Raw genomic sequence first — 288,358 nt, forward strand, 5'->3', positions numbered from 1 at the left:
GTGCCGTTCGCTCGCCACAGGGTGGATGCTGCCACTTTCCAAAAGACTCACTTGTTTAATGTGTCATAAAAATGTTATTGTGGGGGGAAAACACCATTGTGGCTCCGCTCCAGCAGCAGCAGCAGCTGTGCAAAGTCCTCCTCCACAATGGCGTTTTTAGCAGCCGCCCACCACTCTTCACGGCCCATGTGGAATCCGCCCAAGACTCATACCCAGTTCTGTAAATCCTGGTTAATGCGTAAGCCCTAGTTTCAGTTTCATAGAATAGGATTTTCAGTGACAGTTCTACATGTCACTGCTTCTCAAGGTACATTAGAGTGCCACACAAAGCAGAGTTACACCCTTCTTAGACCATTGCAATCAGTGGACTTATAAGGGCTTAACTCTGCTTCGGATGGTGTTATAGAGCAGGATTGGTACTTGGCTCCGTTCCTCTGAACTTCACAGATGTGTGCAAGATGGCAGAAACATCCATGATGGAGACAAGAGATGCACAATTTTCCCTTCTCAAGCAAGAAACCCATTTTTTAAAACAAAAAAATGAAACTGATGAGCTATTTGGTGGGAAGAGCCTCTTATGTTCCTGTAAAGAGTCTAGAAACACAGGCAATCGAAGCCCGATCAGTTTTTTCATCTCTTAATCCTAATGCTTGAAGTATGGATAAGAGCTAATTTCTGGTAGATTCTGGGCCAGTTATCTCAGTGTGTGACCACTGCTATATAGGCCTAGTTTCATGCTTTCACCAGAGGTTTTGATCTTCTCTAGAAGTCGCTTTCCTCTGACTCACATTTATTAAAGAATTTTCGTTGGATTTGTCTTTTGTGAGGCCTTTGTTTGGGGCCTTCCATTTTAACAAAGGCTTATGAAGGTGAAGGATAGTTTCTCAAAAAGCTTCAAAGCCAGCTCTCCTCGGGGAGACAATAGCGTCTTTCCCTCATCACAAGTCTTGCTGTGATACCACTTTCCAATATGATCAAGTGTTTATTCAAAGGGAAGGTCACCAAGAGTTCACTTTGACAGCAACACTTTCCCCCCTGCTCTTAATGGGGCTCCCTGTTGCAAGGTCCTGCAGTGGCTTATTACATTAAAGAAACTGAATTATCAAAGGGATTATTTAAAAAAACCCTCTTCCAAATAATTGTTTATCTAAAAGCATGGCATGAACAGCTGTCGGGAAGTCAGACATCACTGATTGATGCCACTATTAGGAAACGTCTCTTACCTATTACCATGAAAATGAAAGGCTGCTGGGACCCTGTTTTAAACCTTCAGTTAGTTTATTCAATTGAAATAGTATTTCTGGGTACCCAAGTTGCACTGATATTGCCAATTTGCTCCCATCAGCGAATTCCAATCTTCTGGTGATCCCTGACCCCAAAGAAGTCCAGCTTGCCTCAACCAGGGCTTGGGCCTTTTCAGCCCTGGCCCCAGACTGCGGGTGCTCAATAATGAGTATCACGCAGTTCCTCCTTTACGTACCGTAAGGGCATATACTTTCATCGTAGCATATGGCTGAGACAGTTACAACTAATATCTAGAGTTGATGAAGTGGCGGCAAACCACAGGAGTCCTGTGTGACAAAAGAACACCTGAACATCTGAAGGCAAAAGTGTACACCACAGTTATCCACCCTGTGGCCCTAGATGGAACAGAATGTTGGCCAATGACTCGGAAACATGAACAGACTCTTCATGTGATGGAAATGAAAATGCTTCGGTGGATGCTTACCTTCGACTCTTTCTTGAATCGCAGGTTACAAAACAGAAAGTCAGCAATTTGACAAAGACTTGGAATTGCTAATCAATTGGCAAAGAAAATGAGGCAAAACACGCAAGCTCTGGTGGTAATGGGCACATTATGCTTGCCAGGAGGTATATTCTGCTGAAAAAATCCTCCCTAAATCCCGACCCTGGATACCACCTACATGGAAACCAAAGAAATGGTGGATGGACAGCATTGCTGATGACATGTATGCTGTCAACCTTACCCCTGAAAATGCCCAAAATTGAGCTATTTGGTGAAGAAAATGCCACTGCTAACCCCCTCAAGAGGAATACAGCCCTAGAAGAAGAAGAAGAAGAAGAAGAAGAAGAAGAAGAAGAAGAAGAAGAGGAGGAGGAGGAGGAGGAGGAGGAGGAGGAAGAAGAAGAAGAAGAAGAAGAAGAAGAAGTAGTTACAATTAACATCTATGCCTCCCCATTAATATCCATCAACATCCACCAATGTCAGTCAGGATGCCATCAGTGTGATGGGTTTTATTGCTATAATTGGATTTAGAACAGATACACCATCTCAATATGTTTTTATTCAATTTTTGTATTTATTGTCTTATCTGAATGTCACTATGAATGTTGCACATGTTGTACTTGGCCTGAGTCTGAATGGGGAGGGACAGCACATTAAATCTAATGAATGAATGAATGAACGAACGAACGAATGAATGAATGAATGAATGAATGAATGTGGAACATTCAGCTGTCCCAGCGCAGGGATATTTAATCTTTTTGACCAAAGTGCTGAAAAATGCAACATCTACCTGTGAAGATGTTGGCATGACAACAAACAAAACAGGGATGGGTTACAGCTACAGCTCTTATCAAAATACCTCGACATATTTTGGGCGGAGCCTTGCAAAGGCAGAGCTGGGGAGGGATTCCAGCGCTGGCTCAATGCCATAGAGTTCGTCTTATGCTGCATATCATCTGATGCTGCCATAGAGTCCATCCTATGCTATCCTATCATCTGATGCTGCCATTTCATCCAAGGAAACTGATCACTGTAATCTGGAGAACTGTTGTGAAAGTGGGAGTTAGCCAGGCCCCACCTGGAGGCTGGCAAACTTAGAATGGGCGGGAAAGAAGGGTTGTGCTTGGAGACATGTTCAGAGCAACCCAAAAGTGCTGCCAGCATCTTAGAGATTCCCCTGGGATTTCACTGGTTGCTGCGCTGGTCTGGGAAGTGATGATAGGCATATGGCACATCTGTTGATTTCTCCTGCACCATTGGCTCTAGCAGTGCTGCCAGTGCTTCAGTTGCTGGGGCAGAGATCTGGCCACAAGAACCAAAGATCAAAATCTGGTGAGATGCTGTTGGCATGCATGCTTGGGGTTGCCTATCTCTGCCCCACAGCGTTTGCTAAAGTACCTGTCACAAGGATAGGAGGTCTACTGAGGTGTCTCCATCTTTTTTTGCTATGGGCAATTCAAATTCAATCATTTGGGTCTCTAGCAGGTAACTCCAGAAGACTGATACTAGCGGTACTGACACTGGTTCAGTGTCACTGGTTGAGTATTTGCTGCTGAAGTGTGTCTTGAAATTTGACTATAAAATATCAAACTGGAATGCTATTTAAGAGCAGTTCACACTATCCACGTCTGTGCTAGATGCAATGCTTGTTGCAATAAATAAGGACATTGTTGTTGGGAAATTGTGTGCCCAGACACTTGGGAGTGCAACATGAATATGTGCTAGGAAACTGGGATTTCTTGCGGCTCCTCAGTAAACATCCCTATTTGAAAATGAGGAGCTTTCACAAGTTGTGGTTGTCCCAATTGCACATAAGGTACCGCATGACTGTATGCTGAAATGATTTAAACCCGTACAAGAAAAGAAGTTGCTAACGAATTTACAAACTTCTGGAATCTATCACCTTATTTTACTATGCTTCCATTCCTCCCCCAACTAGAGGTATAACGACAGAGTTCATCTACTGCATATTTTCAAACTGCAACCTTAAGGCTTATCCACCTAAACTTTTTTACACAGGAAGGTGGCATTGCTGAATCATTCTCTTGTCATCTAAATCACAGCAGAACTTGACACATAAGTTGTGATGTGTCCATCTACATCTAGGAACAGTCAGCTGAATAGTTCCTTGAGCAAAATTACATATTCTGTAAGTGTAACAGAAGTCTGATGGATGCTTCTTGTCATGAATAAGCAGTTTGGGGAGGAAGCAAATCAGATTAGAGAAGTAGTAAATATCTATCACCACCTAAGACCTACAGGGCTTTCTTGCCGTCAAGTTGCAGCCAAAGTATGGCGACCCCAGAGAATCTTCAAGGAAAGAGACTTCAGAATGGTTTGCCCTTGCCTGGCTTTGATTAGTGACCCAGGACTTCCTTGGTGATCTCCCATCTAAATACTGATCATGGACAACCTGACTTACCTACCAAGATTTGATGAGCTTGGGCTAGCCTGAGCTATCCAGGTCAGAAATATGTCCTGAAACCACTCCTACACTGGATACCAGCTTCATGCTGAACTTAAAAAATGTCTTTCTGGTGCAAAACTGGTTCCTGATTTTGGGGAGGGGTAGAAAAGTGGGGAGCCAGTGAAGATTTACCACCAGGTACCTCTTTCTCTTCCCCAAATTGCCATTTTTGGGGACATACCCTGTTTCCCCGAATATAAGACATCCCCTAAAAATAAGACATAGCAGAGGTTTTGCTGAAGTGCGAAATATAAGGCATCCCCCGAAAGTAAGACATAGCAAAGTTTTTGTTTGGAAGCATGCCCGACGAACAGAACACAGAAAAATAAGACATCCCCTGAAAATAAGACATAGCGCATCTTTAGGAGCAAAAATTAATATAAGACACTGTCTTATATTCGGGGAAACACGGTATGTTTTTGCTAGAAGGAACCGTTTTTATCATGAACATGTTTATCATGAACATGTTGTTCTACCCTTACACCAGAAAAAAATGCTACTGCTGCTTCATTTTTGAAGGACCACATACAGTGGAACCTCGGTTTTCATTGCCTTCGGTTTTCATCGATTTTTTTCAGTGAAAAATTTGTCTCTGTTTTCATCGATTTTCCTCGGTTTTCATCGATTTGCAGTAAGGTGCAGGGGTTTGAGGAGAAAAATCACCCGGACAAAGCTGTTGCAGGCAGTGCGTGCAACTTGTTTAATGACAATGTCTCTGCCCCCCATTTCAGACACATCTCTAAAGTATACCAGAAATGCACCTCTTGGGACAGCTTCTTTCTGGTACAACATTGGCCAATTGGCTCTAGAAGCCGGGTCCCAGTATATTGTTTGTTACTGTTTTCAGCATTAAACACTATGTTTATTCACCAAAAATGTGTTTTTGGTATTTTTTTGGAGTGCCTAGAACGGATTAATTGGATTTACATTGATTCCTATGGAAAAGTTTGCCTCGGTTTTCATTGGTTTCAGTTTTTATAGATTCTTTTCGGACGGATTACCAACAAAAACCGAGGTTCCACTGTATTTTCTTTTACACTGTAATTGCCTTTTCTGAATATGCCAAGCTGGTGTAATGTAAAATTTCACACCATAGGAAATGTGTGGTTCAGTAACAAAACTGCCTACTCAGAATGAACTTTTGCCTTGGGTGTGCAAGAAACATTAGGCTCTATGCAACAATTCTATCCCGGACCCAATCATTTGTCATTTCTAACACAAGGAATTTTACATTTTGTCATACTGGGGAGAGATTGGTATGTGACTGTGTGAATGTGATAGGAATAGTTAGAACTTTTGTTTCCAGTCTACATCTATCAACGTTTTGCTGTATCCTTCTAAACAGTTTTAGATATCCTCAGTATGAAATTGTGTAGAAAACAAAAGAGGAGAGTTTAAATTGCTGACGTTTTGGTTTTCTGTTGCTTCTGGGCATTTGAGCAATTTTGCTAACAAGTATCCGGTAACCTATTTCCAAAGGCCACTTGCAGATAATTATATTTGGTTTAATTTACATACTTCCAGTTTATAATCCTAATTAATTCTCCAACCACTAGTCCTTAGGCCATGGGTAACCCCACCTCCTTTTGTTTGTGATCCCTACTGTGTGATAACTTGTGTTTTCATATAAAAGTGGATGGTAAAGCAACACAAAACCCACTAGGAAGATGCTTTCAGGTCTGTTTTGAGGCTATTACATTTCATTTTGCAGTCTTGTGGGTTACCAGCCTGCTGATTTTAAAGCTTCAGTCTATACAAGTATCTCAGTGAAGACTGCTCGTAATTTTCTGTGAATTCAGCACAATTCTGTGCATGTTAATGCAGGAATAATTCCTGCTATATGCAGTAGGATTTACTCACATGAAAATGCTCATAGACTTATAGTCTTAGACAGAAAAGCAGCTGGTGCCTCAGAGTGACTGGTAAGGAATTGAAGGGCATACATGCAATATAAGCCTGGTCACATATATGTATATTATACATACATATTGGCTACATACCCAGTCAAACTAATGTGCAGCTTGCAATTTCTTGTATACATGCATACACATGTCCCATTCAAAGGTGCACATGCATGTATGGATACACAAATACACACATTCACTCCCTTTTCTCCTCCTTTTGTCCTTTCCTCTTGTCTCAGGTAAGAGCAATGTACTTAGGATTGGATTTTCCGAGAAATGGAAAACTGTGGTCTCTGGTTGATTTGGTGTGAGGTCCTAGAGAACATTTCACCAGCATGCCAGTGGTGTTGATTATAGCAGGGGTCGTCAGACTAGTTGACTCTGTGGCCACTTTTGGAATTCTGGGAAAGGTAGTGGGCCCTGGAGGTAAGGCAGAATGGTGTGGTATTAAGAGTGGAATACCTAATCTGGAGAACTGGGTTTGATTCCCTGCTCTTCCACATGAGTGGCAGACTCTGATTTGAAGAACCAGGTTTGATTCCCCACTCCACATGGAGCCTGCTGGGTGATCTTGGACTAGACACATTTCTCCCAGATCTCTCTCAGCCCCACCTACCTCACAAGGTGCCTGCTGGGCGTCAGGGGAGACGTGATTGTAAGCTGCTTTGAGCCTCCTTAAGGTAGAGAAAAATAGGGCATAAAAACAGCTCATCATCTTCTTTTCTTCAGATCTCAGAAGCTAAGTGGCATTGGTACTTGGATTGGAGACCACCAACAGCGCAGTTTACCCCTCTTGGCTCAAGATACAGGGGTAGGGGATGCAGGAAAGGGTGAAAGGAAAGAGCAATGCCCACGGAAGTGAAATATAAAACAATAATTTATTTTTTTTAAACTTCATTTTACTTGTTAATGTTTATAACTAGTCATGATTGTGTGAAAACTGCTCTCATTTTCAATACATTCAAATCTACAAAGCAGACAGCTACTACAATGGGCATTTCAAAGTACACAAACAGCCTTGTAAAAACATTAGACATACATGCACGTTCTTTCGACAGGCCACAGCCTGGGCAAACTTGCTTCAGTTTCCTTCTGGGCTGCAGGACGCCACTGTTTTGCTCCTGTTCGTTCAACGAAACCTTCAAACTTCTTTCAGAAATAGCAGAGGATGAAAGTGTTTGGATGTTAACTAGAACTTTACCGGGCTGCGTTCTTTTACTATAGGTGCCCTCCATCCCCATATTATGTTAGCTATGCTGCTTCAGCCCCTGGTACATTCACAGCGCTCAATACATTACCTCTGGCTATTGCTCTGCAGTTAACCAGACATTTTCAGCCGTCCCTCTGAAATCGTGCCTGTACAATTTATGGCCCACGGGATGTGTATAGTACCCAGCCACTTTGTTGACAATCCTATTTTACAGTCCCCGGCCGACAGCAAAAACAGAACCTTACTGAACACGGGACAGCTAGGCTATGTTTGGGGAACTCACCAGTTAAGCAGCCAACCGTGCCAAGAGGCAAATCAGAATGTATACCCAGTCCCAAAGACCCAGCCCGTTTGATAAATGATGCATATTCCTGCAAAATAATCCTTTTGGGATTTTGGTAGTTCAGCTAAAAGAATGATAAAACAGTATCATGTGCAGAAAAAGGGCACAGTAGCAAAGATATATTGCAAAATACTGGGTGTCTTTTCTTGTTAAAAATACATATTTGAAGTTGTCTTTTGAGTTTCTGCATGTGTAACCTTTTTAAATTAAATATGAATATAGGTTTAAAATTACCTGTGTAAGTATGATTAATATGTTTTTCCCGATATTTAAAACACTTTATGTAAAAGGGTAGCAAGTTACAAAAAAGGTACTATTGGTATTCCAAACAAGCTCTGTCTGTTCAATATTGCCATTAAAGATGTTGGGTGGGTGTCTGTCTCTTCCCCCGGCTGAGGAGGGCTGCACCCACAGTTCAGTCTTTGAATTAGAAACTCGACGTGTGTCTTTATATACAAAATCAACCAGTGTTGCCGCATTTAACGAGGCAGGAATCTCTACCCCAATGGTAGGGTTTTATATACAAAACTTTGGCACGGGAGAATTATACTGTCGTCACGGACAAGAAGGAGTTGTAAACTTTTGTGCCGTCGGGAGACTTTGTGCCGTGGGTTAAGAGTTCTTGGATGGTCATCCAATTGTCAAATATCTTTTTATTCCTTTTCTTCATCATTTTTTTGTGGCTCAGTTCGATGATGTTCATCTCCTTCTTCTCCTCGGCCCCTTGCTGCTCCTTCAGGCATTCTAGCCGGCTCTGCATCATGAACTCCCGCCTTCTCCGCTGCTCTTTCGCTTTCACCAGATGCTGCTTTCGTTCCTCCTTACTCCAGTACCGGCCCATCTTCATTTCACTGATGGCGTCGTCATCTGTGGTCATGCCACTGCGCTCTTCCTTAATCTTTATGGCCCGTTCTCTCAGTAGCCTGTCCCTTACAGGTCTCTTGGTGATGTAGCGGGTGCCGTCGCTCCTCACCTTGACTTTCCATTCCATCCTGGGTTCGCTCTGGTTTGAAGAGTTCAAGTCTTTGCACATGCTCACTAAACTCATTTGGCTCTGTGCATATTCCACTGCTGATTTCTGTTGTATCAACTGCATATAGCTCTGGTAGTGTTGGGCATGGGCAGGGATATGGGCATGTTTATATGGGGAGTGCTGGTATGAGGACAAGTAGGAGCTACCCGGTTTTGGGGGCTGAGTTGGACTTTTGCTTCCATCAGCGGCTTTCCTCTCTTTGCTTTCCAGTTGCTTGCCAGGCTCGGCGTCTTTTGGGTGTGGCTTAGCCTCACTGGATTCTTGACTGTCTGGGCACGCCAGCAAGTTTTTCTGAGAGCTACCCTGTGCTTCTGCCCCTTCGCTGACTTGCAGATCGAGCCCTTCTGTAGTCCTGCATAAGGAATTGTTGGGGGAGATCTCCAACGTGAGAGGTGTGCTACGGCAGCTTTCCCCTGTGTTGTAAGCGCTGGAGCTGTCCTTGTCCGACTTTTCCGGGAGCTCTGTGATATCTGACAGCTCGTGCCGGCGAACGTCGATGCTTGTGTTGTAGTTGCGGAAGCCACTGTTATGCAGCATCCACGGCTCTCGGTACTGCTCTTTCAACTGCTGCATCTTGTGAGCTCTCACGATGTTGAGGCACTCCAGCTCGATATTACGCAGTTCCTCATTCAGCATCTCCAGCTCTCTGTCCACACTTTCTTGGTCACTTTTACTGATGTCAGGGGTGCTATTGTGGTAATACAGACCATACGCGTTGGTGGATTTCACCTGGCATTTGAGCTCCAGCAGTTCACGAAACCTCTCGCACTCATCCACCGGGATGCCCAGGAAGTCTGCATCCATGCAGTCGGCTGAAATGAACGACTCGTTGCTAAACTGCATGTCGCCACTGCCCAGCGTGTCCTGGCTGTATGTGAGCTTCTTCTGGCTTCCCAGGGTGTTGGAGAAAGTGGTGTGATCGTCTGCATTGTTTTCTTGCTCGGAACTCTCATCATTTCGGGTGCTTTCGTCAGTACGACCTACGCCACTGTCTTTCTCATGTTGGTTTGATAAAATAGTTGCGGTGTCTGTGGTGCCTCCGTCCTCTTCATTTTTCTTCTAATGAGAGAAGCAAATAAAAAAGTCAAGCAGAAGCTGAAAACGTAAAGAAAGTAAAAGGAACAAGCGCACCAGTTTTTCTATGCCCATTTGCTATGGGCGCCCTGACCTGGATGGTCCAGGCTAGCCTGATCTTGTCAGACTTTAGAAGCTAAGCTGGTTAGTAATTGGATGGGAGATCATTAGGGAATACCAGAGCTGTTATGTAGAGGAAGGCATTGGCAATCCACCCCTGTTAGTCTTTAGCTTCAAAAACCCTACTGGGTTGCTGTAAGTTGACTAGGACTTGATGGTACTCGACACGCACATTTGCCACGGGTACGCTGGGAAAGATTCATCGGGAATGATTCATCAGGAAGACTGGTATTAGAATGATATTTCTAGTTTTTAATCCAAGAATATCAGCTCCCATTTTTAAGAACTGCATTCTGTGGAGAGATGGGAACATGCCTCTAAGCAGATATTCCATTCCTTCCTGGGTTAAATTCAAAGTACTGACCACCACACACAAAGCCCTTCGTGGCCTTGGACCCCCCCCCCCCCCCGGTCTGCAGGATCACCTCTTCTCCTAAGCCCGTGGTGGCAAACCTTTGGCACTCCAGATGTTATGGACTACAATTCCCATCAGCCCCAGCCAGCATGGCCAATTGGCCATGCTGGTAGGGGCTGATGGGAATTGTAGTCCATAACATCTGGAGTGCCAAAGGTTCACCACCACTGTCCTAAGCCCTACCATGAAAATGTACCTCATCTGCTGGAGACAACCTGCAAGTGGGCAACTTCCTGCACACAAGCATTCTCTGCAGTGGACCCCACCCTATGGAAAGGCCTGCCAAAGGAGGTCAGGAAAGCTCCCACACACTACTTGCTTTCTGCAACCGAGCAAAACACAAGTGTTCTGGAGAGCATTTTTTAAAATAAAGGAATAGGGCTGCAGTATAACTGAATGATTCAGGAAGATGTTTCAGTAGCGAGAACAGGACTGTTGACTGTACTACCATTGCTGCAGTAGGTTTTTATCTTGCTTTCACTACACTGTATTTCTACTTATGTATTACCATTTCTTATACTGTTTGGTGTGTTGTGTTTAATACTTATGTCTTGTTTTGGATTTCTGTAATGCTAGTCCTATTACTTTGTTTATTAGAAGTCTCTTCGCTTTATTGACTGTACTGACTTAAATTAAGTAATCCATGTTGAGTCTCAGTGAGAAAACTAAAGAACTAACAATAAATAAACACGGAACTTCACCTTAAACCTAGTTTTATTATATTATCTTTTAGACCAGTGATTCCCAAAGTGGGTGCCACCGCCCCCTGGTGGGTGCTGCAGCGATCCAGGGGGGCGGTGATGGCCACAGGTAGAAACATTAATACATATATCTTTCTGTTTAATTGCTATTAAAATTTTAAAAAATTAATTTCCAGGGGGCGCTAAGTAATATTTTTTCTGGAAAGGGGGAGGTAGGCCAAATAAGTTTGGGAACCACTGTTTTAGACCATGATGATGAGGATATAAAATGAGCTAATGATTCACTATAATAATCCTTGGGATGGATGGGAGAAACGAATCTAAATAAAATAAATTAAATGAACTTGTTGATTCAGTAGGAATGGGTTGGATAGATATTTTTGTAAATGTAAGGATAAAAATTCTACATTTTCACAATTATTCTGTGAATACCAGATTTTCTCTCATTTGCTATTGCTTCCATCCTAGGATGCTTACAAGAAATGCATGAAATGTTCAACAGGCATCATGGGAAAGCCTGGCTTCGTAGAAATAACCCTTTTGTCCTAACCAGAAGTGGTACATTTCCCCTATTATCTCAGATTATTACGATGGGGCATGAAGACGTTTTGACAAACGACATACAAGGGCATCTACCTGCTGAAGCATGTTGGCAGTAAACTGCATTGCCTGGTGATGCTGTTCCTCCAGCATGTCCATGTGCAAGTCATCCAGAAAATCATTTCTGTCATCGTCCATCCATCCTTCATCCAACTACAAGAGGCAATACAAAACAGACATACAAAATAAATGTGCCTCGTCTGAACAGAGATCTGGTAAGCAACTTTCTGGGATAAGGATTCCCTCTTTGCAGAGGGTGGCTGTGTTTGGCCTGCAGCACAATAGCCCGATCCAAATCCAGGAGAACCTAAGGCCCTTTCCGTACAGCAAATGCATAGAGGGGTGCAGTCGGGATAAAGTAACCTGCTTTCCAGTTTTCGCGTTTGCGTGCATCTGTGATTGGAGTGATTGGAGCCCATGGAAATAATGTGGGTTGCTGTTATGCCTTCATATGGAGGCGTGTCTATTTTTTTATTTACCTCCCACCAATGTGTAGCATGCACAGATGGACCCCCACAGCCATGCTGACATCTCACGATACCACGAGACGATCATTTGCACCCATGTGGCTACGCAGATATAAGCTGGGAAATAATAATAAAAAAGGAAAGCACAGCCAATAAAGCGCCTCCTGCCCAGCCATTCGCTCACAAGCAGCTGCAACCCGGGATTTTTCAAAAGACTCGCGGATAGTGTGATTCTCGAAAAACCAAGTTTGGGGGAAATAACACGGGGCAGACTCGCTTTAGTTCAAAGTTCTCCCTCCAAAACAGGGTTTTTACCATCCTTGATCCATGTTTATTGGCCCGTGCAGAACGGGCCTAAAAGATAAATAAGATTTTGAGGAATAAAATTATACCCCAAGAATCTTGTTAGCCTCTGTGGTGCTACTGGATTAGAATTCAGTTCCTCTTTGCAGAGTAGCACGCAACAAACGGAGAGAAAAACAGAATGAGATTGCTAACTTGCAATCTTATCAGCCTGTGACATGACTTGTTGCCATCTCTCCTGGATAGGCATGCCATGCGGAAGAAAAGAGCCATGAGCATAAATACTGCTATTTTATCTAGTCAGAACAGGAAACAATTCTTTACTAAGTGTTATGAGTTTTCCATCTTGTCCCTTAAGGATCACCTTTCTACACACTCCCATTACTTCCTGCACAACGGAATGAAGCATCCAGATGGCACCAGCACAAATGCAGTAGCAACATAATGTAATGCAATAAAAGCAATAATTCTGGATTGTTAAAAAGAAGCATGATAATATATGACATAGTTAGTATTACTCTGCTCAGCAGTGGTTAAGAATCCAGCTTGGGTGCTGTGATGTGTTCCTTTTAGCACTGCATGTTGCAGACTATAACCAGCCAATGCTGCAAGAGAAAGACCTAATCATGCTTTCTGGATAGGGAGCTACAAAGGCTCAGGGTTTTGCACGATGGTTAAAGAGACAGTCCATTCTTGAAACCTACAGAAAAGAGTGTCAGAACAGTGACATCCTAAACAGTTACACCCTTCTAAATGCACTGATGCCAGTACACTTAGAAGTCTGTAACTCAGCTTAGGATGTAATGATTGTATCTGCTTTGCAGTCTCACGTCAGAGCAAAATGAACCCCCCCCCAAAAAAACCAGATGATGCTTGAAAACTGTTTCTCAGAAGAGTGATTTGACCAATGATGAATCTAATGGTCTTTTCTGTGTATCCATTTTTGACTCTTATGGTCTTCATGGGCAGCTCTTGTTCTCCTACAGGTCCTATTCTGGTTGGACGTGCTAGCATAGAAATTTCGAACCACGCAAGCCTCAAAAAAGACTAAAAACCATTTAAAACCTAATCCTGACAAAATGGAGGTGCTACTGGTGGGAGGGAGGGGAGTTCTGGTATGGGGAATGGGTTTTCTCCTGATGTGGATGGGATAGAACTCCCACTGAAGGAGCAGATTCAAAGCTTGGTGGTGCTCTTAGACCTGGGCCTCCTTTTGGATAAACATGTAGCAGTAGTGGCCTGGCATACCTTTCATCAGCTTCAAGTGGTGAGCCAACTGTGGCCCTTCCTGGGTAGGAAAGATCTTGCCACTGAGACGTATGCCTTGGCAACACTGAAATCAGATTATTGCAATGTGGTCTATTTGGGTCTGCCCTTGAACCTACCTGTTCACTCCGTTCACCATCAGTGGCTTTGCTTTATTTCTGAGGCTAGACAGCTGGTGACCTGAGGCCCTTTCTGCACTGCAGAAAGGGCGCTCCTCCACCGGCAGGAATTCTGCCAGTGGAGGGGTGGGGGCCGTTCGCACGGGAGCGTGCGAGCGGCCCCCGCAGAGGCCGGCACGGGAGAGGCGGCTCCGCACAGAGCCGCCTCTTCCCCATCCCTCTCCCACTCACCTCGTCGCCTTCGTCACTCTACTGGACTGCTGAGACCCGCCCACGCTGCCCTCCGACCTCCAGGGGTCGCACCGCGCCAGCGGGAACGCGCTGTTTCCCCAAAAACCTCCCTCCAGGAGGGAGGTTTTTGGAGGCGGCCTGATGCAGCCCTGGGGGTGGGGGAGGGGAGCCAGGTCGGCGCTGCTGCATTTTAGCAGCGCCGCCTGTGCGAACGGCTCCTTGGGGATGGCGTTTTTGCCGTCCCCAGGGCGCCGTATATGGCCCATGCAGAAAGGGCCTATGATACAGCTTTCTGAGTCATGGCACCAAAAGGTTGGAACACCTTTCTCAGGGAGATTCACCTGTTTTCCACTAGGGTGCGTGAAGACTTTTTTGTTGTTGTTTTGTTTGGGTATACCTCCCAAGAACATTTGCTGGCTTCCTCCCTGGCTCTGGTGTTATATGGGTATGTGTTTTTATTGAGTTATTTTATAATTTTAAATGCTGTTTTTATTTGTTCAAACATGAAATGTTTTAAATAAATAAATAAACTGCACATCTGACAGGGGGATTGTCCTTGTCATCCTTTCCCAGAAAATGTACATTAGATATGGTACCTGGAGAATTTCTGGCCTTGCTATGAGCAAGGAGACATTCTTGCTTTCCTCACTGGTAAGAAGTGCCACAGCTTCCTCCCGATTCTGTATCTCTATGCCATTAATCTGTAAAAAAAGAGAGAAGATGTTAATAAGAACATAAGAACTAGCCTGCTGGATCAGACCAGAGTCCATCTAGTCCAGCACTCTGCTACTCGCAGTGGCCCACCAGGTGCCTTTCGGAGCTCACATGCAGGATGTGAAAGCAATGGCCCTCTGCTGCTGCTGCTGCTCCCAAGCACCTGGTCTGCCAAGGCATTTGCAATCTGAGATCAAGGAGGATCAAGATTGGTAGCCATAGTAAGTTCTAATGCGTAGAACTTACTAGAGAAAAATAACTGAAAGGTGAAAATTCAGCGAAGTGTGTTACTTTAAAAATCTGCGAGTTGCCAGCTATATAGGCCCCAAGGATATTACTCTGGGCTTAAACACATTCTTCACATGAAGTCAAATCCATCAGTACTATTTGCTTAGTCTTATACAAATTAAAGGTTTCAGTTCTGGGTTCAGCCATAAATTCAGCAGCTGCCCTTGACCAATCAGTGTCTTTTAGTACAAGCTGCCTAGGTCTTCAAGGCACAGGAATGCAATCTTAGAGTAACTTTCGTAGGTTCAGAAGGGTTTAACTGCTTAGGATTGTAATGCTAGTTTATGATCAGTCTTGCCATCAGACAAATGTTTTAAATCAACAGTCTTCTAGTGACTGTTCCGCTTATGAGCGCATTCAAATGGAGAAACGTTTTCGTGTTTTTGTTTAAAAACAACAAAGAACTTTGGGTTTCAAAACTTTTCCTGGCAAAGCAGGTAACTGTTTGCCACACAATTTTATCACCTCAAAAATAATTTGACTATTGGGAGTCACAAAACTGTTACGAGGCTGATGAAAGGAAGAATGATACATTTCTTTGCACATTAAAAGTATTATAAGGATAAGGATCATAAGAGGCTAGCAGTAAAACCCATTGTGCAAACAAATACAATAGGCTCTAGAAAACTGTTGGGGTGGGTGTTCATGAGCTTCTTGCTGGCCTGGCTGGGCAGTGAGAGCCTTGTGCTAGCGGCATCCTTCTTTACTTCTTCTCCTCTTCCTCTGTCCCCCTCTGGTAGTGGAGAGGCCTGGCTGCATCCTAATTGCTTCCCCTGTTTGCTGTGGTTAGCACCCAGGCCTTCTCAGGGCAGTCCCATCTCTTCCCCATGTGCGGAACCAGCATCGTGCTGGGTGGTGGAGAGGTGCAGCGGATGCCTCTTCTAATGCTATCCTTTGAAGCCAGAGGGCGCCAGAGTGGTGGCTTTGAATGGCCACTGTGAGCAGGCCTGGCCCCAGGTCCTCTCCCCAGATGAGGAGACAGGCAGGGGATTTGGGAGGGCATGTGAGTGGGGTGGGGAACTTGGAGAGGCATCTGAATGGGGCTGGAGCTTCGCACGAGAGAGCGGGTTGCATTTCTCAGGGACAGGATGGCATATTGGTGACAACTATGTTGTTAAAGCAAAGGATTGTGGGAGGTATAGTCCAGTTGCCTCCGCTGCTTGGAAAATCATGCCCTCTGGACTACATCTCTCAGAGTTTTTCACTTTAAGTAGGGAGTCTTTGGGAGCACGGCTAGGTTTTTATATAGTAGGATTCCCGAATTGTCCTCTTAGGTCATCTCTCACAGTTATAACACTGCCAGGTTACACTTTAGTCTTTCATTGGCCATCCATAACGTTAAATTCTATGGCCAAAACTTAGTTTTGTGAAAGGATGCCAAGAAAATCAACTTTAGAGTACTTACTTTGGGTTATTTTTTATGTAGGATTTCTTTATGGATTTGCTTTCAAGAGGGAACACAAAACTAGGCAAGCGATGAACTAGTGTCAACTGTGCTAGTATTTCTCATAATATAAATCATGTTTGGCTTATTTGCGAACTTACTTGAATTATACGATCGCCTTCTCGGATGCGGCCGTCTTTTGCAGCAATACTGTTGGGATCAATCTGAAACAAAGAGCAGAAAGTTGGCTGCTTCCTATTAAGTGCTTCCTAGCTATGATGAAAGTGAAGTAAAGGAAGCAGAGGAGGGATTTACATTTACAGTATTTTTAGTACAATTAGTACAATTAACTGCTCATAGCCTCCAAGTGAGAGGAAGATGTCATCAGAAATTAATCAAAGGCATGGGTGATACAATGCTACACATGAGCTTGGTAAACTCAGTTGTACCAACTGCAGGCTGTCCAAGTTGATTGGTGCCAGGACTGACTAACATCAATGAAAGAAGCAACTTCATATGAAGTCCACTGGGATGAGCCCGATGGACTAATTCATATTTACCTGCTTATCACTCACTGAGCCCAAAATGGATTTGTATCAGTGAATGAGCCATTGGTCACTACTGAGAAAACTACTGCATCACTTGCTAGCTTGGATCCACTGGAGAATTTCAGCATTCTTACACTGTTTCCAGGAGTTCCCTGTCTCCCAGGAAAAAAACCATTGCAGGGAATTTTTGAGAAGGTTGGCTCTGCAGATGGAAATCTCTTCTATCTATGGAAACCTTCAAGTGGATCCAAGCCAAAGTGAGTGTAACAGGACCCTTTTCCGATTGGACAGCTTGTGCATTCAATCAGATGAAGATAAAATGCACACAGGCTGTAAACAAGCCCTAAACCAGAAGGTAATCTGCTACACTTGGATGTGTTGCTTGCATAGGTAAATACAGCAGAGCCTTTTTGAGTGTAATTAAAACAAGCACTTGGAAATGAAGAAGAGATTTGATTTATAACCCAGTTTTCTTAATTGTAAGGAGTCCCATGGCTTACAAACTCCTTTCCTTCCTCTACCCACATGACACCTTGTGAGGCAGGTGGGGTTGAGAGAGTTCTGAAGAACTGTGATTAATTCAAGGTCACCCAGCAGTTTCATGTTTGGAGTGAGGAATCAAAATTGGTTCTCCAGAGTAGAGTCCACCGCTCTTAACCATTACACCAGGCTAACTCACCACGCTTAGCATAAGATGCCTACTTCACTATGCTAAGAAGTTAGAGTAAAGCAAGTATACACATTAGCTATGTTAATCAAATTGCAATATTTAACTTGAATGTTTCAAAAGACTACACCGCCCTGAGCCCTCTGGGGGAGGGCGGTTTATCAATCAATCAATCAATCAATCAATCAATCAATCAATCAATCAATCAATCAATCAATCAATCAATCAATCAATCAATCAATCAATCAATCAATAAACAAACAAACAACAACAACAACAACAACAATAATAATAAGTCAGCAACTCTGCATGAATATAAATTAGATACTTACTAGGTGAAAGAACAGAGGTAAACATTTGTGCGGAAAAAAAAATACAATGACCTTCCCCTTCCCCCAAACTCTCATGTGATTTATGGTTGGTTCTCCTGTCATTTCCCACTTTGGGTCACACAGTGTCCCAAGGTTAACCAGCTCTCAGACATATGGTCAGAAATCGAACTTCTGACCATATTTCTTACTACTTTAAGAAAAGCAAGGCTGTACTCTTGCTGGGAAACGATATGAATCCCATATTTTATGTTTTAATCATGGAAATGAATGAATTTTTAATGAATAGCATGTGTAGATAAACATGAAAGAAATAGAGGGATGATGATGAAGGATATTGAGGAACAAAAGCAAAGTGGTAGGGAAGGAATGTTTAATAACAAATGTTTAAAATTAAGCTTGCTACTGGGAGTAACATGAAATGTAATTAATGGGGAAAAAGGAGAACAGTTTTTCCTCTACTTGAAAAGGTCAGACGTTCTGTATAAAGTTGCTCTCTCTCACCTCACTGATATAAATGCCGATATCATCTTCATCGTCAGTTCTGTAGCACACGGTAAGCCCAAACTTATCCTGGCTGTTCACTCGATGCAAATCCACTTCCTAGGCAACAACAAGAACAGTCTGAGTAAGATGCTGGTAAGGGTCTATTTTTCAAAAAAAAAAAGTGCAATTTTTTTTCTTCACTGATCAATTTCCTTTTCTATTGCAAATGATTGGATGAAGTTAATTTACTGAGCAAGAAGTGATTATGGACATGCAATCAATACTGAGGGCAACTGTGACTTTTCCGTTGATATGAAGTCATTCTGAAAATAGATCCTTTTATCGATTAGACAAAAGAAAAATGGTCCATCTCTTATGAAAGGCAAGACTAGAACAGCGAAATAGAGTTGACAAACTTTTGTTTCAGTGATACGATGGCAGTTATTCATTCTCCTTTTAAACAATGTCATATTTCTCCACTGAGGCATTAGGGCTAACATGGCAAGCAACTTCAGTCTGTTATTAGCATTCTGGGACTATATAAAATGCACGTCTGGAATCGTCTCCAGACTCTGTTCCAAAGACTTTGGACCCAATCCATCTAAAATTAGTTATGACTAAATCATATTGAAAGCAAAGGAAATTCAGTTATATATGTCTAAATCATAGTTCCTTTGTTCCTTTGTTCCATAAGGATTTAAGTCATAACTACTTTCAGCGGATCAGATACTTTATGTTTTGTACTTATATAACCCACTATGGTCCCAGTATCTGCAGAAGGACAGGGTGAACCCAGTCTATTTTGACAGCAGAACTTCTATCTATGGTTACCAAAGGGATATAATGCATCCTCAGTCTTCTGTATTAACTTTACCAGTCTCACTCTTGAATGTACTAATAATTCAATTTCAATTCATTAGACTTAATAGGCCAGCCCTCCCCTTCTGAGCTTGAGGCGGCTTACAACATAGATATCAAGATATAGATATCTTACAGCATGGATATCAACATATAAATAAAAACATATAAAAATGTAAAACATTTCAGCAATATGCAATGAACCCAGCTATTAACAAATACGACAGTCCTTTCGGGGTGGGGGGAATGTCCCATTAAGAGGATGGAAAAAACAGGGAAAGAGGGGACAGAGTGGAAGGGAAGAGGGGGGGAAGAGAAGGGAAAGAACAATAACACTAACCTAATTTATATAAACAAAAGAATGGAGGTAGTTACTTTATGCCTCAGTAGCAGTTTCTGCTGTTTCATAGCAAAGATCTTTCTAAATATAACATGAACTCCAAATCTCATTACAAAAAAGCAGCCCATTTGGAAGCACTGTATATACTTAGCACAGACTGTATATACTTAGCTCACACACACACATTTACCTCCTCCTGGTAAATGAGGGTATGCCTGGTCTCTAAAACTGTTACAACAATCTGGTTACACTTAAATTAGTCGAATCAGCATTCTGCAATTTTTTAAATGTGTCCCAGCTCCTGGATGCATTCAAGCATTTGCAGAGTGTCAAAATGTTGCTATACTGATATATCCCTCCTTCATTTTGGTCTGCAGCACAAGAAGGTGGTTCCCTCCCATGGCCACATGGGAGAAGAGTTGGTTTTTATACCACACTTTCCTCTCCTGCAAGGAGTCTAATAGTGTCATGCAATCACCTTCCCTTCCTTTCCCCACAACAGGCACCTTGTGAGGTAGGTGAGGCTGAGAGAGTTCTGAAAGAACTGTGACTAACCCAAGGTCACCCAGCAGCCTTCATGTGGAACAGAAGGGAAACAAACCCAGTTCTCCAGATTAGAGTCCAACGCTCTTAACCACTACACCACATTGGCTGTCAAAGCTGGAGAGGACTACAGGCTTTGCAACCTGGCTCTAACCTGGCATGCCCCCATGTGTTTTGCACCCATGTGATACTACAAGATGGAGAATGGTCCTGGGAATCATTGGGGTTTGATAGAGTAAGGCAGGTGTCACTAGTATTTGCAGTTTTATTAGCATTAGTACCATGGTATGGACTGGAGAAGAGTAACTTGATTGATGATCTGCATCCCTTCCCTGTAGTGAGCTTTTCTCACCACTGGGGGTGCCATTGGTTGCCACAGAGCAGTGGACTTATTGATTCACCCCTTGGCAATATTGACTGATAAATCTATATTGAATCTTAGCTCTCCATGTTAGCTATCAAGAACTAGTCAGAGCCTGCAAGCTGTACATATGAAAAGAATACCCCCTTTCCCCCCCTGTATGTGTGAATGGCTTTTTGTTCACTTTAGTATACGGCAATAAATGCATCTCATAATATCTTACACAATAGCTGTCGCTCATGACCAAAAAGTGGGTATCAAAAAAAAAACCCAACAAAAAGAAAAATAAAGGATTAAAAAGAAAAGTAAGGGATGAAAGTGCTGGCTGAAATGGCCAAGTTAACTTTGTTACTTAAAGAACTTAAGTAAGTTCATGGACCGCTGGAAGCCCTTGATTGTATATCTCGACAAAATAGAACAAAAATTGCTTATTAGTGGTTTTGAAGATTAACAACTGTTAAAGCAAGGTCAAATAGAGAAAAGTGAAATTTTTAAAATCAATAGTGATGTTAAAGATTTAACTTTATTTTGATGTAGAATGGCCAAGTGCTGACAATTTAGGGTTCAAAGGCTTAATATTTGTTGTAGAAGAAATGGGACATCTGTATGAAATAAGGACTTTAAAATTTGGTCAACTTTTGTTTTTTTTGTGTATGTTTCGGATTTTGATTGTAAAGTACAAATAAGAACTAAATCTAAAAAAAGGAAAGGAACAAAGGAAGGAAGAAAAGACTGGAAATTAATTACATTTTAAAATAGCCTTTGCTTTGTAGGTAGGTGGAGAAATGTAAGAGAAGCAATCGTGTGCCTTATGCCAGGACACTCACATCATAGCTGTTTTATTGTTTCTGTCCTTTCTAGAACTGTTGAGGGAGATTCTACATTAATTATTCCAAACGCTATTGTTTTCTTGCCCACGGGGAAAAAACCTGAAAGCTGTGACTATCTCCCATTCAAGGTTCTCTTTCAGCAGGAAAGGATCGCTGGCATAGTTTTACCCTCCTTGCAGAGCTTTGAGATTAAGGGGGAAGGATGGAATGAAAACCATTACTTAGATCTGACAAGGAGAGAAGTTTTGAAGCCCACAGGGGACTATATAGTCTCATTACTACGTGACATTTTATTTTTGCCAAGGGAAATGGTGTACCTAATAGTCTGTTTTCCTACTTACTGGAGTAAAGAAGACAACACACTTTTTGGCATGGCTTTTGGAAATATTTGTACACCCCCCCCCCCCCTCCCCCCCCCCCCCCCCCATGTTCAGTGTCACTTTCAGATGAATGTGACTGAAATTGCATCGTAAGTTATGCTAGGGAAGGCATAAAAAAAGAGTCTCCCTGTAGCTGGAAAAATCACAAGGGAAAACTAGAATGACCAACTTTCCGACACTCAAATTGCTTGGAAGATAAACCCTTTGTGTAGCCACTGAAAAATTATTCTTGACATAAAATAATGAACAAGCCACCTGACCTAATACTGGTGCCTGAAAATGCCGAGTCATTATTTTAAAAAAGGTATTAACTGGAAACTATCCTATACAGTCAAGCCCCCCCCCATCTCATTTAAATGGCTTGTACATTCATATTTTAACTGTCAAAATTCAGTACAATATACTAACTTATATACCCAATGAAGATAATCATTAGTGGGCTAGCCACATATGTCCAGCCTCAGTTCTATAATGATTTTCTACTTGTACTTCCTTAATTGTTATGTTGTGCTGATTAGTATATTTAAATTGGTATATTTAAATATTTTCAGGAATGATAATAGATATAGGCCAACAGTATTCCATGCCCAACACTAATCTCCACCATTCCTCTGTTATGGATACTATGTAATGTCAACATTGTATTAGTTCCATATGATCTCTGATAAACAAGTATGAACATCTAGACCACAGGTGTCAAATTTGCGGCCCTCCAGATGTTATGGACTACAGTTCCCATCATGCCTTGCCAGCATGATGCTGGCAGGGGATGATGGGAACTGTAGTCCATAACATCTGGAGGGCTGCGAGTTTGACACAAAAACGTGGATTCTCATACAGTGATGTAGTCCTGGGCCTTTGTTTGTGAAGGGATCTTAAGAACAAGAAATTCGACTAAATATTGTTTGCATTTCCAGAGGCTGTAAACTTACTGTCAAAGAGATGTGTGGGGTATTCTTAACAACGCTGATACCCCATGAACCAATCAATCTTTTACTATCTAAGGCTTTCTGTTCAACAATGCTGACTGACAGACATGAAAACTTTCACAAACACCTCCCGAGTCCACCAACGCAATCCTTGGAACACTTTCCTGGGAGAAAGCCCTATTGAACAGATTTCAATAGGATTCTGAGTAGATGAGCTTAGAATTGCTCTACGTCTCACTTCAGCTTTCTAGGACTGCAGCCATCACATATTTATTGATGAGGTCTGAACTGCAGGAACTCACTTTGGCTCATGGTAGGCAGCTGATTTGGTTTAAAATGCATATCCTATGCTAGTGATCAATAAAAGGAAACTATATGGCCTGCTAGTGTTCAAAGGAGAAATCGCTATGGAAACCTCCTTGTAGAAATATTATATTATTATCGCAAATGAGGAAAAAGTGAAACTTTCCTTTAGTTTTTTATTCCAAGGCAGTTATCTGCCATTCTTGTTTTGGGTTAATTTGAGTATGGTGTCTCATATTGGCAAGCCATTTTGTGTGTGAAATTTTGTGTCTGCTGTGAGAACAGCCGAATTTTCATTCTTTTTCATTTGATTGTTTGTTGTCTTGGATAACAATATCTAAATCTGCAGCTGAAGATATGCAGGGTTCTAGTCAGGATGCGCAGTGAGACGGCCATGTTTTCAATTGACACTGATCTGTTCAAGACAGCTACAACCTGAGGAGACTTCACAGAGTAAGAACCAAAAATTTCACAAGAATTTCTTCAAACTAGGTGAGTGAACAAAAGAATGGCAAATGGCACTGACTGTAAGTCATTCTACAGTGATGCAGAGAGGGGCAACCCCCCCACCCCCACACACATATATACTGACAGGATTTGAACAGTAATGACTAACCAAGAATGAGATCTTAGGTAGTGATGGATAGTTCAATGAAAACATCGACTTAGTGTGCACTGGCTGTGAAAAGACAAATTCCATTCTAGGGATTATTAGAAAGGGAAGGAGAATAAAACTGCCAGCATCATAATGCCTTTATATAAATTCAAGGAGCAGTTGCATTCGGAATACTTGCTGCCTGAAGATAGCATGAACAAACACATGATATGCATGATCCTTCCTCTTGCTCGTTCCTTTGCATGTGGAGAACCACTGAAGTATTCCAGATTTCAGAAGTCTGCAACCAAGTCCCAATTTGTAGCAGTACAGATGGCCTCCCCCAAACCATGATTCCAAACTGGGATTAAAACAGAGGTTTTCAAAGGCAGTACCCTCAGCCACATTTCATACCCAAGGCAAGGAGTGGGGAGAAACAGGGTAAGAGCATGCGGGCATGGCAACAAATGGCCTTTGAGCTTGTGAATGCAATCAGGAAACAGTTCTGGTCCCGGTCTTCTGGGCACCACTTCAGAAGGATATAAAACTTATATGGTCTAACAAATTGCTAGACCAAAGAAGGCACCCCTCCTCCCCCCCCCCCAAAAAAAAAGGTGGCAGGCAACCTCTCCAGCTAGAGGTTGCATGGATAAAACAAGTAAGTGGGGATTGGGCAAAATGGAGGATTGGCTTGATTGGGGACAATTCACAGCAGGAGAATTCCTGTGTAAACAAAAAACTGGAAAAACGCCACCCCAAAGTAAACAGGTAAGCACTTACATTCATAAATAGTCACAGAGTTGGAAGGGGCCATGCAGGCCACGTAGTAAAACTCCAGCTCAATGCAGAATGAGCCCAAACGATCCCTGACAAATATTCTTGTTGCTCCTTGAAGACTGCCAGTGAGGGGGGCTAACCACTTCCCTAGACAGCTGATTCCACTAATGAACTACTCTTACTTTAAAAAAATCCTAATATCCACCTGGTACCTTTTGTCCCATAATTTATACATATACTAATTTATACCCATACAAATGTATACTTAACTGGGGTTCATAAAATTATGCATGTTAGAGATGAAGGGGATTAAGTGAATTTATTTTTCTCTCCCACAATATAAGCATTTGACATTAGTCAATCATGGGAATGGGTTCAGGAAGTATGTCTTACTGCAACATATAATTTATGCAATTATCTGTCCCACGATGTGATACTGGGCACTATCTTATGTGGCTTTAAAAGGATATTAGACAAAATCATGGACTGTAATGGCTATTATTGGCTATTAACAGTAACATGAAAAGGGAAACTCCATTCCTCACAGATGGTGACAAATGGGTAACAGGGGTAACTGCCTTCTTGTATAGTTTGCTGGTTTCCCAGAGGCACTCTGCAAAGTAGGATATTGGGGGGAGTAGGATGCTGGACAAGATGAACCTTTGGTCTGATCCAGCAGGAATGTTCTTAGAAATACCACATTGTGCCTAATGAGTTAATCATAAACAACATTGGCTTCATGTGCTGGTAAAGAAACAAAAATTGTATCTCTATATATAATAGCAACATGTGGCCGCATCCGCAGATAACTAAATCTCTGGATTGGGGACACGTCAACACCAATTTTTTTTCTGTAAATGATGGGAGCCCCCCTCCCCCCATTTGTAGGAAAATCTGATATGTTAAAATATATATTGAAGAGATTAAATCCCTCACCCAAATTACATTCATTCTTCATTCTACTTGGTGAAACTGGGAAGTGGGATTCCCCTACAAATCTTGCAGGGACTCCATTTGTTTAATCCAATAAGTACATCTTTGTTTGTTTCATTGCACATACTTCTGTGTGCACCATTTCATTCAGCTTGATTCTTCTATAAATGTTACTAGCAAACGGAGAAGGTGTTAGTTTTAAACCTGCCAGATCCCCTTACTCCTCCATGGGTTTGTCTTTTGTTTTTCTAGCTTTTTCCACAGTAATTTTGGTAAAATTAGCAAGCTTCTATTTATATTTCTTACTTTTCATATCACTCAGAAGGTTAAAGGGTGGCAGGAGGGGGCACATTGGATGTTAAATCCACATTAAGGTCTTTACACAGGGTGTTAGTTGTGAGGGGGGAAGGGCAAGGAGATTGTAAGCCCCTTTGAGTCTCCTATAGGAGAGAAAGGGGGGATATAAATCCAAACTCCTCCTTGTCTTCCTCCTCCTTCTTCTTCTTCAATGACAGTAATGTCCCATTTCTAAAAATCCTTGACTATCTACTGCTAGTTTCCATCCTTTATCATCCAGTGTTTTTGGCAGTGCACACTGGACTAAAATGCCTGATACAGTTCTTTGGCCCCTTTATTACTCAAGCTCTGTTGCTGAGCCGTCAATCCTGGTTTAAATAATATTTTGCTCCCTTAGGAATCAGAGAAAGCTAAAAGTTAAAAAGAAGTAGGATCCAAGGCTGCAATAATGGACTTGAAACACATTTATGAATTCCAGCATCGTTACCATATGAGGTGGGAAACCACACTAGGTGTACAGAATGAAAGGAAATTACTGGCTTTCCCCTCCTGGTAATAATGCATTAAAAGTCCTAATAACATAATAGTCTATCCTCTGAGCATCTCTCAATTTCAACCTGTGGTGTCATTCACCGGGGGAAGACAATAAAACTCGCCGATATGCATAATTTATTGGCATGTCTACATGACAGCTGCCACGATAAGCAATCTCTTGTTATTTACTTGTCAACATGTGTAATTTGTTTTTTTTTAAAAAGAGAGCAGTAAATGTCAGTGACATTTCAGATGGTATTTAAATGATTTCCAATCAATAGACGCGATTGTGAATGGCTGCGTTCCCTCACCATGCTTTCCTTTTGTTGCAGAAAGGTTGAATGCATCGGTATAAGGGTAGAAGTTTTCCATATTTCTAAGGCTTTGCCTTTCCTTTAAAAAACAAACAAACAAAAGAAAGAAAGGGGGCTTTGGTTGATGAATAAGGCAGATCAGACAATGACAGCCAAGTCTAGTCACTGGAGTCAATTCTTCAGGCAAAGGGAAATGAAGTCAGTAGATTCTATGGCTTTGAGGCAAAAGAAAGTCGCTGCCTTGGAAAGATTTCTTTAAACAGCTTTATGCAATTTACAGTATTGAAATGTACACTCACTTCCACCAAGGAGGGTTTGTGAAATATTGTAATTAATTTATACTTTATAAATGGCATATATGATAATTATGGAGAAGGGATACACCAGAGAGTCGAAAAATTAAGCGTAATTGTAAACTTATGATTTATTAAGAGGCATACTATTTTTAAGTACTCAAATTTATACTCCTTGGCAGTAAGCTTGACTGATCCCAGTGGGAGTTAATTTCTCAGTAAAACTGTATATGATTGGGCTGCAAAGCACAAGCATTCATTGGCCTGTGGTACAATTTATCAAATTATAAATGTAGTTTTTCAACTAAATTTTAATTCTTAACTGTTTATTTTCATTTCCATCTTTCTTAATGACACAAAACTAAATGTTCCTTGTTTCCTGGGAACAATACTTGAAAACTGCAAGCAAATATTTGGTTTCGTTCCACAGTATTTCTCAAATCATGATTATTTTTCATCTTCTATCCTGAAAAGTCTAGATCTGATGATAGGAGAGTATATATTTCACTTTATCCCCCAAACTTAAATAAAGTGTTTGGGGTACCAAGAATTTAGCACCTTGCCTTATTGTCTCTAGGCTAAACCTACAGCAAGCAGAATCAAATCCTGATTTGACAAACTGCAGTGAAATCAGATTCCAAATCCTATGATTACTGGTAAAACCCTAATAATGAAAAGCACCATCATGGGAAACAATAAAATGCTACCTTAGTATGTTCACATGTGTACACAAATATTCATGTTTTGTCAAATCAAAATCAGCTCATGTTCCTTTCTTGCTTATATATCATCCATTTGAAGTCTACAGCATTCATGTTTGCAAAATGTTTAACATTCAATGTTTAACATGTTTAACATTCAATGATTTTGGTTTTCATGCATTTCCATGCACTGTAACCAAAAGCCTGAGTTTTAAAATATGCTTCACATTCAGTATGCACCACTTCTGGATCTCCTGTCTAACATATATTGTGTGGAGCTATAGCACTTTTAAAAGTATACACAGAACTGAGGAAGCAATGCTCAGACAAATGGTGTTTGCAAAACACACACACACACACACACCTCACTCCAGAATAGCCTCAGAGCAGGTGTTTACTACCTGAATTTTTATGAATAATTAGATATAGCCCCACCTTTGAGTACAATCCCCTCAGCCCTAGTTAGAACAGAAATAACTGGGATTTGATGCTGCCCTAGATATGATAATTTTGTGTACTTAGAAAAGAGAACAGCTGCTTCCTAGTTGCTTGTGCCTCAATAAAGTTTTAATACAATCATAAAGCTTCAAAAGACTTTATGGACAATAACTCCATAAATTTAAAACCACCAAAGCAAGGAAAAATTTCAATGTTCAGGGTACCTTTTAGAATGGGGTACTTAACAAACAAAATAAAAACCCATAGGTGTCATGAAATTTGTTAATGGTGAACAGATTCCTAGACTCCTACATCTGCAAAGCAATCTTTTGAGATTTGAATGGTTAAGGAATATAGCTTTCATGTCAGGGAGCAAGAAGTAATAACCACTGAACTAATTTATCCTATGAAACTGCAAGTGATTGGCACATGCATAGGCATTGTCGCAGTAGTGAACAGTATTGTCAACCTCCAAATGGGGCCTGCAGGAAATGACAGCTTTGGAGGTCAGGTTCTATGGCAGTGGTGGCGAACCTTTGGCACTCCAGATATTATGGACTACAATTCCCATCAGCCACTGCCAGCATGGCCGATTGATGGGCTGATGGGAATTGTAGTCCATAACATCTGGAGTGCCAAAGGTTCGCCACCACGGTTCTATGGCATCACATACTCACATCTTTCCTCTCCCCAAACTCCCCATCCCCAAGCACTGCCTTCAGTCATCAGGAATTTCCCATGCTGGGTCTGTTTTTTTGCTGCTGGGTCCGAGCCATTATACACCCTGGGTACAAATGTATGGATTTTAAATTTCAACACAGCAGACAGTTTCCTCATGCAGACCAACAAAGAGAGATGGGCTTCTTCAGATGTGAACACAAAGAAAACTTGAGTTCCAGTGTTTCCACATCAGCCAGAGCTAGGGAGATTTTTTTTTGCTCTCCCTATTTGTTTCTTGCCAGTCTGCTGAAGGGGCAGTGGTAGGGAATTTTATTTAAAATGGTGCCAGGCCTGTGATGTAAGGTCACTTTGCATTGATGTCACATCAATGATGTGATAATTCTCCAGTATTTGCTGGAGGTTAGATTGTTATTGATTTCATCAGGGAGGATGTGAGGTTCACAGATTTGTTTTGCATGATCTGTCAAAGTTTTGATTATATCCCTTTTTTGTTGTGGGTGGTGGTTGGAGTTTTTAGGTAGATACAGGTTTGTGTGTGTTGGTTTTCTGTACACTGTGTGGCCCAATTGATGGTTGGGTTTGCAAACATTAGGAACAAGATCTACCAGACCACGGCCACACAGCCTGGAAAGCCCACAACAACCAATAAAAAGATACATAACTGCTAGGCATCCTATGATAGCTAGTGCTTTTTAAAAAGAATTCTCGTATTCAAAAATGCTTTCAGATATACATTATAAAGTAAGGATAAAATGATGCATTGGCAAAAATACATGACATACATATCCTGGTAACAATGTTTATTTTATTCAAAATATGCCTATCCTACTTTATCTCCTCAAACTTCATTTTATTTTTATAATGGAAATTACGATATTGTATTTTGGTATGTAAATTATGCCTATTCAAGGAAACATAGTGGTTTGATCTAAGAAGGCCTTCTACTAACAGAAGGGTCCTTCATTCACAGTAAGAGCTGAGAGTCTTGTATTTAACAGAAGATCAATGGAAGAGTTCTCCCTTGGCGAAGAAAGCCACCTTTTGATCCAAACCACTGTTTTCCCTGTGTATGTTGGGACTTTGTAGCTGGTTAAGGTAGATGGAGGGTCCTGAGTGCAAGAAATGACCACACATTTTAGCATGCTAGGTGGGTCAGGAGGAAAGGTAGAAGAAAGCTGACAGAGGACCCTGCTTCCCTACCCTCTGCGAAGCCATGTGACTACTCCTTACTCAGACACATTAGCCTCATACTCTCAACAGGTAGCTGCCACTGCGTCTGTGACTTATCTGAGGCAGAATGTGATAGGCCCGTGGTGGCAAACCTTTGGCACTCCAGATGTTATGGATGACAATTCCCATCAGCCCCTGCCAGCATGGCCAATTGGCCATGGTGGCAGGGGCTGATGGGAATTGTAGTCCATAACATCTGGAGTGCCAAAGGTTCGCCACCACTGTGATAGGCCCACTTTTCTCTCTCTTTCTGTCATACACATCCCTTATCCAGATAAAAATGGGGCCTGTCTCAATTGTGAAATGGCATATCCACTTCTTTTGCACCCAAGCCATACTGGGCACGACACAGGTTCTCTTAAATAAAAGGATTAACGTCATTTGAACAACAGAGGAAAGAGGGAATTTGCACGTAACTAGGAAAATCATAGGGACCAGGACAGGACTCGTGACCAGCTATTATTAATACCTGAGCTGCCTTGTGGAGCCCTGGGTCTCACAACTGGTGACTGAGGGGAGGTTACCTGTTTTTTTGGCTGAACCCATTAGGCAGCAGATGGGATCGTACAACATTGAAGGCTCTATCATGGAAAAAATGCCCTCTAAGAAAATGATATGAAAAACAAGGATCCTGGTGAAGGCTCCTTCTTGACAGTTACCCAGGCAGAAGGATTCTTTAATAGGAAACTTGAACTTTAAATTGGTGCAACCTAGAAGCCGATTTCTCACCTTGTCTGTAGTTTGTAAGAAACTGCCTAACTGGCAACTTCGTTCGTTATTTGTTTTCTTAACCTAAATAACAAGCCTCTTCTTCCCTTGTTATCTATCCACACCAGATAGGTAATTGGTGCCCAACCATCCTTTCAAATCTTTAATTTAATATTTATGCTAGATGACCTTTCCCAGTTTCTTTCCCGGTCTGTTCTATAACTGCAGATTTAAACCGCCATAGGCCAATTACACAGGGAATGCTTACCTTGGGACTCTTTTCTGTGCAATTGCAGAGGACTCTCCTCACATTTCTCTTTACATGTGAGGAGGCAGCCCAGTCCCTGCTTGTGCAGCTGTTTCCTGAAGACTGAACTGGCAACTCCTTTTGCTCAGCCCATCAACAGCCTTAAAGGCACAGATCTCGCTGATATTCTCATCCCCTCCCTTTTCCTATGTGCACACACAGTCCTATATGCGCACACACTTACTCTCTCACTGCTGCAAGAGAGGCTCCTTTTCAAAACAGAAGCTTGTCAGAAAGAAAGTTTTAAAAATGCCCTCTCCGATTATTGGGGAGCAGAGGGTGGGAGTTGGGGTGGAACCAGAAAGAGACCCTGCCTGATATCGACGTAGCGATATAAGCATTTAGAGAAGTGGGAAGGAGAAGCAGCAACAGGGAGGAGGGGGAAGAAGGCAAAGCAGCGCTGGGGAGTGGGGTGTGGAGACTAGGTGTGCTGGCTGTGGGTGAAGGAAAGAGGCCTGGGGCAAACCTGTGTCCACTAGCAAATTCGCCAGCTCTGGCTGTGAAGCAAAATTACCTTCATGCTATAAGTGGCCTTGCTTGCCGTGGGGAGAATAGAGAGTGAAAGTGGGGCTTGAAAAAATACATCCGTACAAGAAATCTTGCAGTGATGCACATTTGCTCCCATTGCGCAGCAGATGCCTTGTGCATAATTGGCCATAGGGTAGTGGCTACAAAATCAAAATTAGGACCTGCATTTTCAATCAGCTATGAAGCTCACAAGATGACCTTGGTCAGCCCCTTCCTCCCAATCTATACTACCTCACGAAGTATAAGGTTCCATGCTATAGATATCCAAAGAGAAACTCTGTGCAGGCTTGGTAATAATATTTTTCTATAGCCAGATCTGAAAAAACATAGCAGACATAAGACTTGATAAAATTTCCGGGGGGGGGGGGTCCCCCAACCTTGTGTCTGGCATCGAAATAACATCATTATTTTGTTATCCACAACAATATCAGTTGGTTCAGACAGTGAGCAACTTTATCTCTAACTCTGGCAACTCACTACAAAGCTGGAATGCACCCTGGAGTCCATGGAGGAGCGGGGGAGGCAGTGGGGGCAGGTGGGGTGGGTAAGAGGCTACATTCAGAGGAAAAACCATTGTGGAATGGCAAGATAGGCAAATACAAAGACTAATGTCACCACACAAGCAGTTCCCAGACTCACGACAGGAGGCTTGCTAGGGGGACAAAATACAGCAGCTTTGATAGGACCATTAGGGATATGACAGAGAGGAGGTGTGAAGGTAAAATACAGGTGAGAAAACCCATGTACACTGCCTTGAGCTCCTTACAGGGAGATAAAAATGCAACAGACAGATAAGGTGGCTAGTCTTTGTTCATTACTGAAGGTTTTTCCTTTTGTTACAGGTAGGTTTCCAGTTTCCCATGAGCTTCTTTTGGCTTGGAGCTCTAAAGAAAATCTTTCTTTGATGTTCTTTGACTAACAATATGTGCGCTGAAAGACTACAATCCTTCTGGATCCTAACTCCTTCAGTCTTGCTAAGGAAGGTGATTCTTTGTATTGTAAATAACACAAACATGGCTCTGTTCGTATGGAAAAAAAGGATGTTCTTTTTTCCATTTTTGTAACTGAGTCAATGTTTATATTTGAAGTTAATTATAGTCATATATTAACTTTCTCCGGATTTCAACCTTCCTATATATAGTCCTGGAGGGAAGGTGGCTGGGCGTAAGCCTGATCTCCTCAGATCTTGGAAACTAAGCAGGGTCAGTACTTGATGGGAGACCACCAAGGAAGACTCTACAGAGGAAGGAAATGGCAAACCACCTCTGATTCTCACCAGCATTGAAAGACTTTGCTGAGGTTGTCATAAGTTGGTTGTGACTTCATGGCACCCACCCACGTCTGACATCCACACTGAGTCATACAAGATGTTGCTCACACACAGCTGTGTTGCTGCTGGTAAACACAATATGGCCAAATCCAAAGAAAGAAGCCAAGGAACACTGTAATATTATGTACCCCTCTGTTGCAGGGATCTATTGTAAGAATTAATGAAGGACAAGCAGTGGTTATTCAGAGTGGCTTGGGCCCTATTTGTCTAAGAATGGATGGTCAGGGATGGTCTATGAAGAATTACAATAGTGTATCATGAATAAGAATTAACATAACATTTTGAGATGTATCAATAGAAAAGATAGCTTTTCTCATGTGAGCTCTGATGAAAAAGGAAGTGTGTGTCAATATGAGATATATCTCTGAATATCCCTGAATATGAAACGTATGCTAGACAACTGCATAAAATTATTGTGGCCCTATGCCAATTGGTGAGAGATAAGCAAAGCTAAACCACCTGGTTACTCAAAATCCATATGCTATTTACAGTGAGACAAGAATGAAGTAGTGTGTAGTGATATTATTGCGCCTGAAGCTACTCATAACAGTAAGTTTTCAGAACTGAAGATAATAGCAAATTAACCTCTGTCTAGCCAAAAGGAAACTTGCGCTCAGCAGATTATTGAATTGTGTTGTAGACAATCTCTTGTTAGGGCCAGTTCGCTCCTTTATTAAAACTGAGCCCCTCTTCTCAGAAGGAGTGTTTCTATGGCAGTGAACTGATTTGTGGAGTGAGGGGGGGGGGGGCTGCAAGGGTACTGTGCATGAATCCTGATCCACATCTTTTGATGGTAGCAAGGCCAGCAGCACACTTTCAGAAGGAAACATGTCTGCAGCACATACAACTCTGTTGCGCTGCTGCGTCGTGCAGCAAACATGTCAAATGTGGATGGGACAGTTTTGGGTGCCCTTGTCTAAGAGTGGAAGCTGAGTGAAGGCCCAGGGACAACTGAGCATCATCCAGACATGTGTTTGCCACATGAGATACTATGTGTCACTTACACACTGCAAATATAGTTGCCACACAAAGGGTGGTATCCTCCTGAGGGTGGTGGTCTCCTGAGCTGCACAAATCTAATCCTGACTACTGATTGCCACTGGTTCAGTGATGGTCTGAAAAGACTACAATCCTTCTGGATCCTGACGTTCCAGAACAAACTTTGTTCACTTTTCTCTTAAGAATGGCTTTAAATGAAGATCTATTGGACCTGGGTTCTTATGGCTATACTCGTTTCCACTGAAAGATCTAAGCAGAGCTGTAACTTCATTTGCCACATGCTGGACTGTTTTGGTTTTAGAATGCTCCGCTTGGGTCCTAATGCCTACCTAGTTCTGTTAGGTAGGCACTAGGCTCCAAGTGGAGCATTCTAAAACAAAGATGGTCCAGCATGTGGCAGAGGAAGTTACAATTCTACTTAGTTTATTCAGTGGAAAAGAGTATAGATGGCTAGATGATCCTACCTCTTGGACAAGGAGATGAAGGGGGATAAATACAGGTCTAGTGACCCCTTGAACACTACATTTTTATTCCAGCATCAGCTTTTCTAGACTAGAACTTCCTTTGTCAAATTATATGAATTGGTTGTCCATGGTGTCATACAACTATGCTATTTGCAAGTGTGTGTTAAGTGCCATCAAGTCACTTCTGACTCATGGTGACCCTATGACTCAATGTCCTGCAAAATGCCGCATGTCAGGGGTCTGCAACCTGCGGCTCTCCAGACGTTCATGGACTACAATTCCCATCATCCCCTGCCAGCATGGCCAATTGGCTGATGGGATTTGTAGTCCATGAACATCTGGAGAGCTGCAGGTTGCAGACCCCTGCCCTATGTTAACAGTCTTGCTTGGGTCTTGCAAACTGAGGGCTGTGACTTGCTTTATAGAATCTATCCATCTCATGTAGCATTATTCTAATTACTACTTCCTTGGTAATGTGTAAAAAAAGGTCTTACTTTGCACATTTTTACTGACGTAGGTATTTAAAGAAACAGTTCCACTTAAAGCTTGAAAAATATGTTGCAATTTAGCAGCGTACTGCTATATTATACTCTGGGTGAACATTTTTTACACAGGAGCTGTGTAATACATTGTGTTAACAGGAGCTGAATTCTTTGCAATCCCAGAGCCTGGTTTCAGGTACTGAGTTCCTGCCATTAGTGGTCAATTCTTGGCAGCAATTCGATTTCTTTTCCAACTTATATCAGCCTGTAGAGATTGGTATGCAATTCTAGTGCTTTTCACCATATTCTAGCAAGAGCTATGGACCTGGACACAGGAGACTTGTTGACTGTATCTGCTAAGTCATTAATTGTGAGTTAGGGGGCCATAAAAGCCAAGATGATGGACTGAAATTCAGAACATGTTTTATGGAGAGAGTGGCCCAGGTGGTCTGTCCTGATATTTTGCTTCTTTTTCAACATTGCTGCTACAGCCAACGAAGCAAGTGCCTTTGTGGTCTATTACGACAAATCCGTCAATAGGCAAACAATAAAAGCAAGAAGCTGCTTGAGTGTTTGTTACACTTTGACCCTTTCCATTGATCGCCGTCTCCCAGGTTTGAAAACATTCTTAAGGGATTTCAGAAATGCTATTAAGCCAGAAACGCTTCCTCAACAGTCAGCCATTGCTGTTACAAAGTTTTCTTTTATTAAGCACTCTTCTAGTGTCAAAATTATCGAATGTCATGAAATTATTCGAGTCTTACTGGATGGCACACATTTGACTTCTGCCAGCTGAAAATGTCTTACCATTTATTCAGTGGTATCAGTGCCAGCAATTTGGTTGTATGGCAGGTGGGCAGAGACCAGGTAAGGTTGGGGCTTGCCTCGGATTAGCTTTCTGTACTGGCTTTGGCAAAAGTGGAGGAAGCGCTTTTGTGGATCATCTTCAATGAACTGTATTAATTAGTAAAACGCCCTGCCTCGCCTTTCCTTTGTTGCTCATGGTGGCTTACAGCATCATGATTGAAAATATACAAAATACCATAAAATCTTATTAAAAATGCCTGTATCTTAAATACTATGAAAAGCTCTCCCAAACAAAATGGCTCCATAAAACTTCTCAAAAATATATATCTAAAGATGGCGCCCCCCTCATCTTCTCAGGAGACCCATTTCACAGGACGGGAGCCAGTATAGCAAAGGGCTCTAGGAAATACACGGCCAGCCACCTGAAGCATGAGAGTAACTAGAAGTTGGCAACTAGAAGATTGTAGTTAGTACAGAGGGGAATCCCTTCAGAGAGTTCATTCAAAACTTTAATTCAGTGCCAGGGAAACTCAAATCTGGGGTACGGATGGGGGGGCGTCAGACTAATAGAACAACCCCGAGTGGAGTTACACCCTTCTAAACCCACTGAATTCAATGGACTTAGAAGGGTATAACTCTCCTAAGGACTGCACTACAAAGTAAATACTGATGCAATTTAGATCATGTCCTGGTTTGTCACTCAATTTCATGCTTTTTAGTGAATTTTGGTACTTGAATAAATTTTGAATGAGGTTGCAGGGAAAGAAAATCTTGACTGAGACTGTGGCTCCTTCTGCACATGCAGAATAATGCACTTTCAAGCTGCTTTCAGTGCTCTTTGAAGCTGTGTGGAATGGCAAAATCCACATGCATACAGTTGTGAAAGTGGTTTGAAAATGCATTATTCTGCGTGTGTGGAAGGGGCCTGTGAGAAGAATAACATGACATGCTGGACAAATAAATCCCTTGGTTTGCAATGAAGGAAGCTTCTGTACATACTACATGCTCACTTTTCAATATACTTGTATATCCACATGGTAAAGAAACTCATGGGTTGAAGATTTCCTGCAACAAAGGAAAGTTTTATTCTGATGGAACACAGCTCCTTCTACCAGAAAAAGGTTCCTTAGCTAATGAAAAGGAGTTGCAGAATTCAGCCTCTTTTTGATAATGGAGGCTGAGATTCTTGTGAATCTATGGTATGCTTCAATGTTTTGCTTTTGATAACATGCTTCCACAGAAAATATTTTATGTAGAATGATAAACATAAATGGAAGTATAATAAAACTGATCAGGAAAACCGATGGACTTGTGTCTGCTTATATGCCAGCTGAGGACATGCTCTCTTATCCTTTAATTACATAACGAACAATTAACAGCATATGGAAGTGAATAAACACTAATTTCATGGCGACTGCACTCAGAATTGCGGAAGAACCAGTGTTACTCGCAACCATATTTCCAATACATTTTGGTAGCACGCAAGCATAATTTTAATGCAATGGCTAAGTTCTAGGCATGTGAAAATTTATTGAAAGATTTTGTATTAAATGACTACATCTAGTTATTACTCATACCTCTAATTCTAGCTCTTCTCTGTCCATTTCTTGATGAATGCCTCCCATGTAATCATTTGGGTCATAGTATTCATGCCCTGATGAATGCCTGGGAAAATAAAGCACAGTTTAGGTTATCACTTGCTATTCTAATTAACATATTAATCCTCCCCGAGCTTCATGGCAGATCATCACTAAAGTGTCTTGCGTACATCCATGCCGAGGTGATGCCAGTGATCAATGGTGTTGAGGGCTGTAAGCTTGTTAAACAAAAAGCAAACAAATATAAAATCCGTCTTCTTTGCTTAACATGCAGGGGCTAAACCACTAGAGAGACAAACAGTTAATTTCAGCCAGCAGTCCTGAAAGAACAGGCAATTGTTTCTGCTTTTGTGTGCTATCACGAAAGTAGGAACTATAGGATGCTAAGGCATGGGAAACAATGGTTTCAATGTGTGTATGTTGTGTATCTGAATATTCTCAATAAAATAGTCCATCAAAACACAACTCTTGTTAGGCTGGGCTCAATACAAGTTCAGGAACATGGGGGTATGCAAATAAACACCATTTGGAATTGAAAGATTTCCATAATAAAAGGACGGAAGTAGTACATTTTTTAAGTTAGCTAAAATATTATTAAGCCTACTTAAAAGTTTGATCAAAATCCTCAGAGCCCTTTCAGTCAAGAGTCAGGTCTTGGTCACAATGTTTTAGTGCCCATGAGATAAACTTTCTCTCTCCTCCCACCCCACACACCTTCTTTGATTTGGTTCTCAACATATATTGATACATACTTCTGAGACAAGAAGTCTGTATGAATATGCAGGACTGAATCAAAGCAAGGAGGAAAAAGAGGGACTGGGGGCAGGAAAAGAGTTAGCCTTCACATTTTGCAGTGAAATGTTAACACTTTGTCCAAACTTTCAAAAGGAGAACTGGTTGCTTAACAAGAAGAAGAGCTAAGTGAGTAGACATTTCTGCTATTGTTCCATACCAGCAGAACAATGGAGTAAGCTCTGGCTTGTGAACCCTTTCTTCTTCCTCTCATTTCATGCATCATTCCATTACTTCCTTTGCAGAGCAGTAATAATACATTAGATCAGTGGGGAACACAACCATCATCCAGATTCATGCATGTAATGGCAAATGATTTTTTTTTTGCCATAATACTGGAGCATCTTTCATGATGGCAGCATCAATGGTGACCAGGCTGAGGCCTCAATTTACTACTGGTAATTTCCCTGATAGCTGGCTCAATGGTGTACCTGAAACACCATGAAAAGGGGATCAAAGCAGGGGATCTCCCACCTTGGCGACTTCATTTGGTAATCACTGGCTATGTAAATGTACATTCAGATCATGCAGTTGCCAACTCCGGGTTGCGAAATACCTGGGGCTGGAGTCTGGGGAGGGAGAGGTTTGGGGGGGATTTCAGTGGGGTATAATGACATAGAGTCCACCCTGCAAAAACCATTTTCTCCAGAGGAACTGATCTCTATTGCTTTGAGAGTAGTTATAATTCTGGGAGATGTCCAGGCCCTACCTTGAGGTTGGACAAAATGAGAAACTATTGGACTGTTAAGTCATTCTGTCTTAGAGTAATTAACAATGGAATCAATGGGAGTCACTCCTAAATGTATCTATATTATATGTAAATACATCATGTATTTATATTGAAAGCCCATGTAATTTCCAAAGATCCTTTCAAAAATATGGAGATTAGTTAAAAGAAAGGTGAATGGAAGAGTCAGGCAGGCCTAATCCCTTCAAGAAACATGACAGGTTATCAAAAACCATTATAACAGAAGCTCAGATAAAATCTATACCACAGATCAGTAAGGGTACTAACAAGACCACAGCAATGCAAATGTGGTTAAACAGGGTGATGGAAGCCATAAAAAGCAAACAGTAGTTTCTGTTAAAAAGTGTAAGTCCTGATCAAATGAGGGTGGGAAAACTCTAAAAATAAGTTGACAATAGAGACAAACAGGGAATTTTAGGAGCAAACTGATAGGAAGCCATGACAATTACTTTTGATATTGATAGGCACAGAGCAAGCTCTGTCCTCAGAGCAAAAGCTCTGACCAAGTCTGTACGTCTTCTTGACCCAAACCAATGGTCAGAAGGCAAGGTGGGATGTTTTGTGGAGGTATAAATTATGTTACGTTGACACCCAGCCCTTTGAACCTCCTCCTGCCTGCTTGTAGAAAGAGAGTTCCCATTCTGCGCAGAATCGAAAGACAACAATAAATCTCTGAACACTGAAGAAGTTTTTGGATGGTTACTTTTGCTCTGAGGACAGAGCGTGCTCTGTGCCTATCAATATCTTAAAAGCCGGAATCTACACAGGGAGTATCTTTAAACAACAAAAGGTGTGAAAGAGCTGCTGGCAAAGCTTGCAAAGGAGCTAAATGAACTATTTGCATGAGCCCTCACTGCAGAAGTTGGCTGAGAGATAGTCACTCATGCAACATTATTTTAGTGCAAATTTGTTTTAGCCACATCTTTTAAAACAGTGTATTTTTAACAGGGGTTTGCAGGGGTTATCTCTTTTTCTCCTTAAGGCTACTAGGAGCTGAGACTGCTGGAGGTGGGGCTTAACAGGGGTTAACAGAGGTTACTCTTTGTCCTGGGCTGCTAAAGGTGGGGCTCCTGAGGTGAGTCATTCAGTCTTTAGTTCAGTCTCTGGAACCAGCAATTTCTTTCTTTTTTCTTTTTAAAAATAAATTAATTAATTAATTAATAAGGACATTTCTTGAGGGATAGTAGGTACAGATAGCTCCAAGGGGCACTGACTAAAAGTTTAATATCTAAATATCTAAACAAAAGCAGATATGAAGGCAGGAAGCCAGCAGGGGGATGGGGGCTTGCCAGTGTTTTGCACTGAGTGTCACATGTATGACTATCTGCCACTAGGCCAGAAGTCGTGGGTGTGCCCTCGCTGCAATGAGCTCCTGGCACTCAAGGAACGTGTCCGTTCTCTTGAAGCCAAGGTGGCAGACCTGGAGAAGCTGAAAGAGGCAGAGAGGGTGACAGACGAGGCTTTCAGGGACCTAACAGCCGGGTCCCACTCCCAAGGTGACATCTCTTCAGATGTCATGGAGAATGAAGGTCTGGGGGACGGAGGGTGCCAGTCTGAGGTGGGGGAAGATGCTCCCTTAGATGGGACCCCTTCCTTAGCTGGTGGTCAGATATCCTCTCGCACTGAGGATACCCCTCGGGGAGGTGGGGGGCTCCTTGTAGTGGGTGATTCGATCATCAGGAATATAGAGAGTTGGGTTTGTGACAGGCGTGATGACCGCGTGGTGACTTGCCTGCCTGGTGCGAAGGTTGCGGATGTCACGCTACGTCTAGATAGGCTGTTAGACAGTGCTGGGGTGGAGTCAGCAGTTGTGGTCCACATTGGTACCAATGACATTGGGAAATGTAGCCGGGAGGTTCTGGAAGCTAAATTTAGGCTGCTAGGAAAAAGGTTAAAATCCAAGGACCCCAAGGTGGCATTCTCTGAAATGCTACCGTTCCATGCAGAAGGCGAGAGCTAGGCAAAAGCTGAGGAGATACAGGAGGTCTCAATGGTGGATGAGAGAAGGTGGTGCAAGGCAGAGGGTTTCAGATTTGTCAGGAACTGGGGAACCTTTTGGGATAAGGCAGGCCTGTACAAAAGGGACGGGCTTCATCTTAACCAAAGAGGAACCAGGCTGCTGGCGCTCAACATTAAAAGGTGGCAGAACAGCTTTTAAACTGATTCCTGGGGGGAAAGCCGACAGGAGCTGAGGTGACTTCGGTTCGGAATACAGAGTCCATGGGGATGCAGACAGAGAAGGAGGTTTTTTTAAATCAACCACATACAAGTGAGGAACATAGCAATGTGATAAGTGATAGTGTCTACAAAAGGCTAGAGGGCAAAACACATAAATCCCAGGTTAGGGACAGAGACAGAGTATACAAGTGTCTCTATGCTAATAGTAGAAGCGTCGATCTAAAATGGAGAGCTGGAGTACAGAGTTTTGAAGGAGGACATTGATATAGTGGGCATCACAGAGACATGGTGGAATGAGGAGAACCAGTGGGATGCTGTTATCCCAGGTTACAGGCTCTACAGGAAGGATAGGACAGGGCGTATTGGGGGTGGGGTGGCCCTCTACATCAAAGAGAGCATAGTGTCACATAAAATAGACAATGCAGGGGGGAGCTGATTCCTCTACAGAAGCACTGTGGATATCAATACCAGGGGTGAAGCATAGTTTAACATTAGGAATATATTATCGTCTCCCTGACCAAAGCGCACAAGAGGATTCTGAGATGGAAAAGGAAATTAGAGAGGCCAACAAAAGCAAAAATGTCGTGGTAATGGGCGATTTTAACTATCCCCATATAAACTGGAAAAATGCATGTTCAGGTCATAGTAAGGAGAGAACATTCCTGGATATGCTAAATGACTGTGGCTTAGAGCAGATGGTTGTAGAACCAACCAGGGGAGATGTGATCCTAGATCTAATTCTATGTGAGACCCAGGACCTGGTGCGGGAAGTCAGTGTTGTTGAGCCGATAGGGAACAGCGACCACAATGCTGTCAGATTCAGTATCTCTGCATGCGAACAAGTGACAACTACTAATGTAGTTACATTAGCCTTCAGAAAGGGAAATTTCTCAAAGATGAGGGGGATAGTCTTGGGAAGCTGAAAGGGAACATCAAGAGAGTCAAAAAATGTCCAAGATGCTTGGAGGTTATTTAAAAAACACAGTCTTAAAAGCTCAGCTGGAATGTGTTCCACAGGTTAGGAAAGGCAGCGCCCAGTCCAAAAGAAAGACACCATGGTTAACAAGGGGCGCTTGGAGGAAATTATTAGGGGAAAAAAGATGTCTTTTAGAAAATGGAAGTCCAACTTAACTGATAAAGAATACCAGAGAGAACACAAATGGTGGCAAAAGAGAAGCAAGTTAGCTGTAAGGGAGGCAAAAAAGGATTATGAGGAACGCATGGCTGTGAACATCAAAACCAGCAACAAACAGTTCTTCAAGTACATCAAAAGCAGGAAGCCAGCAAGGGAAGCGGTAGGCCCGTTAGATGACAAAGGAACAAAGGGTGTGCTAAAAGATGACAGGGAGATTGCAGAAAAGCTGAATGAATTCTTTGCATCTGTCTTCACCCAAGAGGAGGTGAGGAAAATTCCTGCACCTGAACCAAGCTTCTTAGGAGGCGAATCCGAGGAACTAACAAAGATAGTGGTAGACAAGGAAGAAGTTCTGGCAGCCATTGATAAACTAAATGCTACCAAATCCCCTGGCCCAGACTGCATTCACCCAAGAGTTCTTAAAGAGCTCAAGCATGAAATTGCTGATCTTCTCACTTTAATATGCAACTTATCCTTGAAATCAGGCTCCATCCCTGAAGACTGGAAGATGGCCAATGTCACACCAATCTTTAAGAAAGGATCTAGGGGGGACCCGGGAAATTACAGGCCAGTCAGTTTGACATCTGTTCCTGGTAAATTAATAGAATCTGTCATTAAAGATAAAATTATAAAACATGTACAAAAGCAAAACCTGCTGAGAAGGAGTCAGCATGGCTTTTGCAGAGGCAAATCCTGTCTTACAAACTTACTAGAGTTCTTTGAGGATGTAAATAGGCATGTGGATAAGGGGGAACCAGTGGACATTGTCTACTTGGATTTCCAAAAGGCTTTTGACAAAGTTCCTCACCAGAGACTATTGAGAAAACTCAGCAATGAAGGAATAAGAGGGGAAGTCCTCCTATGGATTAAAAACTGGTTGAGAAACAGGAAGCAAAGAGTGGGTGTAAATGGGAAATTCTCACAATGGAGAGATGTGGGGAGTGGTGTCCCCCAAGGATCCGTATTGGGACCAGTGCTCTTTAACCTATTCATAAATGACCTGGAAGTAGGGGTGGGTAGCGTGGTGGCCAAGTTTGCAGATGATACCAAATTATGTAGGGTGGTGAGAACCACAAAGGATTGCGAGGAGCTCCAAGCGGACCTTGATAAATTAGGTGAGTGGGCTAAGAAATGGCAAATGCAGTTCAATGTAGCAAAATGCAAAGTGATGCACATAGGGGCAAAAAATCCAAACTTCACATAACATCGGCTACAGGGGTCAGTGCTATCAGTCACAGACCAGGAAAGGGATTTGGGCGTCTTAATTGATAGTTCCATGGGAATGTCAACTCAATGTATGGCAGCTGTGAAAAAGACGAACTCTATGCTGGGGATAATCAGGAAAGGAATTGATAATAAAACTGCAAAGATTGTCATGCCCTTATATAAAGCCGTGGTGCGACCGCACTTGGAGTACTGTGTTCAGTTCTGGTCACCACATCTCAAAAAGGATATTGAAGAGATAGAAAAAGTGCAGAGAAGGGCAACGAGGATGATTGAGGGACTGGAGCACCTTCCTTATGAGGAAAGGCTGCAGCGTTTGGGACTCTTCAGTTTGGAGAGGAGACGTCTGAGGGGGGATATGATTGAAGTCTATAAAATTATGCATGGGGTAGAAAATGTTGACAGAGAGAAATTTTTCTCTCTTTCTCACAATACTAGAACCAGGGGGCATTCATTGAAAATGCTGGGGGGAAGAATTAGAACTAATAAAAGGAAACACTTCTTCACGCAACGTGTGATTGGTGTTTGGAATATGCTGCCACAGGAGGTGGTGATGGCCACTAACCTGGATAGCTTTAAAAGGGGCTTGGACAGATTTATGGAGGAGAAGTCAATTTATGGCTACCAATCTTGATCCTCTTTGATCTGAGATTGCAAATGCCTTAACAGTCCAGGTGCTCGGGAGCAACAGCCGCAGAAGGCCATTGCTTTCACATCCTACATGTGAACTCCCAAAGGCACCTGGTGGGCCACTGCGAGTAGCAGAGAGCTGGACTAGATGGACTCTGGTCTGATCCAGCTGGCTTGTTCTTATGTTAGTGGAGACTGACTGAGAAACAGAAGTAATAAAGGTAGACTTGGGGCTAATTAACAAATTATAATTAACAAACTGGGCATGTGGCATTTTCCCAAGAACTCAAATATGAAACTGCTCTACCAAGAATATGCAATTTATCATTAAAATTAACCAGTCCACTTGCTATCAGAATGAAAGATCTAACAGTCTTTTTCTCCCTGAAACAAAACAGGAGTAGGAAGAATCCTGAAAATTCCACCCAATTTCTGTTTTGGTAAATGGGAAGAAAAGAATAAAGCTATAATTCTTAAATGCAGAGAGAGGCAAATTTTGCTGAATATTAATGAGTATAACTTGTGAAAAAAGAAATCCTGCCACACAAACATTTTTCCAAGTACCTTACCCAAGAATTCTAAATAAAGCCAGCAGTCAGAATAAGAGGATAGGGTCCAGTTATACTCCCATAAGAAAGCAGAGAGTAGAAATAAATAGGCAGTCCACGAGTGGATTTTAGAAATGGGATAATTCAAAGTCTGTATTGGGACTGGTGCTATTTAAGTTACTGATGTTATTTAAGTTATGGAGTCACAGGTGAGCAGAGATGGCGTGTGGGAAAGGGACAGATTTTTTTTAAAGCCAGCATTGCAACACCTTCATACAAATTTGTGGTGCAAGATTAGGATTGCTGCATCACAATAGGAATATTACAAAATTAGTCTTTAGCTGGGGGATCTGCCAAACTCAATAGAGGGACCCCATCCTCTCCACTTACTGTCCCCTTCCATGCCCACACATTTATGTCACTGTCTTTATTCCTGCCTGGGCCATGCAGAAATGATAGTGGCCCCTGTTTATCCTCCCCTGCCCATCTCCCTCAAAATGGTGCCTGAGATCTTGGTCTCTTTCCTAAAATGTTAATTTTTTGGTGTTTTGGGGATTTTTCTGCAAACCTGGGGAGGTCAATAGAAAATATCCATATCTGTACCTGGCCCCATTTTTGGGTTTTTTTTCATCCACATGGGGGCCAGGTTCAGAATAAGATATAGGACAATTAAGTAGGTCATGAGTTTAGAAGAATTTGTAAACAGTGCGGGGAGAGTAGTTAGAGAAAAATTCTCTTAGACCTCAGACCTAGACACTAGAATCCAAGATCATTTAAAGAATTGCTTAGTAGAATGTTCACTAAGGATAAAATGAAGTAAGATTCCAGGGATTCTCATGATCGCCAGAAGCTTGACAGGTAATGCCTAACTCTGCAAAAAGAAGCCTAAATAGGATACAGATCACATTCCAAGTCAACTTGAAAGCATTTTGAAGCAAAAACACGGACCAAAGTTCAGCTGTTTAGAAACCCATCTTTTCATGGTCAAGAGATATACAGATCTAAAACTACATTTCACTTCAAAAGTGCCTTTTTATCAATAATATCATTGCAACTTTCTGCACATAAAATGGACAGATGTCCATCACAAATACTGGCAAATTTCTGGCAAATTTCTACCATTTCTTGCTACAGAAATAAGTATCAAGTATTCATGTAGATTAATAGTGGACCGTGAAGGAAGTTCTTTCTTACATTAACAGTATGGGTGGGCGAGTGAGTGACTAAGGAAGCAATTTATTTTTTAATTTGGAGGTGCAAAAGTATCAGAACATTGCTAGCAGTAATTAAAAATTGATTCTCGAAATTCCTTGACAGTATTCTAAAGAAATATCAGCCCTTGAGAACAACTTATTTACGTAACATTGCCACAGGATTATAATAAAGTAATTAATATACTGGAACAGAAGGTAGTTGCTCTTAGCTGTGTGAAATTTATGTTCCCCATGACAAAGACAGCAGCAACGTAATGCCATTTTATTTGATAGAGATTCTAATGGTGTGTAAGCTGCAGGAATTTTCAGAGGGGTTTTTAAAACTGTATTTTGTATATTTTAAAATAGGTTTAAAATGAGGAAAGGTGGAGTATATATATTGTAACAAATAAGCAAAGACTGAAAGGCCGTGATCCCATTTTTAGGGAATGCCATAGAGCACATGCTTTGGGGGCAAATGGTTCAGTCTCTGGTATCTCTATTGGTACACTGAAACACTCATGAAAGATCCCATGAGCTGCTCCAATCCAAGTAGTCCATAGTGAACCAGCTGGATTCAATGTCTTGAGTACAGAACAGTTATACAGATGCATGTCCATTTTGACATGTATCAACTTTTGTGCATATGTGTGGCTTTTAATATTTTTTTACATTTTTTGGGAAAGGAAGGAGAGAAGACAGATCCCATCAAATGTGAGAAACTTAGCAGGGTCATTACTTGGATGGAAAACTATTAAGGAAGACTCTACAAAGGAAGGCAATGACAAACCACCTCTGCTTATCATTTGTCTTAAAAGCCCTTCCTGGACTCACCATAAGTTGGTTACAACCTGATGACACATACCTAAGTATGGGGAAGTGAAAACAGCATCCTTGCCTTGCATCACAGAAGGAACAAGATTTAGTTTGTATGAATGCCTTTGGTGACAGCAGCCTTCAAAAATCGAAATCGTCATTCATGGGACTGCTGATCAAAAGACTAAGGATTTCAGATAGTTTCATTATGTGCAAATCATTAGAGGGTTGCTTTTTTAAAAACATATTACTAGATTTGACAAACTGTCTCCCTTTCCACAGTTTCTTCTGCATCATTAAAAACTGACACTAAACATCTGGACCACTTCTAATTTCCAAATGGTGGTCTGCAATCAAGCATTCACAAAAACCTAAATGCCGTTAAGGTTTTGGAATGTTGTCGGATACAGGCTGTTGTTTTGCATATTATTTCTGATTACAGAAATAAGGGTTTTTTTTACACCAGGTGACGTTAGGCCAATTCCTCACTCTCAGCCTAATATAGTTCATGAGGCTTTTGTGGGGATTAAAAAAAACAACAGGAAGAGATGTATGTTGATGTCAACTCCTTGAAGGAACAGTGTGGAAGGTGGGTAAAGATGAATGATGTGTTCTATTCCTATGTGCATCTTCTTTATTAGATAGACACACTGCATTTTCTGGACTCTTCAGAATCTATCATACCTCTAGAGAACATCCCTATGTCTTTTACAGGAATCTGAAATGCAGCCTTCCATTATTTGCATTAGTAGTGTCGTTCCAGTGACTGCTGCCTTTCATGTTATACACTGTGGTTTTTTAAAGAAAGTATTTAGAGCTTTAATGAAATTGATACTTACTCTTCAGGTAAGAGATAAGGATCCAGTACTGTAACTGGTGGAGTAGATGAGCCCATCTTGGTTAGAGCCATGATGTGTTCAAAGGTGATATCGGTCTGAGTGCCCATATCAACTAGGAGGCATTCATGAGAGGAACTGAAGATTTTCGTACGCGGGGCTCTCCTAAGGACCTGTACCACAATAGGATCTTTAGCTGTTTTGAATGCTTCTACTGCTTGATCGTGGGTTGCTTTAGATAAGTCTTTTCCATTTACCTTTGGAGAAAGAAAAAAATAAGAACAAGAAAATAAGTCCTATTCTTCTAGAATTTCCTTTGTAAAAAGCTTTTTTTCCAAGTGTCAAGCAATGGACATTTTTTGAGCTTTCTATTATGACAGAAGTTCTTCAGTCCTTTGCTCCAACCTAGCAATAATGACCAAGAAGGGCAGCCATTTCATACTGGAGGAACCCCTGTGGAACAATGTTTCAAAGGTATACCCATGTTTCTCCAAAAATAAGATAGGGTGTTATATTAATTTTTGCTCTGAAAGAAGCGTTAGGGCTTATTTTCAGGGGAATGTCTTATTTTTCCCCATGATTTTGGCCCCCCCCCCCAGCGTGACCAGATCAGCTGTGCTGGGGAATCTGTAACCAGGGCTTATTTTGGGAGTAGGGCTTATATTTCAAGCATCCCCAAAAAATCCCCCCAAAATCATGCTAGGGCTTATTTTCAGGTAGGTCTTATTTTCGGGGAAACAGGGTACTTAGTGGGTGTTTTTTAAGAGGACCCAGATTTCCTCCACTGGGAATTTTCAAAAGCCAGATTCACTGCCGCTTTCAAGGGACACTTTGGGAGTAAAAGGAAAAGTTTGACAGATCATAATAAACTTGTACTGTACTTCTGGGCACAAAGGATAGTAGTTTTAAACTGAAGTATCACCACTGCTGTGTTTTGGCTCTCAACTATAGAAAAAGAACTTGATGCCGGAAGTAAAAGGGGCCACATCCACTAATAAAGAGAATACAATGTTCTGACTCGCCCCATGCAACATTATAGATTAATCTCCTGCTTCCCAGAGTCACAATTGACCTTAGAAGTGATCTTCAAAACTTTCTTCCTCATCTATTATTATTTTAAATAACACTCATTCATTTTAATGGCTCAGAGAATGTCCCAAAGTTCAGGCTGCTGCAGTCCTACTTCTAAGGTAAGCCCTATATATAAAATTCAACCCGTTCACAGACTTTGAGGCGTCTCACCTTACCGAATGCCCTTTCTTCTTGGAAACAGACACTGAGAAGATTGAAGTTCTAGTATGTCTTGTAATCACATATGAACACATTTCCTTGCACTTTAAATATACCACTGATCCACTCTAAAGTGTGCTGTTTTAACCCCTCTCCCCTGGTCCACTATTACTGTATGAACAAGTCAATTTTAACTGAGCAAGCAATTTATTTTGCAGGAGTTTATACAGAGAAAACTGTGCTAATATGGAGGGAAGAGATATTCAGTAGGAACAGCAAAGCAACTCAATCTGTTCTCCATACATGTGTTGGCCAGCCATGTGGCTAACACAATGCCAACGGAACGTAATCTGCTCTGAATGCTTCCCACATTGATTCAAAACAGAGATCTAAGGCTCCTTTCCTGCAGACTGAATCAATAAACTCTTCAAAATCCTGAGCTGTGTGGATGAACTGAACTATACTATACTATACTATTTCCACCAGGCCCGCCAGTTTCCAAAAGCAATTTATACTATTCTCCTATACTATTCTCCTATCTTTTGAGACTGGTTAAATGGAGAGTATATGACTAGCTCAAAGTCATAGCAAAAGCTTCCATGGCAGAGTGTGGATTTGAACCAGGGTCTCCCAGAACCTAATCTGGACGATCTATGGTAGGCTCACTGCTGTTGAAATGTAGTAAGCACCTCTGGTTGGGTTAGTCGTGCAAGTCATCTTGTAGCAGATTTTGCAGTAGTTGCTGTCACTCTAGCTCCAATGAGTCTTCTCTAAAGGGCAAAATAGCCGTGGACAGAGGTCCTGTTCTTATCTACTAGGTTTTTACTGACTGAAATCAAGGGCTGAATACTGGCAATACTGTTATGGTTACTTACCAGTGGCAACTGAGGGCATTTTCATTTTAAAGCTACAGGCACTGATTTAGGGGTTTTAGAGGGTTTTAACAATGCCTCTAGGGGGGGTTAGATTTCAGATTTTTCTGCAAATCTGGTTTTTTTTTCTGGATTTGCAGAACAATTTGTCTTTTCTATCCATAGTCCCAGTCTCTGAATTCAAGTATCTCCAGATGGGGCTATGTTGAGAATTAGATATATTGATGTTACACAGGTTTGGAGTTCTATATAAAAACATTAATTATAGAGTAGAATGCCATATAGGTACAAGTTATTAAACAAAAACAGCATGAGTTAGATCTCACAATCTAAGTATTTAAAGTGGGTTTGGGTAGAGTTGGTTAACAGAAGAGGTCAGACTAGACCCATACAAAAATCTGGCACTCTGATCTTTAGCATGTGGTTTTATGGATCAGTACTGAACACCATGGCACAGTGTGGTAAATTGCAGCACTGCAGTCAAACCTTTGCTCACAACCTGAGTTTGATCCCAATGGAAGTTGGTTTTGGGTAGCCAGCTCAAGGCTGACTCAGCCTCCTATCCTTCTGAGGTTGGTAAAATGAGTACCCAGCTTGCTGAGGGTAAAGTGTAGAGTGGGGATGGCAATGACAAACCACCCTGTTGACACAGTTTGCCTAGTAAATTTCGAGATGTGATGTCACCCCACGGGTCAGGAACGACCCAGTGCTTGCACAGGGGGACTATCTTTACCTTTACTCCAGCACCACTTTTCTTATTTTAAGAGAAAAAGTTGGAATCTTCTCAAGTCAATAAGTGCCACATAAAATCCAATAATGACTTGGTATGCAGAAACACCTGCTTCCTTCTGTTTTATGATCAACACAAATTGATCATAAAGCTTCCATACATGGCCTGAATGCTCACGGAAAAGTCCGCATACTTTAGCCTGAACCAGGCAATGCATTTGAAGCTGCGTGGCATGCCGGGACTGCCTGCAGCGAAGAAGTACAAACATCAAAAGCAGGGCTGTTAGTTACTCAAAGGCATAGATGGTGAGCTGGGAAAGCAAATGCATTCTTTATGTTACACAGCAGATCAGAAAAGGTCTATGGCCTAGGCAGTGACTCGAACACATCATGAGAAAAATTTTATGCAAAAACAAGAGTGATCAAAGCAAGCCTTGTGATTTTTTGCTTCTGATACTATTTTGAAAGATGCTGCTATGCGTACCTTTGTCTTAACATAAATGCAGCTGCACATAAGGAAAGTTATCTGCTTTTAAGCATCATGGTAAGATCCAGTAGCTAGGCTGACTGTTCATCTTCACCATGGCATAGAAACACATTTTGAATTTGTCAGTCTTCTTATATGATGAATGAACCCATCTTACGATAAGGGTGTACACACCCCTATCTCAACAAATGTGTGTCAAACAACTTTTGGTAAAAACCTTTTCCCAGCTCAATGGTGCTTCTTCACCTGGGCTAAACACCATGGTTTTAATTAAGACGCCTGCAATTTATCAGTTTTTCAAGCTTAATATGTTTTACTACTCAAGTGCCCCATTTAATACTTGAGCATTTTGAAGGGACACAATGATGTATGGGATCATTGTAAAAGGTTTGGCATTATTGCAGTGCCAACATCAATTAAGGGGGAGGGAGAGGAGAGAATCTTGCAATATTCCTGTCTAATATAGAGAGCATGCCAGATTTCACTCCAATAAATGTTACAAGCATTATTAATCAGAGATTGATTAATCATCCTTATTATCACACTCCATCGACCAAATCCTGAATGGCTATCAGTTATTTCAGTGGAGATGAATTCATTTATACCAGCGAACATTCTGAGGGTACACATCCAAATATTATAATTACGGCAACTAGAAGCAGATGCTAAAAACCATATTGCAAGGAGGAAGGATTATAAAAAAGGAATAATTGAAGACAGATTTGTTGGGAGCATGTGTACAGAGCCAGTTACCAAAACCTGCACCACCAGATTACAGGCCAGACTGTTCTGGAGGGGTTTGAGCCCCAGCTCTTCCCTATTCAGAAGTTAACCAATATGTTAATCAGTTCCAGGACTTACATCCTTAGATCTTCAGTTCTGTCCTGAACTGTTTTGGCTGATCATTTGTCTGCTGCTTACCCACTTGCAACTGTCAGCTACAGTTCTACTGATTAATAAAAATCTCACACATTCCCCCCACCCCAGACCTTTGCATTAATACACTGCAACTATTCATTCTCTGGCCCATGAATGTCCATCATTCTCTTCTGGGTTCCACAATTATGAGACAAAGAAACAAAGGGTAGCCTGCAGAATAGTGTTTTCCAATCGTTTCAAGTATGAGGATCTCTTCTGAACATCAAGAAAATTTTCAGACGTCCATACGACAATAGTTGTACAATTAATATCCAATGATTGAAAAAAATACATAATGACAAAATGCTATGATTTAGTAATGCTTTCAAATGGATTTGTATTGCATTAATCACACAAGTGCCTTTGTACACTTGAAAAAGTACTACTACATACATGTGTGAAACATTTATTCAATCAACAAAAAGTATGTTGGCTTATAGACTATAATGAGGAGGCTGATGATATTTTATAGCTTTCAGAGCTTGGAAGTCTGGTTGAAGGGAAGACAGTACAGAACAATGATGTTTGTACAGTTTGGTCCCTGTGGAGCACCTGATCCCTGATGACCACCTTATGCAGTTCTGGGCCTTCCTAGGCTGCCAGAGATGGGGGAGGGACAAGGAAAGCCAGCCAATGGTCTCACAAGGAAGCTGTCACCCAAACAGTGGCTCCCCAAATGGCCATAGCCCATATTGCTATTCAAAACATAGGCAGTTCCAGCTACTGCTGCGTGCAAGTCTGTCATGAGTAGCAGTTCTCCTCATGTGTAGGCAAGCATGACTCCTTATGACTACGCCAGTGCACACTTCAGGGCCTCCAGCTAAGGATGGTCCAACGCCACCTGCCTAGATGGGGGCTCAGATCAGGTGGACTCAACTGGGGAGGCATGGCCGCAGGCTGGCAAGCCAGCTGGCAGATCAAACTCAGCTGTCCCAATACAGAGTTGAAGAGGGGCATGGCCACCATGGAGGCAAGTCCAGGCAGAAGGCAAAGGTGGAGAAGGCAGAAACCATGCTGGCATTTCACTGGCACCACTAGTAGGTATCCTGTGCTCACTTTGCAGAGAGAAAATAAAATAAAGCGCCCCACATCAAAGTGCAGACATGGTAGCAATTGTGTCAAGAGTACAAGACTCTTCAGCAGCTCTACAAACCAGCTATCAGCGATCACCCTCCCTTGATGTCAATCTGCTGTTACTTCTACACAGAACAGAACGTGGTTCAGACACTGCGCCCTTCGTTGTGTGGGGGACTGTGTCATGAGTGGGGTGAGCCTGTGCAGGCATGAATACACATCCTAATGCTCCACAAATGTGTTAAGCGCTTTCTTATAGTCATGGTACCTTTTGGCAGGTGTGTATATAGAAGGCAACATGGCCGCTCTAGCCACTGCACTCCTATGCCCTGACTGAGCAGATCCTTCAAAGGTATCATCACAATGCATACTTTGCCAAGCACTTGGAGCTGACTGCAGCTGCAAAAATGCAAGTCAAGGCATGCTACATTTTGGCCTGGTCAAATTAAACATCATTAACTCACCCAATTGAGCACATTACAATTTGTACAGCTGTAAAATTAAGCTCGATTTAATGATTTCTGTTGGTAGAAGGAGTGCTGATGGTATCCAAAGTTTTATTATTTACAATAAATGAAATGTGCAAATTTTCATGCCTGAGGTTTAGCAATGATCTTGAGGGGCTCTTTTTGTTTTTTTGAAAGACTAAGTAATTATGGCAACAAAGCAATCAGAATTAAAGCATACCAAAACAACCCATGTGTGTCACTGGAAAAGATATTTGTTAGCAGAAAAGCACTTAAATTGTCCATGCTCCAAAAGTTAATGTACAGTTTTGAAAATGTTGTCTGGCAATGCTTGAAGGTGGTAAGTTTTCCTAACTACTGCTCTGTAATGCAATGGTAACTAAAAAGACTGAACTGTATACTGGATAAGGGGACTACAGCATAAGTACAGGAAGTAGTCCTGAGCCCAGTTCATATGGGTTTTGAGAGGGGGATCTTAATGAATTGTTCTCTCATCTATACTTTTTAACAGAGGCACATTCATATTTTTCTACCATACCCACAGATCACTCACCTATCAACTAGACCTTCGGAACTATTCTCTGGGGGAAATGGTTCTAATTTTTTTCCGCTATATAAGTTACTGAAGATGTATACTATTTTGGTCCAACAATAGCAAGTATAAAGCTGGAAATGTTATGCTCTTGAGTCTGAAAAAAAGTTTGATACATTTGTTTAGTTGTTAACCCTTAGCTTCTCCAAGAAATTTGCATATATTTAATCTTCCTGTTTTTCTTCCTTCCCAAGGGTAGTGGCAGGTTCATGATCTCCCACTGACACGGGTCTCCGTTGTCTGCAACGGATCTAATGAAGTGCCCATCAGAATGACGGGCCTGTATTAATTTTCTCTGGTAGAAGTCAGTGGGAGTCATTGTGTCAAATGGGAGAAAGTATAAGGGCGGCAGTCAGGGGACACACATGAGACGGGGCTAATATTTGAGCCCCTACTGAATAAACTAGTGAATCCACCATCAGCAGAAGAGACATCCGTTTTAATGGCTTGTCAACTGCAGCTCCTTTAATAAAAGTCAATGGGAATTACTGAGAGAGAAAAAAACAGCACCGCTTCTTTTCTTGAACTCCCAGTAGCTAAGAGAGGCACACGTCCTTTACGACGGAGTGAGTACACTGTACTGAAAAGACAGCATTACTATACTCTTTTCCACCAAAAGATTGAAGTAGAGCTGTAATTTCATCTGCCACATGTGGAACCGACTTTTTTTCAGAATGCTCTGCTTGGGCCCAGTGGTGGGATTCAAATAATTTAACAACTGAGTGTATACAAGCACCATTTTAACAACCAGTTCTGCCCAAGTGGTGCAAACCAGCTGAATCCCACCACTGTGTCTACCTAACAGAACTAGGTAGATGAGGGAAATGAACGATCCCCCCCCCCCTTGTTTTAATGCTGACAGTGCTGCTGGAAGTTACCTCAGTAATGGAAAACATTCCCAATACGCTGATTCCTTTAGAACACTCCATGGCCCCTGCTGGTTTTGAGCTATAAAACTATACATAGCGTGTGACTGGATTATCTGGACGATCACTTTATCCCTTATGCGCAGGTGGGTACTGAAAAAAAGGTCCTTTTCTGTGATGGCCCTTCACCTCTGAAACTGCCTTCCAAGGCAGATCCACCTAGCATCATCATTATCATTTTGGTACACTGCTATATCCATCCTATTAATTTGAGCTCTTTACAGTTTTAACTTTATGGAACTACTGAATGTTGCATTTACTGACGTTTGCTTTTATTGCTATTTTAGTAATCTGAGGCTTTTGATATATATCAGTTAGACTGAAGCATTAAATTAAAATAATATATAAAAATATAAGGACATGCATGTTTGTTCATTTGTTCTTCCATCTGTGTTTCTATGGAAGGCATATCAGCAGATGAAGCTAGAATTCTCAAAATTAGTAATCAGCTTCAAGAGAGTCGTAATGCAAAAAATGAAGAGAATCAGAACAACCTGGCCCAGGTTAGCTCCAGAACATCTCTATGCTATATGCAAAGGAAGCAAAAGTTTATTCATAAGAAGCTAGGAAAGGGGCAGCAGCAGTAGCAGGGAGGGTAGAAATATCACCTCTGTTACCAAAAGAGGATTAAACAACTTTCCTAGTGAATCAGAGCCCATGTGGTGAATGAGTGAATGACTATGATATAGGAGACCTAGCTCTGAATCCCACCTCTGCCACAGAAGATTGCTGGCTGGCTGAGCACCAGTCACTCACTCTAATTTACCTCACAGGGTTATGGTTGAGAGGATAACATGGAGGACAGAAGAATAATGTAAACTGCTTTGGGTTCACATTGAGCGCCATTTGAAAAAGCTACACCTCTGCTCACAGGGTTGTTGTTATGATAAAATGAGGAGAAGGGAATGATGTCAGCTGCTTTGGGTCTCCATTGGGGAGAACACCAGGGTATGGCATTGGTAATAGATCCAGTTTTGCCTACAGTTCAACAGAAAAGGATGACTGCTCTTTTTGTTTCTTCATTAGATATTGCTGCACAACTTTTGTCAGGAGGCAGAATTGCCCATTCAGTATTCAAACTACCATTAACAGCCCCACCTGATAGGATTTGAGGGAGTGGTGTGCCCTCATACTGGCGTGTTTGCCCTCCCTGAGGCACATATCCCAGCGGAGGGAGTGATGTGCCAAGGGCAGCCCATCACACAGGTCTGCCACTGCAGAACCCAGAAATCCAGGCTTTAGCAAGGCTGTGTTGGCATCCCCCTTGGATTCCAGTATTAGGGAGAGGGTATGGATGGAGCCACTATAGTCAGCTTTCTCCTGGGATTTGGGGCCAGTAGAGCAGCACACCAGCCCTCAGACTTATGCCTGCCTTTTGGCGGCATATCTCCTGTCAGTCCTATGAGGCTTTTTGGTGGCGGAGCGGTTTTAGGGTTTTCCCCTGCTCCATGGGCTGCGGAAAAGCCCTTTTGGAGGCAGCAGGGCACCGCTGCATCAGTGCTGCAGACCGCCACCTCCAGATTTGAATGGGGCTGCCCATATTGCAAGCACAGTGAACTATAGGTTGGTGAGCAGAAAGAGGCCCCTAGTAAGTAAGTAAATAATTAATATGCTAGGTGGGGGCAAAGACTGATATTGGATTATTATCATTTTTCAGGATGGCAGATCGTATGTTCTGACCATCTAGATTATCCTAGAAAGCTAAGATTGAAATAAAGGGACCTTGGACTGGCTTACTGCATTCACATAAATGGAAGGTTCCTGTACAGAAACTTGTTGGAGGGTGAACTGATTACGGTATTATGAGCAGGAGCAAGTTGGGAGGGCCAGTGGCCCCCACAGATCTCTAAGGATCTTGAATTTGAAGCATGGTCTTGAAAACTCCACAATTCTGATCATTTGCAGGGATGTACTAAATTTGCGGGGATCTAGGGACCACTTGCAGGGATCTACAAAGGTCTACACGTACACAAGTGGAAGACTGATTTAAATAGATGTAAGATATTCTTAAATAATTGCTTTTCTTCAGTCATCGGTCAGGAAGATTTAAATGGAAGTGAGAAATATAAAACGTTCTAGTGCTTCCTTTTCATAGTGAATACATAAAGGGATATTTGGGATGTCAAAAGTCCCCAAGATATGGAGGAAGAGCAGCCACGTGAATCCAGTGTAACAGACTTGCTTTCCTGGGAATTGTTTAGATTTCTATTAGTGTCACAGCATTTGACATCTCAGCCCCACATCCTACTGGCAAGAGAATTTCAAATGCTATTAATGAAGAATGAGGAATTCCAAGAAGTTCTCTATCTTACCCCAGGAATCCAATTATAATGGTCTCACAGACCATGAAGAGGATCAACGGTTTACCACATTCATCTCAACATTCATTGGAAGAGGAAATTTTAATTAGAAAATGGGTGATAGTATGACACAGAGTCATCAACCAATATCTGGAATATGGAATGCTAATATTCTATGCCAGTGTTATTTTGCCATTCCTAACCTGGGACCAAATTGAGTTGCAGGCAGAAGTCATTTGATGTCAGAGTCATCTGACGTTGGCCATGGGATAGGAGGAGTGGGAATCTGGAGTTATGACCTTGACCACGTCAAGACTTGGACTGTGGGAACAGACCAAGAAGGGTAGGAACAGGAAACCAACCAAACAATAAGAAATGCACCATATGAGAAACAAACCAAGGGACAGAGCCATGAAGAGCCTTCCACCTCTGAATGACCTTGCGAGTATCTTGCCTTGCCAATCTAGTAGATCTTGTCAAAATGCATACGAGAGGCAGAAGGCACAGCATGCTTGCCCTCTACGTTTGTACACTAGCAGCAGATCCTTAAAGAGGTAGATTTCCACAACTCATCTGCAGGTCCCAATCTATGTACTGCACACCTCTTTTCTATTTGAAGTTTTTCATTGTTTCTTCCCTAGCCAAAAAAAAAAAAAAGATCTTTCATTATGATGGGTAGATGGGTATTGCAAGGACCACTGGAAATGTGGGCAAGTACATTTAGGACCATTTTGTATCATCTTGGCTGTTTTGATGCCCAGATCCTCATTTCAATTTTACATCCATTTCTTACATACTGAATTTGCAAACGTTTATTCTTAATTCTACTTACTGCCCTGGGTCCACTGGGGAGTTTCCAATGAAAGAAGGACTTCTGTCTTTGCAGCACAGCTCTCTTGACCCCCCACCCCCAAGTCCTGATGTAGCCCCAAATGCCTCCTGAAATGCTGCTTCTGAAGGACAACAGCATTTCAGGGACAGCAGCATTTTGGATGGGGCAGGATGGGGCAGCAAGGAAGGTAGAAACCTTTCAAGCTGTGTAAAATGCCCAATGGATTAAACCCACTGTTTTTTCCCACCAAATAATTCCCCATAAAGTGTATGAACTTTTTCATTATTTCTGAACAAAGCAGTGTTATTTGTATTTAAAGGCTAAATATGGGGAATGACATCTCAATTCTTCGGCTGAATTTCAGCTACCCTTGTGACTAGACGTCTGAAATGTCTGGGGGATTTTCCCCAGGCACCTCTTCAAAGAAGATATGAGACAACAGCTTGGGTTTTACTAGTTTATGTAATTAATTAAAATGCATCATTTAAGTAGGGTAACATATTTAAATGGATGAGCTGTGTTAAAGCCCATGGTTGCCTTTTCTGGCAGACCCACCCTGACTCCAAACATGGTCAGCATCTTCTTCTTGCTTTATCACAAAGCGTGCTGAGAGGGGCTCAGCCCCAGCCCCTCACCTGATACACCATAGGGGTACTAATAGGTTCAGAAAGATGGTGCTAAGCACTAAGGGCTGTTCTCTCCCAGTCACACATCCAATGATCCAAAAATGGTGTCCAGAGGAGGATGACCAAAATGATAAAAGGTCTGGAGTCCATGCCCTATGAAGAGACTTAGGGAACTGGGCATGTTTAGTCTGGAGAAGCAAAGGTAAGGGGGAACATGATAGCTACATTTAAATATTTGAAGGAATGTCATATTGAAGAGGGAGCAAGCTTGTTTTCTACTGCCTCAGCGTCTAGGGCAAGAAGTAATGGATTCAAGGTGAAGGAAAAGAGATTCCACCTAAACATTAGGAAGAACTTCCTGACCATCAAGGCTGTTTGACAGTGGAATTCACTGCCTCGGAGAGTGGTGGAGTCTCCTTCTTTTGAGGTTTTTAAACAGAGGCTGGATGAATGTGTCGGGAGTGCTTTGATTGTGTGTTCCTGCATTGCAGGGGGTTGGACTTGATGGCCCTTGGGGTCTCTTCCAACTCTGTGATTCTATGATTCTATGCACTGTTCTGGACACAACCACCATCACTTTAATTGGGCCTGGGTGCTTGCCAATCATCCCTACCTGCCACAATCAGCCTGCCCAAACCCTGCCAAAATTAGTTACGGCCTACATAATTTAGAAAATTTTAGCAAGGGAAAGTTTTGACATGTTACAGTTTTAGCAAAGAAATCTTTTGACATGCTACAATTAACAAGTTAGATCTATTAATGTTATCAGAAAATACCACAGCAGGCCTGGCTTTGAGAGGAATAAGACAAGGTACAATATAAAAGGAGAGCAAGAAGTAACAGATGAAGACATCCTATCTACTGACACCAGGGCTTTGTGGGACTTGACCCAATTCCAGAGGGCCTGCAAGGCAGAGACATTCCACTGTTCTTTTGGTTGAGGCCATCCATTGCTCTTGTACCATCTTGCTGGCCTCCCAACCACCTTGACCACATGATTATTCATATCCACCAACCATTGATTTCCAACATCAACAAGCGCTTCTGTTATATTCAATCTGAGCTTCTCCTTCCCTATGTTCCTGTTCCCCCATGAGATATTTATAGGCTGAATGGGATGTTATTTATCACCCTTTGTAAATGTAATTTTAGATTCTGACACCTCAATTTTACTATAAGAACTATATCTGTATGTTTTTAATGTTTGTAAGCCGCCCTGAGCCTGGCTATTGTCAGGGATGGGTGGGGTATAAATATAATAAAATAGAATAGAATAAACAAATAAAGAACAAGCTATATTTATGCAACAGGCATGGGTACTAGGAAGCTACAGCAGAAAAGGAGAATGACACAGAAGCCAATAAGGCAACATATGATCTATGTCCCTAATCAAGAAAAAATGACATGCTAAGGTGAAAAATGGGAGGCCTAGGCACAAATCCAAATGGAAAGTCTTCCAAGCAAGAGAATGCAAAAGACATCGAAAACAGTCACATCAATCATGTGCATTTTGTAAAAAAAATTATCTTTTGTTGCTGATGGACAAACAAGGGCAAAAGAAACAAAAGATCACAAGAAGTGCAGTAATGACACTTTGTAGAAAATTTCAGTGTGTGGAAGATGATAGGAGCTGGGTTTATAACAAACTGATGATGAGTCCTCTTTATTCTCAGGGCTAATCTATGGCCATTTCTGCACAGCCCCAAAACAGCGCTCTAGGGATGGTAAAAACACCATCCCCGGGGTGCTATTCGCACAGCTGCCGCAGCAGCGCCATGCTCATCCCTCCCAAACAGTGGGAAAACGCTGCTTTCAAAACTCGCCCAATGAGCGAATTTTTGGAAAGTGGAATCTTCCTGCTGGCGCTGTGCGAAGCTCTGGACAGAGAAGGGACACATCCATGCTGCCCTCTGACCCCCGGGGGTTGGAAGGCAGCGTGGGTGTGTCCCTTCCTCTGTCCAGAGCTTCACAGGGAGAAAAGGTAGGTACACCCAATAAACCGGAGGTGGCTCCATGTGGAGCCACCCCTACAAGCTGTGGCGGCTTTGGGACCGCCCACACAGGACAGTGTAATCGGTCCTGAGGCTCCACTAGTATAAATTATGCTGGTGGCCAGCCACTTCTGCCGCTGTGCAGAAACAGCCTACCATTCCCTGTGGAGAATGATTTCACATGATGGTGTTAGAAGGGCCACAGAGGCCATATCCTTTACCTGTGCAAAATTATGTTTTAATTGCTATTTGTTTTAATGGCTGTAAAGAACTTGAAGATCTGATATTTCCTTATCCCATATTTGCCTTCTTTCATATTTGCATTCAGGACATTTGTACCCAGCTCACCCTATTTGAAAACAGGAGGCACGTTGTATTCGTTTCTGCTCTACAGAACAAGAACTCTTATTTTGTTTAATGGCAACACTTGGCAGATCCCTGTTGCGGAGAAATGTGGAGTATAAATAAATTAACTAAATATACACACTGAAGAATGTGGCAAACAAATTGTATTGTTCTGCTTTCAAACATTTGCAACTTCCAAGGTCTGATGCAAGGGCTCTTAGGGAGATGTGCATGGCTTTCTTTTTCAGACATGGTAATGTGGGGAAAATAGCAGCAAATACACACTGAATAACACAGCAGTGTTAGTGAATTTCACTCAGTCCAGCTAGATCAGTGGTTCTCAACCTTCCTAATGCTGTGACCTTTAATACAGTTCCTCATGTTGTGGTGACCCCCAACTCTAACATTTATCCATTTTACAGATGGAGAACACTGATGCAGAGAGTCTTAGGTGATGCCTGTAAAAGGGTTGTTCGACCCCCAAAGGAGTCCCGACCCCCAGGTTGAGAACCACTGAGCTAGCTTAACATCCTGTTACATATAACACACATACACATGCTTCTGGGAAGGCCACGATAGGGTTGCCAAGTTTCAGGTGATCATGGTATATAATGTGGGTAGGTGCACCTGTAGAGATATGTGATAATAACTGCACCAATGGCTCAAAACTGTATTGTAATATATTATTCTTAATCAGTAATGACAAAACCTTCAGGGGATGATTGGAGATTTTCTGGTATTACAACTGATCTCCTGGAGACAGCAATCAGTTTTCCTGGAGAAAATGGCTCCTCTGGAAGGTTCACTCTATGACATTATACTCCACTGAAGGCTCTCACCTCCCCAAACCCTGTCCTCCTCAGACTCCACCCCTAAAATCTCCAGGTATTTCCCAACCCAGAGCTCCAACCCCAGGCCACAAGCAGGCCATGAAAGCAGCAGCTTTTTCTTACTGCTTCATCCCAACAACCAGGGTTGCCATATGCCTGCAAGCACTCCAGAAGTGAAGGAGACAGATTCAGAGATGGCATGACATCACTTCCAGGGAATGGACTCCAGAGATGGACTCAGAGATGGCATGACATCACTTCCAGGGAAACCCAGAAGTCAGTACTCTCTTAGAATTGCCAAAAACCCTATGATATTAATAATGTGTTCCAGTGAATCCTTCAGAGGTGTGACATCACTTCCAGGCCTAACCCAGAAGTGACCTCATGCTGTCACTGAGTCCACCCTGCCACATCCCGCCCCTCAAGTCTACTGCTGATTACCTGGCTTGGCTGACAACCATTGAGCTATCTTCTACAAATCTGTCCAATCCCTCTCTAATGGTTACTGCTACATCTAAAATCTAAACTGTCTGCCAACACTACATTTTGTGGTAATGAATTCAGAAATTAATTAGTCATTGATAGGTTCCATTGCCTGTCATGAATAAACTGTCCAGCAACATCATTGGGTGAATCCACTGGGCATCCGCTCTCTGCTTCCTGCAGCGCATAAAACTACCATCAGTCTCAAGTGAAAAGAAAGGCCTCTGAAAAATAAAGGACTGATTACAGACATCTCAGAATTAGATGCAGAGCGGGCTGTCGGAAGAAGTTGGCTTTCTCTTGGTTTCATGCATTTGTCAGTTCTTAAGCCACTGGCAAACGTGACTAAGAAAACTTTTGTGCTGAAGAAAGAATAAGACACTTTCCTTTTGTAGAAAACCAAGCCAATCCTTGGGATTTGCACCACAAAAAATGCCGGTTCTGTTTGACTACAGCTGTCCCTGTCCCATTTAGAGCCCACTTTATGGTCTGATTCACTTCTTTAGCCAGTTCTTAAGAACGACGCATTTTGAGGAGAAAAACTCCAGCACAACTTTAGCAAATACGACACCAAAAGAGCCTATTTGCAAAATCTCCCCCCTCCCTTAGAATCTGGAGAAAGAAGGTTCAAAGTACAGGTTAATTCTTTTTACAGCTTCATCTAATCCTTCTTTTATTGCTTCTAGAATTGACAGTCTCCTTTTTAAAGAAAGCAGAATTGTATTGTCTAGTAATAGACTGATCCCATGTGTGCATTTCCCCTTTCTCTTGTAAGCTATTCATGACAAAATAAGTTAAGACTAAAAAGAGAATTCTTTATTGAATGAAGCAAAACCTACTTGTCGTCTCTAAAAATATTTAGCTTTCAATAGGACCAAAAAAAAAATCCAAAGTGGGAAATTTGAGGACTAGGGAAAATAATACTAAAATGAGTTAATTAGATTGAATTTTGCATGATTTATTCTGGTGTGTGCCTGGCCTACTGAAAGTTATATTTTGTCCCTTTTAGATTGTGGGCCTAGCTTAGCTTTGAGTGCACTGACATCTATTTCCTTGATGTAGCTAACCTCATTTTAAAAATACATCTAAACCTGTTTTTTAATAACGTGAAAGGAATCGGGCAAGCTGAGCCTAGTGATAAACAGCGGATCAAGTAAAACCAGGGATTTCATTTCCAGATTTGACTGGGCTTGGTGGTGAAGAGGAGACCAGTGGGCATATACAACGATGTTAATATACAATGAAACAGGTGTTTGTATGTATGTATAACAATCAGATGATTATGGGTAGTTTCAGAGGGTAGCCACGTGGGTCTGTAGGGTCTAGATTCAAGTCCAGTGGCATCTTAGAGACCAAACAAGACCCTGGGGATGGTCCTGTCATACAAATTTTGGCATGGCCTTTTTCTTGTCTCAGGTTTCCACCAGTACTTGTTCTAATTCTTTCCCAAAGAGTAAAGAACAGTGGTATGAGTACCCTGACACTACCGATTTGGAATGTGTGTCCGCTTTCCAGGTGCACAGCCAGGCATTGAGTTGACCACCATGGAGCGTGATATCAGAGTTAAGGCATCCGATGTGGCATCTGTGATGAAGGAATTCACTACGATGACCCGTTTCACCCCCTCTCTAATCCCTTTTTCTTCTGGGGGGAGTGTCATTAAGATGCATTTTAGCCAGACCATGAAGGCTCTAGCCACTGTGGAGGACGGAACTAAGGTTTTAATGGCAAAAGCTAGGAAGTCATGAGATCTGCGTGAGACTGTGTCTGAAAGTTTATCTAAAAGGTCTTTAATGCTACCCTCTCCCTCCTTGGTTACCAGGCCTCCAGAGTGGAGAATGGCTACCGGGGAGTCCACTGGTGGAATTTGCAGTAAGGAATGCAACTGTTGAGGAACTTAGCATAATTTCTTGAACAGAGGTGGCAGAGCTTTGTTGACTTTGGGATTCATCCATTCTCTTCTGATGCATTTGTTAAGGCAGTCAGGAATGGGGAAAAGGTGGTTTTAATCTTCCTCTTGGGGGAAATAGTCAGCGCTGCTTCAAGGGGTTTATTAGATTCTCCATGTGGCAGAGAGGGTTCTTCAGCATCCTCTGTATCATGAAGATCTAGGGCAGATATAGTTTTGGAAATGAGCACTTGTAGGTCCTCTACCTTGAAAAAGTGGGAAACCTGGTCTGCGGGGTCAGCTGGTGGATCCTCTGTGTCAGAGGACCAGTCACATTCTGTTCTGCCCTCCAAATCACATTGCATTTTCTCCTCCTCCCCTGGGAACTGGAGGGGATCTTGCAACTGTTCCCTGGAAGACCACCCTTGGGATCTAAATTGGGGTCTGAGTTGTTGGCTGGGGTTAACATTGTAGGGTGCCTGGGCCACTCTGGCCCTGTGGTAGCTATCTATCTCCTTTCCCCAAAATGCCCTGGTCTTGACTGATCTGGTGAAAAGTGGTGTTTTTCTCGGCCTCCCTCTCATTGGGAAAGTGCTCTGGGACCCTTTGGAGGCTGGAGAAACCTTCCTCGGGCCCTTCCCCGGGCCCTTGGGAGGCGCTTGGCTCTGCTCTTCACCAAGCTGGCATTTCTTGCTGGAGGAGAGAGCGAGTCCTTTGATTGTGGCCACAGTCTCTTGGAGGTGTCTATTCCGCTTGGGTGGAGGCTGGGGGCCATCTGAGAGAGAATGGGGGTTAGTTGCAGTGGCTACTGCAGCCCTCGTCCCCTCAGCGGATGAATGGGTGAAGGTTTGCCTTGGGGGCGAGAACAATGTTGAAGCGCTCTGAGGCTATTAGCAAACATCGCAGCAGTGTCTTCCCTGCTGCCAGGATAAGGTTGATCCTGCCTAGCTAAATCCCTGGCAGAGAGGTCAAGAGTCACTAGAGAGAAAGTCAAGAGTCAGAGGACATACAAGAAAGTGGAAAGAATCAGAATCAAGTTCTATAGGAGCCTATGGACGAAGCCTGCACTCCCTGCTGAGACAGGAAAGCAACTGGAGAAAAGATGGCCTCCAGGGCTCCTACAGGAAGTGATGCAAGTTTCTTTTCTGCCTCCCTGTGAATGGGTAGAGGAATACCCACTTAAGATGTCCTTCACCTTCATGAGAACAGTCAGTTGAGAAGAATCTACCCTGCTCCCAGTCCACTGCTGTTCTGTCCTTTTTAATTACCCTTTGTCACTTAACTGCTGGACCTGGGAAATGTAGTCCTCACAGTTCATGTCACTGGACACATCAGAAAGAGCATGTGAGGCTGCAGTTTCAAGGATGAGAAATGAAATTCCCTTTCTCTCCCCGGCCTGTTGACTGGTTGATGAGTCAGCCTCCCTTAGGTATCTGGCAAGTCGCCACTATCCTCCTGGGGCTATCATTGTGGCAACAGTCACCCAAAAAAGTGGTTTGGGAAGCCAGAAGGAAAAAGTCATGAAAACAAATCAATGTAGTGATGACAAACAAAACTGAGTAAGATTTTGAAGCAATTTTTTTTAAATTGCACATCTTTGGTTTATGTTTCTTTTCTTTGCTACACTTTTATCTCTAAAATAAATTATTCCTGGGTTTGATGATAGAAGAGACCACAGTAAAATGTGGAACAATCTCATCTGGAGGCTGCTTATGTGTGTAGTTGCTGTTTCACATGAGGCCTTTTCCCCTCAGACCTCTCCCAGTCAGGAACACAGGAATCAATTTTTATTAACACTTTGTTCTCCAGCCTTCCATTGATTCGGTGCCAATATACACAATGTTTGCGCTCTTTTGGTACTCCTGAAAATGAGCCATGACCTTCCCTTTCATTATTAATGAATGCAACACAGCCCATTTATTAAGCCTGCACTTTTTCCTCTGCTCCATATGCCTGTTTTTCCTTCCAGTATTTGACATGTGACAGTAAAGCTCTGAGTCAATGTCCCAAATGCTTCCTCCCTTGTGAATTCTTGCCACCTGCTTCATAACATTGAACAGATGTATATACGGAAACCACTGCAAAACCTTTTCAGCCAATCATTCATCATTTGGGAAGGAAAATATTATTTCTTCTAAGTAAACCACAATAATAATACCACATACTGTAAATTTTTGTAGTCTGAGTTGACTGACTATCCAATGGACATTTTTGTTATGTGATGAAGCCATAAAGCATTTCTGTTGACTGTTTTACTACATTGCTCATTACAATTAAATTTGTCTTTTACACATTGTTTCTTGTGTATTTTTAACAAAACAAATCCATCCACCATGAAATGTAAGAGTATTTTCTAGAGAGAGTCCAACTGAGGTGCTGCATTATTCATCATCAACTGAAGAGGAAAATTTCAATTGCCAGTTTCTAGTAAATAGTCTAATTAAGAAAGGGGAACTTGGAGCCATGGGCAGGCGCCACAATCATTAAAGGCAGTTTTTCAGCAGATTACGAGCCTCTAGCCTATCAGCTGAGAATAGTGAACTAATTCAGCACTAGAAACCTGCCTACAATAAAGTGTTTGGGATGGACTGCATTCTTTAAGCAAACACGTGACTCTTTTGCAGTATATGCAAAGGATTCACCACCATTCACAAAATTAACTTTACATTATGTTAACAGCATAAACTCCCCTACTTCTCCTTTTTCAGTGGAAGTGGATGCATGAAGCATCCAAGTCATAAACAGCCAAGTAATAACAATTCTTAAAAGTTGCAGTTTCACTTTCATTGAGAAAAAGCATCCTTGGTTTTTCAGTGCACTTTCAACTGCTCCTTAGAGGTTTGGTATTTTTTCATCCATTCATGGCTACCCATAAACAAAATTCTGTGAGCTCAAGAGGATGTCTGACCTACCTCAGAAAACTCCCCAACCTGTCTGAGTTATAGCTTATGCCTTAATGTGATTCCCCAGATTCAATCTACTATTAAAACATCAGGTGGTCTATGTTAGCGCCTCTCAAATTCTATTTGAGAGGCAATGACAAAGGTTAGACAGAGCTTGTGCACATAAAAAATAGTAGAGTATCTTACAACACACACAATGAACAAGGCGACAACATAAACATCGAAACAAAGATAACTAATGTCCAAACACACTGAAGAAAAACAATGATATGGAGGATTAAGGTAAAGCATGGTGCACGTGTTTCAAATGCTGGCAAGTCTTAAAGTTCTCCAACAGGCAAATGAATTGTAATGTTTTCTCCAAATGTATATAGATGGGACATTCTGGGTCTTCCCACCTTTTGCAGCAGATGGACTAGCCTAGAATATTGTTCTAGCCTAGAATATTTTAAAAGGCTATGATATTATCCCCAAGTTTCAGGGGCTAGGCATACATAGCATCATCGTGTAAATTGCTCAGACCTTTGGTGTGATATTTTTTAGAGAGCTCTTCTGAAATAGTGGCCAAAGGGGTGAGAGGAACTGCTGTGGTGTGGAGCAGTGAGAAAACCTGAAGGAAGCTAAATGCATGCTGATTTCCTATGCTTTCCCTGCAAAGGGAGAGAAAAAGTCACACTTTCACAGCTTTTGGAACTAAGAATATTATCTGATCTGTAAGCAGAGGGATGACTGAAGAGTGGGAAAATGTGTCCATAACTGAGAATTAAACCTGAAGGGAATGTATGCTTCATGTGAAGGAGACCACAAGTGCATAAATAGCCTATATTGCTAGAATAGCTTGCTGGGCCAGATCAATGTTTATGGCCAGGCAGTAAGGTTGCCGACTCTGGGCTGGGAAATTGTTGGAGATTTGAAGGTGGAGCCAGGGAATGGTGGAGTTTGGGGAGGGATTTCAATCGAGCCTAATGATATCACAATCCATCCTCCATTTCCTCCAGGAGAACAGAACTTAGCAGTCTGGATATCAGTTGAAATTCCAGGGGATCTCCAGTACTCCCTCTTGTTTCTTCCGTTAGTGCCTCAAGACAATGTATAACTTGATCTTTTATAAGTTTACTCCCATGCGAGCCCAGTTCAGTTTAGGTAGTGAGGAAGTTAATCCCAGGTGAATGTATGGTAGATAGTACTGCAGCTGCACAGGCACAATTTTCTGAAGTATTTGGAATGCCTTGCCCATTGATGTGAAATAACTCAGGTGTGCCTCAGTTCTACATAGAATAGAACTTTTCGTAATAGTTAAGAGGTCGAGATGTGACTCAGGAAATCCCATTTCATATCTCTCCTTTAAAGTGGCCTTAAAGCAGCTATAGGATTAGCCATCATTACTTCAACCCCATCCTAATAATTACCATGTAGACAACTATATTGGCTTATCCTACCATTGTTCCAGAGATCACTGAAGTAATTCCAGTAGCAGTGCACTGCAAACTAACAGATCTGCCACCGCTCCCACACCAAAACACAATCATGGGGTGCACAACAATCCTAATATACCGCCCCTTGCCACCACTATCCCAGGGCTGCCTACAAGATTCAAGATCTTTTGCCATAATCAACAAGGAAGCACAGGGACTGCTTTTTTGAGAAGGGGAACAGTGTCCCCTGCCTTTCCCCCCATTACCAAACTGTTAGTACTCTTGCTGACATAAATATAGGCCGTTTCCGCACGGCCGTGGAGGCGCCTCCACGTTGGCAGAATTCTCGCCGGCGTGGAGGCGGAGGCCGTTCGCATGGAAGCATGCGGGCAGCCTCCAGACAGGCCGGCAGGCGGCAGGCGGCTCCGCATGGAGCCGCCTCTTCCCACTTCCCCGTCCCACTCACCGTGTCCCCGTCGTCGGCCTGCTGGCCGTCGCAGCCCCGCCCACGCTGCCCTCCGACCTCCAGGGGTCGGAGGACAGCGTGGGCGGGGCTTCGACGGCCAGCAGGCCGACGACGGGGACACGGTGAGTGGGACGGGGAAGGGAAACAGCGTGTTCCCGGCGGTGCTGTTCGCACCGCGCCGCCAGGAACACGCTGTTGAAGGAAAAACAACCCTTTAAAGGGTTGTTTTTCAGGGCGGCTTGACGCCGCCCTGGGGGAGAGGGAGCGGAGTCAGGTCGGCGCTGCTGCGTTGCAGCAGCGCCGCCTGTGCGAATGGCTCCCTGGGGACAGCGTTTATCCCGTCCCCAGGGCGCCATTAATGGGCCGTGCGGGAACGGCCTTAAGGATATATTACAATACCCTCAGTGATGTCAGTGAGAAAATGGAAAGGTTTCAAGCTTCCATCTCACTCTGTGCCCTCCTATTCCTGGATAAGGCAGCCCCAGTGGCCATCTTTAGGGGGGAAAGTGTTTTTAAATTACAATGGAAGAATACATAGCATGAAGTTTGAGCCTTTGTCTAAAATATCCTGTTCTGGCAATGCATAGTTACATTTGATGTGTTTAAAATAGGGACTGGGGTGGGAAGAGTGTAAATTCCATTCTCTGTTGATCTCTATGAACTTTTGGCAGTCTGAACATCTGTCATCTATGAATATGTCAGTTCTTTCTGTAAGGCACCAATTACGGCTGCCATCTAACTCCATTCAATACAACCAGAGGTTAGCCAACAACTTCAGTTCTCTTATGAAAATATGTTACAGATTGATATGACAAGATACTGGCAGGTAAGTGGGCAGACAGAGAGGGAAGGGCAGTTTCACAACAGTTCAGAACATGATAATGTTGCTTACTTTCACCTGTAGCCACAGTCAGCCCTTACCAAGAACCTGAGACAGGGTACAAGTAATAATATCTTAAGATCTAGAAAAAAACAGAAATAAAAAAGAACCACGCTCAGTCATGAAGTTCTTAGCCAAATGCCTCACTGGGCTGCTGGGCAGATAAACTGAATTGCTTAATGCTCATAGAAAGAAAGAAAAATCTACATGGTACGCAGACTGCGCGTGTGTCTGAATACGGCAAATTAAGGGAGAAATGGGAGAATCACTTTTCTATAGAACTACATCAACAAGTCTATTATGTGAGCCTTTCCTACTTAAGTCATGAACTAGTCATAGTTCCAATAGTCACACTATCACAGCAGCTGCATGGATTCAATCAAGCCTACAGAGGCTTTATTTCAGCACAACAACAGAATTTAACAACGTATGTTGTGAAAGTGATTTTGATTCAGTTGGCAACAACAGGTGTATCAGCCTAACCCTATAAGATGTTCTGTTAGATACCAGCAACCAAGCAAACGCACAGGAGAGCGAAGAACCTGGCTCTGAAGCTTGATCCCATGTGCTGGTGACATACCTGTAGCATTGCACAAATGCTCTTTCACTTTTAAGCAAAGGCAGGCTAGGCCAAGGGTGAGTGCTCTGGAGTCATCCTAATGGCTAACTGAGCATCATGAGGGTTATCAGCTTGGTCGTCTGCTGCTGTCCTCTAACACAAAGGTGGCAGAGCTGCCACTATGTGCTACTGAACAAATGGTTGTTTGTGCTGCTGAAGTTGACCAGCATCACAGAAGTGGATATTGGATTAATCTGAGAACTTCAACCTTGTACGCTTGGAGTTCAGGCTGTAAACTGGCCGAAATCCAAGTACTTCAGTTAAAGTAGGTCATGGATCAAGCCATTTATGATCCGAGATAAGGATTAAAATTCACACAGATAAAAAGCACTGAATAGGAAACCTGTGTTTCATTAAGATACGGCTGGGAATACCTTATGCAGAAATAACTACCTCTGTTCCTTAAAGTCATTATCAATTGTGATTTTCCTAATATAAGCATAACCAGGATTCTTGCTGTTGTTTTTTTTTCTGAAGTCTTTGGATCATAACATCAGGCGAAGTGCTTTCAACTTTGAAACTTGGAGCAACTGATGTAAATTAGGCATCTGGGATTTTTTTTCCAGTCGAAGAATCAAGCATTAAAATTGTCCCTGCGAGTGTCATTATCAGTGACAAAATGTTATCCTGCCTTTTTATGAGCACTCTGCAATGTGGAGGTATTCTTCTTGGTATGTTCTGGTGTGATATTTTAGAATCTCCAAGTGCAATCCTAAACACAGCTACTCCTTTGTAAGCATCACTGACCTCAACGGATAACTGAAAAGTGTTAAAACACTGCTCAGAATAGCATTGTAAAAATCCTCAAGCTTTTGTACCATGAAAACAAGCAGACGCTATGGGTAATTTCCACTAATCCCTGTGTGAAGGTTTACAAAGGCAGTATTGGCACTAGATTTTGCTGGTGGTTATTGCATAAACTCATTCTCAATACATCATGTCCAGAAAAACCTTGTTACCTTCTAAAAAATCCCATCCCAAAACACAGGACAACTTATTCTCAGGGGCTCCAGTTGATATAAACGGTCGTGACAATGGGCACGCCTGTTTGTTTGTAGTTACAAAGTTTTCTGTGGCGCAGTGGGCTCCTCTGGGAGGTGTAAGAAAAATAGATTGACACTGGTGTTTAAAATTTAATTGTGTTCCTGCCAGCACAGACTACAAGACACATTTTATTCACAGTATAGTTGACGTGAATAGTTCTACACAAAGGCCACATCACTTCTCTCTGTGATTTGTAGCACCCTCTACTGGCAAGTGTAAAAATAAAACTTTTGACATTTAATCAACAGATGCAATATTCTTGCTTGCATTTTTGCATTTACTTTAGATACATCATAACCTCAAGCTTATTATGATTACAATTATTACAGGTACAATGATGACCAGCAGAGTATGCATTCAAAGTTCAGGTATATAGCTTCTATAGCGAAGAAAAAGGGTAATGCAATATGCTTTAAATCTTAAAGTTCAATATCTTCTTTTCAAACTACAGCTAACCTTGCTGTCCATGTACAACATTTATGCTTTATAAAAAACTTTTTATTTGAGTGGTACTGCAAATCTGTGCTCTGGCATGATATTTCAGAACCAATTTAAACCGTCTCTTTTAAAAAATGAAATTAGACACACACTATTTTTGCTCTCCAGGCAAAGAAACTGGAATATTAATATGACAGTCATTTCACATGGGGATGATCAGCAGTCGGTAGAAAGGTTTTTACATCAAAAAGCTGCACAGAATTTACAAGAGTTATGCTTGAGTCAAAACACTGGTAAAAAAAACCCGGTGGCATACAGCTTTTGAGATTAGCACATGTGTTTCCAGCAAGGAACATCACAGAACTATTGGTAAACAGGGACCAAACCTCCAGCACCATCAATCATCACACATGTCTTTCCTAACTTGCTCAAAGAGTGCGTGACCAAGCTCTGACCCTGGCTGCGATCTTTTACTCAGCCCATGCTGAGAACAACATCAGAGGGTTCACCGATGGGCTTGCTTGATACTCGTCCAATACTGGTTTCAGAGGCACGCGGCATCTGAACTTGTTGGGTTGGAAGATACATGACAACAAACAATCTGGAGCCTTTATCAAATAATATTCAGACCCTATTTGAGACAATCTACTTCAAAGTATACTCCTCTCCCCCACCCTGTTACAACAGCAATCACAATTTGCAGCAATCGTCCCTAGACTACACCCCATGTGAGCTCAGAATGTAAATCAAATGGCTTTACCTGGCAAACTTCATACAGCAGTTTGTACTGTTCCTCTTGCTTCTGCAGAGAGCACAAGCTGCAGCCCATGTTTAAGAAAACTGTCTTCTTTAGTCACTGGTAGAACCCAGGGAGTTGCTGTTTCCAAGCATGCGTGCAGATATCCCTTTGGCACGCTGAAGTAGTCAGAGCAAACTGAAATGATTCACGCTGGTGATGCTCTCAAGCACTGGCAGGCAACTCTGGGTTTTCCCCCCCGATGCTCTCCCTCCTCTGCTCACAGTACACAACACTCCCTCTACTGCTTTACCCCAATGCACACACTATATACTGGACCTCATGCATATTAATCAGCTCTCATTGACTATTCATAACAGACAGTGATACGGAAGCTATAATTGCCGCCTATGACAGCTGAAATTCCTCTAATTAACAAGCCAGTACTTCAGTAGCAGGGCATAATAAAAGACACTAACAATTCTGTAAACCATTTTGTAGCAATTACAAATAAACATGACTGCATTTTACTGAGGTCCCCAAGGATAATCCTGAGCATATTTAAGCAGATTACTAATACATTTTAAATGTAAGTCATAACCCAAAGAAATCTACTGCTACAACAAAACTATTACAAGCCACATTAAACAGTGAAGCAAAGTTAAATAAAACACTCCTTAAAACAGTTTGAAGGAATTTCTCTATATGGAAGTCTATATGCCTGTCTCTAACACAAAGGTTTAAGAAGGGCATTCATTAATAGTATTTATCTATGCCTACGTACACGCCGCGCAGCAAGTATATAATCAGCAAAGTCCTCTAAGGTTGTATATCAGTCAGTTTCACAGTGGTGCAAATCCTCTAGTTGCCTTAACACCCCAATTGTTGAAACTAACTGGCACAATACATTTGTACTGGGAAATCTATCTTTGAGCAAGACAGGTCTCAAAAGAAATGGTATTTACTAGCTGAAAGCAGTTGTAATGCTGGGGTCACTCTTTCATTACCTCGACACTTACTGAAGAACAGGTAATGCCATTCAATTTACTGTCTGACTACTATTGCCTGGTTGGAGTCTTACAATGTGTGCTTATTCAACACGTGGGATTTCGACAAGCGACAACAAGCGGCAATCAAAAACAGATCAGCTCACAGTGCAACGTTCAAAACAAATCTGGTGATTTGTCAGGGTTACAAGACCCTGTAGCTCTCCTAGTTGTGATGACACATAAATCTGCTAGCACTTTGTAACGGGCTCCCCAGTTTGGTCAAGGTGCCACAGAACATTACACTAAGGGTTAGGGTTGACGTCTGTCTTATTGTAACAACACTGGTGATCCCCAACAAGCAAGTAACATTTGCTGTGGACTGACAGACTCTTATCTCCCGTTAAATCTGTGCGCTCTGGAAGACAACCGATACCTGCCAGTCACTTTGGTCCCTTCTCTGGTACAAGATTCATCATTACTGAAGAAGAAGAAGAAGAAGAAGAAGAAGAAGAAGAAGAAGAAGAAGAAGAAGAAGAAGAAGAAGAAGAAGAAGAAGAAGAAGAAGAAGAAGAGGAGGAGGAGGAGGAGGAGGAGGAGGAGGAGTTGGATTTATATCCCCCCCTTTCTCTCCTGTAAGGAGACTCAAAGGGGCTGATAATCTCCTTTCCCTGTGTTGATTTTTACCTTCATACTATTTTCACGTTTGCCATCTTTCACTGCAACACATATGTTGAGCCCAGAGTCCCTGTCCAGAAATTACTGATTGAGAACCACTGGAAAGACATTGAGGGATACATGGATAACTGGAAAGACATGGTAGGCCAGAATTCAGGCTACTCATAGTGGTTCCTGCATATGTCTCATTCCTGTCTTTGCACATTCACTATCACTGGCCAGTGGCTGGATAGTCGCAGTTATGTTTCACGAAACATCCTGCATATACCTCAACTTGAAACAAATCATTATGAGATTCAGATTTAGGAAGCTTTACACACAAAATGGCAGCGTTACTGCTTCAACTACCTATTTTTTCATACATAAGGACTTGTTAATGCATACAGATGATTCAAGAATTAAGTCTGATCTTTCCAGCTGGCAAAATGATCCCTTTTAAAAAAAGTAAATTACAGGTTCACAGGTGATAACTTCTTGAAAGACAAATGCAGAATACAAGCGGCACATCAGGTTTCTTGAGTAACAGGCCTCTACCCTCGAAATTTAAGTATGGATACTTTCCATGGTGAACTCCATGCAGAAATTTATAAGGTTCTTGCTTCTGCACAAGTTGAATCCTAAATTCAGTTCTTTACTCAGGGGCCAAACCCAGGAATTTATTGGTAGCAAACATGCAATCTGTACGGCTTTCAAGTTCCAGATCTGAAGGGAAATTTCCATAGTGTTCACCTGTTGTTTCATCTTGTAAACTCTGATAAGTAAGGATTGGTAGGGGGGGAAGTGAGAAGAAAATTTGAAGTGACCGCTGGAAATTTTCATAAATGATTTGGGAAACAAGGACTGGATCCAACTCTTTTTTTCTGCTGGGGAAGAGAGGATCCCGATTGGCCATCAAAAAGTTTATCCTAGGATCGTGAAACCCACGCATGAGCAAAGATACGTGCAATGGGAGCTGTAGTAAAGGGGTGGCATTAGGTGAGGTGAAGTAAAAAATAACTGGCTGGATGCTACCTGAAGTTCAGGAAGACTGACATAGTTTCCTGTGGATTCCTATTTCAAGGCTACAATGCTATGTACGGTCCCTTCCGCACACACAGAATAATGCGTTTTCAAACCACTTTCACAACCGTTTGCAAGTGGATTTTGCTATTCCGCACAGATTCAAAGAGCATTGAAAGCAGTTTGAAAGTGCATTATTCTGCATGTGCAAAAGGAGCCTAACACTTTGACTCTTGCAGCAGATCTCGAATTACCTGTACTCAGAAGGTGTCTCTAAATCTATACCTACTTGTTCCTACCCTTGTAGAGAATGAATGGAAGCATTCAACAGGGGGTGGTTGTCTGGGGCATCATCTTGAGAGAAAAATTAAAAAGAATTAAAAGAAATTAAAAGAAAATTAAAAGAATTAAAAGAAAATTAAAAAGAAAAATAAGGCCCTTTTTTCCTTCCAGGAAGTTCTTACCACAGAGTTCCTGGTGATTCTTAGTGCTACCTGGAAGTGACAAAGGGAAGCTCTAAGAATCGTCAGACACTTTATGTGAAACTGGAAGTTCTTACCACAAAGTTTCCGGTGATTCCTAGAGCTACATTTTGTCACTTTCTGTAAGTAGTCAAGGATTTATTTTTCTTTTCTCTCTCTGTTGCTGGAAGTAGCAGGTCAGAAGTTGGATCAGGGAATGGAGGACCACTGTGCCCTCCCTGGAGCTTAGCAACCCAATCTTTCAATGGTTCTATTTTGCATGGATGATATCGCAGGCAGCATCTACCTCACATTTCCTTGGATGAGACAGAAACTGAAACACCTATCTTACAAAGTCAGGAGGATTTGATAATGGCTCTCATCTGCAACTGAATCAAACCACTTGCTTATTTTTAAAAAAATCAATAGATGAAAATAACAAGTATCCAACGCAACCCAACAGCAGTCCAGTGCAAAAACAAATGAACACGAGAATTGCTGCTCTCTCATATCCACTTAACATGCAAATGTTAAAATAAATTCAGAAAGTTGGATTTTTCGGTTCTTCTTTTATTAAAGCAAACATTCAATAACCCATGAGGAATCCAAGACCAAGCAAGTATCTGATCAGCCTGGAAGCTGAATTAGTCTAAACCTCAAAGAACCTTTTCTGAATTCAGGATGTTCTTCTATTTATCCAGTTCTGATTTCAATCACATGTTGACTTATAACAGCCTGTGTTATTGTGCGAATACTTATCAGTACCTGTTTCAGGGAATGTTCCTTATATCAGATAGGTGTAATGAAACAATATTTTGCTTAATACATCAATGGTCTAATTAACTTCCCTTCATTTTGCACATTTTTAAGCCTTGTATGAAAGGAGAACAAGGGGAAAGAGAGCTGCAGCTTCTTTGTAATAAATCTGGCCATTTACACATGATACATTTATTATACTGATAATGACCATTGTGGGGAAGAGAGTGAAAGGAAGGGGGGGGGGGAGATTGTTTTGAACAATGGCACTTTACAAAGAAGAATATCAAGATTATTTTTGTTTCTGTACATATTCAGAATTTTTTTTTCTTAATCAAGTACAGAAATTGGGTCAGCTTTAATCAGCCCTGTAGTGACTGGAAATCCACACGGAGAATGAATTCCGCTCTCAATAGGGCTTTTTATAAGGGCTTTCCCAATATCGTAAAGCTCTTACAACAATAAAAAAAATGTTTGGCTGTTAATAACCAGCAGCTTGAAGCCTTTGTTTTTTGTGTAGGCTGCTGACCCTGTGGCTTATGAATAGCTGGAGTCAGCGCCAGAATGCAAGAAAAATGGCTCTCAGTACAGATTCTATTAATATACTTCTAATGCTAGTTTATCTGATTTCTGGGTCATGGTCCTTGATTACTTGCTTGCAATTTCCATTATACTCACAAGTGAGCAGTCAAAGCCATCGCTTTTCCCAACCAGGGATGAGTGGGTAGCTGGGTCATTGGCTTGGCTCTCAAGCTCAAAGGGGGTCTCCAATTTAGACACCTGTTAATGTTTTGTCATTTGATAAGTTTCACACTTTGTTTTTATGCCTGCCACATGTCAACATTTTAATTTTTTAAAATTATGGCTAAGGGTCTCAGAACACCTTTCAGAGCCTTGGAGAGGACCTGGTCCCAACAACGACCTGCACATTTTGTTATTTTGACCTTATCAAATGGTCTCTGTGATTTTAACACTAGGTATTTCTGGATCAATCATATTCCTCCCTGCTCCCTCTGAACTGAATATTATGAACATGACTTCAATTTACTAGAAAAGACATAAGAACTGCTTCTCTGCTGATGTTTGACAAGCATTCTGCTAATATTTGCCTGTAGGAATCATATCACTGTGTCAAGACCCCATTCCTAGGGTCCAGCCATGCTCAATCAGGGAAGTCCGGGAGACAGGGGCACCAAAGGATCCCTGCTTGTAATGGAGCTTGGCTTATTTAGAGCAGTGATATGTTCTCCCTCCTTAGTCAGACAGTATCTGGCCCTTATCAGGGTTCGGACCTTGGAGGATCTGCACAGCCTCTGAATACTTTTGACTTTTGGAAAAACCATTATGGGGACTGGGTACAAAGTAGGTGATACAGGCTGATGCTTAGCGTGGGAATGTTAGATCCAGAAAAATCTCTGAAGTGTACTGTTCATTTACTCTGACACAATAAACTGATTTTGGTTATCCTGAGTCTGGTTGTTAGAAGGAGGTCGACAGGCAAGACACACAAGCTCCCAGTTCTACATTTGAAATAAGTTTTCCTCCCTCTTCTTATGCTCTCTTCTCCATGGTGGCTGTTTCTGTTCTCTTATCCCATCTATTTATTTGATGCTTTTTGCATTAAGGCAACTTATGCCCATAAAACACTCCCCTCCTCATACCATCAAGCCAAGTCACAGTTCTATTTTCAGATGGAACCGATCTTCTCACATTCTGAAACTGAAAACATCCACTGACATGGTATGACTGAAAGCTGCCGTGTTATAAACCTAGGGTTACATCCTATGAACTATGAGCAAAAGGCAATCACAGATGCACATCTTTCCTGCCCAAGCCCACAACAGCCTCCTGTGTCAACCTCCTACAAAAAACTGATGGAGGGAAAAAGGGATGCATGGCAGTCTAGTAAACAATATGCCATAAGGCATGGAGGGCTGCAATGAGGAGCCAGGCATCCAAACTTACCCGGGTGTCTTTTGCAGGATCGCAGGGGGAGCAAAGAAAGGTTGTTGGTATGGCTGGGACCAACAGAGTGGCTGGGTAATAACCAGAGAAGCCTCTACAGTAGTTCTTTGGTCTCCTTTTCCAGCTTAACCAACTTAGCCTGATGGGGAGAGTCCTCCTCTGCTCCTCCTGGCCATGCAGTGATGTGGATTTTGCCAACCTCCCTCTGTTTTGCAGAGGTCTATTTGGTTATGTTGGTAATTTCATGCATATCTATATCCTCCTATTTTATTCTGTTTCTCAACTCTCACAATTGCATTGCCCAGTATCAGCATGGGGATGGATCCATTTTGGGGGAAAATTGGCCTGGGTGCATGTTTCTCACATCTTTGAGGATCCCCTTAAAGATTTTGGGGTAAAGGCTTATGGGGACATGCTCACCTTGGGAACTGTCAGGACACCCTCACCTTCAATTAGCAGGGAAGGCCACGCAGTGACCTGCGCTCATGTGGAATCCTATATTGTACAATCCGACAGAATATTCACTTTTCCTCCAGCAGGCAGGTCACCTGATGCCAGGACCCATTGCTCCAGCTTAGTGACAAAGGGAGGGGAAACTGCTCGTGTGCCCCCTCCTGCCCTGCTCTCGAAACGCCCCTTCCCCAACCTCGGCATGTGACTACAATGGCAGTGCCCGGGCGAGCCGCCCCAGATGTTCCCACTGCAGCTACACCTCTGCTCCAGCTACTGTTACCAAAAAAAGTTGTGGTCATTTTCAATCAAGGGTTGTCTATCATCATTGCAATTCATAGTGTTTGGGTGCATGTGTGGAAAGGTTGCCTTGATATCCCTTTGCCACTTTAGTGCTGGGATTGCAAAGAGGAACTGGATGAAAATATTCTTTTCTCTTCTACTGATGGAGAATTTTGTATCAGTGGAAGTTTCACTGATGGAAGAGCAAGGAAGAGAGATTTCACTCAGTTCCTTCTCCTTTTTGTCGTTCCCTCATACACACAGCATATGGTCCACAAGGCTCCCATGAATTCCAGAATCAGCATTTCAGGGGTCTCAGGGAATTACTAGTGGAATGGGGAAGATGCTATGCTTGTGGTTCATGAGGTCTAACCCCTAATTTCCCCCCAGGAGACTTTTAATGATACACAAGAGAGACTTTTACTGATACACTTTTTCCATCTCAAAACTATATGTGAATCATATTTGGAATCATCTTGGAGGTTAAAGGCTGAAATGGTGAGCTAGTTGTAGGATGGGCAGTCTTTTAAGCAGAGGCTCAAATCTCTACATATCTATGAATTCACAAGGGGCGTTGAGAAAATCTTTGTTTTGACTTTCCCAGTCAGTAAAATCAAAATCTGAACTAATGGAATTATTGTGGGGAAAAATAAGATATCATACTTCTACACCATGAAAATACAATATTAGTTAATACTTTCATCCATTTCTTTGATATTCTAAACATGAAGAAACCAATTATTCTTTTTTTTGTACACTATGGAAATGTCCATAAAATTGGAAAATTTAAGGTTTATGCTGTAAATTTTTGGAAATTCTGATAAAACATTATGTCAGAAAACAATTATTTAACAGTCTGGCTGGGCCCACAAAGATATTAAAATTACTGAACATTAAATATTAGGGCTTGTTTTTGTTTTACTTATTTAAAATATTTATATCTTATCTTCTGTCTATAAGCCCAAGTTGGCTAACACTGCAACACCAGGTTACAAGGATCCAAAACAATGTAATAGTTCATTAGTGAAATAAACAGTGCAAAAATTTTAAAAAGCCCACAAATTGATAACTTGGGCAAATCAGACAAATGCTCTAACTCTTATCTTTAAACCATAGAGATTGGGGTGAATGCTACAGCAACACAATTACATCCTTCTGGAAGTGACATAACCAACAATGAATCCTAGTACCAGTAATCTGATTGCTTTTCAGACTGCAAAAAAATTAACCATATTAAATAAAAGTTAGGCTCTCCCAACTGTGGTTGAAAAAAAGTCATTGACTAATATGACACCACTGCCCTCTATTGGAAAGAATTAGCTTTGAGCATTTAGGCACAGAAAACAGAAATTTCCTGTCATGATATAGCAGCATGCACAATATTCTCAGGGTAGTATGATTCTCAGCAGGGGTCAGGCCCCATTGGTATCCCTGAAGAGTAGGCAGAAGCTTCTACAAATTAATGTCAAGCATACTTTCTTGGCTGTCAGCTTCTGTGGTCAGAAAACTCCCTTTACTTTAACAGCTGCCTGGTGTTAGCTGGGGCAGTTTCTCCCATGATACGGTCCTCAAAGGTCACCAGAGTGCCTTTCTTCTGAGCAGAACCAACTACTGAGACAAAATATAAGACGACAGTTTGTATAGGAGGGTTTAGTCTTGATCTCGGGCCTTTGGGCCAGTGAATCAAAAAGAAATCGAGAAAGCATGAACACACAGGCCTGTGTGCTTTGAGGTTTATATAGTATGGGATGTTTTTAGTACATAAGCTTGTGACAAATAGATGACTATCTTCACTGATAACCTATGACTGTTATTTACACATGAGAGATAGAATATGCATCCTTCTGTTCTTTCCTGACTGGAAGGGGATAGATCGATCTGTCTGTCTGTCTACTTCTTTGGGAGAAAAATCACTGCTTTGGAAGATGAACTGCATGGCATTGTATCCTGCCAGAGTTCCTCTCCTCCCCAAACCTCATTTTCCCAGGCTGCACCCTCAAATCTCCAGGGTTTCCCGAACTCAGAATTGATAGCTCCAGTTTGCAGCTGTATATTATTAGTGTGAAGCTATGAGGTTTGGAAGAATTAACCTAGATATTGAAGATAGAAGTCACGCATGTCAGTGTTAAGAGGAGCCAAGGGGGGGGGGGGGGGGGCCAAATCAACTCTTGAGTGTGGCACAGGCCCACGACAATGCATTTGCCCCCTCAGCTGGTGTAAGGAACACTGCTGCCAATGGAAAGAACAAGGACGCTGGTGTCTGGGCACTCCACAGTTCTGCCACAGCATAACTAAGACGAAGAGTTTGGATTTATATCCCCTCTTTCTCTCCTGCAAGAGACTCAAAGGGGCTTACAATCTCCTTGCCCTTCCCCCCTCACAACAAACACCCTGTGAGGTAGGTGGGGCTGAGAGAGCTCCGAGAAGCTGTGACTAGCCCAAGGTCACCCAGCTGGTGTGTGTGGGAGTGCACAAGCTAATCTGAATTCCCCAGATAAGCCTCCACAGCTCAAGTGGCAGAGCTGCTGGGAATCAGAGCCGGGAATCAAACTCAGAAGTGGATACTGCTGTGGAGCTATGATGGTGTCCTAGGGCTGAGGCAATCTCAGGGGTGAAGCCAACTGCAGTTGACTTCCACCCTGTCTTTCCAGCCAGGAATGCCACTGCCAGGGCCTTGGACTTACGCCACCCAAAAGGGTGGTGTAGCTCCATTCAGCCCTATGGAGATTTTTAAAGGCGGATGGATTTTTTTTCTTTCTTTGCTGCATCCCCATGCTGCCTGAAAGCCTTCTGGAGGTAGCATGGTGGTGAAGTCATCCCTGGCTGTGGCAAACTCTGGACTAGGCTCCCCGCTAAAAAGAAGTTGTCTTTCTTTCTTTTGTACCATGGGTTTAATTATAATGGAAAAAAATGCACATTTGTGCTTTACCATAGTTTTCTCTCTTTTCCATTTTTATATCTTTATTTTTAAAAAATGTAATGGTGCATCTCCGTACAATAAGGAGGCTAACTTTGAAGTCGCTGAATTTGGAAAAGAAGGTGTTACGGCTACCATATTTTCAGTCTGATTTCTTCTTCTTCTTCTTCAACTATGAAGAGTCACCTATGCAACATCCTGCAGGTAATTTGTCAACTTCTGACCCATCCCCAGTAAACAGCACATATTACACAGCTAATTAATATAAGATCTGACTGGCACAGACTCTGTTCCTCCCCCTGACTTGGGTGAAGAGTAGGATTTCATCATTGCTCTTGCAAAAGTTTCACTTCTGTAGAAGGCCCCAGAGCTCAGCATACCGGCAAGGATGAAAACCCTAAATCATCATGTTAAAAATTATGTTCACCACTGGTACCATTGGACTCTTGTGGCTCATGCCGTTCTAGCATTTTCTTTTTCATCTACACACACAACCCTACAGGACTGAAATACCCACCACTTAGTTGTATGTATTGCATGGATATGACATTTAGCTGGAAATCACTTATTTTCTTTCACTGTGGATTGTGCTTTAGGGAGAACTCCTGGGAGGTCATTTCAGAATGGTGATTTGTCTTGAAACAAAAACATGTTTTCTTTTAAAAAGGCAGCTGTATAATCAACATGGAAGCTGTACATTTCAGCTGACATATCATTCAGTCTTTAAAACTGATAGCTGTGTGCTGAACCCACCTCCCGCCCCCCCATAGTTCACTTCTATAAAATGAGCTGTACTGTGATAACTGGGGATTGCTGTTATTGGGGTATAGCTTAGGGCAAGGAAAGCTGCTGCAATTTAGAACAACTACTAACATTAGCCAGTCTGCTGAATCACAATAGTACTATCATGCAGCTTTAAGGGAGAATACATTTATTTAGTAGAGCTAAGTGTTCCTGGTGTTTGATCATAAAATCTTTTAAAAGAGTTGCTCGTGTGGATGACAAATGAATACCTACTAGCTTAGTACTCTAACCTTCACATGTCTCCATTCTGTGCATTAGGTTGCTGATCTTCAGGTGGCATTTGGAGACTTCCCACAATTGCAGCTGATCTCCAGATGGCCAAGATCAGTTCCTATGAAGAAAAATGGCTACTTTTGAGGGGGGATTCTATGGGATTATATCCTGCTGAGGTCTCTCCCTGAAGCGTGCCCTCCACAGCGTCCACCCCCAAGGTCTCCATGTGTTTCCCAATACAGAGCTGGCAACCTTACTCCTCTCCTCATTTGAGACATCCCCGATTTTTACCCCCAATCTTCTCTATTTGTTTCTAGAGGGCATCTCCCTTTGGAAAATCGAAAGGTGCACTGGGGATTTTCTTGGCATAAGTTTCAAAAAAGCATCTGGCAGCCATGTCCAGAGCACGTTCCAGCACAAGGGCAGAAGGAGGCACTGACATCCCTCCATTCCAGCTACTGTTTAATCCAGGGGTCTGCAACCTGTGGCTCTCCAGATGTTCATGGACTACAATTCCCATCAGCCCCTGCCACCATGGTGGCAGGGGCTGATGGTAATTGTAGTTCATGAACATCTGGAGAGCCGCAGACCCCTGGTTTAATCTGATCCACCCAGAATGGGTCATCAAGAGGACACTTTGCCTTCATTTCAATCCAGTTTTATTCATTTATTTTGTTAATATGCTGAGGATACCTATCAGTGACCTCGTTTTGGAATGTCAGGTATGATTTCCACTCTTACTCCTCAAAAAATGGAGAGGTGAAACCTACTAGTATAAATGCATTCTTATATAATGCATATCCCTACTATTATAAACACATCAACAGACAAAGTGTGTTACAAGACACACAGAGTGGGTTATATAAAAAACCATTTATTACAACAAGAATTGAAATGGATTTGGAGTTTAAAAACATACACAAGGATTGGCTTTAATGCGGATATAGATTTTTAATGCTTTGTTTAAATCCGTGGTGGCGAACCTTTGGCACTCCTGATGTTATGGACTACAATTCCCATCAGCCCCTTCCAGCATGGCCAATTGGCCATGCTGGCAGGGGCTGATGGGAATTGTAGTCCATAACATCTGGAGTGCCAAAGGTTCGCCAACACTGGTTTAAATAAACCAGTTCATGTAGTTTAAGTGTAGTTTAAGCATGGTTCCTTTAAGATTCTCAATTCATGTATAAAACCAGCAGAGCTGTCAGCAATTCTATTGCATTCAACAGAGAAGCTATCTAACTGTGTACAGGGTTGAGTCCCATGGATAATATTATATGTAGTATAATATTATATGTAGAAGAAAGTAATTGCTATTAATATACATTGTTATTAATGCTGTTACCAACTCAATTGTTACATGTATAGGGTTAACTCCACAGATGGTTAAGTCCTAAACAACTCAAGGGTTTTTTGCCACCCCCGAAGAAGAAATAACTGTGGACCAGGTCTGATTGATGGCTACAGACAGCTTGTGTCCTTGAACCTCGTAGTGTTGCAATGAGAAGTATTATTGGTTTACTGGTTTTGTGGATTTTATATTGTTTCACATTGTTGTACGCCACCCTGAACCCTTCGGGGGAAGGCGGGTTATAAGTATAAAGAATAAAAACAATAAATAAATATTATAGGACTCTTGTGAAGGTTATTTGAATATTGCCTTTTGAAAACATTGGAATTTACTTCATGCAAATAAGACATGCTGAGTGGATTGTAGTAGCAATTTGATGTACTGGAATGACTTTCCCTATTGAAAAACAGAGGCCGTTTCCGCACGGCCAAAAGCAGCGACGCGATGACGCTGTACCAAGTACGACGCATACTCTAAAAAAGCTGCTCATTACTGCGACAGTATGAGCTGCGGGCGTCCGCAGCCCCGCAGAAATGTCGACGGTTCGCGACTGCCGCGCCGCGGAAGCGGCTGCCTGCCGATGTTGGGCGCTCTGCTTACTTCTGGCGAAGCCGTGCAGGTTCGACGCCATGCCCATGCACGCAGTAGCGTATGGACAACGTGGATCGCCCTGGATGTCCCGCCCGGCCCCCCATTCGTCAGTGCGCCTCCTCCCAGCTACTGTCAGTCCCAGTGCATGGGTCTGGGAAAGGTGCTTGGCCATGCAGGGAAAGCAACCAGGGATCTAACGTGTGTGTGTGTGGGGGGAAAAGGCAGGACCCAGCTTACCGCCTGGCAGTTCATTTTGAAGACGGCTCCCTTTGGCGGCTGTTCGTGAATGAAAAGGCGTCGATGCGTCACAGGGGGAAAAAGAGTGGTTTAAAGCGTTTTCTGAATACGGCGTCTTCGCGCCGGTTTAGCGTTTCCGCGATGGCGCGAATGCGCACCTCCGCCGCTGCGCGTGCGAACGCTCTCGCTATGGCGGTTCTTTTACCGTTTCCACGACGTCATATTTCGCCCGTGCGGAAACGGCCAGAGGCATTTTTAATAGTGCTATATTGTTTATTGTCATATTTATTGACATAGGTGATACTCCATGTATGTTGTAACACACTTGTCTGTCTGTTGATGAGTTTGTATATTTGTATCACACAGGTGCACTTTATATTACATTATATGTATTAGCATCAAGTGGCCATTGGAGAGTGTTTTGTGTTGTTTGGTATACTATGATTTCCACTCTTCCCACTGCATTGTGGGCATTTCCCCCACAAAAGGAGTAGCCCAGGTCTGTGAAAACGTGTGCCAGATTTCCCCCACTACTTGGATATCCCTACAAGCTGCTTTGTGGTCTCTTCTCTATTGGACTTCTGCCTTGTGGACTCTGTGATTCTCAGCTTATCACTCACCACACATCAGGAATGCCATATTTTTGCATTTCTTCCCTTCGTTCCTTTCCCCACTTTCTCTGTTGCGCATGGGTATGCATATATGAGTGCTTAGGGAATCAGCTTTCAGGTGCTCAGCATAGGTTCTGTACATATCTATTTCTTTTTACTTTTATTTTTACAACCACTTACTTACTTTATAATTTTATTAAGAAGTGCCCCTATTGAGATATACCCTGGTGTACACAGACAACAAAGTTTTGCATTATTCCTTTTTGAAACTCTTTTAGCTCATTTCTCCTGCACTCTGTCCTGTTAGAGGTAACAGATGGATGCTTGCAAATTATTAGATGAAAATGTGAGAGTGTATTTAAAGTGTAATTATTGTTACATTAGAATTGTATAGTGTAATCCAATGCGATGTTACTCCAATCTTAGTCAATTAACAAGCAATTTGTGGCAGATAATGTTTTATGTGAACTTTCCCTGTTTTGAGGCAACTGACACCATCTAGATCAGGTTTTTCTATCTGTTTATTTGTTTAAAAGTATCTGTATCTCACTTACTCTCAGATAGACCAAGATTACAATAACTGGACAAACAAGTATTAATAATTACAAATTTAGCCATTGCCTGCCTTATGAATGCACACAAATTCTTATCTACTTGGAGAAAAAAGGGCACTCAATCATTAATAAGCTCTGACTTGGATGGCCCAGGCTAACCCGATCGCATCAGATCTCAGATGCTAATCAGGGTCACCCCTGGTTAGTACTTGGATGGGAGACCACCAACAAAGTCTGGAGGTGCTACACATAAGAAGGCAATGGTAAACCACCTGGGTTTGTCTCTTGCTTCTTGACAGCTCATTCCACCACCAATTATTAATTATCAATGCTCTCTGGATCAAAACCATATTGCATCTCTATCTTAGTAGGCATGTGTGACGAATGCACTTATACTGCATTCAGGTTACAGGGTGGAGCCGCCCCTGAAAGAGTTAAGCCCTGGCCAGTCCTGATTGGCCAGAGAAAAATATGCAGGGAGTATAAATACAGTCAGCAAGAGTGCTGAGGGGTTCTTGGTTCTTGGGTTCTTGGCTTTGAGGCTTTTGACTTTTTGGCTCTGACTGAGTTTGTGTGCCCTCGGGTACTTTTTGTAGCAGCGTGAGGTGAATCAGCCAGATCTCTCACTGCTGTGGATTAATAGCTGAGGAAGCTATGGAGTGATCTAAAACCCTGGGTTTGGAGGCGAGTGTCCGCCCTCAGGTGTTTTGTTTTGTTTGTGAGGGAAACCTCTAAAGTCTAAAAGTCTGTCCTCCATCACATTTAGCACCAGTCTTCGGGAGGCCCAGTCCCTGTGGCAGAGAAGCCAGATTTTGGGAGTGTGGGAGAGGGAGGCTGTTATGCCTGAATCCCACTGGGCGTAGACTGGGTGTTTTATTTTTGTGGTGAGGTGCAGCGGACTGAAAACTTTATTTTCAAGAGGGAGTGTGAAACCTCCACAGTAACATCTTTAAAGAAACATATTTTTCTGAAGTAAAATCTGGAGGGAAGGGACACCTGCGGGTGTTCATATTTGTTCTGAAAGTGAAGTAAAGTGCCTGTAACCGTTAAGCTAAAACAAACTCTCTCTCTAAAACCAACAAGCGTTAAACCTCTCAAAGTTACCTGAGAAGCCTCTGTTAAACTGCAAATAAACGTTTTCAGTTTTTGTTCATTATAAAAACCTCTCCAGTCTTTATTATTTGTCTGTCAGTGTCTGTGTGTTCCCCAAACAAAAGGGAGGTGGCGGCCATTTAAAATCAGTTTTTGTGGGCATTTATATTGGTGGCAACGAAGAACAAAACAACGGAAATAATTGGAAGGGTTCTTTCCAACCAACTACCGGGGATCCTTCTTATATAGTGCTTTACGTTACAGCATGCTATTCCACAAGGTTAAGAACACTCTAAAAACCTGAGCTAGGGCCAAGAAAGGCATGGTAACAAAAGGCTGATGAGAAGAGCTGAGTGGACACATATGTTCATACAGGGAACACGGGAAATGTAGGTTTTGGTTTAAAAAAGTAAGGCACAGAATCTCAAACTGGGCCTAGAAACACAGAGACGACCAATGAAACTAGTTTAGAATAAGGACATAAAAACATAAGAAAGAGCCTGCTGGATCAGACCAGAGTCCATCTAATCCAGCACTCTGCTACTCACAGTGGCCCACCAGGTGCCTTTGGGAGCTCACATGCAGGACGTGAAAGCAATGGCCTTCTGCTGCTGCTGCTCCTGAGCACCTAATCTGCTAAGGCATTTGCAATCTGAGATCAAGGAGATCAAGAATAAGTGTAATGAGCTTGGATCTGTTAATCACAATCGAGAAATGAACAGCCACATTCGCCCCAACTGAAATTTCCAGGTGGTATTTATGCAGCCCAATGGCAAGGACATTACATTACATTAGTTTAGCCTCAAAGTTATGGTATCACTGATTATCATAGCCAGATTAGCCAAGTTTTCAGAATTCATGAGCAAGATATAATTAACAGAAGATGGTGGCTTCTGGGTTAAGACCGTGGCCACATAGCCCAGAAAATTGACAACAGTCAGTTGATTCTGGCAGTGAAAGCCTTCAACAATACAATAGAAGACAGTCTTAACAAGAACACCAATCTGTTTCTCCAACAAGAAGATCAGGGGCAAGAGCGATAGATACCTTTACATGACCAGCAAAAGACAATGTTTCTGAACTAATGACAACAGATCATTTCCTTCAAGAAAATCAGTCTCATCAACCTTTATCACCTTGATTTTGTCAACATTAACCTTCACTTTGTTCTATCTCAGTTAACTGATCACAGCTTACAAGCACTAGTTTAGGACAACCACTTTGGTAGGCTTAGTTAAGGAAAGAGCGATGTGACATCATGCATATTGATGACGATCACTAAAGAACTGCCCAGCCTCATGGGATGGCCTATCACAAATACTAGGACAACACTCACCTCTGTGATATGCCACAGATCAGATCCCAAACTGATAGTTTAACAACTCTGATGGAAACTCTTTGTATTTGTTTGCACAAAGGAGACTAATATTTAACCCCTGCCCCATTTACCTACCAATCTAACAAAATGGAGTGATGCCCATGTACAAGAGTGAAGATAAACCCAATAGGATCCAAGAATCACCCTTGTCAAGTTGTAATCAAGGCTGTCTGTTACAAAGCCCCACTGATAGTACCAGCCTATGCAGAGTTATACCTATCTATATCCATTGAACTTAATGGACTTAGAAGGGTGCAACTGTGAATGGGATTGCATTGCGAAATGGGTGTTGCATTTGTATGATGCTTTTGGCCAAGGATTTCAGGGTAGCTATTTCATTCTGTCCTCACTCTACCTACATAAAATAATCCACCAGATCAGATTATTAACATTTTTATTGGGGTACATCTCTTGCCTAGAAAACCCCTATGGGGTCGCCATAAGTTAGCTGTGTCTTGATGGCAAAAAAAATTGAGGTTATTAATCTGATCAACAGACGAAGATTTCTCATGTGCAACCATTGTATTTTGAGGTATTTCTGCTTTACTATTGTATGTAACCACTTTGACTCTTAACCATGCATCGAGGTTGTTATTGTAGGATATAAGACTACTCAAATGCTTTTCAGCAAAAGCCTGTAAGAATGAGCTTGCATAATGTGAACATTGTACAGTGTGGCTATATGCCACACCAGAAGGAAGCTTGTTTTGTTAGGCAGTACACAAAGATGTTTAGTCATGAGGAAATATGTAGCAGTAGTGGATAGTGGATGAAATGAAAAGCAAGAGGTAAATATGTACTGGAAAGCAATAGTGATGAAATGAAAAGCAAGAGGTAAATACGTACTGGAAAGCTCTCTCTCTCTCACACACACGTACACACACAAAAAAACCTCTTTGAAAACGATCCAGATGAAGGTTCGGTAATATTGAATAATATCAAAGGCCTGAAACAAGGACGTTTGCATTTGTCTTTTGAGTCTGAGGGAAAGACATTTCTGACTAGAAACCATAGATAATTAATGCTTAAAATATCCTCCGTTTCTGGGTATGGTTAACAAGTAGAAACCACCAGTAATGATGTAATCAAGAATGTCAAAAATAGGGGGGGAAAATGAAAATGAAAAGAGGAGGCAGAAGGCAAAGCACAGCTAGGAGACCCAAACGCACCCATGTCATTTCCTAATTAACTAAGTGATCCTTTAAACTGTCAAATCAAAGACAGAGCTCCACGGACCAGAGTCTTATTGATATTCACATTAGGGCATTAGAAGTGACGATCCCAGTCCCAGTGGTTATAGTTAAACATTTTCTCTCTCTCTCTTTTTTTTTTTTAGCAAAAAATAATGACTGGTTTACCCTCTAGGTATCCCCAACCTCCCATTCATAGGCAAATGAGTAAAGGCCACCCTGAATAGTATAATCCACTATAAGGATGTAGAAAGGGAAAGGGGGGGGGGGGTCATTCCCCAAGGATGCATATTGAGGTCTGAATTATTATGAAGGATTGCATATTGAAAAAAACACAATTATTTTTCTCCACGCCACATTGTTAATCATGCAAAGACTTAGAACGTTAAATTACGGAAAGATGTGAGTAGCACTCTGTAACAATCCCCCTTTTAATTTCACACAAGAAATGAATATGCAATTTAATAAAGCCCTGTCATGAGTAGGTTGAGATGAATTGGTTCCATCTCATCAGTTGCAATCCACTGGCAGTCTGCAAAATTCTCATTCCCGCAAGAACAATAATCTTTAAGGATCAATAATATAATTACCTCATCACATTTGACACTGGTGGATCTTTTCCAGGATTTAGCTAATTTTCTTTTATCTAGTTGGGTTGAGACCGACAGATTACGTTTTTTAAAATGTTGGCTTTATGGTTTTAAAAGCATGCTGAAGATTCTGGTGGTAGCTTGTTATTACATATAAACAAGTGTCAACACAAATTATTTCCCTGCTCATTCATTTTTAAGGCAGAATGTAGCTTTCACAGAATGTAAGTAGGATGTATGCTCAGGCAGTATGCTCCTAACAATGGGAGTTACAAAAATGGCTGGCCCATATTATCTGTGAGAAGTTAGACTAATTTCACACTGGTTTTTTCAAGCTTTGTGCTTTGAGGAGGGAGGTCCAGTCAAGGAATGTCAAATGTATATAGAATGGCTTACTGTAACAATAACACATGGCAGAGGACCATTTGCAAACTTAATATATCCAAAGTCTTATTTAATATCTCAACTACTTCCATCTTTCTGCCAAACTTTCTGCAAAGCCTTCCTGTTATGACAGTGGTATAGCGCCAAGGAGGTGGGGTGCACACAATGCACTGGGTGAGCGTCGGTGTAAGGACGTTGTGTTGCGTTCCAGAGTGTAGCAGAGGCGCAGGGTGTATGCATGCCCCAAGCGCAGTTCCCCCTCACTCCGGCTCTGTGTTATGACAATCTGTCTTTGATGATAAAATAACAGTGCAGTCCTAAACAGTGTTACAGCCTTCTATGTTTCCTGAGGTCAGTGTGCTTATTAGAGTGTAACTCTATTTAGGATTGCTGTGTACTCTTCCTCAGCCTTTGTGTGGGAACTGTTAAAGATTTTGGTGGAGTCATAATAGTAGAACAATCACAAAGTGTCTAAGCAGAGATAATGCAAAAGGAAACCTGTGTTCCTCAAGAAGCACATGTTACCTGGAATAGGCCAGGCTGCTCTGTGGAGTTTAAAAAATAAAATTCAGGAAGTCCCCTGGATCAGAAGCCTCCCTTCTGCCAAGTGAGGTCTTTCCCTTTGATGGAGTAGAGGACAGAACAGAATAGACCACAAGGGTCTTAAGTCCAACCCCCTGCCATGCAGAAATACACAATCAAAGCACTCCTGACAGATGGCCATCTAGCCTCTGTTTAAAAACCTCCAAAGAAGGAGACCCCATCACACTCCAAAGCCGTGTATTACACTGTTGAACAGCCCTTACTGTCAGGAAGTTCTTCCAATGTTTGGGTGGAATCTCTTTTCCTACACCTTAGTGAAGGAAATGTTTGGATCCAATCTATGGTGTTATGCAAAATGTTTAGTGCAATGGGAACTTCCAGAGCTAACACACATAATGCAACTTCAAAAACAGGACAACAGAAGAATTAAGCCTAGTATATTATATATGAGCATAAGCCTTTGTAAGCTAGAGCCCCTTTGGTCGGATGCACCCGATGAACTGAATTCTTATGTCACAATGATTCATTAGTATTTAATGAGCAAGGAGAGTGTTAATTTGTCCATGGTACATCAAGAAGAAGAAGAAGAAGAAGAAGAAGAAGAAGAAGAAGAAGAAGAAGAAGAAGAAGAAGAAGAAGAAGAAGAAGAAGAAGAAGAAGAGTTTGGATTTATATCCTCCCTTTCTGTCCTGTAAGAGACTCAAAGGGGCTTACAATCTCCTTGCCTTTCCCCCCTCACAACAAACACCCTGTGAGGTAGATGGGGCTGAGAGAGCTCCGAAAAGCACAACCACTCCACTGTATCATCTTTCGTATTATCCGCTGCTTTGAATAGGTTGTTTTTAAAATTATTGTTGCTTGGTAACATTTAGATTAACAACGTATTTATCAACTCAGTTACAAGAAAGACTTAAATGATTTTTTTTAAAAAATGCCAATGGAAAATCATTTGGAAAGTGACTTCTGGGGTTTCTGTTGAACGCATCTCTTCCTCCCACCACTACCATTTTGAGATGTAAATTATATCGTTCTCTAGTTATAAAATAAGTCCTAATGATCATTCCTCTACCACATTTGATGGTTTAGCCCACCAATATCTCACAGCCTGTTATTCAATGGTTTCCCTTTGTTTCAATGACATAATATCAAACTTGTGAAAATATGAACACACAATACCTAGACAACTCAAGGTTGCCTTTTCTCTCTGCACACGTCATGCAAACAAAGAGAAGAAAGTGGCAGGGGGAAGGGTAAGGTTCTACTTCTTTGCCTCCTTCCCATCCTTAGCAGGATTAAAGACTTTAAAGACTAGAGGAGCTTTGACATGGGAGGTTCCAGATGTTCCTTGTCCAAAACTCAAAGAGAAAGAAGCTGATCTCTTCTGATTTTCCCCCATGGGTGGTTATCTCCTAGATCTGGATACAGGCTATGCTTTGTTTAAATCAGGACATTATATGCATTTCTGGTCCATTCAGCAAGTCTCATGGATTATACCTCATGCGACCACGATGCATTCTCAAAGGCTCATCAGTCAGGTGTTAAATCTTCCTCCTGAACTTCAAGATGAGACTCTGATGTAAGTATCTGTTTTGTGTGATTAAGAGTAATTTGGAGCAATTAAAGAAAACAGTTCACTTGTGACAGGTGGCAGAAAATGAAAAGAGATAATTACTTTTTTTAGCCATCTGTGTTAATTGGCATTAGCAGAATTAAGCTGAGATACAGTCCTTTGAAACTGGATGCAAAGTTGTTATTTTTTTACTTTCTTTACCATGTAAACACTGTCAGAAGACTAATTAGGAAAAAAGTAATTTCACCCCGCTTGCCAAAAAATTGGCTATTTCCTAATTATAGTACACATATTAGAAGGTTAGGATTTATAAATAAAACACACAACTTTGCTAAACTGCTGTGGGGTAGATCACATGGATATGCTCTGCGACTGGATACTCTTTCTTTGAGGAGTGTCTTGCTTCAGGGAACAGATCTTTCCTCTGATGGAAAGCACCTCTGGTAGCAGATTGGATCCTTGATCTGCAACCCCGTAACTGTCACTGAGATTAAAAGAAAAAGAAATAATTTGCTTTTCCTGAGTAGAACAACTATGGTGGCAACTGTGGATGAAAGACAGACATCTCTGAGGGTTGAAAGATAAACTATAGGTCTTATTTTCCTGAGCTTGTAGTATTTGCTATTGCCTTTTGGTAAATTAATATAATAATATAATAATACTTAATATGCCATGAAGATAAGAGACTGTAAACAATAAAGAGCTGGATACAATTATAACTTTATAAAGCAGTTGGATACGTACCTGCCATGCCTACTGTGATTGAATCACACCCATGTGGTCTGCCAATCTCATTCCCCTACACTTGTTAACAGCTCTGGATATTCGTTTTATGTATTTATTTAAACCATTTTTATGATGCCTTTCCATCCAACTTTGGGTTTCTAAGATAGTGAACAATCCAGAACACTGAAGTCAGCTTTAAAAACGCACATCTATAAAACAATTAAATACCCAATTAAACTGAACACAAAAAACACATAAAGGAGGGAGGAAGGAGCGTCTGTGAGGGAATGCCCAAGAAAACAGAGATCTCTTGCTGGGAGATGAGAGTAGAGTGAGATAGTTGCATAAATATAATAAAAGTAATGGATGGTAGGTACCCAAATGAAAGTTCTGAGATCCAGGAATTTTCTACTTCTTCACTTATACGTAATGTTACATTAGGATAGGGAGACCTGAGTTCCAGTTTTCTACTCTAACATGAAGCTCATTGGATTGCCTTGGGTCGGTGTGGTATAGTATACTATATCCTACAGCATCTTGAATCGCCAAAGACCTATGCAAGGGTCCTCTTTGTTGACTTTAGTTCAGCATTCAATACTATCAGACCGGACATTCTTCTAACCAAACTAAATCAGCTAGCAGTACCTGAGCATATTTGTAAGTGGATCACAAGCTTCCTAACAGATAGGAAACAGCAGGTGAAGCTAGGAAAAATTACATCAGACACCTGTAAAATGAGCACAGGGGCCCCCCAAGGCTGTGTACTTTCACCACTTCTCTTCACAATACCAATGACTGCATCTCAAATGATCCATCTGTTGGAAATACTGGAAATTTGCAGATGATTACAGCAGTGATTGGTCTCATTCGAGACAACGATGAAGCCATATTACAGGCAGGAGGTTGAACAGCTAGCCTGGAGTGGTGCCACTGGAACAATCTAGAACTGAACACACTTAAAAACCCGTGGAAATGGTGGTGGGTTTAGGGAGAAACCCTCCCATCCTACCTCCTCTCACTGGCCTAAGACTAACACAGTATCAACCAGTGATGAGACCTTTAAATTTCCTGACTCCATCATATCTCATGACCTAAAATGGACACCTAATATCAAAAATGTCATTAAAAAAGCACCAACAAGGAGTGTTCTTTTCTAAGCCAACTCAGGAAGCTCAAACTGCCCAGAGGAGCTGCTGATACAGTTCTACAGAGGAATCATTGAGTCTGTTATCTGCACCTCTATAACTGTGTGGTTTGGTTCTACAACCCAACAAAGATCGGCTGAGACTTCAGAGAATAAATGGAGCACAGAAAAAACAATTGCTGCTAACCCTGCACCTTCCGGCTGAGGGACCTGCTTATACTGCGGGGTCAAAAAAGGGGCTGTGAAAATATTTACTGACCCCTGCAGCATCCCTGGACATAAACTGTTTCAACTCTTACCCTCTAAGCATTAAGCTACAGAGCACTGCACACCAAGACAACTAGACATAAGAACAGTTTTTTCCCGAATGCCATCACTCTGTTAAACAAATAATTCCCTCGATAATGTCAAACTATTTATTATATATTTATTATATAATTACTGCACTACTTTTTTCATCATTCCTATTACCCATCTCCTCCCAATTATGACTGTATGACTATAGCCTGTGCTGACATTTCATTTTATTTTATGATTTTACATTTTATGTTTTTATTACTATTGATTGTTTCCTGATTGCTTACTAGACCTATATGACAATCATTAAGTGCTGTACCTTATGATTCTTGACAAATGTATTTTCTTTTATGTACACTGAAAGCATATGCACCGGAGACAAATTCCTTGTGTGTCCAATCACACTTGGCCAATAAAGATTCTATTCTATTCTATTCTATTCTATTCTATTCTATTCTATTCTATTCTAGTGGACTAGGGTCTTGGGAGATTTGGGTTTGAATCACCACCTCTGCTACAGAAGCTCACTGGTGACCTTGGCCCAGTCATATTATCTTAGCCTAACCTGCCTTACGGGGTTGTTGTAGTGAGAAAATAAAAGAGGGAAGAACAATGTTCTTTGAGTCTCCACTGGAGAAAATAGAAAGATATAAATAAATGCAAATGTAACGTATCCTACCAAGCCTACCGCACAAGATCATTGTGGGGAGGAAAAGAGAACCATACATGCTTCCTTCATCTCAGTTTAAGAACTTTCGGATGAAAATGTTTTAGGCATTTAGTCATCAGGGCCTTTCAAGGCAACTGAGAAGCAGGGGTGGTTCGTATGGACGGGCACCATTTTTTACACTGGCATTTCTTGGCGTTGGGTTTAATAGTCCTGGAAATTTTCAAAAAACTATTTGGAGCCGGGAGACAGCAGCATTAGTGGCCTGAATCATGTTGAATTTTTTTTGCATGTTTTGGGATATGTTTTTGGATCCCTTTAAAATGTCACAATTTTTTCAGTTGAAACCCCCTCCTGAAAAATGCTGAAGTATTTCTGTTTGTTTTTCCTGTCCAGCTTTGGCTGAATGACCACACCTATTGGTTTGCCACTGTCTTCCTCTGCAGAGCCTTCCTTGGTGATCTCTTTCTCAAGTACCTACCCTGCTTAGCTTTCGAGATTTGAAGAGATCAGGTTATACCATGCTGCCTTCCCTCCCTGTCAAAAACTATGCACCACTACAAATGAACATAAACATAGGGTATTTGACATACTTATACAGCTGCTGTTCTTTTCAATATGTAAGAGATAATCAGGTAAATCATAAATTCTTTCAAATTGTATTACGAGTGGTGGATATGAGATACGTTTTTATTAGAAAGGGATAGTATAATTGTCTCCAATGTAAAAAATCATTCACACTAATGAACATAGTGCAATTAATCTTTTTAAAATATGAAAGGGTAGTCCATTGGAGCTATGGGTTTTGACTACATGAGTAACTGTCTGCAGATGTATGCTCTGCATTCATGACAGATTAAACGATTTACAGCAAAACACATCACTTGATATCTCTTAGAAGAGGGGTGGTCACCTTATCACATACACTCAACAGCTGTAGTGTTGGGAGGTATGCCCCAACATAATACAACAAAATAACCTGTTGTCCTTGCTACGGCATAGACTCAGTTCTCCTGGTCTTTCAAGTTTCCCTCTTGTATGCTGTGAATATTCTTTTGCTCAGAAAGCAGACCCCTACCAAGGTGCCCATTTATTTTCAAGTCAGAAAACTTTTTTTAAAAAGTGCACATACAGTAATTGCAAAGAAAATGTACATCCCACTGTCTACAGATTGTCAGGTTCCCACTATTAAGGGCTGTTTAGAGCCAATTAAAATGCCACATTGCTAAGGCGTGATGAGCCCTGTTTCCAATAAGGGCATAATATCACTAGCAATGACATGCATGCACAAAAATGTACATATCATGTCAACTGGCACGTTGGCTATTGTCTACAGCAGTGCCTCTCCCCAAGGGGAAAGAATCATGGATGAGACTGCCAAAAAAAGAGTCATGATTCAGGCTGACAGGGGCATAGCCTGGACACATTTTTCCTTAATTGCCTGGTTGTCATCTTAGATGCAGCCTTGGGTGATAGTATAGCTGGAATAATGTAAAAAAATATATGTATATATTGGATAATACGTTAAAAAAAATCCCCAACAGCTTTCTATATTTAGATTGCTATTAGGTCAAATAATTAATCTTCTATTATTATAGCACCAACCTTATCAATGATAGCGCATATTTGACATACATGAAAGGATGAACAAAATTAGATCACTTGAATGTTTATTTCCTCCTCCTGCTCTCATCCTTTCATGCTGTGAACACGCTGTGTATCTATGCTGTGGTTTGTAAAACCTTTGAAGAGAAAAATGGTAAAGATAATTTCTATGTGATTTTAGAAAGCTTCATGGTCCTTTCGGATCTTTCTCCCTTCTTGCTAGGCTTATAATCTATCTATCTATATAAAAAGCTAACAATGTTTTTGTTGATGACAGTATACCTCAGTAACTGCTGGGCCAATTCCTCCGAAAATTCCCAGCCACTATAGTCAGCCAGGTATGATATGAGCAGTGGAAACAGTACATAGGCAGTCACTCGAGTGGAAGTGAAACACATACACACGAGGGAGAGGGAAGGGAGGGAGAGGGAGGGGTGGCATGCAAGGGAAGAGGGAGGGAGAGGAAAGGGACGGAGGGGGAGGCATGCATGCAAGGGAAGAGAAGTGAGAGAGGGGAGACAGTGAGGGGTGGCATGCAAGGGAGGGGAGGAAGGGGGCCCAGCATCTTGATATGACCCACCCACCCTAGCGGAGGGAAAGGGAAGGGAGGGAGGGGGGAGGGGGAGGGGTGGCATGCAAGGGAAGAGAAGGGAGGGAGGGAAGAGAGTGAGGGGCGACATGCAAGGGATGGGAGGGAGGGGCCAGGCACCCTAGATTCCCTGAATACTGTGGTTACAGTTAAGAAAACCAGGCACGCATTACTCAGGAGTAAGCTCGGTACAGCAACTGTGACATACTTTGAATGGCTGCGTCGCGCCCCTCAGAGGGTTTCCTCAGAAGCGACACCCATTGCCACTGACCAAACTTACTCCCAGGTAAAGGATCATGACCAGCCAGCCTAGATGTGTGGCAGGGGTGCCTTTCCATCCCCCCCCCAAGGAATGCGGGCACACATACCACTGACATCGCACAGTATCAGGCTGCGTGTTTGCAAGAGCACGTACTGCTGGCCTCTGCAATTGATTTGCTGCTACTGTTCCTTTCCCATTTCACCACAATAAGCCACAGCAATGCGTGGCTGGGCCCCGCTAGTATATATAAAAATCTATCAGTGCGTTTTTCTGCTGACAGGTAATCTCCCAAACTACTGGACCGATTGCTTTGAAATTTTCACACAACGTCGCATTCGCGTGTAGCCAGGTTTCCATACTGTTTCCATACCTCCTGTTGTGTACATGTCACAACTGTGCCAGTTATTGTGTACATGCACACAGTTCTGTTCTGCAACAGCGCCATCTGCTGGCCGTCAAAGCAACACCCTCTGATACAAGGGAACCAACCATGCCTTCCTTGAAAACCGCTGCCATCTGTAGTGAAAGGGATGGGGCAGGCCATCTGCACATGGCCCACCCACCCTAGTGGAGGAAGGGGAAGGTGAGGGAGGGTCCAGGGGTTTGCTGGCCCAAACGCTCTGAAATTCGAACACAACATAGCTCATGCCTCCAAGCGTGTTTTACGCCAGATAATTCGCCTGCAAGGGAAGGGAGTGAAAGGGACAGGACCAGCCACCTGCACATGGCCCACCCATCCTAGCAGACGAAGGGGAATGTTAGGGAGGGTCTGGCCGGGTTGCCATGCAAGGGAACGGGAGAGAGGGAGGGGAGAGAGGGGCCCCTTGCCCCTCCCTTGCAATCATTGTGGAATGACACATCTTCGAACCGTTTGCTTCCCCTTTTCTTTCTTTTCCACTTCACCAGACTCAGCCACAGCTACGCGTGGCCGGGCCCGCTAGTTGTTTCATAAAGAGACAAGTTTTTTTTTTTTAAATGTGGCATATGGCATCCAAGCAAAGTGTGTGGAAGCAATGTAGAAAGTACACAGGATGCATTCAAAGTACAAATTTAATTTGAAATAAAACTCCATCTTGCAAAAATTGTGTTTCCCTCCAAAACTAAAAGAGGAAAGGTGCATTATATTTATGTGGTGTGCTTTAGCACAGCCTTTTTGCATAAGGATTTATCTTATCCTAAGAGGAGTCTCTCATAATAAATATGTTCTTTAAATAAATTTAAAGAAAAATGAACAAACTATGGTGTTGTGTTTAAGGTGGTCTTCCACTTGCAGAAATAATTTCTCTGTCAAAGAATAGGCTCTTGCTCCTAGAAACTGCCTTTTCATGAATAGAAAGGCACTTTTGAATAAAATCTGTGTGTCTGAATTCAACTAGGATTTCCAGGTGCTCGTCTATGGCAAGCAAGCTCCTGCCCTCACCCTAACCCATATTCAACCAAGTGAGTTGCAGAAAAGAAAAGAACAGGGTACGGATGATGTCCCAGAAGCATCAATAATGCTTCCCCACTACAGACTCCATCCTCAAAAGTTCCCAGAATTCTCGCAAATAGGCAGGGCAACTCTAAACACTTTAATATGGTTGTGGTGTGTTTTCCGGGCTGTCTAATTCAGTTGATGGCTCTTAGAAGTAGAATATACAAGACAAGGACTACAATTTCCCAAATATTTCTGATATGCAACCTTCATTTATTTCACTGGGGCTTACATGGAATTGCTTTTCATTGCAATTTATGTTAACAATTCGTTATAGAGCCTGAGCTCCGTACATATTAAATAATGGCTTTGTTCTCCTGTCTTCAGAGTACAGCACTGTTAACTGTTACTCCTTATTAAACATTATTTATTATTAAACTTATTACTATTTAATAATAAGTAATTAAAATATTATTATTAAACTCCTCTGTTACTCCTTATTAAAGCTGAGAAAATACCTTTTGTTTTACAGGCTCATGACAAGCTGTACTATCTTGGCACAATGAATGCACATTTGCCCTTAACTATGAATGTACCTGACACTTGGGAAAGTTAGTCACTTTAAAAAGGGTCTGCCACAGAACTGGCAAGATAGTCCCACAATTACCATGCATCAGTCAGTGCTACAGCCATGAGCTATGTATTCATCAAATGTTTATGGATTAAAGTATTTTTCCCCTCTAAAGGACTAGGTACTATTGGGATTTAAATAATATTTAGTAGATGGAAAGCTGGTACAAAGTAATATTTATATAGTATCAGTATCGACTAGAGTGAGACCTATGGAACAGCTGAATCATAGAAGGTTTTCCTGAATGTTTCCAGAGTATATCATGCAGCTGAGATACACAAGTTGACAAAGTAACTCCAAAGAAGGCCCACTGACAGTATGTGTGTGAGATGAGTTCTCTGAAAATATTCAACTGCACTGAAGAAGTGTCTGAATTTATAAGCGACTTTTCTCATCTTTAAGGAGTCTCAAAGCAGCTTACAAACTCCTTCCCTTCCTCTCCCCACAACAGACAGCTTATGAGGTAGGTGGGACTGAGAAAGTTCTGTGAGAACTGTGACTAGGAACAGGGAAACAAATCCAGTTCACCAGATAAGAATACACCACTCCTGTGGAGGAATGGGGACTCAAACCTAGTTCTCCAGATGACAGTCCTTTGGATGGGTGGGTAAGGGTTGATTCAAGGGCACATAAACCTTTGGCTGGATATCATAGCCTCTTTACAAATGAAGCAGGTATGAACCTTTGGAAGTCTTCCTATTATGGTGGCTTTCCATACTACCTAATTTATTATGTTATGTGCTTGCCTGTTTACCTCCCATTTCTGAAAAACAAGAACTCTTTTCAATACCATTCAAGAGTAAAAACAAAAGGATAATCTTTATCATCCAGGGATGGACTGGGGTGCTAAAATATCCCAGGGCCATTCACCTCAGGAAATAGGCAGCAAGCGAGCACATGCACGCTGTTGTCACTAACCTTGTCTGAGCTAAGTGGCCTCTGGGGAACTGCCAGCATGCCTGAGGCTCAGTCTGGCTTCCTCCTGGGCACTAGCCGTCCTCCAGGAACCTTCTGGGTAAATTAGAAGGCTTTCTGCCTTGGCTGTCAGAATTACATAAATGTAATGGAGAGCTGAGAGTCATTTAATTATGATATTTATGCCCCGCCTCACTAGTGTCCCTATGTAAGGGTCTGGTACGCCAGTCAACAAACAAAGAGTTAGGAACGTTTCAAGAGCTTTATTGGAACTGTGTCAGCCCGTGGCTCAGATAGCTGAAACTAAAGTTTGGCTCTCTGTAAGTTACAACATAGCTCAACCCATAGTCCCCCACCCTCACATCCCCATAATATCAGCATAGTAAAGACTGGTGTGAACAGAGCATTGTTTTGGGACAGTCGGTTCCCTCCTTCGGAGAAAGGCAGATAAGAGAGAACGGTTAAGGTCTACTGACTAGTTACATTGCAGGAGCGGGAGATCTCCTTAGCCTTGAGCAGTGATAATGGCTGTGACCCTGATGTGAACGTGTTAGATGCCAGGCCGAGAATGGCATGGCCTGACACCCTATGAGATTTACAAAGGTTAAAAAAAAGTCAACTATTTTCATATTATATTATTTATAGTTCACCTTCCTCATTTGAACTCAAGGCAGAATACACAGAGTGAGCCAACACATTCTATGGATAGGACATTCAATAAACAATGTAGCAGGATCAGGGTTGTCAAACCAATCAGAAATCCAAAAACAGGCCTGAAGCAAAGCATAAGGATTAACGTGACATATTAAATGATGCAAAACCCCACAGTAGGATTCAAGTTTCAGCAAGTTTTGCACAGTCCCTAATAAATTTACACGTAATTTTATGAATCGTTCAGCTCAGGGCAACTCTACTGCCTGCATAGAAAAGCCCTCTTGAATAATTCAATTGTATAGTTTGCGGAAATCCTTGAGAGTGAGAGCTTTCCAGGCCATTCTGCAAGGTGGGGGCCACAACAGAGAAGGCACATCTGTGGAGAGTTGTTGATTTTGTCCGCTTACACAAGAAGGCCCTGCTCAGATTAGTGAAGCTGTCATGGTGTTGCATGGGGGTGAGGCAGTCTCGCAGATATAATAGTCCAAGGCCATGAAGGGCTTTGTATGCTATCACCTTAAATTGATAGGCAGCCAGTGAAGGACAAGCAGAATGGGAATGCTATGCATGCTCCATTTAGATTCTGATAATAGGCGAGCTGCAATATTCTGTACCAACCGGAGTTTCTGAAGTGATTTCAGCGGAAGATATAATGTAGTCTAGTCTCGGAAGATATAATGTAGTCTACTCTCAATGTTACTATGGCATGGATCCAGGTGGAGAGATCAGCTGTATCAAAGTAAGGGACCAACTTTTGGGCTAGGCTGAGTTGGAAGAAAGCTCTTTTTTTTTTTTTGCAATTGCATTAATTTGCTCCTCCAGTAACAAAGTTGGATAGAGTACAACCCCATGGCTCTTCACTGAGTCAACAAGTGTCAGCTGAATGCCATCAGAAATGGGGAGCACAATGGCCTTCAAGATCTTCCCAACTCGCATTACCTCTGCCTTTTCAGAGTTTAGTTTCAATTTGTTCACTCAGCCAATTTACTACAACATTCAGGTTCACAACTGCACCCACAGCAAATTTGGATAAGGATATCGGTAGCTGGGGATCATCTGCATTTTGATGTCACCCAAAGCTACAAATTATCTGTCCTTTGAGTCCACTCAGGCAAAGGTCATCAACTTAACTGTATTTTATTGTATACTGCATTTTACTGTATTGTTTATTATACTGTATTTGATTGGATTTAACTATTTTATTGTTGTTTTAAATATATTCTATTTTTAAGTGGTTGTACGCCGCCCTGAGCCCAGTAGGGAATTGGGCGGGATAAAAATGTGAAAATTAAAATAAAATAAATAAACCTAGCAGAGTCCCATAGCCTTGCCTGAAAAGGGTGGACAGAAGATGGGTGATCTCTGTCCCATAGCCTTGCCTGAAAAGGGTGGACAGAAGATGGGTGATCTAAGAAGACCTGAAGACGGTCTGCTACTGCTCTCTCAATCATTTTACCATGAAAGTGGAGGTTAGAGATCAGGCAACAAATTGGCCACATCATTTTTCTGTAGGGATCGTTTTTTAAGTAGTTGGGAGATGACCATTTCTTTGAGTGGCTAGGGAAAGGTGCCCTGAGTTAGTGAATGATTAATAATAGATTCTAATGTGAGCAAACTGAAGTTTGGAATACATAAATACAAGTAAAGTGGATATTTTTAATAATGTGGAAAGGGGGGGGGGGTCAGCATCTTTTTTTATAATGTGAACCTGAATGCTCTTATCTACATTAAAGAAAGTCTGCTAGCTTCCTTTGAATCCGGTCATCTGGAGCTTATTGCATCTGGGGTTTATTACAGCGATAAATCCCAATCACAAGCATTCGCAATGGGATATCTGCTTCCAAAAACAGTGTGATGTCCCATTTACACCACAGCTCCACTGGCTCACACCTCATCCTAAGAATTAGTAGCAACTGTTGGGCTGCAGTTGTGAACACAATCATTTGGAAGCTCAATGCAGGTGAAATCAATCAGGCTTTCTAGTAAATAACTGCAGTTAAGACAGGGATGTCTTACCTAAATTAACTTTAGCCTAATAAAGAAATGAACTTCAATTGTTGAGCTCTGCCATTGTCAATTTCCTTTTTAAGTGATGTGTGTCTTGGAAAAAATAAAGCCATGATATTCCTTCCAAACAAGTCCATTATTTAAGCATTCTCCTTCATTACATTGGAAAATCTGTTTATTTAATGTTTAACTATGGCCCTGTTAAACCCTGTATTTAGCTATAAAAGTGAGGGATTTGTTTATAGGTGCCTTACAAATAAAATTGCCTCTTGGTTCCAGCAGCAATTTGTCAAGGGCTAAATGGCCTGAGGCTAAGAGTAGACATTTACTTACAGAACCTTCAGACTATTTTAAATAGGCCTTTGGGACCTGGGCACTGGCCAGTGTGTGACATACCTCCTCCTCTTCCTCACTCACCCCCAACCGCCCATAGCATATTGGCTGTGCTATTTCTTTTAATTGACTAACTTCAATACTGGCTGTTCAAAATCACTTTAACCTAAACATGCCCCCGGACTGGAGCTCCTAATGACCTTCCTTTGGCCCTAAACACATGTGGCTGAGACAATGCAAACATCATTTGGAAGATGAGTAAATTCAATAACTCAATTACCACTGCACCAAAGCCACATCCATCAAATCTCAGACTTCACAGTGTGTATCTTTAGCTCCTTGCCTTTCAAAGGCTGGGCATTTGGGCAAGAGTAACTAATCAATTTAGGAATGATTAAATAGAAATTTGTAACACTAGGCATTATTAAACCTTCAATCTTCATTATGGCTTCTTAACGATTACATCATGGCCGTGTAAAATAAATTAACAGGACCTAGAAACATTTTTTTAAAAACAACAACAACATAAATACATGCAGCAAAAAAAGAGCATCAAGTTACAACCAATATATATGTAGGTTTATCGGAAAGACCACAACATATACACAGGAAAAAAAACCGGTTTGCCTGAAACATTTATTCTGACTCAGAGTCTTTCAAACTCAGCAACATGTTTGCTACTTTATCCAGTACTCCATAATTCAGTTAGATGTGCTTAAGACGATCGATTTCCATGGGGGAAATATATCATGCTGATGCTGCCATCTCCCTTCCTGTATTCTAATCACCACCATGACACACACACTGACACACACACACACACACACACACACACACACACACACACACACACACACACACACAAGCAGTAAAGTTAGTTGTGGGACCTGCAAGAAAATTGTGGAGAGAAAACATTAGCCCACTTTTTTCTTCTATTCTTACCCTCCATCCTGCCACCCCTTCTTCTTATTCTTGTGTTTCTACCTTGCTAGGCAGCTCTCTCTTCCTCTCTCTTTTTGCCTCGCTATCCCAACTGTCTTTCTGGCCCCCTAACCCAGTTCTCTCTTTCTACCCACTTATTCCAGGTTTTTCTTTCTCTACCCCAACTCTCTCTATCTTTCTGCCAGCCTACCCTAGCTTTTGTTCACTCTTTCTACCCACCTACCCTAGCTCTCTCTTTCTGGCCCTCCTGAGTAGGCATTATCTTTCTGCTTTTTCTCCAACTTTTTCTTTCTTTCTCCCCCACCCCAGTCCAGTTCTTGGTAGCTAGCCTGGACTAATTTGGGTGGGTATGCTGAGGAATTTCCCCCCACAGCCCTACTCTCACTGCCTCAGCCAGAGCCACTATTGGTGCTGTGAGGCCTTCCCCCTCATATTTGTGATGACTCTGTTGTTAAAGCAAAAAATTGTGGGAGGTGTTGTCCAGTTGGCTTGGGCAACAGTGCCCTCAGGACTAAATCTCCTTGAGACCTTCACTTTAAGGCATAGGTGTCAAACTCACAGCCCTCCAGATGTTATGGACTACAGTTCCCATCATCCTCATGCTGGCAGGGGATGATGGGAACTGTAGTCCATAACATCTGGAGGGCCGTGAGTTTGATACCTGTGTTTTAAGGAGTGAGTCATTGGGAACATGGCTTGCCTTTTATATAGGTGGAGAAGATACATACATACATATATACATATACACATACATACACACATGTGTGTGTATATGTATATATGTGTGTGTATGTGTATATGTGTATGTGTATGTGTATGTGTATATGTATGTGAGTTTATATCTCTGTGTGTGTATGTATGTGTGCGTATATACACACACACATATATGAGATACACATATGTAAAAATGCTTGAATGTTTAGAAAATTAATATAACAAACTTTCAAAACACATTGCTGTGAAAAAGTTACAAAGGTAAGTGACACACACACTGAAGAGATGTTACAGGATTTTCTTTCAGTTCTAGAAATCTTAATTGTACATACACATGAATATTTCAAACTTAGGTGTGGATCCACCCTGACCCTAGCTAGTATTTGGATGAGAGACCTCCATGGAATTCTAGGGTCATGATGTGGAGGCAGGCAATGGCAAACCACCTTGTAGCATCTCTTGCCTTGAAAACCCTACAGGGCCAGCTGGGACTATGGCGAAAAAAAAGTATGGGTCCTAGAACTTGCTTCCATTTGAACCCACCATTCAAGTACACATTCTAGCTGTAAATGTCTAAAAACATTTCAAATTAATGTTAACAGTGCAAATAGAAAGATTTAAAAAAATATATGATGAAATCATTTAAGATCTTTACTCTGAATTCTTATCCACATACTGTATTATCTCTGAGGTAATGAAAAGTAAAGAAGTAAAGAGTTCCACACTTATAAGGCCATTGACTCTAATGGACTTAGAAGGGAAATGATAGCATAAATGGAAAAGGGTAACCATTAGAAGGTTAGATCATGAAGTCAAATACAGCATGAATCATCTAATCATAGGTATCAAACTCGTGGCTCTCCAGATGTTATGGACTACAGTTCCCATCATCCCCTGCCAGCATCATGCTGGTAGGGGATGATGGGAACTGTAGTCCATAACATCTGGAGGGCCAAGAGTTTGACACCTGTGATCTAAATCCATAATCATGGCTAATGTCTGTTGATACATAAGAAGTCTGTTAATTTGTCCAATTCTCTTTTTAAAAATCCCTAAGACTTCTTGTCACTTACATGTAGTGATACGTGCCTTGATCTGGCTGGCCCAGGCTAGTTCTATCTTGTCAGATCACGGAAGCTAAGCAGGGTCAGCTCAGGTTAGTACTTGGAAAGGGGACCCCCGAGGAAGTCCAGAGTTGCTACCCAGGGTTGAAAGTAATAGCAAGCCATTTCTGCTTGTCGTGGTCGCTATAAGTTCACAGTGACTTGACAGCACTTCCCACCATAGCAGGGCAGTCTCCTCCTTGGATATTTATGGGAGGAACTGTGGGAGGCATCAGCAGCCATGCAGTTAAAAGGTATGTATATTGCAGACAAGGAAATTCATGTTTCTACTATCTTGCGTGTATAGCAATCACGCAGCCCTGAAAAACTGCTGCTAACTTGACACTGACAAAGTACATTGCCACGGCCATTTCAATAAGCTTTATTTCAGTCTTTATGGACAACTTTAAAACTTGGTAATGATACAAACCTCACTTGTTTTGTTTCCAAATTAACTGTGGAATAATTGAGACAAGATACAAGCTTATAATGCAAGAACCATGATTCCCCTCTTATCAGCTCGCTGCGTAGAAGCCACAGGAAAAAGGCAACACAATGGGAGCACATCATTCATGCCAAAATTAACCTCTGATCATTCTACAGAGACAGTCGGCCGTCTTTTGGTTAATCAACTCTGGTTCAAAGAACAATAGAGGTATTTGAATTCTGCTCCCTACCAATGACTTGTGTAGCCACTTTACAATTAAGTTTACAAGGATTTAAAAGCTCGGTGGATGTGGACTCTAGCAAAGAAGCATGAGAGATGCATTTCAGTGAGCAGAATAACGATAGGGAAGAGATACACCCAATGCCACAGAGAGGTTATCAGGCAATAAAAGCATTCTCTGCCCATAAACGTCCAAGTGTTTATGGAGCAGGGATAAATTTATTCCTATAGCTCTCCAGATGCTGTTGAACAAGTTTTCTCTAGTCTACTTAAAACTTTCTCCCAACTGGATTTTTTTTTTTTTTGGCAGATGAATAAGGAGGAACACAGCGGTTAATCATCTAGTCCAGGGGTCGGGAACCTGCGGCTCGCGAGCCGCAAACGGCTCTTTAGGAACAGGTGCTGACTCCACGCGCTATCCTGAACGGCGTGGGATTCCGGCCTTCCCCAGCAGAGACTACGCCCGATACGCCGTCCCGACGGGGGGAGAGAAGAAAGCGGCCTCCGCGCCGCCGCCGCCGCCGCCCCCCGAGAAGAAAGCGGCCTCCGCGCCGCCGCCGCCACTGAAGAAAGCGGCTCCAGCGCCACCGCCCCCCCAAGACAAAAAAGCGGCTTCCGTGCTCCCGCCCCCAGGGGAGAGAGAAGAAAGCGGCCTCCAGCGCCGCCACCGCCCACTTTAGGGAGGAAGAGAAAAAAGCGGCCTGCGCGCTGTGCCCTTTAGAGAAGTAAGTGGCCTCCAGCGCCACCGCCGCCCCCCTAAAGAGAAAAAAGCCAGCGCAAGCCGTTAAGCCAAAAGTCCGCGAAACAGCTCAGCCCTGGAGTTGGCAACGCAGGGGCTTTTTTGACAGGTCGAAGAAGGGAGGGGGAAGGAGCCGCAACAGCGGTGAAAGCGAAACCAGCCGGAGCAGCAACAGAAGCAGCAGAGTCCAAACAACAGCCTCCGCTGCCTCCCCCCCAGAGAAGGAAAAGCGGCCTCCAGCGTATCAAATCCATCCCCCCACAGAGGCGGGGGGGGGGGGGGAAAGAAGGAAGTGGAATCCACCCAGGGTGCGGCTCCATGAATTTTCTTTTCCGGGGAAAATGGGCCCAAATGGCACTTTGAGTCTAAAAGGTTCCCGACCCCTGATCTAGTCACACATAATGTAGGGTCTGGAATGGTGTGAGGAGCATTGGATTGTCTGTAAAAAAAACCTGCCCACCACAATTTGCTATCTTTATAGATACATGGGTGCTTATGTTCACTTTGAAAAAATCAGGGAATAGATAACAAATTATCTTTTTTTTCCCAGTGGAAGAAGACATAATCTTTTGAACCTCAAATATGCCTTCCACCAGAATTTTTGCATAAAGTGAATACAAACACATTTCAAGTATATGGCATCCATAAAATGCTTCCAACATATAAGAGTGAAAGATTAGCTTAGGTGGTTCTTTTCTCAAATTGTGTCTATAACAAGCACCACCTCCATCACCTAGCAAAATTCATAGAGGTTTGGATTATATTACATGATCTTTAAACTCACAGGGAGTGCCTGAGCACCACCATGGTATGGTTGTTAAGAACAATGGACTCTTATCTGGAGAGCCAGGTTTGTTTCCCAACTCCTACACATGAAGCCTGCTGGGTGACCTTGGGCGAGTTCTCTCACAAGGTATCTGTTGGGGGAAGAGGATGGAAAGGAGTTTGTAAGCTACTTTGAGACTTCTTACAATTGAGAAAAGCAGGATATAATTTCCAAACTCTTCTACATTTTACCCCAACCCTACATCAGGAAGCGACATTGGCAGTCAGTCCCACCAGCTCAGGTTCTGGGACAGCTGCCCTGGTTGTCCACTGGTTAAGACAGCCCAAAAGGAATCAACTGCCCAGTAAGTGGTCTTAGGACAGTAGCTTTACAGCCCAATCTTATGCATATTTAGTCAAAAGCTACTATAACTGCGAGTCATGCCTAGACTTAAATAAGCATGCATAAGATTGCATACTTAGTTCTCATTCAGATGGTCACTGGACACATCATAAGTTGCTTAGATTTTATTGTAATACATCCAGCCTTTCTAGTTAGTTATCTGACCAAGTTTTCCACATTTAAAAGTGAGAACAGAATCAAATAACGTGAGTTCTTTATATGCTGCTTTAACACTCATGAAATTAATTTCCTTTATTTTAGAACCATTTCCTGGCAAATTGTGATTGCATGACATGGATCACGAGGAAGAACAATATTATGGAAGAGATGGACTTCTCAATGCTGGCACCAACACAAATGTAATTACACTGGGTGCAAATAATGCCTCTCTAACACAATTTAATCAAATATATCTAATACAGACCAGCCTTTAACTCAATAAGGCAACAGCCTTGTTAAACCAATGCTTATCAATCTCTATCTACAATATTTACATGCACTTTGTGGCAAAGGGATGAAAGGGAAGCTGAGAAAGCTGAAAGGCAAACACAGACAAGCAAAAACAAGCCGGCATTATTATTATACAAGCACAAAAAGGGCCAAAGGTGGCAATATACAGGAGCCTATCAAGTAATTACTGATGCATTCAGAACTAATTACATGTGACTCATCCCTCCCATTTTATTAAATGAATTTCAGATTTATGAAATAGGTTCCTTACTGCTGAGGTAGTTTTCATGCGCAATCATTTTGTTTCAATCAACAAGACTTAGACAGATTGGAGGAACAGGGGGATGAACAGAAACAAAAGAAGGAATGCAAAACGGTAATTGTGAGACATGAAACCTTCCACAGACATTTTCAGACCACTGGATTTTTTCAGGGTACACATTTGTGGTTACTTAGGCTTTATGTACATAGTAAATAGACACATTGCCTCTGTTCACACCACATGGTAGCTACACATATTGAAAGGATCATGAGTAGCAGACGCTCCTGTAAAGTGGAATTGGTGAGCTCCTGATAAGAATAATGATACATCTGAAAATGACTTGTAATCATCCTTTATATGAAGTGAGCATGATGACGGAATTGTATTCCGCAAAAGTAACCTAAGATACAAAAGAATGCCATTTTAGTAGAAACAAATGTCCCTTTCATGCAACCCTATATTTATAATCCAGATAATTTCTACTCATGGTCACTGTTAAAACATCATGCCTCCTCTCACCTATTTGCAAAGAAAGACACAGGTGGATGCCTGAAAGATCCTGCAGTTATTTGCAGGTCAGAAGCACAGAAACCAGGATACTAAGCTAAACCTACTAAGCTAAACTTTGTGGATTTAATCACCAGAGTTAAGGAAGGTCTGGAATGAAGATAAATGTGAGATCTTCTGGTGTGGGTGTTCACTAGTGACAGGAATGGAAGAGAGAGAGGTGGGACTAACACATCAGAAACGCACAGTTCTTAAACTACACATATTTTGGAACATGTTGTAATGTTTTGCATTTGGCTAGCATTTACTAATTGGGTTAATGCTTGTATGTGCCTTAGTATCTGTTTAATTGATTTTAATCTGTCTAGTTTATGTAATTGTAAATGGCGTGATATCTATACAGAGCCCAAGAACTGGGTAAAACTACAAAGCCCTTCCTGAGATGGTTCAGTCAAAACCGTTGTTGACTCCTGACTTCTCTGTATAAATAGTGCATAAATGCAGGCAACTTTAGAGACCCATCTGACTTTGCTAGTGACTGTATTCTAATTGCAAGAGCCAAAGATATGTTTGCTGCTCATTAGTACAAGCCTTCCCTCCTTTGAGTATGGTTTACAATAGCACAGGTCAAAGAAGCATCACTTTAATGAGGATCTTGGTAAGCACATACACATGAAAGGTTTCTCTTCTTCACCTTGATTTGCAGAGCCCGGTCTCTTGTATTCACGGCCGCATTTGAATCTGCTAGAACTGATTAGTTTCATACATGGACATAGTGTAAGATTTTACTGCAACGCTTCTGATGTCATTTTGCTGAAATAAGAGAACAGCTGATTTCTCTCTCTGAAAAACAGTACGAGGACGTACCCTTCAAACTAAACCTGAATGCACACAGAAGGAGCTGGACTCTTGGATTTATTGTTTTCTTTCTCCATTATTTACCAATGTATTTATTTTTCCATTTATAGGTTACTCTTCCCCAACAGTGGCTTACAATGATTGTGCTACATATATATCAATAAAATCAATAAAACATTCCTATGAATCTCAGGGCCATCAAAATCCGAGAGATAAAACTCCATACAGCCTCCCATACCAATCTCTCCTTCCGTAACAAAAAGGAAGGGAAGAAAACAAGAGGGGGAAACTGGGGAAGAGAGGAAAGGAGGCCAGCTCGATGGATGCCGTTGCTGTTGTCAATTATAGACCTGGCAGAATGTCTTACAGGCCCTGGTCTCACTGGATAGAGAGGCCCTGGTCTCACTGGATAGAGAGTACCACCAGGGTGGGGCCAGAGGTGAAAAAGTCAAGGACAGATGGTAAAGGACAGACAGACAATGTATTGTCGAAGGCTTTCACGGCCGGATTCAACTGGTTCTGGTGGGTATTCCAGGCTGTGTGGCCGTGGTCTGGTGGATTTTGACAAAATCCACCAGACCATGGCCACACAGCCCGGAAAACCCACCAGAACCAACAGACAGAAAACTTTTAGACCAGGGACCACCAGCACATTGTTGCTTGATGAGTGCAAAGTTCTGCGAAGGATGGATGGAGAGAGACAGTCTTGCAGATATAATGGTCCCAGATTGTTTAGGGCTTTGTAGGTTAACACCAGAAACCTGAACCTGATCTGGTACTGCACCTGCAGCTGGCAGAGAATCAGTTGAATATGTGCTTACTATGAAGTCGTAGGAAGGACTTGAGCAGGTGCATTTTTCATTTTTACATGGCAAAACATTCGGCTTCCTATCACGTGTGGAATTATTCCAGTCAAAGCCCATTAAATTAATGAAACTGGAGGAGCGTCATTTGAGTTGGGGTTCCCCAGCCCCAACCTGACATTCTAATAGCTACATCAAACTGAAACTCTCGTTCTTTAAACTGTGCAGGAAGCATGTGTGGCATTTGACGTCAGTGATCTTAGGCCAGTCTAGATTTGTAGGGAGGATAAAATGGAGAAGGAACGACGTCTTCCATCGTGAGTACTTTGGATGTAGGATGGGAAGTATGACAGGCAGCAATAAAGCAAGTGGAAAGGAATGGTAGTTACCTCACCTGGGAAGACATTTCTACATCTATCGACTCTTGCTGAGAAAGAAGAGTGATTCCACAACCTTCACACATACCAATTCCATTCTAAACATAAACTAAAGTGCAGAATGGTCAGAATAAGCTTATTTCCACTTAGAAAGAGGAAGACTTGCGCAAAGGTGACTGCTAGCTTGTAAGATGGAGGCTCCCTCTCCTATTGCATCTATTTAAAGTTCAGGAGTGACCAGAGAGTGCTAGCTGATGGGCCTTTATGCCTAGGACCTTAATGAGCTTACTCAGTAGACCTCAGTCCCGGCTGTCACGTCTATCATTTCTTTTGTGCTTATTCTTTATACTGCACTTCATTTATTTACATTTATTTAAATTGTATTTTGTTGTATGCCACTTTGGGTCCCCGTTGAGGAGGAAAGCAGGTTTGTAAATAATTACGCAAGTAAGTATGCAAATGTTTAGTCCTTGCACATAAAATTGAGAGTGGCATTTCCTTGGAGCAGAAGACGTTCAAAAATGCCCTACAGGAAATCCTAGGAAAAGACAATGTTACTTTTTCTTCTCCAAATGAATAGCTTGCTGCTGAGCACTAGTCCCCATACATATTTACATAAAGCTACTCAGGGAAAAGTGCAGAAGAATAATTTATGCGCACACAGCATACAAGGTCGATAGAACTCTCTTACAAGGACACAGCTAAAGAGTGTTAAAATTTCCCTCCATATAACATTTATTTTGGAAATGTTATAACCTATGAAATAGTATTTTGGAAAAAGAAATAAATAGCTTTATGTCAAAATGACCGTGGACTGTGTTTACTGAAACAGACAGGACATTTAAAGGCTTTTGTGCTGCAAAGGAATTCTTCTACAGGATGCTTGATTAATAAGTTCTTAAACTTATAAAACAAACTTGTTTTATGTGTGTTTACTTCCATTGTATAGTCACATCTTTCTGTAGCTCCTGAGGAAGATATTCAGGTTTACAGCCCACCTTGTGGCAATTGCTGCCTTTAGCAGGAGATCAGATGTAAAAGCTCCTTCTTAGACAGACAGAGCCCCTTCCCTCTGTGCTAAGGTGCTTTATTATTTTTTTCCGTCTGTTGCTTCTCTGTGTTAAAACAAACTTTTTCTGAAGTTCCTGGGAATTTCTAGCATTGTAAACCTTCAAATTCCTCTTTCCTGCTAGATATAATCGTCTTCTAGCTGGTGGGGTAGCTAATATCCCAGAGGATAGGGTCAGAATTCAGAATAACATGGACAGATTAGAAACACAGAGAGAAGTTACAATGGGATTCTCTGTGATACACCTCTGAAGATGCTAGCCATAGATGCAGGCGAGATGTTAGGAACAAGATCTACCAGATCACACAGCCTGGAAAGCCCACAACAACCAGTTGAGTCCGGCCATGAAAGCCTTTGACAATACATGGAATATCCTAGGCAGAAAAAAAATGAAATGCACAAATATAGGATGGGTGACACCTGGCTTGACAACAGTACATGTGAAAGGGATCTGGGAGTCTTAGTAGACCACAAGCTGAACATGAGTCAGCAGTCTGATGTGGCTGAAAGCCAATGCAATCCTGGGCTGCATCAATAGCAGTATAATATCTAGTTCACAGGCTGTAATAGCATCACTCTATTCTGCATTGGTCAGACTTCACCTGGAATACTGTGCCGAGTTCTGGGCACCACAAGTCAAGAAGGATATTGAGAAGCTGGAATGGGTCCAGAGGAGGGCAACCAAAACCATGTCCTATAGGAGCAGCTTAGGGAGCTAGGTATATTTAGTCTGAAGAAGAGAAGGTTAAGGGGTGACATGAGAGCCTTGTTTAAATATTTGAAGGGATGTCATATTGATGAGGGAGATAGCTTGTTTTCTGCTGCTCCAGAGAATAGGACAAGAAGTAATGGATTCAAAGTACAAGAAAAGAGATTCCACATAAACATTAGGAAGAACTTCTTGATGGTAAGGGCTGCTCGACAGTGGAGTATGCTGCCTCAGAGTGTGGTGGAATCTCCTTCTTTGGAGGGGTTTAAACAGAGGCTGGATGGTCATCTGTCAGGAATGGTTTCATTGTGTATTCCTACATGGCAGGGGATTGGACTTGATGGCCCTTGTGGTGTCTTCCAACTCTACGATTCTATGAGTTGTGACTTGACCATTTCCTCATCTCCAACCAGAAAGCAACTAATATTTCTAAAGCCTGGCTGGGCCTGACTCCCCTCTCCCCACTCCAGCCTTGCTTTCTGTTAAGAGAAAAACTTTTAAACTCACAGCAAAGGTTTTGTACAGGTCAAGCCTCTAAAATAAAATGCATGTCTCCACAATATTTATACATTTTCATACCATACCAATGAGTCATAAAACTATTACAGTTAGTGTGTCAAAAGAGAAATAAACAACCAGAAACCTGGTTGAAATGTTGGAATTTCCAGCTTCATTTTACCTAAATTCTTGGATAAATCTGTGCTCACTGTCATGAGCGGAAAGGCTGGTTACGTCAAATTTTGTTCAAAAGTTGAAATAATCATCCATTAAAGCCCGTGACACCAACCAAATCCAATTATTTCATTTTTCTGTGGCATTAAGCAATGTTGCCAATAAATAAAACAGCTGGCAAAAATTTAAGACCCACAAGTGTATTAACATGAATAACAAACTAACTAATCTAGTCACTGTGATGTGGCTATATGGCTAAGGGACAGAATGAACCTAATTTTCCAAACATTTTAATATTTTGAACAGGCCACTGGGATGCTTGCATTTTGCTTCTTTAATAAAAGTCTTATGATTAGTTCAAACTGAATGCTCCAAGAGCTGTGATCTTTCTATTTGATAAGTTTTACAGATCAGGCTGAAAATGGAAATGAGCGCTAATTCAAAATTTCCCATATGGTAGAACTGATGCCAGCCATCTTATGGATCTCACTGCATGAAGGCTTTGCTTACAGTCTGTTTCCCACTTCCTTTATCTACCAGTCTACATATGCATTTCAGACTCATAGAAGAAGATGCGGGGAAAATTCAGGAGGGAAAATATCAGTTCTTGACACATCTGTAGGTTTCCATTAAGGAGCGACAAGGAAATAGATAAAGGTTGGAAGCTAATTACGGTTGTCTTTCAAAAAGCTTGCTAGTATTCCCCAACACCATTCCAATTTCCAGACATGGTATGCTAAAGACACAGTTGGACCCCGACCATCAATGGTAGCAGGCTTAACTTTCTTCCCTGTAGCACCAAGAAATACATAGAAATGCATTTGGGACTTCTATGCACACAAAACAGTCCGAAACACAGTCCAGAAAATCTGTTAATGTCCAAAAGACAGTTGGGAGGGGGGGGGGGGGCTACTGGTTTCTCCTTCTGCCCCATCCAACAGACGGCAGGTTAGTTAAGATTTGATTGCTGGAATATTTTTCATAAACTGTAAATTCAACAAATGCTACGTTCAGCAAAAGATAAGAGGGAATTTACTGTATACTGCAGCTGTGGACAAGTCTACATAGGGACCATGAAATGTTATTTGAAAACACAGAAATTCTGTACGACTCTAGTCAGACTACACAGAGAAGCCATCGAAAACCACAAGCACATGGACAATTTCAACAGGAAGGAAGAAACTATGAAAATGAACAAAATTTGGGTACCAGTACTTAAAAACACTAGAATCAAGACAATGGTTAATGAACACCATCCAGACTCGGGATGTCTCTCTGTAGGAAGCAATAAAATGGATTGTAAATGAATACTAAAATGGACAGGCAAACTGATATGCAAATGCCCTTACTAACTGATTATGCAACTTCAGTGTTACACACAAATGCTAAAATTAGGGAATTCCACTCAACACATGCAATTCCACTCAACACATGCAAACTGCACCTTTAACACTTTTAGCAAATGCAAATGGTTCTTTCTCCTACCCTAGGTATTTCACAGGTATTATACTCTGCTTGCTTCATTACCACCAGATCCTCTGAGGATGCCCGCCACAGATGCAGGAAAAGGTCAGGAGAAAATACTACTGGAATACGGCCATACAACCCGGAAAACCCACCACATCCTAGTGATTCTGGCCGTGAAAGCCTTCGACAACACAACTGTAAAACAGTCACCATTATGTTGTACCAAATGTAAATGCTGGGTACACAACATGCTATAAACATAGGTTGAAAGAAGAGAATTATACCGTCTTCATCTTAAATCTTACCATCGCTATGATTAAGAGCAACATGCGGAGCGTGAATTGCAGGTTGCTGACTACAGAAAGAACGTCATCATATGGAGAAAAATCAAAGACCTTTGCAGACTACGACTAGAGCTGTAGGAATTAGCCATTCTTAAGGGGAGACAGGAGAGAGAGAAAACTAATTTGCAGTCCTATGGTATTTGAGACACAGTTTTATGCGTATATGACTTTCCAGTGTGAAAATGGTATTTAATAATCCCCTTTAACACTCAGTAAAAGTCATTACTTGACACGACTAATCCGCGCCACTGAAGAGGAAATTCCACATAGTAACGAGATCTTCTTCAATCCTTAGCTTTTCAATGAAAATTGAATAGTACCATTTTGAAAAAATAAGTACTAATTTGCTGTGATAGTTTCCAATATGCCAGCTAACATGCTTAAGTAGAAAGAAATGGTGAGCGCTTTGGATAACAAATGCAAATGCTGCAAACCCCAACACAATCTTCATTTAGAAACTTCCTAATTAAATGAATAAAAGAATTCTGAAAAGATGTTCAATGGAGGGTGCAAAATAGGATTATTCTACTTCATCAAGTTCCCTTTTGATGTTTAGCGAATGTGTAACACCAGGTAAATTATAGTTTTGTGCTCACTGCATGCTTTTTAATGAGATTATCAAGCAAACTCTGTTACAAAATTAGGAGGTCAAGATGCATTTTCCTAAGGAAAGCACAACATTTTAGTTGATCATTTGGAAATGTGAACTTCATGCACATTGGCACATCTATGAAGTGTAACCAATTCATCTACACTGAGGATATTTAGGCCTCAACAATGGTTTTAATTCAGTGATAACACTAAAGATGAAGCCCCATGAAAAGGTCCCAATTGTTTGTATGTGATTTTATTCATTGATTCATCTTTCTTATTGTCCAGGTCAGCCAGTAATCATCAGTGATTGTGTCTACCAAAATTGTCCAGTTGAATGCTTATCTTACATCTAGATCAGTGGTGGTGAACCTATGGCACGCGTGCCAGAGGTGGCACTCAGAGCTCTCTCTGTGGGCATGCGCGCACAGAGTTCGTCATGTAGGGGGAGTGGAAAATCACCCCCCCCCACACACACATCTAGGCTGGCCTTGCTTCTCAGTAAACCCTCCTAGGGTTGTAATTTACCCATTCAAAGCGTTGCACGGTTGCTTCACCAAGCTTACTCCCGAGTAGCGCTTGCCTTGGAGCAAACCGTTTTTTCTAAACTAAAACCTCAGTATTCATGTTGGCACTTTGCGATAATTAAGTGGGTTTTGGGTTGCAATTTGGGCACTCGGTCTCGAAAAGGTTCGCCATCACTGATCTAGATGAATAAAGCTGCAGTAGTTCTAAGAGTTTCCCCCACTCCAGACAAAAAGCATCTACCGAGTTTCTTTCTGAACGGTAGCTAGTGTGGTTTTAGTACTAGAAAAATTCATGGATGACATAGCTCCCCTCTTGCCCCCCAACTAAGGTACTTCCCTCTATTAATCCTCAGTTCCCTCAAGTGTTAAAATCATCATTTGGGGGCTTTCACACAGCTCTGAGTTGTAATTACTAACAATTGGAAAAAAATAATGGAAAGCAGAGAAACACATTTGTTCAACTTCCTCACCTGTTCAAGGAAAGCTTCTCTCTCACTGAGCATCCTTTTGCACATACTTACCAAGTAGCTAGAATGTTACTTTGTCAGTACATGTGCACTCCTTTTCTGTTTGGATCCCTAGAAGAACATGTCAAAGAAAGCACACTGGATTGGGCTCACATCAGAGTCTTATAAGCAGGGCACATTCATCTTACAAATTTTGGAGGCATCACTAAAGAAATGTGGAAAAACAGGAGCTTGACCTCACACACCTTGCCAGACATAATGTGCAAAACTGCTCCATCTTTACCAGCACATTATTATGTAGACCAAGGAAGGCATGGGGCTGTGGAACAATCAGCAGTCTAGTAAATTCCAAGTTGGCAGCAGCCAAACAGTTCAAGAAAGTACTCTCTGTATGCTCCACAGACAAAATTTCTATTATGTGCTATCAGTAAAACACAGGCCGTTTCCGCATGGCCTCTTTGTGCCCCCACGCCGGCAAGAATTCTGCCGGCGTGGGGGTGGAGGCCCGTTCGCACGCAAGCGTGCGAGCGGGCCCAGCAGAGGCCGCCGCAGGAGAGGCGGCTCCGCACAGAGCCGCCTCTTCCCCCTTCCCTCTCCCCCTTACCTCGTCGCTGTCGTCGTCCTGCTGGCCTCTGAAGCCCCACCCACGCTGCCCTCCGACCTCCAGGGGTTGGAGGACAGCGAGGGAGGGACTTAGGAGGCCAGCAGGACGACGACAGCGAGAGGTAAGTGGGAAAGGGAAGGGAAACAGCATGTTCCCGGCGGTGCTGTTGTTAGCGCAGCATCCATTTTAGAAGACGCTGTTCCCTCAAAAACAACCAGCACAAAAGGTTGTTTTTTAGGAAGCTGACCTAGCGCCGCCCACAAAGAGGGAGGAAGAAGGGCAACCAGATTGGCGCTGCTGCGTTTCAACTTGGCCGCCTGTCTGGCTTGAACGGCAGCCTGGAAGCGGCGTTTTTACCGCTTGGAGACGCCCGTTGTTGGCCCATCGCGGAAACAACCACAGAAAAGAGATGCATGAAGTGGTTATATATCTACAGAATTGCAGCATTCATATATTTTATTATCTTGGTTATATTAGGGAATTGCAGTTTCCCACAACTATTGGCTATTTAAAGGTGAATAATCCTGGGGACAATTAGAAAAGGAATTGATAAAAGGAATTAGAAAAGGAATTGATAATAAAACTGCAAAGATTGTCATGCCCCTATATAAAGCAGTGGTGCAACCGCACTTGGAGTACTGTGTTCAGTTCTGGTCGCCACATCTCAAAAAGGATACTGAAGAGATAGGAAAAAGTGCAGAAAAGGGCAATGAGGATGATTGAGGGATTGGAGCACCTTTCTAATGAACAGAGGTTGCAGCATTTAGGACTCTTTAGTTTGGAGAGGAGATGTCTGAGGGAGGATATGATTGAAGTCTATAAAATTATGCATGGGGTAGAAAATGTTGACAGAGAGAACTTTTTCTCTCTTTCTCACAATACTAGAACCAGGGGGCATTCATTGAAAATGCGGGGGGGGGGGGGGGATTAGAACTAATAAAAGGAAACCTGTTTTCATGCAACGTATGATTGGTGTTTGGAATATGCTGCCACAGGAGGTGGTGATGGCCACTAACCTGGATAACTTTAAAAGGGGCTTGGACAGATTTATGGAGGAGTAGTCAATCTATGGCTACCAATGTTGATCCTCCTTGGTTTGAGATTGCAAATGCCTTAACAGACCAGGTACTCAGGAGCAGCAGCAGCAGAAGGCCACTGCTTTCACATCCTGCATGTGAGCTCCCAAAGGCACCTGGTGGGCCACTGCGAGTAGCAGAGAGCTGGACTAGATGGACTCTGGTCTGATCCAGCTGGCTTGTTCTTATGTTCTTATAATCCCATTCTGTCTCTGTACACACATGCACAAGAGGATCTGCCGAGCCAGTTTAGATTGAACAAGCACTCGTACAGATATACACAACCAACCTCATGCCAAAGTACCACAGAAGTCACCCCTGTATATCTCAAACTAGTCTGATTTCATCAGATTGTGGAAGCTAAGCAGGATCAGTACTTGAATTGGAAACCACCAAGGGAGTCCAGGATTGCTACGCAGAAGTGGGCAATGGCAAACCACCTCTGAATCTCTCTGACTGCAACCTGATTCTTTGAAAAAATGTATGTGACACTTAGGACATCATGCACCTAATTTGTACTGCCCAGGAGAGATCATGTCCTACAGATTAGTAGCTGGGCAGTCCAATTTTCTGGATCAGTTTAAATCACATCAGCACAGCTAAAGCAGAACTCAACTCTTGGCTATCATAGCAGTGAAGTGTGTAGAAGCTTGTCTTAGAAAGTTCATCAGAAAGGTCAACATGGAAAAATTCCTTATCATGAGTAGGTATGGTCTCTTAAATTACAAGGAAGTAAATATTTTTATAGTTCCCACTATGATATTCTAAACCAAAGAAATACAGCGGTCCTGTGCTTCTTCCTTTCTCCCAAACTCCCACTGTGCTTTCATTGGCCAGCATCCCAAATGTACTTTCTCCAGACTTTTTGCTTTTCCCCAGTTGTGTAACATTTAAATCTTCATTAGCTTAAGAAGTAGTCACAAAGTGTGTTTGTGCCAGTATTTAGATGCTTCAGACAGCATATGCCAGTATCTGTGCAAGCACATTAAAAGCAACTGCCCTGAACTTGACACAACTGCAGGCAACTCATCCTGTATGACAACTTGGGGCCCTGGAGGTAGATGAACAACAACACTACACCAGATGAATCAATCTGGTGTAGTGGTTAGACTAGGGGTCCTTCCACACATGCAGAATAATGCACTTTCAATCCACTGTCACAATTGTTTGCGAGTGGATTTTCCTATTCCGCACAGAGTTTGAATCCCCACTCTGCCCTGAAGCTTGCTGGGACACCTATGTGTTTCTATCCAATACTTCTAGATTTCTTTACAAGTCCACCACATGTGAAAGAAAGGTCCAACTTCTTGACATCTCCAGCAAAGACCAGCAAAGACCATCACTATGTTGACTCATCTTCTTAATAACTTCAGGATTTAAATCATCTATAAAACAATTTATACCAATTATCTTTTAATATTGGACATGCAATAAGTTTAATATTTTTGAACCACAATGTTTCCCATTGTTGAAAAGTTATCTCTTTATCTCAAATATAATTTATTTGAGGCAGGAAACTGTTTCTATCATTTGTCCATCTCCACTGCTTCCTATATTCTGATTTAGCCCAAACTCAGTTATGAGATCTAGTAAAGCTTATTTCATAGATAAGCTGTTATTGAGAACTCTTTCAGAAGTATATGGCATTCTAGTGCCATCTAGTGAAACTCACAGTGAATGCATTTTGTAACACATAAAACTGTGTGTTCTCCATTTAAACTAAAACAACACGCTTTCCATTTACCCACTCATAGGCAGCACTTCAGGGATCTTTTGAGTGAACTAAAAAAGAAAGACACAAAAATAAATCTTTTGATGCCATAAAGGCAATCAAATTTATATTGGCATAATTGACTTGTACTGCCTACCTTTTCAGAAGTGTAAACTATATCCTAAGTTAGCAGAGATATACATATGCTCTTTCTTTCTCACACTTAGTATGGAGGGGGAAATGTAAATAGTGGGGGCATGAACTTTAAGAGGTAAGATTTGTGACATTTTTATTCAGAAGCTCAAACGTACACAAGAAACTCAGTGACCCCTCACAACAGAAACACCTGTGATATAACTATCTTCATACTTTTGCTAAACTAATTTATCACCTGTAGCAGGGAGAAAATCTTGATCTCGACTGAATCCAAATAAACTTAGAATAACCTTACAAGGTGTATACATGAATAATCAATCAGCAGCTTTTCACGTCAAGTTCGCTTTGAGATAAACAAGTGATCAAAAAATCTCACCCTTACAACCCATTTTCTGTGGGTCCAGGTCTAATCTTCTGCCTACCCTTCTTCTCCCTTTTTCTGGATCTGTGTGTGTAGCTCAGTAGTAGAACATTTGATTTGAATGCAGAATAGCTGGCATTTCCAGTTGAAAGGATCGAGTAGAAGATGATGTGAAGACTTCCACCAGCAATGCTACCAGCCAGAGTAAGCAATACTGACCTTGGCAGACCAGTGGTCTGATTCAGTGTCAGGAAGCTTCATGTGTTCATGTGACAAAAATGAAGTATGACCTCCTCCAACAGAGAAAGGCTTATTCTACAGACAAGAAGGGAGTTCAGTTCCTTTTGTCTCACACATGTGTGTAGGTTTATAAAACCATTCAAATTTCAAATGTAACAGTATTCATAAAGATGCTTAGCAAATTTCATTCCAGTATCCCAGGGCCCAGAGGAAACAAGTTATGGTAGGTATTACCTGTCAATATTAGTCTATCACATTTCTAACAAATCCTTCTTTCTAAAAAGTTCTTTTCTGTTTTTGCTTTGACAATACACTCTGAACAGGGTGACACTGAGGGAGATCCAGAATTGACTTGAACCTGGTTTTCTCAAGGTCTATTCTGATAGTCTAACCATTAGGTAACACTGACTCCCTGGGTCAAAAGATCAAGCTGTAAGTTGATTTTGAAATGGGAATGGAGTCCTGAATGAGCACATCCAACTTTTATTCCAACATCTATATCTTCAATGGCATACCTGCGTAGAAGTTGTGTTCAAATCTCTAACTCAACCATGAAGCTCACTGGACATCCTTGGACCAGTCTCTCAGCCTAGCCTACATCATAGGGATATTGTACGGGGTTGATTTTAACAGTCTTAAAATGTGGTTTCAAATTGTTAGCCGCCTTGGTGGCCCTTGTGAGGACAGTAAGACATGACCTAGTTTTTGTAAACAAATAAAACAATAAATAACACAAAGGATAGCTGAGCTCCTTTGAGAACATACGGTAGAAAAACAGAACTGATGGACACTATGCCACCAATGGGTTTCCTGGAGCTCAAGGCAAAAAGCTTGTCCTTTCTTTCCTTCATCTCATTGAAGAAGGAGTGATTTAAAGGAAATCCAAATGGTTGGGTTTTCTGGAAGCACCCATTCAGTACCCTGTTTCCCCCAAAATAAGACATCCCCTGAAAATAAGATGTAGTAGAGGTTTTGCTGAAGTGCTAAATATAAAGCATCCCCCGAAAAGTAAGACGTAGCAAAGTTTTTGTTTGGAAACATGCCCGTCGAACAGAACACCAGAGCATGCAGCTGTGAAGTGGAAAAATAAGACATCCCCTAAAAATAAGACACAGCGCATTTTTGGAAGCAAAAATTAATATAAGACACTGTCTTATTTTCGGGGAAACACGGTAATAGCCTACACCCAGCATCCTGTGGCAGCCATTTTCTAATGGTATTCAAACCTTGTTGGGAAAATTCTAAAAATCCCTAAAGATTCAACAAGATTGGGGACCCCTGCAATTGATCAACATTATTAATTTATCCACAAATTTGTCTGAATTCTCATAAAATATGATAATTTAGTTATAAATGCTATTTAATATGTAAACCAGAGGGAAGAAGCATGTAATGGAGTATATGACTTTTATTGTGTTTATTTTACTCAAATCTTGCTTATTGTTTTAATTTCCATTTTATAGACGCTGTGTGTAATTTCATTCATTTCTCGAGAACAGAATACTGACTGCAACAATAAAACAAACAAGTTGTTCTGTTGAAAGAGAATATGCCAGGCACAAGTGAGTACAACAAGCTGGGTTATTTTGTACCACGAAGAAGAAGAGTTTGGATTTATACTCCCCCCCCCTTCTCTCTTGTAAGGAGATTCAAAGGGGATTACAAACTCTTTTTTCATCCTCTCCTCACAAAAGATACCTTGTGAGGTAGGTGGGACTGAGAGAGTTCTGAAGAATTGTGACTAGCCCAAGGTCACCCAGTAGGCTTTATGTGTAAGAGCGGGAAAACAAATCCAATTCACCAGATAGGAGTTCACCACTCAAGTGGAGGAGTGGGGAATCAAATCTGGTTCTCCAGATCAAAGTTCAGCTGTTCTTAACCACTATACTACGCTGGCTCTCAAGTTTGCTTCAAATCAGAATGAGGCCTTCCTTTGCACAAGCAATGTTTGTGTGCTATGAACAGACACACCCTTCTCCAGTAACTTGGTAGGGCATCCCACCTAGCCACAAATAATTTTTTTGCCTGCTCTTACAGGTACACACATTTTCTGCCAAACAGTACTGTTTAGTTATTGTGGGCTTTCCAGGTTGTATGGCCAAGGCTACAACAGCCAGTTGATTCCAACAGTGAAGGCCTTCAACAATACTGTTTGCTTTGACTGAATAACTCAGTGCAAAGGAGCTTTCAGTGTTCAGGAGCTTTCTATTCTGTACGTAAGAGAAAACTGCCCCCACCCCCTCAGTTTTCTCCCACTATTCACATGATCATGCACAGGCAATTGAGCACGAAGGCAGGAGTCTGCCTGCTATAAGTAGGCACCTAATAAGCCTAAGTATATTATCTCGGCTGTCTGTACTTTCTTTTGTGATTTTATCATTTTTGTTTTAGGGACCATATTATCTCTGTCTCTGTGGTATGATATGACTATGGGGAATAACATTAATCTTAATCTTATCACACATAGATACATTTTCTGAATGTTATCCTTTCACTTCATTGTGTTTGTTATTTACAAAATGCAATCAGCTACTGATGAACAGAGAGGTACGCTCTTTTATTACAAACTCAGTCTTTTTTAGGCATTTCATGTGAGTCAAATTTCAGTGGAGAATTAAATACTCATGACCCCAGTGTAAGAGGATATTTCCAGCTATACACAGCAGTGCTGAATAGGGCTCCAGGCTTGGTACAGAAAGTTGGACAGTTAAGAAAAAAAGGTATGGCCATATTTTAAGGCCGTGGTGGCAAACCTTTGGCACTCCAGATGTTATGGACTACAATTCCCATCAGCCCCTGCCAGCATGGCCAATTGGGAGGGCTAATGGGAATTGTAGTCCATAACATCTGGAGTGCCAAAGGTTCGCCACCACTGTTTTAAGGTCAGAAAGCTGCCCTCAGTTTGCAATTGCTTCTAGCTGAAATAGCTGTTTTACATGTAATGGAAAGGTCTCGCTGATGCATAGCCAGTCAGTATAAAATTGATTGCTCTAATTGTGGCAAGGAAGGAATTTTCTACCCTTCTGCATTAGAAGACAAAACAAGGAAAATCAATGAAGAATCATCATCAACAAAAAAAACCCAAGTACAATGTTTTGTATTTTTCAGCAATGTGAGAACCACTGAACTGAGAGCACTGCTTCGTGGCCGATTGAGCACAATGTGCTTGCTGTGTAACGGGGGTGAATGTCCGTTGCAGCAAGATTTCTTGTATGGACCTGTTTCCTCAAGCCCTGCTTTCTCTTTCCATTCTCTCCATGGCAAGCGAGACCACTTTTAGCAAAACTCTGATTTGTACTTTGATCTTCAACACTTTGTACAAGGAAGAAAATCCCACAGAAAACAGTTAACTATCAAGGGTCTATTCCGCACAGCCTAAATAAGACGTCCTGGGGTTGCTTAAAAAGGCATCCTGGGAAGGCACTCCACACAGCTTTCTTCCCAAGATGTCCTCAGAATGCCTTATTTTAGCTCAAGGTGACCTTTTTGGAGAAAGCTTCACAGTTCACCTTTTCCCCCTAAGCCACCAGTAAGATGTCTCCTGTCTGGCTGTGCAGAATGCAGAGCTCAAGAGGCATCTTATTTTTATCACTTGACCATTTTGCTCTCCAGGCAATTTCACCCTCAGCTTTGACCCGACATTATGTGTTCAACTGAAGGGATTTTCCCTTGCCACCACTTGCTGAAGGATGTTTGCTCTGCAGGCACAGATCCTGGGTGCTTTTTCAGCAACAAAAGTACATAATTGTACTCAGCTGGTCCTGCCAATTCTGGCAATATATAGTTTTCCTTTTTTTTGTTTTAAAATTGATGAGTATCTCTGTAGCTACACAGGCACAAATACGAGACTCATAACCACTTGAAAGACCCATCTACCTCACACTGAAAAGCACTGGGTTGACCTGCCCTCTGTGGACTGACTTAATTTTCCTGTGCAGCAAGGAATTAGCCAGAGTTTGGTAAGAACTGCAAGCAACCTTCCCATTAATTAAATGTTACAGGGTTGAACATGCCCAGGAAAAGAGGTTTGGTAAGTCAGTGCTGTGTAACATATGTACTCATATAAAATATTAAGAGTAATTTAATTAGTTGATAATGAGCCATTGATTACAATGGCAATGAAATGAAACACATTATTATGGGAATACATACTGAAGGCATGGAGGAAGAATAGAATTGGCTTGACCTGTCTGCTAAGAAAACCACCTGTGCAAATAGTAGCGTCAGTCTAGTCAGCAGACAGGAAGATTTTTTTATGGCCCAGAAAGAGATTTTGTTTCCATGACAACACGCTCTGGACAAATCCCAGTCGCTTCATTTTCCGCCTATGCAACAAACATTTCATTCATTACAACACATTTAACATTCAAATTAATAATGTGTTTAAAATATGTTTATTAACCAGCAATTATTTAGCACAACAGCTTCTGCCCAGTAACGACCATTTAACGACTTAAGAATGCACCTTAATGTGTATTGGCTCTTTTCTAAGTCTTCTGGAATTTTAAACAAATGCTGTAATGCTCTTTGGCTTAGAGTCACCATCGGGGGAAACTAAGCAAAGCTTTTAAAAATGACATAAAAGTTTATGTAATTGAGCATAAAATTATATTAAGTTGGGTCATATGAGTAAATTGTACAATATTTAATATTTTGGCGCTCAGGTATACACATCATGCAGTATTTAATGATGTTATTTTAAAAACCCAGCCTCTTGATCTAGGGGCAAGTATACCTTATTTACAAGGGGTTGCTCTCAGATGGGGTCTGGAAAATACAATGTGTTGCTCATTAAGTATGCTGCTCTGTAATAATACTACTGCCTTTCTGCTTTGCTCTTCTAGAGGGAAAGGGAAAAGAAAAGGGACTATAATGAACAAACCCAGAACATACTAAATCCCTGAAATCATTAGATATGGGCTTAGAAAATCCTTCAAACTTTGACTAAATTAAGCTTTTAGAATATTAGCTGAAAGGGCAAAATAAATAATAATAATTCTGCAACTCTAGTTTCAACTGCTTATGGTATCTGATGGCTTGTCAAGGCTGTCCTCATCGACTAAATGAGAACTATCTAAACAGAGTATTTGGTTGCAAATTTGGCACCACTGCTTTCATTCTTGCAACTGACAACCAATTGCACAGTTTTATAGGTCACCCTGGATTGGTAGCTTTTAAGTGAAATGCTAGTACAATTTCAATTTTGCTGTGGGACTATACAGACAAAAATGGTATGAAGAAAGTACAAGTACAGATATAATGCAGGTACCAATCCAAATCTAGAGAAAGTTCAGATGAAATCATCTGCTTGCCAACATAAAAAGTACTCTTTTAAAAACAATGACTCAACAATGAACTGAAAAGAATTCACACAGTGCTGACTGTCTCCTTGTAGTAATGCACTGCTGACCCAGCAGCACCGTAGTAGAACGTTGGGACATACCTCAACGGACTCTAACGGCCTTCCTGGTCGCGATCTCCGCACTTCCACTCCTCATCATCCCCCCCATGCGAGCCAATGGGTCATGAACTATCTGGCTCAATCACCGGGCTTAGGGACAATGGTCTCTTGCCCCCCAGGTGAGGATTAGCCTGCAGACGCCACGCCTTCCTCTCGCAGACGTAGGCCAGTAGTGGAGATCATGCATCACATGGTATGATCTCCGAAGCCTCCCGCCTCCGCTTCTCCGGAACTCCCCCCCCGGTCCCTCCCTCCTCCTACTGCGCCTCGATAGAATAACAATAAAGGTGCCAGGGAACCAGGCAGGCGGGAGGACTCCGCTTAGGAACATCGACTCCTCCGGTCCGGGCTCTGCCAAGCTGGCGATATCTCCACCAGATGCTATCTCAGCGTCAAGGCCTCGGGCCTCGTTTCTTACGCTTGACCCACGCGGCCGACTACAAGCTGGTGCCGTAAAACCCGGGAATCCCCTCGAACCCTCCCACCTCTGCTCACCGTGCAGCCTGGGGAAGGGCGCGATGCTGAGCACCGGTCCGCTTGGATCCGGCGCATCCAGGGACCACACTGCTTTCGTATCGCATCGTCCTCTGGATCATGCGCATCCAGAGACATCATCGCCAGCCCTAGGGACACTCTCTCTCGTCCGGCATCGAACACCGTGTGTGAGTATCAGGAGCTTGCCAAAAGCAGGGGCTTATGACAAGCACGCTGGATCGAACTGAAAAGCTGCTAGCTTAAATGCTGCAGGGTCCCCGGGTAGATTTTGTAGAAGGGAGCTTCGGGCGCATAATTGGTTGAGGGAGATTGAAGCTCAGTGTCCATGGTACCCAGAGGGGGGGACATCTTAAGGACTGGGAAAACATCGGGCTTATCTCTTTTCAAGACAGAGCCTCAAGCGCCGGATGTCGCTGCTACTGACGACGGAGACAATGTTTGCTGTCCGCCATCCCAGCCTGCAGACCTATGGCTCCCTTGCTGTAGGTCATCCTCGCCGACCTTTCACCTTCAATTTCCAACCCCGGAATTTTCTCTATCCACACTAAATTGGGACGCCTGTCCCTCCCTTCTGCCCCCCCCCCTTGCTCCTCTTCTTCAGTACACCCATTTCCAAACTCCTCCTCGGGCTCAGCCGCCTCCCCTGTGCTCACTCTTCATTTTCTGAAGCCACTGCACCTCCCGGTCCAGCTTCATCGCAATGGCGCTGGTTTCAAAACTCTCGCGAGAACGTATTAGCCACGATCTGCAGAAGAAGCAGAAACCTTGGACGGGAAGAGCGACATGCCGTAGATTCTCCTTGCATTGTGCCCCTGGCCCATTTCACAGGTAGATACCGAAGGGGAGTGGGTGGAAGCGTCCATCTCGCGGGTTGTCGAAAATCGCCTTTTAAACTATAACATCCTCACTGAGTCTGCAAAGCCGCATGCGTAGACGTGAGGGAATCCACTAAGCCCCTCACGTGAGAGGCATGCTGGAGGTAATCGCGAGGGAATCACCTAACAATGGTTCCGGACGACTGGAAAACCACCTTTTCGTGATACTCCTGAGCCCAGCAGCACAATTTGTGATCTGGGAAAGCGAAGTTCCCGCCTAGCAATGCATCAGCAGGGGAGCCGCCTCCGGGCGAGCGTTTCTTGGGCACAGCTCAGCCAGCTTTACGGTTTCATGCGTCTTGCCAATCCCAACGTATCAGATTTGTCCTGCCTTGAGGCCACCTCTTACGGTCGCCTCTGGAGTCGCCTCTATAGCAGGCATTTATCAAAGTCCCCAATGCCCGGCCAGCTAACCCAGAGTTTCTCCTCCCATCCTGCAAAACCCCAAAAGAGCCCTATGCCGAAGTTTGTGAACAGGGTCTCCAGGAAGCTCAAGAGGCAGGTAGATAGCTGGCGAGGCTCAAAACGAAATTCTGGCGCATCGCCTCGCAAAGAGAACGCCTCCTAACCGAGGAGTGCCGCGCAGGGCAACCACGGGCCTGGGCAAAAAAATCCCTAACTGGCCGACATGCTTAAGGCTTGCTGCTAGGACATCGATCCTCCGCCCACCAAGCTAGCCTCGGGCTCACAGTAGCACTCTCCAATCCGTAAGGGAGGCAGCCCTTGTGGATGATCATTGTTTTAACTTCACGGTAGACCCGACACTTCCTCAAGCGGGAGTGTAGGCAGCTCCGTGGTAATTTTAAGGCAACCCCTGACAGCGATGGAGGAGGTCGTCTCCCCCAGGGAGGAGAAGAGCCACCTAAAAACCCGGGTGCGCCCACGCTTGCCAGAAAGGTTTCCACTGGGAGAAACGACTGTCCCGCCGGGAAACTCCCCGCCTCAGCTGCCTCCCCCAGCCCAGGGACCAAGGAGGAGTAGCCACTAGAGCAGACTCCAAACACCAAGGCCCTCTGCCAAACCACACCCCTCTCGCGGCATCTCAAAGCCAGATGCACTCCAGCTCCATCTCCCTTTAAGTTCCCCACGCAGGTTCTTGTCAGCCCCCCCAACCCAGTATGACGAGCCTATCCCTACCGGGACTATTGGGCTGGTGTTGCCAGTGCCTCTTGTCGCTGAACAGGGAACTGTTCATCGCCCCTCGGGAGGATCGACTCCACGCATCAAGGACCCATCCATCTCCAAGTCTGGGACAAACATATCCCACAGGAGTTGCCTTCGTCGGAGCCAGCTGGCGCTTCAGTTGATTCTCTTTGCCCCATGCGCTGCCAGTCTGCCGCTAAGCCACTCCAATAAAGGCTACCACAGCCCAGCAGTAGCCAACACATGGCGAAGGCCTACACCGTCGCACCGGTCAGAAAGGGTGGACGCTTCTATCGGGAGCTCCTACCATACCTGGAGCTACGCCATATGAAGGATGTAAGTTCAAAGGGCCTGGGTGGACACCGGGCGCTTGATGTTACTCGTCATCAGAAACGGCGGTAAGCCCGAAAGTGGTCTCACCCAGTGTCCGAATGAGGCTTGCGGGTTCACATCTGGGGTGGGGGAGACAAACCGGCCAGGACGGAGCATCCCGCCCACTTCACGGGTCAACAGCCCAGGAGCTCTCGAAATGGGTAGCCTCGATAGTCCGGCCTCCCCACTTTTCATTTTAGACATCCATGTCAATCTCTGGGGGAAGGGACCTCATGCTGAGTCAGCTGGTTAAAGCACGACTCTTGGTCTGCGGATGGGTAAAGTGCAGCTACAGATCAAGCTTATCCCGATCGTACCTCAAAAATTAAACTCAAATTTCCGTAAAGAAAACTGTTCCTCCCTCCCTCCTCTTCTGTTTCTGTTTTGACACCAGTAAAGGCGGGAGGGCCAACTGGCCATTGACTGGCCCTCCCTGGATTAAAATCTGGAGCCCGCCCTGATACTGCAGCACTGGTCCCAGAGACAGGCCCCTAGTCTGGGTGTGGGCTGCCAGCCATTATGCTCCTTTAATACCCAAAACCCTGCTTGGGTTATAAGTGGAGCTGCCCTGTGCCTGGCAACTTTATCAGTACCACTGCTAAAGGCTGTGGCCAGCATTTAAACTCGAGCCACCCTTAAGGAGCGGTCTGCCCCCCTGGCTGCAATTCCTCAAGATAATTGATCAAAAATTTTAGCACCATCCAGCTTCCCTAAGCTAGCCACCAAGGGTCACGCATTCAGGGTGCAAACCCCTTTGCAAAGAAAACCTCCTTTTTTTGTTTGTGTGCTGGGAATCTGCCTCTAATCGCCTGATTGCATTTCCTGGCTTCATTCTCCTGATGCACCTTCCATCCCCCCCTGTGCAAGGGCGCTCTAAGAAGCCCCCCTTTTGTGTTTGGGTTGATTAGCATGCATACCCCACAACTTCCCCAGGGACCCGCTTCTGTCCCTCTCCCTCGAGGTTTCGCTGGACCCTGTCGCCTTGACGCACTTCCTGATGGCAACGCTTCTGAAGCTACTCTCCCACCAGGGTCGCTTTACCTCCTGCCCTCCCTGTCAAACACAACTAGAAAGAAAGAGGGAGTAGGCGGCCCCAGGAGGACTGCATTAACAGCAACCTTCTTAAGCAGGCTGCAAAACCAAGCCTTCTTATATTAAATTCCTAAACTCCTAAACCCCAACTCAAACAAAAAACTCGATCCCGACTTCCGCCATCGGCTCATTTAGAACTGAGAGTCTGATATGGGACTACCTGCCCCCCCATAACCTGGGGCAAGGGGGGTGTGTTTCTAGTCCCTCTTCCTACAGGGTCCCTGTGGAACTCCGACATTAAGCCCATGACAGGCTAACCCATGGAATGGTGAAGGCCAGGAGGAAAACTAACTCCTATCCCGGGAGATGGAACATCATCTCTCTAAAGGACCCCGCCCAGCGGTCTCTAACAGGGAACTTGGGCATGCCCAACTTCCAAAGACCCGGGAATGACCTGGGGGAGACGTCCATGCGACCACCAGCTAAGCCTCCTAGGAGTTGCTAAGTGCCAGCAAGACCACCTCCCCGACACCTCGAGAACCCTCTTCTGTGTCAGCTCTCTCTTTGCTGATCATCACCGCCAACTCGGGCGGCCACCATCCCGCCTGCTCTGTTGCCTCCTGCCCATGAAGATGGCGACCGGGCCACCCCTGGGACGAAGCTTTCATACCAGACCAACATCTGGGAGCAGTTTGCTGCCGGGCTGCCAACGCCTCATCTCTTCTGCCTGGGCCAGTACTCTAGAGAGTCGGGGAGCCTGCTAAGCTCTGCCTGCCTGCTGCCCGTCTGCAAAGCACCTGAGACTTCTAGCGGAGTCTGGGGGCTAAGGGCCTTCATGAATGCCTCATCCATCAGATACTCTATGAGCTCGACTGGGGACTCTCCGCTGCCCAAACCTCTCCGGCTGGCGCTCTCTCCTCGGGCTACTCAAGACTGTCGCTAACCACGCATCTAACACCTACATGCAGATCACCGGCGCAGTGCCAAACGGGAACCGACTCTGGGCTCCATTCACGGCTGCTCGGCCAATTGGAAACCGACCCGTAATTGGAACTGGTTGGCTGGAGGACATTCCCCTGCACTGAAACATCCTTGCTCCCCAGGGGCTGGTTGGCCTGGGACCTCGCGGGAGGAGAACGCTTTAATTACATTCCTCACCGACTCCCTCTGCCTGAACTCTTTGTTGCCTCAGTCAGCCTCTACCATCGCTTCTACCCCTAAGCTCCACCCTGGAGTCTCGGACGCCGGGCCCGCTTCGCTCCGTAGCACCGCCACCTCCTGTCGGAGACGGCTGCATCGCTGTCAGCCTCTCCTCGAAGCGGGAGTTCGCCTCCCTCGCAACTTCCCCCCCCTAGTGGGAGTCCCCGGACCTCAGCTTCTTACAATAGCTAAGACTATTGGTCACGGTCTGGCCTGTTGCCCCCTATAAGTCCATCAATCTTCTACCTCCACCGCTCTGGGATGTCCCTGGCCTCCGGGAAAGCAGCAGGTGAACCTTCGCTGGCCAAGCTGCACCCTAGCATTTCAATCGTGCTGGCCATTGATTACTTGTTGTTATTACAGCATCACCAAAGGTTGTGAGAATGTACATGGGCTATGTGTTGTTTGACTTTAATCTTTCTGATAATTCCCGAATTGATTCATATGAGAGAGAAGTACGTGGAGCTGCAAGAAGTTGTATCTAATCTGAAGTATGATATTTTGCTCCCCATTGGTGGTCAGCCCTCTGGAGCTGGCTATTGCCAAGGATGGTTTGAGTGCTATTGTACAGCTCTGCATTGGTTTAATTTATTGTGCCCTGCAAGACTGGATCTTGTTTACGCCTCCAATGTGTGTCCAATATTGCCTGTAACGTGTGTAAGAAGCTCCCTCGAATTCCCTTACCTCAAGAACCAAGTTCTAATGTTACACAAGCAGCCTCGGCTTCGGCTTGACCAGACGGTGCGGAGGGAGACAAGCTGCCCCTTTAAATCACTTCCTTAGCATTTATTCGCCCCTCTTTCTAAAATGTAAAAAAAGGAGGGAGATGTAAGTAATGCACTGGCTGACCCAGCAGCACTGTAGGGTAGAACGTTGGGACGCTTCAACGGACCTAACATTGCCTTCTGGTCGACTTCCCGCACTCCCCACTCCTCATCCCCTCTAAGTGAGTCCACGGGTCAGTGAACTATCTACGGCTCAATTCGACCGGGCGAGGGACAATGGTCTTGCCCCCCAGGTGAGGATTAGGCTTCAGACGCTTTACGGCTTCCTCTCTCCTCAGACGTAGCCAGGTGGGAGATCATGCATCACATGATGATCTCCCGACCTCTCCCCGCCTCCCGCTCTCCCGGAACTCCCCCCGGTCCTCCCTCCTACACGCCCCCGATAGAATAACAATAAAAGGTGCCAGGAACCAGCAGGCGGGAGACTCGCTAGGAACACGGACCTCCGGGCTCCCGCTGCTGGCGATCTCCACCAGATGTTATCTCCGCGTCTCGTCTCGTTCTTACGCTGACCACGTGGGCCGACTACACTCCTTACAGAATATGATAGATTGTTTTTGATATCAAGTCATAGTTGACTTATGGTGACCTCATATGGCAGTGGTTCTCGACCTGGGGGTCGGGACCCCTTTGGGGGTCGAACGACCCTTTCACAGGGGTCGCCTAAGACTCTCTGCATCAGTGTTCTCCATCTGTAAAATGGATAAATGTTAGGGTTGGGGGTCACCACAACATGAGGAACTGTATTAAAGGGTCGTGGCAATAGGAAGGTTGAGAACCACTGCCATAGGGATTTCAAGGCAAGAGACTTTAAGAGGTGGTTTGTCATTGCCTGCCTCCACCATGACCCTGGTATTCCTTGGAGGTCTTAAATCCAAATGCTAACTACGGCCAACTCTGCTTAGCTTCTGTGATGCGATGAGATAAGGCTAGCCTGGGGCTCTCCAGGTCTGGCTAATGCACTAGATCCCCACCTACAAAGCAGAGCTTTAATTTAGCAGGTGACACAATTAGATACAAATCACTGTCAACATCTAATGCTTATCATCACACTTTCCCACTTTTGCAAGTACAATCTGCTTGGCAAACTTGATTCTTAGAACAGGGATTTCAGCCAATTAATCTTTCTGACTCTAACCCTAAAATCAACACACGCACCTGAAACCCATTAAAGTCTCAGCATTCAGGAAGATTTGGCAAAAATGGGTGATTTTGAATATTCAAACTTCAATCAAAACCTCCTGGGTATTCAATTTGCCCTTTATTCCATCAAGCAGCTTCATTTATTTTAAAAGTTTACACTTTTCAGGTAAACTTTCAAGGTGGTTCACAATAAAGCTACTTAAACTAACAATAATGATGTATAAAAACAAAACAACATAAAGAGAGCAATAGATAATGCAACCAATATTAAACAATATTATTCAGTAATAACCAGAATTCCACATTTATCAGCAAGAATAAAATCACAGAAACCAGAACCAGATCCAATGACCCATAAATGACAGTGGTCTTTATAAGCCTTCTAAAACATTCACAGCAAGGGTCCAGAGCTATATCCAAGAGGCAGCAAGTTCTGGAGTCTTGGGAGTACCGTAAGAAGCCTGTTGTGCGCAACAACCTGCTAAAACTCTGATGGTAACAGAACTCAATAAAAAGGAAGGAATAAAAAGCCCATCAGCCAACTTGGTGAAAACAGCACTCTAGGGAAGGATTTATTTGCCAATTTAGTTATTGAGCAGCTTTTTATTGCCATCCTCCGCTGTGACTGACTAAAAAAGCAGAAAAAGTGGAGGCAGCAAAAAGCTAGAGAATAATATGTAACATTGTGGTGCCAGCCTCCCTACAAAGTCAAAATATTGAGAAGAAAAAGAGTTTGGATTTATACCCCATCTTTCTCCCCTGAAAGGACTCTCAAGGAAGCTTACAAAATCCTTTTCCCTCCCCACAACAGACACCTTATTTGTTTGTTTATTTGTTCAACTTGCAATCTTCTGTACACCGAAGGGCTCTGGACAGTGTACAGAAGATTAAAATAGTCACAATCTAATAATTAAAACCAAGTTAATTTAAATTCAGCACCAACAAAACAGAAAAAAAATCCCACCATTAGATGGCAACCAGAAGAAACCTCCTATTATTTCACTAAATTCCCCCCTTCTTCCCTGCAGCTCTCAGGCGATATGACATTTTGTTCTCAGAGGCCGCACTGGTTCACAGGGGCTGTTGGAGAAAGGGGAAGGCACTTACAGTTCATAGGATCCAATGCACTGTTAGTACATTTACCTGCTCACCCTGCTCTTATCGTTAGCAGTATGAAAAGTACAGCCTACTGAGTTGCTATTAGCCAGAGAAAAATTTGCTCCCTATTAAGTAAGCGTGGGTGAGGCTGCCATGGTGCCATGCTCAGTTAGTTTGCTTCAGCTGAGTGGGGAAAAGACACAGAGGGAAAGGATCACACTTCTCTGCAACTACCGTTTCTGTGTTCCAATTAGAAGCCTTTCCATAAACTTGCTTGCAGCTCTACCAAATGTGTCTTGGTGCTATCTTCTGTGATTATAATCCATTGTCTACAGTGTGTATGCTACGTCATGCATTAATAAGGCGATTTTTGTTGTCTGTATTGTCTTCTAATTTTGTAATCCTAGTCCTATCGCATTGTTTGCTGGATGTCTTATACTGTCTGACTGCATTGTTTTTTACATGTGGTAATTTGCCAGGCCTCTCAGCAAGAAAGGCAGGCTATAAATTAAGAAAATACATCTTTTTCAGTTAACATACTTCCAGAAGTAGCATGTTGAAACCAGAAAACAATATCCACTAGCTATGACCACTAGATGGCTTCCTAATAATGAACTATGTATAAGATACACAGGCTTGTGTTACCCTACCATACATATGAGTTTCAAACTTCCATGCTAACCACATAACAAAAGAGCTATTTGTTTCTGTGTGAATTGTATATCTTCCAGTCTCTGGATAAACCTGACTCTCATTTGGGAGGCTGGATTAACCAATGATGGAGGAACATGCCTATTAACACTAGGTGTAATTAAATAATTTGCATTATTTAATGAGCATCTACAATTAGGTAGGATATAACATTGTGTGAAAGAAATAATGGCACTCTTTCTATATATTAACATCAACGGCTTTAAAGTCATTATTAGGGAACCCACAAAAAGTTTTACAATCTAATAAATATGTTACGAATCACATTCGCTGTGCCCCTAGACCCACTTCCTGACATCCATGCATATAAACTGAACAACATCTACAGTGGTGGAAGAACCTACGGGTGAACATTTGTATGCACACAAGATTTACCACAGATGTTCAGTTGAATGTGAGTCCATCAAGGTAATTTTTGCACTGGGCTACAGTCACATTTACCTGGTTCTGTTGGAGTTAGCTAATACATGCACTTTAATCTTTTTGTCCAGCCCAACGTAAACTCTAGTTGTTAGCTGTAAAGTAACCAGTACTTTACACTCTGTTTATTTATAAAAATAGCTGATATATACTTTTTTGTGTAAGACACAGTTTCCCACATATTAAAGCATAAGGCATCCAATTGTTCAAAGTACTTATTAGCTGTACATTTCTTCTGTTATATGACTTGGCATCATTCCGTACTTTTGGTCAGTTGTGTTTTGCTGAGGTAAACTGAAAGTAAAATATTTCTTTTCTGCACATTCAACATATAAAAGCATGTCTCAGTAAATCCACTGTAAGCTAGACAGCCGTTCCATACTTAAGTCAGGAAACACCTGGGGTCTTGTGGTAAAGCTTCATCACTGCGAGCATACAGTACATTTTGGAGCAGATCATTTTTAAATTCTTGTCCTTTCACAGTTTTTATAATCAGTGACACAGAAAAGGGCCAAATGCATGCAATGTGACCTATCTTGAATTGCTTTCAACCTGATATTTAACTTTCCCCCAAACGCTTTGGATGTATAAGGCCCTGAAAAGGCATATGGTTGTTTCCTTAGAAATGCAGAATAAATGTTTTCTTTTCTCTTATTTTTTTTCCCCCTGAACTGCACTGTGGCACATTTTTCTTTTCTTTGATCTTGCCGCTTTTGTGTTCTTGGTCCTTTAGACATTCAAATGGGGCTTGTGTAGGAGTCCTCCACAAGCCCACCAGAAATGAATGATGGTGGTGGAACAGCAACGATTAAGGGATTGTTTCTATAGCGAGGAGTGTGTTCTGAATCATAAAACGTTGCCATTAAGGGTAATGATAAACAAACAATGTAGGCCCCCTTTGCTTATTGTATTTTCAGCTGAGTTAATCTTTAAACTTCACTTTATTCTGGGTGAAAGATCTGCTTCTAATGTTACATCTCCTGAATGCTCTCCTTTAAAAATACAAAACAAAAACAACCTTGATAGTAATTGTATGTTCCCTGTTACAGTATGGATTTTGTAGTGGTAGTGGGTTACCATTTTAATCTGTGGGGAAAGTTGCTTGTTCTTCCTTGGCCAAAAAGCCTGGGTTGCCATAAGGGTTAATGAAACACTACAAAGTGGCTACAGCTGCTTGAGTATCATTGTGACATACCTACAATGAGAGAAGTGGAAAACAAAGGGCTATGCAGGACCTTTGCAGAAAGTAGCTACAAGAGATTTATACAAACGACAGGGAACAGACAGTTTTTATTCCAGAGCCTAGTTTTCTGGACTATGACATGGGATATAAATCAGTACAGAAAAACAGCTTGATTTTTCTTCTGTATTCCCAGTTGCCTAAAATCCTTGGAGGAAGGACAAGATACATTCAGTCCTGCCTGAATACTGAGTTCAGTAATCATCTGTTAGGATATAGTTCATGGCACCATGATCCAGAACAGCTTATCAGAGGAAGCACATCACAATTTTCTATAATGCATATAGCAGTCTTTTGTGATAGGTTTTGCCACGACAACTTCGTCCCAAGACTGAGACTATGGTCTATACTGCTATGTTTAATTTATTGTAAGTAGGATCCTATGTATGTAATTTCAGTACTACTAAACATGTCCCATGACTTAGCCTATGATTCAGTTCTTTCTGGTGGTTCCAGATTTCTAAAATCCTAATGAACTGGTTATCAAATGTCTCATTTTGTTGACTGTATTGACTTCCTATGTGTAATCCGCCTTGAGTCCCTGTGAGAAAGTTTATTTACACTATTTATAATGTAAATAAAATAAACAAAAATATCCCGATATCTTTCCCATTGGACTGAGCATACAGAATTCAATATACTTTTGATTTTCATTCTTTGGTTTATTTTCACTGGCTGAATTCTTTTCCTGACAGTGTTGTCTTCAGCTAGCTTTATAATGCGAGGCGTATCACAGTTTCACTATCGTAATGCTGTTAAAGCCTAATGGCCTAGGGGACATGCTTGGCTTATTTCACTAAACAGGTTGGGCCTCAAAAGCCAATGACATTGATCAAGGATCAGAATCTGACTTCCAACAAGTTGGATGAGGTAGAACTATTGAGACTCTTGTTTGCTACAAAGCACAGCTGTATTTCCCATTAAATACTAATGAAGTTTATTATCAGCAGGGTAAGCGCCATAATATCTGTCACTGACTTCCCTTGTGAATTGGCTGAACCATTTCATTACATACTCAGGTCAGTTTCATACCCCCACCCCCCACCCCCCAGTTGCAGGAAGCAAATCTCAGGGAAAGGCACTGCATACATCATGGATACACCTTGGAGACTCCAATACACAAAAATGCTTGCTGACAACCCACATCTCACTCGAAACTAAGCTTCCTCAGTTGGAATGGGAAGTCTATTATATTGTGTGTGTAAAGTGCCATCAAGTCACAGCTGACTTTTGGCAACCCAGCAGAGTTTTCAAGGCAAGAAACTAACAGAGGTGGTTTGACATTGACTTCCTCTGCATATTGACCCTGGACTTCCTTGGGGGTCTCCAATCCAAATAATTGCCAGGGTTGACCCTGCTTAGCTTCTGAGATCAGGCTAGCCTGAACCATACTGTATTAGTCCGTGCTTAACAGTGCACAAAGATTTTCTAATTCCTCTCCCAAACAAATAGCTAGCCTAGTCAGACTTCTCTGTATTAATTATTTGTGGCTCACTGAGGGCCTGAAACGGGGAAGAGACCAGTTCTTGTAGTGGGCAAAACATTCCTTGTCTGGTTGCTCTGGAAGTAGTGTTTAGATAATAACACAAGCTATTCACAAGGGTCGATAAATGTAAACAAATGACAGAATCCACCAAACACTGTTTCATACTTCTAAAAAAGAACAGGATCTGTGCTGGAACAGTGCTTTAGTGGATTGCATTGGGGCAGGGGATTCACACTAAACTGGAAACCAGATGGTGCTGGGCAGAGGTCAAGTATCTTTCCACGAGGCTTTCCAAAATAGCTCTTTATTTTTTCAGGGCCCTCTTAAACATATACCTGCCATTTGAAAATGGCTCAGAACATCCTGCTGGTAGCTGATGCTTTGTCAAGCTGTTTTCTTCTAGAAGCCAAGTCTAGAAGCCAAGTGTGGACGAGAGATATAAATACTTTTCCAAAGTTACTTTCCAACCAACATACAGTCATTTGTTGAACGAGAAACGTCTCAGACCCCTACTCCCATGCTGGTTCAATTCAGATCATTTTCTCCACAACACAGGAGTCTCTCCTTTCCATCTTGGCCTCAGTTCCCTTGTTCCTTTCTGAAGTTTGCATCGCCATCACTGGCTGTAAGGTCCATAACACGTAAAGAATGAAAGCACTAAAACCGCCTCGAAGCTGTGCTTTGCCAACAAACTTTAAACCATTGTTTCATATTGTGGTTTGGAGGAAATTCCTAGTTAGTGTTAGTCAGAGTTGGCCGTCTTCTGAGATTGCAGCAAATTATGCTTTTGAAAAGTAATTGGAAGAGAGGGTAAAATTTTAGTATTAGAGAGAGGGGAGGGGAGGGGGGAGGAAAGGGCAGAAAGGTACATATTAACCTACAGGAGGTGTTTCCAGTTGTGAAAACCACTGACATTTTTCCTGGTGCCTGTCAAGGGTTTTTAGACAGTGAATGAAGCCGGGGAGGCTTCTGCCTAGCACGGCATCTGATTGGCTATTATTGGCTGTGAAGAATTTTTTTAAAAAATGTTTCAGTAGCAGCTGCCACCACAGTGTTGGCTTTATCTTTTTCAATTTTATTTTATTTACACCCGTACCTTTTCCCAAACAGCCCTGGATCAGGGTAGCTTCCGAGGAATGGAGCTTCTCTGCGCGTGGAAAACTCTGCCTCCTACAGCAACCAGTCTGTGGTTCACTCTGTCTGCCATGGCAATCAGTTTTGGTTATGTTTACCACCCTGTGTCAGAATTCCAAAAAAACTTGCTCTTGCTTGTTCAGGGCTCTGGCGGTCAGGGATGGCACCATCACCACATCGCCTCCAGAGGTTTCCCAGGCAGCACAGGTAGGTAGCAAAACCTAAATAAACCTGGCCACCTGAAAAGCCCTCCAAAGGCTCAACAGAGTTATGCCACCCTTTCTGACAGTGTAAGTCTGAGGCCCATGCTGGAGGAGGTTTCCAGCTTGAAAGTTCGGGTAGAGGCTGACTAAGATTGGCTCCACCCACAGGAATACCCCTAGCCCACCTCTCCCTGCACTGGCAGCCAGATTTAGACTGGCGCAGCTCTTCAAGAGGCAGGCATTTGTGCGTCAGGCATCGCTGACCTGTGCGGCACCCACCTGCCTCCCAGTTTGCTCTCCCTACTGGCCTAAGTGACACTTACTGGCATAAGTGGCACTGTTTGAACAGAACTGTTGTAATACATATGTGGGGTGGGCAATTGCACCAGCATGACCTCATGCCAGCTCCATGTCCATTTGCTCCCACAAAGAATTCGGCTCTTATTCTTGTATATTCTTTCTCTCTAATTCCCTCTCCCCCAAAACACAGCAGATTCAAAAAACTGTAGCTGGAACATTGGTGGAAAAGATCATTGTTGTGCCCTTCTTTTCCACATCGCCACATGCTACTAAAAACTGGTCCTTGCAGCCCAAGAACCCTTGAGCTGCCGTGGGTAGGCTGCAGATGCTATGAAATTTGTGAAATGACAGACAGACGTGTTACAACAGTTCTGTGCAAACAGCAACGTCTTCTGTTCACAAAGGCCATCTTTGAATCCAGCTTATAGCCTTCTATCACTAGGTCTTATCTACCTGAAGGCCCTATGATCAACATTTTAGTAAGGAAATGGTCTAGACTGGTTGCATTTTTATTTATTTTTGCTGTCAAACCACAGCCGACTTACAGTGACCCTGTACGGTTTTCAAAGCACAAGGCATTCGGAGATGGTTTGCCATTGCCTGCCTCTGTCCCATGATCCTGGTATTTCTTGGAGGTCTCCCATCCAAATACAAGGCAGGGCCTGATTTCAATGGGAAACTAAATCAGCCTTGGTATATTGGTTAAAACAAGTTATAGAGTGCGCAGTAGGTTAGTTTAATTTATATGAAAACCTTAATGCTTAGTTTTCTTTAAAGATGCTTTAAAAATCCTGCAACACCATTCAGGAGACAATCATAGTAAGAGTTAAGCCTTTCTCTGATTAGCAAATTAGTCAGATCAACAGATCAAGCACTAGTCAGGAAAGTCAATGACCCTTGAAAGCAGGCTTAAACTTCCACTGGGCCACTTATTACAGACCACTTCTTATGGATGCAAACAATGTCAGGTGTTCCCCTTTAAGAGTAGAAAATCTCTTTATTAGCAAAATGAAAGGTTCTTGCAAGTTGCCTTGATGTAAGATCAGTTATTCCTAAGATAAGGAATTTCTAAGGACAAAACCCATCAAGCCAGCTTTTGTTTGTAAAGGAGCTGCTTTTATTGCCTTCTATAACGTAATTAATTCAGATTCACAATCAAGTGTCCTAAGTAGAAGAGCAGCCTTCTAAATTAGCAAAGCAAAAAGGAATGAATTTGTAACCAGATGTTTTGGGCCTCTCAGGGAACCGACATCATTTTCAAATCAAATGGATCAGAAAAACAGAGTACAAGCAGAGCAGAGTTGAAACAAGTTCTTCTGTTTCAGCTATATTTTTGTGACCATCAGAAAGCACCTTCTTATTTTTGGATGGGGTTCTAAGTGTTCCTCATCTAAGTCATGGATGTAAGAAACTGCGCAATATTCTGGTTTCTAGAGTTCTAGGAAACTGCAGCCCTAAGTCCCCGCTCTGGTCAGGCCATCATTGGCAGGAACTGACAGGGCCAAGGAGCTGTGGAGGTGGCAGCTGCAGCCTGAGTGGGAGCTGAGTCTAAGCTGGTGCCAAAGAACCCCGGAGGATGCAGGAGCCGACCATCTAGATCAGGGGTCCCCAAACTACAGCCCGGGGGCCAAATCAGGCCCCCGGAAGACATTTATCTGGCCCGCTGGGCAGAAGCGGATCTCCCCCTTCTCTATCTCCTTTTCCCCAGGTTTACAAACAGCCTCAAGCGCGGGCGACTCGCTGCTCCTTCCAAGCGGCCGGAGGGGACCGTACCAATGCGGCAAAGGGGGGAGAGAGAAAGGCGGTGGAGCGGATTGGAAGGGGACCGTGGGGGTGGGGGGCTCGGCCAGGGGTGGGTCGAGGGCGGATGGATGGCGCCCCCCCCCCCCGTGGGCGACACTTGGTCCGGCCCCTGGCTGGGTTCTGGCCATGCGTGAACTGGCCCCCTGTTTAAAAAGTTTGGGGACCCCTGATCTAGATCATCACCACATTGGGGCCTTCCTATGCTGTTAGTACTGGGTCGTGGGGACATTCAGAGAGGCCGGTTGGGCCAATCCTAAAAACCACATCCAGCGGAACCCAACAGCAGATAAAGTTCCATTTATATACTCCATGTAAATCTGCCCCAACAGAAAATCTATATGAATTGCCATTAATGTTTAAAGGGGGGGGGAGGAGAGAGAGAGACAAAGAGAGAGAGAGGAAAGCTCACATGATTTGGTGTAAAGTTTGTTGGTGAAGTTTCTCTTCATGCTAGTTTCAACACAAAGACCAAAATTTGGCTTGGTCCTAGTTATATGAGGCTGTTTCCGCACGGCCGTAAGGGCACCTCCACGCCGGCAGGGCGCCTCCACGCCGGCAGGAATTCCGCCGGCGTGGAGGCGGAGGCCGTTCGCATGCAGGCATGCGGACGGCCTCTGGAGAGGCCGGCAGACGGCAGGCGGCTCCGCATGGAGCCGCCTCTTCCCCCCTTCCCTTTCCCATGTACCTCTCGTGTCACCGTCCTGCTGGCCTCCTCAGCCCCACCCACACTGCCCTCCGACCTCCAGGGGTCGGAGGACAGTGAGGGAGGGACCTCCTAGGAGAGCCAGCGCAGGGACGGCTTTACAAGAGAGGTACATGGGAAAGGGAAGGGGAAACAGCGTGTTCCCGGCGGCGCGGTTCGCACCGTGCCGCCGGGAAGACGCTTTCCCCTCAACAACAACCCTTTAAAGGGTTGTTGTTTAGGGCTGCCTGACGCCTCTGGGGAGGGGAGCGCAGTCAGGTCGGCGGCAAGGCCCTGCGCTAGCGCCACCTGTGCGAACGGCGGCCTGGGGGGAGCGTTTTTACCGCCCCCAGGCCGTCGTTTTTGGCCCGTGCGGAAAGGGCCTGAGATTCTTGGACAAAAGATTTATGCTCCCACAGGTATTTATACAGTCTCTGTGGGCATTTAAATCAATAACAGATCTATGTCCTTCACAGATGCAACAAGATAGAATTGGTCTCACACTAAAAGCAATCTTTTTGTCCTGAACACCATAAACAACCACAGTGAAAATGCTGTCATGCTGGCAAACAAAAAACAGTGGAAGATGTTATAAAGGTCAGGGGGAGAGAGAAAATTTTGAAGAAAATAAATACACCACCCAAACCATTTTTCATTTTCAATGTAGTAGTAGCCATATCACAAGTATATGAGAAACACAGAGGCACTAATTCATATTATTCACTTCCCATTTAGTTCACAAGCAATGCAGATTCTCATAAACATTACTAAATTAAACCAGCACACTATCAGAAATCTTCTCAATGGATTCGGCTTACAGTTTTCGTCATGATATATAAGAGATGGATGGTGCTGTTTTCACAGGAAGTTTTCCCCCCTGAATTCCTTATTCTCTGTTCAAGTTGAACATTTTTTAAAGATTAAGGATCTCAATCTGTATTTTGCCAAATCCCTACAATATTAAAGAAACAGCAGAGTAGTGCCACTGTATAATGCCCTTCTTGGCTTAGGTTTATAAGGTGATCAAAAGAAATGGGGACTGAACATATGTATGAAAAAGAAACACAGGCAAAGATTGCAAAAACAACAAGTAGCACCTAAGTACCATGGACATCATAAAAATCAGACATGGTAATGAGATTTTCTTTCTTTCCATTGCATCTGAGAAAGTAAGCTCTGACTCACAAAAGCTCACACTGGAATAATGTTTCTTAAAGGGACCAGACACAGACTAACACGGGCTACCCCTCCAGAATTATGACAGTAGCAAGCACAGAGAGCTGCATTCTCTGATTGGAAGTTAAAGATCTATTGCAGTTACCGTTCCAATGACAAGAGATCTATTAGAATTACCATTCTAGAAACAGAGATGACAGAGATGAGTGCCCCTGGAGAAAATGGCTGCATGAAGGGTAAACTCTCTGGCAACATGTCCCTGCTTAGCTCCCCCCCCCTCGCCAAATGCCCCCCTTCAGTGCCCCTCCCCCAAATTTCAGGAATTCCCCAACTTGTAGTTGTCAACCCTAAGTGGCTAAAGAGAGCGTATTTCTCCTTCCATGTTTGCTCTTTTCTTCCTTTATATGAACCTAGCCTTTCAGAAGTCCAGTGCCAAAATTCTTCTGATACCATTAGTGCGCTTGGAAGATATGAAATAGAGGTATAAATAAGAGTCTCTTTGATCACTTGCAGAGGGGATGGGAAGGAGGAAGAAATCAGAATGTATTACTGAAAGAGCATCTGTCCTATCTTTTTTACACTCTCTCTCTTCGAACTGGCTTTTAGAAAAACGGAGTGCCGTCTACATTTTCAAGCTGTTGTTGGCATATTTGGCCACAGGAAAAAACATCTTAAGCAAATGGAAGGTTAAACATTAAAGAAGAAGAATTGGTTTTTATACCCCACTTTTCTGTACCATTAAGGAGTCTCAAAGCAGATTACAACCACCTTCCCCTCCCCACAACAAGCCCCTTGTGAGATAGTTGGGGCTGAGAGAACTGTGAAAGAAGACTCTGACTGGCCCAAGGTCACCCAGCAGGCTTCATGTGCAGGAGTGGAGAATCAAATCCAGTTTTCCAGATTAGAGTCTACCACTCTAAGGGAGCGCGGCGCCCCGGGCAGAGGCGTGGGTAGGCCATGAAGCGGGTGTTCCGGGGCTGGTGGTGCCGTGGCAGGGGTGCAGTTTCCGTCACTCCGCCCCTGCAGGCTACGTTCTCTCTTCCCCTTCTAAATTAAAGTAATAACCTTCCTTATTTTGTATTGTTGAAAGCTTTCACGGCTGGAATCATTGGGATGTTTTGTGGTTTCTGGGCTGTATGGCTGTGTTCTAGTAGCATTTTCTCCAGATATTTCGCCTGCATCTGTGGCTGGCGAAACATCAGGAGAAAATGCTACTAGAACATGGCCATACAGCCCAGAAACCACACAACACCTCAGCTCTTCCTTATTTTACTTATTAGTCAGTTAGGTACAATAGCAAGACCAAGGGTCTTGAATCTGCAGTTCCCTCTAGTAGGGGAAGATTCTTCTCACATTTCCATTTGCCAAGGATGATAATATATCTGCACAAACAACTCCAGAATAGGGGCAGATGAGAGAGTTACAGAATAATTTGAAAATATGTTACCGTATGTTTGATGTTAGCAAAAGCCAACATTCAACCAATGTGAGAAAGGAGACAGGATACTACTATGCGGTCTTCTACTGAATATTCAAAATAAAGGAAGTAATCAGTATTATAAGAGGACCAGACTGGATATGAGTCAAACAAACACAATATAGCAACAAGGTGGCTTTCACAGCACATTAGAGCTACTTGGTGTTTGCTTTAGAAGCAACTAATGTTCAACAGGCTAGGGCTGTGCACACACAAATAGCCCTTAACAAATTACTCTTGCCGGTTCAAGACTGCTGAGGTCAAGGTCAGAGGTCAAGACTTTCTCAGTCAAGGACCTTCCACTAAAAACCAAAGGAGCATGCGGTTGTAGGAGTGTTCACTTAATGCTTGCTACTAATTTGGTCTTTTTTAAAAAAATGTTTATGCTTGGCTGGAACCTGGCCGGGGACACCACCTTGCAGGAGTGGCAAGTTTCAAAGTGACCCCCAAGCTAATCCTCCTAATAACCCTGCTACCACTTTCATGAAACACAGGACAAAAGCTTGACGCTCTTTTTGAAGTTCAGAAGAAACCGGTTACCCCTCTCCCCTCAAAGCCTGTAATTGCTTGCACGGCTAGAAGAGAAACAAATATAGGAATTTTATAGCTTTTAGGGTTTCAGGCCAACAGCAAGTGATTATTTAACAGGGATTATAGAATATATTAGATCAATATAGATAGTATCTCTCTTACAGTCACAGCTATCTGCAGCAAAGGGTGAGAAAGGCAGCCTGGGTATCAGACCTCTTTTTCTCTCTCTGCAGCAAAGCATTTTCAAGCAGCTGGTTGCCGAACACGATTAACAGGAAATATCTGGCACATTCGGCCATTGCTTATTCAAGAAGAGCAAAAATATTCAAGCTGGAATCAAAAGTTATTGGAAACTTCAAATCCACAGTCAAAGTCATCCACATGATACCCATGATTGTGCATCAGAAATGGAAGAAAAAAGAAAGACAAAACAACCAAGGACAACGTCATAAGATCAGTAGTCCCTCTAGTGCAGCATCCTGTGTTATGATAGTCTAATCCAGGGGTAGGGAACCTGCGGCTCTCCAGATGTTCAGGAACTACAATTCACCAGCATGGGCCCTTGGCCATGCTGACAGGCTGATGGGAATTGTAGTTCCTGAACATCTGGAGAGCCGCAGGTTCCCTACCCCTGGTCTAATCCAAAATCATTCATGGGATGGGGCAGTGAAACTGTACAAATTAGAAAAAGCTAAAGCATGACTACTCATACTCTGGTAGGCAGACTGCCATCAGCCCTTTTCACAACCCACTCAGCCAGAGACCAAAGAACAAGCCTCTGACTTTCCTGGGATCAAGATTAAAAATGTCGTCCTTGCAAGGTAGGAAATTTACAGGGTAAGTAGCAGAAAGCAGTCAATTTGGTAGCAAAGAGGAAGCCCCATGGCGCTGAGTGGAAAGCTGCAGCACTGCAGACCTAGCTCTGAGCTTGACCTGAGTTGATCCTGATGGAAATTGGTTTCAGGCAGCCAGCAAGGTTGTGACTCAGTCTTCCACCTTTCCAAGGTTGGTAAAATGAGCACCCAGCTGGGTGCAGAAGACTGGGGAAGGCAATAGCAAACCACCCTGTAAACATAGTCAGCTTGGTAAATGTTGTGTCGTGACATCACCCCATGGGTCAGTAACGAGCCAGTGCTTGCTTAGGAGGCTACCTTTGCCTAATTAATAAAGGCTAAAGTGCTGGATTCAGATTGAAGTCTTCTGAATTCAAAGACATCACACAATATAATTACCATAAAGTGATTTATTAAAATTGTGCAACAACGATAACAAAATAGCAGTGAAAAGTGAGAATAAGATAACAAGCTAATTTTAAAAGTCTGATTATACAGTAGAAGCATTAGTTTCAATATCAAGACGTTACCCCAAAGGCTGAGTTCTTTCAGGAGTTAAAGTCCAAGATAAGGTTTCCAATTAGCAAAACCAACCAGGGACACAAGGCACAGGATAGGCACCTGGTCCAAAGCTCAGGACCAAGTAGAAAGCAAGGAACAAACTAGACTGATGAATCTACACTATGTGCTCAAAGATCTGCATTGGCCTCATCCTGGTTAGCCAATCAAATATACTGTCAATGTCACTTTACCAACAAAACTGTTGCTGATCAGGTGACCCAGAGGTCAGAGGGATTTGCCAGTTTCTGCAGGAACTCTGCAGGTGTGTCCAGCTACTTTAGCAAAGCGTTTCTCCAACTAAATGATCTCAGGCATTCATTAGATGGAAAGTTCTCTCCCAGTCCCGGTGACCTTGGAGGTGTGTATATACTTAAGTTCCCATCCCCCTTATCTAAGTCTCTGCAGTTATCAGCACCTGGCTGAATTTCAGTAAAAGAAAAATCCATCTTTGTCACATCTCATACTGAACTAAGAAACTGCATTAAGAAGCCAATTTCTTGACATCTTGTATTTCACAGTGGCTGCCCGGTTGGAGGGTCAAAAAACTAGGCATTGAGCCCAAGACCTCCCAATTATGTTGCTTCCTAGTATTAGCATTTAGAGGTTTATTGCCTCTGAATATGGATATTCCCTTTAGTAACCATGGCTAACAGACATTGCTTGACTGATTTAATAGCAGTTCTATCTGTTTAATCCCCTTTTAAAAGCACCGATAGACCCACTGACAATGAAATCCACAACGAAATTACTCATTGAGTCAAGAGCGTATTTCCTTTTGTCCATCATGAATATCAACTTCATTGGATGCTCCTGAATTTCGAATTAGCAGAGAGAAAATGAGCAGAAGCATACGCCATGGGCAACTATTTAGCCCTTTCTAATATCAAAGAGGAAAGGTCACTGTTCATACAGACGTGCTGACACATTCAAATATTGCGGCTTGAATCCTGTGATTGTATGTGATGGATTATCTCTCTGCCGTGAATCACACTTTCTCCTCTGCTAAAACTTTAATTTATGCAAGGGCCCACTGAAAACCATGGCAGATTTAGCAGAACTGGAAGCATATTCCACAGCAGAGACTCATGTACATGAAACTTGTTCATAGAATTCAAGCCATCCAGACTAAAACTTATATTCACAATCTTTGGCTGGAGAAATACCATTATTTTTGAACAGACTTGACAGCATTTTAAAAGAGGGGCTGGCTGGTGCATGTTGTCAGGACAAACAACAGCTCTACAAAGTAACTTCAGGTAGGGAACAGAAGGACCCTTCCTCAACTTCTAATTGGCCCCCTGTGGGGATGCTACTTGTCAAGAAGCCTCTAGTTTGATCCTTCTTGTAGGACTGCCAGGTTTATTCACTATTTTTAAATCAAGACAACCTACTGGCTGTTAAACTGTAGGCTACAAGACACAATATGGAACCTTCAGCAAATGTGTATGTGTGTTGGTGGTGAGGGAGGAATGGTTTTTACTATATGAGGATGGGTATGATACAATTTGTCCCTATTGGCATTTGAAAAATGTTGGCTGGTATTCTGATTTTTTTCCTCATCCAGTTCTGATTGTAAAAATTGAAAAAAAAATACAGCACTGCCACATTTTGTGGACTATGGACAAACAGTCAAAATCCACAACTATGTCCATTCTAAATATCCTCCAAGTTTTCACAATGGGAATGAGGGCGCTAGTACAATTTTCAAACAGTCCACTAAAATAATCAGCAACTGAACAACTGAAGGAATACAATAACAGAAATTAACATAATATTTAAATGGATACAATACAATAACAAAAGTTATTGGAGATGGAAAGAAAACGAACAGCTAGGATTAATAAATCAACAGGAAAGACTCACAGCTGGTATGAATTCCAACAGCTGCATCAGAGTCCGTTAAGAACTTGCCACATCATCCCAAATTCAAGAGAAGTTTTATGGTAAAACTTTAGTTATTTAACAATGACTGCTGACAGAAGGAGAAAGTGAGTTCAAAGAACTCAATGGTTGGTTAATTCCTTCTTCAACTTGGCAAATAACCATTGTTTTATTTATGTAATAGAGTCTAAAATCTGCTGGACACATTTTTAGAGTGTTTTATTAATTTAAAGTGTTTTTAGAGCGTTTTATTAATTCTGACAAGAAATACCTCTTTCCTTAAGGGCTAGACATCATGTCACAATCCATACAGGGCTAATCCTAACCCAGTGGTCAGTCAAACTGAAACATTTATAAGTTCACTACAGGGACTGACACCATGAGTCTCCAGGGCCTAGCTTTACATCCCAATGTATGAGAACCCATATAGATTCATTGCCTCATGGTAGGAATTTACATGGTAAGGAACTATAAACCTTTTAAGACATTACACTGGGAGCATGGCAACCATTTTTATGAGGATACTCACTACCTGTGGGGAATCCAATACACAAGACTTTCATGTTGGGGAGGGGCTGTGGCTCAGTGGAAGAGCATCTGCTTTCCATGCAAAAGGTTCTAGGTTCAATACCCAGAATTCCAGTTAAAAGGACCATGCATGAGGGGAGTGGAAGACTTCCTCTTGAGACCTTAAAGAACCACCAGAAGTTTGAGAAGACAATATTGGCTGGCTTTGATGAACTAATAGTTTGATTCAGTAAAAGAAACCTTAGTTCAAGCGTTTGAGAGAGCAAGCTGGTGGCTGAACAAGATGGGAGAAGACTGACATACCAGCACTTGATTAGCATTTGATATTTTAACTATGCAGGAAATTACTGTGGTGCCTCTTCTTAAGGAGGGGCTGTGGCTAAGTACTAGAGCATCTGGTTGATATGAAGAAGGTCCCAGGTACAATTCCCAGCATCTCCAGTTAAAAGGATTAGGTAGCTGATGATATGAAAAGACCCATACCTGAGCCCCTGAAGAACTGTTACTTCTTTGTCTTAACATTATTTTTAACTCCACAGCTTGTATCTGCCTTTCACTATGGCTTGAGGCATATGGAAATGCATACAGAAATGTGGTGGCTGCTAAACTTTATGAAGGCTTTCCCATGCGCAATAGCAGTCATGTCTGACAGTGGCTTGCCATAAGATCTGGTGATTGCCTCCACATAATTGCAAGCTTTTGAGGAGACATTTTGCAATGGCATAGGGCCAGTGGCGTAGTGCCCATGGGGCATGGTGGGGGCGTTCCAGGGTGGGGGCATTCCAGGGTGGGGTGAGCGGCCACACAGCAGGGGCGCAGGGCGCATGCGCGCCCCAGGCACTGTTCCCCCTTGCTCTGCCCCTACATAAGGCATCCATGCTCACAATATTTTACAAAGAAGTGTGATGGAAGACACAGAACTCAGTTTCCAAACATGTGTAATGGGCTGAGCACAGACTTTCCTTACATAGAAAATCTTCCATGTTCCTGCAGATCTGCATGCATGACAATATAAAATCAGAAATAGTCCTGGTTTGAAATGTGTGCATTTCAAGACACTGTCTTGTATGCTGCTGTAAAATGTACTGTACCCATGTAAATATTCTAAAAATATATATTGTTGTGCATGCTGATTCTTACCTGTAGCAGTACTGCTTGCTTGTCTGGAGACAGACATCACAATTTAGCACCAGTGTCCATAAAAATGTAACTCTTCAAACCATTACTAGGCAATGAAGCAATTACTAGAGTAATTCCAACAAACCCAGGAGATATCACATGAGATTATTAATGAGACTAACCTTAAGGCAACTGGCCAAAATGTCAAACATAAATGTTTTTGAAAAGTTAAAAAGTCTAATAATTTTCAATTTTACACTGAGTATAAAACCAAATACAAGAATTACAGCTGTTTAATCAGTTTCTTGAGTAAATACTTTATGAGCATCATGTCCTTGCTGTATTGTATGGGAAACCATCCAAAAATCTGACACAAACCACTGGATCCTCAGATTGGTATTATACATAAATATGTAATGACCCATTCCCCATAATGTTCCCCCATTCCACAATAAACTGTTCATGGTTTATAAACACACAATGATCTATAGAACAATGTTGCAGACTTTAAGAAAGGACACAAAATCAGTACAAAATGAGATCATATAGCTACAAAATGAGATAATATAGCTACAATTAGGAGCAAATGTTTTTCTACCAGCCTGTGTTTGTGTATTGTAACAAAAGGGTAATGGGTCTTCGCTAACAGTCAGGAAAAGAAAGGGCAAAGGAAGAAATTATTTCAGACCTCTGAATTATTTGTTGAACAGCTGGTGTGAGGGGTTTGGAAAGGCTGAGGGAGACTCAACAAATTATTTCAGCTGAAGAAGTAGAAGAGGATAGATCAGCTGGAAAGAAATATAAGATATTCAAAAGATACACAAGGGGACACAGAGATTATCAGGCATGCACTCTATTTAAGGTAATCAATAGGCCCCATCTGGGAAAGATGGAAGATACCAGTGGAGCTTGCAATGAGTATCCTCAAGCTTGCAATAATTATGATAATTCATTTCAATTACAACAGTGATTTTGATATAATTCGATGCAGTTACAAAATGTAAAAGCTATAGCAATCAAAGTGAATTTGAGACAAGAGGCAAACAGTACAACTAGCCTTTAATCCCAGTATGTTTGTTCTAGTATAACTGCCCATGTCTAATATGAGTGAGGATGCAGTGGTGGTTGGCATATTTCATCAGGATGAAATCAAAAGATTGCATTCATAGACATCCAGCTTCACAGAAACAATTCTATACAACTGAATAAAACCAGTTGATGCATGAAAGAAGTAAAGGCTTATTGGACTAATAAGCTCTGTAAAAAAGAAACCATGTTAATCAAACCTGCTCTTAATGAATCTTCCTGTGACCTCACTCTTCAGTCTAACAAGTTGATTTTAATCCTATTACTTTAACATCAAAGGGAATAAGATTCATTGGCAAAGTTAAATGAAGCAACAATGAAGGATTTATAAAAGCAAGGCCAATACCCCCATCAGTCCTTCTGTCTTAATTAAGCTTATGTTTTGCTGAACACTTTTGACAAGATTTAAAGCTAGTGACCTAAGTCTGAACAGGTACATTGTAATTTAAGTTGCTTTTCATCTTCCCTCTTGCTTTTACTAGAACTTCAGGTGCATAGACCTCATTGGAAAAAGCGGGCTATGTGTTCTCTATTTTTATGCCTATTTCAAAATGTTATGCCCCAACAGTCATACAGACATGCTATAGTTCTCCCCCACCTCATACTACAGTTCAGTAAGGTTGTCATATTTCAGGGAAAGAGATTCTGTACTTTTAAAGGCCCAGGCTAGCCTTATCTCATCAGATCTCAGAAGCATAGCAGAGTTGGCCCTGGTCAGTATTTGGATGGGAGACCACCAAGGAATACCAGAGTCACGATGTAGAGGGAGGAAATGGCGAACTACCTCTGTTTATCACTTGCTCTGAAAACCCTATGGGGTCACTATAAGTTGACTGCAACTTGATGGCCCTCTCACTAGTAAAAATCGGGGGAGACGTAACACATCTGAAGCTTTTCCTTACATTGATTTTTACAATGGATGGATCTTATCCACTGTATGCCTGCCTGGAGCCTATGTACATCCATTTATCTTATGTAAAAATTTGGAATCACTGAGAATCTCAGATATAAGAGTGTTTGTGAGGCAGGGTTGCCAGCAGATGGTTTGATCAGAGATTGGGGAAATGGTGCCATGTGATACTCTAGGAATTATCCCACTCTATGGTATAAACCATAGAGATTTGAAAAATTTTAAAGCATTGTGTGACACCTCCCGCATTCCCCAATTTTTCTCCACTGAGCAAGGCCTGAGGTTGGAGTGCCAGGGGTTAGTCTAATGACAGGTCCTCAAAAAACAGCATTAGAGGCAACTAGTTTGTACATCTCCAATTGTAGGTTATTTAGCCATTTCCACAAATAGTTTTGCAGACTTGTAGAAATGCCTTGTGGTATCAATTGACTTAGCCCAAAAGAATTGCCAAAGACATTACAATAAAAAAATTTGCCAGCAGCCCAAATTTTGGCAAAAATGGGTGGCACAGTTGGATGATTTTTTGCCAACACCCTAGTTGTTTATTTGTATTGCTCTGTAAATATTACAATAATCTCTTTCCAAATGTCCACATTGCTGGGAAGTGTTACATAAACCTATTTTAACTTTTTTTCACAACCTTGTACCACACCTTTGGACCAAGACAATTATTACAATATTTTATTTATCTGGTTTAGTAGGTTAGTCTGACCATTTGTTCAAGGCCAGCAACTGAGGATCATGACTTTCGAGTTAACACTTCTTTTTCCACTGCATGAAGCTGTTTTTCCCTCCCCTTCCTTTGCAGCATATTGCATTTCCCTTTTTCCTCAGTGTGTCATTGTGAGACATTCCAACATTTGGCTTTCTACAGAAAAAGTATCTTTCATCAGACCATCTGGCCTGAAAGTCATCTTCCATCCTTTCTCGGTCCCTTGAGCTATGCTGCCCTTCAAAACCAAATGGTAGATTTTACTCCTCTACTTGGAAACCATGTCTATTACAGTAGACGTGCTTGGGAAAGGTGCAGCTATCTGTCAGGATAGGCCATATTTCATCAGCTAGAACAGGGGTAGGGAACCTGCGGCTCTCCAGCTGTTCAGGAACTACAATTCCCATCAGCCTCTGTCAGCATGGCCAATTGGCCATGCTGGTAGGGGCTGATGGGAATTGTAGTTCCTGAACATCTGGAGAGCCGCAGGTTCCCTACCCCTGAGCTAGAACTATAAATGGTAACTTCAGCATGAAATCCAACATTGCTCCACAAGCTGTTCTATTCCTTTGGAGCTGCTGACTTCCTTGTAGGAGATCTCTGTTTCTGTATTAACATCATTTGCGCCGTCCGAACATGGACAACAGCTGCTGATAATTTTGAATCTTCAAGCCAAAACTCAGACATGATCACAACTGAATATTTTCAAGTGAAGCCAGCTTGGTGATCCTTGGAAATTTAGTTTAACTTACTGTCTTCTATGCACATTAACAGCTTCCAGAGCAAGCAGATGTCAACATTCCATTAGTGTGGTTGCATGTTTGTATAAACAGTTAAGCCAGGTTTTTGTTTCCAGAAACCACATACATCTAACGCCTGCCACTCCTGCTTACAAAAGGAACATCAGAAACACGGATAACACAGAGAGGGCGGGGAAACAATGAAGTCAGAAAAATCCCAGGATTTCAGGGAAAAGTCAGTCTCTTTTTCACCCAACTCCCTTTTTATGTTATCAACTGTATAAGTAAGAATTCCTAGAGAAAAATAATAAAACAACGCCCATTTGTTACAAGATTAACAAATTACATAATTAATTGTAAGGGGAAAATGCATCATACCTGATTCATTTCACATTCAGGAGTAGACGAAACAGTTGTAAACTAGCAAAGCGATTTTTAACATTAAACATTCAAACAAATTCCTCTTCTCTCCATTGAGAAACTTGGAATTTTTTAAAACCATAATCTATCTGGATGTTCATGGAGTAGAGGGCTATTCATGGCTACTAGTTAAAATGGATATTAGTCATGATGCATACCTATTCTCTCCAGTAACTGAGGAGCATGCTTATTATATTAGATGTTGGGGAACACAGGCAAGATAATGATGCTGCATTCCTCTTGCTTATGAGCTTCCTCAAAACACCTAGTTGGCTTCCTAGAAGCACTGTGTGAACAGACTGCTGGACTTGATGTCCCTTGGTCTGATCCAGTCTGTTTTTTCTTATTTTTGTTGCATTTCAGGTCCATACTGAGAAGTCATGTTCTGGATGTTTTTTTCTGAAGATTTCATGCTTTCTGCCAATGCACTCAGCCTTCAGTTTCTACTTCTACCTGAACATAAGAACATAAGAACATAAGAACAAGCCAGCTGGATCAGACCAAAGTCCATCTAGTCCAGCTCTCTGCTACTCGCAGTGGCCCACCAGGTGCCTTTGGGAGCTTACATGTAGGATGTGAAAGCAATGGCCTTCTGCGGCTGTTGCTCCCGATCACCTGGTCTGCTAAGGCATTTGCAATCTCAGATCAAGGAGGATCAAGATTGGTAGCCATAGATCGACTTCTCCTCCATAAATCTGTCCAAGCCCCTTTTAAAGCTATCCAGGTTAGTGGCCATCACCACCTCCTGTGGCAGCATATTCCAAACACCAATCACACGTTGCGTGAAGTGTTTCCTTTTATTAGTTCTAATTCTTCCCCCTAGCATTTTCAATGAATGCCCCCTGGTTCTAGTATTGTGAGAAAGAGAGAAAAATTTCTCTCTGTCAACATTTTCTACCCCATGCATAATTTTGTAGACTTCAATCATATCCCCCCTCAGCCGCCTCCTCTCCAAACTAAAGAGTCCTAAACGCTGCAGCCTCTCCTCATAAAGAAAGTGCTCCAGTCCCTCAATCATCCTTGTTGCCCTTCTCTGCACTTTTTCTATCTCCTCAATATCCTTTTTGAGATGCGGCGACCAGAACTGGACACAGTACTCCAAGTGCAGTCGCACCACTGCTTTATATAAGGGAATGACAATCTTTGCAGTTTTATTCTCAATTCCTTTTCTAATGATCCCCAGCATAGAGTTTGCCTTTTTTACAGCTGCCATGCATTGAGTTGACATTCCCATGGAACTATCAACTAAGACGCCTAAATCCCTTTCCTGGTCTGTGACTGATAGCACTGACCCCTGTAGCGTGTATGTGAAGTTTGGATTTTTTGCCCCTATGTGCATCACTTTACATGTAGTCTCTGAACTTCCATTTACCCAATGAGGTAAGAGGCAGGGTGGGGACAGTGAAGGAGAAGAGTATCTGATAGGCACATCATCCAACCATGTTTCTTCACACATGTTTATACAACATGCAGAATTTCTTAACATTTCTACACACTTTTCCTTAACCACACTGCTGGGTTGCCAGCTTGGGAACAGCTCTTGTCCTATATTTCTTGCTGCTATCCTGAGCCATTCCAGATATTGGACATTAACCTGATGGTAAGAAGCAGATAAGGACAGAGTCACAATTGTTAATGAAGGATCAATTCACTTTATGTACCAGAGATACTGTTGGGTGAGTGCTAAAACACAAAGCAATTTCATCTGAATTAGATGGAGGTCAGCAATGTTACAGCCAGCACTATGCCTTTCATTGTCTAAAAAATCTGGCTAATGTTTGAAGGAACTGACAACAATGAAGAAACAGCACTTGAGAATGTCATCCTTACTAGATGAAGAGTTAAAGGAGGACATATGTTTCCTAAGGGAACCAAGTGGAACAATATCTAACCAAGTGGAAAATACCTTTGAGACAGCCTTACCCAATATGTCCCAGTTCAACCTCTGTGTTCTGCATAGGCAAACATACTGGTGGTCCCCGGCCCCACAATGATGCGGCTAGTCTCTACCCAGGCCAGGGCTTTTTCGGCTTTGGCCCCCACCTGGTGGAACACTCTTCTACCAGCTGTTAGAACCCTGCAGGACCTTGGTGAGTTCCGCAGGGCCTGTAAAACTGAACTGTTCCACTGGGCCTTTGGGGAGGCCAGCCATGGATTGTCCACCCCTCTTGATGCCCTGTGTACCATCTGTGCATACCATCTGCGGCAATCTGCCGATCCCCTCCCGGAGCTATGGAGTAGGAAGTTGGGGTTCAGATGCCACCTCTAAAAATGGCTTTTATGCGAGTTACGATACTGCTGCTGTTTTTAATGGATTTTGTTTTATATTATGTTATATCACTGTTTGTTGTTGGGTTTTATTGTACACCACCCTGAGCCCTCCGGGGGTAAGGCGGTCTACTAAATCTAAATCTAAATAATAATAATAATAATAATAATAATAACAACAACAACAACAACAACAACAACAACAACAACAACAACAACTTAATCAACTATTTCTAACACATGTCACTATGACAAAGAAATATTAAATACATTATTAACAAACAAAAGAAGCTGAACCTGAATAAAATTACTTCTTATTGCATATCTGCTCTTTGCAGTTATATTAAGGATGCCTGCTCTCCTCCTTAATTGTCTCTGCATTTCTTTCTTTTCTATCAAGGAAAACATCACTGGAGTCACTCACAGCTATACATTACATCTTATAAGTGTAACTTGCTCAAGTCAATATTATTGCATTAGAGGAACTAGAACACATTGTTAGTCTGTGTTTTGTTTTGGTTTTTTGGCCTCAGTTTAATTTTGTTTAACAAATATAAATATGTATTATCCACTCCACACTCCTGCCCTTAGGCCTTACTCCACAGAAAGGCATTCTAGCAGATCTTGGCTCATACTGTTTTTCATAATGACAACCATCCACTACATAAGCTCACTGTTTTCTATTAAACTAAATAAGAACACAAAATATTAACATTATTTCCCTACCAATTCAAGGACAAATGTTAGCATTCACTGTTTCAGATCCAAACACATGAGAAATATCACAGGTTCAAACTCATCCTAACTTGGAGCACCTTAGAATTTATGAACATTCTTTCCTCATATTATCATTCATCAATACAGAACACAGCAGCCAATTACTTCATACTGATGCTGGCTGACTTAATGCCTTAGCAATTCCACACAATTAATGATGTTAGCTTGATGGTACCAGTCAGTGTGGTTCTCTACCAACAGAGCTTAAAGACTGTACTCCAAATTATCGATGAAATTGAAAGAAGATATATCTGGAAGGGATGTCAAATATTTGTCCAGGTTTCCAAAATTTAAAAGGGAAGTGAGGTCATAGGCTGTACTTTTTAAAATTTGGTCTTGCCATTATTGTATTTTCTGCCTGGCTGCATTTAAACCCATTGGTTGTTGTCCTGTCCTCACTCTCCTTTAAACTACATGGCACTTTCCCACATGTCTTGCTTTCCCTTGGCCTGGCATCTGTGACCCACAAAGCCAAATGCAGTCTCTGTCTGGTGACCTTACAAGATACTCACATAAGTCCTACATTTCAAGTAGGAAAAAGAATCACTGCACTACTACTTTTAATTTACAATACCGTGCCTGGTCTTAAGTCCTGCTTTCTTTACTAATACCCTCAGCTTTCAGCATTTTGCAGAAATTGCCAATGAAACCAAATTTATTGTTGTGTTCCATGAAATCTTATAGAAATTTGACTTGGGCAATTCATAATACTTTCTTTTACACGCCACATGGGAAAAACAATAAACAGTGACTATACATGGAAATAGCCCATAATGGGGTGGGGGCTGAACCGATGACCACGATGATGATCTCTAAATCACACTAAACATTTCCAGAACAAGAACCCTTCCCATTTCTTTGCCACACTGGTCATAAAATATCCCCTTTTGGCATCTACAGGTTAATTTATGGCTTTGAGGACTGGGTATCAGTTTATTTCTTTTGCTTGACTAAGGATCACATAACCAGAATCCTTTCCTTATTCGTTCTGTCTGGAGAACTGTATTGTACAAATGAGCACAATGGTTTCAGTATTTGATTGTATGAGTGTTAACTGCTCTTTTGAAGAAGATAATCTGAAAGTCAAAATAAGGGGCAGCTTCATGTAGAACACATTATAATAGTCAGGCCTTGAAATAATAAAAGCCATAGATAAGCGTGGTAAAATTTCCCACAGCACTATGCAATTATTCTGTTAGTAAAAAGCAGGTTCTGTACTGTTTGAAATGGGGAGATCACAACCCCCAATGCCAGAAAGTGGCACTGCTTCTCTGGTTTATGCAGAATAGTTACTTCGCATGTATGGATACAGCTTCAACCTCTAAGCAGTATCGTAGGGGATAGTCACAATTTTTCTTTTCAGTATCAACCAAAGAGGAGCAGAAGACCAGCACAGTTTTGAAGGGAAGGTGATTTGCCATTGCCTTCCTCTGCATAATGCTGGTCTCCCATCCAAATACTAACCAGGACCAACTCTGCTTAGCTTCTGAGAACTGATGAGATCAGGATAGCTTGGGTCATCCAGGTTAGGGCAACCAGTACCTCACTCCACATCAAATAACATTTTACCTTTACAAAAGTTATGTTGGTTGCTGAAAGGTCAGTATGGCAGTGGTATCCTGTCATTTGATAAGGTAAGTGTGAATTTGCCAAGGATCAACTGTGTCTAATCACATGAGCTCGCTTCAGAAGCACATGCGCCTATTTCACTTTGATTGATGGTGGATTTCCACAGAATATATGTGAAACAAAATGTGATTATCATACAGGAGATATGTGACTTCTGACATGGAAGTAAAATCTACAGTGACAATTATGTCTGATCCCGCCTAGCAACTTTAAGTACACAAATATCACTGGGGTTTTTTCACTTTGAAATGTGCTAGATGTGTTGATGATGTAAGTATGGCGCTTTACAGGTGGTTTAAGAGGATAACCTTGAATGGTCCTGCCTGCTTCTGCCAAATAGGTCCCAAATGCCAGTGACGGAAAACTGTTGCTCAACACTCCAGGACTGGCCATGAAAATCAGATAATGCTAATGAAATTTCAGCATGGATTGCACTAAATCTAAAGAGTGTGTATGGCTTTCCCATTCCAATCTATGTACAAGCATTGGATGGTTTCAAATAAATTAGAAGCTTAACTGAACAAAACTGTGACGCAATGAGGAAAGTTTAAAACTCCCCCCCCCCCACACACACACAAAACATGCACAAGGTGGTACACTGGGATTCACATGCCAATTTTATGCCAAGTGTGTGATTCCCTTCTTCATGCTTACACCACACTCTACTTCACAGTGCTCAGCTCACTACTGTAAACGGGAGCGTCTCAAAGACAGCATTGCCATTTTATTTGCGAACCATTTCTGGAAGGGGGAAGAAGCAAAGGAATAACCCAGAGAACTTTCTGACTGGCTCTCTGTTTTAAAGCGCCTCGGCGAACGGAGTGCCAAAACAAACAAGGTCCACGGCAGCAAGAAAAGAGGGGGATCTTATTACAGCAGCTGAGCACATCCAGAGATGTCGCTGGCCCTGGAGGGGTGAGGGGAAGGAAAGAGACAGAGAGCAGAACTCCATCCCAAGCACAGTTTCAGTCTGAAAAAGAAGCCCTGGATTTGACAGGCTCTCGCTCATTAAAAGGAAGCAGTAAGGATCACGAGTGAGTCCTGGAAGGCACAATCTCCTCCTCTTCTCCCCCTGCCCCCCAACTTCTTGCTTTGTAAAGGTGGTGACATTTTTAACAGATAACAATGTCAACAACATATGGAAAGTCACAACTAAAGGCTCCAAAGAAACGCAAGATACCATTAAAAAAATCCAAAGGGACTACGCTAGCAAAAATGTTGGTGAGGGCTTTATCAGCTGCTCGGGAAAGAAAACGCAGGATTTCTAATGCAATAAAGAACGTTTACTTTATGCAGACATCTCCCCCTCTCCTTCTCTCACTGCTATTTGGGCTGATTAGTAAGAACGTAAGAACTAGCCTGCTGGATCAGACCAGAGTCCATCTAGTCCAGCACTCTGCTACTCGCAGTGGCCCACCAGGTGCCTTTGGGAGCTCACATGCAGGAGGTGAACTGTTGTGGTCCATCTTTGAGAAGCAGCTTGTGTGAGGAACCATTAGCACAAACAGTGCTCTGCACAGATAAGCTTTCAGTAGTTTCCACAATAATGGCTGCCAGAAGAAATACTGCTGCAGATGGATATACCTTGTAATGTCCAGTTCAAGTAATTTTTTTCGCATGTGACAACGGGTAGTTGCACAATCAGGGACAGATCATGGCTAGTAATAGTAATGGGGTGGACGAAGTCTGAACTATTCCTTCTGCTACGGAAAATTATTTTTCCAAAGATTTGGCATATTTGTTACATAAATATCTAGGTCATTTTCAGGCTACTCAAGTCTACTTCTTTATGGTGTTCAGCTGCTGACGACCACAGATTTAGCAAACTTTGCAGTTTTTATTGTCTACGGACAGCAGCATCAATATAACCCGTAGAAGCACATTTGGGGTTTTGCCAACAGCGCTTTTGTGGGGAAGATATACCTTGGAAAGGCTTTTTGCATGAGCTGTCAGGAGGAACAGCAGGGTTTCCGCAGACTTTGGTAACTAGCTGTGTTCAGACCTCTCTGTTTTTTATGTCAGTAATTACAATTCTCTGCATTTGTCATAGAGCACCCCCCTCAACCCAAGTAATTAAGAGGAAACTATACTGAACTAGCTTACCCAAACTGGGCAAGTCAACAGAATATGTATATGGTAAGTCAACATGTGCTAATGGCAAATTCCCGGGCTCCAAAGGGGCAAAAATGAACAAGAGTTTCTCGTCAATTTATGATTTTTTTGTTATTTTAAAGTTTGTCTTGCTCCTGAAAAGGGCATTAAAATGGTACAATTGATTTAATTGCTAAATCTAACTATTTGATGTTTCTTCTTCTTGGTTTCTGTTTGTAACTTTCCCACTTAATTCAAATGGGTGGAAACTCTCACTTGTTGGACCCTTCATCCTATGGCCCTTTCCGCATGGGCGGAATACAGCGCTCCAGGGATGGCAAAAACATCGTCCCTGGGGTGTTGTTTGCGCAGGAGGCGCTGCTGCACATAAGAGGAAAGAGTTCAGGATTAGTCTCCCCCTGCCTACAAAATAAACATTGTGAAAATAGGCCCTTTCTTCTATCAAACATGGACAGAAACAGATATGTAAATTCACAGTAATTCCTTTCCACAGCATGGTTGATCAAGCTGGTGAACCAGTTGAGGCAACACCTCCCTTGTTCCCAGTTCAGGCAGCCACCCCACTCCAGGCTCACTAGTCCAGGAACTCACCCAACCCTGCTCCTAATCCTGCCTGGCAAGCCTGCTGTGGGCTCACCAGTCCAGGAACCCACCAATCCTCTGTTCCCAAACTGGCTTGGTGACTCCACTGTGGGCTTGCCAGTCCAGCCATGTCCCAACCTACTCTCTATCTGACCTGGCAAGCCCACTGCAGGCTCTCCTAGTGCTAGTCTGGGCTAGCAAGGCTGCTGCAACTTGCCAACTGAGTCAGCTATCCCCACCACCAATGCCGACCACCTTCCACAGTGCTTTTCTGGACTAGCGAGCCTGCTGCGGGCTCACCAGCTGAGGCAGCCATCTCCCCCTCAAGTGTTGACCACCTCCTCCAATGCTGATCTGGGCTAGGGAGCCCACTGCAGGGTCACTGGCCATTTAGCTTCCCATCCTCTCATGCCAATTTGGCAAAACAAATGCAGGCTCATCGGCTGAGACAGTCGCCCCCCCCCCCCGCCCCCGCAGTGATGTTGTGAGTTGGCGAGGCTGCTGTTGGCTCGCCAGCTGCAAGAGTCTGCCCAGTGCTGACCACCTCCCCCAGCCCAACCAAATCTCTTTTAAGTCATATCTGGCCCTTGTAACAAATGAGTTTGTCACCACTGCACTACAGAAAGATTGTACAATGCATCTTGCTTACAAGGCTTTTTAAATGCATGAGATAAATCCATGGAGGACAGGTCTATCAATGTTATTTGTGGCAACAGAATGGAAGATCTGAAGTCAGAGGCAATACACCCCACGCATACTATATTCTGGGCACAAGCAATGGCATAAAACTGTTGCCTGCATGCTCTACTTGTACACTTTCCAGAGGCATCGAGCTAGCCACAGTTGCAAAGAGAATGCCAGACTAGTTAGACCTTTGATCTGATACATCAAGGAGCATCTTATGTTATCAGTCTCCCTTAGCAATTGCTCATATCTCTACAGGAACCTTTTCAAGCAGAGAGGAACAAAGTAGGTGGGGAATACTGAAATGTGAATAATTCATTAATGACTCCATTTCCTGGTTCACCCATTCCAAAAACCCTTTTGCACCATCCACTTCACTTCCAGTGAAGTCCAATGCTATAAGAAGCTTCCCTAGGACAGTACAGCATAAGTTCAGCAAAAGAGTTGGGAAGAATGAATGATGTTTAACCCTTCTGCCACAGGCTGGTTTTCTGATCCAAATCCTTCCCTCAACCTGCTTTTAGTGCATGACAGGGCTATAGAAAAAACTTTGGTGTCTTCCCACTACTCTGATAGATTCCACAAGTTTCCCACGTCACATGAAGTTTGGCTTTAAGAGGTGAGTAATCACAGAAAACATAGAATCTGGTCAGGTTGGAACAAAACTGCATCTATGGTACTACTGGCCCAGACTATCTTGAACTATTTGCGGTGAGCTTGACTGTTGCAGAAACTTCCCAAAATAGTGTGACCAGACTAGTGAGGTTTCGACTAACCTGACCTGCCTGGAAGGTGATACTGAAAAAGTTGTTTTCTACGTGATTGGTATGGATTCAGCGGAGAACAGCATTATATTAACTATTTACATTAATCCAAACGTTTTTATTGGTTGGGAAAATGAAGCTAGATCTGGCAGGAGATGGTGAATGTAGATGGATGGATGTGCCGAGTACACTGATGAGGTGAAGCAAAAGAAGACCTGCTTTCTATACATTTGTTTCAGGTTAGGGTTGCCATCCTCCAGGTTTTGGCTGAAGATCTCCTGGGATTACAACCGATCTCCAGGCAACAGATATCAGTTCAACTGAAGAAAACAGCCATTTTGGAAGGTTGACTCTACGACATTATACCCCATTGAAATACTCCCCATCCCCAAACTCTGTCCTTAGACCCCACTCCCCAAATCCTCAGGTGTTTCACCCAGAGCTGGCAATCCTATTTTATGGTACTGCTAGAGATAGGACCATATTACCACTGCCTGGTGTTTTTACTTTCCCCATCGCAGTCATCTTTTAATTGTAGTGGGTCAAGTATTGCTTTCCTTTGGTAACTATCTTTGTATGCTATGGCAGTGTTCCCATAAGTTAATTGTGGCCTCGTGGGTCTGCTCATTAGGGGAAGGACTCGTAACTGACATGAACCCGAATGGGAGGTTTCATGTTACAATGTGATGAAAGAGCTTTTCGTTTGGACCCAGGCCAGAAATATATACACAGCTGTATTAACCAGAGGAAAGTTTGTGAAATCTCTGCCCACTGTTGCTGGTGGTGAACATTTCAGTAAGGTCACCCAGAGGAGGCTGTCAATGGAAGAGCACATAGTTTGCAGGCATACGGTGCTTTGTTCAGTTTTTGGCATCTCCGGTTACAGGATTTCAGGTCGTAAGGAGGGGAAATGTTCTGTTTGGGACCCTGGAGAATTATCTTTGAGATCTGATTACTGCCTGAACTCCAGGTTTAATAGGAATAGAGGTGAGGAACTAAAGGACCCAGGGCTACCCTAGATTCTTGATTATGGCCTCCCAACTTTATGACTGCCAACCTGAAAGAAAAAGAGATACAGAGAAAATGGCTGCTGTGGCGAGAGATACTGGCGATGGGCCAGTTGACAAGATGAGGACTGAGGTACTGGATCTTCTCAGAGCAACTCTCCAAGAAAGTTAGTTGCAGGCCAAGAGTTTCAAACTCTGCTGTACAAAGCGCTAATGGTAGAGACAAAGGGAGGGCTTACGTCACATTAGTATTCTGATCATCTTGGAACCAATGTAGCTTCTGGAGTAACTTTTCTTGTCTAATCTGTAGCAGTTAAGTGGATATTTTACAGTACTTTTACTGAAGCAGAATATACCACGGGCAATATTTTTGAGAGCAGTAGGGAACTACACCGAGAGATATAAATATTGAGAAAGAAGCCATGAGCTCAGACTTTACCCGGCTCTTGACGCAGATTTTTAAGTACTGTCTTTCCCCCCTCCTCCATTTTGCTTCACTACTACTATTACATTTACCAGTACTAGACTGTGGCAGGTACTACAAAGAAAATTGAGTTCAGCCCTGGAACCAATTTGGAATGCCAGGAATAAGTAAAGCAAACCAGTAAAATGTACAACATCTTTTTGAAACATCCCATGCTCCTGAGCAACCACAGCCTCAAAGATCTGTGAATAGAGATTGCGAAGCAAACTTTAGGACCTCTAAAAATTGAAACCAGTAATACACAGATGTTACACAATCACTTCTAAAAGGTTTACAATGTCAGCTAAACAACAGGACAGCATGGTAGCAGTGGGATCTAGCAGTGGAATCTGAAAGTGTAAACCTGTGGAGCTATGCAAAATTACTTCAGCAAATTTAAGTGGGCTTAGACTAGGGTAACCATGCATGGAATTGCACTCAGAGAATCCCCTCCAACCCCCATGTTCAAGCACACAGATGTGGATAGAAGCTGTAGAGCTATGTAAATGCAGGGAATCCCATTAGTGTTAAAAACATGTACACACAGCTGTTGCAGAATCAATACAAGGAAGCAGCATTGCTTTTGAAAAATCTAGACCTCCCAACTGATATGTAAAATGGTTAAAGTGAGTTGCGTCTCTAAAAAACATAAAGGACTTACTAAGCTGAGGATCCACGGTCTACCTTGTTTCCCTCTCTTCTCTGGCTTCCAAAGATCCTTAGGTAAGTCCTTGGTATGGAGGGCAAGATGCATCCCATTCAGCCACCATGATAATTTCAAGTGCAAACTGAACAGATTCATGAAAAGAGTTCAACATTCTCCATACAAACTGTTTTTTCCCCCACGGTTTTAGAATGAAAGCTTATTGGGAGTAGAGACCTGCCTTCCTATTCTTAGGAATTTCCATGAAGTATCATATTATACCTTGATGATGTGGTATAAATAAATAGTAATACATTGTCTGAGAAGCCTCATTTGTTCTTAGCCTCTTTAGAAAAGGAAGAGGGAATTCGGTTTGCGTTGGATGACAAAATTAATAATTTTGTAACAAATGTGCAGACCAGTTTTCATTTCAGTATTTCAGTTTCCAAGTGAAACTTCACACTGAGTTAACATTTTTCCTGGCACCCTTGAATATTAGTATGTAGGAAAGAGCCAAGCTGGGTCTAAAAGCTGAAACATACAATGCTAACCTGAAGATGCAGACCAAACCTCATTCTGGTATCTCAGTGTATAATAGAGTTACCACTTTAAAAACAAACTTAGAACAGAACTACATGTTCTCTGCTCCTCTGAAGCCCATATTTCTATTTGGCTGCATCTCTCAATACAGTCCATCATCTAGATCAGAGTTCCCCAACCTTTCTGAGATAACGGGCACAGGGTGGTGTGCACAGCCACAACATGGCTATTGCAAGAAGTGAAGTCATCGTGTAGAAGCATGGAAGCTCAAGTGCAGGAAAGAGGAGGGGTAATTTAAAATATTCTGGGAAAGAGAGGTAATAAACCAAAACTGTGGTGGCAGCTGCAACTAAAACAATGTTGCTTCTGCAGTCAATCCATACTTCTGTGGCAAATCAGAAGTCCCGCTGGACTACTGACCCCTGGTGTAGACCATGTATTGGGATGTTAGTATAGATCGCTTTCTCTAGGACCCTTTTTGTGGTGCCTTCTGTGTTGTAGAATGGGATGCCTTCAGAGTTATGCCATGCATCCTTCCTGACTGTCTTTCAAGCAGACATGTAGAACTCTTGTATTTCAGAGAGCTTTCCCCTCCTTCAACTGCACATAGTTCCGCTCTCTTCTATAGCTACACTGTCACCTGGTTTTTCCACATGCAGGTTCCATGGATTCACAGCATAGCCTTTTGCATGGTCCTTTTCACCAGCAAAAAACCCCCTAATTGGATCCAACCCATTGTGGTTTTATAAAAGGAATTGTGGTTTTATAAATGCTTTAGATAAATAAACAGTCAACATGCTCAAATGCCCATTAACACGAACAAACAGCCCAATACCAATAATCAAACAAAAGGCTTCTAAAAGAAATATTGCTTTACATTACTTGTTTAAAGTAGCTAGAGGAGTGTGTTCCGATCTCTTTGTAGCAAATCATTTCAAAGTATGGGACACTCCCTAAAAAGCCAAAATATTTTGCCCTGGAAAAAAATCACACTTGCTGCGAAGAGAGGATGGCCAAAAGAAACTGTTGAGCAGAACAGTGCTGGCAAGCAGGTCCACAATGAGAGGCAGTTTTCAAGCATATGGCCCCCAGTTGCTTAGCATCAGCATCCAAAATTGTTCTGGGAAACAAACTAAGAAATGAGTGAAGCTGTTTCCAAAGCAATGAGCACTCTCTCTTGTTCAGAAATAGGCAAGAACAAGTAAGCTGAAAGTGCGATCCTAAGCAAATTTCAGTGGATTTAGAAAGTTATAATTATGCAAAGGCTGCACTGTGAGATAACCAGTAGTACAACCAAGATCATGCATATATTCAAAGTTCCACAGAACAGACTCTTAGGTTTGTATGCTAACAACTTCTCAATACGGTGAATCATAATTCCTTGTCTTGGTAGACTGTACATGTGTTTACAATGGCTGAGTGCCCACACTGTAAATAAAGCTATAGTAGGTACTATATGAATGCATTTATGTTGATGATTTCCACCCCCACTTCCTTTAACTCCTTGGGGTGAACCCTATTTCCTTCCCATGCTCCAGCCTCCCTCTCCAACACTTGGTTTTCATCTAGTTTCCCCCACTCCTCTTTCTATCATGCTCTCAATCACTTCTCATCTCTGCAAACTTTCTGGGTGGCCAGCCCAATCTGGGAACTCAATATTCAGGACCTTGGGAGCAGGAAGACATGAACAACTGCGCATGGCCGCTTTCACAGTGTCTCGCTGATTTTTAACAAAAGCAACTTTCTTTTTCAAATATTTGTATCTCATTAAGTCAGTTAAAAAATCCCAAAACCGCTCCAAAGAAATGTTTAAAGAACATATCGCTTTTTTCATTTATAACTTTAAAAAAACTGACCTTCAGAGTTCTGACCTGGTGTTTCAAGCTCAACAAGCAGTATGAATGAAGTGGAGGCGCTCCAGAGATCAGGCACCAGACAGAGAAGGCCCCCTTCACTAATCATCCACCTACCATCTATCTGAAGGTAAAATATCACTGCATAAGGCTGCCAGAGGAAGCTAAGAAAGGGTAGGAGAGAAAAAAAGGGAAGAAGTTGCAGGCACTGCCGGGGATGGGGGAGCGGGGGGGGCGGAGCAAAAGGCAGAAAGAAAACTGAGACACCCCCCTCCCCCAAGGCTTTGCAGGTCCTTCAGTTATAACATCCAGTTCCACACACGGACTGTAAGCAAAATATGGGTAGTATCCCTTTATGTTAAAAATTAGATCAGCATTCTCAAACAAAACAATGTTAACCAGCTAATAGGCAAAGGTAATGGTAGTCCCCTGTGCAAGCACTGAGTCACTGCTGACACAAGGGCTGATGTCACATTACAACGTTTACTAGGAAGACTATGGCCTTTTCCGCACACGTCACTTGGAATGTTTTCAAACCCTGCCCCTCACCACGATGTTTGTCTGCACTCATCTCCTCCAAATGTTTACACGGTGATTTGCCACTGTCTTCCCCTGTTGTCTGCACTTTACTCCCAGCAAAGCTGGGTACTGGGTAACCAGCTAATCCCACTGATTTTTGTCTTGGAACCACAAGTCCTGATCTTAAAATAAAATACTTCTAAGCTTAGTACCAATCAGAGACTTTTAACTGACCACAAATCCAAACTAGAACAAAGTATACATCATTTAACTTTTTTAACACCACCAACTTCTCTCCAAATATTGGAGTTGTTTTTTTCCATCTCAACACTGACTGTGAATGACATACAAGAATCTTGCCAAGTAGTTCCATCAAGTTTCACGTCGGCAAAGACATCTGTTTTTGGAGCACTAACATTTCCAGTAGAGCTGCAACATTTCAAGATCAATTAAAAAAAAGAGAGAGAGAGAACGAAGGAAAGTCATTTTAAAGGATCTCTATTGAAACCTGAAAAGTATCCACTGATTTATAAACTACTTTGACTCCTAAGAACACTGTTCTGGGACTAAGTACCATTGAAAGTTTCTTAGGAACATATATATCGATATCTACATCTATATCTACATCTATATCTATATATATATAGAGAGAGAGAGATTAAAGGTCTGTTGAAAAATAAGAACACACACACAAAAAAATGAGCCGGTTCAAAACACTGAAGATCCAGGAATCTTGATGGCATGTTAGGTGGGTCTGTAAACTCGAATCTGAAATGAACAATATCAGGAATGAGGCACATTCGAATCTCGTAGCTTCTTAGTGAAGATATAAGCTTTTGAAATTCAAAGCTCTCTTCATCAGATAACTCCTTAAACAATCTCGGTAATGTCAGTGTAAGAGGAAGAGATATGTTCTGTAGATGTTTCCTCTCTCTCTGGAACCTGCGTGGTTTAGTGGTTGCAGACCAGAACCTGGGAGAGTTGGTTCCAGTACCTACTCTGCTATGAAACTCACAGGGTTACCTCGAGCAAATCACTTGCTTTCAGTCTAACCTACTTTACTGGACTTCCTAAAATAGGAAGAACCATCTGCAGTGCCCTGAACACCTTGGAAGACGTATGAGATAAATATTTACTATCTAAAAATAACTGTCCATATGTGCTGTTTCTAAACTTGGTCATTCAACAAGGAGATGGCTGACAACAGAGATAAGGGGATCTGGCAAAGTTCTGACGTTTCTCTAAAATTCTTGGAGGAAATTTGCACATTTCTGACTAACTCGATCAGTGAGACCAATGGTGGGAACAATGTTTGGCAACTGATTTCTATACCAACATGAGAGAGATTACAATGGGCACAGGAAATGCTCATGCTTGAGACAAGGCATTTCTAAAGCTCCCCTGCTGGGCTATGGGACAGACATTCGGTAAACATGTTTTTCCAAGCTTCTGTTTCCAACCCCTCATGGAGTACTCTCAGTACTCTCAACCCATCATGGCATGGCGGTAGGCCCAGACCTTATAAGAGACACAGAGTGAGATATGGGTATGCTTGCTCTCTGTCTGACCTGAGGCCTATCCCATGGGATGTAGGTTGTGGGCTCGGAGCAAGATACTCTGCTCCACAGTTGATATTGACCAATGAAAGGTCCATAAACAATAAAACCTGCAATACAATACTATCAACCACATCTTTGCATAACAAGTTCCACCCAAACACTTACTGATTGGTTCCCCACCCTGGGACATGGACAATATATACCCCAAACATTCCCTTCTCTCTGGACACAGTGTGTGTAACAGACTTCCCTCTGTGATACACAGATGCAGGCGAAACGTTAGGAACAAGATCCACCAGACCACAGCCACACAGCCCGGAAAACCCACCAGAACCAATAAGACCGCCATTCTTCGGAATTTTCTCGAAGAACAGGATATGGACCATTTATGCATCTTGGAGACCTGGGTGAGGGAGGGTGAGACGATTGCCCTCACTGAACTCGCCCTGGAGGGCTCCATGGTGGTCCACCAACCACGCACACAGGGCTAGGGGAGTGGCATGGCAATGGTCATCCGGAATTCTTTCTTTTCTTTCGGACGTCCCCCACCCCACAGATCGAAGGAATAGAGTGCTTGGGCCTCCATTGGGATTCCTCAGAGAGGTTGGCTGTCCTGCTGGTGTACCAGTCGCCTAGCGTGTTGGCAGACAGGGCAGAAAAGGGCTCTTCTCTTTGTTTCTGTCTCACTTCTCCGCAAACCCCATAATTCAACGTTACTTTTCATGGTTAAACAGGTACCCTTTCCACACATACACTTATTCTGTGGAAGAGTTGAAGTGTAAAAATCAATGTACATTTTCACTGAAGGTCTTATATCAATGATTTCTCAAATTAAGAAATACAACAATAAAGAACAGCTGTTCTAAAAAAAACACAAGCACTTATTCATCACGTTAAGACTGCTGACCCCATTTCTGAAGGGAAATATTTTGGTGTTTTAACGAAAAGCAGCTGGTCTGCATTTATGAAACTTGAATTATCTTTTCTTGGAACTTGATCATCAGAAGGCTGGAAACATTTCACTGAATAGTTCTGATCCAATTTCCTCCAGCATGTTTCCCCATTCTGACTTCAGTAATAAAAATCGAGCATGTGGTCACAATTTGTGCTTAATTCCCATTAGCAGAGGTGAGCACTGAAACCAGGACTTCAGATGACAACCTTGAAGGCTCAACGTGAAAATCCTGGGAATGGTAGAATCTGTGGGTTTTGAGCAGCCAGCCAATGCAGAGTAGTGGTTAGAATGATGGATAAGAACCCGAGAAACCCAGATTTGAATTCCCACTCTGCCATTCAAACTTGCTAGGTGACCATGGGCCAGTCACACACTTTCAGACAACCAACCTCACAGGGTTACTGTGAGGATAAAATGGAGAACAGGGAAAAGACAAACACTGCTCTAGGCCCCAAGTGGGAAGAATAAATAAAACCAACTTCCTCATTATCCTGTTCCTCAAAGAGAAAGCTAAAGGCAAATCAAACCAGATTTTTTAAATTTATGTGTTGAAATTTTCCCATTTATAGGTTTCAGTGAGGTGACATGAGAGGTCAAGGTTTCTCTCTGTTTCCTCACTCTGAAAATTCATGAGAAACCTTGACTTCTCATATCACCTCACCAAAATATTCTTATTACAAAGCATTTACCACTTTGTGTGAACTACTGAATGCCATTAATTAATATTTGTTATCTCCCAGTTACAGCTAAGAATATGACCCAACCAGGGGATTTGGGTCAAACCTACCACAATCTCGGGCAGTGTTTTCAAAGATGTTGATTAAATCAGAGTTTTCTTTATGAAATGTTTAAGTTAGGAAGTCAACAACCTTCTAATATTAAGGGACAACCAACAATGGTTAGCCTAATAGAAACAATATTTTCTTTTCTACCATCCTATGCTATTTAGCACAGTTTTAGTACCAGCAAGGAGGTACAGATTAGAGCAATTTGAGTTGATAGCGAATCAAAATATACAGTATAGACTGTAAACTAGAAGTAAAGACATATAACTAAATTATAGATACTGACATGAGTAGCTGAGATGTGATAGGGCATACACATAGCCTATGTGAAGAGAAATCCCTAGAAACTTCCACAGTAAATAATGGCCAAGAAGGTGAGAGGGAGTAAGAGGTTAAATGTATAGGAAAGCTGAGTGGACAGTTAATATCACATTTAAAATACTTCACATATGAGGATAAATAGTCAGAATATAAGGCAGAACAGCATAAAAAGAGGAATGTGAGGTCAATATAATGAAATTACTGGAATCTTCATAACTGTATACTTTTTCAAAAAAGTATTTCAAAAACTGGATTACCCATATCAGCATGGAAGTAAATTAAATGAAATATATTTACAGCCATAATCGAGACTTTAAACTTTAAACGTGTGTGCTGTTTATGTGGATGGGGTAGCTGACCTGATGGCCCAGCTAGCCTAATCTCATCAGAGCTCAGAAGCTAAAGCAGGATTGGTACTTGGACAGGAGATCACCAAGGAAGTCTTTGCAGAAGTCACCATATCTTGCCTTGAAAATACCATAAGGTGGAATTTAGCGGACTTACTACCGGTATTATGACTCAGTTGCACACTTTACCTTTGTGTGTGCATTTGACAGAGAGGGGGGGGAGAGAGGGGGGGGAGAGAGGGGAGAGATAGAGATAGAGATAGAGATAGAGAGAGAGAGAGAGAGAGAGAGAGAGAGAGAGAGAGAGATGTACCCCAACAGAATCGCAAACTTCAGTTCTCCCATCAAAATGCTTGACCAAAACACAAACCTTTCTTTCCATTTTTATTCAAGATACAATACAGTATGCCAACCTGAATTGTGCTTACAAAACCCACTGTCGGCACAAGAGTAACTCAGCTGGCCTACCTAAGTTACTGGTTGTTGCAGGACGGCTTCATCAAGTGTTAGGCTAACAACGCTTATTCCCTGAGAATATCATTCACATTAAACCTCATTTTATAAGCGCATCCTACGATGGACATTTCTTAAATCTAAAGTTTAGAAGGCATTGTTCTGCTACCACAGGAATGCTGAAACCGAGCCTGTTTTCTTAAACATCTGATGCGAGAGCCAGACCAGTGCTCCCAAGATCATTCTTTATTGGCAAAGGAGACTATATAGACTAATAAAAAGCATCTGTGCTTGAGGGGAGGCAATAAGGAGGGGAGCCATACACTTCACTTCCTAGGAGATCCTGCAAACCAAATGATACTTTTTCTTATTATTTGAATGCTCTAGAAAACTTCACAGGTAAGCATTAGGGCTGCTAAACTCCAGGTGGGGCCTAGAGATCTCCTGGTATTACAACTGATCTCCAGATGACAGACATCTGGAGCAAATGGCTGGTTTGGAAGATGGACTCCATGGCACTGAATCCTGCTGAGGTACCTCCCCTCATGAAACCCCATCCTCCCAGGTCTCCATGCCCCCCCCCCCCCATTTCCAGGTATTTCCTACCCCACATGTTCTCATACAAACTATCTTAAGGAAAGGTTCTTTAGTAACCTGGATGAATTCATTCAATGAGCTTCAGTCACAGATGTTCCTGAATTGTTTGCCCATGCTGAGAAAGTGTGCAGTAATCTTCTGCCTAGGAGGCATTTAAAGAGACAGGGCAGCACTCCACCTTGCAAGATAGGAAGACCACTGAGAAATACATTGCACTCTTAGAACAGTTTGCTCAGTGCCAGGGATGGAATGGGTCACTAATGAGAACAATTTCTCTATAAATACAGGGCAAACAGTATCAAAGACAAAGATAAACTTATTCTATTATCAGTAACAGAACATCAGTAACAGTACCCTTCATAAGTGAATGTGATTTATCTTCCATTAACAAGAAGGAAATGCCAGTGGGAGCAATTCCTAACCTCAGTAACCACTGCAGTAGCTAGGTACCTCATTACAGCTAAACGACATCATTAAATAAACTCTCTGAAGCATTTAGCTTAATTAGACGCCATATTTAAGATTCACAAAAGACAGGTATCCTTTTCTAGGGACTGCCTGCTCAATGTAGGAAGTCAGTGATGCAGCCAGCAGAGCCCATGCTGGTTTTGAAATAATCCGTGTCACCTGTGGGGATAAGGTTGAGCAGAAAACTTTGGCCAGAGTGGGCTGAAACAGAAGATCTGGTTCCCTAATTAGAGCCACATGAACATTTTCAAGGAGATCAGCCAAAAGATTAGCCGAAAAATCAAAACTGAGCATTAACAGTGCACTTTCTAAATCTTGAAATTTAAATCTCTTATAGAGCCTGTATGGTAAAAGGAGATATCAAAGCTAGAAAACAACCAAGTCCGTTGATAACAATAAGCAACTCCCTTTATTTAAACGTTTAACAAACAATTGTTTTCTCAGATGGGAGGCAGTCTAACAGGGCCAAATTCAGCTCAGTTTCTCAAAAAGGGAGCTGTACAAGAGTCATCCTAACATCTAGCTATTTTTAAATGCCCCCATGAAGTGTTTCTACAGTCTTGCCCAATGAAGTGTTTTTGCACTCTTGAACTCCCTAAAACATCACTGCATTACAAATTACAATAAATTCAGAAATCTTAATCTCAGAGACATGGATGTCTCCGTTACAAACACTCATGTGTACTGTGTAATCCCAGAGCAGGAAAGTGTTCTCAGTGCAATGCAAGTTTACCAACTCTCATACAGCTAAATCTCCCACTACTAAGCTTGGGAGTTTGCAAACTTCATTCATCAGACATTATTGAAACCACTAACTATTAAAAACCTGTTTCCAGAGATTTTATTTATGTGTGCTTACATAATGTTTAAGTACAATCACATGCTAAATTTGAACAGTGCTAGTTAGTTCACCTGGATACTGTCAGGCAAGCATTTGTATTTCATACTTGGAAAATAAGTCACAGTCCAGCAAATTCTCCAATTATAAAGAATGCATGTGCCTAATAGATCGTTCTAACAAGATGCATGGAGTGTAAGCTTGACATTTCTGATTGCCTTGAGTGTGTTTTATACCCACAGAGTATACATTGCATACATTCCTTCTTTTCGTGAACCTCAACCTTGATGGTCATTAACGAAGAAGGGGAAGGGGAGGAGTCTCACCTCATTCAAAAATTCACATGCAGTTTCTCAGATAAGCTTCTGGTTGGAAAGTTTTGGATCATAAACATTACTTGTGTGAATTAGTGAATTTTGACTGTGACATTTTCTTTCTCATTTGTTTAATAATTTACTGTCTGAATCTAGCCCTTTGATAGTGGTGCAAGTGAATTTGCAAAAGTCTGCAGATAAACTAAAATTGAAATCTTATTTTACATGATCTTCATGCTCTTGTTCATAAATACTTGTTTGTCTTTCTTACCTTTTCTCCGCCTCATCACTAAAGCCCTAGGTATTAAAATAGCCTTCTAAACCCGTTCAGTAATTTTTAAAGGTATCTTTCAGGGGTTGGAAGGTCTTTTAATTGCTATCATCGCAATACCAACCACAGTTCCTAACTGAAAATATGGCACTGCCATAATGATTCTATACCGTTTCGCTATTTTTCAGAGGTTTTCTCCTAATTTTGTTCCTGTAATAATTTACTGGAGAATTTATAGAGCCTCAATCATTTAAGGGAAGAGAAATAAATTATCCATTAATTCAAGTCAGAAAATGTTAAGGGTTTTTTTAGGGTGAGATACAGAGGCGTAACTCCAAGGCGACAGGGGGGTGCACGACGCACCAGGGCGGGCGCCCTTTGGGGGTGTGGTGAGGGTGTTCCAGGGCAGAGGCAGAGGACGCACCAGTGCACTGGGCGCATTTCCACCTTGCTACACCTCTGTTGAGATATGAACCACCTTTTACTTGATATGGTTGGTTCCCTGTGAAATTTTGAGAGTAAAATCAGACATAACTTGCTTAGCTGTTTTACATTTTTATTATGTTTATTTTCCTTTAGTTTTCAACTGTTAATTTAGGGTTTTTTTAAGTGAAATATACCAGCGGCTTCATTATGTTCTGTCTTAATTTTATGTCTTAAAATTTTTACACAATGGAAGTTATAACAGGGATACTAGTGGCCAATTAAGTGACATTGGCTTTGTTTGCCTTTCCTCGTGTAGGCAAAGGTTTCACTAAGAAAGATTTTTGTTGCCTCTAATGAGGTTTACAGTGAAAATCTAGTATGCCTTTTTACAAACATACATTCTTAATTCTGAAATCCTACAGTTTCAGCACTTGGCCATTAATTATCAAAATGAAATTAAATATGTAGCACCATTATTAATAAACAGTCTCATTTTTCTCTGTTAGATCTTAATTTAACAATCCTTACCCTTCAAAACCTTTAGTCATCAATTTTTTTCTGTTTTATCTAGATAATCTATCAAGGGTTTCCAATTGTCCATGGACTTAATTAAGTTCTTTTCTTTTAGTAGTGATGTTAACTTGACCAACTTGGCCAATTCAAGCACTTGACCCACCATTTCTGAAGTTGTATTTTGCTTCCTGTTGTTTAGTCTGGATGAAAGAATGGATTACATTAAGAAGCAGAACATTATTGGACTTAGAAGGACATGGCCTGAAATTTGGTTGGCATTACTTATGATATGATAAAGTTAAAGTTAACAAGGATTTTAATAATCACTATATCAGACATGGGGGGCTACTGCCACAAGAAGCACTATATAGATGTGAAACGACTCCTAGCCCAAATCTGTCAATAATATTTCTTTCTCCTTTGTTTACTACTTTTGTGTTCCAGGCACCTATGATTATGAGAACATCTTGCTGAGGTTTGTGATCAATTTCCTCATGGATGCTTTCAGAAATCATTTAAATGTCTTCCTCATGAGAATCTGCTGTTGCGACATAAATGTGAATGATGGTGGTGTGAACAGGCTTCCTCCAAAGTCTGATTGATATTATTCCGTCAGACTTTGCATTATAGCTCTGGACTGCCTGTGCTACATCTCACCTCGTTTTCAAGCAACTCAATTTCTTCTGCTTTTGTTATTTCTCAAGTAAAATACTTTGCCATTTTCTGACTGAAAATGTTCTAATCCAATCCACTTCAGTTCACTCACTTCCCGGATTGAAATGTTTAAACAGTCCATTTCTCGTTTTACCATTTCAAGCTTATCTTGATCCGTGCTTATCACACTCCATGTCCCTATCATATGCATCAAACAGCTTTGGATTTTCCTTTTGCATCCATACATTCACAAAATCCAAGCTCATAGTTCTCAGTCCTCTCTCCAGGCAATACCACCATAACGTGTTTGACAAGAGTCACCTCATCTCCCTTATCAAGAAACTAACCAGATTTCCACAGGTTTACTGACACTTCATGCATCAAATTAAGTGGTTGTCTATGAAACCAATGATATAATAAATAATAAAGTCAAACAGAAAATCTTCATTGTGTTCTGCTACAAATGGCTAACATGGGCGTACTCGGGAGCAAGACGTCTGAAAGAGTCAGATCCTCTGTTCATGCAAGGGAAATTTAATATATTGAGCAGCTAAAGGATCATATATCGAGTGTGTTATTAATGCATTTTCCATAGCGCAATGAAATACAAGTTCCTTCATAAATTCTTTCATTTCCACGTTTCATGAAAATAATTGGAGGATGACTAATTAATCCTTCATTAGTCTGAAAAACAGCAGTCTTTCTTTACTATCAATAATGAGATCACTAGCAACTTCAAATCAAATCCCCAGTGCAACTTCAACAGTGCATTAAACGAGAAACATTTTAAATTTTTTTTGTTACGATTACTTACTAGATGGGTCTGTTTCAGAATGAGTGGGTGTTTACAGGCAGCTGGAAAATGGTTTTTGTTTGGCTCTGTTCGATTCTTTTGTCTGATTTGCGACTGATGGTGGATTACGCACAGCATAAATATGATGTCTTTAGGACATTACAAAAAGATCCGTTTTGGTATTTTGTCTTCCCACAACATGGGAGAACACAAGCGTTACCAGCCAAAACAGATCTTTTTTTCCTGCCTGGTGCACCAAGCTCTTGTCAGTTACACAGTGGCGCCCACCATTTTGTGTGCTGCAGCAGATTCTGCTGCTGTGTGTGTACACATACACAAATGATCTTTTCACAGATGTATGAACAGCTTGTTGAAAACAGGCTTGATCCTTTGAAGCAAAACTAAAAATTACAAGCAGATATATGTAACCCTATCCTGATGGGATTTGGTAGTCCTCTTGAAAGCGGAGGGGAGGGTTGTGCATCATTTGACATGAGGGTGGGAGAGCAGCTGGGAAAGACTTGTGCAGACCCTTCCCCTTCCACCTATTCCTCTGCTCCTTATCACAGCCACTTTTCATTAAACACAAACAAAATCTCAGGAGACTGATATAGGCATCTGCAGCACAACACTCAGTTTAGCCTTCAGATATTGACAACCCCAACTCTCCCTTTTAGCAATCTCAGTTGGGGTATAACCTCGTGATCCACACTTTAGGAAATCTATGCTTCCATTATTTCCCAGGAAACAGAAAAAATATTTACTGGTGTCTCTTGCTTTCTATTCTGAAAAAAAAGGAAGAAAAAATGTTTTGCATATTCTTCACTCTAAAATAAAGCAATTGTCCTATCAAAATAGAGAATCTACTTTTCTTCTGTGGGAAATTTGGTCCTTCTTGCCTGGAAATTCAGAATGATGGTGAAAATCCTTTTCATGTTGATACTGGAGCTACTCTGGAAAACCTGGAGTTAAATCTCCACATTAGCTCAAGAGCTGACTGCCTGTCTTTGGGCCAATCTACTAGACTATTAACTTCCCCAGATGCATGAAGTTGGCAGTTAATACCCACAAACCCACACAGTTGAAGAGAAAAAAATTAATTACAGTGGCCCCCAAAATCATAAAATACTGTGCAGGAGGTTGAGGCGGTTAAGTATGCCTTCCAGGCTGTCCTCAAAATGTTAGTTTGGGTCCAACTTTGGGTCTGGAATATTTCTGTGTGACGTTTACACGTATACCAGATAAACACAGTAACCAGTCACTGCAGCAACTGATAACAACACAATCTTCCTAGCTAATTTAATGTCTGTAGTAAGCAAGAAAATGTTAAACAGAGCTCTAAGCCACAGGAAAAACAAAGATTCATTTCACAGTTTGCAAATGTTAGGTTTAAAGGGAAAAGGGTTGCCAGGTCCCCCATGGCAACTGGTGAGAGGTGAAGAGAGGGACTTACCAGGAGCAAGGAGAGGCCTACCCTGGTGCTGTCAGCAAACAACTCTGAGGTGAGGGTGGTGAGGGCTGCGCTGGAGGACTACCTCTATGATAGCCCCCACTTTTTGCAATGCCCTTCCATTAGAGTTCCAACAGGCACTGACATTATACACCTTTCAGCCCTGGTTCAGACAGTCATTTTCGCCTAGGTGTTTGACTGATTGATGCCATCTATCCCCAAACCACTGTTTTTTTTCAGAACATGCCTTCCACCTGCATCTGGGGGTGGGGTTAGGGAGGGGCTGGCTTTTGGGGTATTGCTTTTAGGAATCTTTTAAGGTGATTTTATCTGTAATGATGATGTTTTATTGTAATTTGGGATGCATTTTTAGATTATGTAACCCACCTGTAATGTAGTTGAATGGAGGGATAGAACTGTATTAAATAAATAAATAAATAAATAAATAAATAAATAAATAAATAAATAAAATTGTCCCAAGACTAGAAGCAAACTGTAAAAACAATTTAAATATATCAACCCCTGAATTTAAAAGCCTGGATAAAAACGTTTTGTCTTGAAGCCTAAAGGGTCCGTAGAGAAGCACCAAGTGAGCTTCAAGGGGAAGGGAATTCCACAGTCAAAGAGCCACCCCTGCAAATGTGCTTGTTGCTTTCACCTCACTGAAGTGGAGGACTGGAAAAGAGGTAGAAAGGACTATTTTGCCTTCTTCCCCTCCTTATTGCAGCCCACCATGACCTTTGCTCCACATGGATCTTGCAACTCTGGCAGTCAACTTCTGTGGGGACAGAAAGGACTGATGGGGGAGGGAAAAGTGGGAAAGTTTTGTGCCCTTTGGCATCTTCTGCTGAGGGAACACTGGATACAACACCATGACTGGAATGGAGTTCAACTAGAGACAGCAAAACACTTACTTAATGGTTAAGAATGTAGCCAGAGGCTGAGTGAACAGGGCTGGGAAAAAATTTCACAGCTGCTCACAGAAACAGAAATAGAGCTGGCCTCACACAAAACCTGAAGTTTCAGCATTTAATATTTCTTGTACTGAAAAATGTGATAGGTTTTATTGTCCATGGATGCAATTACCGGATTTCTATCTCTATCATGGGTGCTGAAATCCTTTGTTTCAGAAAACAGAATAGAAACCAGTTCAATTTTTATACTAGAAACAGCTATGATGATTGCATTAGGACTGTGTCTCTTTGGTGCTACTCAGCCAATTATGAGTTCCTAGGGCTGGGCTATTAGATCCCAGCAACCAATCAGCAAATTTTCAGAATAATGATCTAAGAAACACTGGAAGCAATGTGACTGCGGGTGGCAACAGCTCTACCAGCAACTTGAGGAAGACAATTCTGTCCCTACCCCTAAGGCTGAAAGTTCCTGCCTGCATTCCTAGAAAACTGCAACACCCCCAATTTTATGGGCTTTTGAGGATTTTCCAGGCTGTGTGGCCATAGTCTAAAAACATCTTACCATGACACACCTCTAAAGATGCCAGCTATAAATGCGGGCAAAATGTTAGGAGCAAAAACTACCAGATCATGGTTACATAGTCCAGAAAACCCACAACAGCCCGTTGATTGCACCCATGAAAGACTTTGATAATACATTCTCCATTTTTACTTTAACCAGATGACACAAGAACAACTCACTTGGGTCTTTAGAAGAAGTTGTATACCTCTGGAGACCCTTTGCAGATCTGTGTTCCTGGAACACAGTTTGAGAAATGCAGAAAATCTAGTGGGTGAAGCACTTGAAATTGTAATTGAGATGCAACTACAAGCAGCACTCATGAATACTTGGGGGGAAAAGATTGTTTTTTAACAGACGTTTTAAACAGCTTGCCTTCTATTATGCATTCTTTCACTGCCACTTGGGAAATCATAGTTGCAGCTGAAGGCAACACATTTCCTAGGTCATCATGTAACACCCTCTTTCCTTACATGTATGTTATGCGTCACCATGACCCATATTTATCAGCAGGGATTCCCTACTGGAGAATGAAGTGGTGAAAATGATGATCACGCTCTGACAGTGTTTACAATTACATTTATTTAAAAAAGAAGAAGCTTGGTTCAGTTTAAGCATCCAGTTTCAGAGACCAAGGCTGAGCAAGCATTGACAGCTAATAATCAGTTTGAAACTGTGACACTTCTCCAAGGGACTAATAATCTGCACAAAATAGAAACTCCTAAAAAGTATTACATACAGCGAAGATTTGTATTATGAGTCCATTGTTTTTGAAACCTGCAACCTCACCAATTCATTGTGGATGCTGGGCACCCATAATGTTCACACATATCCAGGAGATACACCATGCTGCTATACTACTACTTCTTGCTATCTGAATCAATGAAAACAGCACACAGAGGCTACATATCTGTCAAGGAAAGTGCCATCTCATCCAAAACAAGGGACGGCTAAGTTATGGGTCAGACTTGCTGACTAGTAGCACTTCCATCTTTTAAGGATTAAGCTCACATCCACTCCTTGAAAGTCCCACCTTGGGGTCACTACAAGTCCACTGCCTCCAGCACCAGTTCAGGGTCTTAACTGCTTCCCTGGAATTGGCCAGAAGTATGAGATAGGACTGAGTGTCACTCACATATTGGTGACAACTCAGCCCAAATCTCTGGATGACCTTGTCAAGCAGTTCAGGAGGGATATTGACCAGTTGGAGAAGGTCCAGAGGAGGGCAACCAAAATGGTAAAGGGTTTGGAGTCCACCCGAAGAGAGGCTTAGGGTGTTAGGATTGTTTAGTCTGGAGAAGCGTAGGTTAAGGGGTGACGTGATAACCATGTTTAAATATTTGAAGGGATGTCATGTCGAAGAGGGAGCAAGCTTGTTTTCTGCTGCCTCAGAGACTAGGATACAGAGTTATGGATTCAAGGTGAAGAAAAAGAGATTCCATCTAAACATTAGGAAGAACTTCCTGACTGTCAGGGCTGTTCGACAGTGGAATTCACTGCCTCGGAGAGTGGTGGAATCTCCTTCTTTGGAGGTTTTTAAACAAAGGCTGGATCAGCACATGTTGGGAGTGCTCTGATTGTGTGTTCCTGCACTGAAGGGGGTTGGACTTGATGGCCCTTGTGGTCTCTTCCAACTCTATGATTCTTTGATTCATGTCAATGCTGAAAAGCACAGGGGACAAGATAGAGTCTTGTTGAACCCCATACAGGGCAATGGCCAAGGGACTGAACAACAGTCCCCCAGCCGCACTTTCTGAAACTTACCCCCCGGCCCAAGTAAGACTAGAACCACTCCAAAATGCTGCCTCCCAATCCCAGCTGACTTTTCTATACTATCATTCCTGAAAGGTTCAGGAGCAATAGTATAGAAAAACACAGAAAGGTCCAGAGGAACTGACAGGATCGCACTGCTTTTGTCCATCTCCTGGCACAGGTTATCTATCATGGTGACCAAGGCTGTTGTAGTCCCATAACCTGCTCTAAAACCAGACTGGAAATGATCTAAATAACTGAAATAACATCTTTGCAGAGCTTCTGTTCTCACTTGCCTTGAAAGCCCCACCTTTGGGGTCGCTACAAGTCCACTGCGACTTGACAGCACATTACCATATCCCTCAATTCACACCTATCATATCATGATGTTGTAAGTAGTATGGAGACTCGAAGGGGCTTACAAACACTCCTTTCCCTTCCTCTCCCGACAACAGACACCTTCTAAGGCAGGTGGGGCTGAGAGAGTTCTGAAGAACCCAAGGTCACCCAGCATTCTTTAGGTGTAGGAGGAGGGAACCAAATCCAGTTCATCAGATAAGAATCATGTGGAGAAATGGGGAATTAAACCTGGTTCTCCAGATTAGAGTCTACCTGCTCTTAACCACTATACCACACTGGCTCTCTGTAAGAGTTCTGTTCTGTAAGAGTTCTGTTCTGGCAAACCTCTGACCAAAACAAATATACAAAAAGTAAATAATAGCAGCTATTTCAGCTTTGTACCATATAACCTGTGCTTAAAATAACAGTCTAATAAACAACAAATACATCAATGTTCAGCTGTACTTAATGTCAGGATGTGAAACATTTTAGTTACAACTTGTTATTAATGATGAGAAGTGGCTTTCTCGACAAGCATACACACTAAGCCCAAATGACTACTCAGAGCTAATGCACAATAATATGGTAACGTGTACCATGAAAACACTACGGAACTCTGCTGAGGAATGTCAGTTTATTTAATTACACAAATTAGAACAAGGCAGATTTTCAGACTATAAACTGACTGACCCTGATTGTCTCTCTCTCTTGTGGCCAGAGGAGTTACTGGTATAATATTAATGGAAAAGCTGAGTCAAGGTATTTGTACGTTTTAAAAACATGTTAGGAATTCAGTACTTAAAAGCTGTACAGCGAATTTTACGGATGGATCATACAGGCAAGCAGTTGGCCACTGGCAGTAACGGAAAACTGAACTGGTTGGATCTGTTTGGTCTAATCCGAACAAATTTGGGATGTTTTTATCCCAAGGGCAGATACAAGTCATGAGGACAGGAGCAACAACCATTGGACAAGTTTATAATTCTACAGCATAGGTGTCAAACTCGCGGCCCTCCAGATGTTATGGACTACAGTTCCCATCATCCCCTGCTAGCATCATGCTGGCAGGGAATGATGGAAACTGTAGTCCACAACATCTGGAGGGCCGCTAGTTTGACACCTGTGTTCTACAGCATCACACAGTAGTTCCAGGATAGCATTATTCTAGAACTTCAAATGGCCAAAAGGGCAATGGGCTTTTTTCTTTTTTTGCCAACAAATCACTGCTAACTCAAGGGAAGAGACATTTGGAAGTGGTTTGCCATGGCCTGCCTGTGTGTCACAACCAGTGGTGGGATTCAAATAATTAAACAATTGGTTGTTTACAAGCACCATCTTAACAACTGGTAATGCCAAAGTGGTGCGAACCTGCTGAATCCCACCACTGGTCACAATCCTGGTATTTCTTGGAGGTCTCCCATCCAAATACCAGCCGGGGTCATGTCTGAGAATGTTTGACTAGCTCAAAATCACCCAACAAGATTCCATGGCCCAAGTGGGGATTTGAATATGGGTTTCCCAGATCCTAGTCCAATACCTTAACCACTACACTACATTGTCTCTTGAATGAATGTTTAGGAGGGGCTTCTTAAAATAAATGTTTAGGGGGAGCTTCTTAATGTTTAGGAGGAGCTTCTTAAAATAAATTTCAAGCACACCTCTGGATAATAACTAGGTTTTTTTAAATTTTGTTCGAGGGGGGACTGTATTGCATTTTTTGGGGGAAAAATGCATTGTTCTAAAAATAGCTGAGGAGCCAGTGATTCCATGGTCACTATTTATGGCCCTCACATCTGCAGAAAGGAGCAAGTCACTCATGTCCTTTTAAACAGCAATTTATTTTGCAATAAATGAAAACCATGCTTTCATTGAATGTGGTGGGAGTTAAGTTAAATATGTGCTAGAACTTGCTAAACGGTGCTTCTTATATCATGAATTCACTTCATGAATTGAAAGCAGTGTTTTATATGGGGGAAAATGCAGGCTTTCAGAAAGCAAACGCTTCTTGATATCCCATATCAAGAAACAAGTGCCATTTATAAAACTCAAAAGTATTTTATAAATCAGATTCTGTTTACAAGTTGGAGCCCAAAGTCTGCCCTCCTATAGCTACTATTATATACAATTGTATTTATGGTCTGAAACGGAAATGTGGCCCGTTCCGCACGGGCCAGATAGACCGGCATGGGGCTGGTAAAAATGCTGTTGTTGGGGAGGACTTTGCACCGCTGCCACTGCTGGAGTGCAGCAGCAGCAGTGCACTCCCCCCACAACGGCGTTTTTCGTTTCATTGAGTGAGTCTTTTGGAAAACGCCAGCATCTACCCGGTGCCGAGCGAGTGGCACCAGCTGGATGTTGACGTTTTCCCTGCGCTGGCGCAGATCCCTCTTACCTTGTCCCCTGGTCACCGTCACTCTGGAGAGGCCAGGGGACACGTCTTTTGGCCTCCGACCCTGGAGGCACTGCCATAGCCATGGGGACATGTCTCCTGGCCTCTCCAGTACAATGGCAGTCGGGAGACAAGGTAAAAGAGATGTGAACGCAGCCCCATGGGTCCCAGGAGGTGCACCAGCGGCAAGTATGCCAGTGCACCCCCACTTGCAAGGCCCATGCAGAACGGGCCTTAGTTACCTCTTACTTTTAGCTTCTAGACTGTTCATTTACCAGGTGAATACTGAACTAAAGCATCTCTTCACAGTTACTCTCTTTAGAAGCAGTACAGTCACCAAGAGGAATTGTACAGTACACAGAAACTGTCCAACACAGTGAATACATTTCTTTTATGAGTAATAATAATAAAGGTTCAGAAAGTTCATACATTCAACACCAATAACTTAACATGCAAAGGCCCTAGATGGAACTTGAAGGTAATCAGGTTTCCAATGTTTTTCTCCATCCATAACTGCAAGAAGTATAAGCTTGGTGCTCACTTCTTCTTTAGGCCTCTCAAGGGTGATGTTCTGTCCTACTCTCACCATAACCATTCCAACCAATCACTCTGATCGCACTGTGGGACTACTGACAAGTAAGGGCGCTGAGACTGCTTCTTGCTAACACTGTCCAGCCCACCAGTTAAGAAGAAAAGGAGGAGGAGGAGTTTGGATTTATACCCCCTTTTCTCTCCTGAAAGGAGTCTCAAAGTAACTTACAAACTGAGAGAGTTCTGAATGAACTGTGACAAGCCCAAGGTCACCCAGCAGGAATGCAAGAGTGGAGAAAGAAATTTGGTTCACCAGATAAGACTCCACCGCTCATGCAGAGAAATAGAGAATCAAACCCGGTTCTCCAGATTAGAGTCCACCTGCTCTTAACCAGTATACCACTCTGGCTCTGAACCTCTTCTGGTCATAGATCACTATGACTAGGTCAGTGCATAACAGATAAGGAGCCAGCTGCCAGTCTTGGTAGAGGTGGAAAAATACAATCATAGCTATTTTGTGACCTCCAATGAAAGGGAGGCAACCAAGGTCGCACTCAAATTTTTGATGGTGGAAGTCAATATCAGCTGCTCCCCATGCAGAGTGGACAGCTGGATCCCTTGGTCTGACCTACCCCAACCCAGCCGTTCACCTGAAGTCCTGCTTTGGTATTTTCTGATTTCACTTTCACCAGCAGTCGTTTCGTTTTCACTATTTTCTACCAGTAAGGACATTTATTGTTTTCCCTCAACACTAATGGTTAGGCTCATGGCATAGTGCTTGATGGACAACTGATCCTGATAACATGTGGATTTCCATGTTATATGAACCAGAGAAGTCACAACATTTTCCTATTTGAACATATGCCCTCTGTGCAATATTTCATCCAAAATCTGGATGTGTGCACCTAAACAGAATATATTAAATATATGAAAAATACTGTTTGCCAAGATTTGTAAGACAGAGAGAGAGAATTATAGAAGGAAAAACTAAAAAAGAACTATTAAAGGCCTACAATACATGGATTTCTAATTTACTTAACTGGTTATAGCTTTTGAAATTCTGGCAGGAAAAGCAGGAATGTTGAAGTGTGCAAGATACTTTGAAAGGTTAAGATGTTAGCTGTCACAGTTCTGTTATACATCCTATTATTGCTGGGCCTGGCTACCCCATTTTTCCATCTCTGCATTTCCAGACTCCCTCTGAACAATTTCCTGTGCCCGTTTTATGTTGGAGACTAAATTGTTACTAGTATAGGGATTCAGTTAACCGCAACCAATAGACAAATACCTTTACTTATCGCTAATGGATTATAACACTTGACTGCAAAAGTCATTTAAACCTTAAACAAAAGCACATTCTGCAACATATGTTTACATCAGCCCAGGCAGACGGCTGTTGTTACAGCAGATTTTTTTTATTATGCCTCTGAGAAAATCCTGCATTAATTATTCAGGAGTGTAACTCCATCTTGTTATACCTTTGCAAGTTTGAATTGCTGTACTATGACTTTGTAAGTTCTAAAATGCAATGTAGCAAAAGGAATTACTTGAATCATAAAAAGTGCCAACTGCTCTGATATTTAAAAGTAACTGAACACATGTATTAGTCATGCACACAGCATTTCGCAGTAGCACGGACTGTCTCCAGTTGTGACCATGAATTCCCTATGAAAGCTCTGTAAACAAACACTGTGGCAACCACTACTACTAAATATTTTCGTTGACATAACTATACAGCAAATCTGACATAAAAACAGGGACTGTGGTGCTGCGCTGGTATACCAGTAGATATTCATGCTCTGGGCCAAACTAGACATTATAGCATTCAACCTGTTAACACCAATGCCATTTTTAAGATGAACCTGACCATTTAAAAATGCTACAAGGGCCCTATTTCGGCACCTGAAATAGCACCAGTAAGGGAGAACAGGATCACCTGGTCTCACTGTACTGAGGGCCAAATCAGGTTTGGCTACTCGTGGCACTTTTGAGTGGTCGAATTCAGCTCTAAAATGGTGTAGGTGTCCCTGTGTCACACCCATGGGTGCTGTCACATCTGGTTTGGCCCTTTGCCCAAATACTTATATGATGTCACAGTAGGCATTTCAAGAAAAAAAAAAAGCTTATTCATTCTGAGCAACCAGTATGCTTCATAGGCCTGGTTAGCACCCGTATAATAGGCTATATGTGTCCCAGAATCCCTGGTTAAAAGTAGAAACAATATAATAGCTGCTAAGCACACAATTTCAAACAGAGAAAAGTTCCCTTGTGTAGGATTTTTGTAACCCATTACTCCATTGTATCCTGTTTTGCAGGTTATGTTGATATTATAGTTTTGCATAATATGCCAAAAAGAGATTGAAATTCTTACATTGTATACTGTTTTACTTGATATGTAAACAAAAGTAGACGGAAAGGCTGGGTTCCTAGGATAATATGTATATCTGTTTCCAACAGAAGCCCAGGCGATCCGTAATATTGGCTTACACTGTAGGCCAATACTCAAGGGAAATGCCTCTACATTTGGTCCTATTTCTATGTTATATCTCTTTTGCTTCTTTCTTGTTATCCCAATAAACCTTTCTCCGCTTTTTTCCAAAGCATATCAAACTCATGAACTTGTGGGGAGTGGGGTGTTATGTTTTCTTTTGCACAAAGATGTGTATGCAGAGACGTCTCTGAAGTCCAACAGGAATTACATATGACTGCATGGGTATCCATCTAATCCAATACACTGTAAAATACTTTCATTAAGAAAGCGACAGGCACGTTTATTTAATAGACAGAGATGCCCTATATTGAAGCTAACCAAGGAATAAAGCAAGATCCCCTCTTGCGCTTCAGACAGGGAGTGCCTCAATGTAAAACCTGCAGGAGTTGATCCTGTATTGTGCTTCTGAAGTTTCCCACTCGCTTAATCTGAAACCCTCTCTGTGTTTCTAAAGGATGCCTGAGCAAGCCAATAATGAGCAAACAATATGGTCTCTGCTTTTTACTGTTCATTTCTGCCCCCACCACTCATACATTTCAGGCACTAAAAAAATTCAGCATAAATCATTTGATATGGCAACAAGCGGTGTAGGCTTGGAATCTCTCGGCAGCCAGTCAAATCCCATATTTGGCAATCTCCTGTACCAAACTGTCTCATACTGTTATTGCCACAAGGTGACACATGCTGTATAATCATGCAAATGTTATGATAGAATAGGGTGAGGCACTGTAGAGGAAAACAAAATATACATGCAACAAAAAATCTTACTTGTTAAGAAACGTGGAGGTATTAACTGGTTTTAGAACTGGAAGCTTATCAGGATACTAAAGTGATTTACAATTTAATCCCTCCAAATAATTTTATTTTAAAACTTAGGCCCTTTCCGCACAGGCCAAAAGCGGCGGCGGCGGGCTGGTAAAACAGCGTTTTGGTGGGGACTGCTCGCATAGGCACCGCTGCCAAATCGCTGCAGCGGGGCCCGGCTCCCGCCAAAACGGAGTTTTTGAATCTCACTCAGGGAGCGAGGTATTTTGGAAACGCCAGCTTCCATTCGGTGCCATGCGAATGGCACCGGGTGGAAGCCGGCGTTTCTCTCCCAGCCCTCCCAAACGCTCCTTACCTCCGGTCGCTTTCTGTCGCGTTGTGCAGGCCAGGAGACACGCCCCTAACCTCATTCTCCAGCGTCATCACTCTGGCAAGGGGGGCGTGTCCCCTGGCCTCCACAACGCGACAGAAGGCGACCGGAAGTAAGGAGCATTTGGGAATGGTGTAGCCTGTGCGAAGGCTGCGCCGCCGCCACTTCCAGCGGGACCGTCCATGCGAACGGTCCCACGGGGGTGCGCCAGCATAAACTATGCCGACGCTCCCCCCCTCAGTGCCCGTGCGGAAAGGGCCTTAGACGCAGTCTAATTAACATGCGCAGGTATGGGAAACAACTATATTTGTATCGAGCAGCCGTCAAGGGCCAGAAATTAAAGAACAGTGAGAGGTATTCCCAAGAGACATGTATTTAATACTCATACTTCATACGCAGCTTTCTCACCACACTGCATCCCTCTCTATCAGTTGTTCTTGAGATATTTCTCCCTTGGAGACAGTGATATGTTGGTGTAAAGGTTAACAAATGGTTAAGTATATTTAGCAAGGTTCTGTGTCCTTTACTGAACAAACTAAATCCTGTGACATGAGTGGCTTTCATTATTGTCCTCAGCTGTTCTGACTGTCATCAAGGGGAATAGTTAAGAGTTCCCATAATTCAAGCCCTTTCTATTTATATGCTATGTCCAGATGGGATGTCTAGTTCTAACAGGTGCTTGGTGGGAAAGGCTACAGCTGTAGATCAGATCTGGGTGTGTTTTATGGCAGCACAATAAGATAACCTGTTTGCTCTCTGACCCCCCTTATGGACCATGAAAACCAAAGAACGAAAATCCAAAACTCAAATAACAATGTGAAACATGAAACCATCAGATTCGCACCCATCCATCACTTTGGATTTCATCATCAGCCTGGCATATTTTCAAGCATCTTAGCCAACTATGGGGGCAATCCACCAAATATGGTTACTATTCACCCCCTCTTTGTTTCAATTGTGGTTGTTGGTCAGGGAGATTTTTAAAAAAGAAACTTATTAGCATCTATTCATTCAGTCAGGTCTTCTATCATGATTTGGTACATGCAAAGATCACAATTCACTCTACCCTAGGACATTTTCAAAAAGTGCACTGATATAAGAAATTGTGATGGTTGTATGAAAGCTTGCATTTATGCACGTAACGAAGGAGCAATGAGCCAAAGTTACAACCTCAAACATGTTGAGCCTTTACAAGACCAGTGTGTGAGAACTCTCTTTAAAAATCTTTGACCTGCTTTGCCGTGAGAACTAATTTTCTTTTTTTATCCTTTGCAGTATCCAATTAGCCTCCCCTTCCTTTTCATTCCAAAATAAAATCTTTTACAGAAATACTAAGGATAAATGCAAACTGACAGGGCAGAGTACAGAAGTAACTTTCGCAGCATCAATATATATTCAAATGTGCCAAAACAAAAATCAGAGCTTTGGGCTTCCTAGAAACCTTCAACACAAGAATGATGTATTAACACCAGGAAAGGGGGAAAATGAGAGGCGATGGGAAAGTTGGATACATAAAAGAACAGATGTGTATGTTTGTGAATTAGTCTTGTGTGTATTTGTGTCTGTATGAGTATGAGTGTCCTTTCCTACATCATCTTTGTGTTAGACCACTGTCAGCCTGATAAGTACCATACTTCCATCACTATGTAGCAAAACCTTGGCTCTAACTTTACCTCTACTGATTTCTAAACATTCATTCTATGTTGAAACTAACCAGTGTACTACAAATGCAGTCCTACAACCAAGCACTCCGAAGTAATGCCTTAATAAAGTAAGCCCAGAGCTTTACAATTCAACAACTGAATCAACCTGTGCAAATAATTAAAAAGCCACAGCATCATCTGTATCACCTGCAGATAGTCTGACCCACAATGTAACCTGGAGATGCTATATAGACCCAGAAGGTATTAGCATTTTCATTGTAAATCCACAAAGTTGATATGATTATCCTTTCTATTAGAAGCAGCTTATTAGGGCAAATTTTGAAATCCGCAGAATGGAAGAGGCTTTTGGAGAGGTTCTGCTCAAAGTCCCTTTTATTTTCTTTCAGGAACGGCTGCCATTTGTTATGAAACTTGTTCTGAGCTGTCAAGCATACCTTTTCAATCAAAGCAACAGCTGACAGACTGATTTAGCGCTACCCAGAAAGAGAATGCTTGAATAGTTACATTCCCTGGTTTGTCTCAAAAGAGGATCAAAACATTCTACAAAGCAATTGATATTGTATGGTTCAACAATTAAACAAATTTACTATTGCCCAATTAGGAAAAAAATTGTGGGACTCTTATTGCGTTTTGCTTACACGTACATATACATAAAATATTTATATCTCATTCCTCCAGTATGCTTGCGGGAACTAACTACAGCCTAACTTGGTCTATAAATATATATTTCTATCAGATTTCCATAGATATACCTAATAATTCTACTTTTCATATTAGAAAAGGGTACATACTTGGCCAGGAATGAAAGAACTACGAGCCCAAGAAGAGTTTGGATTTGTTTTTCCATGATCATCCCACACGGCAAACCAGAGTTGAAACATGGGAGTTTCCAAACAATTTAAATTATGGTATATGGGTCCACTAGAAGAGACAAAGCCAAGAATCCCAGATCTCTGAATCCCATTTAGTGTACAGATCGCTGTTGGTTCTTATTGTTTCAACTTGACTTTGAATTATTTAATTTTTTTTATTCTATTCTTATAAAGCATTTTGAAAGCAACTTTCAAATCCCTGTCAACTATTGGGAATTTTGTGTGTACAGACTCAATATAAATAACCAGGAGCTGGACAAAAACCTGTTTTCTGCAATTACAATAAACATGAGATCATACATCCCCTAAAACGACACTAATTACCAGCTTTAATATTTCAATACAAAAAGAGCATGAAAAAAATGATGACATTTTCAAGCACATGTACCTTTTCTTCATGTTCCTTCAGCATCCAATAAAAACTATGGTTCAGTTCAAACTTCTTCTTTTTTTTGCTCAATATTACCCAATTCTGCTTTTTAATACTGTTCCTGTCCTATTTGGCTTTTGTTCACACAGGTCCCATGATAACCAGTATATTTTTGGTGGCCAAAAGGAACCCACTCTTCCTTTCAGAAAAGCCAACATAGTGTAGAATCCAAACTGTGATTTGGTCTTCCAAACGTACAAAAGGCAAGCAGTAGTCTGCAATTGCTTCTCTGCTGTCATTCCCCCCCCCTTTCAGTAGCCCCAAATTTACTCTCACTCCCTAGTACAACTGCAGCCTCTTCCGCACATGCAGAATTATGCACTTTCAACTAACTTTCACAATTGTTTGCAAGTGGATTTTGGTATTCCGACAGCTGCGAAGTGCATTGAAAGTGTATTATTCTGCGAAGTGGATTGAAAGTGTATTATTCTGCATGTGCGGAAGGGGCCTGCCTCTCGCAGCGGAGCAAGAGCAGTGATGTTGGCTTCATAGCTGAGCTCCTTAACCATGATTTGGTGTGTCATCTGAACTGAGGCTCTGTCTCTCATATTTTGACTCATCTCAGAGAAGGACACATCTGCCCTGGCTGGAATAAGGCAGTACTACTTTATTAGCACATACTCTAACCATAAGTGGTGTAGAGGGTGTGTGAAAAAAGCCCAAAATGGAAAGAGCAAAAGCTATTTATCCTACTGCCACAGTTGTCAGAAATAGCAGGCCAGTTGTGGAGCTGTCAGACATTCGACACTTCCCATATAAACAGGAGAGACTTTACACTGATTACAGGGCCATACCATACTTTGCGATATGCATTCATTGTCCCGGCTCACTTCTCAACATGCCTAGCAGTAAACATCTTGTTGCCCTAACAACAAATACCAATTTAATAAGTCAGCACTGGAAAGTTCTCAATACTGCTAGCATTTCACCCTTCACTTGCCAATGCTGCATTTGCAAGACATAGACATTTTAGATACATTCAGAACATTTCATGAATTGAGAAGAATATCCATGGAAGCAAAATCATGAATTAGACACAAGCAGACCATATGTCTCTCCTAGAGTACCACTGGAATCCTGAGAATTTTCACTGTCTTAAAAGAACAAGCAAAATGGTTAACATTGTAACATGGTTAAAGAGTTAATTTCTTAAAAAAATGCACAGTGAAAAATGAAGAACTGGAAATCAAAATGGATGTAAATACTGCATATCAAAAATGAGCTTATGACCAGAAGTTTTGAAACCTAACATATTTGAAAATTAAGACTTAATAAAGAAAAGCATGATGTTTATCTATTTATCAGTAATGTTTACAAGACAATAATTTTGATTTTATTATTAAGGAAAGGAATGTTTTTTGGAATACTTAATGGAGATGAAATTGAGAGTTGATATGAAAGATCTTTTTATATTTATAAACTCTGTAACTTGCCTGTTAAAATTTTTATAAATAAAGAAGTTTAATTAAATTTTTTTAACAGAAGTAAATACTGTGTCAATCAATTTTCAAGTTTTTTTAAAAAATATATCTTTAAAGATAATTTTGGTGAATTTTTATTACAGCCTTGGTATTACTATACGTGTTATGGCATACATCTTGACAATATATTGTCTTACAGAAGACAAAAATAATCAGTGTGATTTTCAACATTAGTGCTCCAGGGTTTCTGAGAACAAGTAAAGTTAGACCATTTTGTATACGCCTTTGTGTGCCTGGAAGCTCTGAATGGATCAGTGTACCACACGATTGCTTCACTGTTGCTGTGAGGTGCTGCACCAACCTGAACTTCCAAAATAGCTTGCCAGCTATAGTTTCTTCCATACTCAGTACACAATTCAACTTCACTTGTTAGTTTTCTCTTTGCGCTTTTTAATTGTTCAAAAAACAACAACAACATATTGAACAAAATGAATTAAGCATATAAATATAAATTTGATTCTAACAAGAAATGACATGGAATCCATCCAAGTGATCACTTTTTAATTTTATATTTATTAAATATTTTGAGGCTTCTGAAAAGCTATGAGCTTAAACAAGATAAAGAAGTCCTTAAAAACAACGTAAAGGAGTCCTTAATTAAACAAGGTAAAGAAGTCCTTTAGAAATTAACTTAATCAGGTCCAGCAAACAAACAAAGATTGTATTTCCTAAGACACAAGCTAGGCCACAACGGTGCAGCCAGTGCTTCAAGGGCTCACCCTGGACCTTGATGGCAGGTTTGTGGGTCCTGGAGATGAAACCATGCCTATTACCTCACCCCATGCTAATGCTGGCAGAAGAGGAGAAGCATAGAAATACATTCTGCAATTAGTTATTACATAAGTGACTGCCCAACCGATTGTGAGGGGTTCCCACTTAACTAAACATATTTTGCGCAGCTGAAAAGGAAAGATTGGAAAGATTGCAACTTTTATGAACTGAAGAATGATTCCAACCACCTGCTTAAAGGAATGAGAAATAAACTCACGAGTCTCTCTATAGCAAAGGCTGCTAATAAAGAGGTTCCCATTAAAAGCAGTCCAGAGAACAACACTCTCAGTCCCACCTGCAAATAGCAGAGCTTCTGAGATGGTGCAATACCTTTAAAGATTGTTCATGACACAGATGTTGCATTCTTGGCAGTAAGATAATATCTCAAATGATATTGGGAAAATGAGCATGGTACTGAGAGTTCAATAGATCAGGACTCAAAAAAAGCGTCTTGCAGCATCTGTTAAAAATCAATCATCTCTTCATTTTTATTAGATTGAGTTCATCAGCCCAATTCTTGAACCCATGAAGTTGCCATCTACTGAGTCAGACCATTAGCCTCTCAAAGTCAGTACCACCTGTTGTGACAATCAACAGCTCCAAGGGTGTAGCTCTCTAAGTCAGCGCCTGGGGCTCACAGGGCTGGGGCGCAGTTGCGGGGGGAGGCGCCTAGGGGTCTAGCCAGTGGTGGGATTCAGCAGGTTCACACCACTTCAGCAGAACTGGTTGTTTAAATGGTGCTTGTAAACAACCACTTGTTACATTATTTGAATCCCACCACCAGAACCGTTTGTTGAATTATTTGAACCACACCACTGGGTCTAGCCCATTTGTGCCCCCCTTGCTACACCAGTGAACCTCTCTCCCGACTCTGAAGGTCCTTTGCTTCACTTGCTACCAGATCTTTTAAACTAGAGATGCCAGGGATTGCCAACTCACCCCATTGGGCACAAGTCTGATCCACAACAGCAGTGAAGAAACAAGAAGGAAATGTGAAATGCGGTATTTTGGATTGACAGGGATACACATGACTTATACATGCTACTCTTCAAAACACGGATTGTTGAGGGTGCAGTCTTTTTTTTTCTCTTGCAGTATGGCAGGGCCGAAACAGGGGCAGTACATTTTTCCATTGTCTTCCTACAATCAAATTCTGTATTACCACTTGAAGCACTGCCCAGATAATTCAGATTTTCAAGTAAAGCTCCTAAAGCTTTTCATAAAATGTCAATTTGATTGCTTACTGGACAGAAGTGGAAGTACTTGTAATTAGGGATATTCCTTCTTATCTCCTGATAAGACAATGAGCAAAACTCTCCTTGAAGAATATGCAGAAGAATTTCGGATCCAATCCATCACATCTACCATAGATATGGAAATCCAGATACATATATCTTCCACAAATGATTCACCCCTTCACTTCTGCATACCACGGCTCACTCTGAATTTAGGGAATACATTTTAATCACACCAGGGCTTTCTTTATATCTGCTCCAGATAAAGTATTTAAAGGGTTTAACTGCATCACTCAGAAGTACATCCATAATCCCAGCTGGTCATATGGCAAGCAATCTGAGCACAGCTATTTAAAAAGAAATGCAAACGCAGCATTTTACAGGAACTTTGCATACTGTTCTTCTTCTTTAGGTTTTTATTTAATCAGGCAGAAATTCTTCCCCTCAAAAAGTTCAAAGTTGTCTGGCATTTCAATCAAACAACAAAATCCTAGCCTTTGCAGAGTAGGTGGTCTGAAACAGTAAACCATCAACAATTAGCTTTATGCTTTCTTTTCTAAAGCCAGCATTTGTGCTCTATTCATTGACAAGAGTAAGGCATCCTCCCAGTCTAACACTGTAAATTATAAAAGAAAACAAAATTGAGAAAAAAACCCAAGCCTATTTCTAGTTTTAAGGGGCACCTTTCAATGCTCTTAATGGTTAAAACTGCACACGGCAATATATTGCAGGGCAAGGACTATGAATTAACAGATACAAACACTTGCCAAGAAACATAAATTTAAAACAAGGGCTACCCTCCAAGCTGCTGCTTTACCACTGACCTTGGCTCAAGACACTGTCTACTTTGTTCACCTAACCAGAAGAAAATATTTAACCATGGGTCTTAGCCATTAACTCCCATAGAGTTAAAGACACAAACTCTGTTCCATTAATTGGGCTGTGCAAAGACCCATTTACACTTTTTCAGAGAAAACACAACCACAGTACCAAACAATACATCTGCCTAAAGAATATTCTAGGAGAGAGCAAAAAGGGTCATTGCATTCCAGTTTCCAATGACTGCTGCAAACTCTGGGAAGGTCAGTGGCCTTCAATTGACTATACTGTTGTGACACTAGGCAAAAAGAGGTCAACAACACATTCTGCAATCCCAAAGACATGGGAAAATTAAACCAGCAATTAGATCGCAATTAGTTCCCCTCCCCTCACTTGGAGTAGTGTAACTTACAATTCCAAACCATTTTCAGAGGATACCAAGAAAACGCTACAGCAGATTCTGTCCAGAGAAAATTTAAGTCATGCTTCAGTCAAAGGCAGATGAAAAGTCCCCCTACCACCTACCAATAATGAATAAATGAGATTAATGAAATGTACCAAGAGCAGACATTCCATTTTCACGTGCAGTGAAAGAAACATTAAAGTGAAGATCTACATTTCAGTGCAGAATTATTATGTCACTAGTTCTTCCCCTCTCTGTCTGAACTATTTTGAATGGCATGCCAATTAACATCTTTTGCCTTTATTTACTCAAAAAATGAACACTCATCACTTCACAGTACACACCAATGACTGTCAAGGTCACACCTGTTACTATGACACTTGTGCAACTGAATTCTGATTCAAGGTTATTTGTTCTCCCCCATTTCCTTTCATTGCATAAAGATGGAGCTATCACTTCCTATGATTTGTGCTAGTAACGCAATTGAAAGATGAGTTATCTCTGCAAGAAAAAAGATGGTGCCTGGAAACGCCCTTCTTCTCCCATGTTTCTGACAAGACAGAGGCACTGAGACTGCAAATGCCTTAACAGTCCAGGTGCTCGGGAGCAACAGCCGCAGAAGGCCACTGCTTTCACATCCTGCATGTGAGCTCCCAAAGGCACCTGGTGGGCCACTGTGAGTAGCAGAGAGCTGGACTAGATGGACTCTGGTCTGATCCAGCTGGCTTGTTCTTATGTTCTTATGTTCACTTTGCTTGCTTGAGGTCACAGTGCATGCTAAGCTCAGTAGTGCTGGGCACTGAGACCTTGCTATTCACACAATAATTTTTGCATTACAAAATTGGCATGTAGACTTTTGGGTGAATGTTAGTATGTTGAGGCCATCCAGCTTCATATTCAGTCCAGAATTCTTGAAGACATGATGCACTGGTACCTAGATACATAATGGAGCATTCACAAGGTATGCCAAAAAGACTGATAACAGCAAATACTGTTGACGGTGCATGTGTGTGAAGTGCTGTCAAACTGCATCTGACTTTTAGCAACCACAGCAAGGGGCTTTCAAGGAAAGTGAGAAGCAGAAGTGGTTTGCCATCATCTTCCTTGGTGGTCTCTTGATCCTGCTTAGCCTCTGATATCTCATGAGATTGGGCCATATCATGCTGCCTTCCCTCTGACTGTTGACTACACTACATAAAAATCATAAGAAATCAGAAAGCATCTCTATTGCAATATCTCTCTATAGCAATCTGTATAGCAATTAAAAAACGAAGGATGCCAGATCAAAATATAATTGCTAAACGTAAGCACATGAAATCAGAACAGATCCATTAATTGTACAGTGATTTGGCTCAAGTGATTTCAAGGACCTATTCTGTATTTTCTCATTGCTTGAGCCACATTTTCCTCAAAAAGTGATATTTCTGGCTTGTATTAACTGAGCAGTCCGCTGACTGAAAATGCCTGTTTAAGCAACAGTGCTGAACATAAACAAGCAGTTTTCCTTTCCTGTTAGCATTTGTTTCACAGTATACTTCCATTCTCATTTTCACACATGGAAGAACTATATTTACTCTATTCTAGCCTGAAATGGATTTCCTACAATAAGGCAAGTATATAAGTTTGACAAGATAAAGGGCTCTGAGTAACTTTGTTCCTGACACACACAGAGACTAGGTGGGCTTTGCTGCACAAACTTAGCTTTGAGCACTCTGCTAAATATATGTTTGTGTGTATGAGAAAAAAATATGTTGTCTGGTCCTCATAAAGGAAAACAAAACAGGCCTTGGACATTCTTGAAAATCCACTAGAAGGTAGCTGACTGTAGAAATCATTCCTTATGCAGGGCAATGGACTCTATTGCTTGTGTTGTGTATCAAAGCACCATACAGTGTTAAAAAGCATAAGAAACCACATTATTCGATTTCTGAAATATGGCTTCTCAGTCTACAATCATATCATACAAACACACAGGAGCAATGAGAAGATCCAACAAAGGATTTGAAACACAGTCTCTTCCAATATGGAAAAATATATCCCCAGCACCTTTGCTTACTGACTGAAGCAATACTCAGTTCTCTTTATGAATAACATGATAACCCAGTCAAAAGTGAAGAACAGCCCCATCCACAGGCTGGGCGCCTGGCTGAGGTCTTGCAGCCGCCCCATCCCGCCATTCCCAAAGGGCTTCCTGGTGGTGTGGGGAAGGCAAAATGCCTACCCACCTCTGAGCCCCAATGGGCGGCACTGCACTTATGCCAGCCGAAAAGCTGGCTTAAATGTGGGCTGCAGCTTGCCAGCACAATGCCAGTGGTGGAGGTGCAGGAACACTGGCTCAGTGTGCTGGGCCCCATCCCACAACCGGGGGAGGTTGATGGCAGCCGCACGGTAGTGGTTTCATCCCTTCACCGGGATAAGTGCCCTGGAGAGGGCAAATCCACTGACACGGCCTCCCCGCCCTGCCAGGGGTGGATTTTCCTTCCCCCTTTGGATAGGGCTGATAGGCTGTAATCCTAAACATGCTTTCCTGTGGATAAGACCCGTTGAATAAAATGGCACTTACTTCTGAGCAGGCCCACTTCAACACAATAACACCCTTCTAAGTCTGTTGACTTAAATGGAGTTAAATGAGTATGTCTTTGTTTAGGATTGAACTGTTACCACTTCCTTGTCCAGGATTACACCATTACTTTAACTCTTTTTGGACATTACAATTCTATAACAACGGTGTGCAATGGGAACATTCATGTTGTGTGAACAGGGACAACACAAATGTTTAGTGGGCTCATGAAGCTTCAACACTAATGAACTGATCTCTGGATTTTTCATAGTTTCCTGGTTCACATATACTGTATAGTCTCTGTTAATATACACTGTGTCCATTCACACAATATGGCAACCATGCACATAAGGAGGATTGTGGAAAGTATGCAGTTAGTAGGCTCCTGGTATGCATGATTTTAACATCTGAAAAGGACTACTGCTAAGCTCCTTTAATATGCCTGAAGGAACAAAGACTCAACCAAAGTAGAGAAAGAAAGCTGAGAATACTGTAAATTGAATGTACAATATTACAATGCACAAGCTCAGGGAAAGCAACTTTAATAGCCTATAAACCTCAAGATTTACTGGAGGATATAAAGGGCTAATATTTTATCTATTTGATTTGACACCTTTGCATACATTCCTCTTTTATCTTCCCCCCCCCCCCCCCCCCCCCGTTTAGCAATCTAAGTCTGCTGTTCCAAACTATTATAAAAAGTATCCTTTACCAGTTAACTCTGCAATCACTATAGCTGCAAAGAAACTAATTAAAGGAGTGGATAAAATGGAAAATGAATTTTCATAGTTCACAAGAGGGTTAAAGTAAGTAAAAAAAAAACCAAGGAAACCACACTCCATTAATGAAAAGGTTGATAACAGAAGGAGCCAGTAACTTCCCTGCTGCAAAGAAATCTGTGCTCTCAAAGCTTTCAGATGGAACAAAAGCCATGAGTGAAGGGAAACATTTTTATCCCACCTTTAGTCAAAGTAACTCTGAGGTGCCTTCCGCACATACAGAAAAATGCACTTTCAATCCACTTTCAAGGCACTTTGCAGCTGAATTTGACTGCAAATTGTGCAAGTGGATTTAAAGTGCATTATTCTGGACGTGCAGAAGGGGCCTTAGTGGTGTACGTGATTCCCTCCACCTCTCAGTTTATTCTTAGTTTATTTTGTGAAACTGGATTTAGTACCTGATTACCAAAAGTAAAAAAACATCAAATCCAAAAAACAGTCACTGAAATGCAACTGCATTTGAACTCCACACAGATACATGCAAATGCGCCTCACCTCCCCCTCGCACCCACCCATCTATGAGGTACACAAAATATACACCCTACCACACAATCTCTCCACACTGCGCCACGAAGAGAAACATGTCTTGCTGTGACATGCCTTTAAAGATGCCAGGCATCAATGCGGGCAAAATGTTATAAGCAAAAACTAGCAGACCATGGCCACACAGCCCAGAAAACCCATAATACCCTCTGAAATTGGTTAAGCTGGAAAAGAGTGACCAATGAACAGCCTACAGTGAGTTTCACACAGTGAGATGTCTCGTCCAGAGTTATTTGATTACTGTGTATACTGTTGGCTTGGAATCTCCAACAATTGTCACTGCAAAAAGGCTCAGTTCTCATACCGATTACCTCTTCAAAATTATCAATGCCAGAACAAATCATTCATAAGTTATGTGTAAGTATGAATTATGTGGTCCTAAAGCAGGATTGGAAAGCACCTTATACAGCAACAACTACTGAAGCTGAGGAGCTCTGGATCTGCCCAGCACATGAATGTGAGACCTTCAGGGAAACGTCTGTGTGCTGCATCTGGCAAGAAAGGTAAATGTATGCAATAACAGTGTATGCAATAAGAATACCACAATAAAGGATTTACGACAAGAGTGTTACCCAACTCTCTTAAGATCAGCTCCTGCACTGTAGATGGACTCCCTTCCCCTTAACAAAGTTGTGTCGACACATCTTTTCCATGTTTATGCAGGGCCTTTACGAGACAGAGAATACTGTTCCACTGCTACACTCCACATCCCTGTCTGTCTTACTGGATCACAACCGAGAATGTTAAAAAACCAAACAGACCCACAGTTCCACAGAAGCCACCTACAGGGACAAGGGTCACAGTATTAATAATTATAGTACCCTCCTCCACAGTAAATCGCAAAATATGGCAGCTTCTTTCCTGACAGGTGCCAAAGCAAGGCAAGGAAAGCTGACAGCAACACCAGTAGCTGCAACTATCAGTGTGTATCCAATTATTTCACTGTGAAGGTTTTAAGTTTCTTGTCTTAGCAGGACTCTTGCTCCTGCTGAACAAACAGCCGTAAAGGCACACCTAACTTGGTGATGCAGTGCTATATGGCAAGTTCCACCTGTCAATCTGCACCTTATACAATTTTCCCCCCTTTTTGCTGTATCAAGTAGGATATCAGACAGACAATGTCATTATACCGACTTTAGAAGTGACCCAGCACAGCCTGGATCCTATAACTGCAATGAGATGCTAAAAGAGGTTATAGAAATTTAACGTCCACAAAATCATTCACTGGTGTTGCCTGGCAGATGCGTAGCCCAAAAGCACATGACAATTCAACATAAAAGTGATTAATAATAATAAGAGGAGTTGGCTTTTATACCTTGCTTTTCTCTACCATAAGGAGTCTTAAAGCAGCTTATAATCACCTTCCCCCATTCCACAACAGACATCTTGTGAGGTGGGACTGAGAGAGTTCTGAGAAAACTGTGACTAGCCCAAGGTTACCCAGCAGGTTTCATGTGGACAAATGGGGAATCAAACCCAGTTCTCCAGATTAGAGTCTGCCAGTGTTAACTACCACACCACGCTGGCTGACTCTCTTGGGCCCTTTCCGCACACGAAAAACAATCCACTTTCAATCCACTTTCAATGCACTTTGCAGCTGGATTTTACTGTGCGGAATAGCAAAATCCACTTGCAAACAATTGTGAAAGTGGATTGAAAGTGCATTATTCTGCATGTGCAGAAGGGGCCTTGGTGACAATAAGAAACAGACATTTATAGCTGAACAATTTTTTGAGTTTCCTTTCAGACTAGATGCATTTCTGTTACCATCATAGGCCCCTTCTGCACATGCAGAATAATGCTCTTTCAATCCACTTTCACAATTGTTTGCAAGTGGATTTTGCTATTCCGCACAGTAAAATCCAGCTGCAAAGTGTATTGAAAGTGGATTGAAAGTGCATTATTCTGCATCTGCGGAAGGGGTCATAGTTAATAATGCGATTTTGTTGTTCTTTTTTTGGCTAGGGTTTCTTTTATACAAATAATTTCTTATCTCTTAGTCAGTAGTGCCCAAAACTAATATCAGTGCAAAACTGAGAAACAGGCTGGAATCAAAAAGGGTCCCAGCCAGTGTCCCATGCAAACATTGGTGCATTTCAGGGTCCTGTTTCTACTGAAGACCCAAAAAGCCTTTCCTAAAAGCTTCCACCGTAGCATTCAATGTAGAATAGCAGTCTGCAGATGATACAAAAAAACTGGCTATTTCCCCAGGCATACATGAAAACATTTCATACAGTGCATGGGCCTCTTTAAATTCCACTCCTCATTTCCACTGCTGAAACTTCAGATTTGACTGTGGCTCTGTGAATTACATCTACAAAGAGCATAGCCTGGGTTATATACACAGGCCAGAAGCCAAAGACCTACTTTAGGGCTGCCCAAGGGCTTGCACTTGCTTGGGGGAATTTCTTTACACCGCTGACCCTGTGGACTTCAAAAGCAGTCTGCCATATGGTATGGGAGCTGCTATTCAAGAAAAACAAATCTAACGTCTCTCGGAACATGAAGTACTTGTATGGCTCCTTGGACGCTGGCCACAACAAAGAGGTTTTAAAAAGCAAAATGGTATTCCATCCTGTGTGCCCTTTGGCATGATCATGTGACAGGTGTGAGAACATGACACCTTCATCTTATTTTAAGATTTTGAAAGAATTTAAAAGAACGTGTTTTTTTACTAATCAATTGTAGAACAATATGTTTTTAAAAATCTCTAGCCTCAATCATCAGGGCTCTGTGAGCTTTTGTGCAGGAAAGATATGATAAAAATCCCATCAGTGTTATTCTATAACAGTTCCGAAAGACAATTTTTTGTCAGTGCTGCGGATGAACAGAAAACTAGCCAGTCTATAAACAAGTCCTTTTAAGTAAAGCTTACTCAGCTACAGAATATAAGCAGATCTACATTTTGAGAAAGGGTGTGTGGACACTCAGAGGCTATACGATTTGGCATAAACTTTTTTTTTTTTAGTTTGACGACAGAACCTCCACATTTCCCAACATGACATGGGAAGCAGAGGTCCCAACTCACCCGATTTAAACCTGACTTATCCACTAACCAAAATGGATGAATCACACAATTTGGCCGATATTTACAGGACATTAAAACATTTTCCAATATTACCAGACAACTCATTTGAAAGGAGGCAACAGAAACTATGCAAATTACGTGTTAGTGAACTGGCCTAGATAAAACAATATGTGAGAAAAGTTGATGAACACTACTAACCTAGGTATGGAACATGTTTATCTGAGACCCTTCTAGATTTTCTGCATACTGCTGTTTTCCTGAGCCATATTCCTTGCTCTTGTTTAGCTTTAACTCGCAGCCATATGACCCATGCCCTTGCTAGGTTCAAGAAGCCAGTAGAGTAATGGTCAGAGTCTTTCAAGCAGAGGCGTAGCTCCAAGGGGATAGGGGGGTGCGCGACGCATTGAGCAGGCGCCCCTGTGAGGGTGTGGCAAGGGCATTCCGGGGGCGTGGCAGGGGCGTTCCGGGGCAGGGGTGCTCCAGAGCGGAGGACGCACCAGTGCACCGGGCACTTTCCCCCCTTGCTAAGCCTCTGCTTTCAAGTGTTGATAATACCTATTTGCTGTGATACTCAAACACAATGATATTCTAAACACAACAGTAAGCATCTAAAATAACAAAACAAAATCCAACCCTGTTACTTTGCTGTTTTACACAGTCCCCATGTAGAATATCTTTTCATCACCATCTATATCATCATTAAGAGGCAGAGTCTCTGGCTATATGGTTTAACATTTCTTATTAACTGACTTGTGGTATGCATTTGTTTGCCAACACGAATACATAAATAAGAAATTTTGGTGCCAGTCAGTTCCACAGCAGCTAGTTCTGTTATTTTGTTTCTCAGAAAGAATATCTAAAAGCAAATAAGCAAACAAATGTTTTTGTCCTTGGGTGCTTTTGGGGCATGAAAGTGGTTTATAAATATTGGATTGTATCCAACCAACTCATAGAGCAAAACATGGTGGGTTTCTATGCATTCTCTTGCTCCAACAGCCTCTTTGGACTTCAAAAAGATTCCTGGAGTTGGGCAAAGTCACTCTGCTCTCCCTCTCAAAAAAAAGCTTGTCAGAGCATTGATAAACAAAATGTAATATAAAACATTTTTGTATTTCTTTAAGAAATTTTGTTCCACATTTGGGCAAAGTGTTTAGCCAACTTGCTATGCCCTTTTCCACCAAAAGAACTCAGTAGATTTGAGAATTAATCCACCACGATGTGGAGGTGGGGGGGCTATTACCCTCATCCGCTCAGCCCAGAGAGCCTGGAAGGCACTGGAGACGACACGTGCAGGCTTGAGGTTGTCTCAGCTGCAGCAGATCTGCTTGGTTTCTTTCCTCCACCGGGGCCTGGCTGCCATTGCGTCACCAGGACCAACCTTTCAATCCCAAGCATGGCAAAAAGGCAAGCACCAACTGCAACTTCTCCTGCTACGTCAGCCATTTTTCCGCACAAAACGAATGTTTTCCTCTGACAAAACCCCCTATTTTCAAAAGTGTCATTTAAGCCAATAAAATGCTCTCTTAAAGTACCATGTTTACAGCTCGCAGAATAAGGGATTTTATGAGGGCTGCATGTAAAAAAGGTTGTTTAAAGGAAATAAACACTATTTTTACCAGCGGAAACGCACTACTTTCACATTCGCTGTGCAACACCCAACCGCAATTAGTTCTCTTTGTGGAAAAGGGTATACAATGTATTGATGGATTTTTTCCAGAAAATTTGGGGAGTCACCAACACAATGAATACATTCTGTTAATTTCTTCCCAGTGTGTAAGGTCATGTAATTTTATTCCATAGATCCACAACACCTCAATAAGATTTCTGGGCAACTTGAAACTTCACATTTCCAACAACTATTGGTCCATTAGAAATATTATATTTGCCTAAAGCCTATAGGGAATTCTGATCTTATGTTGATACTCTCTTGTGGATTCTATTGACCCTCAAATCCCCTTGCTCCATAAACCTTATTAGGTCAGGCATTCCCACCCACACCTATCATTTGTCTAGCCTTTTCTTTGTTGCGCAAGTAGTCAGCATGTGAAAGGAATTTAAGCTTTATCTTTGCATTGCTGATAATCTGGATGGGCTTTGACTATCATGGGCATAGAAACTGAGCAAACTAGCTACATCTCTCCATGGAACACTCTGGTAGTGGGATAATCAAGGACTGAGAAGCAATAAAATAGCCATCAGCGGCAGGAATTTTATGTATTTAGAGTAGAAGTTAACAAGGACCTGTTCTACAGGTTTGCACACCCATTGGTAGTAGCCCGGATCATTTTTTTCCAAAATGTGTTAATTCTATAATATCATATCCTATTTTCATAATAAATAAATTTGTTTGTTTTTTCCTTCTGGTGTGGGATAGAGAAAAGAATATTGCTACTTACAATTATATTTTACTTCCAGACTGAAAAGAACTGATGATATCGTAAGGTAAAATGCATGCAAAATAGTGCAATAGGATAAGAAAACAAAGTCAAACTTTAAAGCCAAACAAAGCAGTTTTGAAAGAAACTAAGATGGGCTTGTCAGTGTCCCATGTGGCTGAGGTAATACATCCTTTCCAGTATTTCTAATGAGCTCTGAAGTCTGACACAAAGCAGGACAAAGAGAAGTGCACTCACACCAGAGTAGGAATGCTTGGAGTTGGGGTACCACAGGGCAGACACTCTGCTCCAGACACACACCTCTCTCTCTCTCTCTCTCTCTCTCTCTCTCTCTCTCTCCTCCCCCCCCCCCCATCTTTCTCTAATTGTATTAGATACAAGTAGATATTGCAGTGAATTTGTTTTAGGCAGAAACACATACACTGTCTCAAAGAAACAACTTCAATATTACACTTAAAAGGCCCAAATTGAACTGCTAACATTGCTTGCCTGTTCTCATTTATATTTATGGGTGTCGAACAACTTTATAATCCCCGTGGCTGCCCTCTGTAGTGAAAGATGCAATAATAAACTGTACTGAATTATTCAAATCATATCAAAGTGCCCTGCTTTACAGAAAGATACAAACAAGAACATACAAGTAATTACATAAACGTGAGACAGCTCCAGCACCTAATTTAGCATGTAAGTCTGTGAACTGTGGTTACTTATGAAATGGTTCAAAGTTTTCAAGGGCCTGAAGGAGCCCTACTTAAAATGTGCACTAGGCACATGAATGCAGAAGCACAAGCAGCTTTTGCAGCTGTCCCTTCATTTCTCTCTGTGACTTCTAGTTTAAAAGAAGAGGTGGTTTTTATACCCTGCTTTTCTCTACCTTTAAGGAGTCTCAAAGTGGCTTACAAACTCTTCCCCTTCCTCTCTCTACAACAGACACTTTGTGAGGTAGGTGGGACTGAGAGAGTTCTGAGGAAACTGTGACTAGCTCAAGGTCACCCAGCAGGCTCATGTGGAGAAGTGGGGAAACAAACTAAGAGTCTGCCCCTCTTAATCACCACACCACTCTGGAAAAATACTGGCTTATATTGAATTGTTGACAATTCAACTTATTGATCATGGGTCCAAAATCTGCCTGTCTCAACTACAAATCACTTATGATGGTGGAAACAGAAAAGTCCCCAGAACCAGGCCATCTCCACTGAGGCCGAGACCATTCGCATGAACGGTCCCGGTAATGAACGGGAAGATGGCGCCACAGAGCACCGTCGTCCAATCGACCTACCTTCTCTGCGAGCGTCCATCGCGTCGCCGAGACCAGGGGACACGCCCCCCTGCCCTGCACAACCACTCTGGAGTCACAGGGCGGGGGGGGGGGGCAAGTCCCCAGGCCTCAGTGACGCACCAGATGGTCGCAGGGAAGGTAGGTCTATCGGGCAAAGGAGGGAGGGATGGCGCCTTCCAGCCGCTGCCGTTCGCACGGCAGCAGCTGGAAGCCGCCATTTTCCAGCAACCTCGCTCAGGGAGGTGGGAAAATGCCGGCTTCGCGCCGTTGGGGAGGCACAAGGGTGGCGCGGCTGCGAAGCAGCTGCACCCCCCATGTGAGAAGCTCCCTGGGGATGGTGTTTTTGCCGTCCCCAGGGCACTGCATTGGGCCCGTGCGGAAAGGGCCAGAGTGTGAAATAGAAGCAGCACTTCTGCAAGCTGCAAACCATTCTGGAGATACTGGATAGTAGTGGAACAGGAGGGCAGCTGCGTGGTTCTAGGTGACACCCACCTCCTCCTCTACCTCCCCCACTGATTTAGTACCCCCAAAACCACTTGGGTCTCTACGGTATCAAGCAGGTTGGGGAAAAGGGGGCTATTATAGGGGGAAGAAGCCCAACTGCCTGCTGCTTTCATGGTCCTGGATGACAATTTCTATCTGCCTTAGAAGTATTTTATTTGATCTGCCTGCCTGCCTTGTTATCCACCAATTCCTTGTCTTGATACTGTTCGATATATTTTTTTCAGCTTTTTTTCAGCTGAAACCACAAAGAGTAGAATTCTTATTTTTACAGAAAAATACAGCCGGCTGTGACTTATATTTTGTTTCAGCATCTCTACTGTCTCCACGTCATTTCTTGATACATTTACTTGCAGTGGTCCAGGGCTCTTCATTTCGCTGTTGTTTTTGCAGATTAGTTGGTATTGAATACTCATATTGTGTGGCTTTTATTCACAGTTCATATGGTAATTGTACATACAATGTATTTCATACACTCAGGTACAATACACAATGCTAACATACTGGTGCACAAATAATGTTGAAAAATCTATACATTGAATGGGAAAATTAAATTTGAAAAACAGAATAAAAGATTGTAAGCGTGATTTGCATACTGAGAAGCAAAATTCAACTGGGATATTTGTCTATTTGCTATGCTCTTTTCCACCAAAAGATAAAAGTAGAATTATATATTGATCCACCACATGCTGGACCTGCTTTGTTCTAGAATACTCCTCTTGGGTCCCAGTGCCAACCTAGTTCTGTGTCCAAGGCATAAAGACCCAAGCAGAGAATTCTAGACCAAAGAAGGTCCAGAGTGTGGCAGATCAAGATATCATTCTGCTTTTATCTTTTAGTGGATAAAACCAGTGGAAAAGAGTAGTTCTCCTGAAGGTCTTTCACATCACTTACTAGCTGATTATTTTTTTACCAGGGACACTAGGGTCTGAACCTGGGGTCTTCTGCATGCCAAGCAAATGCTCTGTCATGGAGCCACAGCCCTTCCCTAACATAACCTTTTCACCTTGGATATCTCCCATATTTAACCTTATTTGGATTTTTTTCATACCTCCCTAGGGCATACCTTCCTTTCAAATAGTTATGTTACATCTCTGAATTCCCTCCTTCAGTCCTCCCTCTTTTCAAGCCTATTTCTGGTCTTTTTGTCTGCCCTGTAACTGGGGACAGAATCTATCCCAAATGTGCACTTGTGCTTCCTCAAAACTGCTCCTGTCTTCTAAGTTATGAAGTCCCCATCTGTTATGGTGGGGATTTTGTCTTCTGCTATCCAAAGGCTTGTACCCCTTGGTGTTCAAACTCCTACTTTGATCTTCAAGAGACTGGGAGTTACAGTCTCCTTCCTTTCCCCCTTTGGTCTCTTTGACTTCTTGCATCCCTTCTTAAATGAAGTAACTTGTACAGTGTTTGGATGCTTGGAATGCCTTATTCTTTAAGTGGGCTTTCCAGCATTGATGTAGGAATATGATATAATATTGGACTGCCTGAGTATGCGAATTAACCAGCTCAGAAGTGCACTGCCAAAAAGAGGAGAGCAATTTAATTCCCTTTTCTGTTCACTGAAGTCCTCCTGATGCACAGCTGTTCATTTATGTGGGTCCCACAGTGAAGATACAGCACTCATCCAACAGGAAAGAGTAGTCAAGAGTCCTCCATATCCCAACTGTTGGGTGCAAGGTGTTTTTTTTACCACATAGCATGTGGGAAGGGAAACTTTTCATTAACTGTTAATAAAGTTGACTTTATCTGAACCCAACAAATGAATCTTGTTCTTAACTCTCAGTTGCATGGGCAATGGAAATTGGAAGAAGTCATGTATATAATAGATGCAATAGAATAGTATCCAGTAGCATTACAAAATACACTGTAATTGTAGTGTGGTGTAGTGGTTAGGAGCAGGTGGACTCTAATCTGGAGAATTGGGTGGGATTCCCCACTTCTCCACATGAGTAGCTGACTCTTATCTGATGAACCAGATTTGTTTCCCCACTCCTACATTCCTGCTGGGTGACCTTAGGCTAGCCACAGTTCTTTGGAACTCTCTCAGCCACACCTCTCACAAAGTGTCTGTTATGGGGAGAGGAAGGGAAAGGAGTTTGTAAGCCCCTTTGAGTCTCCTTACAGGAGAGAAAGAGGGGGTATAAATCCAAACTCTTCTTCTTTTACAGTAAGACTTCTTGCAAACCAAAGGAGAATTATCAAACATTTACTGCCCATACTATGAATCCAAAACTGTTAATCTAAAGTATTTAAATAAGATGAAACCATGTTGGCTCTATTCAAATGCATTCTGAATAGGAATCCTCTGGATGGTGAACAGTTCCTTAGTCAATTTGCACTAATTTTATTCATATCGGTTTATACAATTGACACGGTAATTTACGACACATGTTGCAAATTAAGGATGATTGTGTCTGATTGCCCAATTATTTTGATATGCATGAACTCCCCCGAAATACTATAGATAGGAATAGACTTCATTAGTCCTTTCTCTGTAGAATCTCAAACAGAACATTTGAAACCACAAATTAAAACCCAGTAGTTAAATAATGATAGCTTTTGATACAAATGTAGAAAACTAAACAAGGGGTTTCTTAAAATTGAGGAAACTACATATAACAGATGTGAAAAAAATTAAATCCTCACATTTTTACACACAGATGTTAGATACATCTGTAAAATCAATTTAGCCTAAGTGAAGTATTGCTTTGTTAGTGCAATTCAAAAGTATGTCCACTTTTTCTGAAGACCAAAAAATACCTAATATATAAATGTGCAAAATTGTAAATGAATTCAAAGAGAGCTGCTGTCAGTAGTTAGACACGTTTATTGTAGAATAAGTCTTCATGAACCACAGCTTATTTCATCTTATGCACAAAGTATTATCTTCAGTAGGAAAGCCTAGATGGACTGATAACAAGCTACAAAGAAAAAAGTGTGCAGGAAGAACTGATTAGAAAATAGAAGGCCAAGTGACAATGAGACCAGCGAGTCATTACCATGCACATATGAAACCACCTATGATCAAAAGACTATATTGTCTCATTAGAGAGCGTATGGATCAACCGGTGCAACAATTTGAAAAGTGTCACATCCGTATGTAATGAAGACGATTACTTTCTGCAATGAGCTATCTAGTCTTGGTCTCTACTAAGTATGACAATGATAATGTTTTCTCCCCTTGATTGATATTTTACGGAACTGACACTTGTGACAGTTTTATCCACTGACATATTGTTTTATTAGATTGTTTATGGTTTTATCAAATGGATTGTTGTAAGCCACCTTGAATCTGCAAGGGAAAGGGCAGCCTATAAGTTCAACAAACACACAAATACATGCATGCATGCGTACACATACATACTGCATGTGAATTCCAGCTATTCAGCTCCACGCTGAAGCCTCCCTTTAAAATTTTGTGTGCTGAAATATGCATATTACCAAGTGTCCTGGGTTGAGTAACACGCTCCCCCTTTTTCAATGTCTAGTTGATATTAATACTGCTTATAATTCCATTTTAATGGGAAAATAAGTTGAAATGTACTCTACTTTCGACTTCTTTTTGATTGTTCAGTTTTATCCAGAAACACAGTTGTATTGCATCATGGGTTTTCTGATCTTAAACTTCCCATCCCTGTTGCAACAGTGCCAGACTGGTCCATCTTGCTGCCTGTGTGGAAGATCTGCTTGCAAGACCTGTGGAACTGTGGCCTGCTCCCAGAGTGCTTGTGAGTCCCACTCCACCCCATTTGCAACACCTGGAGAGGGTGGGGCTAGGCAGTCACTTAAGGAGCAGTAGCAATCCAAGGCAGTGTCCCTGGGCGGTGACATAAGGGTGCTGCTCATTTGGAGACTTTTGGGGGGCAGGGTGGGTTACCTCCTTTTCATTTTTGGTCCGACTTGACACATTTGGAGAAGGGAGGTGTTGGGTGGGTGAGTGGGTGGGTCCAGTAAGAGGAATCACAAATTCTGTGGGTAAAATAGTGCTCAGTATCAATTCTATCAGTTCATTATCAGTAGAAACATAACAAATTTAATTTCTGCAAACCTGCAACAGGATCTTGTCCATGAGGCTTAAACTCTCCCCATCGTTTTCCACGCCTAACAACATATGATAAACACTTCTCTAGATGGGAAAAGTTGAAAAGTGGTCAACTATTTAAAAGACAAGAGTGAATGTGTGCACTTCAATTATAATTAATAAGAAGTTGTGATATTTATTTAAATATTAAAAGAAAAATGCTTGTCAGAAAGCATTTAGATAATGTAAAGGTCAATTTAAGACTTTATGTTCATTATATTTAATCTCTACTGGAAGTATACAGATATTTATTTGTTAAGAACGATAGGATAACTGATTGTATTAAATTAAATCTTTGTTTTTTGCTGATTGTTAGAACTGATGAAATAAATAATAAATTATTTTTTCAAAAAAGGAAAAAGTTTAAGCAAGGCGTGGCCTAAGAGCATATTGTAAATTTCCATGGTCTTTATGAGGGGCAGAGGGGTACAGCTATGTATGAGTACAACATGTGCTAATGTGCCATGGAAAGTTATGTTGGTCTAATGAATGTCAAATGAATATATCCCCCCACCCCCAGGTTATAAATCCTGAACCAAAATGTACTTTGCAGGAAATGAAACCAATTGCTACCACTCCTTAAGAACTGAGACCAAAACCCCAACTTCTGTCAATAGATTCTGTCAATAGATCATTCAGTTCAAGCTGGAGCAACATAACTCCACAATCTAGAAAACAAAATCTGGAGTCTTCTAAATGAAAAGCCCTTGTCAACTGAACTCCACCATTATTTCACTTCAGCTATGCAGAAGATCCTCCATATTCAGAATTCTTATTTTTTAAAAAATTATTTTGCGTTACATAGGAACAAAAGTACAATAGTTTTCAAATTTCATTATTCACTTTTTAAAAGTCCATGAAAACTCGATTTGCCATCTTCTCAGCTCTTCTTTGAAGCGAGGAGTTCTTCATCTTAGAGAATACTTTAGAGAAAAAAAGAACCTCCTGTTTTCACTCTAGTTCAATATATTCACTCTCCTTACAACGTGCAGTGGTATGACTAGTTTTACCTTTTTCTGAAAACAATAGGGAATAACACAATACATTTCATTGGAACACAGTCTTCACATTTACAGTGACTTATTCAATTCCTGAATTCTAGTATGAAGGTTATGTCACATTCAGCCATTCTATGCTGCCTGAATCTCCAAAAGCTGGATTTCTTCATTCTCCTGTGCTTCTCAATCCTGTCTTTTGCATGTTCAGCCTTTGCTGAAATCCTGAAAATTCATTCTTTCACTTTTAAAATAGGGCATTTCCAGCCTTATGCATAACACTGACAAAAATGTACCAACAGTAAATTTTCAGACAGGGTGCTTTCTAATGCAATATGTTTTCTTTATGCTATCTGACCTACATTCCTTACCTGGCATTTTGCTCAGTATGTTAGCAGATTTGGTTTGGTTGACACAGAACAGGAGTCATCATAACATCTAATCAGCGAACAAACTTGCACCATCTAGGACATTACTAGTGGAGAGGCAGAATATAAATATTTGAAGTCATAATCATCATCTAATCTAATCTCCGATCATTATGAATTTAGGGGCAAAACACAAAAACTATAAAATCACTATCATTAGAAACACTCCATCATTTACACAACATTCCTTCTCCTTGAGTAGTGATGTCGCTAAAGTCTCCAGTTATTTGGATCTCAATGTGAAATTTCTTCGTTTATAATGCTCAGATACATTAAGAATCAAACATTCTTTCCCATACAAGTTCTTACTTAGCTCTGAATGTGCCTTTATTCTTCTCTAGCCTTGTCATCTTCCCCAAGGAAATTTCCCCAAGAAATTATTTTTAAAGGTCCAAGGAACTGTGGACATACCCAGGAAGTTGCAGAGCAGGGGTCCCAAACGTAGTGCCCATGAGCACTATGGGGTCCACTGGCTGTTTTCCTGAAACCTGTCACATGTTTTCAGAAAGTGGGAAGGGGCTGGGAAGTAAGCCCCACAATAACATGGGACTTACTTCTGAGTAGACAAGCTTAGGAGTACTCCCTAAAAGTGGTCAAGCTTTGCTGAAATTATAGAGGTCCTCAGAACGCTTAGCTATAGCTAGATTATGGCATTACATTTCATTTTCCTTGCTTCTAATATTCTTCAACCTCATATTGGTTTAGGATTGCTAGACAGAAGTAATGTCATGCCCCTTTAGGAATCACCAGAGATTTTGTGATAAAACCAAAGAATTTCTGGCTACTCCTAGAATGCACAAAAGTCACTTCTGGGTTTTCCTAACAGCAGTTTTCAAATATTATTTTTCTCCCACAGGCTGAAGGAGTGGCAGCAGGAAACAAGAGCCAGAGATCCCCTTTCCCCAGTTGGAAAATGGAAATTCCCCACTAGTTATTTAATAATGTGAACAAAATTCAATACTGAAATAAATCAGAAGTAATACTTTCTCTGGGCTCAGCAATGCTGTATAGGAAGCTTTTGGTCTGTGAGACTACCTAAAGGCCATCTCTTTAAATACTAAAAAAATGAACCCACAAAACTACTGATTTTAACTCAGAGGCGTAGCTGGGCCAGAGTGCGCCCAGTGCGCACTGTGTGTTTTCTGCCCCGCCCCCCGCGGTGCCTTGTTCCCCTTACCTTAGTGCAGGCTGGAGAAGCACCTGTTCCCTTCAGCTGAAAATGGCCTGGTGGGAACTACACTTCCCATGAGACCCTGGGAAGCGTAGTTCCCACAAGACTGTGTTCAGCCTGAAGGGAACAGGCCGCTTCTCCAGCCGTCACTGTTTCACAAAGATAAGTATGTGGGGGGGGCGCACCACCAGGGATGGGAGGGGGCGCCGCAGGGCGATTCCTCCCAGGCGCGCGCCCGGTGCAATGCACACACCACCATTCCCCCGGTAGCTTCACCTCTGTTTTAACTAGCCTACAGATTAGTGAACTAAAGCTAGTTCATTATGGGGGCATTGAGATCCCAGCAAATTTAACAATATGCAGAAGCGGTTTCTCTTAATAAGTAAGGTCATTCATTTCATTATATAAATTTTAATAGAGAATTAAGTTTGAACAACACTAAAAAAAAAGCTACCAGAGAAATGTCCCCAAACACACTGAGTAGAAACATCATACCCACTTTAATAAATGCATGCTACTTCTCTTCAAGAAGTTAAGAACAATGATAAGTGTTAGAATTAATTATTCCTTTCTCATTCTTCATCAAAACAATATAGCAAAATCTTAGCAGTTTAAAATAGTATGCCTAAAATTTGTCTTACAGGTTAATCTTTGTTACCACTGATTAAATAGTTACAACTTCCAAAACCAATTCAGATAATCTCTAAGTGCACCATGTGAACGTGTTGTATGGAAATAAATTCCAATCTGCCAACCACATACAACTGTCTCAGCTCTCGGACTGTCAGATATCAGGGTTTTGGGGATGATGTTTTATCCTATAGAATAGTAGTACAAATACCCTCAGCGGCACCTGAAAGAGTGTTTGGGGTACACAAAAAATGCATTTACTTTGTTTTTATCCTTTCACACTACCAGGCAGAGTTATCCTTCAGTCTGTCTGCTTTTTGTCCATAGCTAGACCTGAACTGTCATTGCTCTCTCCCTGAGTCAGAACTCAATTCCCTCTTCTCCTGTGTTCCCTCCAATGGGTTTGCTAATATGGGGGTACAATTTTAGGGAACTGGGTTGCTAAGGGGTATGAAATTGAAAAGAAGGTTGGGAACCACCACTACAGAAGAACCAGAGGAAGGAACTCATAGACACACATGTACTCCCACCTCCATTTTCCCCTGAAGGTCCCTCTGATTACCCAAAATCTTGTGGCTGGGCAACACTCGAAAATAAAATGCAACGCAGTACAGGAGGCCGCCATTAGAAGGGGAAATTGAGCAGGGTCACCAATAAGACTGCAAAATTCCTGGAGATCTCGGGGTGAATCCTGGGGAGGACAGGTTTGGGGACTGAAGGGATGTCAGCAGCATATAATGCCATAGAGTTCACCCTCCAACGCTCCCATTTTTTCCAAAGGGAATGATCACCTCTCTGCTTCTACCTGCAGGGCTTAGACATCGGGGGGTGGGGGGGGGGGGAAGCTTGGAGACAAGTGCGTCTAGTACGAACCCACTTTCTCATAATGATGCTTTGTTGATCAACCTATCAATGAAACATAGAGAACTATTTTTCTCCCACTGGCTGAACTAAACTATTTAGTTTTATTCTCCTTGTTCTTTTGCAAACTACGGAACTATCCTGATAATGCCTAATGATAAAAAGTATAAATGGTGTCACCTACAATGAAACAGTATTTCTCTACAAACAGCCACAATAGAATCCACACACATAATCACAGTTTACGCTTACAAGACACCAAGTACAGCTGATGCACAGCCTCCATTTATTTTGTGAATCTGAATGAACAGACTCTGTGGTATCAGATGGATCAGACTGGACTGTATCTTGTGATTCAGTTATTTTAAGTCAGGGTGATAAAACTAGGAACCATACCAATAAATACAAAATAAATATATTTCAATTTCTGAGGAAGATACCGTTGTCATTTGATTAGTCCGTAATTTGTCGTTTGATTAACAGTATTATTGGTTAGCTCCACATTCTTCTCAGCCGCACAAGGTCACCTTTGAAATGGATTTGTGCCCTCAGACTTTAGATTGCATTGGATTGTGCGAGGGAGTTCAGATACGTTAATGTGTTTGGCCATTAAAGAGATAAAACACAGTTCAAACGTTCAACTGTTACAACCCCTGCTTCCTATTAAGGCTATCTCAATGCACTGAAGATAACTTCTCCAGGCATTGTGCGCCTTTGAAGCATGGAGATTTGTGCAGATTTGTGCAGGCTGGACACACACAGAAAATCAATGATAATGCTAATAAAATGTCTAGCTTATTTTTCCTAGGCCTGCTATTCCCTAACACTTTGCTGCCTGTACACATACTGTTTGGATACCAGATGCTTGCTTTGTGTGCAAGTTATGGTCATATTTTAAAGGAGTTCAACTAAATAGGTCTTATGAGTTTTCCACAAAATGCTCATTACTTGTACCCCAGGAAGGATGTCTGATGAAATCTTCACATGCTGTGAATAAAACGTTATGTCTGCTCTGCCTTTACTTTATAAAGAAATTTCCTTTCCATTCTGGGAGCATAATTCAACAATGTGAGCTCAGTCATAGTAAATGTGGTCATCTCTGGCCCATAGATAATTGCAACATATAGGATTCAAAATGGATTTTGCAACCTGGCACTTTCTAAGGACCTCTTCTGCCATTTTCATGTGACAATTTCTTCTCCCAATGGACCCACCTCTGAAGATAATATAAAGATGTGAGTCCCACAGGTCTACTTGCCCTTAATCAGAGGGTAGTTGTGATGGACAGGAGGTTATCCTGCCCCTGGAGGGAACATCAGCCACTCAGATAAGCCCACAGAATGCTGCTCCAGCACTGTCACCTTCCAAATGAGAGATGAGATGTTGCAGGGAACACAGGAGAAGAGGGAGTTGAGTCCTGACTCAGAGTCCCTGACTCAGAGGCGCCCCTGCACCGGCAGGAATCCTGCCAGTGGAGGGGTGGGGGCTGTCCGCACGGGAGTGTGCGAGCGGCCCCCGCAGAGGCTGGCGCGGGAGAGGCGGCTCCGCATGGAGCCGCCTCTTCCCCGTCCCCCCACACTCAGCTCGTCGTCCTGCGTCGCCCTGCTGGACTACTAAGACCCACCCACGCTGCCCTCCGACCTCCAGGGGTCGGAGGACAGCGAGGGAGGGTTTCAGCAGTCCGGTAGAGCGACGCAGGATGACAAGGTGAGGGGGAAGGGACGGGGAAAACAGCGTGTTCCCGGTGGTGCCGTTCGCACCGCGCCGGCGGGAACACGCTGTTTTTAAAAAACCTCCCTCCAGGAGGGAGGTTTTTTGGGGTGGCCTGACGCCACTCTGGGGGAGGTGGAGGGAAGCCAGGTCGGTGCTGCTGCGTTTCAGCAGCGCCGCCTGTGCGAACGGCGCCTGCTGAAGGTGTTGTATTTGGGCTGTGCGGAAACGGCCAGAGAGAGAGAAATGACAGCTCAGGTCTAGCTATGGACAAAAAGCAGACAGACTGAAGGGTGACTCTGCCTGGTAGTGTGAAAGGATAAAAACAAAGTAAATGAATTATGCATGGCTAGCAGCAATAGCTGGGTAAGCAGGGAATATTTACATGGTGAAAAACTTTTTTAAAGGATGCAGAGCAAGATCTAGAGATGCTTAGCTGTCAATTAATCTATTTACAAATGAATGTACAAAAGCTCAAGTGCACCAACAGTGCTGCATAATGATAATACTCTTTCAAACAATCAACTTAAAGTACACCGAAGAACATGAAAATTCCTCATTAAGGTTTGCTTTCTCTTTACAGGTAAGAGCACCCACTAAACCTAGCCTGTGTTCAGATATAGTCTGACTTCATACAAGACTTCAAGGGCCAGTGATATGTGTCATTAATGTCCAAAATCTATTTCAGAGCAAGTAATAACAGTTGTTCCTCAACTGAAATGGACTCAACCCAAATAATTGTGCTTGTGTGAACGGTCTGTCAGAGAAACCCACACTGTTGAGGCAGAGCGGTTTAGATGTATTTCTGGGAGAGAGGAAAGTGCTCGATTGTTAGGCCTGTCTCTGCGATGAGCAGATGTATGGTTTAGTCTGACTTTGGGGAAAGGGTAGCTGGAATCCTGTGTGAGAGAAAGGATCCAATCTAGTGGCTAGTCAATAAAACCTTATTTGTGCCTAAAAGCACTGTAGAAAAGTCTAACTTCTCTCTAAGTCATAACTAATTTAAATGTTTGTGCCTCAGTCAGGGGTCTACTCTGTCTACCTGGAGATTTGTGCTGCTGGTTCCCCCCCCCCCCCCTTTTAAAACCAACCTGTAAATAAATAAATTTTCTTAATTTTTATATATTTGTCCAGCCTCAGTGATCTCAATAATCTTGTGCACCACGAAACTTACCTCACAGCAGCCAACCTGAGCCTATACACTCACTACCTGCAGAAGACCTGGAAAATGACAAGAAGGTTTATAGTTCAAAACTAAACTAGATCCCCAAAATCTTTGGATGCTGTGGCTTGTCACAGTGGATATTTGGGGAACTTCTACTTCTGTCTTTATTTTAAAAGTATTTAATAGAGAACGTTGCATTTAGTTGTGAGCAATCACTCCAAGGTAAACACTGCTGAAATAGGTCCACATTCAAGAGATTCTAAATTCATGGAACCATCACTGATTAGGTGGACATTATATTGTTCCATCGGAATCCCTAATCAAGCAGCTTGATGCATTTTTAAAGCACTACAAGATCCTATACAACCTGTTATGGAAACTATACAGGTATGAGATGGGGATACACTTACCCAACAACTCTGGCACAGCATTTGCTCATTAATAGGCCCTCTTGGCAGGAACTTTTTCTCCTGACAAATGGACTAAGGTCACAATCCCCACCTTCCCTCCCCCTCAATAAAGGTACCACTAAATGTGCACCCAAGCACCACAGGGCCCAATCTATTACGTTGATAAGTATAATAAGTGAGACCAGGACTCCTGTAAGTTTCCTCCTCAGAAGTCTTAGGCCCCAGTGTTTTGGGAGAGGAAAGGTACCTTAAAACTATTACAAATATCACAGTTCTCCATTTGTTTACATAGGGGAGACTACAAGAACACCTTCTAATTAGATCTCTTTGCAGACATCTTGCTTCATAAATTTGTAAAAGGTGAAACAGTTTTAAAATCTTCTTCAACTATACCTTGCATCATTAAATGTCCTTTCCAGCACTAACTGTTGTCAATATTTTCTATGCTTACTAAAAACTGTGAATGCAATTTACAGTACCCATGCAGAAAATAGCAAATACATGCTGTTCCTAGCCAACTGAAAATCCTTAACAGCTGTTTATTGCTCATTTGAAAAACATAAGAGCAAAGGAATTCCATTACTTGGAGAAACTGGCTGTTCCTTGCTAACTCTGGCAACAAAATCAGCACTTCTCTTTTCTGAACATTACTCTTGCCTGACTTTCCCCTTTTTACAATAATTAAAACAAATGGACAAATTCAAATATAGCCAATAGCAGAATGTGATTTGGTATTCACTGCTTTCCATTTCATAAATCAAACTTTCTCATTAACAGTTCTAAAAAGTGCACAAATTGTCTTCCGCAGTAACCTCTACAACAGGACCTATTTTTCAAGGAGTGAAAACTTTAAGAACCTGGGAATGATTCTAGGCTGTATGAACTGAAAGTACACAGTAACCCTCCAACGAATTTCTCAGAAAGGCTCATCACAGTTGGCATGAAAGCTCACTAAGAGAGATTTCTGTCCTTTCCATTCAAAACATTTTGGTCCCCTTGAAAAATGCCTTAGGAACCAAGCTAAATAAAGTCACAGTTTTCACAACAGATACTTGACTTCACATATGGTTTTAACTAAATAACTTGCATGTCTCCAGCAGATTCAGAAAGAAATAACTGCAGCATACCAAGGAGATGCTAGCTTTTCAAAACGGCAGGACAAGCACATACCTTCCATAATCTGGTTTCTATATATAGATAAGAACTATACCTAAAGCCAGGAAGGTCAGCATTGAAGCAAGTCAAGCATATTTTAGCTGCCCCTATCTCCGGCCCTGTTACCCGTGCCACTATTCTTCCAAGTCAGCGAAATACACTTTGTCTTATACACCAGACTTGTCTTATAAACTTGTCTTCTTAAACAAAAGATCAGCGATGGAACTTTGCCTACTTAAAAGAGATCAGACAAACTGTTCTTACTTCAATAATCCTGTCATGAATCTGCAGTCCCCCTTCTTTGGCAGCAGGCCCACTGTCAGCTATTTTAGACACAAAAATTCCTTCACTAGATGAGCCATCTTGATTGTCCTTTAAGGAAAAAAAGAGAGAAGGAGAAAAAAAGAATGTAAACACTGGAAAAGACTGAAACATTTTAAAGTCATGGAACTGCTCACAAGTTAAACACTGAATGCCAGAGGGATGCTTGAGTACATTGCAGACCAGAGCCATGGTGATGCAGACCTTTCTATTGGTAAATATTATACACAGCCACAAACAAGCTAGTGTTTAACTTGCCATGTTTCTAGAAACCACATTGTTTGATTCAGAGAAACAGAACAAGAGGAGACATCACCACAATTTGTGTATCATCTGAAGATGGATCTGAAGGCGGGTCATTGATCACTTCCCAAAGATACACATACTACCTGCGGCAACAAGACATGAGTTCTACTGCAAGGAATATGCCTCCCTGCACCTTGGAAGAAGAAGAGAAGAGTTTCGAGTTATACCCCACCTTTCTGAACCTTTAAGGAGCCTCAAGGCGGCTTACAATCACCTTCCCTTCCTCTCCCAACAACAGGCACCTTTTTAGGTAGGTGGGGCTGAGAGAGTTCTGATGAACCGTTGCTAGCCCAAGGTCACCCAGAAGGCATCATGAGTAGGAGTGGGCAAGCATATCCAGTTCACCAGATTAGAGTCCACCACTCCTAACTGCTTCTCCAGATTGGAAGAGGACCAAAAGGATATGAAAAGAGTATACATTATGTATATTTCCTCATAACATATCACTTAAAATTGGTTGGGAAGGGATTGTACTCTCCCAACTATGTCCTCCAAGATAGTGATAGATCAGCAGAGGTCTGGCAGGCAGGGAGGTGGTTTTGCTGAAGTCTGTCGAGGGCATAGTGTCCCATTCAAGACATGTCCAGCTTTGAGGCTGCATACCTAATATCAGGATAGAAGGGAAATACTAGGATTCTATGGTATACTGTCCATCCCTGACTAATTTGACAGAGGTGGTCTCAAGAGTGGTGTTGAGGACCCCTAGGCTGGTGGTCCTGAATGTTACCAGACTGATCCATGATGGCTGGGTGGGGGCTCTGTTTTCAGACAACAGCATCCCTACCCATCCTGCCAACCCTTGGAGTGCCTAGCAGTGCCTTGCCATAATGGGGAGCCCATTCTCTGCACTGGCTAGTGTACCCACAAGGACAGTAAATCTTTTCTGGACTTGCCCTCTCCCAATGCCTGTATAGTGTGGCTTGTAGGAGCCATTTCACTTCATGCTTGTTCCATCTACACTGGTTCATGATCTGTTTCCAGGCACAGTTCAAGGTGCTGGTGTTGGCAAGGCTTAGGACCAGAACATCTGCAGCCTGTGAACCTACAAACTTCTACAGTCACCATCTGAGACCCGGCATTGGGTGCCCCCACTTTCTGAAATTTCTCAGGTGGTAAACCAAGACACAGCCTTCTTGATCATGGCACAAAAACTCAACAGCTCTCTCCCCAGTGAAACTAAGAAACTTGTCCTCTTCTGTTGCCATCTTCTGTCAGGAGGTGAAGACTTTATTTCATTTAGAGGTCCTCAATGATCCCTGATTAACTATTGGTTTTTTTGTGTGTATATTGTTTTGCATGCATATGCCATGGTTTTAATTCTTTGAATGATGTTTTTATTATTTATGTTTTTAATCTGTGGGCCTCCTCGGTAATCCAAATGAAGGCAGAAAGGCAGAGTATAACAAATAGCATAGGTACATGATCCCTGACTAGTTTGGAACCATGAAGAGACAATGAAATGTAAGGGGGGAAATGGCAATGAAGTAGTCCCAGAAGGAATTAATAGTCACATCAAGAGTTGCCAATAGTCACAAGAAAGGTGAGACTAAAGAGTTCTTTGGGTCAGTCATCTAGAGTTTCTTCTTTTGAGGCAAACAGGGAACCAAGATTACCTTCTGCTCAGCCCTACTTCTGAATAAACAAACTATTTCAGCATCAAGACAGTAGCCACAATGGTCTGAAATAGAACAGTTAGATTTTAATCTAGTGGCACCTTTGAGATCAACAGAACTCTTAGAAGCTTATACCATGAAAATCTTGTTAATCTCTAGGGTTCTACTGGTCTCAAATCTAACTATTTCTATATTAGTTCATTATAGTCCCCCTTCTTTTGATAGAAAGGATTTATTCAAGATGTTTTCAACAGTTGGAAATGACAACTGTCCTTACTACACATAGTTGTTAATTATGGTTAATTTTCTAAAGATTATGAATAATCCACACCTTCATTAGGTTTTCCATAAACTGACTAATCTGTAACACTTCAAAGTCAAAGAATATAGCGTGAAACAATAGGAATGTATTTGTGTTGAAGAATGTTCTCTTCCTTAAAAACACTAGCAAATGAGATGAAGGTTCTTTTGTTCATTTAGCAAATATCTTCATAGAATTTTAACAGTGTTCAAGAGATTCCACCTCAATGCTACTAAAATGCTGGTAATTTCAAGGAAATTACTTAATTAAAGTACTACAGTCAACAAGACTGAACTTTTTTGATGTAAAAAAGCCATTATTTCAAAATTAACTCTTCTCCTTTCTTAGAAATCTGCTGATTTTGTTCAGATAGAATGAAGCAAATCAATAAATATGAAGCAATTTTTCTATTTTGATTTAAATAAAACCCACATATTGTACAAAACAATAACTCAGCTGAAATTATAAAGCTCATAACTTAAACATTATGCTGACTACTATCTTGGTAAACATAAACAGAGAAATCCAAAATATCTGTTCCTCATATTCCTAACTGAAATTGCTTTCTGTAGCTAATACATACATTTTTTCCATCTCACTGCAGGACTGGACTATAACAAATGCAAGGCTGGCTTCTAAATATTTGATGCTCAAGAATTTTATGTATTTTCCAGGACTGAAAGTTAGAACAAACTGCTGATTGCTATTTACGTTTAACCAGTGATACAGTGCCAACGGGGTGGGGGGGGACATGATGCCCCAAGTGTGCGCTGGGGCGGGGGCGTGGCCGGCATGGGCATGGCAGAGGTGCAGGGTGCACACGTGCCCCAGGCGCAGTTCCCCCTCGTTCCGCCCCTTCTTTTAACTGCAATAAAATAATCTCACTGTGAAAGGGCAGGATTTTCAGAACCAACAGTAGAAGCTAAAACTTACAAGAATTAATGTACCATCTGCCTACTTCAAATGTATCAAAGAATCCTCATACTTCCTAGTACATCAAAATATTCAAGAGACCATGAGCTCAAGAAGATAGTCTATGTAATTTGTGTACGGAAAGATTTTCCGTAAAGCAAGACCTTTCCTTACAGTGTATCTTACGCTGTCACTAATAGGAAACACGAACATTAATGATTGACATACCACACATGGTCGTCCACCAATTATATTAAATCCAAGAGATCCAGAATCACGATGAAGGACAAGATTGAGTGCTTTAGTTTCTTCACCCTAAAATGAGCAAAGAAATCCAACTGTAAAGACTTTGGAAAATTGAGGACATGTTTAGCTTAATAAATGAAAACTCATATTTGATAGCAGCTCTATCAGTAAGTACACTAATACGCATAAATGCATTTTGCTCACAGATAACAATTAAAATCTCTTGACGGTTAAGTTTCCTGAAAAGTTGAAGACCTTTAAGTAGCACCAGATCAAACTGATCAGCTCATATTCAGGCAAATATATAATTAGCTTTTATCATCTTGAAATTCTTATTGATCTTAAGTGAATAAAATCCCAGTTTGTAATGAGAGCTGCTGATCTCGTTCATGCCTCAGTGGAAGCAATTGTCTTCTGAACTCTACTGAACTAATCTGTGTGACCACTGAACTAGTACTTCTTATGAAACTATGACTACAGTCCCCCTCACTGGAATAAAACATAGCAGGTTAAAGCTCCAGCACATTAATGGCAAACCTTTTGGGCTCGGTGTGTCAAAAATTGACTTACTGCATGTCGCCTCTCCCCTCATACAAAAGAGAAACAATTATTTACATATTTATTTACTTATTTATTTAAAAAATACAGTCCAAGCATGTGTGGTGCTATGCATTAAGAAACATCAAAGAATTACAAAAATGACTCAAACTCAAACAGGGGGAACAGTTGTTGTTGGGTGTTGGTGAATGCTGATATGGCGCCCAAAACATCATGGTGTATCACCTTTGTAAAGAGTATCATAGGTTTGCCATCACTGCTGATGACATGCTCAGGCCTACCAAAAATGGTAACAACTCTGCCACTTATGGCTCCCTGATTACCGTATATCCTCTTTTTAGCAGCCTCCTTGCTAAAGATCTGCATGGGCTAAAGCAGTGATGGCGAACCTATGGCACGGGTGCCAGAGGTGGCACTTGGAGCCCTCTCTGTGGGCACGCGCACACAGACTTCGTCATGTGGGGGGTGGAAAATCACCCCACCCACACACACGCACATCTAGGCTGGCCTGGGTCACTGAGCACGACATGTGCGCACTGCGGTGAGCAGGGAGGACTCAGCTGGCAAGCCTGGTGTTTGTGCTTCGGGTAGCTGCTGCCCAAGGGGGGAGGGGCGCAGAGGAGGCCGAGATGCTAGAGAGGCACAGAGCGGTGCACGTGGGACTTGCTGGAGGATAGAGGAGGCTAGCCCCTACTCGAGTGGGTGTGGCGGAGAAAGAGGGAGCCAACTGGTTTTTTCTAAACTAAAACCTCAGTATTCAGGTTAAATTGCCGGGTTGGCACTTTGCGATAAATAAGTGGAGTTTGGGTTGCAATTTGGGCACTTGGTCTCAAAAAGGTTCACCATCACTGGGTTAAAGGAATTATTTCCATAAAAAGAAACAACACACAGGAAGCACTAAAGACAACATTTAACAAAAGATGAGAAGAGATAACACAGATATTAACACTGAGCAATTTCCAGACCAAAAGTTGATTGATGCAAACCATTTCCACAAAATTCTGGCATAGTACCTGGCCTCAAGAAATCCTAGCATATCTTTGAAATGTGACCTAGGCTTGAAAGGGGCAAGCCAAAAATCACATTTCACATCACTGTAATGTTATGGTTGCCAATCTCCAGGGTAGATTTGGAGAACTCCAGTATTAGACAGACAGACAGACAGACAGACAGACAGACAGACAGACAGACAGACAGACAGACAGACAGACAGACAGACTTCCCAATTATGCCCCCATCTGCAGATACTTAAATCCACAGATAGGGGGTACACTTACTTCAAACAGATGCTTCTTCAAACTTGGGGTGCTCCCCAAGTTTGCAGAAAAATCCAAAAAAGTGCAGGGGGGAAGTTAATTCCACCCAAATAAAACACATTCTCTATACAAGCAATGTTTATCTCAAGCAGCAGCATAGCCCAGGAACTGTAGCAGGCCCAGTGATGGCCTTGGCAGCTACCAGCGATGACCTTGCGCAGTTGCCCGAAGCAGTCCAGGTAAGCCACAGGGAGACAGAGAGGGAAAAGGAGGAGAGCCTTGGAGCATCTGCTCAGAGCAGTGCAGGCAGGCTGCCAAGAGAGCGAGGGAAAGAGAAATGGGGGGGGGGGGGGGGGGGCCTTGGTGTGCCTGCCTGGAGAAGTCCAGGCAAGCCACTAATGGAGAGAAGGCTCAGCATGTCCACTCAGACTGCTCTGGGTTAGCCATCGACAGCAGAGCTGGAGAGGGAAGCTTGCACAGAAAAGAGATAGGGCGAAGAAAGTAAACAAGGCAAAATGGGATGGCTGCTTCTGCAAGTTTATTGTGGGTCCCCACTAGTTACAACTAATTTCCAGGCAACAAAGATGGACAACAACTAATGGAGAAAATGGCTGCCTTGGATTGTGGACTCTATGGCATCATATCCCTGTTAAGCATCTTCCTCCCCCCGCCCCACCCTTCCCAGGCTCCACACACAGATCTCCAGGAATTTCCCAATCCAGAGGTGGCAATCCAACACATCATGCAGAAATTGGTCATCACACTTAGCTGTCAACTTGCAGTAGTTTTGTTACATAATCCCCTTTGGATTTTTCAAAAAAGGTATGTGGACCACTGAAATTAAGAAGAGTTTGAATTTTTACTCCGCTTTCCTGGACCGTAATGAGTCTCAAAGCAGCTAATAATTCCTCTCCCCACAACAGCCACCTTGTGAGGTAGGAGGGGCTGAGAGAGTTCTGACGTAACTGAGGTCACCCAGTAGGCTTCATGCGGAGGAGTGGAGTGCCAAACCTAGTTCTCCAGATTAGACTCCGCTATTCTTAGTCACTATATACCAGGGGTCTTCAAACTATGGCCCTCCAGATGTTCATAGACTACAATTCCCATGAGTCCTACCACTTGGCTATGCTGGCAGGGGCTGATGGGGATTGTAGTCCATGAACATCTGGAGGGCCATAGTTTGAAGACCCCTGCTATATACCATGCTGGCTCTCAGAAAGAAAATAAATGCGAACACAGTTTAGAACAGCATCATTAAATGCAATCCTAAGCAGTTACCGCCTCCTAAGACCACTTAAATCAATGGACTTAGAATGATGTAGCTCTTGTTTAGGATAGTCCTGTAAAATAAACAACATGTTGGCCATGTATGAGGAGACAACACCTCCCACCCTAGTCCATGAAATATTGGTATATATTCTATAATAATTTGGCCATGGAGGTCTTCTTGCAGTTACATAAATTAATATACATCTTACAGAAAGACTCTGTTGGAAAGTATATTACACATGCCACGCAACAATGAGACCATGACTACTGCAGCTGAGCTTGTACATAAATATAGAATTGTCATCTGCTGATAAAACGTCCTTTCCCATTGCTCAAAAAGAGAGGCCATAGCTCGGCAGACAAATGCATGCTTTGCATGTATGAGGATTCAAGTCTGAGCTCTTGCCATCTCCACTTAATTGGGTATCGGGTGGCAGGGCTGGGAACAACTTCTACTTGAGACCCTAGAGAGCAGAGTTCAAGACGCACCCCACTCATGGTTGACATTACCATGCTTGATGAGCCATTGATCCAATTCATTAAGTGGCAGAGCTCTTATTTCCCTCAAGAGCTGGAGGATTCCTAGTACTTTTTAATCTCCCACAAACAATGCCAAAAAATGCGACAACTGACTGACTCCTGAGTCCCTCTATTTCCTTGTAAAAGAAAAGTTCACTGACTTTAATAAAGTTACGTTAACAAAGCAGACTAATGCAAAAAAATGAATTTAAAGCCAGTACTTCTGGCAAAGGTAACATAAACCCACACAGTCCAGAAACTCTGAGGCTCCCCTCTTGTTTTTCCATAAAATAAAACTGATGCAATCAAAGTCAGCTTCCTTCGGAGGGGGCACATCTCTATCATAAACATCTGGTTCCACTGCCTTCATAGTTCCTGTTTCACATGGCTTTTTAAATCTCCCTGTACGTATTTCTCCCCTTCTCACAGTCTAGTTTTGCTCCAGCTTTGCCTAAAATAATTAAGAAAATCATAATCTGTATAAAGCCATGACTAATGTGTTATATCAACTAGTAACCTTTCTTTTCCTGAGAGCACCTTTTACATTTCCAACTCCATTTGTGCCTTTATGTTCCCTTACCCCTCAAGCAAAGACAGGGGTTGCCCAAAGCAGCCCACCAGTTTAAATTAGATTCTCATCTGACTCAATAGGCTTTGGAACAAGCCACAAATGGCTTGTAAACTTCAGCCATTTGGATACCTGGAGGAAGTCATACATCATCCAAGTAACTGCAAGAGGAAGCTACCTACTTATGATTTAAAAACAACAGTAAATATTGGCTAAGTATTTTTTTTCCCATCGCCTTTTGCGAAAATAATAAACAGGGAGTAAAGCAAAGTAAAATTTGGTCATCGTATACTGACTGAAAAGCGTATGTGGTCAATCTGAAATAATGTCTTCTTTGACATCAGTACTGCATTTCTGCTACAGGCTGCATTCAAACATAGCAAATAAACTCTGGTTTGTTTACAATGGGAATGGGCCCAGAAGTTACTTGGCTTTCGAACTCATTGGTTTGAAAGCAACTGCCGTTTTAAACTAGGTTGAATACTGATTTGGAATTGCACATTACATTTGTAGATTAGAAACAAGCTGAAATGTATAAAAGTGGTTCAGGTGGATGTCAAGAAAACTGTGGTTTCCTTCATTACAGGAAGTCCTCATTCTTGGCTCTGAGTACAAGAGAAAAGATAGGAAACAGTGAGAATTTGCTGGCTCCTGATCACCACAAACAAACTGGAGTTTAATAAATGTAGCTTAATATATGCATGCACTTTCAGCTTTTGCCACAGACAAACGCACAAATATGGTTGCTGATGATCGTCACATTAAAATTGCAACTTCAGTCAAGTGTCAGTAAGGTGACCCTGCCACTATAAACAAAGTCTGAATATAATAATTGCTACATGTAAAAGTCTTCTTTTTCTATATTACTGCCAAAAGCTGAAAAAGTTATGGATATGCATAAAAATCTGAGGAAGCTATTTTATACGTCTGTCTCCCATAACTAATTCATGATATAAATGACAATGCCTGTGTCATGACAATGATGCCATCTATTTAAATTTGTATAATGGGGGTGGGATTTTATCACCATCTAATCTAATCTGTTGTGGATCTTATTCTGTTTTTAGATTAATTCTGTGTCTGATTTTAAATAATAATGATTTATGTAATATATGGATTATTGTTTTACCATGTTGTAAGCCACCCTGAGCCCTTCGGGGGAGGGCAGCCAATAAGTCGAAAGTATAAACAAACAAACAAATAAATTGCTAACTAATACTACCATGCAGATGTTTAAAGCTTTCTTTTTCCCTGTGTGTCTATTTGAAGATGTCAGTCAAGCTTTATTAATATCTGGCATATTCTGACTTGGTCATATATTTACCTGTCACTCTTCTGAAAAAAAAGAAAGCCCAGAGCTGAAAACAGCTAGTATAAATTACACAGTTCTAGAGACTCCAATTAACTTGTAAATTGAACTGTTGTTGCACAACACAATGTTCTATAGTAGCAATCAAAGTGTAATTCTCATGCCCCAACTTAAACACATTTACTTAGATGTAAGTCTCACTGATTTCAACAAGCTTCATTTCTACATACATGTGTGTTCATTTATTTCAGGCATATTAATGAAGACATCCAAATCCAGTCTCAAGGGGTACTGAGTTCTTCTACATCCTACTTGTATTAACTGGCTTTGTGAATATTCAGCTTTTCTGAAAGGGGAGCAACAAAGAGGGAAAAAAATGAAAGCTGTTTTCCTGGAAATCCCCAAGGCCAGACATCAGATAATATTTCAAGGCAAAAACCTCCAATCCTGGGAGACCACTTTTAAGGTCTAATAAGTTCAAAATTGGAAACACAAGAATGAATAAAAATAGAATTGGATCAATCAAGGCACCATTACAGGATTGTACTTTAATTAAAGCTTTAAAAATGATCTCCATTACTACTATTAATTTAGGTGTTTTCTTAATGGAAGATCTTGGTGTGTGGAGTGAGGGGAAAATTCACAGCACATAGACTAACTGGATTTCAAAAAAGATTGGCAAATGGTCAAAGACTTTAGTAAAGTTTGTTAAAACTTTCTCTGCAATAACATTCACAAAAATCCTGAAAAATGTCTGCCATCTTGTATTAGATTCATACAATTGATCAATTATTTATATTTTAACCAAGTAGTATCATAGGAAAAAAGGTGATGAAATTGGTCTATATCAGTGATGTTGAGTAATTTCAAGACCGAATGCCCAAATTGCAACCCAAAACCCACTTATTTATCGCAAAGTGCCAACACAGCAATTTAATCTGAATACTAAGGTTTTAGTTTAGAAAAAACGGTTGGCTCCGAGACGCACATTACTTGGGAGTAAGCTTGGTTGTAGTCGGTGGCTTTGCTTTGAAGCAACCGTTCAATGCTTCGAACGGGTGAATCACAACCCTACGAGGGTTTACTCAGAAGCAAGCCTCATTGACAGCAACTAAGCTCACTCCCAGGTAAAGGATCACGCTTTAGTTCTTCCCATGACAATCAGTGGGGTTAAAAGCGCTTAACAGGGTTACCTACACTGCTTCCCAAAACTAGGTCTTAGGTTTAATGCTAATAATCTCCCTGAAATAATTACACTATTATCATACTGGAGGCCTGGGGGGAAGGGGAAGGGGTGTGGGGGGAGAGGGAAGTAAAACTTTCGCTTTCTGAAACCCAATAAGCCCCCCACCACAAAACAGAAGTAAAAAGGCAGTCAAGGAAGGCAATCCTAAGCAAGAATGCTGTGTGAGGGGTGAGATAACTTCAGGAAAGCTAAATTGGTGGAGCAGCCATCTGATCTCGGTTTTTCCTTCACATGTCATCACAGCACTTGACTTCTCACAAAAATACAACAGGAACAGAAAAATAAAAGCAGTTCTAGCAAAGACCTTGGGTGCTTTTAAAAAAATCCTAAATGCCTCCTCCCTAGGCTTGATCTGCCTAGGCGATTGGCAAAAAACTTGGGTCTGAGTGTTTCCCCAGTGTTTGGAAAGGCACCTGTTTTGTTTGTTCAACCCCTCGAGCAGCAACAGCCAGCCTGCTCCAGCCTACAGTAGGTCCTGCGTGCACCTGCCGCTCTGTCCTGCGTGGCTCCAGCACCTCCGCCCCACCCCTCGAGCAGGGGCAGGCCTGCTGTAGCCTCCTGCAAGTCCCGCACGCATCGCTCTGCCTCTCTAGCATCTCTGCCGAGTCCTCCCTGCTCGTCACAGTGCGCAAATGTCGTGGCCAGCGGCCCAGGCCAGCCTAGATGTGTGTGTGTGTGGGGGGGGGTGTTCTGCCTCCCCATATGATAAGCTCTGTGCGTGCGTGACCACAGAGAGGGCTCTGCATGCCAACCCTGGCACACGTGCCATAGGTTCGCAACCACTGGTCTATATGCTTGAAGCATGAAAACTCAAAGGTCTAATGGACAGGTTGCTCCTACTGCACTTTTTGAAATACAAATCTAGTTGTAGTAACAACTGCTCTTGGTTCTAAACAAACTGCTTTTATGCTAATTTATCTAACCACTTTAAAAATATCATGACTAACCCCACCCAGCTCAGATCATCTCTTTCTGCAAGTCTGGCATGCTATATTCCCATAGCTGAATCAAGCTCTTAAACATAATTCTGCAAATTGTTTCACCTCCCAGCTGAGCATTTTGGAGCCCTAAATTACCTCTTGTATTTAATTCCAGAAACTGAAAAGTTCTCAGTTCTCCAGTAATAATGCCAAAACTCAGTTCTTAGCCAAACCTATCAGAACGGAGCAGTTCAGAGATTCTAAAAAGACTTGAGAGACTGAACTTATCAGATGTTGCACAGATGTTAAAAATGTATGAAGTACTTGCATAACAGTGAGCAGCCTCAAACCTGCTGGGCCCATCTCCAGTGTCCACACATTCAGGGGAGTGTCTGCACAAAGCCCTATGCACAGAAAAGGTAAATGTGCCACATGATCAGGAAAAATCTGAGTTTCAATTGCACACAGGGTTCTGCACAGATGTTCAGCTGAGTGCACTGGCAGTGGAAAACAGGGATAATAGGTATGATCCAATTCCAATCTATGTACATACACAGTCGATATTTTAGTATCTTCCCAGGTTATAGTAGATAATTGACCAGGAAGCCAACAGTTTAATGAACAAACAAACAAATCCGCATACAAAGATTTCACATCACTGGCTAAACCACTAAGTTAACATAGGTTTGGGGCTGCTAGACTATTGCTCATTCCTAGGTAACACAGATGAAAATTCTATGAAGAAGTAGCTCGTAACCAAAGAATTCATGCAACGATTTCTAACCACCGTGTACCATATTCTTCTCACGATTCATGGTTGCTAGGAAATGCATTCACCAAAGGTCTCTCATTTCACTGAAGACCAGTATCTGAAAATTATATCACTATCCCATGACAATAATTTTGATAAGAGGGAGAAAAAACAGAACACTGAGAAAGATACTGGAAACAGATGGCGAATTAGCACCAGCCAGGAGGAAACACAACAACAGCAAAAACAGCACATTTTCACTTGTAGGATAGCACTAGCATCACAGGTCAACTCAGAGTCTTATGCCAACACAGATGGACATTTCCTCTGTAGTGGGCCTAAGCAATGCAATGTGACTTAGATATGACATAATAACAAGCTGATGGCACCGCGAGCTTGCTCCAGGACTACAAAACCAGAGTCAATCAGAAAAGGTCGAAAGACACTCTTTTTTTGAACACGGGGATTGCAACTGATGTGGAATGATCTTGCTCCCCTTGTCTTGAGCTGTAAGCCATAGCAGCTGCAAGCAGAAACTACAGATGTTCACAGTATCTCTTAATCCCAAATGGCGCTATTATCTTAAAGCCAAAGTGTACATAAAATGGGCATTCTATAACGGACTATTTTTATTTATTTGGTTGGTTGGTTTCACTTTTAAACTATCACAGAGGGTTGCAGTGCTGATCTGAGCCGTGACAAGTATTTAACCCTTTCCTTCCACACCATTTTCCAAATAAAATATATACGTGCACATCTACCACACTGCCATTAGTTCCGCAGCAGAATTTTGCCTCTGTAGAAAGAACAGTAATTGATTGACTGACTGATCCCAAAGAGTGCTCTCCAATGGCTCATTTTCATACTGGAGAGAAGTGTGCAGTGAAGCGCCACAGGGTTCTGTCTGAGCCCAGTGCTATTCATTATTTTTATCAATGACTAGGATGATGGAATAAAAGGCATACTAATCAAATTTGCAGATGATACCAAATTAGGAGGGGTAACTAATATCCCTACAGAACAGAACTCAAAATGACCTGGACAGATTAGAGAGCTGGGACAAAACTAACAAAATGTTAGGTACTGCACTTAGGTAGAAAAAAATATGAAATGAAGATATAGGATGGGTGACACCAGGCTTGACAATAATACACGTGAAAGGGATCTGGGAGTCTTAGTAGGCCACAAGCTGAACGTGAGTCAGCAGTGCGATGTGCAGCTAAGAAAGCCAATGCAATTCTGAGTTGCATCAACAGGAGTACAGTGTCTAGATCTGTGTTGGCGAACCTTTGGCACTCCAGATGTTATGGACTACAATTCCCGTCAGCCCCTGCCAGCATGGCCAATTGGTCATGCTGGCAGAGGCTGATGGGAACTGTAGTCCATGACATCTGGAGTGCCAAAGGTTCGCCACCACTGGTCTAGATCAAGGGATGTAATTGTTCCACCCTATTTTGTGTTGGTCAGATTTCACCTGGAACACTGGGTCTAGTTCTGGGCACCACAATTCAAGAAGGATATTGACAAGCTGGAATGTGTCCAGAGGAGGGTGAGCAAAATTCTCTATGAGGATGACTTAGGGAGCTGGGCATGTTTAGTCTGGAGAAGAGAAGGTTAAGGGGTGACATGAAAGCCATGTTTAAACAGAACTTCCGGATGGTAAGGGGTGTTCCTCAGTGGAATACACTGCCTCAGAGGGTGGTAAAGTGTCCTTCTTTGGAGGTTTTTAAACAGAGGCTGGATGGCCATCTGTCAGGAGTGCTTTGATTGTGTGTTCCTGCATGGCAGGGGGTTGGACTGGATGGTTCTTGTGATCTCTTCAAACTCTGTGATTCTGTAACAGCAGAATTTGGAAAGGGTGATTTAAAATGGCACAGAAGGAAAGGATTAAAGTTCTCCCACCCCCAATGCTACTGTTCCAATCAAACTGGGAGCCTCCTGTGGGTTGCTTTAAAATAAAAATAATCAATCACAGACTTCCCATTTAATGTGTGGTAGTGCACAGGAATCAATTTAACACTGAGCTTTGGAAAACCATTCAATTACAAAACATTTAGACACTTATTTAGTGGGATCACTGGGAATAACCATTTTGTTGAATAGAAGTTTCTTTCTTACAAGCCTAATCCAGAGGGGAGTCCGAATCCACCTATGAAGGCAGCATGTCTTCCCCAGGGCATTTAGGGTTACTGCTGCAGCTGTCCACAGCAGGCAGATGTGCAGAGCACCGCATTGGTGCTCCTGCACCCCCATCACCTCCACTTCGCTTAGCAGGGGCATTCTTGAGGCATGGCCTGCCGGAATGCCAGTCCCAGGGGCTTGGGCTCTATGGAGTTCATTCTTGTTATGTAGTTTTCATGTATGTTATTAGGACTTTGTCACAATGTATATTGGTTTATTATGTTGCTAGCCGCCCTGAGCCCTTCAGGGATAAAGCAGGGTATAAATCAAATTACAAATACAAACACAAAAATATGTGCCTCTAAATAGTCCTATAACAAAGAGGTGAACAAAACCCTATTTATCTAAAACTCTGGACATCCCCCCTTATCACCTCAAAAGGGAAGAATACACAAGGCCCGTATACATTATTAATTTTGTATAAACTGATTACGCAACTGCTATTTTTGGCACTGTCTGAGCAACAACAGCTTACCATAATATTTTTGAAAAAGGAAGAGCCATAATTGCAATAAAAAAATAACCCAGGTGATATCACATATTGACAAAGAACAAAGAGTAGTAAGGAAAAAAACAGAACAATACTATTCTACATTATGCACTACTCCCAATCTGAATATTTTGGGATCTAAAAGTTCTTGAGCCTAGTGTGTACACCCTGCCACTTGGATATATCTCCTGCTGTTTGCTGTTCATAACTATGTTGACATCGTTGTCTGATTAAACAATCCCAGGATCAAAATTCTGGAAGCAAGCCATCCAGCCCTCAAACCAGTGCCCTCAGCCACGCGGCAGAACGATGCCTATATTGACACGATCTTCCGCCGCAGTCCTCTAGAACACAAAATCGTATGTTTTCTAATTGCACTTCCTTTTGGCACTCTGGCCAGGCTGAAACTGTTAATGTTGGAAAGCTGCCCAAAAGCCTATGAAAGACAAGTAATTGATTGAGCACTACACCACCGTTTTGTGGTGACATGACACCTTTTGGCTTTCTGCAGATTACACGCTCCCTTTTCTCTACAAACTGAATAACAACCTTTTTGTGGACAGGCTGAACACAAACAGTCATGTTAACCAGCTGTGTCCATAAATCTGATAAAAACATTGCTACACACACCACATACTGTGGACACTACCAGGGATTCCTTTTAATAGCAGCAACTAAAGCATTCGGGAGAGTAATATAATAATGCTGTAGCACAGCTATGGATACCCAACACTGATTCAGACATAACATAGTCCGGTGATGAGATCACTCAAAGTCTGGACACTCACAAAAACATGCTGGGAGATACACATAACTTACTGCCCCAACAACTGTGAATGCCAGAACTGAATTTCAAACATTTCAAGGGCTACATATACGAAGGCACTTTCAGGCACCTCTTTTTCTTGCATACATCCGGACCTGGAGATCACTTGGGGAAGGGATGGAAATGCAGGTGGAAAATATAATGTTTCACTCCAACATGAAAAATCACCACCACTGTACACATCAGCTCCACTATAAGAAAATCTGGCTACAACAGAGTAGGGTAGAATTTGACTGAAACTCGTTTTAAACAATCTCTGTTGCTTTTGTCCCATCCGATGCTGCACAAGAGATTCCGAAGGTATTCTTATGGAGATGCCAACACTGGATCTCAGCTCACAAGACATTTATGAAGCCTTCAGAGCTGGTGATAGTACCCTAACACTAAATTCACCGATGTGCTTGGTTTCATGCTTCCATCACAACAGTCTAAAACAAGATTTTAATAGATTTTATCAGGAGGCTAAGGTAGAAGTATTGGTGGGAGTGGACTGCATAGCAGCATCACAAAGAAGAGTCAGTAAAGTTGTCGAAGAGCAGGAACTACACAACTGAACGTAGGGAATACGGTGTGAGAAATTTCCTGCAAGACCTCAGAAAGGCAAAACAGGTCCTGGAAATGTAAGCTCCTGTTCAGATTAGTTGTATGGGAGGGCCGCTGAAAAGGACAGGAAGTGCAGGTAGGACAGGAAGTGCATGCCCCCAAAGTAGGCTTTGGACATAGCCCATTGCTAAAAACCTTTCCGCATCTGACAACAAGCTGGTAGTTCTCATGACCAGAGGCATAGCAAGGAGGGAAAGCGCCCAGTGCACCAGTGCATCCTCTGCCCCGTCCTGCCCCCGCCTCCCTGTCCTCCCGGAATGCCATCACCACACCCTCATAGGGGCGCGCGCCCTGTGCGTAGCGCACTCCCCCCCCCCACTCATGATGCAAGAGTTATTGAGAGCGCTGTTAGCAAAGTGAGAGCGAGCCATGTGGTTTGTTCAAAACCATTCTTGGAACAGCCTTCCCGCTGGATGAAATGGTGGTAGGGGACTGCTTTTGCATGAACTCATACAGGCTCTAAAAAGGTGAAGTTTCCCCTTCAGTCGTGTTTGACCCTGGGGTACCACTGCAAACAATGATTTCATAGGCAAGCCGTTTTTGTGGGGTATTTTGGCTCCACTGCCAGCCAAAAATCAAGACAAGGAAGGCATCACATCTTACCTATGAAACATTGTTTTAAGGGCAACAATACTTACTTCGACTAGTTATCATTAATGCTTCTTAACTGTAAAAAAAAAAAAAGCATTGTGTATGCCTACCGGAAGATGCACAATCACGTACTCCAGAGTTTTTTAAAAGAAAAAGAAGGGCTATCTGCCTAAAGAGGTATTCAAGGAATATTCCAGGTACACAGCAATAGATAATGGTCTGTTGCTGTGGTTGATAGATCTATGAAAACATTGCAGATTTTGAAGGACAGATTTGCGTGTATGCTCTAATGACTGATCCTAGCAACTTCAAGCAGTTTTTAGTCCATTGTAGATGATTTACGGCTCTTGAATGGCACAGTTTGAAAAGCGCCCTGGACAGGTATCACAGCACTGAGATATCCTGTTTAATAGTTGCTGTTTCCTAATTACTCAATATCTGCTGGGAGTTCTCAGAATCCTAGTCGTGGTATATCTAAGTTTCCACTTTTGGAGAAAAATGTAGGAAAGGCATTGTGACCTGAGTTCTTCCATAAAGAAACTACCATCTGTGGTTCAGACTCTACAGTTAACAGCCTTCCAAGAATTATCCAGAGGATATTCCAGAGTACACTAACATACCATAGCCATCATGAACTAATCACAAATAAATCCGACGTTCATTCTTCTCAAGCAAGAAAATAAGCCCTTCAGTGCTTATCCAAATGCTCAGCTATGTAATTCAGTACAACAGATCGCATTATTCTCTTTCTGACCAAAACACAAATCCAGCCCCTGTGTCCATCAAATCAGCTATAACTGAGGAGGACCTGGATTGTATTAACCAGATTTCCATGAAGAATTCATGCTAAAACAAAACACTGAAACGTACAAAATATATTTTTTTAAAAAAAGCCCCAAAACCATCCCTTTAAATTTGCTCTTGATGGTATGGGAATAATTTGGGTTAAAAAAAACCCCTAATACAATACTAATACAAAAAACTAATACAAAAACTAATACAAATTCTGTTGTGTTTTGATTCTTCTCCTTCTATTTCTGCACTCTCTCCTTTCCAAGGCAGGTCCTATTTCTTCCAAGTTAGTTGTGAGCAACTTAGCTGTAAATATTTGCACTTCATGCAGAGCCCTCCAGCTGGCTAAAGTGGCAGCTGACAGACATGTCTGTAAGCAAAGGAGGAGAGAGAGAAGGGCGGTGAGGAGGGGGAGAAAATAAGTTTGGAAGGAGACAAGGAGGGGCTTGACCACTTAGGAGAATACCACAACAACCAAAATTCTGGGCCCCCATCCCAACTTCAGCCTTATTATGCTTGCTTCCACACACCTTCCCTGAGCCTTCACTAGAGACAAACAGATTTTCACCAGAGGATGCCAAGTCTGGCACCTGGATCAGAGAGCTTTTTTGTTGTTGTTCCAAAGGGATACTTCCTCTCACTAAAGCATCAGTCCCAAATCTGTAGTTTATGCTGAATGTGAAGGAGTGAAATGGTCAGGGCAGGGGACCAACTCCAAACTGAAGAGTTTGTCTGGTAGGGATCAGCCACAAAAGGTGTTGGGGGAGGGGGTGGAGGCAAAGAAGGAAAGTAGGCAGGCAGGAAGGGGGGGGGGGGGAAATTCCAAACTGAAGAGTTTATCCTGTAGGGATTGGCCACAGAAGGTGTGGGGTTGGGGAGAGGGGAGGGGAAGGAAGGAAGGAAGGAAGGAAGGAAGGAAGGAAGGAAGGAGTACTGGCGAAAGAAAGGAAGAAAGAAAGAAGGAAGGAAGGAAAGAAGGAAAGAAGGAAAGAAAGAAAGAAAGAAAGATTTCCCCTGTACTGCAGTGAAGGCAGTCCCATCCCTCAGAGGCAGGATGCAGGCAAAAGGGCAACCCTAAAGAGGGTGACTCCCGCCTAAATCCAACAGGGGGCTGACTCTACCAATGACTGCGGTGCCCGAGCAGAGGCAGGCGCGTAGCCGGGGTGGGGGGGAGGCGCCAGATGCGCGCGCGGGTGTCCCCTGCCCTTCCCGCCGCCCCGTTCACCTTGGCGGGCGCGGCGGCGGCCAGGCTACGTCCGAGCGAGTCGAGGCGGGCGCTGTAGTGGGTGAACTTCTTCTGGTAGCGCAGCGCCGTCATCTGCAGCTCAAGCTGCGCGGCCGAGAGCTGCGCCAGGAGCGACTTCTCCCTCTTGGCGGCCCGCAGCGCCTCCTTCTTGAGCTCCTTCTCCAGGCCGGCCAGCTTGGCTTGCAGGGCAGCGTCGTGAGCCCGGAGCGCCCGCAGGCAGCAGTGCGAGCCGGCCTGGCGCTCGCGGTGAGTGACCACCAAGCCGCAGCCTTGCTGGCAGATGCCCACCGGCCGGGCCGGGCAGCTCTCGCGCATGTGCGCGTCCACGTCGCGCAAGTTGAGCACCTCGACGCAGCCCTGGTGGCGGCAGCGGGCCGGCGAGTAGTCGCACATCTCGGCGTGCGCGGCCAGGTGCTGCAGCTGGACCACCTTGGGGCAGCCCCGTGCCTGGTTGGCGCACTTGATGTCCAGCTTGAGGATCAGGCTCTTCAAGGGCAGGACGTGGTTCAGCTCCTTGGTGGAGATCCGCCGGCACTGCACCGGGCAGCTGCCCTGCTGCACCACCCAAGGCAGGACGCAGCCGGCGCAGAACACATGACCGCAAGGGGTGGTGAGAGGATCCTCCAGGACTTTGTGGCACAGGTTGCACTTGAAATCGGGATCCACCTCCCCATCGAAGCGATCCAGCTCAAAGCCCATGGCTCGTCCTCCGCTGTCCCCGACCAAGTTTTAACCCCCAAAAATCACCAGTCCCCAAATGCAAAACTTTAGCGACAAAAAAAAAAGAAGTCGCCCAACCAAAACCGCGCACCCTCCGAGGAAACAAACAAACAAACAAACAAAGATCTGTTCTCAAAAGAAGCCCAAACTGCAGCGATAATAGGAAATTATTGCAACCGCTCTCCTTTTGGATTCCTTGCGAGTCATTGGGAGCAGCCCAGACTGGCTGGCTGCAGGCTGTCGACTAACTGAACTAATTGCCTTCCTTGCAAATGCTTGGGAGGAATCCCTCTACCGCATTGATTCGAGTTAAAGCGCACACTTCCCCTCGCCCACTTTCTCTCGGCCCCCTTCCGCCCTTCCTCGCCGCACGCAGCCCTTCCCCAGACCCGTCCTTAACTCTCGCCTTCTTTGGCATGATTTAACTTTAAAAAAAAATCCCGCACACCCCTTTTTTCAGTCGGTGGAGCTGAGAATGCTGTTTATTCATATGGGTAATCAGCTTACTGGACATATGTAAAAAAAGAAAGGAAGACTTGTAAAGTCCCGAGACGTATATTGATTGGGGGATCTTTTTGCAGATTGGTGTGTGTCCTGTGGAGTTATCGAGTCCTTTTCAGACTTTGGAACATCAAGTCAAGTCAACCTTTATTGATGTATCAGCATGAAAGACTCCTTGGTGGAGTCTTTTATGGACCCAATATATAATAGATCTTGAGAATCGGCTGCAGTACTGTAGAAGTCTTACTCTACTTTTGTAGACTCATTTTCAATAGCCAGACATAGAAATTTGGCTGTTGTCTCTGTTATTTTATCAGCATAGTTATTTAATAGGTATAAGATTTTTTTTTGTCTGTCCGATAAACTTTTTTCTTTGCCAGAACTGGTTGCAAAAGATTTCGTCTAGCTGTCTCATAGAGAGGGCAGTACAAAAGCACGTGCTCAAGTGATTCTACACAGTTCATGGTGCATATGCAAATTCACGATGCGGAATTTCCAACTCTGCTTTGCAAGGAAGCTGATGGTAGTACATTACATCTCTGGGACATCATCTGGTGTGTTGCATTGAATAAACTGAGGAGGTGTTTAGTAATGTCCATGTCCAAGCATTTTTTTAAAAACCCACAATTCTACAGAGCTCCTTGCTGCGGAGACTGCTGTTATAGTTATACTGGGCTGGCAGGTTCTTCTGTTTAAGTTCTTCTCTTCTGTTCAGTCCTTGTGTCCTACATAATGACAGTGTTCTTTGAGGTAAGTGGGCGGGGGGGGGGGGGGCTGTGGCATTCGCTTTTCCTGCAGACAACAATATCGTGCATTTAATGTTATATGAACCTCTGACTGTGCAGACCTAAGCTGAATCCATTCACTTCAATGGACGTGGAAGGGTTTAACTCTGGTCTAGAAAGTTGCGCAGGGTGTTGAAAGAGCCCCTGGAAACATAGGACATCTGGCCCAGCTATCCTGTACCCCTGTGTTTCATATAGGGTGACAAAAGTGTCTTTGTTCCCCCTGCAGAACTTTAGCAGCCTGTTTGGAAGTGGTGGGGGGAAAGCAGCCGACTAAGGTCAAAGGACAATGTCTGCAGCATTTTTAAAAACAGTCCTACCAGACTCATGAGGCAGGTACTGGGGAGGAATGGTGAATTTTGTAAAAGAGGCTGTAAGTAATATATAAATATTATATCTCAACCAGCACCCTCTCTTATATTATAAAGTGGGAAGTACAGCCCATAGAAGCTGAGGAAAGTGATTCTTATGAACACAGACTGCGAAGAAGGTGAAAGTGGTGATGTGGGAGAGAAATATAGAAGTCCAAATCATGTAATACCTTTTATTGAGGCCAACCCAAATTATACAAATAGGCAGATCCAAGACAGGGCTGTGAGGAGACTAAGCAGATATCAGGGTTTGGCATTCCCCTCAGACTCTTTCTTCAGCATTCTCTAAGTATGTAATTGCATATGGTTTGAGTGAAAACTGAGATTCTTGCAGCTATGATTACAGATTTTGAAGACATTCTCTCCCACAAAACACATATCACAAGGCTCAAAATGAAACTCTGAGAGTTTCCAAAGCTATTGCATCGTACCACGCACAGACCATGTTTGCGGAGTGCTCTGAAAAGCTCCACTGAGCCGCTGTTTGCCCTGTGCATGGTTTTTGGTGCAGCAAGAAGAGCAATGTTTAAATTTGAATGGATATTGTGGCCAATGCAGAGTTGATATTTGCATTACTGATTTAAGCCAAAAACCACTTAAGAATCACATGTCAAAACACCCATTGGCTTCAAAGAAGAGTAACAGGAAGAGGCTAAAAAAGTATGGCAAATGAAAGCAATAAGAAACAGGAGTTGTTGGTTTTCTATTTTTAACACATCTTAATCAGATGCCAGATAATCTGAAATTTAATATCATAAACTGTGCAAAAAAGCTCAGTGCAAAAATAAGTACCTCCAGTGTCCCAGAAACTATAATAACTGAAACATGTTCTGTTTAGGTGCAAAGCTGTAAACATCTTGGACCCTGCATATACCTACTTCACATATTTCCATTATGACTGCAGCTCTTCATGCAGGATAAGAGTGTTGAGTGACATTGCACAAGTTTTGCCATATGAGAGATCCTGGTTGAATTCCTAGTACGTTCTGCTAAAGTGGATCTTGGGTAGCTGGGCTGTATGACTGACACAACTGAAAGGCACAACTGGTTGATGACACAATAATGAACAAATTCGTGATGCTTACAGTCACTGGGTCCACAAACCTGGGTATTCAGGAAACACTTGGAACTGTTGGGGCATTTGGGATTTTAGGCAGTTGAATCAGGGCTGTCAGGTATTCCACTATTGGGGCAACCCAACACACACACACACCACTGACCACTCAGTAAAGCAGCAGGGGGGAAAACTGAATTCACCATTGCATTAATGGTGTGATGTCATTTCCAGGTTAAATCCAGAAGTTACATCACACAATCAATACAGGGCTCTAAGATTCACTGGAAGCTCTCTGGTATAGAGTTTCTGGTGAATCCTAAAGCATTAGGACAATGGCATGACATCACTTCCAGGTTCACACTGTTCAGGCAATGGCACATCCAATGCCCTGCCTCCCTGTCTCCTGTTGGTAATCCTAGGCAACCCCTTCTCCTCACTTGCCGTGGTTTGTGATGGCAGTGTTTTATATTGCTTGTCCTACTTGCAAGATAAAATTCAGCTTCAAAGTGCATTAAAAGTGGGTTGACAGTGAATTATTCTGCATGCGCAGAAGGGGCCAGAGGAAGGCAAAGGCAAATCACTTTTTCCTCTGTTGACTGGAATGCCCTGTGGATGGGGTTTCCATGAATTCATTGTGACTCAACAGCGGGTTCTTCTTACCAGGTGAGTGTTTGTGTGTGCATGTGTGCATGCAAACACAGATCACAATGAAATGAAAACATAACAATAAATATATTGTAAAGTACAGAATGAAAAAAATGTTTTTTACAAAATCCAAGCACAGCTAATAATGAACACTGGCTATTTCATGAAAACAAAAAGGGAAGAGTTTCAGAATTGGGGGTGGGGGAGGCAACAAGTCACATCCTGGTGGAGTTTTCAAGGCAAGGGACATTCAGAAAGTGGTCTACCATTGCCTGTCTCCCCATCACAACTCTAATAATCCTTGGAGGTCACCCATCCAAATGCTTGCCAGGGTTGATGGGCTATCCAGGTCAGATCCTACAAACTAGAAATTATATACAATAGCAACATTCAAGCAAGAGGTAGTGCTTCTTGCCCCCACCCCCCAATGCAGAGCTTAAAATGCCAGAGAAAATAATATTCATTCATTTTTTCCTACTTTTCCGTCAAAGATGATGAGGGGTTTGGAGACCAAGTCCTATGAGGAAAGAATGAAGGAGCTGAGTGGTTTAGCCAGAGAGGAAATGATTAAGAGGTGATATGACAGCCATCTTCAATTATTTGAAGGGCTGTCAGATAGAGGATGTGCATGTTAAGTACCATCAAATCACTTCTGACTCATGGTTACCCTATGAATGTCCTCTGAAACATCCTGATGTTCACAGTCTCGGTCAGAACTTGTAAACTGAGGGCTGTGGCTTCCTTTCTTGAGTCAATTCATCTGATGTTAGGTCTTCAACTTTTCCTACCATTATTGTCTTTTCCAGTGATTCTTGTCTTCTCATTATGTGACCAAACTACAAAAGCCGCAGTTTAATCATTTTAGCTTCTAGAACAGGGGTAGGGAACCTGCGGCTCTCCAGATGTTCAGGAACTACAATTCCCATCAGCCTCTGTCAGCATGGCCAATTGGCCATGCTGGTAGGGGCTGATGGGAATTGTAGTTCCTGAACATCTGGAGAGCCGCAGGTTCCCTACCCCTGTTCTAGAAACAGTTCAGGCTTGAATTCATCTGGAACCACTTGTTTGATTTGGGGCAGGGGAGGGGGGGAAAGCCAAGGTATCCATAACACTCAGATACAGGATAGAGTGCAGTTATTTTCTCTTGCCCCAGAAGACTGGACCAGAACCAATGGGTTGAAATTAAATCAAAGGAGTTTTTGGTGGATCCTCTGAAAGAACATCTTGACAGATTCCTTAGTTGAGCAAGCTTTTTTGGGAGGTGGTGGGCTGTCGTTCTTTGGAGGTTTTTAAGCAGAGGCTAGATGGCCATCTGACAGCAATGCTGACTTTATGACTTACCATACTATGGATTTAGGCAGATTGTGAGAGGGAAGGCTGGAAGAGATGAGCTAGTGCTCGGCTCTTATGGCCCCTTTTTCAATGTCCAGAGTATTGCCAATCACTTGTTTCCGGTCAGTAAGGAAATTCCCTCTAGGCCAGATTGGCCAGGGATCCTGGAGGTTTTTGCCTTCCTCTGGCATAGAACGTAGGTCACTGGGGAAGTGTGTGTGAGAAGTATAGCTGTGCATTTCATGCATTGTGCAAGCAGTTGGACTAGATGACCCTTTGGGTTCCCTTCCAGGGCTATGTTTTTATGTTTCTGGTAACATCTCTTGCTCTGCCTATAATAAAACTGTAGACAAAGCAACAGCCAGCACAGAGAACAATTCTATGATAAACACGTGAAAGATTATATCTCCAAAATATTCTTGCTTCTTGGGATAACCTCAAAATCCAAACAGTCCATAAGAGGCGAGATGCAGCTCAAACGGTACAAGATATAATTAAGAGCTGGGGGAGGCATTGATTTCAGTGTCCTGTTGGTTGACCCTACAGGGCAACTAGTTGACCACTGTATGAAAAGTGATGCTGGACTAGATGGACCACTAATCTGATCCAGCAAAAATAAAATAGATGTTGGTACCTTAGGACATGATACTTTTTTTTTAGACTGCAAACTTCTAAGCAGGATCTATTCGGTTTTTAATGTTTTGTTACATATCACGTTTATTGTTTGTTACATAGCACGTATTATCATCTTGCAAAGACACTCATTTTATGTCAGTGGGAATTCCAAGCAATAGCTCAAGCTGACTCTTTGCAGGCAGACTTAAAATAGCTCCAGCTGACTCTTTGCAGGCAGGATCATTTCACTTTCCCATCTGGATTCAAAGCTGTCACAAAGGGGCAACAGAATCTCCAAATGGACAGAAAATAATACTTTTGTGCTTTGTGTGATCTATTAATAGCTCATTAATGTCTCTGAGAATTATGTGTGTATTTGTGTGTATTTAAGGAAGACTTAGTACTTGGAAAATCTGTTTCCATACACATATAATCTCCAAGCATTCAAAAGGTATAATCAAGAGCTATTACACAGGACCACACCAGAAGGATATCTGAAATCTCAAAAATATGCATTTTTTTTTACCGTGAGAGAGAGAATCAAATATATCTATGAGCATACATATAACAGAGCTGTGCATAGATCTTTTCTATTTGGTTAATGCTCTACAAGCAGTCTTAAACTCAAACATGGACAATGTTCCCCTTTATGTTACTCTACTATGATGTAGAAAGGCTAACGTGCTTCTGGGATGCCACCAGGAAATGGACACCTTGCATAATGAACTGGGTTTTGGCTCACAAAAATAACTTGGTAGACATTTCCACAGTGTGTATCATCCCCTAGAGGAGGGTATTGGATTCTACCTCATATAACTTAGGGTGTCACAGACACCTCACCTGATAAAGATGTCTCAGGAGTGAAACAGTTAATAAGTCCTCAAGTATCCCAAGTGTCTCTTTAATCAGGAAGACTATCAAGGGCTCCTAATCAAAGCAATAATAGCCCTAGAACTCTCAGAAATAAAAAAGATAGGGCCAAGGTCAATGATGCAAAATAAAGAAAAAATATATTTTATTACTCAGTTATAATTCCCAAACACATTTTGTTTCTTCAGAGAAATTCTGGCAGTAATTCTCCTGATCTTGTACTCTTTTTGGAGAATTATATCAAGACTAACAAATTCCTTTGAAGAAGGCTTTTGGTGAAACATGTGGAGAATTTAGGGAATTTTTACTGAGTAATGAAATATTTTAAACTTTATTTTGCACCATTGGCCTGGGCCTTATTTTTAATCCTCTAGTGATTGCTGTAGCCCTTTTATTTCTCACTAGCAGTAAAGCTCATTTTACGGTGAAATAAAATGGGCTCTAGAAGGGTGGGGGAGGGTGAATCTATGGTTAATGAAGGAACAGTCTCCTTAACCCTCCCTGTAACCTTTAAGGGGGTTACTCCATCCCCCAACTGGGCCTGATTGATTCCATAGCACAAGTATTCCTAACAGAGTTGCCAATCTCTGATGGCTGGACATCTCTCAATATGACAACTGATCTCCAGGCAACAGAGATCAGCCAGTCCAATCACCTTTGAGAAGGGGACTAAGATGTTGGAGGGAGCACAGGAAAAGAGGGAGCTGAGTTCTGCCTTAGGAAGAGAGCAGGGACAACTCAGGTCTGACTCAGGGGAAAAAAAGCAGACAGAATGAAGGGTAGTTCTGGTTGTGTGGTAGAGTAATTTAGCTCTATCTCTAGGAAAGAAGAGATTGCTTGGTTGTTAGGCCTGTTTCTGGTGATGAACAGACCTTGTACAATTTACACAGCAATCCTAAGGACACTTGTAACCCCTTGAATCTACAAGGGCCAGTCTCGGGTGATTCTAATAAACTCAAAATATAAATCAAATTTATTAAAATAGAAAGCTTTTGTAAAAACATTCTCAAGAATATTAACACTGGTTCACTAACCATTGTCTTAGACAGACAGACAGACAGACAGACAGACTCTGTTTCACATAAAGATGTTCGTTCGGATAGTTGAGGTGCAGCCATTGGAGAAAATTGTGTACTTCCACATTTGAAAATAGTCCCAGATGAATATGAGAATTATCATTCATTTTTACACATTGCCTTTGTCAAAACCATTATTTTGTGCTCTATTGAACATGGCACGTTGATACAAGAGCATTTATACCAAAATGTATTTTTACTTTCAAAAGGATTGGGGCGGGGGGAAGGATCAGGGCTAGGTAGGCATTACAACTTACACACAACATTCTACAACAAAGAGGGTCCGGCAGGCTTTGCTCCATGACAAAGGAATATACAGTCAAAATGTATTTTTACTTCCCTCACGCCTTCCAAAATTTGAGCCTCCCCATACGATGTAGTGTACTTTTTTCCTACCACTTGAGTTCCCTGCTTGTGTGAACCAGGCCCAAGATTCTTTTGACGCTGGCACATTCCCCTTCCACCCCCCCACCCCCCCACCCCCCACACAGACTTTTTAGTTACCAGCCTTCTTCACACTTCTCTGTAACATGATAACAATAAAAAAAGATTGTACTGGGTATACGAAATTGAGGTAACAGTTTTGTGACTCTGGCACTGGACATGCTTTGCGACTCTGGCACTGGACACGCTTATAAAGGGATGCAAAGTCTTCCCCAGACCACTTGTAAAACATACTTCAGCACAGAGACCATTTTGCAGATTTCCATTCCATTGTTATTTTTCATCATCTTGGAAACATGATCGTTACTCCTTTTGCCCTACAATAAGAAAAGAGTCACCGTGTTCTGAAGCGTGCGGGGATTTTAAAAGGAATAAAAAGACTAAGCATTTCATGTCAGAAATCTCCCATATAATCCCACCACAGCAGAGAGGGACTTTCGCTCTAGAGGGTAGCTAAAACTAACATAATGATGAATCCAATCTTGATAAGCACAGTCTCTTAAAAGTTATTGGATCCTATGTAAACAACAGAATGGAAAAGACGTATAATAATTGTGACTAGTGTTTTCGTTAGGACTTTCTTTCCAGACAGCTGCTGCTGAATTGTACAAAACACTTGACCATTACCTCAGCACGGTCTGAGATTTTTATTTATGCACGAGGTAGAGAAAGTCTGATTTCCAAACCACCCACTCCTCCTATTCCATTTACTTATTTATTATTTTCAAAAGCTGGCCCATAGCTCAAATCCCTTCTTGAAAAGCCGTTACATGGGTGGGAGGGGAGTGTGAAGGGAACTTGTCTCAGCAGGAGACATGGAGTTTTGGGTTTCCAGGAGGAAGGCGGGGCATCCTGCCTTTCTCAAGTTGTTTTCTCAGACTGAGGTTTCAAACAGACAGCAGCTCTGTTTTGTGCCCTCAATGCCATTAGAGGTGAACATCAGCAGCCAAAAAGAGAGAGGAGTGTTATTCAATTAGGTCCTCCTGTCTCAGTGTAGCGCACAGGGGTGGGGTCACTTCTTCAACCGTTATAGTTCTTTCATTCCACGCTGGTATCCTGTCATAAGAGATGTGTGAGGGTGCCTTGTCATGGGGCTGGGAATTGGCACTGGCATGTTTCCACCACTCATCCCCCCCACCCATTTTGCAAGCAGGCATTTCTCAACACTGGGTTTCTTTCAGGTCTGTGTATATATGTTTTAGTCTTCTGCTCTTGCTGCTGCTTGGAAGCCAAAACTCCTATTGCAGCAAAATTTGTCGAGCAAATCCCATTCAAACAGCCTATTTGGCGTTTCCGTTCCTGGACCACAGCCCAGTTTTTATATCCCACCTACACAATTCTTAGACAAAAGTACAGTTACGTCTTGAGAGGAAATGGACTTAGTGAATGTCTTTCCCCCTTCTCCCCCCTCCCCACCTTTGTTAAAGGATACCTAAGGAAAAACTGTTGATGCAGCTATGGAAACAAATCTTTTTCTATAGTCCGCCACCCCCCCCCCCCCAATTGTCTCTTTTCAGTCAAGGACCATGAGTCTTAAACCTAATAAAAGATTATTCTAACCTTCCCATCAATTAACAAAGAGCACTGAGGGAGAGGTGGCCCCTCTCATTGAAGTCTGTGATACCTCAATCATTTTTCAAGTGAAAATTCTGCATTTTTGTTATGCAGTCTATCTGTAAATGTAGTGTCAGCATTTGTGAGTGTTTGCAGAAACAGGATCCAAACCTAAAAACTGGTTACAGTAGTCCAGAACAGAAGATTAAAAGTTAGTCTTAAGCTAAATTCTAATTTTAATTTATGCATTCAGTACATACATAAGAAACATATGTTAACCAAATATGTCTCTCGAGCGATGACTTATACATTTTCCAAATATACATGAACACACGAAGCTGCCTTATACTGAATCAGTGATATGGCAACAATATAAGTCTGTATCCAATGGCTTAAACCACGAGCAACGTGGGTAATTTTATCCACAATGTAAAATATACAATTTCATAAACAATGATTTATACATTTACAATTTGTATTGAAGTGGGTACACAGAGGCATATGGGGGGTGGGGGTGGCGCCCAGGGACAAAATGTCCTCTAGGTGCCTCCCTCCGCGGCCCATGTAGCTCCGCCTCCATACATTGTGTAACCCTGCCTTCTGCACATCCCTCTGCTGGCTCCTGCTCTCCCCAGGGCCTGGGGAAGGCAGAAGCCTGCCTGCACGGACCCTGGGAGGGTGGAGCAAAGGCATATCTAGGGAAAATGGAGCCCGGGGCATAATCTGAGTTTTCCACACACACACCCACTCCATTCTCCCTAGATACAGTGGAGGGGAGAGAGAAATCAAGCTGTCTGCAGATTTCACAGAGGAGCCCCAGGTCTACCACTAGGCAGGCAGGAAGGGGCCCAGGTCTACTGCTTGGGAAGGCTGGAAGGGGCCCAGGTCTACTGCTGGGCAGGCCGGAAGGGGTTGAGTCAGCATGCTGGCATGGGCTCTGGCTCCAGAGGGTCAGCACCCTCCCTCAACCTGTAGCGTCCACCTTAAAGGGAGAATCTGGGGTCCCTAGTTTAAACACCATTGAAAGTGATGCTGTTTTGGGGTGGATTCTCCCCCCAAAAAACAGCACCACTTTCAATGTTGTTTAAACTGGGGACCCCAGATTCTCCCTTTAAGGTGGATTGAAAAGTAGAATCTGGGATCCCTGGTTTAAACACCATTGAAAGCGATGCTGGAATCCACCCGCATTTCCTATTAGCTCCCATTGGAAACAATGGGGGATGAGGCACCTCTTTTGGGAGTCCATAACTTGGGACCCCCTGAACCAAACATCACCAAACCTGGGTGGAATCATCAGGAGAGTCTCCTGAAAAATCCCTGAAATTCAGGCGCCCCCTGCAGCCCAAAAACTGAAAAACACTAAAAAATACAAAAAACCACAAACGACCTGAATTTTTTGCATCCCTCACGTGACCAAATGGGGGCATTCGGGGACATTTGACTCTCTATGTCCCCATGGCAGATACGCCCCAGTACAATTATGTATAAAGTACATTTACAATTTGTATTTGTACAACAGAAGTTCCACCAGCAGCCCAAGGCAGCCAGCCTGTTCAGCCCTGCCTGGGACAGATCCTCCCTGTTGGTTTGCCTGCCTGCCAGCCAAACAGAAGTCCACCTGATGAGCTGCCACCTGCTGCTCATCGGAAGGAGTGAGAGTCCTTCCCCACCCACCCCATTGGAAACACCTGCAGGGGGTGGGGTCTGGCAGCTACCACAGTAGTTCCACTAGCAGCCCAAGGCAGCTGACTTGGGCAGCAGCCGAAAGGCACCACCCGTTCAGGAACTGTTTGGGGACGGTTGATGGAGCAGACTCAATGCTAGTTCACTGTATTTTAGTTTTTGTAGTTGTGGGAACTGTGATTTGGGGGTTAGCTGATATAATTGGCTATTGTTTATAGTATATCATTGTGATGAATTATTATGATATTGTTGTATTATGCTTTATTGTTTGCTGTTTATGCTATGCTTTATTGTTTGTTCACTACTGTTGTTTGCCGCCCTGTGCCCTCCGAGGGAGGGCGGGATATAAATTAAATGTGAAATGAAATTAAATGAAATTAAAGTAAGTACAATTGTATACAAAATAATACTTCATATATGAGTTGATGCTTCCAAGTAAACACGAAAGATAGCGCTAGTTAACCTCCAGTATTGGTTAACCTCATATTGTCTACTTGGCAAAGACCAGTATGCCATATCCTCCCATTCTCCTCCAGAGACATGGCAAGACCAAGGTGGGTCTTGAGATAAGGGCTGTTCAACAGTGGAATACACTACCTCAGAGGGTGGTAAAGTCTCCTTCTTTGGAGGGTTTTTTTTATCAGAGGTTGGATGACCAACTGTCAGGAGTGCTTTGGTTGTGTGTTCATGCATGACAGGGGGTTGAATTGGATGGACTTTTTGGTCTTTTCCAACTCTATGATTCTATGACTTTCCAGTGAGTCTGAGGTCTATCTGATTCTTTTAAATGGATGTGCTGGCACTTTCTGCATGCCAAGTAGGGTTCCCAGCTAATGGATGGCACCTGGCAGTAGATGGAAGTGGTGGGGACATGGGGCTCTATTATTTAATGTGGCATTATGTCATGTCTGGGAGGAACCAGAAGTGACATCATGTTGCTCTAAGAATTACTGGAAATGATTGTAAAACTGTAGTGTTTCTGGTGGTTACTGGAAATTATTGTAAAAATGTAGTGTTTCCGGTGATTTCTAGAGCAGCCTGATGTCATTTCTGGGTTTTACTTGGAAGTGACATCACGCTGTGCATGACAATAGCAATTATTTTTATTTTTGCCCTGCTGCCTGAAGGAGGAAGAATGGGTTGCCTACAGGAGCTCTCTCACTGTAATGCAAGACCTGGCAACCATAACAAGCTATGCCCACTTCTATCTACCATGTTTCCCTGAAAATAAGACAGGGTCTTATATTAATTTTTGCTCAAAACGGTGTGTTAGAGTTTATTTTCAGGGGATGTCTTATTTTCCCCCCATTATTTTGCGTCCCCCACATGACCAGATCAGCTGCACCGGAAATTCTGTAACTAGGGCTTATTTTTGGAGTAGGGCTTATATTTCAAGCATCCACCAAAAATCCTAAAAAATCATGCTAGGGCTTATTTTCGGGGTGGGTCTTATTTTCAGGGAAACAGGGTATCCATCCATCCATCCATCCATCCATCCATCCATCCATCCATCCATCCATCCATCCATCCATCCATCCATCCATCCATCCATCCATCCATCCATCCATCCATCCATCCATCCATCCATCCATCCATCTAGAATTGTTTAATCATTTTAGCAACAGCAGTGAAAAGCTGGTTTTCATTTCTTTTCCACTTAGGTCATTTCTGCTTTCTTTTTTTGGTTGTTCTGATCCCACTATGTATGAATTTATCCCCTAATATCAACATACATTTTAATCCCTTTAGTTTTTACTTCAAGACTTTTGTTTTTCCCTTGGGGTTTTTTTGTGATTCTTTTCTGATATTTTTCTGGAACTCAATTTTGAGTTGGAGATATAAGAAAAAAGACATCTCTGTGAAGGAAGTGGCTAGATATGCATGAAAGAAAAAAAGAAAGAAATTTAGAGAATCTGTTAACCCACTTCTTACAATGTTCCAGTGATATATTGATATTTTAGTGCCATTTTTTAAATAAGAGGGTGTACTGCTACCAATGACACCACTAATGACAACAGCATCCTCTCCTGAAAAGTCTCATTATTGAAGGCATGTGCGGAAGAAAGTAAACTGACTCCACAATTGTGAAAATGGAGAAGGAAGGTAGATGTGTGGAAGAACAGTACCTAAATTGATTACAACGGTTATGAATCGACTTCCAGGAAAATCAGAAGTAAGTTGAACATGTGGGAAAGCCCTTATAGTGTTTTCTGAAACAGTGACGACCCCAGGCATTGGCCAAATCTCTATATAAGAGTTTTAGAATTGTATGGTTATAATGGTAACTTGCAGGCAACTTATAGTGATCTGGGAGGGATTTCAAGGTAAGAGATGTTCAGGTGTCTTTTGCCAAGACCTGTCTTTGCATTGCGACCCTAAACTTCTGTGGTCTCCCATCCAAATACTAACCTGGATAGACCCTGCCTTGTTTCTGAGATCTGACGAGATCAGGCTAGTATGGATCATGTCCATGCAAGTAGAAAAGCTCACTCCTTTGAAAGGGGGAGAGGACAGATTATATTTGAGATGTGATAATGAGGGGCAACAAATTCACTTGTGGTTTCTGTGCATTTCATCTTAAGTGAAATCCACAAGCCTAGGCCCTGATGAAAGATAGACAAGATAGATGTAACACAGAACAGGGCATGAAGATATTGTCAGTCCAGCTAAAGATGATGTTAATGGGCTAAAGCTTACCATGTTTTCTTTGCAAGAAACCCCATTGCTTTCAATAACTTACTTCCAAGAAAATCCATTCCCAGTAACTCAGAGCACAATCCAGTTTAAGTTAAGTACTTTTTAAGTCCTATTAATTTCAAAGGAAGAGTTAATCATGTGTTAAGTACCATTAAGTACCGCTGATTTCGGTTGGGAGAGATTAAACCAGTGGGATTTAAAGGTGCTTAACTTTGTCTAGATTGTACCCGCAATGTCTAAGCAAAATCCTCATTATTGGCCCTATTTTGCAACAGAAGAGAACACAGGAGGGTAATGTCTTGCAGCATCGTTATCGAGGTTCTTTGCTTACACTGAAATCGCAGTCCGCAGTGCAAACACAGTAAGAACCTTAAAGGTCAAAAACCCCAGATTAAAGCTAGGTTTTTATTTTCCTCTGGAAGCTTTGAGCTCAATCCCTTTCCCTTTGAAGTCCCTGACATAATTCCCCTCGCTATCGATAGAAATAGAAGTGGACCTCTTTTTGAAACTGAGACTGACTGCACAAAAATCTTCCATGGGAAAACCATGGAAAGTTTCCTTTCCTGGGCAATTTTCTTCCAGTAGGTTTTTTTTTTAAATAGAAAGACAGCCCAAAATAGAAAGACGGCACTTTTAAAATAAAACTTCTAATTGACATTTTAAATTAATAATGTCCCACACATACCAAATTAATATACTGGGTATTGTCTCCAGTATGTTTTGCATTATATTTGAAGTTTCTTTCGCTGCTGCTGTACCATTTGACAGAGGGGTCAGGCAGTGAACCCAAAAATGTGCCCTGTTGGCAAAGTCAGCAGTTTCTCTTTCACAGTTCTTTCTCAGGGAAAGAAACAAGGAGTAGGATCGTATTTTTAAAATTTATTTAATTATAAACCCTTCCCCCGACAGGCTCAGGGAAACTTACCAAAAAATGCATAGTTAACAATTCATGATTAATTCTCACCAGGGAACTCTTAACAATGGCACCGTAATATCAACTCTAAGGGGAAAGAAGGAAGAATAGGGAAGTGAGAGAGAAAAGGTAAGAGGTAGGTTAGGCAAGAAGGATAGGGACAGGGAGGCCAGTTCTGTTGGAAATGCTGTTGCTGCCCTCAACCACAGGCCTGAGGAATATCTCCCTCTTGCAAACTTTGCGGAACTGAGACAAGTCCTGTAGGGCCCAGGTCTCATTTGACAGAATACTCCATCAGGCTGAAGGGACTCTGGCCCTTGTCCAGGAGGCCCTTCCTCTTGCCCATACACTCATCTTTGTTTATTGCTCCATCTTCACAACTCACTTCAAGAAAATAAAGGAGAAAGTTGAAAGGGTGTGGGTTCTGTGGGGCAGAACTTGGAATGAGTTTGCAACAACAAATTTTTTAAAACAAAATGGTTTACTTTCTTAACATATAATATATAACATCAACATTTAACATCACATTTCAAGGTCCTGTTCAGGTTGCATTTTCAAGTCCTTATATTTACAGTCTACTGATACTGCCAAGTCCAATTCTTCTTTGCAAGTGGGTTGGCTCCTGAAGACTCCAAGGGCTTGATGAACAGGATTCAACATGATGAAGGTTTCCAGGAGAACTCTCACCCATTACAACCACAAAAAAAGAAACCCTTAACAAGGTGTTAAGGGCTTATAGAAATCAAGGTCCAAGTCTGGTAGCCTTGTCTCCTCCAAACTACATGAGATCTGCTGCAGCCTCTTGCTGCTTTGAGTCTCCACCCCTTTCTGGGTCAACCCATTCTGAGCATGGGGGTTACAGGTGGAAAGTAGGACAGGCAGATTTGGCTCTGGTGTGTGTCCCCAGCTCCTGTACAGACTTTATTGTGGTTGTCAATGTCAACTGACCAGAGAAAAGGGACTTGACTTGTTCCTGTGCTTTTATCAGCAATATGATGAGCAGAAATCATCAGCAAGGCTTTTCACGGCTTGAAAATAAGCATGATACTCTGCTACCTGTGGTTTGAAGGAGAGTTGTAGTGCGCACTTGAAAAGCAGGCCTCATTCTTTGGAATCTCTAAGCAGGGGCTCTGCCATTTGATTTGATTTAGTTTTATATACTGCCCCTCCCTGTATAGGCTCAGGGCGGTTAAATGCAGGGATTATTAAATACAGAATCATAAAAGCAGGCGACAGAATAGCACCTCACTATCTTTCCTCCTCTTGCCTTGGTTTGGGTTCTTAACATCTAGCTGAGGTCTCGAGTTCTCCCAGAATTACAACTAAACTTCAAACTTCAGAGATCTGTTCTCCCAGAGAAAATGGTGGCTTCAGAGAACAGACTCTAGAGCAGTGTTTCCCAACCTTTTCAACGTCGCGGTACCCTTGACCTCGCTCTTCATATCTCAGGGTACCCTTGAGGTTCATTTGATGTTTTTTGCATTTTTAAGGTTTTTTTCTGTTTTTGGCCTGTAGGTGGGGGGAGTGGCAAGCAGGGGGAGGGGAGGGAAAGCAGTGTTGACAGCCGCATTGTTTGTTTGCGTAAATTCGGCATGGATTGGGGGGGATTTAAAGGGAGAGCTCCCTTTAAATCTACCCCCCCCCAATCCACACCGAATTTAGGCAAACAATGCTGTTTTTCAATGTTGTTTAAAGGGAGCCTATGAGGCTTCCAACCCCCCCTTCAAAATCCATTTGATTCTGGTGGGGGGGGGCGGCGGTAGCATTCTCATGGTACCCCTGGGACATGCTCAGGGTATTTCAGGGTACCACGGAACCCTGGTTGGGAATCACTGCTCTAGAGCATCCCCCCTCCCGAGCTCCCCTCCCTACCCAGACTTTTTCCTCCTTAAGTTTTGTCCCCAGATCTTCAGAAACTGAGGTCAGCACACATAGCCTGCCTGCTCTTTCACGACAGTTGCATATCTTTTGATAAGCCCAGGAAGGAAAATGCCTTCTATTCAAACAACTCTTAATCAGTGGAGTCTCCCACTCTCTCTTCATGTGGTGTGTTAACACTAGAAGCTAGTGAGAAAACTTTTCTTTTCGACAAAGAACAGTATGAGTCTTCCATCAATCACACATCAGAACTCACGAGATTAGAAGTTATTATCTTATAACATACTAGTTTATGCTGTTTCCGTGGTGCAGTTCATGATTAACCCAGTTGCACGTTTTAAAACCGGATTGCTAGAGAGACATTTCTTCAGGAGCCTAGATGTAGTGTCAGTTCTTCAATGGGAAAAGAACTCAGTTGCTGTAGGCTTCTGCCCCATAAAAAGAAAAGCCTGTACTTGTTGAACTGTGGATATCTGTAGTGGAAAACAGATGGCCAAATGGATAGGAAAATGTCAGACTAAATAAGAGGAGGAGAGCTTATGGTAGCGGTTAAAAAGACAACTGCATGAAAATCAGGATGGATGTTTAGACTTCATCCATCTGACAGAGGAATGAGCAAACCAGAGTAATTAAGGGGTGCTGCTTCTGTCATTGCTTGCTGAGAAATTTGTTCTGACATATCTGATTTTTCCCCATTTTGATCATTTTTTGTTGTTGCGTGGAATTATAATGCACTGAAGTTGTTCTGGGAAAATATAATGATATCTGAAAACACACTTGCTATGATGTAATCCTTGGAATGTCTATTTTTTACTCAAGAAGGATTCTTCTTGTTCTCATAAATTGAAAATCTAAAGAATAGCTGTTTTGCTCAACTTCCCTGGCTGTTATTTCCCCCCCCCCCCAGTTCAACTCCCAAGCATGACTATAAATGTTACCAGTTTTTTTTTAAAAAACTGAGAAATAATCAAATATTGAAAGGTAAAGCTGAAGGGCTAATTTTCTAAAGACCTTTCGTTACTGTATATTAGCCTTTATTATCAATATGAAACCAGTCCCATTAATTTTATATATTGTGTTGTCAAAATGATGAATGTCAGCGATTGCCTATGGCCGTGGTGGCGAACCTTTGGCACTCCAGATGTTATGGACTACAATTCCCATCAGCCCCTTCCAGCATGGCCAATTGGCCATGCCAGAAGGGGCTGATGGGAATTGTGGTCCATAACATCTGGAGTGCCAAAGGTTCGCCACCACTGGCCTATGGGATTCTCCCTTCCCAGATGGGTGGCCATTTTGTAGTGTCTATCAGGGCTGACCCCAACAGGTCTGGCACACTAGGCAACGACTTGTCCCCTCTCACTAGGCATAGTAATTAACCGCCACCCACACCCCTTGCCCCCATGAAGAAGAAATTGCTTCAGGGTGTCTGCAAAGCCAAGCCAAGCAAGGAGGTGCAGCAGTTAGGCAGTAACTCCCCCTAACATTACATGAAGTAGCTTCCTTCCTTCCCACCTCAACACAGCATGACAGGAAACTGTCATTTACACCCAGCAAGGGGAAGAAGACTACATAAGGAAGGAAGACTGCCTACCTCTCCCAGCCCCCTGATGAAGGGAGTGAAACAGCTGGCTCCCCACAATTGTCTACTAAGACCAGGCCACCTCACAAGACTGCTGCTTGCCATAGCAGACCCAGATGCCAAGGGAGGAGTAGAGGGATAGACAACAGGACTGAAAAGCACTCCTTCCCCTTTGATACCCTAGGCAATCACCTAATATTACTTAGTGGCCCTGATGACTACACTGCTTTCCTGAATCTGAGGAATGGTGACTTGGCTGGAACCTATTACTACTGGAGACCTCCCTTGTGAGAAATGTTTTCATCAACCAACACTCACTTGGGTGCATGACAGGAGTGGGGGTGTTTTCCATGGATGGATGGGTATGTGTGGTGGTTTCCCCGTTGCTGCTGCTGCCGCCAATATGGTGTAAAGGGTTCCATAGGACAAGTTTCCCAGTATTTACCTTGCCCAGTTCCCTGCAGTAACTATAAGGGAAATGCATATCTTTGCAACAAAAAAGGGCTTACAATTTATTCATTAAAACTCAATGTGCGATGCTGCTATCTATAGAGTTTTAAGTATGGATTTTAATTAACTATTTATTGTATAACTTTGTTTATTGTCGTGTGTTGTACACCGCCCAAAGCCCTACGGGGATGGAAGGTTATAAAATCGAATGAATGAATGAATGAATAAATAATAAAGGTGGGGACTCAGATAATCTGATAGATAGATCTTAGTAAAATAATAATATTGTGACGTAATGATATCACTATGTCCAATGATTGATTTTAAAAAAGAACAAAAAAAGAACAAAAGAGCAAAAGAACAAAAGCAAAGCTCTCTGGTTGTGAATGGGAAAATGGCCAGAGTAGGGTACAGGGACACAGAAATTGTGCCAATATGGATGAAATTGGGCGGACCCAGACTTTCCTGTTCAGATGGATCCTAGTCCAGTTTTCCCACTACATTGCAGCAAAGAGGTTTGTGACAGACTTCAGAAAAGAAAGGGAAACCACAAAAGTGTCTGGAAGCCCCACACTACTTCATGGGAACATGGGAGGGATACTTCCCAATATAAAGGCTGGGGCAAACAACCAGAGACAGGTTTCATAGTTATTTCCCTTAATTATCTTGGCTGGCGACAACAGCAATTATGAAAACTTCTAAAAACGTCTTCTGCACTGAGCATCCTACCTAGTCAGTATGTAACTATTACCGTACATAAGTTACTTGAAGTTTATTGTGGTCCTCTTCACTTCTCATTTTTCCTGCTTTTGTGCCACACATATTGTAGACAAATAGTTTACAGGATGCGGTGCAGAAAGGTAATATATTCTTGAAATAGATAAAATATAATATGCCGAAGGAGGTGAGACAAGGGAGGCAGTTCACCAGATCATTTGTCAGCTAAGAGGGAAAGCTGCAAAGGGATTGCCTATGGAGAAATCCTGCCAAGTTGGAAGAGGCAATTTTCAGAGAGCATGACTGGCAGCTGCAAACTTATATATTGACTTTGGATAATACAGTGCTGAGTTCAGAAATTTAAAAAAATGAGGCCTCATGGTGGTCACTGAGCAGCGTGCTTCTAACTTAACTGTAGAGGCGTACCTAAGAAAAATGGAGCCCGGAGCAAAATCTGAATTTTCTCCCCCCCCCACCCTTGGCTCCATTTTCTCTAGATACGCCTCTAGAATCCAGCACAGGGGTGATGCAAATAAAGGTCATTCTATGAATTATTATTAACAATAAACAATAACCTTATTTTAAAATTAAAAGCTTTCCAGCCACATCTCCTTGCAAACAGCCTGGCTCATGTTATTGAAGAGGTTCTTGGTCATAGATCCCTAGCCCCACCGCCTCGCTTGTGATTTCCCCCTCTTTTCAGATTCTCAGCACTGGGTTTGAAGCGAGTGAGGCTGACCAACTGTCAGACAATCCCTCTGAGCCTTCATTGGCCAGATGCAATGGTGAGGAGGGGCCTCCTCCCCGCACAGGCGCAGCTCAACCCTCTTTCTTTTTCAACACCCCTCCCCATCCTGCATTTCCTTCCTCCTCCTTTCACTGCCTGTGAGTGAGCCGCTGTCAGTCAACTTTGCAGCCCGCTGGGGACATGGGGAGCGCTGGCGCAGTCCATTGGGCACGTGAGACATAGAACCGTCCTGAGGAGAGCAGTGCGAGCCCCTCAGCACCACCAACCACCCACGGGAGGGTTAAATTGTTTGCTTGTTGTCACTGCCAGCCAGCAGGAACAGCTCAGTCTGGGGGGGGGGGGGATTTTCTGTCCCTATGTGCTCAAATGGCAGCTGCCTGGGAACATATGTCCCCATATGTCCCCATGGGCGGTACACCCCAGCTTAACTGCTTTACCTTCAGCACAATTGCAAGATGTAACCAAGGAATTCTAGCTACCTGATCAACCCAACTAGGACCTGGAAAGTCCCTCCTCTGACCTGCAGAATGATGTAGGTGGGGGAAAAAATCTCGAGTCAAAGCCAAACAGATTCATGAGGTAAACATTCCTCTATGTGTATGATTTTGCCATCAAGTCATAGCTGATTTATGGCAACCAAGTAGGGGTTTCAAAGCAAGAGATGCTAAGAAATGGTTTCCCACTGCGTGCCTCTGCATGGACTGAGAGAGTTCTGATAGAACGGAGGCTGGCCCAAAGTGACCCAGCAGGCTTCATATGGAAGAGTGGGGACTCAAATCCAGTTCTCCAAATCAGATTCCACCTCTTTTAGCTAGTTTACCACTCTGGCAGATTCTGCATGGGCCAAAAACAGTGGTGTGAAAACGGTGTAAAATGGTTTAAAATGGTGTAAAGGGGTTTACATCATTTTCAAACCATTTTCATACTGCTTTTTTTGGCCCATGCAGAATCCGCCTGAGACTGTTGTTCTGACTTGGCTGCATACAGAGACCAGCATAATGCCCACCACTGACGAAATTAGTTTTCACTCGTGTACTTTGCAATAGTACTATCTATAGAATTTTGCTATATTTTAAACCTTCTTTCTTATCAACGTATCAGTGAGTTTCTGTTCCTCCAGAATAATGTGCTGTAACTGATCTATTTTAATTATATTGTTAAATGCTGATATCCATCAGTACCCCCTGTAATTGGAAACATTCCTTATGGTACATATTAATGTTTCAATCCTGTGCCTGTCTTTCCTTCCCAAATGTAAGCCTAGTCATGTTCAAGATATTTTATTTTCCTTCTGTAGTTTTACAGAATTAAATACCGGTATGTCCACACAAAATTAAGCTTTTGAAAATGAGAAGACAGTTGAGCTAGGGTGAAAACAATTACAGATTACAAAATTAAGATAATTAGAGACTCTCCCCTCCTGTTCTACTCTTTTTACATTTTTTTTCTGGGCCCCATTGTAGATAGTTTTAACATGCAGATGTATATCCTTATACAAATAGGAGTGCTATTTTTAAAAATTACCAAATATTTTAAAATATGCTTTCACTGCATAATGGTATATAATTTTCGATTTCCATTGTTATGTTTATATGGTGGTTGCTATGCCTTCAACAACTTAATAACCGAAAAACATTGCATGCAAAGAGACTAATTGAAAGGACAGATAAATCATTATTATTGGTTAAGAATTTCCATTTTGGAAGTTCTTTTGGCTTTTGGAATTCAGTGGTATGGTAAGAAAACTATAGCAAAAAAATGTATGTAGCAAAAATAGGAAGCCGCCAGATTGAAAACAGATTTTTGTTTTGTTACACTTATCTCACATATTTCCCATAAATTCCAATTAATATATTTGATTCAGTAAATGAAACTGATATGTTGAGACTGCAGTTTAGGTAGTTTGTGCTGTGGTATGTAAATCATGGTTTCTGTATATGGGGAGCTGATGGGATGGAAAGATGTTTCTAATAGATATCTGCTTGTGATGTTACAATGAATGGAGTTGCAAATCTTGTTCCCTTGGGCCCTGGGAGGCCAGAAATCCATTCCAAGTTGCCTCTCAATTCTGAGGAGTATCAAACCAGTTAATAATGGCTGCCACCAGCAAATCACCTTGCCAAATGGATTCATGCATCTACCATTCTGTCTGCATTGCCATTTACAGGCTCCGCATCTGTTGTTGCATTTCCTACTTTGCTTGAACTAGCTAGCATGGAGGCAATCTGCGGCGCATTCACAATTTCAAATATGATGCTCAAGCAACAGTTAGTGCACTCACTGCTTTTCCCATTTACTGTTCTTTGGATAGCAAGGCCAAATAGGTATGGTGCATTCATAGAAATAAGGCTTGAAACATTCAAAATGTAAGTTTAATAAGCAAAAGTGAAAAGAATACATAGAGAGTGCTCAAGTACCAGGCTGATCAAGGATTTTTTTTAAAAAGGGAAACACCCAGTCCTCTCCTTTTTTAAAAAAATGATGACCGCATTCAAGGCAATAGGCACTGAGAGGCAATTTGACATCGCCTGCTTCCACGTCACGAGGTTTCCTATCCAAATACTTCCCAGAGTCAATCCTGCTTAGCTTCTGAGATCTAACAAGATCAGGTTAGCCTTGCTATCCAGGTCACCCTACACAATACTTTTCTGAAATGATGCTTAACCAAGATAGGCCAGTCGTTGTTGAAGTTGGAGCATTTAAAAGTCCATCATCACCTTAGTTGTCAGAATTGGGATCTCTCCCATTTGTCCCTTACTACGTGGTCAAGATAGAGTCCTTAGATAAATGGACTGATACTAATTGTGACTAGTAGATTCTTTGCATTCATCCCAATTTGTTTTCAAGTGTGGTCATGGGAGTGAAACAACCTTGGTTCCTCTGGTGAATAATAGTGCCAAGAGATCACTGATGTGACTCTGCTGGTTCTTCTGGACCTCTCCTGGACTCTGCAGGTTCTCATGGATTTTTAAGAGACTTTTGATACCATCAGTCATGGTATTCTTCTGGCCTGGGATAAGGAGGCATTTCACAGGGGTTCCAACACTACTTAGAGGCTAGGTTTCAGAGGTTATGCAAAATTCCTTAGTACTGCAAGGTTCCATCCTGTCCCCCATGCTTTTCAACATTTGTGTGAAGCTGCTGTGAGTGGTTGACCAGAGTTTTGGGCTGAGCTGACACTATTATGCAGATGAAATCAGTTCTATCTCACACTTAGCAGGGAGCTAAATCTCTCAAGTGTATAAGTGTTCTCTCTTGGTGGGAAATCCTTATCTTTGATCCCTTTCTCACAAGCCCCTGAAAATGTTTTGCAAATGTTTGTAAAACTTTTTCAACCCCCCCCCCCTCCCATGCTTGTCTTCACTCACCCCCTCAAAATATTTCCTGGTTGCCGTTTTATGGTTGTTCTGTTTCTTTTAAAAAACTCTGTGGATCCAATGCTAGGAGGCTTCAAAAAACCTCGTGCTGTGATTCTCTAGGGATTGTGTCTTCATAGCTATGAAGATATGACCCCTCATAATAAAAGAAAACTGATGAAAACACAGCACCAGAACAAGCTCATAAAATGGTGCTAATGAGGATGTCCAGGAGGTGTGGGAAACGTCTTAAAGAGATTGCACAACATGTGGAAACATTTTCAAAACATTTTCACAATAGAATCGCTAGGGAACAGCATGCAAATAAAATGTTTTCAGTCTGGGAATAACAGGTTTGGGATTAAAAATATTGTGGAACTCCATTTTTATTTCCTGCCTGAAAACATTTTATTTGTGTTGTGTGGAATGGATCTTGCTCTGAACCTGGTAGCTGCCCTCTGACCCATCCTCCTTATCTTTCAATAGCCATTATTTCATTTGTTCAGTTTCCAGATGGACCTGCATGCAGTCAGAAGCTTCTACAGTCTTCTCCTGTAGAAGCAAATATTCCATACTTGCACTCACATGACACCAGAAATGCTGGTCATTTGTATAGGGAAATTTTTTCTTTAGATTAATTTTTTTATCTTTCTTCCAACTGGAGCAAGAATATGAACACAATATACTTGAATAAATGTAAGTTTTACCTTTTTGCAATTTACTTCTTGGGAGAATTGATATTACTACACTTTTGGGTGGCATAAGCCCACTGAACCCAATGGAGAACTTTTGGTGGTGGGGAAGGTGGTTTTTTTGTGTGTATTTTACTTTCCCATGCTGCTAAAAAGCCTTCTGGAGGCAGGGCAGGGCACTACAGAAGCTCTGTCCCATGCTGCCCCAGGACTCTGGATTGGGCTGTCCACATCATATTTCCATGACTGGGCAAACCTTGCTTCCAATTTTAGCCAAATATACCCAACAATCCAATTGCTTTTAATGGAATTTAAACACGAGATGATTAATTTTGGATAGACTAAGGCCCTTTCCGCACGGGCCAATAAACCTGGGATAACCACGGGGGAAAACCGGGTTGGGCAGAAACTTCGCACATTCCCGCCCCTAACATGGGTCTAACCTGCCTCTCACCCACCCTATTGGTTGCAGGGCGGGTTAAATGAGAATCATGCTGTGTGCAATTCTTTTGTTTTAACGTGCCTGACAGCTGTGGCCGAGGAAACGACCATGGCTGTGAGCCATGTTAAAATACGAAAATCACACATAATGCGATTCTCAAAAAAAACCCTTCCCTGACTTTCATCTGCAGAGCAACACAGGGGGAAAGGGTCATATCATGGGCCCAGGGTGGTCAATCCTTCGCAAGCAGGCAGAGGAACAAGAAACAGACAAATGGGGAAAAACCCACACCTCTGTGCGAAGGTGTGCACCCCGGCCAATGTGCTGGCTGGCCACAGGACACACAGCAATGTGAAGTTCCCCCCCCCCCCGCTTTTATTGGCCCAAGTGGAAAGGGCCTAAAGGCCAACAAGTGTGGGAGTACATTTCTTCTTAAAGCAACAGCTTTTGGCAGCCCAAACATTAGAAGCACAGAAACTTGTGACTTCCTGCTGATGGCAACTCTTAACATGTCTTTTGACCAACAACACAACGATGTGGGAGCTCATGGATTCAAATGCTCCACTTTCATCCCAAGTGCTTTGTAGCATTATTGAGTATATATCTTTGAGGTATATATGCGAGGAATTGAATGTTTGTGCTTTCTCAGCTCCCCTGTCTTGCTGCAATCCAAAAGGTCCTCTGAAATGCTGTTCCTTGTCTCCTGTTGCCCAAGAGCAACATGGACGAGTGATGATTTAGGGTAGTTAGAAAGTCATGTTCCACAGAGACAAATTGTTCCCTCTTTAGAAATACTCCTGTGGCCCAAGGTCAATTTCTGGCATAGTTTATGAAACCATGGCATTTTACAAGAACGATGGCAAACTCAGGCAACGTTTCTGAGAAAGCTCTTGGGGAATCTTTTAATGGCAGATACGAGCTATCAATGATAGGATAAGTTTACTGTATAAATTGGAATCTATTATTTCCTTCTAAAAACCTAAGCTCCCCATTCTCCCACTAAACATCATAGCATTTCACTTAAGTTGCTTGTTTCTTAATGACACACCTAATAATCTGTCAGCAGTCAGAAAATAAGGACAAAGCCAGATGGAATGCCGGGAGTTCTGTGAATTGAGTTTGCAGCATTTTTAATCAGGGGCACTGGGGACTGATTCCAGCTGTGATCATCAAAAAGGGAAGGAGTAAGCCTTTCTGATCTAAAATGACCATGGACATTTCTTCCAGGTTGTTACAGACCAAGAAAACAGCCCCAGGGCTAAAAGTCAAATCTCCTCATGCCACTGTACCCAGGTGCAACCAAATTCCTAGATGCATGATTTTCAGAAGGGGAGAAAAGAGGAACCTCTGTTCATGGAACTCCCAGGATTGCCTGGTTTGGCATATTTGCTAGAACAAATAATAGCTATATCTAAAGTTTCAAATCTAAGCAGAATAATTGGGAGGTGAGGGAGCTGATGTAGTAAAAACTGAACAATAATGGAACAGGAACAGAATTCACGTATGAAGGAGATCTTGGGATGGATAACGATCAGCCTAACTTACCTGATAGGGTTGTTCTAAGGATATAATTGGAAAACCTTTATATAGCCACCTTGAGATTTTTGAACAAACATTGGGATTTTAATTATTTTTATTTATTTTTATTTACTTGATTTAATTTAGTGTCCCACCCTCCCCAGCCTAAGTTGGGCTCAGGGCAACTAACATAATTCATAATTCAGTAAACATACAGTAAACATAACACCATAATTTAAATAATTAATAATTAAAAAGTTTCAAAAATTCCTGATGGCGATGTAATTCAATCACTTGTCAACATAAAAACCCAGTCTTGCCCAGTCATGAGATCTTGTTCAGGCAAGCAGAAAAGAGGGTGGAAAATTTCAGGCCCTTATACTACACAGGTCAAGTCAGCTTCCATTGTAGGCCAAGCGGAAAATTTCTGTCTTACAGGCTCTTCAGAATTGTTGAATATCTCACAGAGCTCTAATATCCGCCGGAAGTGAGTTTCACCATATAGGAACACTCTATGTGAATTCCACATATAGAAGTTCCACTTTGGTGGAAGTCAGCCAGGGATCACCAGAAGATTGCTATCAGAGGACCAAAGAGATGTGAATGTAATAAATAAATTATATACCTACGATGATCCTCTACCTGGAGCATATTGTACTAGCTTTATGAGTTGGGGTGATCTAAGAAGCTAACCATTTTGTGTTCTCTGGTTTACCACTAGCTCTGGCTCTTACTGGTGGTGTGTTTGTATGTTGCTACTGGACATTCCAAGCAATGGTACTTGTGGTACAGATTTTCACAGTCCAGTGGCAGCTAAACAACACTGCACTAAACCAGAAGTGTGGACGTAAATCACCAAACATAACTCACCACAGACTAAAGAAGGCAGTGTTGTTTCAAGGACTTTCACATGTTGAACGTAGAATGTGACAACATATATCACACACTTTACTTGTGATCCTGAGTAAACTTCCTGGTATGAATGCATGAATACTTGAAGCTGCCTTACACTGAATCACTCTCTTGCCCATCAGGTACTGTCTACTCAGACTACTCAGAGATCTTTCACATCACCTTCTGCCTAGTCCAGTGATGGTGAACCTTTTTGAGACCAAGTGCCCAAATTGCAACCCAAACTCCACTTATTTATCGCAAAGTGCCAACCCGGCAATTTAACCTGAATGCTCAGGTTTTAGTTTAGAAAAAACCGGTTGGCTCCCTCTTCCTCCGCCACACCCACTCGAGTAGGGGCCAGCCTCCTCTAGCGTCCAGCAAGTCCCGCGTGCACCACTCTGTGCCTCTCTAGCATCTCTGCCTCCTCTGCGCCCCCACTCGGACAGCAACCACCCAGAGCACAGGCACCAGGCTTGCCAGCCAAGTCATCCCTGCTCACCGCAGTGCGCGCATGTCGTGCTCAGTGACCCAGGCCAGCCTAAATGTGTGTGTGTGTGTGGGGGGGTGATTTTCCACCCCCCACATGATGAACTCTGTGTGCGCGTGCCTACAGAGAGGGCTCCGAGTGCCACCTCTGGCACCCGTGCCATAGGTTCGCCATCACTGGCCCAGTCTGTTTATGTGGAAATGGTGGGGTTTGAACCTCGGACCTTCTGTATGCAACTGAGCCACAGCCCTTCATATGGTAATAGCATGCAAAGCTTTTGTCAGACTTCCTAGTAGTGTTGATACAGATGGAGCTTATGTCCACATAAATGTGCTTTGGATTAAAACACAAACAAGTCTCTATTGATGTTCCAAATGAAAAGAAGCTCCAAGGAAATAAACTGTCACAACAAATCTGCTCTCCTTTTCCATTCATTTTACATGCAAAGTCTCGTGAGGGGAAGAGATTCCTCTGAAGGGCAGCTAGGCTTTATATGGTTACACAACAACTTCCTAATAAACATCACAGAGATGCAGAACCAACAGATATGCATGGTATGCTTATCCCTGGGTCCTTTTTATGCAGTAGTTTTCTCCTGCAGGGAAAAAATGCTTGATTGAGTCTTTATGCTTTTGTATAGTAATGCAGATATAATAAGATTGCCCTCCATAGCTTTTGCTCATGTTCTGTTAAACTCATTTTCCATTAGAGAGCATTTGTAAAGCCCATTACTAGTTTTTTCCCCCTTCCATATTCTGCTTGCAATCTTTGCTACTTTGAAAAGGCCATTTAGCTGGGGTGGAAGGGGGGGGGGGGTAATCAGTGTACTGTGCAGGTACTGGCTGGAGCCATACGCTTGAGAAAGCCTTGGCAACAATTTCAGAATAATAAAACCTACCGGATATTGCTGGTGAACTACACAAATGTTTCACCAAAAACCCAGGCTAACAACCATAGTGGCCAGCCAAGGAATGATCTGGAAAGTCAATCGTTTTAAATGGAGAAAACCTGGAGCTTATCTGTGGAATATGGGAGGGATCGCTCATTTAAGCCATTGAAGTCTTTGATATTTGTGGAGGGAATGAGTCTGGTGGTGATGGGCTGAAATATACAAATAACAGTTTTCTGTGGAATCCTTTTGTTTACTGTTTGTGAAGCAGTAAATATTCTCCTCTCCACCATCAAGAATGGACCCTCCATGCCTTCAATACAGCTTGTTACAGCTAAAAGATTCACATTACAACATTGGAAAGATAAAAGCTCACGTCTGGTAAATCAGTGGATTGAGGACCTTAGAACTCTATCAGTATTTGAACTCATAGCGTACAGATGACAACTGAGAAAGGACTTAGATATTTGGAAACGGTTTTACAGATACTTATGTGTAGATCTATTACCACTGTTGTTATATTTTTGTCTCTACTTAATGTATATCTTTTTTTCTTTTTACAAAAAAAGTTGCTGGACTTTAAGAGTTTTTTTTCCTGTGTTCATTTTTTCCCCTAAGAATTTTTTTTTAAAAAAACCCTCCTCCTCCTCTCCTGCAATTTATCCTGACAACAACCCTGTTTGGTAGGCTAGGCTGAGAGTGTGTGACCCAATAAGCTTACCTTTGATACTCAGGGTAATAGCCAAAGTCAAGGCAGACAAAGCCAATCTAATCCTGATTATACTGTTTTGACCCAAGACCTCCCAGTTTGGTCCCCTTATGCATGATGTCACAGGGGAGACGCCCCCCTTTCCACTGCAATTCTACCTCTTGAGGGCCGGGCAGGTACTGCAGCATGATGTGGCATTCCTATGGCTCATGGTTCGGCTCCTCACTCACTAGCAGGCTGACCAGAGGTGGTCTGACAGTTCTAATTGTTTCTAGGAAGCCTTCTACCAGGCGTTCCTATACAGCCAAATGAACTAGATTCCAGGCTTGGGCCGAATCACAGCATCTAAACCCTTGTTTGTGTCCAGTGGACAAGGTTTTCACACACCTTTTGTCCCTGAAGAGCGCTAGGTTGGACAATTCTTAAAGTACCCTTAGTGCAGTGATGGTGAACCTTTTTGAGACCCAGTGCCCAAATTGCAACCCAAACTCCACTTATTTATTGCAAAGTGCCAACCCGGCAATTTAACCTGAATGCTGAGGTTTTAGTTTAGAAAAAACCAGTTGGCTCCCTCTTCCTCTGCCACACCCACTCGAGTAGGGGCCAGCCTCCTCTAGCCTCCAGCAAGTCACGTGCGCACCGCTCTGTGCCTCTCTAGCAACTCTGCCTCCTCTGCACCCCCGCCCCCCACTCAGGCAACAGCCACCCGGAGCACAGGCACCAGGTCTGCCAGCTGAATCCTTCCTGCTCACCGCGGTGGCCCAGACCAGCCTAGATGTGTGTGTGTGTGTGGGGGGGGGGGGTGATTTTCCACCCCCACATGACGAACTCTGTGTGCGTGTGCCCATAGAGAGGGCTCCGAGTGCCACCTCTGGCACCCGTGCCATAGGTTTGCCATCACTTAGCCTTAGTGGCTAAATCTGCTTTCCATGAGGGGGTCAGCCCCCGTGCACTTTTTTCTCCGCCTCTCACCAAGAGGTTTCTTAAAAGGCTCAATAACATATTAAGCCCCCTATGCCTCAATGGAACCTGTCGTTTTTGCTAACTAGACTCACAAGAGCTCCATTCAAACTCGTAGCTTCATGCCCATTATAGGTTTTGTCCCATAAGACAGCCCTCTTTGTGACTGTGACCACTGCACACAGAGTGAGTGACCTTGAGGGATTTGTGACCCTCCATTTGATTGGCTTACAGCTAGCCCAAAATTCCTTGCCCGATTGTCATCAAGGGGCACTGTACCAGAGCTTTAAAATGCTAACTAAAAATGCTCTGCGACAGGCCTGTGTCAGTGCAGTTCCACCTGTACAGAGGGCCGCTAAATGAACAGTTACGGTATCCAACACTGGTTGGTTTTTGACTGTCTGGAATTTGGTGGACCATATCCAATGCATGATCTTAAAAAATGTTATCAAAACTGGGTGAAAAACAAAAAACAATTACTGAACTCTCAGCCTTGGGTGGGTGGGGGGGGGATGACAATTACTGTTGGAAGTTAGTTCTATGCTGAAACTAATAGAAGCAACTAATTAACAGGCTAACAAAAAAGAACATGTGCAGTAATTCTTTGAATATGGTATCTGCTGCTTCCAACATTACATACTCCATTGGCTCCCAGTGGAATTCCGGATCGTCTTCAAGGTGCTGGTTCTGACCTTTAAGGCCCTTTACGGCCTGGGGCCCTCATACCTACGGGACCGTCTCACCCCTTACGTCCCAAGTCGTGCCCTCCCTCTGCGGAGGCGAATTTACTGGTGGTCCCCGGCCCCTCCATGATGCGGCTGGCCTCCACACGGGCCAGGGCGTTTACTGCCCTGGCCCCTGCCTGGTGGAACGCCCTTCCTCCAGCAGTTAGGGCCCTGCAGGACCTTGGAGAGTTCCACAGGGCCTGCAAAACGGTGCTGTTCCACCGGGCTTTTGAGGGAGCTGGCTGCTGAGCCCGCCCCTCATGTTGTCCCGCACACTGGCTATCTATTGGACCATCTGCCAATCCCCTCCCTTCCCAGGGTTTGATCACTGGGGTTGGGTGCCAGACATCGTCTATTATTAATCAAATTATTTATTCAAGGCTACTACTGCTGCCGTAGTTTTATAGTTTTAAGGTTTTGTATTTTAACTGGGGTTATTTGATTTGTTTTATTGTATTGTTGTTTGTTGTGCACCGCCCTGAGCCCTTTGGGGGTAGGGCGGTTTACCAAATCGAATAAATATAAACAAACAAACAAACAAACAAATGCTATGGGGATACAGAAATAGATGTGAGCTAGATATTTGCTCACAAACTCACAGCAGATAGATGTTCCTGAGGTAAGCATGAATAGGCCCTAATTTTCACTTAGGAAGTGGACAACTGGACGAGAAATCCTGTTAGAATATGATACTCCTTATGATTGAAATGTCACTTATGCCAGTATGGTGTAGTAGCTGGAAGAAGATGGGGTAGATCAACATTCAGATCTGCTTAGCTTGTTGGGTCATCTTGGACCAGCCATTCTCTATCAGCTTTTCCTCAAGAGTTGTTGTGAAGATAAAATGGAGAAGAGGAAAACTATATATGCTACAGTGAGCTTTTTGGAGGAAGGGAAGAATAAAAATGTGACAGGAAGGCAGGCAAATAGATGGAATAAAAAAATTAATCCTAATTTATGACACAACAAATTTTAATCTAGAAGTTTTATTTTTCAGATTTTTTGGAAGTTCTCCCCATCCCATCTTGATGTTCTTAAGGGGAAAAGCCAAACATGAAAAGGCAAACCTAAGGTTTATTTCCAAGAGAATGAAGAGTAGTACAAATTTGTAAATGAATCTGTGAACTGACAAAGAAAAACCAGGAGCCTGTACAAATGGATTATATTTCAAGAGATTATGGAGGCATGAAGTAATGGCATGCAGACTGTCAGGTGAGAGAAATCATGACTGAGCAATGTCACTGAACAACAATAAGCCAAAGGCAACAGCATCAGTGTAAAAGTTAAGCCATGTCTCAAATTATAGCTGCTTTGAAATCAAAGGTTATTGGGTAGAGGCAGTAAAACTCACTTTCTAATGACCCAAATATATTTCATCTCCATTTGTGAGGTTCCCCTTTATGCTGTTCTTGAGGGTCTCCAGTCCTCCAGGAAGCATTTCTGGAGAGATGTATTTTGGGCTGCAGTGGTGGGGGTGGGGTGGGGTGGGGTGAGAAAGTTGAACTCTGCTGATGGAAATCCCTTCTGTCAGCAGAGCCATGCCATTACAAGCCCTTGTTTTTGTTGCAAGCTGCCATTACAATTTAAGAACCAGATTTTTTTTAGCTCTTGTATTAAGTTTGCAGGCATAGTTGAGTCACTTCTGAAATGAACTAAATTCTGGAAAAGGGTTCTAAGCATTTGCAGGATTCAAAATAGGGATATTCTTCCAAGTGTCATTCTTAGGTTAAATTCTGATTTCGGGTTGGTTGGATTTCAGCGCTTGAACATCTGTAAACATTGGGGTTTCTCCATTACCAATGATCTATTTATTTCTGCCATTGGTCACTCATATGAGGACTATCCTTTCTCCTCTTAGATGTTGTAATCCAAGTTCCATCCCCTTTATGAAGATGATTTTTAAAAAACTTTCTTCTTTCTTTCCTTCCACAAACATGCAAAATACAGCATCTGGTTTTACTTCGGTGTCCTTGGCGAGCTGTCTACACTGCTTAGAAGGCTGGATTTCTACCAAGCTTGGATCTACATCCTTCAAGATTGCAGCAGGGCCTTTAATGGTAAGAGTTGATGCAACAATTCTCTAAGTGTGGTCTGAACAGTATCAAGGATGAATGGAAGCGTTTTTGAGGTCAGGGGAGAAAGGTTTGCTATGGCAGCAAACAGAGCATCTATATTAGAACATCAGTGTTTCATGTTTGTCCAGTGTTTATAGCTTCACTGTTAAACTGAACCATACTAGTCATTATTTTTCTAAATCACTATTTTAATACTTAATTTAATTTAATATTATCTGCCCTGCACCTAAGAAAAGTAGCCAGTGGGGGATGAGTGGAAGGGGGGGGCGACACCCCGAGAGTGCGCCTGTGCAGGGGCAAGCCCGGGGCTTGGAGGGGGCATGGAAGAGGGTGTTCTGGAACAGGTGGGGGTGTGGCGGGGGCATGGGGCACATGTGTACCCCAGGCGCAGTTCCCCCTTGCTCCGCCCCTGAAAGTAGTACATGCATATTTCTACTGAATACATACTTTAAAAGCAATGGTTGCTTATTATATTTGAATTGATATCTGAGGCATCACTGAGTCATGTGATTGGATAGGTGGCACATTATTAACACAGAATGGACTTTACTGCTTCAGACTATAGAAGATGGATTACATATGTATGGCTCCATTACATTAATAATTGTATGTCAATGGGAAAATAAAAACTAACACGGCATACGAAGACAAGAACCTTTCTTTCTGATGTCTCACTTTTCAGTTTTCTTGGTGTTTCTACATATGGGAGCATTACAAATGTGTTTCTGTTCACCTACAGTCTGAAACAGCACAACTCATTTAACCACCTCAGAATTCCTTCACCTCTGTAAGGTTGCCAGCATTCTTGTGGACCTGGAAATCTCCCAGAATCACATCTGATCCCCAAAATACATATATCAAGTTACCTGAAGATAATGGCAGTTTTGAAGGTTGAATTCTATAGTATTATCTCCCACTGAGGCACCTCCAATCCACTCCCAACCCCTCCCCTCCCCCCTTCAAACCCTACCCTCAAATTTCCCAGAATTTTCCCACCCAGAGCTGGGAAACTGGGGTATGTATAGGCCTTATCACCATAATAGAACGTAGGGAAATGTATAGTTTTAAAATGTTAAAGATAGTCTGAAAATGTTTATGGTATTCCAGAGGTTAAAAACTGAGGGTAGGACTAAAAGATAGAACTGAAAGTGTCTCTAGAATTAGTTTTAATGAAATGTTATTTCAGTTCTGTCACATTACCACTCCTCTTTCTCTTCAGCAAGGAGAATTCCATTTTTAGTGTCAAACCATGTTTATTACAAACCAGATTTCCAGTCCTTGTTCAGCTATGAAGTTGGCTGGGCAGCTTCAGGCAATTCTTATCTACTAGTCAAAACTACCTCACAGTGTTATTGTAAGATAAATGCTGAGTTCAGTGAACCAGACCAGGAAGCTAAAGCGAATCTGAACGGTTGTTTCTACCTCTTCTTTATTTTGTTTCCTGCAAATGAACTCTTTCCAAGTCTGAGTATCAACGTGTGTTTCCTATTTCCATCTAGGCCACGGAACATGATGTGGAGAAATTTCTTGTGATTTCCAGATTATTCAAGCGCTGCTGAGTCATGTGGCTATATTCTACAGTCACACGACAACTTATTTCCCATATCTGTGGTAATGTGAATCCAATTACCTATTTTTCTTTCTCCTGCACAGCTTAATCTAATAATGCTTTTGTGTAGGCCCCAGAAGGAATTTGTGTTTCAAGTTAAGCATTTCACTGGAAGCAAACATGACTGCTTTTTCTGAAAAAGTCCAGTTCTCAATTATGTGTTCCCAGAGACATTTGTTCAGTGGGAAATTGATTTTATTTTGCACATGCTGCTTTCTTTACCTGAAAATATGCTGCAATTCTTCATCTCCTGTGTATATTGAAAACATGCTTTAAGTAACTGAATATTTTCCAGTTGATAAAATCAAGTTCTGGGCAAGCTCTAAAATCAAGTTGTTGTCTTAAATTGTATACCAATACTAAGATGAAGTTCTTGCCCTGAGATTTCGTTTTCTTTAATGCTGGGTTGGGTCCAAAATACTGTGATCAGAAAGATGTTGATAGAATGGTACTTTTCCATCTCTCATGTACAGTGCAGTCCACTGAAAAATATGAAATTCTACTCTTTAGGAGTCAGAGGACTCTCATAAACAAGATATTAAGAGGTTGAAGGATTTGGTAATCTCTGTGAGTTGTGAAATTCCTGGAGATTTGGGGGTGGAGCTTGGGTGGGGGCAGTGACATAGGTATAGATTTTTGGGGGGGTTTAAGGGTGAGGCCACACCCCCACCCACCCCTGGGGGCGTGGCCATGCCTTTCCAAGCCCTGTCCCCAGCCTCAGTGCTTATAAAAGTAGCTCTCCGAGGCCAGGGATGGCAGATTCCCCTGCCCCACCCACTGGCAGCTGGCAGTCCCTTCTGCCCTCCCCTCCAGCAGCTGGCAGTCCCTTCTGCCCTCCCATCTGGGCAGAGGTGTAGCTAGGGAAAATGGAGCCCGGTGCAAAATCTGAATTTTGCACGCCCCCCCCTCCATGGGTGGCCGCTGTGATGCTGGAATCTGAGAACCCTCCCTTACCTACGTCCTTGGCTGGGGTGGCCTTAGTGGGGTATAAATCCATAGGTAAGAGCAGCATACAAGTCTAATAAATAAATCTACAGAGTCTACTATCCAAAGCAATCATTTTATCTAGGGAAACTGATTTTGGTCATCCTGGAGATCAGTTGTAATTCTCCAGGCCTCTCTTCAAAGTTTGTAACCGTAACTGTCCATGTCCTAGCCAATATATTTAAAAGCTATCTATAACTGTGTTTAATTCTTTTTGAGGGCAGAAATGCTTTGGTTACCTGCGCTGTGGAAAGACAAGAGGATTTTGCTTTTCTGCATTCTTGGATCTGTTGACTTCTGGTGGAATGGTGTTTCACTCTGGTTGAGCCTCTGAATGCTCCCAGACTACACATTACTGTTAGAGGCTATTTTTGCTAGCTGTAGAGCAAGTTTTTCTTTGCTCTCATCTTCCCAGATATTGGGGACCTTAAATTTGACAGGCGGACTGGAAGGGTCTGGATTTTAAACCCACTAGTTCTGAAAAAATCCAGAATCAGTGGTGTAAGGGAGCCATTGTTGTGCCCCTGGACTGTTCAATAATGAGACTCTGTGTTCAGATGATTTATTTATTTATGAAACGCCATTCGGAATAAGAATTTAGATTTCTATTGCCAGAATTAAGCATAAACAGGAAAGCACCCTCCATTATACCCCATGTCACATATTGCCACCCCTAAATACCAGTTCCCAAGGGGGAATGGCACCCCTCCAGTCCCATGGTCCAGAGACAATTCAGCCTCCCTCGGGGTCAAAGGAATCTACATTCCACGCTACTGACAGAACTACAACAGCAGGTGTCTAATGAGTTGATAAGGCATTGCTTGGAAAACACACTACAAAGAGTGGGAAGGTACAACCACAGGAATGAAGAGGGAGGGCAAATGAGGGGAGAAAGGATCCCACATCCCTGGCAGGAGACAGCAGACATGGGAAGATCAAACATGGGCTGATCATGACAGCCACTGAGCTCTTGGAAACAGCCTCCACCTTATCTTTGTTTTTCACCTTGATAGTCTTTCTTTCATTTTCTTTTTAATCTTTTCCTTTTTAATCTCTTTTATTTATTAATAATAAGTGGATCTGCATTCTTGGATCTGTCAGTGGCTTTCAGAAACATTAAGCATTATATTCTTCAGGATTGTCTGGGTTTTCTGTTAGAGGCACTGCATGATAGTGATATTGTCCTCTTCAGAATACGATGCTGGGGGACTCTTCTCTGCACTGCAGCATTCATGTCATGGAGTACTACATATTTCCTCATTCTCAGATGAAACTTGTAGAGAAAGTTGTACAAGGGAAATGAGATATATTCTTCATATGTCAATGCTGATGACATCAGTTCTGTTTCTGATTTTCACTTAATCTAAGCCAGTGGCTCTCAACCTGGGGGTCGAACGACCCTTTCACAGGGGTCACCTAAGACTCTCTGCATCAGTGTTCTCCATCTGTAAAATGGACAAATGTTAGGGTCAGGGGTCACCACAACATGAGGAACTGTATTAAAGGGTTGCGGGATTAGGAAGGTTGAGAACCACTGATCTAAGCTGATGTCTGAACGTATCAGTAGTATTCCAGTAGCCAGATCAGTAGTATGCCAGATGAGGGCTAGATCAGTAGTATGCCAGATGATCAGTAGCCAGATCAGTAGTATGCCAGATGAGGGCTAACTAATAGGTACTCACTCCATTGGTGATAGGTGACTTGGTTGACTTCCACACGGAAGTGCAATTGGGTCTCTATAGAGAGTTACAAGAACGAATCCCACAGAGAGACCAACAAAACTAGAAACATAAATTAACCTTAAAGTGTTGTCTGAAAAGACACGGTATACCTTTTCCTGATATACAACCCTTTATTACCTGTGTAATCACATTTTTCTGTCTTCCATTGACCTTTGTTCTTCCTCAACAAAGTGACTGTGGCTCCTTCCGCACATGCAGAATAATGCACTTTCAAACTGCTTTCAGTGCTCTTTGAAGCTGTGCGGAATAGCAAAATCTACTTGCCAACAGTTGTGAAAGTGGTTTGAAAACGCATTATTTTGCGTGTGCGGAAGGGGCCTGTAAGTACTAAAACAGAGTCAGCAACCAAGGCCACATTCCATCTGATACTGCAGGAAAAGTGCTGTCCCCTACAAAGACCTGCCCTTGAAAACCCCCCACAATAACCTACTGGTAGGGTTGGCCCTGATCCTGCGTCTATTTATTGCTGGTGCTTGAAAGTGACCAAATTAAAGCCCACAAAATGTCAAAAGCTACAGACTTTTTCAGATTCATTACTCAGCAATAAAGATGCCCTGGCTAGCCCCGGGCAAGTTACTTCAGAAACCTCCATGTAGTAGTCATCATTTTATTACAATATCTGTCTATTGTGTGTTATGCCAAATACTGCATATCTGGCTGACCTTCAGTTAGGACACATGTTTGACATTATACTAAAAGGATATTTTTTATTTTGCTTTGTTCTGGGGCCATTTAGTTAACCAAATCTCCAGTACATCCAGAGTATTCAGAAGGGGAAGGTAAAAAACAACTCACATGTAAATCCACTGAATATGATCTAAAGTCCCATGCATGCAAAAGCTTCCTGTGCTTTCCAGTGCAGAAGTAATGTTATACTTGTAAGCAAAAGTTCACTTCCACATGCACCAAGTTTCTTTCTGCGTATAGCACTACGAATAATTTTTATGTAGTCAGCTATTCATTTATTCTGCTCATATTTCATTTATCTACAGCTATCTCAGAGCAATTTATGCCGGCTTCTAGGGGCCTTCTAAATAGTTTATCGTGAACTTAAGATGGACCGTTTTGCAAACATTCCCTTAAAAATAAAGACTGGAATTGTTTGTGCTTGTGTGGAATGGCTACATTGAACATGATGGAATTTACCTCCACATAAACATGAGGATCAGATTTGCAGTTATTGTGACAAACGAGTTCTATGAGGAGGATATAATTCCGCCATGGCAGCAACTAAAAAAGACCTGACTCTTCTCCTGGAGTTCTGGTGCAGAGATTTATTGTTGGATTTTGGTTAAATATGGATCAGCCCAGTCCTGTGTGCGAGTGCAGTAAAAGAGCTCTTACTCTTTTACTGCAAGTAAACTTACTTGCAGTAAAACTTACATTTATTTCAAGTAACTTGGGATCACGGGCATTGTTCCAGGTGAAAAGTAGATAGATAGAAATCCTAGTCTAAAGAGATAACTTCCTTATAACAAGTGGGCATTCTAACACACTGTCATATATGTGCGGATAAGATATGCTTCTGTGGGAAAGCCCCAGTAGGAGCAGATACCCATTACCATTGTGCTCAGTACAAAAGAAAAAGAAGAAAAGAGTTTGGATTTATATCCCCCATTTCTCTCCTGTAGGAGACTCAAAGGGGCTTACAATCTCCTTGCCCATCCCCCCTCACAGAAAGAAGAAAGAAAAATGGCTGCAGGGTGAAGAAGGAGGAGTTGGTGGGTGGAGTCCAGACATGGAGAGCAAACAATAGAACAGCTTAGAGATGCATCGCAGCCGCCCCGCCCCAATTGTCCAGGCATGCAGAAGTCGCTTATTCGAACATTTATTTCATCGCTGGTACACTTCCTTGCTTCTCAGTTGTACAGTTAAGTAATGGAGTCACTGCATGGTTGTACTCCTCTTCCCTTTAAATGGTAACAACCCAATCCAAAGGAGGGGAGTATGCAGTGGCTGGGGACAGCGCCGCCTTGTCACATCCAAAGAGGCATTGAGCAGTGCGGCTGGCAGGAAAACAGAGAAAATTCCCGCTGTCTGTGGAAAGCTCTATTCAAGAAAACAGCTTAGTGGTGTAAGTCTGCACTGGGAAAAGGGGGGATTTCCAGGTTTTGGGTGTGGATGGAGGCATTCTAGGCACATTCCCAGAACATGCCCAGAATGCCTCCATCCCCACCAGCATGGCCTCGTGTGGTGTGGGACCACTGCTGCAGGGGTGAATTTCTGCATTTGCCTGGTGCAGTCGTATGGTGCCCTGCTGCCAATATAAATGCCTCTGTATCAGTGCTCATGGCCATTTCGCCGGCACAAGTGGCAATGATGCGGCTTTGCCCCTCCCCTTTGGATTTGCATTCCTCAAATGCAAAGCTACAGCCTGCTTTGAGCCCTCATGGCTGAGCTGAACTCTGACCTGGAAAAATCCTAGAGATTTGAGGGCAGTGCCTGGGGAAGGTAGAGCTTGGGGAGAGGAAGGAACTCAGCAGGGACATCTGTCCTCTAGACCAGTGATGGCGAACCTATGGCACGGGTGCCAGAGGTGGCACTCAGAGCCCTCTCTGTGGGCACACGCAAACAGAGTGCCCCCTCCATACATCTAGGCTGGCCTGGGCCGCTGGGCTCGATTATTAGAATTAAACCTAAGACCTAGTTTTGAGGAAGCAGTGTAGGCAACCCTGTAAAGCAATGTTAAACTAAAGCGCAATCCTTTACCTGGGAGTAAGCTTGGTTGCTGGCAATGGGGCTTCCTTCTGAGTAAACCCTCCTAGGGTCGTGATTCACCTGTTGGAAGAATTGCACGGTTGCTTCAAAGCAAAGCCACAGCCTACCACCAAGCTTACTCCTGAATAATGCATGCCTTGGAGCCAACCGTTTTTTTCTGAACAAAAACCTCAGCGTTAGGTTAAATTGCCGTGTTGGCACTTTGCGATAAATAAGTGGATTTTGGGTTGCAATATGGGCACTCGGTCTCGAAAAGGTTCGCCATCACTGCTCTAGACTGATCTCTGTGGTTTGGAGTAGTTGCAGTTTCAGGGCCCGCTTGTAGGTTGGGACCCCTACTTAAGTTGGAGCCTTGAACTTCCTCATAAAAGTCCAACACCAACAGCACTCCTACACGTGTACCCTTTCTTTTCCCTTGGCCATCAACAACTACCCTGTATGGAGATACCTTCAGGAAAAGAGTGCTGTTACTTGTTTGCTTAATCTTGATTCCCCTCTTCTATCTCAGTTGCAATCCTGTCTGCTGCTTTCCAAAATGTGTTGTTGATGTAGATCCTTGTGGACAGCACCACATTCTTTTAGCCATGTCTTTTCATACATCTGTCTGGACTGGTTATGCAACAAAAGTGCCAAGAGCTGAATGTTTGGCTTCTGTCAGCCATATTTTATGTTAGGATGGTCCGGGGAGGGTGGATACACAGTTCCTCCTGTGCTAAGTACCTGGATGCAAGCATTCAAAAGCCTCTAGCGACCAACCACCTCTGCCATCTATTAGAATACTCTTAGTGGCACTGTGCACACTTTAGCATTGTTCCAGTGGTCAAAGCAGTGTTCAAAGAAAGAATGAACATCTCTCCTGTGCCTATTTTTAATCCAGTACCTATAATCCATAGCATAACAGATCTCACTATCTCAATTATCATCTCATTTAAGTTTGCACTTGTTCCCCGAGGAATAGTTCACAGTGGTGGTGCATTACAGGATGTGTTTGATAAAAAAGTGGTGGAAAAATAAGTAGAGGTGAAATTGTTGCCAACGGGAAGCAGAGAAAGCTTGATCGTGAGGCCCCATTGACTCCTTCATCGAATTAGACATATCAGTAGGGCTCAGTGTCATCTTGTAAATACCTTTGTTAAGGAGGGAGAACATGAGGACACTGGAAAGAGAACTGCAAAACCTCTACTCTCAATTTCCTGTATTATGGCTTCCAGAATCCCTGGATATATCAAACAGTTCCCAGTTTCCTCTTACTGGCTGGCTGCACTTGAGGTTGGGATCAGATTTCTGTAGCGTAGCAATGCCCAGCAGAAATATTTTTACAAGCCTCTGGAAAGGAACAAGCATCAGTCTTTTGTACAAGGGGAGGAGACACCTGAGTTCTTGGGAAAGGGCACAACTGTCTTTGTAGATGAGTAGCTGCTCTGTGAACCAGCGCTATTGCCATATGGAGCACCTTTGTTATCTCTGTTTTGCTATTAGGTTGAAATAAGACGTCAAAGTCTATTTGTCTCTAGCCACGTACAAGCCATGAAAAGGAGTGCTTCCTTGCATTATTGAACTGACATTATTCCAACATCCGGAGGCTGCAAGAACGTAATGTCTTCTCCGAAAGTCCACGTGAATTTCTTGTTGTGGTGGGTTGATCAAGGAACTGTTTACGTCATTTGACTTTTCAGTTGATATACTTCAAACGTGCACCCCAAAGAGGCAAAGCAAATGAGGAAAATTCAGTGATGGCTAAAGAACATTACAAATTACATTCTTGTCAGATGCTTGTTTGCAAGCTTAGATTGCTTTTTTTTTTCATGTTTCGAGGTCGTCTGCCTCTGAATACAGATGCCTGGGTACAAGCTGGGAATAATCAGACTTTCACAGCCTTCTTGTCAGCTTCCTGATCTCAACTGAAGGCGGAACACTGAACTGGTCATAGTACTGTTGATCTGATCCAGTAGGATTTGATTTATGTTCTTACCCTCTTAGGTTACATACAGACATCATGCAAAGCAGTCCTTTGCTACTTCAGCCATGAACATGGCTAGTTCGCAGTACTTGCACGGTCTCTGCATGCCTATCATATCCATCTTCAGCTAAGTGTGACTATAGAGACCTGCTCTGAAACACCTTCTGGTGTCCAATCATGTATGCAGTGCATGTGCCCAGGTGAATCAGAGTTCTTAAAAGTGATATTTAAGACAGGATTCTGAACCATGGTTTAAGCCTAGCTTTGGATCCTGATTAGTGGACAGTGGATGGTCTGGGCTAGCCCAGACTCATCAGATCTCAGAAACTAAGCAGGGTCAGCTGGGAGACCACCAAGGAAATTCAGGGTCACTAAGAGGCAGGCAATGGCAAACCCCCTCTGAATGTCTCATGTCTTGCAAATCTGATGGGGTTGCAACCAGTCTGCTACAAATGGACAGCAGTTTCTACCCTCAAAGAAATTCTGCTTCTCCTGAGCATCTGCATTTCTGTGTTATGGGGTAACTGAGTTTCAAACCAAGACTCTTTAATCATGGTCTGTGTGAAAAGACAGGAAGAAGGAAGAAGAGTGAGGAAAATGCATGTGTAAAGAAATATGCCATCATATTTCGGCCATCACGGTCAATTGCAGCTTGGTATGGTATTTTCAGCCCGAATGTTGGGGGTACCTAGGTCTACCTTTATTAAAGCAAGACCTCGTTTCATAGACTGAAAAAAGATTGATTGCCAAACCTTTCCATATAATTTGCTGTTGGATTCATTTGCTTAATCAAAACAGCATGTGGATTGGAAGAACCTGGATTTGAATTTCAGTTCCATTCAGCGGGTAACCCTTGGTAAAAACGAGAATAACAGTTACTTGTTTCTTCAGATTTGTCTGAGGTTAAACAATTCAAACTTTGAGCTTTTTCAGTTCCATGTTGTATGCATTATGAATGATATATGCTGCATTATTAATTCCTCAGATCTCTCGTCCAATCAGCTTTATGGTGTGCAGGAGTGAAACAAAGCATTGATAATCCACAATGTAAATTGATTTCAGTTAACATTTGACTCTTGAACTGAACATTTTATTTCAGCAGCTGGCAAATGGCTATTATTATTTTCTAAAAATCTGCATAAAATAGGGTAGTGAGATGTAGCAGAAGGGGTGTGGGGGGCGATTTTGCATCCCCACGGGCGCCATCCCCTTCTCCCCTGTGCTGACCCAACAGCCGAGTCGGAGTGGGGGAGGAGGGGTGTTGGGGGTGATTTTGCACCCCCATGTGACAAGTGGCATATGCACCCGGAGACATGTGACCCCACATGTCCCCATGGTCACTCCGCCCCTGCCTAAGTCTCTCTGCATAGGGCATGTATTCGATACCTTTTACCATTTTGGTCACCCTCCTCTGGACCCATTTCAGCTTGTCAATATCCTTTCTTGAATTGCAGTGCCCAAAACCTAACACAGTATTTTAGGTGAGCTCTGACCAATGCAGAACAGAGAGGTACTATTATGTCCCTTGATCTAGACACTATACTCCTTTTGATGCATCCCAGAATTGCATTGGCTTTCTTGGCCGCTTCAGCACATTCATGTTCAGTTTGTGGTCTACTAAGACTCCCAGATCCCTTTCACATGTAGTGTTGTCAAGGTGTCACCCATCCTATGTCTGTGCATTTCATTTTTTTTGCTTAAGTCTTACATACAGTCTTATAAATCTTACATTTATCTCTTGACGTTCATTTTGGGGCTTTCCCCACTGACAGAGTTGAACTGGTTTCTACCTAGGTTTGCCGAAGTGAATCCCCACTGCCACCGAGCTCAACATTGTTTTGTCTCAGCCCCACCCCCCTCAGAACTGCGACATCCTTGTCGCAGTTATGAACTACACTTTTCTGCCGGAACAAGGTTGATACGGCTTCGAAGCTTCGAAGTGGGGAACATCGAAACGACACCTCATCCATTCAACCAATCACGAGCCGCTTTTGTGGCATGTGCAGAATGGGAGAGTCGTGGCAGGCAGAAAGCGCATGTAACTGTAAACTGTAAAAACTGTAAAAAAAAAGAACGCTCCCGTTTCCCGTCGTAACACAAGCGCCAATCACAATCGAGGAGTGAAACAGGCACCAAGATGATCCCGCCCACTTAGCTTGATTCCAGGAGGCCAACTCAGTTGCTGTGGGGACAGCCTGGAATCGCCCTCCACTGAAGGGAACCAAGTCGACCTTAGCTCCCTTCTGTAGTGGGGAAAGCCCCTTTGTTAGCTTTGGCCCTCCAAACCTGTCCAGGTCATTTTGAATCCTGACTCTGTCATCTGGGGTATTAAGTTCTCTTCCTAATTTGGTATCATCTGCAAATTTGTTAAGCATGCCCTCTGTTACATCATCCAAGTCACTGATAAATTTTTTTGAATAGGACTGGGCCCAAGATAGAACCCTATGGCATCCCATTAGTCACTTATCTCCAAGATGAAGGAGCCATTGATGAGCACTCTTTGGGTTCTGTCAGTCAACCAATTGCAAATCCATCTAACAGTAGCATTAGATGGACAAGTAAGCTAGTAACATTTTATTAGCTTACTTGTTCACTGAGCTCCAGGAAATGAGATTGAGTGTCTGGAGCCTCTACCCCATGTCTATACTCTAACTACCTTCTGTTGTCTCCCCCCAAGATTGCTGCTTACTGAAAAACAAACAAAAAAACTGCATGCGCTGCTTGGCATGCACTCTTACCTCAGTGAGAGTGTTGAAGACAGCAGAATGGCAGTTAAATAGAGGTGGTAACTCACCAGGACCCCCACCTCTGAGAAGCCTGAGACAAGCACACAGCCAGGACAAAGAAAAACCCTCACATGCACAAAAGCCTTCCCAAGCCCTCAAAAATCAAACACACAAGCCCTCCAAAAATGCACACAGTTAGAAATCTGACCTTAAGAATACCCCCCCCCCCAATTTCACAGTTCATCTTTTGCTTTCTGCTTGCTTCTTTTCTGCTTCCTCCCAGAGTTCCGGGCACGTGCCTCTGCCTTGATGAGAGTGCTGAAGATTAGATATGAGGCACTGATTTTGCCCTGATGTACCTTTGGTCTACATTGATATATAGCTGCAGTATTCTACAAAAAGTGATTAACAATTCCCCTTTTGTTAAAATGTTTAAGAAGCACATTGTATACAGTGAAGGATTATATCATATGACATGGCAGGTGGACATTTCTTTGCTTTAAAGATCTTTTTTTAAAAAAAATAACCAAACCTTCTGGTTCCCATCTTGTTGCCAATGTCTGAGAAAGAAAAAGGGGCTAAGAAATCTCCCCACTAAGATTAAAATGAGCCCTTTGTTAGTGGGAATATGAAATTGTTTCATTTCAAAGCACGGGTCTCTTGAGTTTCAGTGTTAGCAGACTAGCCAAATTTGTCTACATTTATACAGTTTCTCTTTCAATATATACAGTTGCCATAATGATGCTTAAAATCCTCTTGTGTTTCCAAGATCACTGCTTTCTTTTCAGGCTATCAGACAACACACCAGAGCCAATATTCCACATCTGTAAGCTTTTCTCCACAGTGGTTTGCACCACAGAAGTACTTTTTTCAGAGGAATAAATGCAGTTTATGGGGAAGTTGATTGAAAGGGAAATTTAGTGGAACTGTATAACTGTGATAACAGCAAAGACAGCCCAGCATTAGAACTGGAAGTTACTTGTTCCTTCCCCCTGGTGGAGATTCTTGAGGTAGAGCAGATGTTGGAAGTGTTTTGGACAAAATGTCACATGGTATACAGTGAAGAGTTGGGTGAAATTACTGGGAGAGGAAATTCGGGGGGGGGGGGATGTGTGGAATCTCTGCTTGTACAAGGGGGAGGTGGTGATTTTGCCAAATTTGCCCTCCTAACTTCAGTCTCCTGTGTCAGCTCATCATCTTGTCTACAACAGTCATTTGACATCCCCCTCTCCTCCACAGTTTTTGTAGGGCTGTTAAGGAAGGAGAAGTTCTACTCCCATCCTTGCTCTCATAGTTTGTATGATTCAGCCTTTATATTCATCCAACTGACATGTTAAGAAAGAATCAAGGTAAATCCTAAAAAGCATTTGAAGCTTCTCGGTAGGAATGTGCAATTCTGATTTGGAAATATTCTGAATTCACAGAACCATTGGAGTTCAGAAGATCCAGAAATGTGGGTTGCTACAGCGATCCAAACTGGTGTGCAAAGACACTGGATAGGATGACAAGTTGGAAGAGGTAGCAGTCAAGATCAGGAGTAAGAGAAGGAGGAGAAGGGAAGAATGGGTTACACACAGCAACTGGGGCATTTCCCATCCCTCAAGAATCTTCGTGGGTCTCTCTCATGGAACCCTCTTGTTGTGGGGAAGGGGCTTGCATACTTCGATAACATTGAGAGCTATGCTGGAGCTATACTACCAGAAGGGTCTCCCAAGTCAGACGGGTCTCAACCGAGAAGCCAGACTAAGAATGTCCACCAACCCATACAATACAGTGATACAAATGAAAAATAATTCCTTATCACATCAGTCGTCATGCGGGTTAACAAGGGCCACATTGCATGCTGAGGTCCCTGGGCATGCATTGACAAGTGGGCTACAAGTGGACTAACCATCAAAAAGAAAAAAGTATAGGGCACAAGAAAATTATGCCATCATGGTTTGTAACTACAACTCAGAGCAAGGAAAAAAGAGGACAAGAAAGTGACCATCATCAACACATGAGAAGGTCACTAAATACCATGATTTGAAAATTGAGTTACAGAGACTATGGCATAAACCATCTGAGATCATCCCAGTCAGTGATGTAGCACCCAGGGGGTGGGGGGGCATTGTGCACCGGCCGCATGCTGGTGTGGGGGTGTTCCGGGGCACGGTGGGGTCAGACGGGGGCATGGCAGGGGTGCAGGGCACAC

The 288,358-nt window shown here is 42.3% G+C and overlaps 1 protein-coding gene across 5 annotated transcripts; it reads right to left on the bottom strand.

Moving 5' to 3' along the window:
- Positions 1–6,977: 6,977 nt before the first annotated feature.
- Positions 6,978–242,067, bottom strand: PDZRN3 (PDZ domain containing ring finger 3). 5 transcript variants are annotated; one of them, XM_048490218.1, is made up of 10 exons: positions 241,020–242,067; positions 225,898–225,984; positions 222,481–222,588; positions 47,080–47,333; positions 36,956–37,043; positions 18,435–18,533; positions 16,548–16,610; positions 14,597–14,701; positions 11,651–11,767; positions 6,978–9,760 (listed from the first exon to the last, which is right to left on the bottom strand). In XM_048490218.1, the coding sequence occupies exons 1-10, from the start codon at positions 241,737–241,739 to the stop codon at positions 8,216–8,218; spliced, it is 3,186 nt and encodes a 1,061-aa protein (XP_048346175.1). In that variant the 5' UTR covers positions 241,740–242,067; the 3' UTR covers positions 6,978–8,215. The 5 variants fall into 5 exon arrangements, with proteins under 5 accessions (XP_048346175.1, XP_048346174.1, XP_048346176.1 ...); XM_048490217.1 differs by having other exon boundaries at positions 6,978–9,763; positions 241,020–242,065; XM_048490219.1 differs by lacking the exon at positions 225,898–225,984 and having other exon boundaries at positions 6,978–9,763; positions 241,020–242,066.
- Between the last annotated feature and the right edge of the window lie 46,291 nt (positions 242,068–288,358).

The sequence above is a fragment of the Sphaerodactylus townsendi genome, linkage group LG03, assembly GCF_021028975.2.
Source record: "Sphaerodactylus townsendi isolate TG3544 linkage group LG03, MPM_Stown_v2.3, whole genome shotgun sequence".
NCBI classification, from domain to species: Eukaryota; Metazoa; Chordata; class Lepidosauria; order Squamata; family Sphaerodactylidae; genus Sphaerodactylus; species Sphaerodactylus townsendi.

Bases quoted from the DNA above. Each gene is read 5' to 3' on its own strand.
- PDZRN3 (XM_048490217.1), bottom strand. From the start codon at position 241,739: ATGGGCTTTGAGCTGGATCGCTTCGATGGGGAGGTGGATCCCGATTTC. The intron at 14,702-16,547 runs GTAAGTTCGCAA...CTTTTTTTACAG, and splicing joins AAGGCGATCGTATAATTCAA to ATTAATGGCATAGAGATACA. The intron at 11,768-14,596 runs GTACCATATCTA...TGCCTCTTGTAG, and splicing joins CAAGGCCAGAAATTCTCCAG to TTGGATGAAGGATGGATGGA.